At 44.0% G+C, this 263,761-nt stretch overlaps 5 protein-coding genes and 1 long non-coding RNA gene across 10 annotated transcripts in view; 4 read left to right on the top strand and 2 right to left on the bottom strand.

The window, feature by feature from the left end:
- Positions 1-11,673, top strand: part of ABCC5 (ATP binding cassette subfamily C member 5) — a 71,739-nt gene extending 60,066 nt beyond the window's left edge. The window contains exons 17-23 of the mRNA XM_060171009.1: positions 55-144; positions 1,115-1,304; positions 1,723-1,882; positions 5,331-5,409; positions 5,999-6,112; positions 7,546-7,710; positions 9,940-11,673. Coding sequence (XP_060026992.1) covers positions 55-144; positions 1,115-1,304; positions 1,723-1,882; positions 5,331-5,409; positions 5,999-6,112; positions 7,546-7,710; positions 9,940-10,041 — 900 coding nt within the window. The 3' untranslated portion in view covers positions 10,042-11,673. The remainder of the gene's footprint in view (positions 1-54; positions 145-1,114; positions 1,305-1,722; positions 1,883-5,330; positions 5,410-5,998; positions 6,113-7,545; positions 7,711-9,939) is intronic.
- A 12,109-nt stretch (positions 11,674-23,782) lies between these two features.
- PARL (presenilin associated rhomboid like) lies at positions 23,783-61,039 on the top strand. Of its 2 annotated transcripts, XM_007534045.2 has the most exons (10): positions 23,784-23,952; positions 29,961-30,156; positions 31,032-31,172; positions 34,373-34,421; positions 45,157-45,252; positions 47,439-47,588; positions 50,561-50,631; positions 51,714-51,815; positions 51,918-52,015; positions 60,723-61,039. In XM_007534045.2, the coding sequence occupies exons 1-10, from the start codon at positions 23,828-23,830 to the stop codon at positions 60,832-60,834; spliced, it is 1,140 nt and encodes a 379-aa protein (XP_007534107.1). In that variant the 5' UTR covers positions 23,784-23,827; the 3' UTR covers positions 60,835-61,039. The 2 variants fall into 2 exon arrangements, with proteins under 2 accessions (XP_007534108.1, XP_007534107.1); XM_007534046.2 differs by lacking the exon at positions 47,439-47,588 and having other exon boundaries at positions 23,783-23,952.
- Positions 61,040-63,922: 2,883 nt separating this feature from the next.
- MAP6D1 (MAP6 domain containing 1) lies at positions 63,923-72,269 on the top strand. Its single transcript, XM_007534051.3, has 3 exons — positions 63,923-64,301; positions 70,249-70,366; positions 70,846-72,269. The coding sequence occupies exons 1-3, from the start codon at positions 63,940-63,942 to the stop codon at positions 70,924-70,926; spliced, it is 561 nt and encodes a 186-aa protein (XP_007534113.1). The 5' UTR covers positions 63,923-63,939; the 3' UTR covers positions 70,927-72,269.
- Positions 72,270-76,797: 4,528 nt separating this feature from the next.
- On the bottom strand, positions 76,798-174,979 carry YEATS2 (YEATS domain containing 2). 2 transcript variants are annotated; one of them, XM_060172048.1, is made up of 31 exons: positions 174,795-174,979; positions 149,968-150,087; positions 145,364-145,461; positions 144,340-144,432; positions 139,874-140,119; positions 138,106-138,221; positions 135,826-135,987; positions 131,107-131,218; positions 128,688-128,732; positions 126,622-126,805; positions 124,138-124,377; positions 122,877-123,035; positions 113,975-114,078; positions 112,178-112,285; positions 111,072-111,254; positions 105,720-105,978; positions 102,852-103,013; positions 100,209-100,462; positions 99,071-99,229; positions 95,975-96,151; positions 94,755-94,938; positions 91,823-91,951; positions 91,238-91,336; positions 89,343-89,445; positions 87,607-87,680; positions 85,575-85,654; positions 83,936-84,137; positions 82,108-82,334; positions 80,077-80,151; positions 78,601-78,674; positions 76,798-77,928 (listed from the first exon to the last, which is right to left on the bottom strand). In XM_060172048.1, the coding sequence occupies exons 2-31, from the start codon at positions 150,065-150,067 to the stop codon at positions 77,820-77,822; spliced, it is 4,317 nt and encodes a 1,438-aa protein (XP_060028031.1). In that variant the 5' UTR covers positions 150,068-150,087; positions 174,795-174,979; the 3' UTR covers positions 76,798-77,819. The 2 variants fall into 2 exon arrangements, with proteins under 2 accessions (XP_060028031.1, XP_060028032.1); XM_060172049.1 differs by lacking the exon at positions 111,072-111,254.
- Positions 174,980-186,398: 11,419 nt separating this feature from the next.
- On the bottom strand, positions 186,399-226,369 carry KLHL24 (kelch like family member 24). 3 transcript variants are annotated; one of them, XM_016192921.2, is made up of 8 exons: positions 226,221-226,369; positions 216,052-216,100; positions 212,326-213,306; positions 203,713-203,897; positions 201,692-201,810; positions 196,992-197,180; positions 195,449-195,637; positions 186,399-189,302 (listed from the first exon to the last, which is right to left on the bottom strand). In XM_016192921.2, the coding sequence occupies exons 3-8, from the start codon at positions 213,243-213,245 to the stop codon at positions 189,102-189,104; spliced, it is 1,803 nt and encodes a 600-aa protein (XP_016048407.1). In that variant the 5' UTR covers positions 213,246-213,306; positions 216,052-216,100; positions 226,221-226,369; the 3' UTR covers positions 186,399-189,101. The 3 variants fall into 3 exon arrangements, with proteins under 3 accessions (XP_016048407.1, XP_016048408.1, XP_060028030.1); XM_016192922.2 differs by lacking the exon at positions 216,052-216,100 and having other exon boundaries at positions 226,221-226,338; XM_060172047.1 differs by lacking the exons at positions 212,326-213,306; positions 216,052-216,100; positions 226,221-226,369 and adding an exon at positions 209,741-209,814.
- A 27,609-nt stretch (positions 226,370-253,978) lies between these two features.
- LOC132532675 (uncharacterized) lies at positions 253,979-256,210 on the top strand. The gene is made up of 3 exons (XR_009544582.1): positions 253,979-254,242; positions 255,291-255,585; positions 256,146-256,210. It is a non-coding gene; the product is annotated as an uncharacterized LOC132532675 (long non-coding RNA).
- The last annotated feature ends 7,551 nt before the right edge of the window (positions 256,211-263,761 follow it).

The following is a 263,761-nucleotide window of genomic DNA, read 5'->3' as shown; positions in this document are numbered from 1 at the left end:
GCCGGGCATTTGTGTCAAGACTGAGTTTCTCTTGGACTTTTCTTTCCATCCCAGTTAACAGGCCTGTTCCAGTTTACCGTCAGACTGGCCTCCGAGACAGAAGCTCGCTTCACCTCAGTGGAGAGGATCAACTACTACATTAAGGTGAGACACCGTAACTTGATAGTCATCTATGTAGCGATCACAGGAACCCTAGTTACTGTCCTTGACTGTACAGGTTGGCAGGTTTGGTTTTGCTTTTGTAGTTCCTGAAAGAGTTTTTTTAGATTTATTCTCTTGACATTTGCAAGCCACACAATAGTACTGCCTGTAGCCACCATGCTTTTTTGTTTGTTAGTTTGTGAATACTGTTTGTGCAACATTATAAGATCTCAAAAGAGTTTAGTTTCACACCCTCCACCAAAGTTGTTTCCTTTCCCCTGCCCCTCCCCATAACTACAGTAATTCTCACAGAGTCCAAGAGAGTTTGGTTACTGTTTTTCCCCCACCAATTCATTTGTTTTATCTGTATTCCATATAAGACCAAACTCACCTACTAGTTGCCCTTCACTTCTTTACTTAATGCCATCTAGCATTGTAAAGGAGGAGAGAAGAGAGACAGAGAGACACCTGCAGCATTGCTTCACCACTCGCAAAGCTTTCCCCTGCAAGTAGGGAACTGGGGGCTCGAACCAGGGTCCTTGCACATTATAACATGTGCGCTCAACCAGGTGCACCACCACCCAGCTGCCCCCACCCTCCTATTTTTAACCAGAGAACTGCTCAGCTCTGGCTTATGGTGGTGCAGGGGATTGATCCTGGGACCTGGGAGTATCAGGAGGCATGCTCTGCATCACTATTCTGCTGTCTCCCCTGCCCCGACCCTGTGTCTTTCTGTCAGCTTCTCTGTGTGTTGCTCTGGTCTATGGCTGATCCACGGGTGTCTGTGCAGGTGCTTAGTGTTTGGTTTGATATCGCTGTGGCTCTCTTACTGGAGAGCTCAAAAGATGGCAGTCAGCCGTGACACAGTGCTAGAAACCGCTTATGGTCTCTGTGGCAGAACCTCACGACTCACCTGCCTTTCCCAACCCCCAGATTTGTGATCCACCTGAACCAGCCGCTTCTGTCTCCCCAGACTCTCTCCTTGGAGGCACCTGCCAGAATTAAGAACAAAGCCCCCTCCCCCGATTGGCCCCAGGAGGGAGAAGTGACCTTTGAGAATGCCGAGATGAGGTACCAAGAGAATCTCCCTCTGGTCCTGAAGAAAGTGTCCTTCACCATCAAGCCAAAGGAGAAGATCGGCATCGTGGGGCGGACAGGATCAGGTTAGACCAGGCGCAGTCTTTTACGGAGTGTTGCCACTTCTCTGAGTAGCATCTGCCACCCATCATGTGCTGGCACCTGTCGCTCTGATCCCTTTACACTCCTGTCACTGTTTCCTGAGTGATATGTGTCTTAGGGCTTTGTGAAACCAACTTTGTAGGGTTATTTTGACTCTGCTTTTATAACGCTTTTCTGGTTTTAAAAGTGCATCCGGGAGCGGTGGTAGCGCGCACAGCAGGTTAAGCGCATATGGCACGAAGCTCAAGGATCCCCGTTCATTCAACACAATATACAGAGAATATTTTGAAACCCGGATTGTGTAGAGACAGAAAGCAGCCACGTGTACCTTGAGGCTGAGTGGGCATTGTCTGCACAGAATTTGCTAACAGCCATTTTTCTGCTCATCTTCCACCCTGCCAGGGAAGTCCTCTCTGGGGATGGCCCTTTTCCGCCTGGTGGAGTTATGTGGTGGCTGCATCAAGATTGACGGCGTGAGGATCAGTGACATTGGCCTTGCTGACCTCCGGAGCAAGCTCTCCATCATCCCCCAGGAGCCCGTGTTGTTCAGTGGCACTGTCAGGTGAGCACCAACCATTGGTCCTTGACCCACTCAAGGCTGGAGCTGTTGGGGCCTGAGTGGGCCTTGGACTAGAGCTCAGACCCCCACCTCCTACCCCCATGACTTCCCACAAGTCTAAGCTTGCCAATTCTAAGCTTGCTTCTCCATCCATGAAAAGGTGGTTCCTTTCTTCGATTACACCCATGACCTTATTACAAAATGGTTCTGTTGGTGTCATTGGTTACAGTGACAACAAAGTACTGTGAGTGTGGCCTCATCGTTTGGATGATGACTGATTTTTGTTGGTGCCAGAACCTTCCTGTTGGGTACCAAGATGACAGAGTTAAATAAGCACCTGAAAAAGAGGGTCAGACTCAGGTCTAAGATTAAAGCACTTTAGGGGTTTTGCCAAATTAACTCTTCCTTCCCATGAATCTCTTTATTTTTAGATGTCATTGGAACACAGTTGAGGATAAACTAGATTTATAATTCTTGAAACATGGCAAAAGAACCATTTTTAATTGAATCATCCATTTTTAATCATCATTGGAAAAGAGAAAATAAAGCATGCTGAACTTTTGACTTTTTTTGAATATGCTACCACCCAGATGGCTCAACTTTCACAGTTTTCATAGCACCTCATTCAGGTCTGTGAAGCAGGGGCTCCCAGAGTTAATGGCTGACAGTCTGTCTGCTGTAGCCCAGGTAGGAGGTAGCTCAGTGGCTGGTGCCCTGGATTTAGAGGCAGAAGCTCCCTGAGTTTGGCCTGCTGGCTTGTACAGCTGGTGTTTGCCATGGAAGTAAAGCTTTCCTGGGCCTTGGAGCCGTTTATTCTCCACTCCTGAGGCGTGTTGCCAAGTGACAGATGTGTTTCTTCTCCTGTCCTGAGCTCTAGGAATTGAGTGCCATTAGCAGCCAGCAAAGTTCTCTGCTTCTTACAAAATACTAAAGTGTACATGGGATGCAGCAGTGAATAAGAGACAGACAATGATTTTGCTCTATGGGAAAAGAAAAAAGGCAAAAGACCAGAGGGACAAGTGTCATAGTAAGAGCCACCTTATCCAGGCTTGAAGCACCGGCAGACGCCTCCTGAAGATGGTGTCTATATTGAGACCAGAAGGGCAGGAAGGAATTACTGCCATGACAGCAGTGGTAAGAAGAACATAACACATCTAGTGTACACACAGACAGTGCTAACCCTAGCAAGCGTGTTTTTGTTGTTGTTGTTTTGTTGTTGTTGTTGTTTCCTTTATTGAAGAGGGTTAATGGTTTCCAGTACAGTTGTTGACACATAGGTATAGTCCCTCACCTCCCTGTGATAGGTGTCTGCAGGACACTCTCTCCCCTAACCTAGGTCCTTTTCCAACATCATGCCCCAGCACCCCTCTAATCCTGTCCCTCTCCCTCCCTCCCTCCCCAGAGTCCTTTACTTTGGTGCATTGTACTCTATCCAGTCCAGCTTTCACCCTGTGTTTCTCTTCAAGTGCTTTAGGGCCTAGAGCAGAGAGAAGTAGGACTGACTCAGGAAGGTCACCCAGCTTGTGATTGGCGGAAAGAAAGTGTAGGAACCAGGCCCCAGGGCCCTGTGTGTAAGGGAACATGAATATGTGAAGACAGGAATGTAAGTGAGGGGGCCATTGAGAGTCCCTTAGGCCAGTTGAGAGGGGATCCAAGATGTGACTGAGCCTGTGGCCAGCTTGCTGCTCTTCTCTCAGTTTCTCTGTGATGGCGACTTGTTGGCATTTATCTGCCTGTAGATCATAATTCCAGTCATGGAGATAGATGTGGTACAAAGCTCACATTCTCCCAGAGATGTTCTAGTTTTCTAGTTTAGATGTTCTAGTTTAACCCATCATTCTTAGATGTTCTAGTTTAACCCAAGCGTGGAGGCATGAGCAAAGCAAATTGCACCTAATTCCCTTCAGATTACTAGAGCTGTAAATGTGATCAGTCACCCCAAATTCTTGTAGCATCTCAGATTCCAAAGATCTATCCCACTACCAGCTGTTCACCTCATCCTCTGTGACAAGGATCTTTTTCTTTTCTTTTTTGCCTCCAGGGTTATTTCTAGGGCTCTGTGCCTGCACTCAAATTCACTGCTCCTGAATGCCATTTTTCCCTTTTGTTGCCCTTGTTTATCATTGTTATTGTTATTGTTACCATTGATGTTGTTATTGGACAGGATAGAGAGAAATCAAGAGAAGGGGAGAGAAAGACACCTGCAGACCTGCGTCACCACTTATGTGGTGACGCCCCTGCAGGTGGGGAGCCGGGAGCTCAAACCGGGACCCTTATGCCGGTCCTTGCTTTGCACCATGTGCACTTGACCCACTGTGCTACCACCTGAACCCCATCAAAGATATTTTTCTTGGGCGGAGGGTAGATAGCATAATGGTTATGCAAAGAGACTCTCATGCCTGAGGCTCCAAAGTCCCAGGTTCAATCCCCCTCACCACCATGAGCCAGAGCTGAGCAGTGCTCTGGTAAAAAAAATACATAAATAAATAAATCTTTAACCTTTCTGGGATTGTTGAGTCCTCAGAGTTGGGTACTGTCCTTGATTTCCTCGGGACTGATACTGTCAGGGCAGGAAGCAAGGCTGGTCCCCAAGCTGGCCTTGCAGACCAGCAGATCCCTTCCTTGCACGTCCCCTTCCCGCTCTCCTTCCCCTGTGCCTTGCTACTGAGTCAGCTTGCTGTCATCAGGTGCCCTGCTCAGTGCCAGGGGAGAACTGGAAGAAAGGTGTCTTTCTGAGTTGGTCCATGTGGGCAGACGTATTCTAATAAGCATGCACAAAAGAAATTAAGAAGGAGGTATACCCAGTGCTAACTGTGTTTTGCTTCTAAGGGTCTGATTAGAAGTGATTAAAACGTGTATTGGTTCGGTTTTGTGCTTTCCATGCCTGCATTTCTTAGGGTTTGTTTGTTTGCTTTTTATGATCTTTATTTTACTAGAGCACTGCTCAGCTCTGGGATGCTGGGGATTGAACCTGGGACATTAGAGCCTTAAGCATTGAAAGACTTTTTACATCACCATTCTGCTATCTCCCCCACCCATTTCTTAGATTTTCTACAGATGGTATTTTGTAATAAAGGATCGTGAAAGGGGGCTGGGACAACAGCAGAATGGTGATGCAAAAAACTTTCATGCCTGATGCATCCGAAGTCCCAGATTCAATTCCCAGCACTGCCATAAGCCGGAGCTGATCAATGCTCTGGTTTTTAAAAAAAAAAAAAAACTGAAAAAATAGTGCAAGGTAAAATGAAGTTGTGTGAGGAAGGGACGGAGGCTCAGTCTGTTGTCAGAGGCATTCCTGAGAAGGGCATTTGCTGTCAGCCTCCACCCAAGTCTGAGCTGAGGGGGCCAAGCCCTCCTTCACAGGGTGTCTCAGCTGTCACCACACAGGCTTCGGTGTCACTGTGGGTGACATGGAGAAGCACTAAGAGACTGCTGTCATGTTTTTCCTTAGATCAAATTTGGATCCTTTCAAACAGTACACAGAAGAGCAGATTTGGGATGCTCTAGAAAGGACACACATGAAAGAATGTGTGAGTAAGGCACAGAGGGAAAGCCCACTGGCATTTCTGGGGGAGGGGCTATGGGATTGGGGGGAGGAGCTAAGGGATCAAAGGATCATGGTGACACTGTGGCTGGTCACTTTTCAGCCTGTCCTGATGCCCACCGCCTAGCCCGGTGACTGCCTCCCCCTCCAGGATGTTGGTGATAGAGCCCTTCACAACAGGTCTTCCTGTGTATTTCAAAAAAAGCCATAGAAACTGGCATTTCAGGGCACCAGGAGGTGGCTCATCTGGTAAAGCATATACTTTGCCATGCTTGGGCTCAGTACTGGCACTATGAATCTACTGTTCGCGGAAGCCATTTTTCTTTCCTTTTTTTTTTTCTTCCCTCTCTTTCTATTATACTTGATAGGACAGAGAGAAATTGAGAGGGGAGGGGAGAGAGAGAGAGAAAGAGACACCTGCAGACCTGCTTCACCACTTGTGAAGTGCCCCCCCCCATGCAGGTGGGGAGTGGGGTCTCGAACCTGGGTCCTTCCACATGGTCCCCTTCAGACTCAGTTTCCTTTTTTCTTTTTCTGTCTTTATACCTAGCTTCTAATCTCCGCTTTCTCCTTAGGTTGCCCAGCTACCTCTGAAACTTGACTCTGAAGTGATGGAGAACGGAGAAAACTTCTCAGTGGGCGAGCGGCAGCTCCTGTGCATAGCAAGAGTCTTGCTCCGCCACTGCAAGGTAGGGGGGTGTGCTGGTGGCATCGGGAAAAGCAGAAAGAGGGTCTGTCTCTCCAGCAGCCCTCCAGACACCAAGTCCTTGCAACTCAGGAAATAAACTGTGGGCTTCAGACACATGTGTGATACTGCTGAGCTCACCAACCTCACCCCCACCCCACCCCGGTCCAGTCTCTTCATTCCTCTTAATTATAGAGGCAGAGAGGGAGAAGAGACAACTTAGCACCACTCCATCACCCAAGAAGCTCCCATATGGTGTCGGGGCTTGAACCCAAAGCCTCGAACATGGCAAGGCTCACCCTGTGCAGTGTAAACTCACCCCTGCTCCCTAGCCCCTGGTGGCACCTTTTGCAAGCATGCCCAAAGATATATCGTCATCCATCCTGATGTGATTCTAGTGTTTAGGTGTTTGGAGGTGGGCTTTTTGTGTGTGTGTTTGTTTGTTTGTTTGTTTGTTTTTTAACTTCCCTGGGCCTTTTAGTTTCCAAGGCTATCTCTTATTTCTGGGCATTGTGAGTCATTGTAGTCCTGGAAACCACAGAAGTTTCTAAGACTGCAAGAGATACCCAGATTCTCGAGGCCACTCCTCTCATAAATGAAGGGGGGCTTCAGAAACATACCTTGTTGAGTTAGAGAGCAAGAGGGAGCCAGTATTGTTTACATGAGTATTATATGCATGTAATTTTTATTTGTGGAAATCAAGATATAGATATATATCTTGACGTTACATGAGTTCAAACAAATCAATTATTTATTTATTTATTAGATAGAGACAAAGAAATTGGGGGGCGATAAAGAGACAACTGCAGGGACCAGGCAGTAGCACAGAGGGCTAAGTGCATGTGGCTTGAAGCACAAGGACCGGCGTAAAGATCCCGGTTCGAGCCCCCGGCTCCCCACCTGCAGAGGAGTCACTTCACAGGCGGTGAAGCAGGTCTGCAGGTGTCTGTCTTTCTCTCCCCCTCTCTGTCTTCCTCTCCTCTCCATTTCTCTCTGTCCTAGCCAATAATAATAATAACAACAAGGGCAACAAAAGGGAACAGATAAGACTCCAGGAGCAGTGGATTCGTAGTGCAGGCAACAAGCCCCAGCAATAACCATGGAGGCAAAATAAATAAATAAATAATAAGGGCAGATGTAGACAGCATAATGGTTATGCAAAGAGACTCTAATGGCTGAGGCTCCAAAGTCCCAGGTTCAGTCCCCCACACTACCATAAGCCAGAGCTGAGCAGTGCTCTGGTTGAAAAAAAGAGAGAGAGAGAGAGAGAGACCACTCGTGAAGCATCTCCCTTGCAGTGGGGACAGAAGCTAGAACCCGAGTCCTTGTGCATAATGTGTGCCTGCTCAGGAAAAACAGCATATGCGTTACTGTAATGCAGTAGCTTTCAGTAAAGCATAGATTCTCCAGAGTCTCTCTCTCTCTCTCCCCTGGCAGATCCTGATTCTAGATGAAGCCACAGCAGCCATGGACACAGAGACAGACCTGCTGATCCAGGAGACCGTCCGAGAGGCGTTTGCTGACTGCACCATGCTGACCATTGCCCATCGATTGCACACTGTGCTGGGCTCAGACAGAATCATGGTGCTGGCCCAGGGACAGGTACTGAGCCCCCAGGAGGGGTGGGCCAACCATCCCCACCTGGAATGTGTTTCTGAGGGGGTGTGGGACACTTCCTGCTGGGCTCTCGTCCTACTTCTTAGCCTGCTCTGCTGTTGCATGTGACACTGGCTTAGCACAGAGCACATGTGCTGAGGGACGCTCTCACATGCATGGGGTCAGCCCAGGGCATGTGGAGCCCAGCCTCTGCCCCATGTTTGCTCTGTGCCGTCACAGGGTAGTGCCAGGCTTCTTGTCCTGCTCTCCCGCCTTCCCCTCCCCCACCAACACCACACACACAGAAATTGAGAGGGTAGAGTGAGACAGAGACCGAAAGACACCTGCAACACTGCTTCACCACTCGCAAAGCTTTTCCCTCGGCAGGTGGGGACCGAGGGCTTGAACTAGGGTCCTTGCACATTGTAATGTGTGCTCAGCTAGGTGTGCCACCACCTGGCCTCTACATACACATTATTTATATATAGATAGATATAGAAATAATAACCAACCGGATGGGAGGGTTAGATAGCTTAATGTTATACAAAGAGACTCTCATGCCTTAGGCTCCAAAGTCCCAGGTCAATCCCCCACACCACCATAAGCCAGAACTGAGCAGTACTCTGATAAATAAATGAATAAAATATTACAATCAGCCCTTATCTATGACCTTGAGAGAATTACTGCAGTTTCCAATGGAGGAAATGGGGACAAAGAATTCTGGTGGTGGGAAAGATGTGGAATTGTACCCCTGTTATTTTGTAATCATGTAAATCACTAGTAATAAATAAATAAATAAAGGCAGGGGTAGATAGTATATTGGTTATGCAAAGAGACCCTCATGCCTGAGACTCCAAAGTTCCAGGCTCGGTTCCCCCACACCGCCAGCTGAACAGTTCTCTGGTAAAAATAATTAAATTAAGAAATAAAACGTGCACTTAACCACAGGTGCCATCATCACCCAGCCCCAATATTTTATTATTTTGATGAAAGAGCTATACACAGAGAAAGGCACAGAAAGACGAGAGCACTGCTCAGCTCTGGCTTATGGTGGTGCTGGACACTGAACCTGAGAGTCTTGCAGAACCATTATGCTATCTCCCCAGCCCACTGGTCTGCTTTTATCCCACCTGTCCTTCAAGAAACCCACTTTGACTAAAGTTAGCTGCCTCTGTGACTCTTGAGTGGAACTTAGCTGCCTCTGTGACTCTTGAGCTGGAAGTTAGCTGCCTCTGTGACTCTTGAGCTGGCGAACAGTCTCTTGATGGCCACTTCCCTTGTGAGACTGAGCTCTTCAGTGTGGGAGTCACTCCTCACTCACCCCCTGGTCCCAGCAGGTCTTAGTACAGCAAGCCTTCACACATGGCAGATGTTAGATAACTTCCTATTGGGCAAATACCTCCTCTGTTTGCCACTCCCCAACCCCACCCTCCGAGGTGGAAGTAAATGAATGATTTGGCAGAAATAACAGAGCGGGTACAGGAGACAACTTGCCTTCTGTTGTTAATAATAATGGCTACCACAGAAACTCTTTGAGTGAATGTTTATTAGCTATCCAGAGCTGTATTGAGTGATTATACTCTCTCAACATGTAACCAACCACCCTAAGAGCTGAGAGAGATGTGGGTATCATGAATACTGCTCAGGGCTAAGTAACCTGCCTGCATGCCACAGGAAGTGGGCAATTGGGGTCAAACTCCAGCCAGTGATTGCAAAGCCAGTGCTTCTAAATACCACAAGAAGGGCTGGGGAGGTAGCCTAGTGGTTCTGCAAAAAACTTTCATGCCTGAGCCTCTGAGGTCCCAGGTTCAAGGTTTAATCCCCATGCAGAAGAACCCAGGCTCAAACCCCCAATTCCCACCTGTAGGGTGTAAGCTTCATAAGTGGCGAATCAGGTCTGCAGATGTCTCTTCCCTGTCTCCCACTCCCCTTTCAGTGTCTCTCTTTCCTATCAAATAAAATAGAAAGGAAAAAACTGCTTCCAGGAACAATGGACTTGTAGTGCCAAACTTGAGTAACATCCATGGTGGCAATAAAAATAAGTGAAAATTAAAATAAAATCAATGATTAAATAAAGGAACCCATTTGGGCCTGGCAGGACGCGCTAAACCGTTGCCCCGAGTCCATGTCAATGGACTTTGGGGCTTGCCCTGATCCTCAGGTCCAGAGCAGTCGGGCCTATGAACCACCCCCAGGGACCCTTACTCAGTTGTGGGATGTCTCCTTTCTTTGCAGGTGGTGGAGTTTGACACCCCCGAAGCCCTTCTGTCCAACGAAAACTCCCGGTTCTATGCCATGTTTGCTGCTTCGGAGAACAATGTGGCTGTCAAGGGCTGACCCCCCCTCTTCCTGTTAAACGTGTTCTGTTTGGAGTCGCCGTTCCCTCTCTGGGCAGCCCCTACCTACGCGTGCGCGCGCGTGCACACACGCACGCACGCACGCACGCACACACACACACACACACACACACACACACCTTGCCTTTCCCGACTTTCTCGCACAGCAGTTCAGGATCAGCTTGTGTGTTTCACTTTTAGGGGATGAGTGCTATTTTGATTATTGTATTTACTCCCTAGTCATGTAAAGAAATTTTAGTTTTTGTCCTTAATAGCCCTCTTAAAAGGTTCAGGAAACCGTTATTATACGTGTTATCAGATGCCTATAATGAAGCTTTATACGTGTAGCTCTATCTCTATATAATGGTGTACAGAGCCTATATTTACAGTGAAGATGTAAGCTGTTGATTTTATATTAAAACAGGTGCTGTGCTGACAGTGCGAACCCCTTTCTATCGTGCTTTGTACAGCGTGCTCTGCGCAGCCCGGGCTTCTCTAGATGGTCCTTCACGGTGCCGGCTTGTCTGGATGTTCAGAAGGAAGACTCGTGGCAGTGGTGGCGGGCCCTGCAGCCTGTCGGCCCTGTCCCCATGGCCACAGGGGAGGGGGGTGCTGGAGGCCGTGCACAGCACCGTGGATTCTCAGGGCTCCTGCTTTCTGTCCTGTTGTCTTCACTGTTCTGTCTGAGAGCAGTGGGGCTGAGCACACACACACACACACACACACTTTACTCTTTCAGCTCTTGTTTTCTAAGTAAGAACCAAGTCGGTTCACACAGAGCGTCCCACTGCCTCAGGCCCCTAACGTCGCCCCTGCCCAGAGACTTTGAGGACCTGGGCCCCTTCCTTCCCCCGGTCACTTCCGGTCTCCTCTCCCCCGTGTCTGCTGCCCCTCGGAGCAGCTCCTGCTCGTGCTGTGTCTCGCACTGGTGTAGGCATTTCCTGTACTGTAAAGAGACCTACCTCAGGCTGCTGGTGGCCGAGTGGCTGTGTGTTCCTGGGGAACCCCACCCTCCACCCCGAATGGATGCTGCCACCAGCAGTTGAATGGTCAGTGTTGTATGTCGTGACCAACTAGACTGTCGCCTTAGCATGTTTGCTGAGTATCTTGTGGAAGCAAAAACAACCTGCAAACATGAATAAAATTATTTTGAATTTTGTAAAAAAAAAAAAAAAGGAAAAGAAAAAATGAAAATCAGTGCATGAAAGGAATCTTCTGTGCTGGGCCTCAGTCCATGCAGCCTATGTTCCTGGGTGTGGCCACCAGATCAAGTCCCAGTGCAGCAAGTAAGAGTTGGGGGTAAAGATGAGTGGTCATTGTAAACTAGGCAGGTGGGTGAAATACTGAATGTTCAAAAGTGAAGTGTTTTGGGTCAAGTGGTGGCACACCTAATATTATTAGGAGTGAGAGAACCCAGGTTTGAGCCCCCAGTCCCTACCTGCAGAGGCTCAAAGCTTCATGAGTGGTGAAACGGCTACAGGTGTATGTCTTTCTCTTTTAAGGTGGCAGTGGGGAAAGCTTTGGTCTTTCTAACACGGGCTTCTGAATCCAGCCCTCAGCATTGTATGTGCCAGAGTCAGGCTCTGGTTCTCTCTCCTCTCCCTCCTCCTCTCTAATAAATAAATAAATAGTTGTCTTTTGTTTTTAATGAATCTTTGGGGGCCAGCAAGATAGCTCACCTGGACAGTGCGCCTGAGGGGGCCAGACAGTGGCGCAGAAAGATAGTGCTTCTGCTTTCTTGTGTGCGCGACCCAGGTTCGAGCCCGGCCCCCGAACTGGGGGAAGCTTGGGTGTTGTGGTGTCTTTCTCTCTTCCTCTGTCCTTCGATCTGAGAATGTTGGCCTGGAGTGGTGAAACCCTGGCAACAAGTAAAAGTGGTGGGGCGCAGATCACCTGGTGGGGAGACAGCTCACCTGGTGGGGCGCAGATCACCTGGTGGGGCGCAGATCACCTGGTGGGGAGACAGCTCACCTGGTGGGGAGACAGCTCACCTGGTGGGGCGCAGATCACCTGGTGGGGAGACAGCTCACCTGGTGGGGAGACAGCTCACCTGGTGGGGCGCAGATCACCTGGTGGGGAGACAGCTCACCTGGTGGGGAGACAGCTCACCTGGTGGGGTGCAGATCACCTGGTAGGGAGACAGCTCACCTGGTGGGGAGACAGCTCACCTGGTGGGGCACAGATCACCTGGTGGGGAGACAGCTCACCTGGTGGGGCGCAGCTCACCTAGTGGGGCACAAATCACCTGGTGGGGAGACAGCTCACCTGGTGGGGCGCAGATCACCTGGTGGGGAGACAGCTCACCTGGTGGGGCGCAGATCACCTGGTGGGGAGACAGCTCACCTGGTGGGGAGACAGCTCACCTGGTGGGGCGCAGCTCACCTAGTGGGGAGACAGCTCACCTGGTGGGGCGCAGATCACCTGGTGGGGAGACAGCTCACCTGGTGGGGTGACAGCTCACCTGGTGGGGCACAGATCACCTGGTGGGGAGACAGCTCACCTGGTGGGGTGACAGTTCACCTAGTGGGGCACAGATCACCTGGTGGGGCGCAGCTCACCTGGTGGGGAGACAGCTCACCTGGTGGGGCGCAGCTCACCTGGTGGGGAGACAGCTCACCTGGTGGTGCGCAGATCACCTGGTGGGGAGACAGCTCACCTGCCACATGTGGGGACCAGGAGCTGCACCCCCAGCACCACCTGGGAGCCCCGTGCAGAAAGCAGTGGTGCTGTGGTGTCTGTCTCTCAGCTTCTATCTGGGGGAAAGAGAAGAGAGTTCCCCAGGAGTGGCCCATAGGCACGAAGCCCTGGCAGCAAGAAATAAAAACCACGGGGGCTGGGCGGTAGCACAGTGGATTAAGCGCGCCAAGCGCAAGGACTAGCATAAGGATCCCGGTTCCAGCCCCGGCTCCCCACTTGCAGGGCAGCCTTTCACAAGCGGTGAAGCAGGTCTGCAGGTGTCTCTCTCCCCCTCTGTCTCTCTCTCTCCATTTCTCTCTGTCCTATCCAACAACAGCAATGACACCAATAACAATAAATACAAGGGCAACAAATATGGCCTCCAGGAGCAGTGGATTCATAGTGCAGGCACTGAGCCCCAACGATAACCCTAGAGGCAATATATATATATAGTTAAAGCCTCTGAAAGGGGGGGTGGGGACAGGCAGTGACACGCCCAGATGTGTGTCATATGTTACCAGGCACAAGGACCAGGGTTTGAGCCCCCACTCTCTACCTTCAGGGTAAGGAAGCTTCACAAGCTATGAAGCAGGTCTACAAGTGTCTATCTCCCCTTTCCTCTTCAATCTCCCTGTCCTATGAAATAAAATAGGAAAAAATAGCCACCAAGACCAGTAGATTTGTAGACCAGGCACCGATTGCCCCCAGCAATAACCCTGATGACAATATAAAAAGGGGAGCAGGAGGAGGGCGAGCAGTGGTGCCCCTGGTCGAGCACACACTACAGTGCACGAAGATTTGGGTTCAGGGAGTCAGGCTGTAGCACAGCGGGTTAAGCGCAGGTGGCGCAAGGCACAAGGACCGGCATAAGGATCCCAGTTCGAGCCCCCGGCTCCCCACCTGCAGGGGAGTCGCTTCACAGGCGGTGAAGCAGGTCTGCAGGTGTCTATCTTTCTCTCCCCGTCTCTGTCTTCCCCTTCTCGCTCCATTTCTCTCTATCCTATCCAACAACGACGACATCAATAACTACAACAGTAAAACAAAGGCAACAAAACAAAATAAATTTAAAAAATATATATTTGAGTTCAAACCTCCGGTCCCCACCTGCAGGCAAGAAACTTCATCTCTCCCCCTACCTCTCCGTCAATTTCTCTGTCTCTATCCAAAATAAATAAGTAAATCAGCACCACTGTCCTCTTGACTTCACCTTTCCAGCCAGAAGCCTTGATGCACCTCACCTCTCATGCGCCTGCTCAGGTCCGCACCACATCCTCCCCCTCCCTCTGCCCAGGTGAGCCCCCTCCCCCACCACACTGCAGATACAGCTCCCAGCTAGCTTCCCTGCCTCTCCAACCAGTATATATACCACCAACAAAAAAGTTGACAGTTTGAAAAAGTAATATGGCTCTATAAAAATAGTGTAAAACCAGGGGGCAGGCAGTGTCACATGTGGTTAAGTGCCCACATTACAGTGCACAGGAATCCAAGTTCAAGCCCCTGGTCCCCACCTGCAGGGGAAAGCCGGGCTGTGGGTGTTTCTCTGTCTCTTTCCCTCACTATCTCCCCTTTCCTTTCGATTTTTCTCTATCCAATAATAAGAAATAAATAAATAGTGTAAAAGCAGGGACTTGGCACTGGGACAGCCAAAAGAGCATAGGTGTTACCATGCTCAAGGACCCAGGTTCAAGCCCCCAGGCCCCACCTGCCCTCGGGGGGAAGTGTCACAAGCAGTGCAACAGATGTCTCTGTCTCTCTCCCTCTCTTTCTCCCTCTTGATTTCTTTCTATTCCTATTTAGAAAATAAATATATTTCTTTAAAAATTAATATTTATGGGGGAGTCGGGCGGTAGTGCTGCGGTTAAGCGCAGGTGGCGCTAAAGCTCAAGGACCAGCATAAGGATCCAGGTTCGAGCCCCTGGCTTCCCACCTGCAGGGGAGTCGCTTCACAGGCGGTGAAGCAGGTCTGCAGGTGTCTATCTTTCTCTCCCCTTCTCTGTCTTCCTCTCCTCTCTCCATTTCTCTCTGTCCTATCCAACAACAACGACATCAATAATAACTACAACAATAAAACAACCAGGGCAACAAAAGGGAATAAATAAGAAAAAAAATTTTTTTAAATTATATTTATGGGAGTCGGGCAGTAGCGCAGTGGGTTAAGCGCATGTGGCACCAAGCCAAGGACCGGTGTAAGGATCTCGGTTCAAGCCCTCAGCTCCCCACCTGCAAGGAGGGGGTACCTTCACAAGCAGTGAAACAGGTCTGCAGGTGTCTATCTCTCCCCCCCTCTATCTTCCCCTTCTCTCTCCATTTCTCTCTGTCCTATCTATCAAGAACGACATCAATAACAACTACAACAACCGTGAAAGGCAACAAAAGGGAAATAAATACTTTTAAAAAAAAATTATGTTTATAATGGCTGATGAAACCCCCATGATGGTCTGTTTACAAGTCCTTTGCTGTGTGCTGAGCCAGTTATACCTTGGAGTTGAATTACCAAAGGATCTTACACAGCCAAAACCTGGAAGCAACCCAGGTGTCCAACAACAGATGAATAGCTGAGAAAGTTGTGGTATATATACACAGTGGAATAATTCTCAGCTATTAGAAATAATGAGGTCGGGAGTCGGGCTGTAGCGCAGCGGGTTAAGCGCAGGTGGCGCAAAGCACAAGGACCAGCATAAGGATCCCGGTTCGAACCCCGGCTCCCCACCTGCAGGGGAGTCGCTTCACAGGTGGTGAAGCAGGACTGCAGGTGTCTTATCTTTCTCTCCTCCTCTCTGTCTTCCCCTCCTCTCTCCATTTCTCTCTGTCCTATCCAACAACAACAACAACAATAGTAACTACAACAATAAAACAACAAGGGCAACAAAAAGGGAATAAATAAAATAAATATTAAAAAAAAAGAAAGAAAGAATGAGGTCACCTTCCTCAACTCACCTTGGATGGAGCTTGAAGGGATCATGTGAAGTGAGAAGAACCAGAAAAAAACAAGGATGACTATGGGATGATCTCACTCATGGGAAGAAGTTGAGAAATAAGAAAGAAAAACACAAAGCAGAACTTGGACTGAGTTTGGTGTCTTGCACCAACGTAGAGGGATCTGGGGAGGACAGGAGGCTTTCAGGTCCTGGCGCATGATGGTGGAGGAAGATCTAGGTTAGGGGTGACAGTGTTTTGCAGAAAATAGAAATTTTACATATGTACCAACAACTCAATTTACTGCTGATTGTAAGCCATTAATCCCCCCAATAAAAGTTTTTCTAAAGGATCTTACAAGGTTTGTTAGGGTTTGATGCTGAATGGTGAACTTGCGTCAAATTTCACGGTAGCTAAGTAGGTTCTAGGGAAAGGGACCAGCAAAGCTATAACTAAAGCCTGCAGATTCTTTTTTTATTTTTTATTTTTTTTATTTATTTTAAAAAGGAGACATTAACAAAACCATAGGAGGGGTGTGGAGGGGTACAACTCCACACAAGTCCCACCACCAGATCTCTATATCCCATTCCCTACCCTGATAGCTTTCCTATTCTTTATCCCTCTGGGAGAAAGGACCCAAGGTCATTGTGGGGTGCAGAAAGTGGAAGGTCTGACTTCTGTAATTGCTTCCCCACTGAACATGGGCGTTGACAGGTCAATCCATACTCCCAGCCCGCCTTTCTTTCCCTAGTAGGGTGGGTCTCTGGGGAAGCGGAACTCCAGGACACACTGGTGGGGTCTTCTGTCCAGGGAAGTCTGGTCGGCATCCTGCTGACATCTGGAACCTGGTGGCTGAAGAGAGTTAACATACAAAGCCAAACAAATTGTTGAACAATTATGGCCCTAAAGGCTGGAATAGTGCAGATGAAGTGTTGGGGGGGGGGGATACTCACTGCAGACTAGTGTGTACTTTTGCTTTCAGATATATATTTTGCCCTAGTTTATGGATACATGTGAACATATGCTCTATCTCAGGGGACCTGGTCTATATCTAGATTTTGGGACTTTGTTAGAAAGTGAACCACCTGATATGGAATTAGAACATACTATGAAAGGAAAGGTCTCACCCGAGTAATGAAGCTGAAGGGTTGTCATTCCACACCTGAAGTCCCTGGACACAGTCTGAGGTGAAGCATGCTGAGGTGGCACTCATTGTGTTGATTAGGTTGTGATTGGTGGATGCAGTATTATTTGATATGAATTGGGAGAGGCATGCAGGAAAGTGCACCCCACCCTAAGGTTCCAGAACTGGGGGGAATATAGGCTCTATAGTGGAAATGTGAGGTTCCTGCTGTCTTAGGGTTCAAGAAGACAATGGATAGTTATTGTCATCATCACATTATTTGGTAATTGGGTTAACTTTGAAAAGTCCCTTTGTTAGGATTTGCTGTAAAGTACCCAACATCTTGTATAGATAGCTGTGCCACCAAGCCTGCAGATTCTATTAGGTGCTTCTTCTTCTAGCGTTTGCCCTTCTTCCTTAGCCAGTCAACAGCATCAGGTTGAGCCTGATGTAAAGTTTCGAGACCTCCTTTGAATCTGGAGAGGTGGCAGTCGTTGACTATGTGGGTCATAGTCTGTCTGGAGCCGCAGGGGCAGTTCGGGTCGTCTCTGGCTCCCCAGCGATGGAACATAGCGGCGCACCGGCCATGGCCTGTTCGATAGCAATTGAGGAGGGCCCAATCATAACGTGCTAGGTCAAAGCCGGGTTGACGCTTGCAGGGGTCTGTGATGAGCTGTTTGTTCTTTACCTCAGCTGACTGCCAACTCTGTTTCCAAGAGACTGGAAGAGAGAAGTTCAGTGTAGGCATAGGGGACCAGATTGGGTGACGAGACGTCAAGCGTTGGACAGGGTGGGTGAAGATATCCGCGTATATTGGCAGGTCCGGTCGAGCGCGGACGTGGGAAATGAACTTAGATGATGCCGCATCCCGACGAATATCTGGTGGGGTGATGTTGCTAAGAACTGGCAGCCATGGAACCGGGGTGGAATGGATGGTTCCAGAAATTATCCTCATGGAGAAATATAATTTGGAATCGACCAAGTGGACATGGGGGCTACGGAACCATACTGGGGCACAGTATTCTGCAGTGGAATAGCATGATGCCAGAGAGGATGATCGTAGTGTGGAAGCGCTCGCGCCCCATGAGGAGCTGGCCAGTCTTGCAATGATGTTATTCCTCGCGCCCACCTTTGCTGCAGTTTTTATGAGATGTTTGTGAAATGACAGTGCGATCGAGAGTAACGCCAAGATAGACTGGCTGGGCTTCATGCTGGATTCTCATACTGCCGAGCTGCACATTAGGTGCTGATGGCTGCTAAATGCAACCAAGCAGTTTATTTCCTGTCCTTTCCTGCCCTCTCCCGGCCAGAAGGAAGAAGTGCAGGTTCCTAAGCTGCTGAAATCACTGCTTCCAATCAGCTCTGTAAGGGTCCCCTTGGCTCTTCTAAAAGGATGCCCAGGTTTTAAGACATCACATCTCCAGACATAACTTGTTTATTAATAAAAGACTGACTTTTTGGCCTGCAGGCGCCCTGGTACGTAAAGCATCAGACTTGACAGCTTGAGTTCCTAGTTCAGTCCCCAGCTCTGCCCATATCAGAGTGATAATGCTTTGGGTCTTTCTCTCATAAAGAGATCTTTTGTGGACAGGGTAGTAGTGCAGAGGGTTAAGCACACATGGCGCTAAGAGCAAGGACCAGAGTAATGATCCCGGTATGAGCCCCCGGCTCCCCATCTTCAGAGGAGTCTCTTCACGGGCCATGAGGCAGGTCTGCAGGTGTCTATCTTTTCCTCCCCCACTGTCTCCCCTCCTCTCTCAGTTTCTCTTTGTCTTATCCAAAACAACAACAACAGCTATAACAATAACAACAACCACAACAATGGCAACACCAAGGGCAACAAAATGTGAAAAATAGCCTCCAGGAGCAGTGGAATCATAGTGCTGCCACAGAACGCCGGTGATAGCCCTGGAGGCAAATTAGTCTTTTAAAAAAGGACTTGTAGGACCAGGTGGTGGTGCACCTGGTTAAGTGTACACATTACAGTGCTCAAGTACCTGGGTTCAAGCCCTTGGTCCCCACCTGCAGGGGAGAAGCTTCCCAAGTGGTGGAGTCTCTCTCCCTCCTATCTCTCCCTCTCCTCTCAATTTCTTTGTCTCTATCCAATAATAAAGATAATTTTAAAAAGGGGGGGAGTTGGACGGTAGCGCAGCGGGTCAAGCACAGGTGACACAAAGTGCAAGGATGGGCATAAGGATCCCGGCTAGAGCCTCCAGTTCCCCACCTGCAGGGGAGTCACTTCACAAGTGGTGAAGCAGGTCTACAGGTGTCTATCTTTCTCTCCCCCTCTCTACCCCTCCTCTCTCCATTTCTCTCTCTCTCTCTCCTGTCTAACAATGATGACATCAATAACTACAACAACAATAAAAAACAAGGGTGGGAGTCGGGCGGTAGTGCAATGGGTTAAGTGCACGTGGTGCAAAGCATAAGGACCGGCGTAAGGATGCCGGTTCGAGCCCCAGGCTCCCCATCTGCAGGGGAGTCGCTTCACAGGCGGTGAAGCAGATCTGAAGGTGTCTCTCTTTCTCTCCCCCTCTCTGTCTTCCCCTCCTCTCTCCATGTGTCTCTATCCTGTCTAACAATCACAACATCAATAACAACAACAATAATACTATAACAATTAAAAAAAAACAAGGGCAACAAAAGGGAAAATAAATATAAAAAAATTTTATAAAGAAAAAAAGGCCAACAAAAGGGAAAGTAAATAAATAAAAAAATTTTAAAAAGGAATTGCAGGACTGGGTAGACAGAATAATGGTTATGCAAAAAAAAAATAATACATACATATATACCTTGGCAGAGGCGAAGTCAAGTCTGCTGTCTGACATGGTCTGGGCAGGCTGGGACTGCCTGTAGAGTGGGAAGTCCTGGACCAAACTGAAGCTGTTCCATCCTTTTGTTTTCAATTACATTGGTAGTTTGAGGACTTACTGGCTATATTGGACATATACAAATATTACCTGCGGAAAATAAAAGAAGATCCCCAGGGTAAGTACATAGTAACAACAAGTATGGCAGTGGGTGTAACAAGACTAAAAATGGCCTAGAAGCACACGTTGCTTCTAGGTGGTGCAAAGCACAAGGACCGGCATAAGGATCCCGGTTTGAGCCCCCGGCTCCCCACCTGCAGGGGAGTCACTTCACAGGAGGTGAAGCAGGTCTGCAGGTGTCTATCTTTCTCTCCCCCTCTCTGTCTTCCCCTCCTCTCTCCATTTCTCTTTGTCCTATCCAACAATGACGACAATAATAATAACTACAACAACAATAAAAAAACAAGGGCAACAAAAGGAAAAATAAATAAATATATAAAAAAATTTTAATGTCTGTGTAAACTACCCAGTCCATGGCATTTTCTTCCTTTCTAATTGTTTGTTTTTCCCTTTCTGTTCTTGTTTCCTAAGTTGCACATATAAGTCAATCACCTGGTATTTGTCCTTGTCTTTTTAGCTTATCTCACTTAACATGATTCATTCAAGTTCCATCCAAGATGAAGTAAAGGAAATGACTTCATCATTCTTCTCATCTGAGCAATATTCCATTATGTATATATACCACAACTTTCTTTTTTAAATATATTATCTATTTATTATTGGACAGAGACAGAGAGAACTTGTGCAGGAGGGTTCCTTTGACCCCACACCCTCTCCAGCATTTGCTGCTGTTACCTTTTCTGATGTATGACATTCTCACAGGAGTGAAGTGGTATCTCATTGTTGTCTTGATTTGCATTTCTCTGACAATCAGAGACTTGGAGTATTTTTTCATTTGTTTCTTGGCCTCTTGGATCTCTTCTGTGGTGAATATTCTATTTGTTTCTTAATTACATTGAGACTTACAATTACAATTGAGGACTTATTGGCTATATTGCAAACACACAAATGTTACCTGGGGACAATAGAAAGGCATCCCCAGGGAAAGTACATAGTGACAACAATTAATGGCAGTGAGTGTAACAAAACTAAAAAATGGCCTAGGAACAGGGTCAGGTGTTAGCGCAGCAGGTTAGGCAGCACGTGATGCATAGCACAAGGACCGGTGTAAGGATCCCAGTTGAGCCCCGGATCCCCACCTGCAGGGGAGTCACTTCACAGATGGTAAAGCAGGTCTGCAGGTGTCTGTCTTTCTCTCCCCCTCTCTGTCTTCCCCTACTCTCTCCATTTCTCTCTTAGTGAACTTTCATATATGCAAAGGTTAACCAGAAGAGAGCCCCCATGGTGTGTGCTTACTTTATAGTGGAAGATTTCTTTAGGTGGACAGCCTACTATGATCTAGATACACCCATCCAAGAATGGGTTAAGAAGAAAAGCTATTAGATTTAGCTCCAGAGAAAACTGTTTATTCATACAGAAGGTCAGAACAGGGAAATAGTCAAAACACAGATGGTTATTACAAGGGAACTTTCAAGGGAAAATTTAGACTACTCCAGACCAAGGAAACTTTCAAGGGTAGATTTAGGCTACCCCATACCCAAGAAACTTTCAAGGGGAGATTGTCATTAAAATTCGGGGCTCCAGCAGGCTGGGCTAGCTTCGCGGCGGCAGACAGAGACTTGGGGACACATGGCTGGGCTGGGAAGCTATATTTCTTTATTCACGAACAACAATTCATAAACTAACCCAAACTAATCACCGCACAGATCTGTCCTGCATCCTTCTCTTCACGCTGCTGCACCAAGAACTCTGGAAGTCTGTAGGGGTTCCGGGGGCGCCTGCGAAACTAGCAAGGGACAAACCAATTCTCCTGGCGGGGGGAGAGTGAGACCAAACCAATGTGAAGCATACAACAGGAGATCAGGATGCCCCAGACCTAGGGAACTTTCTAAGGAAAATATACTACACTACTACTACTACTAATGTTGTTTAAGGTTATTCCTGATGTTGATGAAAACAATTATACAGGATGTCATCTGTATCCTTGATGTTAATGAAAATAATCTTACATAATGTCAACTATATCTGGGCAAAAAGTGTTTAAATAATAAACCTCTGCAGACGAAGGACAGAGACGCCTCTCTCCTGCATCCGAAACAGCTGATGTGTCTCTTACTTCTTCATTCATCTTGACGACTCCCCATTTCCTTCAGGGACTCTTAATTACTTTTGCCAGCCGGCTCCTGGCACTCTTGCAGCCCGGGAGGTGGAGGCAGTGGATGAAGTGTAGGACTCTCCACTGTGAGTTCCCTAACTGCAACTCTGATGTCACACATACCAGAGTGATGCTCTGGCTCTCTCCCCATTCTCTCTCACAAATCAATCTCACAATCAAACACTCAATCAATCTTTTAAAAATATTTTATGTATTCATTTTCTGGATAGAGACAGAGAAATCAAAAGGGAAGGGGGAAGTTGAGGAGGAGATAGAGATAAGAGTTAGAGGCTGTTGGGCACGGGTAAATAGCATAATGGTTATGCAAAGAGACTTTTATGCCTGAGGCTTTGAAATCCCAGGTTCAATCCCCTGCACCACCATAAACCAGAGATGCTCAGTGCTCTATTAAAAACAAAAACAAAAGAGAGTGATAGAGACCGTGGCCCAGGAGGTGGTGCAGTGGATAAAACATTGGACTTTTAAGCATGAAGTGACGAGTTCAGCACATGTATCAGAGTGATGTCTGATTCTTTCTCTCTTTTCCTATCATTTCTCATGGATAAATAAAACCTCTAAAAAATATATAGAGAGAGATCTGCAGCTCTGCTTCACTACTCATCAAGCTTCCCTCTTGCAGGTGGGAACTGGGGGCTTGAACCTGGGTCTTTCTGCACTGTAACATGTGCGTTCACCCAAGTGCGCCACCGCCCAGCACCTAATTTTTTTAAGAGTATTGTCTTAAGTGTACGATGACATGAAATGGCGAGAAGCAGAAGAGTGGGCTGCGGTGTGGCTCCTCCATCGCCCAGCCTGGGCGCCACTCTGAAGCAGTGATGACAGCATCAGCTGCAGGGGCTTCGCGAGGTCAGGTGCGATAGTTTAGGTGGAGCACCTGGTCCCTGGCATCACTGAGCAGTGAAGCCAGTCTATCTTGGCGTTACTCTCGATCGCACCCTGTCATTTCACGAACATCTCATAAAAACTGCAGCAAAGGTGGGCGCGAGGAATAACATCATTGCAAGACTGGCCAGCTCCTCATGGGGCGCGAGCGCTTCCACACTACGATCATCATCTCTGGCATTATGCTATTCCACTGCAGAATACTGTGCCCCAGTATGGTTCCGTAGCCCCCATGTCCACTTGGTCGATTCCAAATTATATTTCTCCATGAGGATAATTTCTGGAACCATCCATTCCACCCCGGTTCCATGGCTGCCAGTTCTTAGCAACATCGCCCCGCCAGATATTCGTCGGGATGCGGCATCATCTAAGTTCATTTCCCACGTCTACGCTCGACCGGACCTGCCAATATACGCGGATATCTTCGCCCACCCTGTCCAACGCTTGACGTCTCGTCACCCAATCTGGTCCCCTACGCCTACACTGAACTTCTCTGTTCCAGACTCTTGGAAACAGAGCTGGCAGTCAGCTGAGGTCAAGAACAAACACCTCATCACAGACCCCTGCAAGCGTCAACCCGGCTTTGACCTAGCACGTTATGATTGGGCCCTCCTCAATCGCTATCGAACAGGCCATGGCCGGTGCGCCGCTATGTTCCATCGCTGGGGAGCCAGAGACGACCCGAACTGCCCCTGCGGCTCCAGACAGACTATGACCCACATAGTCAACGACTGCCACCTCTCCAGATTCAAAGGAGGTCTCGAAACTTTACATCAGGCTCAACCTGACGCTGTTGACTGGCTACGGAAGAAGGGCAAACGCTAGAAGAAGACTGAGCAAAGACCAGTTTCCCTCGGGCCTCATCCGCAGTTCAGATGCACAGCAGCTCTGCTCCAGCGCGCCCCCTGCAGGTGGGGGTTGAGTTGGCGGCCGCCCGTGGATCCCGACCCTCCAGCGGGTCCTCCCGGCTCAGCGTGGGGGCGCTCTAAGCTGGTCCGCGGAGCTCTATGGTTCCCCCCGCCCCGGAAGTGATTCGCAGCAGGGGTTGGTAAGGTCGGGCCATGGTGGGGCAGAGGCTGGGAAGATGGCGTGGCGAGGCTTGGCGCACAGGGGCTGGGGCTGTGGCCAGGCGTGGGCTCCGCCGGCGGGCGGCTGCAGCTCCGAAGAACTGACCGCGGCCCTGGCCCGGCCGCGGCTGCTCGCACGCAGGTAATGACCACTGCCCCGCCGGATAGCCGCGCTCCTGCTGGACCCCCTCGGCCGGGGCCGTGCGGGCCTCTCGGGGCTCCGCCTCGGCTTCCTCCTCCTCCTCCTCCTCGCTCCGGCCAGGCCTCGCTTCTCGCCCCGGCCGGGGCCACGGTGACCCGGCTGCCCCCCGCCCCCTTTCCCGCGGGAGGGACGTGGCGGACGGGGCCCGGCCTCCAGGGCTGGCGGCGCCCAGACTCGCTCGTACGACGAAGCCGACTTCCAGGTGCGGGCGGGCGGGCGGAGCCGAGAGCCTGCCCCGCGTCGGGCCTTCGTCACAGCCGTGCTGGGCCGCACGCGGCCTTCTCCGGCCCTTTACAGAGCTCAGAGGGCTGCGGAGCGGGGCATCGTTTGCATTTGGTAACCGTTGTCGGGGAGGCTTTTCATCTGGAGAAATGGAGACCGTGGGATATGTGGTTTCCTTCCAGGCGATTGAGAAGACGTCTGCTCGTATCTTCCCGAGTGAAAAGCTGTATGGAGAGCCCCAGTGGTTTCATCTTTCCTAGTAAAAGCTATGGAGAATATCGTCTTTTTCGCCGGAATAGTTCAGTTCTGAATTGAGGGGAAAAGATAAACACAAAGTCCCTGGGTCAGTCTCCCGTACCACCATAAGCCAGAGTTGCGGGCAGTGGGCTAGTAAAAAATAAAGTTAAATGAGTAAATAAATAAATCCCTCAAGATATTATTATTACTAGAGCACTGCTCAGATCTGGCTGATGGTGGTGCAGGGGATTGAACCTGGGGTTTTGGAGCCTCAGGCATGAGGGTTTTTTCTTCTTTTTTTTTTTTTTTTTGCATAACGATTATGCTATCTACCCCTGCGCGAAGGTTTTATTTGATTTTATTTTAAGAAAAAGTTTTACATATTGACACGAGAGACAGAAGGGGAGGTAGAGGACCAGAACACCACTCGGGCACATGTGATGCTAAGGATAGAATTTAGGGCCTCATATCAAGAACAGATCTCTCCCCACTGCAGCCCTACCCCCTTTTGTAGGCCGCTAAGATTCTGCTGTATTTGGCCCCAACGTTGTTCCAGTTCTTTAATCCGGAATTTCAACTTCATTTAGTTGGTGAAAGAACCCGTGTTCATCCAACACTGATAACCAGTGGCAAATGGTCAATACTTGAGGTTCCTGGATGGTGGAGCCAGGGCCTAATTACAGTGCCTGATCACCTAAGTGCTTATAGCTCCCAGGCCCCACCCCAGTTCTGAGGGAGGGATGGGGAACCTGCCGAACAAGCGCTCCACGTGGAAGCACTGAGGCTCCCAGTCTCAGATTTGTGAAAAACGCGCTTCCTTTCATTGTACCTTCGTGATGCGCTGTAATATGGAACCGTAGTCACTCACCTTCAACTCTTCGGAGTTGGAGACTGAGTGTTAGGCAGTAGATCATGGTCCTAGCACCATTGCTCCCTCCACATCTCAGGTGTGTGGTGTTTGGGCTGCGCATGGAGTATTGCACCAAAAACCAGGGGGGAGGGGGAAAGGGTAGACTTTCAGATCCATTGTGGGGAGGGAGGGGACAGAAACCTTTGGTGGTGGGAACGGTGTTAAACTGTACTCCTGTTATAATCTTATAAATCACTATTCAGTACATCAGAGGAAAATAGATCGAATATCTCGAGTTTTTTTTTTTTTCTTTTTCTTTATTCATTCCCTTTTGCTGCCCTTGTTGTAGTTGTTGGGTAGGACAGAGAGAAATGGAGAGAGGAGGGGGAACGGGGAGAGAAAGACACCTGCAGACCTGCTTCACTGCCTGTGATTGAGTTCTTTAAATGCATAGATTTTAGTTCTGAGTATATTATCCTTTAGTCTAAGCATTTAATATTTCAAGTTGGTAAACTGAATTCTGACACTGGGCTTAAAGCATTTCTAAAATTAAAAAAAAATAAAATCTTAAAAAAATTTTTTTTTTCAAATACTGCATTATCTACAATCTTATATCAGAGCCAGCTGGCCCTGTCAGTATCTAAAATAGCACTAAATGACATAAATCATGGTGAGGTCATGTATGGTACAACAAATCCTAACCATGGGACTTTGAAAGTAAACCAAGTTCCCAAATAACTTGGTGATAGTAATAATTATCAGTTGTCTTCTTCAACTTAAGGGGGCTGGCTGGGAGGAAAGTGATTTGGTCACATGTGTATTCACTAGGAAAGGAAAACCAAACAGTAGATTAATGAAACTTCAGGAAAAATGGACTGAGGCTGAAAAGTCTCAAGTTCAGTTCCCAGCCCCACCATAAGCCAAAAGTATGCAGTGCTCTGGTAAAAAAGAAAAAAATAATGAAGCCTTGGTCCCACCTTTGGAGTCCTAAACTTAACTGGTAAGAAGTGGAGACTTGCCATATTATTAAGGGCTCACCAGCAGCAGTGTGTTGTAGTGGAGTAAAAACTGTTTTTCTTCTGCCAATCTTAGGTTTACTGACCTTGTAAATTAGGCTTAGGAAAAGGCAGGTTAACAAAAGAAAGCCAAGTTGTGGACATAGGTTGTGTGCACGGACATGGGTATCCTCACTGATGAGTGACCCAAAGAGCCACTTAGAGCCTGAGCTTGTGTAGCATTTTAGCAGATCTACAAAGTTCTAGAGAAACCACAAGGCAAGGGGAAGTACTTCTTTTCCCCTAAGATATGGAAAGGTAACTTGATGAAAGAGCCAACGTGAGATAGGGGGTGTGCTGTAGATTCCTCTGGGCCCAACAGGGTCTGGTGGAGTGAGAACAGGGGGTAGGCCTGTACAGGGATATGTCCTGCTTCCAGGCAAGTAAGGGGAGGGCAGACATCTTTTCTTCTGTCTCCTTTTATTCTATACACCCAACTGGCATCTTTTGAGGTGGCAGGGTCTGCTGCTGTTCAGGAGCTGGGGTTGAGACCTGCTCTTCTTCTAGCTCTCAGTCATCACTGCCTCCAGGGCCAGGGAGACTGCACGGTTGTTCTGCAAAAAGATTTTTTAAAAAAAATTTATTTTCCCTTTTGTTGCCTTTGTTGGTTTTCATTGTTGTAGTAGTTATTGTTGTTGTTGTTATTGATGTCATTGTTGGATAGGACAGAGAGAAATGGAGAGAGGAGGGGAAGACAGAGAGGGGGAGAGAAAGACAGACACCTGCAGACCTGCTTCACTGCCTGTGAAGCAACTCCCCTGCAGGTGGGGAGCCAGGGGGGTCTCGAACCGGGATCCTTATGCCAGTCCTTGCGCTTTATGCTACGTGCACTTATCCTGCTGCGCTACCACCCGACTCCCCAAACAGACTTTCATGCCTGAGGCCTCGAGGATCCCTGTTTAATATCTGGTACCATCATAAACGCCAGAGTTGAGCAGTGCGCTGGTTAAAATAAGTAACTGCCTTTGCCATTGGTAGGATAGATTTGAAAATGGGCACCGTATCTTGCCTCTCCTCTCACCTGGTTTTCCAACTCCTTGAAATTAGGTTGGCTTTGTGACTTGCTTTGGCCAGTAACCTAGGGCAGTGTGCAAGGGCCAGAATCTGGGCCTTTAGCCCTTTCCCTCTTGGAAGCTCCCTCTCCCACAACAGAACCCCGTGCTTGCTGACGAGCACTGACAGACAGTGTGAGACCCCAGATATGGGGGCAGCACCATCTTGGCCTCTTCCACTCTAGTTAAACTGCAGAGCTGCCAGCTGAGGGTATGAACTTACGCAGTCATGCTAACTCAGATTGTGTTACGGTTTGCAGGTGAAGTAAAGAACCAGACTGTCTTCACTTTCATTTTCACTAGCAAAAATGTATAGCTTGTGTTCTCTCCTCTCACTAAACTCTGTTCTGGATTCAGGGATTGCACCAGTGAATCTGACTAGCAAACCTTGATCATACCTAGAGCTAGAATTGCACGGATAGCTAGGAGTAGAATTTTCAGCTTTGCAGTCCTGTAGCTTTTGAACATACTCTGGATAATAGGTAGGTGGTCAGTGAGTAGACTTGATGCTGTTTATTCAGCTGCACTCTCGCCCTTCCCAAGTTTAAGTGGGTCGAGTCTGGATGGAGAGAGTAGAAAGGGAGGGACAGTTGGAGACTTTGACCATACCTGTCACTGAGGGGCAGGAGGTCAGAAGTTTGTAGAGCAAGGAGTGTAGTCTTAAAAGGAGCGAGAGCAGGAAGGCGTGGTCAGTAGTGTCAAATGTTTTGAGGTCAGACTACAAAGGCTCAAACAGCATAACCCTTTATAAGACACTCCGTGGGTATCCCCCAAATTAGTAGTGAAATAAACATGGGGCGAGGTGGGAATGGTGGGTGCCAGTTTATGAAATGATCAGTGCTTATACAAGGAATAATTAGAGGCAGGGGCAGATAGCATAATGGTTATACAAACAGATTCTCCTCACAACCCAGGTGTCCAACAACAGATGAGTGGCTGAGCAAGCTGTGGTATATATACACAATGGAATACTAGTCAGCTGTAAAAAATGGTGACTTCACTGTTTTCAGCCGATCTTGGAAGGACCTTGAAAAAATTCATGTTAAGTGAAATAAGTCAGAAACAGAAGGATGAATATGGGATGATCTCACTCTCAGGCAGAAGTTGAAAAACAAGATCAGAAAAAAACAAACAAACAAAAAAAAAACAAGTAGAACCTGAACTGGAATTGGCATATTGCACCAAAGTAAAAGACTCTGGGATGGGTGGGTGGGGAGAATACAGGTCCAAGAAGGATGACAGAGGACCTAGTGGGGGTTGTACTGTTATATGGAAAACTGGAGAATGTTATGCATGTACAAACTATTGTATTTACTGTTGAATGTGAAGCATTAATTCCCCAATAAAGAAAAAAAAAAGATTTTCCTGCCTGAGGCTCCAGAGTCACAGGCTCAGTCCCCTGCACAGAGCAGAGCAGAGCAGAGCTCTGGTTAAAAAAAAAGGGGGGGGGGAGTCGGGCAGTAGGGCAGCAGGTTAAGCGCATGTGGCGCAAAGCACAGGGACCAGCATAAGGATCCTAGTTCGAGCCCCCAACTCCCCACCTGCAGGGAAATCACTTCACGAGCAGTGAAGCAGGTCTGCAGGTGTCTGTCTGTCTCTCCCCCTCTCTGTCTTCCCCTCTTCTCTCCATTTCTCTCTGTCCTATCTAACAATGACGACACCAGTAACAACAACAATAAAAACAACAACAAGGGCAACAAAAGGGAAAATAAATAGATAAAATAAAAATAGTGGAAGAATATTTCTTCCTTTTGTGTAGTTAATTGAGTGAATAGGATAGAGTAATTGAAGTAAGGGGTAGGAGAGGAGGGTGTGTAGGCTTGAGTAATAAACGATGCCTTCTTCAGGCCGTTCTAGACTGCCAGGATTATTAGGTCTAAATCTAAATCTATTCTTGGAGGGCTGCTAAGCACGTGTACTTTGAGGTACATAATTGCCCCTTGCTTGTGGATACATGTACACATGTACTTAGTACCCTGGGCCCTAGCCTGTAGCCAGTGTCTGTGACTGTCAGAAAACGTGCCGTCTGAAATGGAACTGGGTTGTGCCATGTGTTAGGGAGGATCTCACCAGATTCGAGGAGTTGGGAGGTTGATGTCTCAGGTTTGTCATGTCTGGGGACAATCTGCGGTAACAAGTCAGTAACAGCATAACATGGCGTGGTGGCCCCGAGGCTGCAGTGCTTGTTGGTGAAGTTTGTTAAGGTATAGTTGTGGGTATTTGTTGTTTGGGCGGAGAATGAGGACTGCCTGCCCTAACTAACTCCATGGTCAGGCCTGGGGAATCCAGTCTGGACAACATGCAGCTTCAGTAGCAGACCCCAACTCTCGGAAGTCGCAGTGGTTTGTGCCTTGCCTTGTCCAGAAGGCACCATTTCAGTATTTTGAGTAAGAGCTGTTGGCTTCTTTTGGGCTACAGGGTGAAAATAAGCTGAGCTGATGACAGTGACTTAGGCAGGCAGAGAGCCTACCTACCTCATAAGGGTTGATGTTTGCAAGATACAACTGCTTCTAATTTATCATTTTCCTATAGGTTTAATTTTCTTATTCAGCAAAAATGTGGATTCAGAAAAGCACCCAGGAAAGTCGAACCTCGAAGATCAGATACAGGAAGAAGTGGCGAAGCTTACAAAAGAAGTGCTTTGATTCCTCCTGTAGAGGAAACAGTCTTTTACCCGTCACCTTATCCTATAAGGACTCTTGTAAAGCCGTTTTTATTTACTGTTGGGGTAAGAGCTCACACCTCTAGGAGTTTGCTACCTTGCTGCAGGTGCAGTGTTAAAGTATTATTTGTGGGGCTGGGCGGTGGTGCACCTGGTTGAGTGCACGTGTTACATGCGAAAGGACTTGGGTTTGAGCCGCTGTCTCCACCTGCAGTGGGGAAGCTTCATAAGTGGTGAAGCAGTGCTGCAGGTGCCTCTTTCTCTCTCCCTTTCAACCTCCCCCTCCTCTCTCAATTTCTGTCTTATCAAATAAAATTAAAAAAACAAAAAAAGGAAAAATGGCCACCCAGAGTGGTGGATTAGTGGTGCTGGCACCAAGCTCCAGTGGTAACTCTAGTGGCAATAAAAGAAAAAAGTATTTTAATCCCTTAAAGTACAGACAAGTGGAAGATGGGCTGTCAAAAACATCTGGGTATCTGGGGTCATGAATAGGAGAATATGAATTCAAATAATTGCTTGTTAGAATTTGGTTCAATTATGTAAGCCCTGGAGAAGAAACTTAGGGACCTCTTACATTTTAAGTGCTACTAACGTGGTATTTTGAATTTTATTTGAAACTTGTAGCAGTGGCCCCAGGGTACTTAAAATGAGTAAATGTGAAAGAAAAAAAATCTTTTTTTTTTAAAGAATTTATTCATGAGAAAGATAGGAGAGAGAAAGAACCAGACATCACTCTGGTACATGTGCTGCTGGGGATTGAACTCAAGACCACAAAAAAAATCTTTTTCACTATGCCAGATGTGCCTAAGAAGCTATAGTTCATAAAACCAATGTTGAGTCGTAGAAGCACTGGAAATTAAATACTGTTCATGGAACTATGTATAAATCAATTTCTCCTCTAAATTTATATTGTATTTTTTTTTTTTTTTTTTTTTTTTTAGTTTACAGGCTGTGCGTTTGGATCAGCTGCTATCTGGCAATATGAATCACTGAAATCCAGAGTCCAGAGTTATTTTGATGGTATAAAAGCTGATTGGCTGGATAGCTTAAGACCACAAAAAGAAATAGACTTCAGAAAGGAGGTAAAGATATGTCACTTACATTCTTACTGTTGATCATAGTTTTGAAGTCTGATTATTTCTGACATGCTTCTAATGAATGGCACTTACATTCTTATCGTTGATTCATAGTTTTTAAAGTCTGTTTATTTCTGAAATGCTTATGTAGTTAGTGCACTTATTCTTAGGAGTCATTTTAATTTTTTTTCTAATTTTTTATTGGGGGATTGATGTTTTACAGTCAATAGTAAATATAATAGTTTGTACATGCATAAAATTTCTCAGTTTTCCACACAACAATACAACCCCCACTAGGTCCTCTGCCATCCTGAATTTTCCCCTCCCAACCACCCCATAGTCTTTTACTTAGGTGCAATGCACCAACATTTTAAGTACTATTAATGTGCATTTGACAAGAGTTTTTCCAAGCTACAACAACTTACAGTGACTTTTGTTGATTGTAATATGTTTGAGGAAATAGTAAAACTGGTAATTCCATAATCACAGGTCCCTTAAAAAGCTACGCATTCTAGTACATGTCTGTTCTACAAAGTTTTCATACCCAAGTGGCTTTCTAGAGTAGTGAAAAATAACACTAGCAATAGTCATAATTTGCACATAGTGATAGATTTATGAAAGTGAAATGATGGATTTATAAAATATAAAATTTATGTCCACTAAAGAAAATTGAATCAGGATGCCAGGTGGTGGCGCACCTGGTTAAGCGCACACGTTACAGTGCTGAAGGACCCAGGTTCAAGCCCTTGGTTCCCATTTGCAGGGGGAAGCCTAACAAGTGGTGAAGAAGGTCTGCGGTGTCTCTCTCTCTCTCTCTTTAAATATTTATCTACTCCCTTTTATTGCCCTGGTTGTTTTATTGTTGTAGTTACTGTTGTTGTTGGGTAGGACAGAAAGAAATAGAGAGAGGAGGGGAAGACAGAGGGAGAGAAAAATAGACACCTACAGAGCTGCTTCACCGCCTGTGAAGGGACTTCCCTGCAGGTGGGGGCTCAAACCAGAATCCTTACTCCTGTCCCTGTGCTTTGCACCACCTGTGCGTAACCCGCTGTGCTACCACCCTCCTGACTCCCTCTCTTTCCCTTTTTTAACCAAAGTACTGCTCAGCTCTGAGATTTTGTAGCCTCAGGCATGAGACTCTCTTTGCCTAACCATTATACTATCCCCCCCTTCTCTATCTCCCTGTCCTCTTTTTTTTGTCTCCAGGGTTATTGCTGGGGCGCAGTGCCTGCACCATGAATCCACTGCTCTTGGAGGCCATTTTTTCTCCCTTTTGTTGCCCTTGTTGTAGTCTTGTTGTGGTTATTACTGTTATTGTTGATGCTTGTTGTTGGATAGGACAGAGAGAAATGGAGAGAGGAGGGGGAGAGAAAGACAGACACCTGCAGACCTGCTTCACCGCCTGTGAAGCGACTCCCCTGCAGGTGGGGAACTGAGGGCTCGAACCGGGATCCTTAGCCGGTCCTTGTGCTTCGCACCATGTGCGTTTAACCCGCTGCGCTACCACCTGACATATATATATATATATATATTTTTTTTTAATTAACTAATTTTTTTTTTTACTCTTTCTTTATCCTAGTAGTGTAGAGTCTGATTTAATGTTCTTTTTTTTTAATTGCCTCCGGGATTATCACGGGAGCTCGATGCTGCCACTATGAATCTACTCCTGGCGCCATTTTTCCTTTTTTTTTTCAATATTTATTTTGTTTCCCTTTTTTTTTTTTATTGTTGTAGTTGTTGTTATTGCTGTTGTTGTGGGATAGGAAAGAGAGAAATGGAGAGAGGAGGGGAAGATGGGGAGAGAAAGGTAAGACACCTGTAGACCTGCTTCACCACCTGTGCTGAACCCGCTGCGCTACCGCGACTTCTGTTCTTTCTCTTTTTAATCTTTCTTCCTTCTTTCCTTTCCTTTCTTCCCTTTCTCCCTACCTCCTGCCTTTCTTCCTTCCATTCTTCTTTTATAGATTTTATTATTAACACAAAATAGAGAGGGAAGGAGAAGAGAGAAAACCAGATCAGACATCGCAGATGCTGAGGACTAAACTCTGGACTTCATGCTTCTGAGTTCAGTGTCTAACTCACGGCAATACCTCCCGGGACTTAATTTTTTTTTTTCTGCCTCCAGGGTTATTGCTGGGGCTCAGTGCTAGCATTATAAATCCACTGCTCCTGGTGGGTGTTTTTTCCCATTGGCTATGACAAAGAGAAGTGTAGAGGGGAAGGGAGGATAGAGAGGGGGGAGAGAAAGAAAGATACCTTCAGACCTGCTTCAGTGCTTGTAAAGTGACCCACTCCCCTGCAGATGGGGAGCTGGGGGCTTGAGCCAGCATCCTTGTGCAGGTCCTTGCACTTCGTGCCATGTGCGCTTACCCTGGCTGCTGCGCTTAACCAGGGGTGCCACCCCCCACCCTCAGTTTGTTCTTCATTAAGAGACTTTAATCACAGAAAGTTTTTTTTATTTTTTAAATTTATTTTCCCTTTGTTGCCCTTGGTTTTTTATTGTTGTTGTAGTTATTACTGTTTTTATTACTGATGCTGTCATTGTTGGATAGGACAGAGAGAAATGGAGAGAGGAGGGGAAGACAGAGAGGGGACGAGAAAGATAGACACCTGCAGATCTGCTTCACTGCCTGTGAAGCGACGTCCCTACAGGTGGGGAGCCAGGGGTTTGAACTGGCATCCTTATGCGGGTCCTTAAGCTTCACGCCGCCTGCTCTTAACCCACTGTGCCAGACTCCCCAAAGAAAGTTTCTAATGGACACAATAGCAAGGAAAGTAGTCTAATGACCACCTGTCTTATTATTAAACTTAAAACAAACTGACTTAGTAGAAACTATTCTTAGAGCTTTAGAATTAAATTGGACCTTGATAAATATTTACTTGATTGCTGATTATATCTGGTAGACTTTTGTTATTGATATTACTCACAACAATCTCACTAAGCACTGTTACTGCCTTATATCTCAGAAAATGATGTTGTAGGTGGTTTGCCTTGCATTCCAGAGCTGGGCAGTGACTGGAGAAGGCAGGCTGCAGCAACCCTGCCCATGTACCTCCTATTCATTAGTCTGTTGCAAGCCAGTGATTTTTTTTTCCCCCACAAATGAAGAATCCCTTTTTTAATACAAAGCAATTTCTGGCTTTTCATTTTTCTAGCCCAAAAGTATTTACCATATAGTGATACGCACTTTCCCTTTTTATTTTAGATTAACAAGTTTTGGAATAACCTAAGTGATGGCCAGCGGACTGTGACAGGTTTGTGTTAGCTTACACGTTTTAGCCATTCAAGGGAAGAGAAATCAGACCAAAAGGTATAGTATGTCCTAGCCAATGGCTTTTGTACCATGCTCATCAGTGGTTTAGAGCACCGAGTCTCTGTACCTTCAGGCTAGTGTAGTCATACAAGTTTGGCATAAAGGGATCCGTGGTGCTTTGGGTCAGTTAGTTGCTCATCGTGCTCTAGTATGGTTTAGGTCAAATGCTTGAACTTCCTTGTGGAATCCTAGTCTATGACACAGGGTGCGAGTAATACTCCCCCGTTAGAGAAACTGAAGGGGGACACTGACCTTCTTTCTGAAGTATGCTTTTACATATTCTCTCCCTACCTCCAGGGTTGCTTACAGGCTAGTTATCTCCCTTTTTACAGATGAGGAAACTGGCTTTCAGAGAAGGAGCTTTTCGAAGGTCACGAGTTTCAAAACCCAGGTCTGTCTGATTCTAAAGCCAATTTTCTCTACTACACCATGCTGATTATAGACTCCTCTTGAAATGTAAGCATGCCACGCATATCACTGTGCTAATTGTACCTTTGTTCTTTGTAAATTTCTATGGAAAGACAGGTCTGGCTGTTCAAGATAACAGTTACGCAGTAATTGTTGGGCTTATGTATTTGAGAAGTTTGGAAAACTGTACTTGTAAGGTCTTTCACAAGTGTACAGGTGTGTGTGTGTGGGGAATGTTCCTAGAGAAACAAAATACTGTTTTTTCTCAAGTAAGACTAGACTTTCTGGTGTCTTCAATTCTCTCTGCCTATATATGTGGAGAGAACCTGCTTTACTTTTCTTTAGACAGTTTCCTTTTGTCTGAAAGATTTAATTTTCCTGTCTCTTTGCTGGAAAATGATTCAGACTTATGGCTCAGGCATTGCTTCCTGCAGGAAATGTTTTCTTTTTTTTTTTTTTCTGAACTCATGGCACTTTTTAGTAGTTTTAGCATAGCCTGGAGCCCACGTTAGAATGCACAAGGACCGGGCTCAAGCCCTTGGGCCCCCTCTACGAATGGTGAAGCAGTGCTGCAGGTGTCTCTCCGTCTCTCTTACACTCTTATCTTCCCCTTCCTCTCAATTTCTGCCTGTCTCTATCCAATAAATAAGTAGATAATACTTTATTAGGAAACTTAATGTGGATTAATAGCACAGGCACAGAGCCCCAGCAATAACCCTGGAGGCAGAAATAAATAAATAAATGTAAAAGTAGATTCTTCATAAAATATACCACGCATTGCTCGACAAAAAAAAAGGGGGGGGGCAACAAAAGGAAATAAATAAATAAATAGGGCAGGGGTAGATAGCATAATGGTTATACAAAGAGACTCTCATGCCTGAGGCTTTGAAGTCCCAGGTTTAATCCCCTACACCACCACCATAAGCCAGAGCTGAGCAGTGCTTTGGTAAAAAAGAGAAGAAAAATGATAGTACATGCCCTGTACACAGTAAAAACACTCAATTAAAATCTGTGGAAAGGGGCAGGGCAGTAGCACACCTGATAAAGCACACATCACCATGTGTGAAGATCCAGATTCAAGCCCCTGGTCCCCATCTGCAGGGAAGAAGTTTCATAAGCAGGGGAGCAGTGCTGCAGGTGCTCTTTCCTTTTCCATTCTCTCCTTCCTTATTTCTGTCTCTACTAGAAGGAAGTAAAGGGGGAAAATGCCACTGGGAATAGTGGAGTCAGGTAGGCGTTGAGCCCCATCAGTAACTCCGGTGGCTCAATAAATAATAAATTGCAAAAAGAAATAATAATAGTAAAGTGAATGAATGTTGAGTGGGTTCTTAAATTGAGATGTTTCAGAGTGTATTGCCATACTGTAGAATTGATGAGTCAGTGAGGTTACTTTATTACTTGTTTTTATTTTTATGACCAGACCATTCCTTGGCTGTGGTTGATAGTAATGGGGATTGAACCAGGGACCTCCAAGCTTCAGCCATGAAAGTCTGGTATGCTGCTCTTTTCACTATCTCCCTGGCCCACCAGTGAGGGTGTTTGTTTAAGAGATAGATAAGCAGAGTGAGAGAGACCACAGCACTGAAGCTTCCTTCCGAGCAGTGGAGGCCTGGGTCACACATAAGACAAGGCAGTCAGGTCAACTATTCCTGTTAGTGTGGTGCTAATCAGTACAGCTTAAAGATAGCTTTATAAAGCTATCCTTTTAAAAAACTACATAAAAATAAAAGCTAACTTTGTTCTCATGATATTGAGAGACTTTTTGGTTTATTTTCTTACTTACTTTTTTTTTTTTTTTTGCCTTCAGGGTTATTACGGAGGCTTGGTGCCTGCACCATGAATCCACTGCTCCTGTGGAAGCCATTTTTTTCCCTCCTTTTGTTGCCTTTGTTGTGGTGATTATTGTTGTTAATGTCGTTCATTGTTGGATAAGACAGAGAGAAATGGAAAGAGGAGGGGAAGACAGAGAGGGGGAGAGAAAGACACCTGCAGACCTGCTTCACCGCCTGTGAAGCGACTCCCCTGCAAGTGGGAAGCTGGGGCCTCAAACCGGGGATCTTTAACGCCGGTCCTTGTGCTTTGCGCCATGTTCGTTTAACCTGCTGCTCTACCGCCCAACCCCCTTATGACCCAGTTTTAAGCTTAGCCCCTACTTCATTGAAAGAAGCTTCAGTTTAAAAATAAATAAAGGCGGGAGTCGGGCAGTAGTGCAGCGGGCTAAGCGCAGGTGGCGCAAAGCACAAGGACTGGCATAAGGATCCCGGTTCGAACCCCGGCTCCCCATCTGCAGGGGAGTCACTTCACAGGCGGTGAAGCAGGTCTGCAGGTGTCTATCTTTCTCTCCTCCTCTCTGTCTTCCCCTCCTCTCTCCATTTCTCTCTGTCCTAGCCAACAACGACAACAACAATAATAACTACAACAATAAAACAACAAGGGCAACAAAAGGGAATAAATAAAATAAATATTAAAAATTTTTTTAAAAAAATGTTTAAAACATTTTTGAAAAAAAATAAAAATAAAAATAAAGTCAGGGAGTCGGGCAGTAGCGCAGCTGGTTAAGCGCAGGTGGCGCAAAGTGCAAGGACCGGCCTAAAGATCCTGGTTCCAGCCCCCGGGCTCCCCACGTGCAGAGGAGTCGCTTTACAGGTGGTGAAGCAAGTCTGCATGTGTCTTATCTTTCACTCCCCCCGTCTTCCCTTCCTCTCTCCATTTTTCTCTGTCCTATCCAACAACAATAATAACTACAATAAAAGAACAAGGGCAACAAAAGGGAATAAATAAACATTTAAAATTTAAATAAACAAGGTATGAAAAATATTAGTCTTCTTTCACACTTCTCAAGAGAGCAGAAACTGAAAAGATTGGCTGAGGAGTTGGCATAATGATCATACAGAACAGACTAGGGCGGAGTAGCTATCTGTAGATGAGGCGACGAGATAGAACTGAAGGTGACTCGGGTGTAGCAGCTGGCGGGGACTATGCAGTTAGCTTCAGCAGTACATCCTCTCACCAGAATACTGTCTGAATTAGTGATTATGTTGGCTAGAGGAGTTGAAAATGCTAATTGCCTGTTATTTAAAGAGACTAAAGGAATGAATTAAATTTAAATTTCTCTGTGGTTTGGGAGTGGTGCAGTGGATAAAGCATTGGATTCTTTTTTTTTTCTTTTCTTTATTGGGGAATTAATGTTTTACATTCAACGGTAAATACAATAGTTTGTACATGCATAACATTCCCCAGTTTCCCATATAACAATACAACCCCCACTGTCATCCTTCTTGGACCTGTATTCTCCCCACCCACCCCCACCCACCCCAGAGTCTTTTACTTTGGTGCGATACGCCGATTCCAGTTCAGGTTCTACTTGTTTTTTTTTTTTTTTTTTTCTGATCTTGTTTTTCAACTTCTGTCTGAGAGTGAGATCATCCCATATTCATCCTTCTGTTTCTGACTTATTTCACTTAACATGAATTTTTCTTTCTTTTTTTTTAATATTCTCTTTCGTTGCCCTTGTTGTTTTATTGTTGTAGTTATTGATGTCATCGTTGTTGGATAGGACAGAGAGAAATGGAGAGAGGAGGGGAAGACAGAGGGGGAGAGAAAGATAGACACCTGCAGACCTGCTTCACCGCTTATGAAGTGACTCCCCTGCAGGTGAGGAGCCGGGGGCTTGAACTGGGATACTTGCGCCAGTCCTTGCACTTTGCGCCACCTGTGCTTAACCCGCTGTGCTACCGCCCGGCTCCCAACATGAATTTTTCAAGGTCAATCCAAGATCGGCTGAAAATGGTGAACTCACCATTTTTTTACAGCTGAGTAGTATTCCATTGTGTATATATACCACAACTTGCTCAGCCACTCATCTTTTGTTGGACATCTGGGTTGCTTCCAGGTTTTGGCTATTACAAATTGTGCTGCCAAGAACATATGTGTACACAGATCTTTTTGGATGGGTGTGTTGGGTTCCTTAGGATATATCCCCAGGAGAGGAATTGCAGGATCATAGGGTAGGTCCATTTCTAGCCTTCTGAGAGTTCTCCAGACTGTTCTTCACAGAGGTTGGACCAACTGACATTCCCACCAGCAGTGTAGGAGGGTTCCTTTGACCCCACACCCTCTCCAGCATTTGCTGCTGTTACCTTTTCTGATGTATGACGTTTTCACAGGAGTGAAGTAGTATTCTCATAATTATCTTAGCATTTCTCTGACAATCAGAGACTTGGAGCATTTTTTCATGTGTTTCTCAGCCTTTTGGATCTCTTCTGTGGTGAATATTCTGTCCATGTCCTCCCCCCCGTTTTTGGATGGGGTTATTTGTTGTCTTGTTGAGTTTGGCAAGCTCTTTATATATGTTGGTTATTAAACTCTTGTCTGATGTATGGCATGTAAAGATCTTCTCCCATTCTGTGAGGGGTCTGTTGGTTTGGGTAGTGGTTTCTTTTGCTGTGAAGAAGCTTTTTAATTTGATGTAGTCCCATAGGTTTATACTTGCCTTAGTCTTCTTTGTAATTGGATTCGTTTCATTGAAGATGTCTTTAAAATTTATGCGGAAAAGAGTTCTGCCAATATATTCTTCTAAGTATCTGATAGTTTGTGGTCTAACATCCAAGTCCTTGATCCACTTGGAATTTACTTTTGTATTTGGTGAAATACAGTGGTTCAGTTTCATTCTTCTGCATGTTTCAACCCATTGTTTCCAACACCATTTGTTGAAGAGACTCTGCTTTCCCCATGTAATAGTCTGGACCCCTTTGTCAAAGATTAGATGTCCATAGGTGTGGGAAAGCATTGGATTCTCAACCATGGGGTCTCGAGTTCCATCCCCGGCAGCACATGTACCTGAGTGATGTCTGGTTCTTTCTCTCTCTCCTCCTATCTTTCTCATGAATAAATAAATTCTTTTTTTAAAAAATTTAAATTCCTTCAGTTCAACTCTTGTAATTCATAAAAGAATAGTGCTTTTATTTGGACTGGGGAGACAGCATAATAATTAGGCAAAAACACTCATGCCTGAGGCACCAAAGGTCCCAGGTTCAGCCCCCAGCACTACCATAAGCCAGAGCTGAGCAGTACTCTGGGGGGATATGTCTGTATGTATAGTCACATGAGATAGGGAGAAAGAGGCTTGGGGAGACAACATAATGGTTATACAAAAGACTTTCATGCCTCAGGCTCCAAGGTCCCAAATTCAATCCCCACCACCAAAGTATGTCAGAGCTGAGCAATGGACAGGGAGAGGAAAGAGAGAGAGAGACCAGAGCACCACTGCAGCATGTCTGTTGCTGGGGACCGAACCAGGTATGCTGCCCTTTTCACTCTGACCCACCGCTGAGGGTGTTTGTTTGTTTTAGAGATAGATAAGCAGAGTGAGAGACCACAGCACTGAGGAAGCTTCAGGGCAGTGGATGCTGGGCTCCAGCCTGTGTCACTCATGACAAAGCAGCCTCAGTTACTGACGTCCTGTGCTCTACCAGCTGAAACGTCTCGCAGCCCCAGGAAAATACATACATCTGTATTAGTTCACAGGTTTTCTAGACCAGCTGGCTTCTTTAATGCTGTGTGCTTAGTTCTTTTCTTTTCCTGTTACTTAATAAATACATTACCATACCCCCATTCCCCACCAAATTTCACTGGCCCTCCTCTAATTTATTCCCTTTTGTTGCCCTTGTTTTATTATTATTATTGTTGTTATTGATGTCGTCGGTGTTGGATAGGACAGAGAGGAGGGAAAGACAAAGAGGAGAGACACCTGCAGACCTGCGCCACCACTTGTGAAACGACTCCCCTGCAGGTGGGGAGGTGGGGGCTCGAACTGGGATCCTTATGCCGGTCCTTGCGCTTTGCGCCACGTGCGCTTAACCCGCTGCGCTACCGCCCGATTCCCTTTTACATTTTTTAATATTTTATTTATTTATTCCCTTTTGCCACCCTTGTTGTTTCATTGTTGTAGTTATTATTGTTCTTATTGGTACCGTCGTTGTTGAGTAGGACAGAGAAATGGAGAGAGAAGGGGAAGATGGGGAGAGAAAGACAGACACCTGCAGACCTGCTTCACTGCTTGTGAAGCGGCTCCCCTGTAGCCGGGGGCTCGAACCGGGATCCTTACCCCGGTCCTTGTGCTTTGTGCCACCTGCGCTTAACCTGCTGCACTACCGCCCGACTCCCCCTCCTCTCTATTTGTAACAGAGCTTTCCACCCCTCATTCACACACTTATTCCACAGGTTAGATTATCTTTCTTTGAGTTTACTTGTTTTCCTATTTTTTTTTTGTAATTGTGAGTTATGAGATTTTAAGATTACACAGTACCCACCACCAAAGTTCTGTGTCTCGACCCTTCCACTTCCCAAAGGTAACCATCATAGTTGGATGAGATCATTTTATAATTTCCTTATTTGTGGTTAAGTCAGGTTAGTGGTAAAGAATCTCATAATCGTCACTTGTCTAGAAAGCCCTTTAAACTTCTTTAAAAATATTCATTATTACCTACTTAACTTGATAAGACAGAAAGAAACCAAGAGGGGAGGGAGGGAGGGGAGCGACTGCACGACTGCTTTACTGCCAGTGAAGTTTCTCTCCTGCGCACGAGGTTTTGAAGTTGGATCCTTGTACATTATAACATGGATACTTAGCCAGCCAGGTGTGCTGCTGCCCAGCCCCAGGAAGCTCTTTAGCGTTCCATCGGACCCGAGTAATAACCTGGGTAGAGAGGACTTTCCCATTCAAAACTTTGCATATCCTGCCAGTCCTTTCTGACCTTTCTAATTAGTTTATTAATGAGAGAGAAGGCAATCAGTATCACTCTAAAATACGAAGTTCTGCGACCTCACACACCCAAGTCCAGCACTAACACTGTTTTCTGTGTCTCCGCCCAGGCCAAGCCTTTAGTTTTTGTTGAGAAGTTAGCTCAAGGGGCCAGGTGGCGGTGCAGCTGCTTAAGTGCACACACTGTAGTGTGCAAGGACCTGGGTTTGAGCCCTCAGTCCTTACCTGCAGGGAGGGAAACTTCACAAGTGGTGGATCAGGGCTGCAGGTGTCTCTCTTCCTCTCTGTCACCCCCTTCCCGCTCAATTTCTGGCTGTCTATCCAATAAATAAATAAAGACAATAAAAAAAATTTTTAAAAAAGAAATTAACTGATAGTTTTGTGGTTTTTTTTTTAAATAGGTAACCATTTACTTTAGATACTTTTAAAATTCTGTTTTTGATATTTGCATTTTAATTAGAGTTTGCCTTGATGAGCTTAGATTTGAATTTATTTTTCATGGAACTCTAGAACTTTCTGGATCTCAGTATCTTTGTTTGGCAAAGTTCTTGCCTAATTTTTTTTTTCTTAAAAATATATATATTTTAATATTTATTTATTAATGAGAAAGATAGGAGAGACAGAGAAAGAACCAGACATCACTCTGGCACATGTGCTGCTGGGGATTAAACTCGGGACCTCATGCTTGAGAGTCCAGTGCCACCTCCAGAACCACTAAAATATATTTTTAAAGATTTTATTTATTTATTAGTGAGAAAGTAGGAGCAGAGAGAGAAAGAACCAGATATCACTCTGGCATATGTGCTGCTGGGGATTGAACTCAGGACCTCATACTTGAGAGTCCAATGCTTTACCCACTGCACTACCTCCTGGACCACCCTAATATTTCTTCAAGTAAGGATTCTGCCCCTTTCCTCTTCTTTTGGCACTCTTGTGACATGAATATAGTTTCTCTTGATAGTGTCCTACAGTTCTCTTTTTTTTTTTTTTTTTCAGTATTTATTTATTCTCTTTTGTTGCCCTTGTTGTTTTATTGTTGTTGTCATCGTTGGATAGGACAGAGAGAAATGGAGAGAGGAGGGGAAGACAGAGAGGGGGAGAGACAGACAGATACCTGAAGACCTGCTTCACCGCCTATAAAGTGACTCCCCTGCAGGTGGGGAGCCGGGATCTTTACGCCAGTCCTTGTGCTTTGCACCACCTGCGCTTAACCCACTGTGCTGTCGCCTGACTCCCCTACAGTTCTCTTATATCTTCTTCATTTGTTTAGTTACAAACTGCTGTTGTGGACCAGAATGAACCATGTGGTTATTATAATTTTTAAATAGGTTTTATTTATGTATTAGCAAAAGAAAGAATGAACCAGAGCATCACTCTGGCCCGTGGGATGCTGAGGATCAAACTTAGGACCTCATGCTTCCAAGGTCAGCACTCTGCTCACTGCACCACCTCCCAGGCCTCAGGCCTTTTTTCTTTTTGCTAGGTTTTTTGATGGGTTTCTTTGCCCTGTCTTCTACCTCTACTTCAGCCATTGCCATCTGTCTTTCTGCTGGTAGACTCCTTTATTGTACTTATTTATTTATCACAACTACTTTATCTCTTTCCCTCTGATTTCTGCTGTGGCTTATAGTGTATCTCATACTTCCTTTTACTTTATTGAGATTTTCACCCATTAGACATTTCAATTTGGTGAGCATCCTTGGGACCATAGTTTTGATGTCCTCTTGGGAGGTTTTTATAACTCTGTTGAATTTGGGTTGTTGGTTCATCATTTTGTGGAATTTCCTGTCTTTGCATTATATTTGGTGCTTCATGAGGACCTGGGCTCAGAGATCTGTTTTGAACCTGAGTCAGTCCGAGGCTCTGGGCTTAGTGTCCAATACTTTCTAAGTTCCCATGGGTGGGGTTTCAGGTCTGACATACAGCTGGGACTTCAGTGTGTTTAGTGACACTGTAGCACATGCTCTGTATGATAGACCACTTTCTGTCTGGGTGTAAGCAGGAAATAGTTCCCCAGGGTTTGTTGCTATGGAAACTGAATTTTTTCTTTCTTTCTTTTTTTTTTTTTTTAAAGATTTTATTTATTTATTTATTCACAAGAAAGATGAGAGGAGAGAAAGAAAGAACCAGACATCACTCTGGTACATGTGCTGCTGGGGATTGAACTCGGGACCTCATGCTTGAGAGTCCAATCCTTTATCCACTGTGCCACCTCCTGGACCACCGAAACCAAATTTCTTTTTTTGTTGTTTATCTTTGTTATTATTACTGTTGTTATTGATGTCGTTGCTGGATAGGACGGGGAGAAGGGAAGACAGGGGGAGAGAAAGATAGACACCTGCAAACCTGCTTCACCGTTTGTGAAATGACACCCCTGCAGGTGGGGAGCCGGGGGCTTGAGCTGGGATCCTTACACCGGTCCTTGTGCTTTGCGCCGCCACCTGTGCTTAGCCTGCTGCGCTATTGCCCAACTCCCACACCACAACTTTCTTAGCCACTCAACTGTTACTGATATCTGGATTGCTTTCAAGTTCCTGCTCATACAAATTGTGCTGCTATGAGCATAAGTGTACATGGCTCCCTTCAGTTAGATGCTTTTGTGTTCTCCTGTAGGGGGGCTTTTGTCTTGGAGAGAGTATCTTACAGTTTCTTACTGCCTGGATGTTGACCTTTTTTTTGTATCTTTCTGTGGAGGCCTGTTTCTATAATTTTATTATTATTTTTAAAATTTATTATTATTATTTTTTCTTTTTACCAGAGCACTGCTCAGCTCTGGTTTATTGTGGTGCAGGAGAGTGAACGTGGGACTTTAAAGCCTCAGGCATGAGAGTTTCTTTGCATAACCATTATGCTATCTCCCCCTGCCCTGAAAAGTCTGTTTCTATGCTGGTTTTTCCATGTGCTGATGTGGCTTTGCTGTTGATGTGAGGAGAAAGGAGTCACACACCCATTCTCTTTGGCCATCTTGGCACTCAGATATGTGACCCTTCATCTACACAGATGATCTGGGGTTGTTCACCTGGTTGGATACCATTACCATTCCTTGTGGGAAAAGAAGTCATATAAGATAGCTTTTCTACTTTGGGCCAGGAAACCTCATTCTCCATCCAAGTACTAACCAGGCCCGATCCTGCTTAGCTTCCGAGATCAGACGAGATTGGGCGTGTTCAGGGTGGTATGGCCGTAGATGAAACCTAATTCTCTATAGTAACTCTGTCTTTTGTTTACCCATTCTCAAACAATAATTATAGATGTGATTACTTTCTGAGAAGAGTTAACTGGTTTGAAGAAATAAACATCTGGATCTCAGTGAAGGAAGTTTATCCCAAAATTTGCATTTGAGGATTTCTAGTAATTATTGAACCTTAACCTGTGGCAATTTTGATACAGTCCTATTATGTAGTACTTTATGTAATTATGGTCTAAAATCTTATTCAGATGTGCTTTAGATCAAACTTTCTTTGTTCATATTATTACTGCTAAGTGTTGAATATTTATTTTGTAGGTATCATAGCTGCAAATGTCTTGGTATTCTGTTTATGGCGAGTACCTTCTCTACAGTGGACAATGATTAAATATTTCACATCCAATCCAGCCTCAAGTAAGTCTGACCTGTTTGATTGTAGTTTGAGAGAGGTAGTAGGAATGTATAATGCTTGTTGAACTGTTGCCTCTAAAGTAAGTTACTTTTAAGGGCCAGGCAGTAGCGTACCTGGTTAAGCACTCACATTACAGTGTGCAAGGACGCAGGTTCAAGCCCCTGGTCCCCACCTGCAGGAAGAAAGCTTCACAGGTGGTGAAGCAGGGCTGCAGGTGTCTCTGTGTCTCTCTCCTTCTCTATCCTCACCCCCCTCAGTTTCTCTCTGTGTCTATCTAATAATAAAAAAATAATAGTAAAGTAAGCTACTTGTTAATATCGTAAGTGAAATGCAGGGGTGAGGTGAAAGGTCTTTATGTCACAGGTGCATAAGGTGTGTCTTGCAGATAGTAGTTAGGTGAATTTTTTTTCTTTAATTATCTTTATTTAGTTATTGAATAGAGACAGTCAAAAATCGAGAGGGAAGGGATGATAGAGAGGGGAGAGGGTCAGAGAGACACCTGCAACGCTGCTTCACCACTTGCAAAGCTTTCCCCCTGCAGTGGGGACCGGGGGCTTGAATCTGTGTCCTTGCACACTGCAGTATGTGTGCTCAGGCAGTTGCGCCACCACCTGGCCTCAGTTAGGTGAATTTTTTTTCTCTCTCTCTCTCTCTCTTTTTCTCTCTCTCTCTCTCTTTTATTACTGATTTAGTAATAATTAACAAAACCATAGGATAGGAGGGGTACATTTTCACACAGTTCCCACCACCAAAATTCCATATCCCATCCCCTCCATTGGAAGCTTTCCTAAATTAATTAATTTTTATTTATAAAAAGGAAACAGTGGTAAAACCATAGGATAAGAGGGGTACAACTCCACACAATTTCCACCACCAGAATATTTTTTAATGACTTAAGATCCATGATCACTGCGGGTTTACTTTTTTTTTTTTTTTTTCCCCTTTAGGGTTATCACTAGGGCTCAGTGCCTGCACTACGAATCCACTGCTCCTGCAGCCTTCTTCTTTTTTTATTTTATTTTATTATTATTATTATTATTTTTTGATAGGAGAGAGAGAAATTGAGAGGGGATAGGAAGACAGAGAGAAAGATAAGACACCTGCAGACACCACCTGTGAAGCGACCTCCCTGCAGGTGCAAAGCTGGGGGCTTGAACTGGGTTCCTTACATTTTGTACTATGTGTGCTTAACCCAGTATGCTACTGCCCTGCCCCCAGGTTTACCCTTTAAGGACACTATAACATGCTACTTTATTTATTTATTTATTTATTTATTGCCACCAGGGTTATCACTGGGGCTCAGTGACACAACTTCCAGTGGCTGTCCTTTTTTTTTTTTTTTCCCCTTTCTCTCTCTCTCTCTTTTTTCTTTTATACTTGATAGGACAGAGAGAAATTGAGAAGGGGGTTTGGAGATAGGGAGAGATAAAGATTGACACCTGCAGACCGGCTTCACTGCTCGTGAAGTGTCCCCATGCAGGTGGAGAGTGGGGGCTCAAACCTGGGTCCTTGTGCTCTTCTGGGTGTGCCACCACCCAGCCCCCTAATGTGCAGCTACTAATACTTCATTTTATTTTATTTTTAACCAGAGCACTGCTCAGTACTGGCTTATGGTGCTGGGAAGTGAACCTGGGACCTTTGGTGCCTCAGGCTTGTAAGTCTTTTTGTATAACCATTATGCTATCTCCCCAACCCAATATTTATTTATTTGTTTGTTTGTTTGTTTATTTTGGGAAGAGACAAAGAAATTGAGAGGGAAAAGGAAATAGAGTGAGAGAGCAAGAAAGACACATACAACTGCAACTCCGCTTCACCACTTGTGAAATTTCCCCCTGCAGGTGGAAACTGGGGACTTGAACCCAGGTCCTTGCGCGCTATCACATGTGTGCTTAACCAGGTACACTTCCAGTTTTTGTGGTATACAACTTCTATAATTAAATAATGTATTGTTTATTTTGCTGCGTGACTTGTGTCATATAAGGGCATGTTTTACTGGTTGCTTACTAGATAGGAAATAGATTGAAGATAGCTTTTCTCCTACTTTGGGAATGCTGTTTTAAGCCATCTTATTTACTGTTTTAGCTGGCTTTGTTTTATTTCTTTCATAACAATAATGAAAATAAAGTCTAAAGCAGTTAGTTTGTACTGTGTTCCACTGTTACAAGCTGTGTTTTTCTTTCTCTCGTAGAAGTCCTTTGTTCACCAATGTTGCTGTCAACATTCAGTCATTTCTCCTTGTTTCACATGGCAGCAAATATGTATGTTTTGTGGAGTTTTTCCTCCAGCATAGTGAACATTCTGGGCCAGGAGCAGTTTATGGCAATGTACTTATCTGCAGGTAACAAGCTTTCCTCTTGGGGCCTTTAAGACTATGAGTACTCTCACCAGTGTGGAAAGGGACAAAAGGAGTGATTCTAGCCATGTCCTGCATTGTTCAGTGAATTGGCCGTAGGGAGAAGTGAGCGTACTGCGCAGGGACAGAGAGGGGACTGCCGTGGGTTTGGTGCCACCTGACGTCTTTTCCTCCCTCTCGGTTAACTGATTTCTTTGTTTATTAATTATTTAGCTATGTTTAACTTTGCATTAGGAGTACAGGCTTAGTGTAGAATTTGAAAATCCCTTTTAAGGGTGGGGGGTAGATAGCATAGTTGTTATTTAAAGAGGCTCATGCCCGAGGCTCCAAAGTCCCAGGTTCAATCCCCCTGTACCACCATAAGCCAGAATTGAGCAGTGCTCTAGTTAAAAAAAAAAAAAGCTTTTAATTTTCCTACTCCTTGCTTTTTTTTTTTTTTTATTATTATTCTTTTTTCACCAGAGCATTGATCAGTTCTGATGTATGATGGTTCAGGGGATTGAACTTGGTATTTCAGAGCCTCAGTCATGAGAGTCTCTTTTGCATAACCATTATGCTATCTACCTCTATCCCATCCTTGCTTTCTTTAGCATTGACTCACCATTTTAGAGATTAGTGGTTCCCAGAGTTTCTGATTATCTCTGTGAGCTGCATCTCCATTGATTAATTAGATTATAACTATCCAATGAGATTGTCAAGAATTAGTCTATTCTAAGCCTTTGTCTATGCACAGAAGTCATCATGGAACTCCCCCATCCATGGACCTGGCACCATCTCTATGATTGTGTAAGAGTCTACGTTCCTAGAGGCTGTTAAGTGACTGATTGGTTGGTCAAATTTCACTTATCTCTTTGACTACAAAAATCACTTCAAAGAATTAAAACTTTATCCCTAAAAATCCTTTAAGTTAAAAGTAATGTCTTGGAGGTCAGGCAGTGGTGCACTGGTGTGAAGTGCACATGGTACAAAGCACATGGTGCCAAGTGCAAGGATCCTAGTTTGAGTCTCTGGCTCCTCACCTGCAGGGGGGTCACTTCACAAGTAGTGAAGCAGGTCTGCAGGTGTCTGTCTCTCTCTGCCTTCCCTTCCTCTCAATAATTTCTCTCCTATCCAACAGTAATAATAGCAGCAACAACAACAATGGGAAAAAGATAGCCACCAGGAGCAGTGGATTCATAGTGCAGGTACTGAGCTCCAGCAATACCCTGGAGGCAAAATAACAACAACAACAACAACAACAACAATAATAATAATAATAATAATATCATCTTGGTGCCAGGCAGTGGCACACCTGGCTAAGCGTACACATTACAGTGTACAAGGACCCAGGTTCAATCCCCAGGTCCCCAACCTGAGTGGTGAAGCAGTACTACTGCTACTGTCTACTGCTTCCCTCTCCATTTCTCTCTGTCTCTATCCAGTAAGCTTCACAAGCGGCGTAGCAGGTCTTCCTTTCCCCTTTCAATTTTTCCTCTGTTCTGTCAAATGAAAATGGAAAAATGGCTGCCAGGAGCTGCGGATTCATGGTGCTGGCACAGAGCCCCAGTAGTCACTCTGGGGGCAAAAAACCCTATGCTTTTGTGAATCCCTGTAATGACAAGGGGTCATAGAAAGGTTTGAAGGAAAGTACCCACCACCAGACCCAGAGCAAGGCTTTAATCAGTCTTAGCTGAATGTTCACCATGCGGGCTGCATATCTGTGACCTGTAAGCTAAGAGTATAGCTTCTACCGCCCCACCACTACCAGTATTAGTTACATTGTACATACAGAGGAACTGTTTAGATATGCTTAGGATTTTTGTTCTGGGAGTCCGGCGGTAGCGCAGCGGGTTAAGCGCATGTGGTGCAAAGTGCAAGGACCGGCGTGAGGATCCTGATTAGAGCCCCCAGCTCCCTACCTGCAGGGGAATCGCTTCACAGGAGGTGAAGCAGGTCTGCAGGTGTCTGTCTTTCTCTCCCATCTCTGCCTTCCTCTCCTCTTTCCATTTCTCTCTGTCCTATCCAACAGCAACGACATCAATTATAATAACTACAACAATAAAACAAGGGCAACAAAAGAAAACAAATATATGAAAAAAAGAATTCTTACTCTGTAGGAATATTTTTATAATGAGCCATACTCAGCTTAGATGACATTGGAGCCAAAGGGTCTTGTAAAGTTCATCTTTTCTCTCTTTGCAACAGAATCATATGGTGATCTGAGTAAAGTAATAGACTCTGTATTTCCACTGCAGAAATTCTGATTTAGCCTATCTGTAGCATAGCTCAGAGTGGATGAATATGATAGTTTTCATTCTATAAATGAGGAAAATGATAACTGAGAAGTAAGTGAATATCCTCTGAGTCACTCAGCAAGTTGTCCTGTGGGCTAGACTTTCCCTAGAAGGTATCTCAAGTCCTGTGCAGAAGATGTATGGATCCCTGCATACTTGTAGTGACTTAGTTAGAAACCTGACACTAGGGCTGGGGAGACAGCCTAATGGTTATGCAAGTGACTTTTTTTTTTTTATATTTTATTTTATTTATTTATTCCCTTTTGTTGCCATTGTTGTTTTATTGTTGTAGTTATTATTGTCGTCGTTGTTGGATAGGACAGAGAGAAACGGAGAGAGGAGGGGAAGACAGAGAGGGGGAGAGAAAGATAGACACCTGCAGACCTGCTTCACCGCCTGTGAAGCGACTCCCCTGCAGGTGGGGAGCCGGGGTTCGAACAGGAATCCTTATGCCGGTCCTTTTGCTTTGCGCCACCTGCGCTTAACCCGCTGCGCTACAGCCTGACTCCCACAAGTGACTTTTAAGCCTGAGGTTTGGAGCTCTGAGGTTCAATCCTCAGCACCACCATAAACCAGAGTCTGTCAGTATTCTGGTAAACAACAACAACAAAACAAACCTGACATACTTCTGTGGGACCATTTGTATACCTTACTAAATTTATTGAAACATGCCTTGTTTTCTAGGTGTTATTTCTAATTTTGTCAGTTATGTGTGTAAAGTTGCCACAGGGAGATATGGACCATCACTTGGTGCGGTAAGTATTTCTAATTTAAATTTAGTGTCTTCATTTTTGAAATGATTTTATTTATTTAATTTTTTTGTTGTCTAATTTATTTACTCTATTTGATAGGACAGAGAGAAATTGAGAGAGAAGGGTGAGATAGGGAAAGAAATACCTACAGTCCTGCTCCACCACTCACGAAGCTTCTCCCCTGCAGGTGGGACCAGGGGCTTAAACCTGGGTCCTCATGCACTGTAACATGTGCGCTCAGCTGGGTGCACCACCACTCAGTTCCTTGAAATGATTTTAAACGTAAAAATGCTGCAAAACTAGTACAAAGATCTCCTTACAGAATTTAAGTACATTTATCAAAGCCAGGAAACTGGCACCGAGTAATACTCCTAGGGATTGCGAGTCGGGCGGTAGCGCAGCAGGTTAAGCGTATGTGGCACAAAGCTCAAGGACTGGCGTAAGGATCCCGGTTCGAGACCCTGGCTCCCCGCCTGCAGGGGGGTCACTTCATAAGCAGTGAGGTCTGCAGGTGTCTATCTTTCTCTCCCCCTCTCTGTCTTCCCTTCCTCTCTCCATTTCTCTCTTTCCCATCCAACAACGAAGACAGACAACAATAGTAACTGCAACAATAAAACAACAAAGGCAACAAAAAGGGACTAAGTAAATATTTATAAAAGGAGAAGGCTTGTAGGATTCTTATTCCCCAGTCCAGGGCTGTTGGAGGAAATGTTTGTCAAGCTGGCAGTGTGCCCTGTGGGCAGGTCAGACAGAGCCAGAGAGAAACATGGTGCTTCCTGGAGCAAAGCATTTGCTCAGAGGCTTCAAGGGAAATGTTTAGTTTCATCATGAGGCATGATACACTCAGCTGCTGCCTGTTACAGACTTTATCCTGGGACTGAAATCCTTTCCAGCTGCTAATGTGTGGCCAGACTCAGCCACCTTGGCTGATAGTTGATATGTCAGTGACATGTAGAGCGGTGAAGCCTCTGCTCCCCTGGCATCTGCGGCACACAGGCTTTCTGGAGGCAGCTGTGTCCGGCAGGATAGGCACCAGGCAGTTGCACAGGGAGGTTTCACTCCTGCCCCACTGTGTTACTTTGCAGTCGGGCGCGATCATGACCGTCCTCGCAGCCGTCTGCACTAAGATCCCAGACGGGAGGCTCGCCATCATCTTCCTTCCAATGTTCACGTTCACGGCCGGCAATGTGAGTATGGCCGTGGTATTTGCACAGAGCCCATCGTTTGGACTTGTCAGTGCTAGAAGAATCTGAGTTACACCAATTCTCTTCTCTTTTGCTGACTTTCAGGCCCTCAAAGCTATTATTGCCATGGACACAGCAGGAATGATCCTGGGGTGGAAATTTTTTGATCATGCAGCACATCTTGGGGGCGCTCTCTTTGGAATGTAAGTCTGAGTGTCATCGATTACCGCACTGCTTCTCTGGTTCCTCTCTCTTCCCCGCCCCAAAGGGAGTTAGCCCTGTGATGGAAGCTCTTTACTTTGACCTGACCCAGCCTCACCAAGCAAGTCTTGCTGTGAGAGTATCATCCCCACCCCTGCCCTGATCATTTGTAGAGAGATCTGTGCCTTCAATGTGCTCTTCATCTCAGATCACCCCAAGTCCCGACCTGTCATGACTCCTGGCCCCTCAGACACTATCCTCCAGTCCGCTTCACCCCTTCCCCCACTAGAAGGCCTTTTGCCCTCTCCTCCCTGTTCCCATTGACCCTTCTCACTGGACAAAGCTGATCTGCTTCCTGGATAACGTGCCCTGTGCACTGGGATGGGTAGAGGCCAGGGTCAGGGGTCATGCCGACTGCCTGGGGTCTTGCATGGACCCTCCCTTTGTCATGTACACTGCAGCTGCACTTTCCTGATGGGGCAGGAGACAGCTTCCACAGGCCAGCCAGCTCTCTTTTGAGTAGCAGAGGAGAGTGTGTGTGTGTGTTTTTTTTTTAATCGCTTCACTGGAGGAAATAGTAATTTACAAGACAGTTGTTATACCAGTACAGTTCACTACCCCACCAGCTGAAGTGTGCCCTATATTCCCATTATTATTATTGTTGTTTAGTTAGTTATGTTTTATTTTTACCAGAGCACTGTTCAGCTCTGGCTTATGGTGGTGTAGGGGATTGAACCTGGAAATTTTGGAGCCTCTGACATGAGAGCTCTTTGCACAACCATTATGCTATCTACCCATCACCCTTCCTGGGTTGTTTTTTTTTTTTCCCCACCAGAGCATTGGTTAGCCCTGGCTTATGATGGGGACTAGGGCTAGGAGCTCTGACCCTTGGGCTTGAAAGTTGTTTGCAAAACCATTATACTGCCTACCCAGCCCTATTTATTTATTTATTTATTTATTTATTTATTTATCTATTTATTAACATGCGAGAAAACTAGTATGTCATTCTGGCACATATAAAGCTGGGGATTGAACATAGAACCTCATGCTTTTGAGTCCAGTGCTCTAGCCACTGCACCACCTCCTGGGCTGCCTCCTTTGTCTTAAGCTCCCTCCCAAAGAACAGATTTTTTTAAAAAAAATTATTTATTCCCTTTTGTTGCCCTTGTTTTATTGTTGTAGTTATTGTTGTTGTTGTTGATGTTGTCGTTGTTGGATAGGACAGAGAGAAATGGAGAGAGGCTCGAACCAGGATCCTTACTCTGCTCCTTGCTCTTCGTGCCACGTGTGCTTTAACCTGCTGTGCTACCACCCGACTCCGAAAGAACAGTTTTTTTTTACATATATTTATTTATTTATTCCCTTTTTTGCCCTTGTTTTTCATTGTTGTTGTAGTTATTGTTATTGTTGTCGTTGTTGTTGGATAGGACAGAGAAATGGAGGGAGATGGGGAAGACAGAGAGGGAGAGAAAGACAGACACCTGCAGACCTGCTTCACCGTATGTGAAGCGACTCCCCTGCAGGTGGGGAGCCGGGGGCTCCAACCGGGATCCTTACGCCTGTCCTTGCTCTTTGCTCTGCGCTACCTCCAGCTCCCCAAAGAACAGATTTTTTAAGCCGAGACCCAGAGCCCTCCTGCCTGTGACACCCTAATGAGTGCAGTTGCATTGTGGTTACAGGGTGTTCCACTCGTGCTGGGTCCCATTGGCTCTGTCACAGGGCCCTTGGGGCCATCTGACCACTCGGCCCTTTAGCAGAAATGTCATTTGTCTGATGCTCTAGATCTTCCAGTGGAGTTGGGTTTTGTTTTTTGCATGAAACTGCCTTTTGCATTTACTTCACTTTTGCTTTGTTTCATGACAATGGAAAGCTTAAAGTTTTTTTTTCAATTAAAGAAATAATAAAGATCTGAGTGGAGCTGTTTTGCCCAGTAGGCGGTAGAACTAAATGCCATTATGCCATTTATAATCTTGGGTGATGATTAAGGAATAGCATATGTGAGCTCTAGCTTAACAGCAGTACATTATAAATAGTCGAAGCTGACCTGATAATGTAGCACGAGAAACAAAGACCTGGGAGGAGGGCTTCTGTCCTGTGAGCTCTGCGTCTGCTGGATCCTTCCATGTGTCAAGGGTCATTTTCATCCTTCTAAGCCTTCCATTCAGAAAATAATTGAATCAGATGTATTTTAACACTATGGGTCTGAAAGGCAGAGGAATCCTTTCTTGTTGCTCTTTATAACTTTGACTCCTTTCCATTTACCAGTGCTCAAATACAGGCTTCATCTTTTTTCACATCTTTAATCTAGATTTAGAAATGGAAAGCTTTTATATTTTTACCTACAGCTCTCTGTTTCTATTTGAAGTTAAGGCTCCATTGGTATCCTGCTGCACATCTCTTGGACTTAGTCTCTGACCAGATTTTAGTCTTCACATTATACTCCTGCTGTTGGAATAGCTAACACAGATTGAGTATTTGTAGGGTTCCTAGGCTACACATTAGGTTTTTAAGATTTATTTTTTAATTGTTAATATTTATTTAATGGGATAGAGAGAAATAAAGAAGGGAAGATAGATAGACCTGTAGACCTGCTTCACCATTTGTGAAGCTTCCCCCTGAAGGTGAGAAATTACTTTTATTTTTATTTCTTTTAATATTTATTTATTTATTTATTCCCTTTTGTTGCCTTTGTTTTTTATTGTTGTAGTTATTATTGATGTTGTTGTTGTTGGATAGGACAGAGAGTAATGGAGAGAGGAGGGGGAGAGAAAGATAGACACCTGCAGACCTGCTTCACTGCTTGTGAAGCGACTCCCCTGTAGGTGGGGAGCTGGAGGCTCGAACTGGGATCTTTACGCCAGTTCTTGTGCTTTGTACCACATGTGCTTAACCTGCTGCGCTACCGCCCAACTCCCTACTTTTTATTTTTTAAGATCTGCTTATTGAGAGAGAAAACAACACCAGGGTGTCACTCATGTGACAAAACTCATGTTTATAAATTGGACACTGCCCAGTGGGCCACATCTCAGGCCATGCTAAAGATTAACTTTATGGTCTTTTTTTTCATTTGCCTCCTCAATAGAGGCTGTTTTTACCTTTTTATTGCCCTTATTGTTGTTGTTGTTATTATTGTTGCTATCATTGTTGTTGGATAGGACAGAGAGAAATGGAGAGAGGAGGGCAAGATAGAGAGGGGGAGAGAAAGATAGACACCTGCAGACCTGCTTCACCTCCTGTGAAGGGACTTCCCTGCAGGTAGGGAGCCGTGGGCTCGAACTGGGATCCTTATACCGGTCCTTGTGCTTCGTGCCACCTGCATTTAACCCGCTGCGCTACCGCCTGGTCCCCAACTTTATGCTCTTTTAAGGATTTTCTTTATTTGAGCTGTAAATGACATGATACTGGATTAATGTGATTCACCACAGTAAGTCTAGTTAACATAGATCACCACATAGTTATAATTTCTTACCCTGTGGTGGTGAGAAGTTTTAAGGTTGACTCATATTCAATCACCCGCTTTGCTTTACATTCCTGGGATTTAATCACCTTTCAGACTAATTTAAGATTCTTTAACATATAAGATACTTGATTTTACAGAAAGGAAACTGTTTAAAGAAGGAGACTTGGGGGAGGGGCCAGGCGGTGGTGCACCCAGCTAAGCGCACACATTATAGTGCACAAGGAACCGGGTTCAAGCCCCCCCTGGTCCCTGCAGGGGGAAAGCTTCACGAATGTTGAAGCAGGTCTGCAGGTGTCTTTCTGTCTCTCTCTCGCACTATTTTCCCCTCCCCTCACAATATCTCTGTCTCTATTCAAAATAAATAAAGATTAGAAAAATTAAAAACAAGAAAAAGAAGGAAACGGGGGGCCAGGTGGTGGTACACCTGCTGCAATGCCACAGGAACCCATGTTCAAGGCCTGGCCCCCACCTGCATGGGGAAAGCTTCACAAGTGGTCTCTCCCGTTCTGTCTTCCTATTCCCCTCTTGATTTCTGTCTGTCTGTCTGTCTCTCTCTCTCTTTTACTTCTGTGTGTCTCTATCCAAATACATTTTTAAAAATGTATTTAAACAATGATTTTGGGGGCCAGATGGTGGCGCAGCTGATAGAGCGCACGTTACAGTGCACAAGAATCCAGGTTCAAGCTGCCGGTCCCCACCCTAGGGGGAAGGTTTTGCAAGTGGTAAAGCAGGGCTGCAGGTGTCTCTCTGCCTCTCACCCTCTCTATCCCTCTCTCCCCTCTCCACTTCTGGCTGTCTCTATATTTCAGAAATTAATCATTTTGAAGTATTTTCCCGATTTTAACTTAGTAAAATGTATTTTATATCAATATATATATTACATATGTTTTATAGTTATTCATATATATATTTTAACTAGTGAGTACAGTCAGAACAGTTTACCTGTAAGATAAAGTATTTGACTCTCCTTGAAATAAGTAGGTTAGAAAGATTCAAGGGGCTGGGTGGTAGCACACCTGGTTGAGTACACATGCTACAATGTGCAAGGACCTAGGTTTGAGCCCCCATCCCCACCTGCAGGGGGAAGCTTTGTGAGTAGTGAAGTAGTGCTGCAGGTGTCTCTCTATCACCCTCTTCCCTCTCAATTTCTGACTGTCTCTATCCAATAAATAAAGATAATAAAAAATTTAAAAAAGATTTGAGAAGGGGGCCAGGCGGTAGCACAGCAGATTTAAGTGTCCATGGTGCAAAGCACAAGGACCTGCTTAAGGATCCAGGTTCGAGCCCCTGGCTCCCCACCTGCAGGGGAGTGAAGGAAGCAGTGAAGCAGGTCTGCAGGTGTCTTTCTCTCCCACTCTCTGTCTTCCCTTCCTCTCTCCATTTCTCTCTGTCCTATCCAACAATAATGACAGCAATAATAATAATAATAAACAACAAAGGCAATAAAAGGGAAAAAATAACCTCCAGGAGCAGTGGAAGATTTGTAGACACTTAGCCCCAGCAATAACCCTGAAGGCAAGTAATAATTATAATAATAAATAAATAATAAAGAAGTATTTGAGAAGATTCTTTACTAACAGAGAATTCCTGACAAGTGATTAATTTCTAGTGAGACTTTAACAATTATATTTGTATTTTTTAAAATATTTTATTTATTCATGAGAAATGACAGGAGAGAGAGAGAGAGAACGAGAACCAGAGAGCCAGACATCACTCTGGCACATGTGCTGCCGGGAACTGAACTCGGGGCCTCATGCTTGAGAGTCCAAAGCCTCATCCACTGCGCCACCTCCCGGACCGCGATTACATTTGTATTTATCACAGTCCTTTCTTAATCTGTTTGTCAGAGAAGCTAAGCTCTAAAAAGCATTGTTAGATGTCTGTTAATTGGCATGTTTTTCAAATTCCTATTATTTTAAAGGTTAGTTTTTTTTATTGCCATCAGGGTTACTGTTGGAGCTTGGTGCCAGCACTATGAATTCACCGCTCCCAGTGGCCATTTTTTCCTCTAATCAGTGAATTAATGTATTTATTTTCTATTCTTGATAGAGCAGAGAGAAACTGAGAGGAGAAAAGGGAATGGAAGGGGCCTGCTTCATTGGCCATTAAGCATCTCACTGCAGGTGGGGAGTGGGTCCTTGCACACAGTCATAACACGCGCTTAACCAGGCGCAGCACTGCCCACCCCCCAAAGGTTTACTTACTTATTTATTTATTTATTTTGTATTATTTATTTTTCCTTTTGTTGTACTTGTTTTATTGTTGTAGTAGTTGTTGTTGGACAGGACAGAGAGAAATGGAGAGAGGAGGGGAAGACAGGGGGAGAGATAGACACCTGCAGACCTGCTTCACCACCTGTGAAGTGACTCCCCTGCAGGTGGGGAGCTGGGGGGCTTGAACTGGGTCTTTAAGCCGGTCCATGCACTTTGTGCCACGTGACCGTAACTTGCTGTGCTACCGTCCGACCCCCTAAAGGTTTATTTTTATGAGACACCAGAGCACAAGTTAGCTCTGGCATGCAGTGATGCCAAAGATTGATGTAGGGGTTCCTGTGTGTGCTCTAGTACTTTGAGCTCTCTCCATGGCCCTAAGGCCATTTACTTTCTGTAAATTTACTATTTTTCAAAAATTTTGTGGTGACTATTTTCTTTCAAGGGTTGTTTACTAGCTCCCAGGAGATAGCATAATGATTTTGCAAAAAAGCCTTTCATGACAGACTGAGGTCTCAGGTTCAGTCCCAGATACCACCATAAGCCAGAGCTGAACAGTGTTCTGGTATTAAAAACTCATATTTAAAAAAATATATCTCTCATGTGAAACTCTGAGATACATATGGGAGGTGGGGCAGAGAGAGAGATGCCAGAGTGCCATGGCTAGGAGTGCTAGGAGTTAAACAGGAGCCTAGGCATACAAGTCCAGTACCCTTCCAGTTGGGCCATTTCTCTGGTCACAAGATGTATGTACCGAGAAAAGCAGAACATCAGTCTGGCACGTGTGCTGCCGGTCTTCAGACTTCCGCCTTCACATCTGTAAGTCTAGAGCTTTGGCCCATCACCACCTCTAGGGCTTTGGTTTCCTTTAAGCGCCTCTGTTTTCACGATCAGTTGTTAACAGTGAATATAGTTTAAGTGTCTTATACTTAAAAAATGTTCAGATCGGGCAGAGGATAGATAGCATAATGGTTACACAAAGAGACTCTCATACCTGAGGCTCCAAAGTCCCAGGTTCAATCCCCCACATCACCATAAATCAGAGCTGAACAGTGCTCTGGTAAAAAAAAGGGGGGGGGGGAGGGGGAGATAGCATAATGGTTATGCAAACAGTGCTCTGGTTAAAAAATTTTTTTAAAATGTTCAGATCAAGAAAAAGATTAAAATGCTGTTTTGGTACCAACCTAAGCCACATAGAACATTTTCCCAGACAGGTGTCTGGGAGAAGCAGAGATCAACAGAATCTGGTCTCTGCCTCAGAGAACATGAAATCTGCTTGTGGGGAACCAGGGCAAAAACAGAGCTTTCAGTAGCCAAAGCTTTTGTTAATGCCATGCCTGTCCCCACGCCCCTGCTGCTTCCGCCCTGTCACGCTGGCTAGAGCTGAGTGTCGCAGTCTGACCTGGCTTCTGGCTCCAGCTGTGGTTACTTCAGGCTGTGCAGCTGAGCAAGTTAATAAGCTTCCTCAGCTCTTTGCTACAGGCTGCTTTTAGGCAGTTTTAAACAGGAGACTGGAGGGCGGAACTCTGTTTTTAAAGGTAGGCAGAATCTGGATCAGCAGACTGTAGCCAGGGGAGGATAACAGGAGGCATTTTCTCTGCTCTAGAAAGGCTGGGAAGATAGCTCAGCAGTAGCAAAAGGACTTCGACGCGGAGGTCCTATGCTCGATTCCTGGCACCGCCAGTAGTTGTGGAGTAGTATTGCAGGAGTACACCAGTAGCGCACCAGGAGGAGTATTCTGGTTAGAGAAAGAGAGAGAGTGAGTGGTGGTGTGTGTGTGTGTGTGTGTGTGTGTGTGTGTGTGTGTGTGTGTGTATGGTGGCACAGTGGATAAAGCTTTGCACTCTCACGCATGAGGTTCCAAGTTCACCCTTTAGCATCCCACGTGTCAGAGTGGTGCTTTAGTGTTCTCTCTCTCTCTCTCTCTCTCTTTTTCTTTTTTATCAGAGCACTACTCAGCTCTGACTTACGATGGTATAGGGAATTGAACCCAGGACTTTGGAACCTCAAGCATGAGTTTCTTTGCATAACCGTTATGCCTGACGTGGTTCTTTCTTTTTCTCTTAGCCTTTCACCAACAAATCTTTTTTAAAAAGCCACTTGGGTGGGACCAGGCGGTGGCGCACCTGGCTAAGAGCACACATTATAGTGCTCAAGGATAAACTTAAAAAAAGAAAACTTAGTTAGGGGGCTGGGTGGTGGTACACCTGGTTGAGCACACATGTTACAGTGTGCAAGGATCTGAGTTCTAGCCCCTGGTCTCCACCTGCAGGAAGAAAGCTTCACGAGTGGTGAAGCAGGGCTGCAGGTGTCTCTCTGTCTCTCTCAATCTCTATCTCCCCTCCTCTCTCAATTTCTGGTTGATTAAGCACTGAGAAGCTGTTAGCGCCTTGGACAAATTACTTGCTCTCAGACTTGCTTTCTTCAGGTCTGTGATAGGAAAATGTTTAACTTGTAAGGCTGTGGTGTTTTCAAGAGTAGTTTCTATGAAACAGTGATCAGCATTCATGGTTCCATCTGACTCTGGCCTTTCTGTATACTCTAATTAAAAGTAAATCATCGGTCTACACTGTGGGTTGATCATAGTCTTTTTTTTTTTTAATTTTTTTATTTAAGAAAGGATTAGTGAACAAAAACATAAGTTAGGAGGGGTACAACTCCACACAATTCCCACCACCCAATCCCCATAACCCACCCCCTCCCATGGTAGCTTTCCCATTCTCTAGCCCTCTGGGAGCCATGGACCCAGGGTCATTGTGGGTTGCAGAAGGTAGAAGGTCTGGCTTCTGTAATTGCTTCCCCGCTGAACATGGGCGTTGACTGGTCGGTCCATACCCCCAGTCTGCCTCTCTCTTTCCCTAGTAAGGTGTGTCTCTGGGGAAGCTGAGCTCCAGGACACATTGGTGGGGTCATAGTCTTTTTAATAAGCTAGTCATTGACTGTGGCATTCACTTTTTTTAAATGTCAGTGTGCTATTATCACAGTACTTACATTTGCATGTCATACCGTTTGAATGTTTGTTTGTTTCTCTCTCCCCAGATGGTATATCACTTACGGTCATGAACTGATTTGGAAGAACAGGGAGCCTCTTGTGAAAATTTGGCATGAACTGAGGACTGACGGCCCCAAAAAAGGAGGTGGCTCCAAGTAAACTGGGGTTTGCTGATGCGAGTGCATCTGTTCCGTGTGGCCTGGAAGCTGCTGGAGCATCTCGGCCCTGAGGAGCATCCTGCTCCTGCCTGGAGGAGACCCAGCACCTAACTCCCCAGCATTTTAATTTGCCCCAGCCTGCGTCTTCCTAGAAAGTGAATTATGGCAAAGTTGTGAAATAAAGGTTTATATCTCTGGTTTGTAAACCGAGTGTGTGTTGCTTTTGAAAAGTACTAACACTGCCCTGGAACCCAGTTCTTTCTTGTTAGATTTGACACGGTTGGGCTTTGAACCTGGTGAGAGAGCTGGGAGAGACCTGCCCTTTTTTCCTTTTTTTTTTTTTTTTTTTGGGGGGGGGGTCCTGCTAGTGCCTGGGCGGTGGCACAGTGGATAAAGCTTTGACTTTGACCCATAACATCTCTGCTGAGCATTTTACTTCACCCTCGCCTCCCTCACCTGCTTTGGCTGACAGATAAATGTAAGTAAGCATTTTCTCTTTGGCGTAGCCTGAAATAACAGCTGAGGATCTCCCCAAGAAAGGTAATGTTTTCTGGCAGTGAGTGGCATATCTAATAAAACATTTTTAGGTTTTGCTTTCTAGGTTAAAAAAGACACTGCAGCTAAATTAAGAGCTAGAAGGAGAGATCTTGGGTGAATTCAGACTTGAATCTGAGCCTAACTGCATCTTCCAGTGGTGAGTGCACAGCCTTTGAATTGAAGCCTCTGGGGATTAGCAGGCAGTTCTGCCTTCAGAGGCACGTGGAGCATAGTGCTCATGTCACCCGCGTCGCCCTCATGACTGAAATCATTTCTAGGACATGTAGTTTGAGAATTAAGTTTCTTCCCTGGGAGGACTCCCAAGGGAGGCTTCTTTTATTTTAATTAATTTTTTGCCTCCAGGGTTATTGCTAGGGCTCAGTGCCTGCACTACTGCTCCTGGAGGCCATTTTTCCCACTTTGTTTTCCTTATTATTACTGTTGCCATTGCTGCTGTTGTTGGATAGGGCAGAGAGAAATGGAGAGAGGGGGAGAGAAAGACAGCTGCAGACCTGCTTCACCACCTGTGACTCCCCTGCAGGTGGGGAACCAGGGCCTAATCTAATTTTTTTAATTACCAGAGCACTGCTCAGCTCTGGCTTATGGTAGTGCAGGGGATTGAACCTGGGACTTTGGAGCCTCAGGCATGACGGTATGCGAGTCAGTTTGCATAACCATTATGCTATCTACCCTTGCCTCCCTAATCTAATTTAAAAAAAAATTTATTATTCCCTTTTATTGCCCTTGCTGTTTTATTGTTGTCACCATTGATGTCATTGTTATTGGATAGGATAGAAATAGAAGAGGGGAAGACAGAGGGGGAGAGAGACACCTGCAGACCTGCTTCACCGCTTGTGATGCGATTCCCCTGCAGGTGGGGAGCTGGGGGCTTGAACCGGAATCCTTACACCGGTCCTTGCGCTTTGCGCCACGTGCGCTTAACCTGCTGCGCTACAGCTCGACTCCCGCCTAATCTAATTTTTAAGGTAGGAGTTCTCAGGGAAAGGTCAACTGATGTCAGTTCTCAGTGAAAATAATTAGTTATTACAAATTTAGCACCATAAAGGCAGTGACTCACAGGCTCACTCAAAACAGAAGCCCTGCCTCAGGGGCCCCAAGTCTACAGCTGGTCTCTCCTCCTTGTGCCCTCAAGCTGTCCACCGTGGTGGTGGAGGAAATGCTATATGGCTTCTGGAAGCCTGTCCCTGGCAAAAGATCATAAGATATCCTAGAGGTGGCCTTAGTGCCTGGGCAATCGCAGTTACAAGCATGAGGTTGTGAGCTTGGTCCCTGGCATTGCACACACCAGAATGCTGCTCTTGTTCTCTTATAAATCAATAAACTTTAAAAAATAAGACCATGGGCTGGGGAGTATTGTGCAAAAAGGCTTTGGTGGGCTAGGGACATAGCATAATGGTTCTGCAAAAAACTTTCATGCCTGAGGTGTTTAGGTCCCAGATTCAACACTCAGAACCACCATAATCCAGAGTTGAGCTCTGTTCTTGCTGCATCTTTATCCCTCTCACTGAAAAAAAAGGCTTTGGTACCTGAGGCTCTGAGATTCCCAAGTTCAGTCCCCAGCACCATCATAAACCAGAGTAACAGTTTAGCAGTATTCCAATCTGTCTCAGGAATTTTTTTTTAAAAGATAACTTGTTTACTTATAGGGTGGTATGTTTAGAAACCAATATCTACTAAGCACAGGTGGCTCAAAGCTCTAGGACCGGCTTAAGGATCCAGGTTCGAGCCCCTGACTCCCCACCTGCAGTGGGGGTCACTTCATAGACGGTGAAGCAGGTCTGCAGGCAAAGTTGTCTTCCCCATCTCCATTTCTCTCTGTCCTATGCAACAATGACAACATGAATAACGACAAAATACAACAATAAAAAGGGCAACAAAATAAAAAATATTAAAAAATTAAAAAAAAACCAATATCTAGCTCTGTGTTCACTGTGCACATTACAGCTGTAGTATTTCACTTATTTATTTACTCCATTTTGTTGCCCTTGTAGTTTTATTGTTATTGTTGTTATTGATATCGTGATGTTGGATAGGACAGAAATCCAGAGAGGAGGGGAAGACAGAGAGGGGGAGAGAAAGATAGACACCTGCAGACCTGCTTCACCGCCTGTGAAACGATTCCCCTGCAGGTGGGGAGCCGGGGGCTCGAACTGGGATCCTAACACGGGTCCTTGCGCTTTGCGCCACGTGGCTTAATCCGCTGCGCTACCACTGGACTCCCTCTCCATCAGTTTTATTCTCCCCCCTCCTCTCCTTTCCTTCCTCCTCCCCCTCTCCCTCCTCCTCCTCCTCTGCTGAAGTCTGGCTTATAGTGGTGCGGGGCATTGAATTTGGGACTTTGGAGCCTGAAGCATGAGTCTCTGCATCACCATTACACTATCTACCCCTGCCTCTTCTTTTTTTTTGTCTCCAGGGTTATTACTGGGGGCGTGGCTATGAGCTGGGGGCGGGACCAGGAGCGGCGTGGGCGGGGCTATGAGTTGGGGGTGGGGCTGGCCGCAGGTGCGGGGGGCGCCTGGCAGCCCCGGGATCGCAGCGTGCGGCGGGCATGGCGTGGCCCTGCATCAGCCGCCTGTGCTGCCTAGCGCGGCGCTGGAACCAGCTGGAGCGCTCGGACGTGGCGGTGCCGCTGACCCTGCACGGCTGCGAGGAGCCCGACGGCGAGGAGCCGGGTCCGGTGGGCGCACCCCGCAGACCCCCGTCGCCTGCCGCCCGAGCCCCCGGCCGCGATGTGCCGCTCACGCAGTACCAGCGGGACTTTGGGGTGTGGCCGGCGCCCGGCGCCCCCAGAGATACGCGCCCGGGGAAGGGCGGCCGCAGGGCCAGGGCCCCCAACGCGCCGGCCCGGGGCGTGTACGTCCTCCCCCTCGGCGACGCGGACGCGGCTGCAGCGGCCACCACCTCCTACAGGTAGGGCCCCCCTCGGACACAGCCCGCGCCCCCGAGCTACAACCCGCTTCCCTTTGACTTCCTTCCAGCGGGCACCCCACGAGCCCCCAGCTCTGGTGAGGACCCAGCTCAAGGCTGCCTCCCAAGGGGGTGGGTGACTTTCTATTTTTTTTTTTTTAATTATCTTTTATTTATTGGATAGAGCCAGAAATCAATAGGGAAGACAGAGAGACACCTGCAGACCCACTTCAGCATTTGCAAAGCTCTGCCCCTGCCGGTGGGGGTCGGGGCTCGAACCTGGGTTCTTGCTCACTGTAATGTGTGCGCTCAGTCAGGTGCACCACCACCAGGCCCCGACTTGGTCTTCTTGGAGACGGTGTGGGGGTTCCCCTGTCGGCGCCCCTTTTCAGTCTGGCCCCTGTGCGGTCTCAGAAGGGCAGAGCCTTCACCCCCGCCGAGGGGCTCAGTCAGTCACCCCAGCACATGACACGGGCCGCCAGGCAGTGTGTCTGTCCCTGTGTGTGGGATGTCAGTCCTGGGGCTAAGCGCTGCGATCGGTGCTGAGCATCTGGCCCTGTGATTTATGTGTATCCATCCTCACGGTGCTCTGTCTGTCCAAATGCTACTCATCTGCTCTCACACCTACGGTGTACCTTCTACTTTGGAGTTCTTAGAAACACTTTTGGTTGATCCAGTTTTTTCACTTCCGAGAACCTGTCTGGTCACTCACAGCTGCCCCCGCCTGCTCGCTGCCTGAGCCCCCCCCCCACCCCCCGGAAGCTCCCAGTAGACCCGCACAGACCCTGCTCCCTGCTCTGATGGATGCGGGAGAGAAGGGGAGTGGCCGGTCCCTCTGTGGGCGATGCAGAGCCAAGGAGTCGAGGTGACCTTCAAAGTGGTTTTGTTTGTTTGTTTGTTTTGACCAGAGCACTATTTAGTCCTGGTTATGCTGGTGCTAAGATTGAGCCTGGGACTTTGAGTGGTGAAGCAGGTCTGCAGGTGTCTGTCTTCCCCTCCTCTCTGGCCCAGACTCATCTAAGTGATTTGTACACAGCAGGGCACCATCATGATCAAAAAACATGGCACGTTCCATCTGCCTAGAGCTTCCTTCCCTGGGGGTGTCTTCGCACAGTCTGGCAGGGAGCAGATGCTGGCTTCAGGGAGAGCCCTGCCAAGGGCACATGCTCAGTCTGAAGTGCTCATCCCTGAGTGGGAACATCGGGGACTGTGGGATTGAACCTGGGTCACCAACACTTCAAAGGAGCACACTAGCCCGGTGAGCTATTTCTTTGGCTCTGCACTTTTTCAGGTGCCCAAACAAAAGCTCTCCACCACGTGTACATGTGGGGTTTGCAGCCTTACTGCTGACTCTCAGAGCAGAGGGGTGTGTGTGCTGGGAGGAGGGCAGGAGCTGGTGGGGTGGACCGTTAGGCACAAAGGCCTGGGCTGGAGCCCCTGCAGTGCATGCACCAGAGTGAGGTCTGGGCTCTCTCTTCTCTCAGTAGACATGTCAATTTATTTTTTTTTTGCCTCCGGGGTTATTGCTGGAGCTCAGTGCATTGCTCCTGGAAGCCATTTTTTTCCATTTTGTTGCCCCTTGTTGTTACCCATGTTGTCATTGCTGTTGTTGGATAGGAACTAGAAATGGAGAGAGGATGGGAAGACAGAGAGGGGGAGAGATAGACAGACACCTGCAGACCTGCTTCACTGCCTGTGAATCGATCCCCCCCCCCCCCGCAGGTGGGGAACCGGGGGCTCAAACTAGGATCCTTAAGCCAGTCCTGTCCTGTGTGCGCTTAACCCGCAGCGCTACCTCCCAGACCCCGACATGTAAAGTCTTCAAAAAAAAAAAAGAGAAAGGCCCTGCAAGGGGAAGCTTCATATGAGCTGCAGGTGTCTCTTGTTTTTGCCTCTTATCATAAAAAGGGAAAAAAAATAATACAAGTTTTATTTTTAAAAAAATAGGTAGAGAGGAAAAGACACAATACCAAAGCTTCCTGCAGTGTGTGGGCCAGGCTCACCCTGGACACACTCATGGCAGACTGTCCAGGTCCAGGTGAGCTATTTTGCTGACTTCTCAGCAGAGGAAACAGAGACCCAGGGAAGCTAAGGGAGGTGTTTGAGGCTGTGCTGAGTTGGGATTCCAGCCTCAGTCCAGGGGTCTCCATATGGCCCCCAGCCCCTCTGTGGGAGGACTTGGAGCCCTCAGGGGCCAGCTGAGGCCAGAGACTATAGGGAGTCCTGTTATTTTGACACATCAGTCAGTCACCTTAGCCTCCTGCGTGCCTCCCTTCTCCCTGGCTGCTCACTGCCCCTGGCCCCATCCACACAGACCCCTGAGCAGCCGCCCTGGCCCTGTGGTCACTTCCTGCATGGGGGCGAAGGACTGGGGCTGCCAGGCCCTGAGCTCAGCGCAGGCCTGAGAAACAGGCAGCTGGGGAACCCAGGGCGGCAGATGGTGGGAGCAGCCGGACCAGCAGACCTGACCTGCTGGGCCTGGCCCAGCTCGCTGCCTGGCACCACGGGTGCCACCCGCACTTTGCCTGGCGGGGCCACTGCTTAAGAGAAAGAGCAGCTTTGTTGTCTTCAGGGCCTGAGACCAGCATGCAGGCGACCCAACAGAATTAAAGGGGCAGGACTGTCAAAGGAATACCTCACTGAGGACATGGAGCTAGGCTGCTGGTCTGGCTGTTCAATTTCATTTTTTTTAAAAAAAATTTATTATTTTTATTTATTTATTGGATAGAGACAGCCAGAAATTGAGAGGATGAGGGGAGATCAACAGGGAGATCGACAGACACCTGCAGCACTGCTTCACCACTCGCAAAGCTTTCCCCTTGCAGGTGGGGGCTGGGGGCTCGACCCTGGATCCTTCTGCACTGTAATATGTGCGCTCAACCAGGTGAGCCACCACCCAGCCCCCCCTTTTTTTTTTACTATTCCCTTTTGTTGCCCTTGTCTTATTGTTGTAGTTATTGTTGTTACTGATGTCATCGTTGTTGGCTAGGACTGAGAGAAATCAAGAGAGGAGAGGAAGACGGGGAAAAAAGGTAAGACACCTGCTTCACCGCTTTTGAAGCGACCCCCCTGCAGGTGGGGAGGGGCGCTCGAACCGGGATCCATATGCTGGTCCTTGCGCTTTGCGCCACCTGTGCTTAACCCGCTGTGCTACCGCCCGACTCCCTGGTTTTCGTTTCTTATTTAGGGTAGGGAGGCAGCTTGATGAGTCTGTAAAAGATTCATGCTGGAGGCTCCCAGATCCAGTCCACAGCATCACCACGAGCCAGGGCTGAGCAGGGCTCTGCTCTGTATCTTTCCCTCTGTATTTCTCATTAAAATAAAATAAACTAGGGGGCCAGGTGGTGGTGCACCTGATTAAGCACACACATTACCGAGCACAAGGTTCAAGCCCCATGAGCCTCACCAGCAGGCGGGAGGCTTCACAAGTGGTGAAGCAGGTCTGCATGTAGTGTCTCTTGCCCTCTCTCCTCCTTTCTCAATTTCTCTTTGTCCTATCCAAAGCAAAATAGAAAAAAAAAAAAAAAAGTATTGGGTTGTTCACAGTCATGACTTATTTTTCTGTTTAAAAAGACATCCTGACTTTTCCAACGACCCAATATTAAAAAGATGAAACCATAGGAGTCGGGCGGTAACGCAGCGGGTTAAGGTGGCGCAAAGCACAAGGATCCCGGTTCGAGCTCCCGGCTCCCCACCTGCAGGGGAGTCGCTTCACAATCGGTGAAGCCGGTCTGCAGGTGTCTTTCTTTCTCTCCCCTTCTCTGTCTTGCTCTCCTCTCTCCATCTCTCTGTCCTAATCAACAACGAAGACATCAGTAACAACAATAACTAAGAAAAACAAGGGCAACAAAAGGAAATAATATTTTTTTAAAAAGAGAAATCATTATTAAAAAGAGATTATTTGAAGGAGACTTAATTATTTTACTTACTGGTTCATGAGAAATGACAGGAACCAGACATCACTCTGGTACACGTGCTGCTGGGGACTGAATTTAGGACTAGGACCTCATGCTTGAGAGTCCAATGCCTTATCCACTGTGCCACCTCCTGGACCACTTAAAAAGAGATTTGTATATTTTATTTTATTAATGAGAAAGGAGACACAAGAACCTCTTGTCTGAGAGTTCAATGCTTTATCCACTGTGCCATCCTTTAGGACTGAATGAAAAGATTTTTTTTTTTTTTAATTATTAGAGAGAGAGAGAACACATGAGCCAGAGCACTGCCCTGCTACATGTGTTGCTGGAGGCTGAGCCTACATCTCACGCTTAAGGTCCCAGCACCTTTATCTACTGTGCTGCCTCCTGGGCCACTATTTTGTTTTAAAGGGCTTTTTTAAAAGGTAGAAATAGGCTGGGGAGACAGCAAATTGGATCTGCAAATGAGTTTCAAGCCTGAGGTCCTAGGTTCAATCCCCAGCACCACCGTAAGCCAAGAGTTGAGCAGTGCTCTGGTGGTTAAAAAACAAAAACAGGATTCGGGTGCTAGCGTAGCGGGTTAAGCACAGGAGGCGTGAAACTCAAGGACCGGCTTAAGGATCCCAGTTCGAGTCCCCGGCTCTCCACCTGCTGGGGAGTCACTTCACAGGTGGTGAAGCAGGTCTGCAGGTGTCTTTCTCTCCCCGTCTTCCTCTCCTCTCTGGATTTCTCTGTCCTATCCAACAACAACATCAATAATAACTACAACAATGGAATAAATAAATATAAAAAAAGAGACCATAGCATTGAAGCTTCCTTCACTGTAACGGGGTCTAGATTCAACCCTGGGTCATGCACATGGCAAAGCATGGCACTATCCAAGTGAGGAGTATTCTACCAGACCATAAAGGTCTAATAAAAGAGGCAGACCAGAGTTTTGCTTAACTCTGGGGTTTGAGCCCGGGACTGCCTAGCCTCAGGCAGGATAGGCCAGCTGTGTGCCTTTCCCCCGGGCCCAGCCTTGCCACTTGGTCTGGTGCCCAGCTGCCCTGTGCAGACCCCTTTGCTTCCCTACACTTGTCACAGGTGCCCAGAGCCTTGTGGGTGTTTTCCTGAGATGGTCACTATGATTTATATTTTTTGTTTAAAAAACTACAGATAAGGGGGTGGGAAAGTAGAGGGAGAGAGATGGCCAGAGCCCTGCTCAGCTCTGGAATATGGTGGTGCTGGGGGTTGAACCTGGAACCTCAAAGTCTCAGGCACCAATCTTCCACAGAACTGTGATGTTATCTCCTGGTAGATTTTATTATTAATGTTTTGCTTACTTATTATTGTATAGAGACAGAGAGAAATTGAGAGGGGAAGATAGGGAGACAGACACCTGCAGCCCTGCTTCATCACTCATGAAGCTTTTCCGCCTACAGGTGGAGACCAAGGGCTTGAACCTGGATCCTCGTGCACATTACAGTGCACGCTTAAGCAAGTGCTCCCCTGCCTGGCCCCCGCCCTTAGATTGAATTCTCCTCAGGTGTTAAGACAAGTACTCAAACATTAAGCGTAACACAGAGCCTTATTTTCATTTCAGTTGTAGCCAGGTATAGAGGACCTTTGCTTTGTGTCCAGGCTGACAACTGCCTCCTCTGGACCTTCTGGGCCACCGGGATTTGAGCTGGACAAGTGACCTTCATGGGGCCTCGAGTGCCACTTCAAATGGCCAGGAGACCAAGTGGGAAGTGCTGGAGGGGAGGGGGCCCAGCGCCTGCTGAGAGCAGGTGCCAGTGGTTTGGGCTAAGTGAGGAGCAGGTGCTAAGTTCTCAGGTGCTGTGAGAGCTGAGCTGCACATGGGAGTGAGCTTCCCTCCGTAGGTGGGCAGACCTGCCTCCGGGGGCTGGGTCTGCTAGGGAAACATCCCCTGGGGTTCTGCCTTCGAAGTGGAGATGGCCAAGCCACCCCAAGGAGCAGGGCCCAGGAAGTGGGCCTTGAGGGGTCAGGGAGGCTTGGCTCCATGTCTGGCTGTGACTGTTCTGCTCCAGACAGGAGTTCCAGGCCTGGACTGCAGTGAAGCCATCGAGAGCCACCAAGATGAAGCCCGCCACCATCATCACCACCCACAGCTCCGGGTGGAGCGGTAACCCCGGGCCCAGCTTCCAGGTCAGCCCCAGTCAGGGATGGGCTCTGGAGAGGGAGGGAGGGGGGCCCAACAGCTCACCCGCGGAGCCCTGCTGCTGTGTCATGTGCATGACTCAGACTTAAGCCCACCCTCCATCACAACGCTGAAAGCAGCTTTGTACTGTAGTCTCTGCCTCTATCAAAAAAAACCAAGATAAACAGACAAACCCTGAAGGAATGAGCTACATGTTGATGGTACAATCGGCATTCTGTCTGGGCACCCTGTCCCCTTCTTGTCATTAGCTGGTGGGGGTCTCCCAGAGCTGGCTTGTTTAGTGACAGGTGTGAGAGAAAATGGGTGGTGGAATAGCAGAGGCCTCTGAGCCACACGTGACCTCACGTGGTCACCTCAACCTGTACAGGACAGAGAAGGCTGGGAGGGGTTTCTCCTGGAGCCGGGGAGAGGGATGTGGAGGAAAAGGCCCACTGATGATAACTGGCGGTTGTATTTCATTCCCCAGGTCCCGGAAGTAAGGAAGAAGTTTGCTCCAAACCCCTCTGCCATCTTCCAGACTTCGGCTCCCCGGATCCTCACTGTGTGACAGTCACTGAGAGGGGAGGCTGAGGTGTGGTGGAGGGTCGCAGTCCTTGGTTGCCCACTGGGGACTGTCCTCAGGGTGTAGGCAGGTGCGGTCCCCCGGTGGGAGAAGCACTGCTTTCCTGCCATTTCCCGCAGGCCTGGGTGAGCAGGGGCAGATGGACAGCACTGCCCACCTGACTCCAGGCTTCCCAGTGTCCTCTCCTTCCTCAGGGCACTTGTGGGCAGCTTCGCATCCGACCACCCCCTCAGTTTTTTAAATCCTTAGGACCAGAGGATCAACTCTGCTGGGAGCTGGACTGGTTCTTGGGGACTGAAGGCTCCTCTGACGCACCAGTCACGTCCACTCTGTCATCTCCCGGCTGCATGGCCCTTTCATAGCCTACAGAAACCCCAGGCTGTCCCTGGGCCCAGAGTGTCACCTGCATGGGACTGAAGGTGACACTGAGCTACCAGGAAGAAGTGTCCAGAAGTAGCAGAGCATTAACTGTGGTCTGTGTCCAAGAGGACCCTTCTCTTTTAACAAAATGTGACTTGGGATGAGTCTGACAGTGCTAAACGAGTGAATGACACTATACCTGGTGTAAGACCCTGAGCACCAGTCTACTAATTCTAGATTCCGCCTCATAACATATTGTGACTGGAAGGGGGGAGCCACCTTCCACGGCGGCCAAGAGCTGCCGTCTGTTTGAGGAAAAAGAAGCGATCCTCTCACCCAGACTGAAATGCCGCCTAGGCCTGCCTCACCCTCCACACCTCTCCACACCGCCAAAGGGGGCCCATAGCCTGTGTGCTGACAGTCTGTGTGGTTTGTCTTTAGAAAGCTGTCTCCTGTCTGTCTCTCAGAACACACCTGCAAGCCAGTAAGAACTCCGGGGCTTCTATCTCCCTCTGGGGAGCAACCCCTCAAGCCGCAAGAGGACACTTTGAGGTCTAGACGCGCCCCGGGCAGTGTGTGTGTTGGGGCCAGCTGTCTCCAGCTCAGGCCGCAGGAGGGTGCCCAGGAGGGTGCCCGGGGCTGGGGGCCAGCCCTTCCGGTCTACAGCAGTCTGAATCACCGAGCCCCAGGCATGCAAACCCAGCACCCTATCAGCTTAGTGTTCCTCTCCCGGGCTGCCGCGGGAGTCATTTGAGAGGGAAGCCCCACTCTGTGTGCTTACACCAGGGTCCTGGCATCTCAGACGCCAGGTGGCCTGTGCATCAGGTGTTTGAGAGAAGACTGGCTGCAGTGTGTGGAGAAAGGGTGGTTTAGGGGTACAGTCTCAGACTTGACTAATTTGCAAACATGTCCCATTTCAGTTTCTTGTTAACTTATTTCCTGTGATTATAAACACAAGCACTTTTTCACTTCGCTGGTTCCGTCTCTCGGTGAGGACTTCACTCCACACCAGATATTTACGGAGCTTCCTGCTGACCTCTCCCCCTCACACGGGAGCCTGTGTTGTGATGCAGCCCCGGCTCCCCACTCACTGTGCGAGCAGCCTGAGCATGCTTCCTCATCTGCGACAAGGACGATCCCCTCTCCCTGCCGAGAGCATGGCCGTGTCACCGTGTCACCGTGCTCCCAGGCTTGGCTCTGCTCTTGCCCATGGCACTGGTCCTCTAGTGCCACCAGCACGTCCCTCAACCAGGCCCTACCCTGTCACATCAGGCAGCAGTTTCCCCACAGGCTGCCCAAGAAAGCACACTAGAGGAAAAGAAATGTTTCAGATTAACAGAAGGCTGAGGAAACAGCATAATGGTTATGTAAAAGTCTTTCATGCCTGAGGCTTAGAGGTCCCAGGTTCAGTCCCCAGCACCACAAGCCAGAGCTGAGCAGTGCTCTGGCCTCTCATTAAAATAAATAAAAATAAAAAGGAAGAGGGAGCAAGAGAACCAAAGCCTCGCTCTGGCATGTGATGACAGGGACCAACCTGGAGCCCACACGTCAAAGTGATGCTCTACCCACTGCCGCACACAAGCAGATTCTGCCTTCAGCTCACGCGCCTCCTCTGGGCAGGGGCAGGCACCTGGCTAAGAGACCGAGCCCCGAGAGGCATCAACTTCTTCACTAGCTTCATGAATGACGTGGGGGGCTGGGCTCTGAGCAGAAACTTCATCCCAACACTCTAAACTAGTCACCCTATTATGAATGGCTCCAGGCCACAGAGATTGATTGTTGTGTACACACACACACACAAACACACACACACACACACACACACACACACGAGCCAAGGACATGCACTGGAGCTAGAAACCTGGAGCCTTAGACATCAACAGGCTTTTACAGAATCATTATGCTGTCTCCCTGGCCCTTAACTGGTTACCTCTGAGAAGGGAAACTACAGATGATTTTTCTTTAAAATTAAAAAAAATATGTATTTATTTCCTTTTGTTGCCCTTGTTGTATTATAGTTATTGTTGTTATTGATGTCCTTGTTATTGGATACGACAGAGCAATGGAGAGAGAAGAAGACGGGGGGGGGGGGGCAGAGAGAAAGACACCCACAGACCAGACCAGCTTCACCGCTTGTGAAGCGACTTTGCAGGTGAGGAGCCGGGGGCTCGAACTGGGATCCTTTCGCTGATCCTTGCATTTTGCACCACTTGCGCTTAACTCACTGCACTACCGCCCGACTCTGCAGGTGATTTTTTTTTTTTTTTTTTTTTTTTTTAAGAATTTGAGAGATAGGAAAGAACCAGACATCACTCTGGTACATGTGCTGCCGGGGATCGAACTCAGGACCTCATGGTTGAGAATCCAATGCTTTATCCACTGTGCCACCTCCTGGATCACTCCAGGTGATTGCTCTTATACCTTAGTACATCTGCTAAAATTTCTCTTTAATGAACACTTTTGTAAAGAGAAATACATATACATATATATAGCAATTCTGTAAAAAGAGAAAAGTTCCTTTAAAAAAAGCAAGGGAGTCAGGCGGCAGCGCAGCGGGCTAAGTGCACGTGGCGCAAAGTGCAAGGACCGGCGTGAGGATTCTGGTTTGAGCCTCCAGCTCCCCACCTGCAGGGAAGTTGCTTCACAAGTGGTGAAGCAGGTCTGCAGGTGTCTGTCTTTCTCTCCCCTTTTATCTTCCCTTCCTCTCTCCATTTCTCTCTGTCCTATCAAACAATATAAATAACAACTACAGTAAAAACAAGGGCAACAAAAGGGAATAAATATATTTTTAAAAGGGGCAGTTTAATCTGTTAGCTAATGTCAGGCCAAAGAAAGTACAATGCTGGGAGTCGGGCTGTAGCGCAGCAGGTTAAACGCACGTGGTGCAAAGCGCAAGGACCACGATTTGAGCCCTCGGCTCCCCACCTGCAGGGTCGTCGCTTCACAGGCCATGAAGCAGGTCTGCAGGTGTCTTTCTCTCCCCCCCCATCTTCCCCTCCTCTTTCCATTTCTCTCTGTCCTATCCAACAACGACATCAGTAACTACGATGATAAAACAAGGGCAACAAAAGGGAATAAATTATATATATATATATATATATATATATATATATATATATATATATCAAGAAGTACAATGCTAATTATTCCACAACCAAGTTGACATTGTCAGCAGCTGCCTCACTGGGGCACAGGAGAGCAGCTCTGAGGATACCCAGACCCATGGGCAGGCGGGCTGGCTGGGGCTCTGGCCAGAACTCCCTGAGCTGAGGCACTGCCTCCCCCAGTGACTTCCTGCTGTCTGGCCTCTGTCCAGATGCTGCCTGAGGCTCAGCTACACCAGCTGTTTCCCCAACCCCTCAGCTCAGGCAGCTGTGGGTCTGCCCTGAGGCGATCTTTGTCTTTAATGAACCAAAGCTGTCAAAGTCCTTTCTGTTTAGCTCTCATTGTGGGTTCATGTAAAAGGTGGTCACTTCTGAATTATTTCTGGAAGCAGGTGGTCTGAGCACAGGTGGACTAAGTCACAGGACAAAAATCTCACCTGCCCTCGGCACAGCCCAGCCCAGCCCAGCCCCGACTCTCCAGACAAGCTGGTGTGCCTTCTGTTTCCCTCTGCTGGTACTATGAGGAAGCACTTCTCAACTTTATATTTGCTCTGCTTCAAGCTCTCAGAAATCATCATGTTCAGTCAACATTTGCCTTCCAAAAAAAATTTGTTTTACTTTTTTTTTTTTTTTTTGCCTCCAGGGTTATCGATGGGACTCTGCCTGCACTATGAATCCACTGCTCATGGAGGCTAATTTTTCCCTTGGCAGGGAGCAGAGTGCTGCTGGGGCTGACTCAAAGGCTATTCACACAGGCTACAAGGGCACTAAACATTTTTTTAAAAAATCTCTTTTGTTGCCTTTGTTGCTTTATTGTTGTAGTTATTATAGTCGTTGCACAGGACAGAGAGAAAGGGAGAGAAGAGGAAAAGATAGGAGGAGAGAAAGACAGACACCTGCAGACCTGCTTTACTGCCTGTGAAGCGACTCCCCTGCAGGTGGGGAGCTGAGGGCTTGAACCAGGATCCTCACGCCACCTGCGCTTAGCCCGCTGCGCTACCGGCTACCGCCTGACTCCCACTAAACACCTTTTGTAGTCTGAAACAATGGATTTAAAAATTCTACTCAAATTCTATGGTCACTTCTTTCACTTCAAGAGAATTTTTAAAAAATATTTTCCCTTTTGTTGCCCTTTTTTTAAATTGTTCTTGTAGTTATTGATGTCATTGTTAGAGAGGACAGAGAGAAATGGAGAGAGGGGGAGAGAAAGATAGACACCTGCAGACCTGCTTCACCACCTGTGAAGCAACTCCCCTGCAGGTGGGAAGCTGGGGGCTTGAACAGGGGTCCTCATGCTGGTCCTTGTGCTTTGCGCCACCTGCGCTAATCCACTGTGCTACTGCCCGAGTTCCCCCCCCAAGAGAATTTTTATTATTTCAAATAGAGGCCGAGAGACATCACAGCACTGTTCCACCACCAGCAGTTTCTGGGTGTTGGGGTTTTTCTCATGTAGTGCAGGGGCTTGAACCCAGGGCTTTGTGCATGCGAAGGCATGCACCCTATCAGGTGAACTATCAACCCCTGGAAGAATTTAATTTTTTTTCCAGTGGTGCCAGGACCTCACACATACACGATCACCCCACTTTTCCCGAAAGACAAAGGTAGATGCTGGGGGTGGGAGATGGCCTAGCACCAGGACTAACCCTAACCCCTAACTCAGCACAGGCGGCATCTCCCATGCGGTGCCCTGCCCGCTGAGCTCTCTCCAGCTCTGGGCGAACCAAACAACTGTGCCCCCATCTTCTGGACCTAAAACCAAAGTTCCAAACTCAGGAGAGCCCATCACAAATACTAAACATTTATTGTAGATATTTGTGTTACAGTTATGTTACACATTATGATACAAATATTCCTGACAGGTCACCACATATGGCAACTGTTAAATCATTAACATTTCTTTTGCAAAAAGACAATGTTAAGCTTCCATACCTGGAATAAACGTATCTGCTCTCATTTGGATCCAATCTTCCATCCTGTGGCTCTCAATCACGCTGCCACGCTGACTGCTGAGTGACCCTACACCCGCCTGGAGCTGCAGCCTGGAGCAGTGCCCTCACAGAATGGCCTCCCTCAGCAATCGTATTGCTAAGCCAGGGCCTGCCCCAGGCCGTCAACAGACTCCCCACACCTGCAGCCCTCAGATGCTGAGGACAGGCAGGTTTGGCAGCCACTCCACTCACAGTCCTAAAGGGTAAAAGGAAACATGGAGTATGCTGCTTGGTAAGTCTCTCTGACTCACTGCTTCCAAATTTTCTTTGAGCAGATTCCTAACAGAATACATTCTTTACTTCCACAGAAATTATGTCAGGAAGATTGGAATAAGAGTCTCTCTTTTTTAAACAAACAAAAACTACATATGTAGTTTGGTTTTTTAAAAAATTCATTCAAAAAAAAAAAAATTCATTCAAGAGTGAGAAGGGCTCATTCCATGTCAGGGATTGAACCTAGAACCCCGTGCTTGAGTCCAATGCCTTACCCGCCACACTGATGACGCTGGGCTGACTCTTTAGTGGTATTGAACACCAGGCTGCCAGCCTCCCCACTGAGAAGCTGCTTCTAGACACAATCTATTGATACCGCTTTTAAGCACTGACCTGTCTCTTGGCTTCGGTGGCTATTCCTATCTTTAAGGCACTCCTAAGTGATTCTTTGAAACACTTTTCTTCTTGGAAAAATCTTGACAGAAGAACAGGGCAGTCCCCCCAATCACAGTGGAGCCTGTGGCGGGGGTGGCTCTGCAGGGCCCGCAGAGAGGTTCAGCACACACAGCGGGATGGTCGGGCCCTTCCCAGGGTTTGTGAAAGCCATCTATTACTAATATTAAGAATTCATTCTTTCCTGACCCACCTGCCTACCCTTTGACAGTGCTGAAAACGTGCTAATGCTCCTCTGCTCCATCCGCAGCCTCCTGGGCCTTCCTGGTTTCCGCAGGCAGCACCACTTCCTGCAGCTGCCGCTCCAGCTGTTTGGGGCTCCTCCTACTGCGGCTGCCAGCTGAGAGCTGAAGTCCCGCCCCCCTCTGGGTGTAATGGGGCAATTCTCCAGCCGTCAGTCTCTGCCTTTGGGGTCTTGGGTCCAAGGTTGCACCTCCTGAGGACAGCCTGAGAACAGGACCTGGTCCTCAAGCCTCGGCTGGCCCAGCTCTGAGACTCTCTCATGGGGTCTGACAGAGGGAGAGCAGATTAAGGCTGATAGAACATCTACTCACAGCTTCCCTCTATAATCAGGATATGAACTTCTGTCCTACAGAGATGTGATCTGGGACTGAACACGTTACACTAAATTAGGTGGAGGCAGTGGTCTGGTAGCTGTGATAGCCTGAGGTCCACAGGAAGCAGCCTCCTTCCCCAAACAGAAGAGCCATCACAGTTCACAACTTTGGATCCTGCTTTCCCAGGGGTATCTTCCTTCTGCTCACTGATCTTCGTTCAGTATCCCCATGTGTTTGTTTGTGAGGAAATCCAGAAAAGGAATGTTGCAAATGGCCTGGTGAATATTACTGACGGTAATTTCTTTGGGAATCCTGGTCCAAGAAACAAAGAATGTTATTAGGGTCACTCTCTCATGCATCTACTAATTCAAGCTTTTTTGTTTTGTTTTGTTTATTTTCTTACATTTTGATAGGGCAGAGAGAAACTGAGAGGAGGGGGGGAGGGGGGGAGACCAGGGCTTCAGGCTGGGTCCTTGCGCTCAACTGCGTGCTCAACCAGGCAAGCAACTGCCTGGCCCCAATTCAATTTTTATTTTTTTTTTGCTTCCAGGGTTATTGCCGGGGCTCAGTGCACGAATCCACTGCTCCTGGAGGCCATTTTTTCCCTTTTGTTACCCTGCTTGTTTTACCATTGTTGTGGTTATTATCGTTGTTATTGATGTCATTTTTTTTGGACAGGACAGAGAGAATGGAGAGAGAAGGGGAAGACAGAGAGGGGGAGAGAAAAACAGACACCTGCAGATCCGCTTCACTGCCTGTGAAGTAACTCCCCTGCAGGGGGGGAGCTGGGGGCTCGAAACGGGATCCTTACGCCGGTCCTTGCACTTTGCACCGTGTTTGCTTAACCTGCTGCGCTACCACCTGGTCCCAAACCCTTTTTTTTTTTCTGTCTGGTCTGAGAATGACCCAAGCATTGACACTTCCATGTCCTACTGGGTTGATCTGAGTCAGGAAACACATGGTATCACCATAGAGCCCAGGTACCTGTTGTGAGAAGCTGCCTGGTATCCAACTGCCAACGCCTGTCTGAGGATGTCACTCACCAGCTGCTCCGTGGCCTGTAACAGAAGAGGCTGTGACTCTCAGAAAACAACCAGCTGCCTGCAGGCAAGAAGGGATGATCCCAACCCTTACCCCAAACTTGAAACAATTCAGTGTTTAAGACTCCAAATAGGGGGTGGTCATGACCAACAGGCTATAATCACAGAGGTCATAATTGGTGGTCAAGGTGATTTTCATTAATTAGATAATGTTCTTTTTTTTAAATATTTATTCCCTTTTGTTGTTCTTGTTTTTTATTGTAGTTATTATGGATGTCATTGTTGTTGGATAGGACAGAGAGAAATGGAGAGAGGAGGGGAAGACAGAGAGGGGGAGAGAAAGACACCTGCAGACCTGCTTCACCGCCTATGAAGCGACTCCCCTGCAGGTGGGGAGCCGGAGGCTCGAACCGGGACCCTTACGCTGGTCCTTGCGCTTTGCGCCACAGGCACTTAACCCGCTGTGCTACCGCCCGACTCCCTTAGACAATGTTCTTAAGGAAAGCAGATGAGTATTACTTCTGAAGTACCTTAGGATCGGGCTGGGCAGGAAAGCTGCCCGTCACTGCCTGCCCAGGGAGGAGGCCGCTGTGGCCTTCTCTCTGTTGCTTTCAACATGTGGAGAGAGCGGCAGTTCTTTTGTTCCCTCCTAGTAAAGAAGCACTCACTCTCCTCCTAGACTACTGAACACACCACCAATGACATCAGCACAGACATTCTTACTGCATAAGCCTTAACCTTCAGAGAAAACATGATCTAGTTCATTTCAAAATTAGAGGGGAAAAAAGAAAGAAAGAAAGAAAGAAAGAAAGAAAGAAAGAAAGAAAGAAAGAAAGGAAAAAGAAACCCCAAACAACAACAAAACACCTTTAAGCCTGAATAAGAAGAGAGATCTTAGGGTAGAAGGTATGCACACAGACTCTCATGCCTGAGGCTCTGGAGTCCCAGGTTCAAGCCTCCACACTGAACAGTGCTCTGGTAAAAAAATAAAATAAATATTGAAAAAGGAGAAGAAGAAGAAGAGGAAGAGGAAGAAGAAGGAAGAAGAAAGGAGGAGGAGGAGGAGGAGGAAGAGGAAGAAGAAGAAAGAAGGGAGGAGGAGGAGGAAGAGGAAGAAGAAGGAAGAAGAAAGGAGGAGGAGGAAGAGGAAGGAAGAAGAAAGGAGGAGGAGGAGGAGGAGGAGGAGGGAGGAGGGGGGAGGAGGGGAGGAGGAGGGGGGGAGGAGGAGGGGGAGGGGGAGGGGGAGGGGGAGGAGGAGGAGGAGGAGGAGGAGGAGGAGGATGATCTTAAAACCTGTCCCTTTCTGTCCTTGCCCCTGACTCAAGCAGCTGTGGGAACGCAGCCTCTCTTGACAAGCTGGCTCCTCTGTGCTGTGGTGCTGAGAGCTCACAGACAGCCCCTGCTGCCAGCAGGCACCCACCTTTAAGAGCATGTCCTCCACCACCGACGCATACACACTCTTGTGAAGGGCCACAGGCTGCAGGGTGATCCCAATCTGGAAAAGCAGAAGAAAGACATTTGTTCCTATGTCAAAATCATCGACTTCTCTCTAAATCAACAAACCTGATGCTTAGTTCGAACAAGTCTGCCTGACAAAAACCACAGAGAATGACCAAAGATTATGTGTATGAAAGTGTATGCTACCCAGTCTTTCTAGGAATCTGAGAGTAAGCCTTCTGTAATCCTGCTTTTGCTCCTGCATCTCCTTCATGGGAGGACCAGGGCAGGCTTTGCTGTGAGCTCAGACTCTAAGACCCCATTTGCAAAGGGCGAGGAAGACAAGTCTTGCCCTACTTCCCACTTCCTTCTGTGAGTGAAAACACTGCCTTTCACTCTGGATCCCACACAGGCACCTGCGAGGCCACACCCCCGGCAGAGAGGGCACTGGGGAGTTATGGAAATGTCAGGGAAAGCTCTCTCTGAAGCATAATCTGAAACATTATGACAAGCCTCCTGAAGAAAAAGGGATTTCTTCTGTGACAAGTGAGTAAAAGGAGACAGGCCCTAAAGGGAAGAGTTTTGAGCTACTCACTTTCAAATGGAGCACGTTAGACACTCCCAATATCTGTATCATTCTGCTTAGAATAATCATGATTCATGGTTCAGTTTCCAAAAAAAAAAAAAAAATGTTCATTGTACATGAACCACTTGGAAGTCCTTCAAATATTAAGGTATTATACTGTAAGAGACATATAGAATTGTAAAACAACAAAGATATGAGCCTGGGGTCAGGTGGTGGCGCACCTGGTTGAGTGCACATGTTACAGTGTGCAAGGACCCAGGTTGGTCCCCACCTGCAGGGGGAAAGTCTCACAAGTGGTGAAGCAGAGCTGCAGGTGTCTCTCTCCCTATCACCCCCTTCCCTCTCGATTTCTGATGGTCTCAAGACAACAAATAAAGATAAAAAAATCTGTTTTTTAAAAAAAAAAGGTTTGAGCCTGCATATGTGATGGCGCTTACATTTTTAATATATTCGAGTGACTGTTGGGAAGTATGGAACTTGTTCTGTATCATACCAAAAGCATGTTATGACAAAACTGTTCTGTATTGGATAGCAGGAAGATGGTATTCTGTAAAACAGAACTATATAAACTATATCTAGATCTTTAGATGAACTGCCATCAAGCAAAGCTTTTTAAATGAGCTGTGATGGAGAAGACTGTTTTAGGTTAGTTTGCAGAAGCTAATAATTTTCAGAAAATACGTAATTTTTATGAAGTTAAATATTAAAAAGCATATCTGATAGTATAAAAATGGAATACATACCATAGTGTGTAGAAAATGGAATTGAACATTTAATGAACAATGTTTTTTTTTTTTTGCCTCCAGGGTTACTGCTGGGGCTCAGTGGTGGCTCTTGGTGGTCATTTTTCCATTTAATTGGATAGGACAGAGAGAAACTGAGAGAGGAGGGGGAGGGAGAGAGGGAGAGAGAAAGGCAGACACTTCTGGACCTGCTTCACCGCTTATGAGTACTCCACCTGCAGGTGGGGAGCTGGGGCTCGAAGCCGGGTCCTTGCCCTTGTACTATGTGCGTTTAATCGGGTGTGCCACGGCCTGGCCCCTGAACAAATGATTTTTAAACAAAGGCCACCTTTTCACATGGAATCATTGTTCTTGTCCAAGGGCCCTAACGTGGGAGACGGGGTACCCAGAGAACAGACACAGAGTTTTCCAGGCAGAAGAATCATAGGTGTGTGTATAAGTAGTGTGTCTGCTTTGTCGTGTGCATGACCCAGGTCTGAGTCTGACCTCCACTACCCTGAAAGAAGGTTCAATCTGCAGTGTGTCTATTTCTATCTCTCTGAACATGCTGGCCTGAACTGGTGAAACCCCCCAGACAAATAAGTAAATATGGAAAAATAAGTACATCCCAGATGAACCCAACAGGAATATCTGGTGTGCTTGTCAGGCCGCGCGTCTGGGCCAATGAGCTAGCAACATGCCCTACCTTCTGTGTGACGTCTCCAATGAACTCAGAGCCTGGTGTGGGTGGCAGGTAGAACTTTGTCTCTTCCTGTTTCTCCTCCTGTTCTTTTTTGATGTTTATCTTCAGCGGCTCTGAGAAGCTGAGAATATCCACCTCCTCCTCGGTCTCTGGCTCCCTTTTCTGAAACTGCTGCAGGTCCTCCAGCTTCTGGCAGAGGTTGTCAGCAGAGGAGAAGGAGGACGGACACTCTGAGTGAGAGGGAGGCAGTTAGTTATTCATCAGCTGTGCAGACAAGGGAACAGGACTGTCCTCTCTCCGTAAGACTAGCAGGCCCAGGCCCAGAGAAGGGGGAAGTGTCAAGGGAGCCAACTATTCTGGTTCTACAACAGTGTGGAGCGATTACTATGAGAACTTGGAACTCATGCAACAGACAGGCAGAAGTGCTTTGTGGTCAGAGTGGTACAACTTGAATCTAAGATTCAGCCAACAGTGCACAATTCTGACTTAGGCCACCAAGTACTCCCGTCACTCTGGCTCCAATACTGACTATGTTGAATTTTTTTTCCTTTCTTTTCAAAAAATTTTAATCACCATAAGCCAGATGCCAGGGATTGAACCTGAGACTCTGAAGCCTCAGGCATAAAAATCTTGTTGCATAACCATTATGCTATCCCCCCCATTCAGACTTCTATGCATACTTTAAGTCTGAAAGTTTAGCCGTGCATAGCAAATAAAAACTACCTATAAATCTCTCAGTCTCACGAGACAGCTATTGTTCTTTATGCACATTTCAACATGCAGTGTAGTCATACAAGCCTAACAAGAATGTTACATCCTTAAAGTCAGCAGGGGCTTGGGGAAGCTAAGTGTTCACTCTGACTTTCTACATCAGCGAAGTCCATCCAGACCTGGTACGAGACAAGTGGAAGGGCACACTGTAGGCTGAGCACCCAGAGCCTGGCTTCTGCGGGAGCTGCTGGCACACACACATTGAATCAGCCAGACCCTGAAGACTCAAGCATTAAAGCGCTCTGGTGAGAAGACAGAAGAGAGAGTACTAGCGCCCTTAGGAAGCATGGCGGTGAAAATGAGACTTGTGCTGAGTCTTCAGGGATGCCCCGCTCTCTGTGGTTCAGGTTTCTTCAGAAAGGGTGGGGGCAGCAGAAAACATCCCATCTTATTTAGGTAAAATTCAACGTATGGGGCAGCAGTGTAGAGGACTTGCACATGAGAAGGCCCCACGTTCAATCCCTGGCACCACAAGAGCCAGAGCTGAGCAGTGCTTTGGTTTCAAACAAAGAAATAAAATGTAACATTCTATCCATCTGTATTTTATTCCTGTCCCTGTCCTCACACTTCACATTACTGTACGCTTTTTATAATCTAACAGTTGATTTTATCTGTGGCATTTACATTTGTGCCTTTAGTACTGGGTTTGGAAATAAAGTAACAGACAAGATGCCACCACCACCTTCCAGAAGATGAGGGGCTAAGGGCTTAAACGGTCTCAAAGGAAGGGGAGGCCACTTCTTTCTGGAGGGAAGGAGAGTCGCCGAGGACATGATACTGAAGGGGACTCCTGAGTGACCATTCCTGGCCAGGGCACAGCAATTGAAATGCTTGGGCACAAGTTCTTAGGGGAAGGCTGAGGGGGACACAGTACAAATGGTTCATGGTAAAGGCTCTTTCTCTGCAGGGCAACTGTCCCAAGTGCTCTGGTCCCGTGACCTCAGGAAAACAGAGCACTGGAAATTGCCTGGCTTAGGACCCTGAGGCTGAAGGACCAAACGAGCGCCATGCAAGCATCTCCCTCAGCCACAGATGGGGTGCAGTGGGCCTGCAGGCTCACCCGGCTCGCTGTCGATCTGGGTCAGCACATCCTCAATGGAGTCGCCCTCGCTCCTCAGGCTTTCGGGGTCTGGCGGGGTGTAGCCGTGGCAGCGGCACCAGTGAGCAATATGCTTGGTTTTAAGGGGAGTCAGGTGGTGGAAGCGTGAATTCTTCTCCAGTATTTCTTGCAAGACTTTGCGCATTGTCATTGCTCTTTGCCACTTAAAAACAAGTGTTTTTTTTTTTGTTGTTGTTTTTCAGTTATAATCAAATCCCTCAAATTTATTCATACAAATCACCCAGCTGCAAATCATGGTGCAAACATAGCTTATATGAAAGTCTTTTTGCATACCATTATATTAGCTCCCCAGTCACCAAATAGAAACTGTTAGGAACCCCCCCCCTCCAGCCCCGGCCTCAAAAAACAGGGAAATAATCTGGTGGTCCAGGAGGTGAGAGAACTCCCACCTAATACATACCAAATAATGCACGGGGCTGGAGAGAGAGCATAATGGTTCATGCCTGAGGTGCTGAGGTCCTAGGTTCAGTCCCCAGAACCACCCTAAGCTAGAGGCGAGTAGTGAGCTCTGGTCTCTCATTTAAATAAATAAATAAATAAATACGCTCCTAACTTTGATCTATCAAGTCTTTCACCCAGTCCTGACCCACAGTCCCTAACTTCTTCCTCCCCAACCTTCCGCAAATCTACCGCACTGACTTTCCTTTGTGTCAGTCCGTGGCGTTGTGCAGGGTTGCCCCTTATAAACTCGCTCTACCTGGAAAAGCAGCTGCACCTTTATAAGTGCTCAGTAAATACTGAGCCTACTTTTCTTCTGAGTTGGATGGTTTTGACTTAATTTAGCCCAAATATTTACCAATTCCACAAATGAAAAAAACTTTAGATTGCCTTAATGGCTTTTCCTTTTAAAATAGCACACATTTTAATATATTATAATCCATCCATAAGCAAAGTAAGAAACGCCTCTTAGAGGCTAGCTACAGATCACTGAAAGATAAGACTTTAAAAAATTTAAAAATTTTTATTTCCTTTTGCTGCCCTTGTTGTTTGTTGTAGTTATTATTGTTATTACTGTCATCGTTGTTGGATAGGACAGAGAGAAATGGAGAAGGGAGGGGAAGACAGAGAGGGGGAGAGAAAGACAGACACCTGCAGACCTGCTTCACCACCTGTGGAGCAACTCCCCTGTAGGTGGGGAGCCGGGGGCTTGAACTGGGATCCTTACGCTGGCCCGTGCGCTTTGCGCCAACTGTACCTATCCTGCTGCGCTAATGCCCGACTCCCAAGACAGAGACTTTTAACCGACGAGGAAAAAAAAATCCTACCATCAAATACTTAACCAGGACTGGGTGATGGTACACCTGGTTGAGTGCACAAGGGCTGATTCAAGCCCCTGGTCCCCACCTACAGGGGGAAAGCCTTGCGAGTGGTGAAGCAGGGCTGCAGGTGTGTCTCTGTCTCTCTCCATTGCCCCCTTTCCTCTCAATTTCTAGATACCTCTGTCCAATAAAGATAATTTAAAAAATACTTAACCAAATGAGTGTTATAGAGGAAGAAGGAATTCGTGTTCCCCCTGCCCCCCCCCACTCCCCGCCCTGGCAGTAGTCTGTCTGCAAGCTGGACAGGCAGACAGGATTACCTCAGCAGCTCTCCTTTTCCCTATGTTCCAACTGTAGTACTGCTCCACAGACTTCGCAGAAAAACAGCTGGCTTCTTCACCTAGATCACACACACCCAGGAAACAGAGTGAAATGTTACGGTTTATGATTTAAAGTCAACCTTATTTGATGGAAGCATATCCCAAAACTTCTCTATTACAGACCTCTTTATTAATAAATAGAAAATCCTAACTGAGAAATTTCAGATGCAACACAACACAGAAAAGCTTCCTCCTTAACAGAGAAAGCACCCCATCCACGTGTATTCGGAACAATACTCCTCCCTGGGAAATCAATGTCTCTGGTGGAGAAAGGTGACCTGATGCCCTGAAGTCACTAGAATCTGTGGACATGGCACTCCAGGTCAATCAAGGATGTCTAACCCAGGCTTTGCATGAATTCAGGAAGCGGCCCGGGGCAACAGCCACTCTAGGCTTTAGTTACCTCTTCTGTTCCATGAGAATGCTGGGAAAGAGGGTTTCTGTGCTGCCTCCCCACTGGTAAATAGATTCTATATTTGTGTCTGCATTTAAAGCAAAAATCAGATTTGTTTTTGTTTTGATCACTGAAAGCTTACTTTGCAAGTCCTGTGCCAATGCTTGACCTTCTGGGTCACCTACTTGGTCTGAAAGACCCTCAAATGACCCCATGAACTTCAATAGACCAAAAAATAATAATAAATCTTAGATAGGATTGAAGGAGAGAAAGACAGACATCTGCAGACCTGCTTCACCGCTTGTGAAGAGGACCCTCTGCAGGAGGAGAACGGGGGCTTGAACCAAGGTCTTTGCTTGGTAATATGTGCGCGTAACTGGGTGCACCACCCGGTTAAGTTGGGGCAAAATGATCATGTTTCAGCCTGTAAGTTTCTTGTTTCCAGGACTATGATGATCTGCTTTTAAATGCTCACCGTGAGCTCATCCAGGAGGCTGTCTGCTCTACCCTCTCCCCAACCTGACCCCAGCAAAGGCGAAGGATTCTGTCAGAACAACTAGGCTGGAAAACAAAAATTTCAGTCTTGTGAACATGGGCAGTGGTCAAGCAGACCTCACTGCTGGAGGCCCCTGACAATCTGCTAACTGCTTTTCTTCTTCTTCTTCTTCTTCTTCTTCTTTTTTCTTTTTGCCTCCAGGGTCATCGCTGGGGCTCAGTGCCTGCACTAGGAATCCACTCCTCCTGGAGGCCATTTTTCTAATTTTGTTACCCTTATTATTACTGTTAATGTTGGCAGTGCTGTTGTTGTTGTTGGCTAGGACAGAGAGAAGTCGAGAATAGAAAACAGGGAAAACAGAGGGGAGAGAAAGACAGACACCTGCAGACCTGCCTCACTGCTTGTGAAGTGACCCCCCTGCAGGTGGGGAGCCAGGGGCTCGAACCGGGATCCTTATGCAGGTCCTTGTGCCATGTGCACATAACCTGCTGTGCTACCACCTGGGCCCCTGCTAACTGCATTTCTATAAAGCAAGCAGTAGCTTCAGATAAAAGCAACAGCTTGAGAACTGGGTCTCTACCCTGCCTCAGTGTGCACAGTGACCTGGAGTGACCTGGAGCAGGCTATTTGGCCTCGCTTTGCCCTGTTCTTTTTCCTCTCACCTGTGAGACGAAGACAACCTCATCTATCAAGCCAGACTGTGATTGAACCAGACAGTAAATGTAACAGACGTGCACTGTCTACCATATTACAGGTAAACACGTTTTCTTCCCTTATTAATAAACATTAAGAAAAGAATTTTAATTCAACAGATTCATTTACATACCACAATCCATATAAAGTTCCTCCCATGACTCATACTTAGAGCTGTAAGAGACTAACTAGTTGACCAAAATGTGAATTCTATAGCTTTGTTATAGATAAAACTTCCAAGACAACCATAATAACTAACTTGAGTTAACTCTAATTGTTTTATTGGGGAATAATGGTTTACAGGATAGTTACTGACACTATCAACACTATTAACACAACATCCACAGCTTTTAAAAAATACACCCATGTATTTAGTATGATTGTCTTACTTTTTGCAGTGATCAATGGGATTTTCTTAACCACTGCAGTTAAGAGTTGTTGGATGGTCTCTAAATGGTCTATCCTGAGGAGGAGGAGGAAAGAAGAAATTAAGGCTGTTAATAATTCAACAATTTCTAGTAAAATATGTAAATGTGTATGTATACAAGTATGTATATATTATGTGTATCTTCATTCTAAGTCATCAATAAATTGATAAGCTATGTTGCCATGTATCTATTTGCACAGATAGCCTTCTTTATAAACAAGGAGTACATAATATGGGCTAGAGACAGCTGCTCTGGTCGGGCGTGTGCTTTAGCCCAGATCTGAGTCCCAGCACCACCTGGGAGATGTGAGGACATGGAGAGGCTATGGCACTGTAGTCTCTCGGTCTCTTTCTCTCAACAAAGTGACCCAGACACACACGAGGTACCCACATTACAAAACATTAAATCAACAAAATGACAATGTCAAGACTAAATAAACAGACTAAATAAACAGGCTGAGTGGTGGCATACCTGGTTGAGCGCACAAGTTACCATGCACAAGGACCCAGGTTCAAAACCCCATTCCCCTAGCCGGGCATGGTGGTGCGTGCCTGTGGTTCCAGCTACTCTGGAGGCTGAGGCTGGAGGGTTACTTGAGCCCAGGAGTTCTGGGTTGTAGTGTACAGTGCGCTATGCTGACTGGGTGTCTGCACCAAGTCCGGCATCAATATGGTGACCTCCCAGGAGCGGGAGACCACCAGGTTGCCTAAGGAGAGGTGAACTGGTCCAGTTTGGAAATGGAGCAGGTCAAAACCCCACTCTCCACATGCACTGGGGAAGCTGTATTAGCGGTGAACCAGTGCCTCAGGTGTCTCTCCCCCTTCCCTCTCAGTCTCTGTCCTAGCAAAACAAACAAACAAACAAACAGATTATACCTCATATCTGCGAATTCACATGGTTAAATGTGCATGGAACCTTTCTGCAGTGTGACCGTGGCTCAAGTAGTTCTACCAGAAAATGCCTCCTCAGTCAGTCAGTGTAACTAGCTCAGGCTGTTTCCCGTCAAGTCAAAGTGTCAAGCTTCTACAGTACTTAGCATCTTAAGGTTCTTCCAGATATATGGTCAGTGGTATTCCTAACCTAGAAACTAGGAAGTGTCTGGAGATATCTCTGGAAGCAATGAGTGGGTGTGGTCTATTAGAAGGCAGTTGTGTAAAACCTGACCAGTGTAAGGATACTCAGACACAGAACGTGTCCACATTCTGTAATGAGACCAGGAAAATTTTCTTGCTCACATTTTTTTTTTTTGGCTTGCTGGAGCCTTGCACTTGCTAGATTCCATTGCTACTGGCAGACTTTTCTTTTCCCCTCTAATTTCAGGGAGAGAGAAAGAAGGAGAGGGGGAGATTGCAGTACTGTTTCAATGCTCTTGGAGCCACCCCCAAGTCTGTGCACTGGTGCAAAGGGCTTCTTGAACATGGTAAAGTCTTGTTTTATCAGATGAGCTATCTGCTGGTTCTCCTTTTTTTGATCTAAGCAAATTTTATCTCACACTTCTGAAGCCACAGGTCAAGTGCCAGTTCAAGTCTCATCACTGTGTGAAAACAAAGCCTCCTGAGTTGTGTATCAAATGGTAGCACAGCCTACTGAACAAAGGGCCTAACCCTAGACACACTCACACGCCAAAGGGATGGTTTCTAAAAAGCCATCACAGTAACACTAAATGCATGACTTTTAGAAAAATCTGAAATAATTACTTAATGACATAGGTTCCCAGCTCAGAACTTTCTTCTGTTTTCACTGCCGTCTGACTCTCCTGAGAAAGGCAGCTTGGCACAGGCGTTTCTGGTTCCGTCTTTACTACAAGGGAAGAACACGGAGAGAGAGAGAGGAGTTAAGGATCAATGAGGAAGAGTCCCAAGCAGTCAGAAACAAAAGTTATTCTACTGACACTTAGGGAGGAAACTGCACTCCAGCTGTTGTAGGGACATAGGCAGAGGTGTGAGATGGCTCCTACCATCACAGGGACGACAAACAAGAAGGGCACGTGAGCCGGAGTCTTGGGGGAGGCAAGCCCAGGCTCGCGATGAGGCAGAGTGACAAGACATGTATTTTTGAGTTTTTCTTGAAGGGTCACCCACATAACTGTCAGACCGTCACATATACACAGACACACTCAAAGTTTTAACACCCATTTGGACATCATCAATCCAGTTAAGAACACCAACACTCAGCACTACCTTTGTGATCTGATACACAAGGCAGAAAGCAAACTCAGACCTGCTATTTTTGGATGCAGGCAAGCAACACAGTAGGCAATGTGTATACTCTGGGTAGGACTTCCGTGTCAATGTAACAATCAAAGGTTTTGAGGGAGCTGTGGTTTGAGTTCCACTCCATTTTGCCCTCAATCAAGTGAGGCCCCCAATGTCAGTACAACTCATTTTGCCAATCTTTCCCTTTATGGTCAGTTTTCTCACATATTTTGCTTATGAAATAGCTCTGGTCAATATCCTCATATTGTCTGGTATTCTGCCATTCACATTCGGGTCTGTATCTGTGGGGAGTTGGTGCCAGGAGCCCTAGAAAAATCTCCAAACCTGCAAATGCTCTCGTTCCTCATATATATATATCTGCATGCAACCAATGGGACACATCCTTTGGAATATATTTCAAATCACCTACAGACTGTTTGTACCTAGCACAATATATATAGTTGTTATATTATTTATGGAATAGTGGCAATGGAAAAAAGAAGTCTGCATGTACTTGTTCAGGACAGACACAAACACTATATGTAGGGTCAGTTTTCTGGTCATGACTGGCTGAATTCATGGAAACAGACTCCATATACTTAGTATCTTCAAACTTCAGTTTCCCTGTGTGCAAAATAGATGTAATACCATCCTGGAGTACCGTGACACTCAGTCATTCATATAAAGCAGCTGTCAAGCACTGTGACTGGAAGAAGAATTTCAGGCTCTCCTTTGAGGTAGCTATCCTCATGAAGATGACACAGATGCCAAGATGTGCCGCTCTGCTGCGCTGTGCCATCCTGGTCTATTCAGGAAGCACCTCCCACCCCACGAGCCTGGTTAAGTGTGCTCTTGCCTAAAGTTCCTTTACCACAACTACACTCCCTTGAGTTGGTCTACTTCCACCAAATAAGCTACAGTTCCCTTAACCAGTCTGTACTTGAAAATGCTTCCAGAAGGAAAAACAAACAAATAAACACAACAAAACTTCAGGTTTGCTAGGCTGAATTTCATCTTTCACTTCCCAGACCACCCCCACCCCGCCCCCAGCATCTATCAATCACTGCCTGCTCTCTAGTGCAACTCTCTTCAACCTGATCACAAGTCACTGGAGGGAAGAAACGATACACTAGATACTCCCCTCCATGTTTTTCTTTTTATTGCCTCCAGGATTATCGCTGGGCTCAGGTGGGGAGCCGGGGCTCAAACCGGGAATCTTATGCCGGTCCTTGCGTTTTGCACCACCTGCACTTAATCCACTGCGCTACCGCCCAACTCCCAATAGCACTTATTTTCAAAGTGACTGGACTCACTCATAGATACTGTTCATGGAACTTGAGTTACTGCAATGTCCTGAATACAACTTCTTGGTAACAATACTGTGAGACACCACATACCTTTTGGGACTGCTGCTGATGCAGGGCTGGGCACAACTGGAGCCGGAGTGGCCACTGGCAGAACAGCGGGGGACTTGTTGGCAGAAAATGACTGAACCACTAACAGACCAAAAGGGAGGAGAGGGTAGAAAATATACAGAGATTCACTGAATGAGAATGATCCCACTTCCAGGTGACAGTCCCATATTAGACATAACATAAATAACTTACAGTACAAAAAATGACAGGGTACGTGGTCTTGCTTTAAGAGTCGTCTGACATGGGGGTTTCTTATTATTGGCACTGGGGTAACTGGAAATGGGGACTTGTCTACAATAACTAAACTAATAAAATACACATCCAATTCACCTGTAACCTTATCAATGCTTACAGTCTCCTCCGTCAACTTTAATTTTAGAAATGGGCATCTGGGAGCTAGTGGATCACTAGGGTTTACTTCCAGTCCTATCGTGATGCCCAAGAGTTCAAGGTGCCAGGCAGTACTGCGGTAACTAAAGGGAGGAGAAATCATCAACAACAGACTATGTCTTTCCAAGACAGACCTGAAACAACCTCATCTGGCTGGCCCCTGGCTGAAGGCCTTACCCTTATTCACAGGCATCAGGATAGTCTGCACACCTCCAGATGTGTTCACACTGAGTGGTTTGAGCTGGCTGGGGATCGTCAGGACAGCTTGTTGGGGGCTGGACTGGCTGGAGTGAATCTTTAACAGACCTAAAGTAATTTGAAAGAGGAGGCAAAACTGAAGATGAAACAGATGCCTCTGTAAGGATCCTGTCCTCTTTAGCATTCTTGCTTTCTCGCAGGAGGGACATTTATTCGTTTAGTAAACAAAAGAGCTGGAAGTGAGTGCTAAGAGAGGTCTCACAATGAGGTGACAACAATGACTTATTTTTAAAGTGTCCTTACCCTATAATCTTACAGTCATGTGGAAATTTTTAGCAAAGTAGGATAGGAAGAAAAAATCAACTTAAATTCTACTACGGAGACAACCAGTATTAATATCTTGAGATAGTGCGTTTTCATGTTATGACATAAAGCTGTTACAAAGTGAATGCAAAAAGTTATGTTTTGATTAGCAATATTTCCCTCTACTTAAAACCCTTAGTATTATTATTGCTGTTATTATTATTATTAGGTTCCTAATTAAAAACTTTCCCTAGCTCCTGACTGCCTAGAAGATGTTTTTAGAATCAGTTTCAAAGCCAGACCTTCCACCTTCTGCACCCATAAATGACCCTGGCTCCATACTCCCCGAGGGATAAAGAATTGTAAGAGCTATCAGGGGAGGGGATGAGACACGGAGTTCTGGTGTTGGGAATTATGTAGAGTTGTGCCCCTCTTATCCTATGGTTTCTGTCAGTGTTTCCTTTTTATTAAAAAAAAAAAATCAGTTTCAAAGCATTCAGGGTTCATTTCAATCTGGTCCCAATTTATCTGCATGTCTACAGTATCTCTATGTGTCAAATATTCTTTCCTCTATCCATCATCATCATATACATACATGATATATTTTTCATTTCTTTACTTTCTTAAATTTGATAGGACAGAGAGTAACTAAGAGGGGGAGGGTGTGGGAGGGCACCTGCCGCATGGCTTCATCACTTGTGAACCTTCTGTTTTGCAGGTGGGGACTGGAGGCTTGAACCTGGGTTCTTACACACAGTGGTAAGTGTGTTCAACTGGGCACAACGCCACCCAGCCCCACAGTATAGTCTTTTTTTTTTTTTTTTAATATTTTTACTTATTATTAGATAGAAAATGAGAAAAGAGGGAGGGAGAGGGAAAGAGGGAAAAAGAGAGAGAGAGAGAGAGGGAGAGGGAGGCGCCGAGGCCGAGACCTGTAGTACTGCTTCACCACTTGTGAAGCTTTCCTCCTGCAGGTGGTGACCAGGAACTTGAACTTGGATCCTTGTGCACTATGATGTGTGTGCCAGTCATCTTTGTTCCTTTGTTTTATTAAAAATATTATTTATTAGGTAGAAATGGAGAAATCAAGAGGGAAGAGGGAGAGACACCTGCAGCTCTGTTTCACCACACAGGAAGCCGTCCCTCTGTAGGTGGGGGCTAGGGCCTTGAACCTGAGTCCTTGCACATTGTAATGGGTGTGATACCACCCAACCCCCCCAAAGGGTGAGATTCTTCACTTGTCATTTTAGAAAGTGCATCCTATTCCACTTTTTGTCACGACTGCTACACTCCTATACAAATATAAAAATATTATAGGCATTCAGAGAATGAAAAATGAGAAAAGGCTTTTACTGTGAGAGATAAGACACCTGTAGACCTGCTTCACTGCTTGCAAAGTGACCCCTCTGCAGGTGGGGAGTCGGGGCTCATACCAAGGATTTATTAAAAAAACACCTGAAGATCAGGGTTCTTTTAAGATGATGGAAAGCAGTTGGTTGAATGAAGGGAAGGAATAATCTTAAGAACTTCCTAGAATAAAACTTTGATAAGGTGCTGGGTGGTGGCGCACCTGGTTGAGTGCACATGTCACTATGTGCAAGGACCTAGGTTCAAGTCCCTAGTCCCCATCTGAAGGGGAAAAGTTTCATGAGTGGTGAAGCAGTGCTGCAGGTGTTTCTCCTTCTCTCCCTATCTTCCCTTTCTCTCTTGATTTCTGTCTCTATCCAATAAATAATAAATAAATTAAACAAAAACTTTAATAAACAAAAAGCCCTTTCTAGTAAGGTAATCTTGGCTTCCAAGCCAATAAATGTTTTAGAAGTTTCTATAAAAAAAAGGGGAAAAAACTAAATATAAGTTGACTGAATAAACAGCAATTAAATGACAAAGATCAAAGATAAAGAGAAAATACAAAGTTCAGCACGAGAAAGGCAGAACGCTGCCTATAAGGGAATCTTTCTAAGAATATTAGCTGGTTTCCCAACAAAAACTGTAAAGGCCACAAAGAACAGGCAGGGTAGAGTCAAAGCTGTCTTTACTCAAGAATACTCTATCTGGGAGTCGGGCGGTAGCGCAGCAGGTTAAGTGCACCTGGCACAAGCGCAAGGACTGGTGTAAGGATCCTGGTTCGAGGCCCCGGCTCCCCACCTGCGGGGGAGTCGCTTCACAGGCAGAGAAGCAGGTCTGCAGGTGTCTGTCTTTCTCTCCCCCGCTCTGTCTTCCCCTCCTCTCTCCATTTCTCTCTGTCCTATCCAACAATGACGACAACAATAAAACAACAAGGAAAACAAAAGGGAATAAATAATAAATAAAAAAAGAATGCTCTATCTTCTCAGGTTTGAAGCAGCAATGAAGAGCTCTCCAGATAAACATACGGAATCCTCTCCCACTAAAGCATCCCTACAAGCATTAAGTATTAAAGGGACTTACCTACCATGGAAGTACTGTGCATAATTTTACCCCACTCTTCTTGCATTGCTTCTGAGACTGTCTTTGATCTTTGCTATCTTAACTGCTGTGTTTTAATAACTTAAGACAAAGTATTTTAAAGACCTCCCCAAAATATTCTAAGCCAAAGATCATGAACAGAAAACAGGCTACAACTGACCTGACACTGTGGCTTTTCCGGAGATGGGGTTCGGTGTGGACACCAGGGACGTGGCACTGATAACAGACGGGGTGGCGGTTTTGCAGGTTCCTACGGTGGTCTGGCTCACGCACACTTGCTGCTGCCCAGAAGTTTTCATCACGGGACCTACAGTAGATGACGCACTGGGTGCTGTTCCTTCTGACTATTCATTCACATGGCCAGAAGTAAGTAAAATTATGAGGGGGAAAAAGTGTTTTAAAAAAATGAGCATAACTAGCACACTAAGTAATTTTTATCTATTACTATATGCCACCACCTATGAATACATACCAAAAGGTAATACCACTTTAAAAAAGACTTTTAAAAAAAAAATTATTTATTCCCTTTTGTTGCCCTTGCTGTTTTATTGTTGTAGTTATTATTGTTGTTGTTGATGTCGCCGCTGTTGGATAGGACAGAGAGAAATAGAGGGAGGAGGGGGAGACAGAGAGGGGGAGAGAAAGACACCTGCAGACCTGCTTCACCACTTGTGAAGCGACTTCCCTGCAGGTGGGGAGCAGGGGCTTGAACCGGGATTCTTAAACTGGTCCTGGGGGTCGGGCGGTGGCGCAGTGGGTTAATCTCATGTGGTGCAAAGCGCAGGGACCGGCGTAAGGATCTCTGTCCTGTCCAAGAACAACAACATCAGTAACAACCACGATAAAACAGCAAGGGCAACAAAAGGGAATAAGTAAATAACTATTAATAAAATTTTTTTTAAAAATTGAGTATCATTCAGCTATAGAAAGGAATGAAGTAGTGGTAGATGCTACAAACACAGCTAAATAAAACTAGGTCAAAGAAGTCAGATGCAAGAGAGCAGACTGGAGGTAGCCACGCTGGGCGTGAGGGGTGAGAGGACTTATCATTGAGTACTGTTTTTTTCTGGACTGATTTTGTACCAGAGCTCTGTTCGGCTCTGGCTTATGGTGGTGGGGGGACTGAACTTGGGGCTCTGGAGCCTCAGGCTGAGTCTCTTTGCATAACATTATGCAATCTACCTCTGCCTAAAACAGTGTTTGATGATTTCACTTCTGCTGCTAAAATACAGAAAAATCATTAAACTGCATACTTGGAAACAATGAATCTTATGGCATATAAATTATATTTCAATTTTTAAAAAGCAATATAGTTCACTGATAAGTCTACTTGAATTTTTAATGTTACATTATGATTTTCTACATGGGACTAATCCTTACCTGTTGTGCAGGGCCATTCGCTGAGAGGGTCAGAGCTGGTGAAGTAGCAGTTGTGATTACCCCTCCTGCTACTCTCAGCATTGTGGTTCCAGGCTTTGAGAGCTGTGAAGTGGCCGGCACAGTCTTCAATGTGCTATCTGATATTTTCATCAGAGATGTTTGTCCCCCAGGAGCTGCCTGTGGAAACCAAATGGATTTATGTAATAATGTTGCTGGCTAACAGGCAAAATTTACTCCCTAGTTACATATACATCAAGAACTCAAGAGTCAATAGAACATCCAGTGAAGTCTTGCTGACATGTACTTAAGTTTAACCAGGTATGCCACCACCGGGCCCCACAGTGAAGTCTTGCTAATCAGAACTATGTGATGGGGGCCAGAAGGTGGCACACTGGGTAGAGGAGAGACACGTTATCGTGCTCTGAGACTCAGGGTCATGCCCAGTGCTGCAAATGTCTCTCCCTACTCTCTCAATTTCTTTTTCTTTTTTTTTTAAAGGAGAGAGAAAAAAAAACCACCAAAAATAAATAAATAAATAAATAGAAAAAAGAAAAGAAACAAAGAAAGGAGGAAGGGAAAAATAAAGTTATTGGGAGCGGTAGATTCCTCAGGCTGGCATCGAGCCCCAGTGATAATCCTGGTGGTAAAACACAAAAACAAACAGCAGTTATATGAGGTGCAGTTTATGCACCAAGTTCCCAAGGATTATAACCAAATCAGAACCTCGTGCTTTTAAACCCAATGCTCTAACCCCAGTAACAAACACAATGTGCTTTGATTTTTCCTTCTTCTTATTGCCACCAGCGTTATTGCTGGGGCTTGGTACCAGCATTACGATTCATTGCTCTCAGCCATTTTTTCCTTTCTGTTTTATTGGGTAGGATAGAGAAAAGTTGAGAGGAGGAGAAGGAGGAGAGAGAGAGGGAGAGAGAGAGAGAGAGAGAGAGAGAGAGAGAGAGAGGAAGACAGACATCAGCAGACCTGTTTCACCATTCAAGAAGTATCTCCTCTGCAAGCTAGGAGCGGATACTCCAACTCAGGCCCTTATGCATGGTAATATGTGTGCTTAACTGGGTGCACCACCACCTGGCACCCACAATGTACTTTTAAAACTTGAAAGTCAAACTGAGAAGGATCAGACTGAAATGGGTAAGTTAATTAAACTTTGTGAAAACTAGTGGTTACCAGAGGGAGGGAGCATTAGAACGTTTGTGGCCTGTGCAGTGAGTTGTATACACAGCTATGTAGGAGTGAAACTATATTCTGGAAGTCTTAAAAAATGTTAAACCAATGTCAACATAATAATATGTGACATAATATTTAGAAAATAACTAAGTTCAAATGGTGCTCTAGGCTAGTTTAGGCATACTTAAGAGCTATTCAAGAATTGAACTTTCAGTGGTTTAAATCAAGGCAAACTTTTCCAGTAAGTAAGCAAACATTTCTAGCTCTACAGACTATCTGAGCCCCATGCGACTCTTCAGCTACTGTGAGGGCAAGAAATGAACGTGGCTGTGTGCCAGTTAAGATGTTATTTTTTTAAAGATTAAAAAATATTTATTTATTCCTTTCTGTTGTTCTTGTTTTTATTGTTGTTGTCGTCATTGCTGGATAGGACAGAGAGAAATGGAGAGAGATGTGGAAGACAGAGAGGGGGAGAGAAAGACACCTGCAGACCTGCTTCACCGCTTGTGAAGTGACTCGCCTGCAGGTGGGGAGCCGGGGGCTTGAACTGGGATCCTTACGCCAGTCCTTGGCTTTGTGCCACATGCGCTTAATCCACTGTGCTACTTACTGCCCAACTCGCACTAAGATGTTATTTTATAAAATTAGGAAGAGTTGGAGTAAGAAAGAAAGAAGACAAAAAATAGAGAGAGAGAGAGAAAGGGAGGGAGAAAGGAAGGAAAAGAAGGGTGACTTATAAACAGGTGGGATGTTCCCCCAGGAATGCATAATTGATCAACATTTAAAAAAACAATATAATTCACTATATTAACAAATAAAAAGAAAGAAAACCCCTGAATGTCACAACAGGAACAAGAATAAGGTGAACAGATCTCCGTGGAAGTGCACTGCTTCCTGGTGTCTGGTATCATTCTGTTTACATCATCCGGTGTCTATGGAGCCTCAGGCAAGGAAGTGTCTTTGGGAAACTATTATGCTGTCTCCCCAGCCCTCCTTCTGTGCTTGTTTCATTTGGTAAACTTTTGCGATCTAGTTAGAAATTCTCAAACAATGAGGACACCACCCATCACTGTTCTTTGTAGAAATGCAGCACACAGATGCTGCAGCCAAGACCAACTAACACATCACTCAGTATCTACCCGATTAAGTCTCTCCAGAGAAACTTCAGAATGAAGCATCTCGGGCCAGGTGGTGGTGGGCCTGGTTGAGCACACATTACAACGCACAAGAACCCGAGTTCGAGGCCCCGGTCCCCATCTGCAAGAGGTAAGCTTTGCAAGAGGTGAAGTAGTGTTGTGGTGTCTCTATCTCTCTCCCTCTCAACTACTCCCTTCCCTCTTGATCTCTGGCTGTCTTTATCCAGTAAATAAAGATTTAAAAAATAAAAAGACAAAAAAAATAAAAGAAAATCCATGTTTCTTCTCAGGCAATAATTGTCACTTTTTTTTTCTCCTGCAAAGAGAGTAAATTCTGTGACTCATCACGCTTGACATTTTGTTTTGGCAAATTTTATTTTATATTTTTATTTTGTTTTATTTTACCAGAGCACTGCTCAACTCTGGCTTATGGTGGTGCTGGGGATTGAACCTGGGACTTTGCTGCCTCAGGCATGAGAGTCTCTTTGCCTAACCATTATGCTCTCTCCCCCCATCCTGCAAATTTTATAGTTCAACAGGACATTGCTGTTTTCAAATCTAAATAACACTGGTCTTTCCTGTTCATAACACTGGTCTTTCCTGTTCAACTAATAGCTCCCCAAACTTCAGACTTTTCTTATTTCTCTATATTGTCTTATTACCTATTTTCTTACATGATCCTAATTTCTAGAGATAAGCACTGTAAAACCACATGCAGATAAACAGACGAGAGAGCTACCACACCACCATGTTTGGGAGGCAGGGATGTATTTACCTGGGTGAATAAAGTGGTTTTTTGTCCAGAAATGACTTTCAATGTTTGCTGCCCTTGTGCAGAAGCTGTGCTGACTCCCAGTGTTCCCTGGACCACTGAACCTGGAGCCAGCTGTTTTCCAGATGTCTGGGGGGATGGCTGGCCAACTAAAAACGTGCCCTAGGTTAGGAAAAATAACTTAAATTAGGTTAAATTCCAATTATGTCTTAAATCACCAGATTCCAAATGATAAGCTATAATGCTCCCCTCCTCCAACTCTTAATCTTGCTACCAGTCAGAACAATGGACAGCAGTCCTGTGCTCACCGTCACTACTGACAACGGCCCTGTGTCTCACATCTTCACAGAGAAGTTATGCAGATTTGTGGCTGGAAACTTAGATCTTTTCTTTGATCCATACTCCCAGAGGGAGAAAGAATAAGGAAACTTCCAATGCAGGGGAGGGGAGATGGAACTCTGGGGGGGGGGGGAATTGTATGGAATAGTACCCATTATACCACAAACTTGTCAATCATTATTAAGTCGCTAATAAAAATTATGTATAAAAAATAAACTTAGATCTTCAATGTTACTCCTCAATGTTCTACCTAGTTATTCAGAATGATATTTAGTTATCCTTTTGAACAAGAATCTTTGGAACCAAAATTCCATTACACTGCTTAGAGTGAGAGGGAAAGAAGGAGGACCCATTTCTAGTCCTGAATCCGACCTAACCCTAAGTAACATCACCTGGTATTATCGCTTCAGTTTCTCTCCTATAAAATAAAAAATGAAAATTATTTTTTTTTCTTATTAATGCTGTTTATTACTTTACAGATACAGATGTAGGAGAGTCAACAGCAATAGTGCATTTCTTTTCTTTAAACTTCTCTTATATACTCTGAGTCAGAAGAGTCCAAACTCAAGTGCTGTCATTAGCATAGGAAAAAAATTGGGGTAAGTTACTTAGGTCTTTCTGAACTTCTATCTTCTCTCAAAAACAAAACAAATTCCAAATAATATATTTAAATATATATAAATACATAAAATATTTGTGATGTTAGCACTGATCCCAGAGCTGTAAAGTAAATCCACTGCGATTAGAGGTCATTATTGCAAAGACTAAATGTTTTAAAGAAACCAGGAACAAGTGGCTAGACCTGAGGTGTCTGCTTGAGGATGTAAGATGTGTACGTCAGGTGCTGGGATATCCCTCCGGGGGCGGCGGGACTCTGGGTTCCTCCAGTTCCCGTGCCTGCGCCTGCGCCTGCACCTGCACCTGCTCCTCCTCCTGCGCCTGCGCCTGCTCCTCCTCCTCCTCCTGCTCCTGCTCCTGCTCCTGCTCCTGCTCCTCCTCCTCCAGTGCCACTGCTGCCACCACCTCCACTGCTGGCAGCTGAGCCAGACTGGAGGTCTGAAAACACAACGGGTGACAGAAGCATCATCAAAGTGTCAAGAGAAGCCTCAAGAAAAAAAAAAAAAAAGCAACAAGAGATGTTTTCTGTATTGCCTCCTTCTTATTCACCAATAAACCTATTCTGTGACAAGAGAACTTCCTAGAAGCAAAGACTGAAATCTGTTCTTTAAATGACTGACTAGTTCGGCTGGATCTCAGTACAGTGAAGAGCTTAATCTTTCACAGGTATTTTGACTCAGTTGCGGGAAGCAAAGAGTACCTAACACCGACATTTTCTCGCTATGTGTTGACTTTAACCAATTATTTGAATGTGCTGAGACAAATGCTTCTTAGGGTTTTTTGGACATCTGATTCAATGTCACTGAAACTGCTAAAATTTAGTTTACACTTACTTTTATATTATTCTCTTTTTTCCCCATGGTCCCCACAATGAAAAAAAATAGAACTTTCCTCACATTTGTAATTACTCCAGGAGCAGCTGCGCAGTGGTGCACCTGGTAAAAGCACTGTTACCACGCCAAGGACCTGGGTAAGCAGTGCAATAGGTCTCTCTCTCCTCCCTCCTCCCCTTCCCTGTTGATGTCTGTCTATACAGTAAATATATAAACATGTAACCGCCACTGGGTCTGTTTTTTTACAGTCTACTTAAAACCTTTGGGTCCCTTTTACCACCGTTTAGGTGAAATAATATATACAAATGACAATCCAAGACACCCTCTGGATGAATCTTGGATCTCATGTGTGAGAGTCTAATGCTTTATCCACTGTGTCACCACTCTAGCTTAAATTCTGGAATACTTACATTTGTTTAGACATGTAACTTTCTGATAAGACTATTGCTTAGATACCAGATAAAAATGACGGTGGGTGGGGGTCGGGCGGTAGTGCAATGGGTTAAGCACATGTGGCACAAAGTGCAAGCCCCGGCTCCCCACCTGCAGGGGAGTCGCTTCACAGGCGGTGAAGCAGGTCTACAGATGTCTTTCTCTTCCCCTCCTCTCTCCATTTCTCTCTGTCCTATCCAACAACAACGACATCAATAACAATGATAATAACCACAACAATGTTAAACAACAACCGCAACAAAAGGGAAAAAAAAAAAAAAGCCTCCAGGAGCAGTGGAGTCCCCAAGCCCCAGCAAGAACCCTGGAGGCAAAAAAAAAAAAAAAAAAAAAAAAAGAAAAGAAAAAAATGACGGTGGGAGTATCAACCATTATAGTCAACAAACAAAATAGTGCTTAGATTATGCACTATATTTTTGCAAGAGTGGCTAACTTTTAAAAAAGATCTACTTTATTTAGTTTGAGAGGGAAGAGGGAGATAGACACTAGCATCATTGCTTCACTGCGTGTGAAGTTTTCCCCTGCAGGTGGGGACCAGGAGCTTGAACCTGGGTCCTTGTGTGCTGTACCATCTGTGTCAGCCGGGTGCACAGGTAGCTGTCTTCCAATGAACTGATTGTTGTACTGACCCTACCTGGTTGCTCTACCAATTCCCAATAGAAGAAAATGGTTCTCTTTGCCCTTTGTTCTCACACTAATTCAAATTAATTTTCTCTATATATCAAAGCAAAACTTTTATTATGTCTAGACAAATCATTTAATTTTCTTGAGAGGTTAAGACTGATACATCAAAGTTAAGCCTGTATTTCTCTATCCTTCTCCAAATCTAGCAGATTTAAGAAGTACATCTAATTAATAACAAGAAGAGGAGTTGGAAGATAGCTTACTTTGTAGAGTGTGACCTTATGTAAATGAGCTCTGGGGTTCACCACAAGGGAACACCACGGCCCTGGAGGAAGCTCCCTAAGCGGTGGGGTGTACTGTGTTACATATCTCTCTTCCTCTGTCTCCCTCTTTTTAAGAAAAACAAGAAAAAAATGTCCACCCAGGAGCAGTAAAATCATGTCTGCACAAGACCCAGACATCACAGGAAAAAAAAAAAAGGTTGGTGGGGCAAGCTGAAACTAGTTCTAGCCCTTTCAGAGTAAAACTGGCTTCCAGCTTCTGAAAGTCCCCAGACCTTCTTCCCAGATGTAGCAGTTATCAAATGCTCAGAAAGGAAGAACTTGCCTTCAATTACTAATTCCAGGAAAGACTTTCTGGCAATACAGCTGCAATAATTCTCCAGAGTAAGTTATTCCTGACCCCAACTCAGAGTAAATAAATCCCAAATAGCAGTGCCACTTTCTCAAACTGTGATCATTTAAAACCCACACCTAATTAAATTTTGTGTTTATTTAAAACCTATTTGGGCAAGTACTACCATCCCATTGCAAAAACAGAACTATGAAAATGCTTCCTGACACAGTAAGAACTGGCCCTCCAGTGGATGAGATGGACATACCCAGACACCCAAGAGTCAAATGATTTAACAAGACACTAACTGGCATTGTTGGTCGCTCGCAGGATAGCGCCTTGCGGGATCAGCAGCAGCTTTCCTTTTCCTGAGGGGTTCTTGCTGTTTGTTGTAAGGTAGAGTTTGGTGCCGGGAGGCAGATTTGCCAAATTGGCCAAATTAGTGGCTGGCAGCTGCAATGTTGCCATTACTAAAATGGTAAAAGGAGAAAAAGAAAAAAGAAAGGAAAAACAGTAAGATAACTGGAAACTGAGGGCAATGTTACCCTAAAATTAAAAACAACAACAATAAAAAAGCAAGAAACACAGATTAAGTAATAAAACATTTATTAGAATAAACTAGCAGTAAACTCAACAGCTTGTTTCCTAAATGAACAATGCTTTAAAGGCTGGTATTTGTAAATATTCTGATAACTAAAAGCAATTTACATTAACAGAAAGTCTGCCATAAATGACTCAGTCATTTATACCTGTATTTATTAAAGTGAACTTCTATGTCCTCATGTGCCCAGAACCATTCCAGTTCACACTCATGTAATTCGTTGTTACATCCCAATGCAACCACATCCATTATAATTGCCAATGCTCTTTACCCCTCAAGTTCCGTGGCTTAGACAAGCAATAGAATTATTACCCTATTTATAAATGAGCACATAACTTTCCCTGTTTTAAAATGCCTTCCCTCCTTCTTTTCTTTCTTGTTCCTTCTTCTTAAAGCAACGGGTGATTCTAAAGCAAGACCTCCAGACTCCTTTACTTTTTAGAACTAAAAGCTGTTTGTTATCCACTGGTACATATGCTATAAAAACTATAATCCATCTTTTTTTTTTTTTTTCTTTACCAGAGCACTGCTCAGCTTATGGTGGGTGGTATGGTGGTGAAGGGACTGAACCTGGGACTTCAGAGCCTCAGGCATGACAGTCTCTTTGCATAACCATTATGCTGTCTACCCCTGCCCAATCCATCTTTTTAAAGCCTCATCTATATCAAAGCTTTCCTTGATCTCTGAAAAAGATTTCTTTCATATATATATTCATTCTTAATGAAAGATAGATAGCAACACACTGCTCAATTCTGGTTTATGGTGGTGCTAGGGACTGAACCTGGGACTTCAGAGCCTCAGGCATGAATGGTCTTTTACATAACCACTATGCTGTCTCCCCAGCCCCTGAGAGATTTCTCATTGAATATGGCTATGCAGCCTCTAAGTATAGGTCTTCAAGGAGAGTGAAATGTCAGATTTTCTGCATTTACTTTAGATTTATGTCTGTGCAACAAAGCTTACAGAATATGTGAGCCCATTAAAGGAGAGGCTTCTCAGAGCCTCCTCTAGGTCTCCTCATTACCACCTCCCTGTGCAAAGCCTCGAGGAAACAAACCCTGGAAACTGCTCCAAGTATCAGGGACTGACTGAAACGAAGCAACACCCCTTCTCCACTGTTACCAGAACTAATCTAGTTAGAGGCCATGTGACTCAGGCCAGCGACAGATGTGCAGACCTCTCTAGTCTCCTCACCCAGAGTCCCCTCCATAGCTCCCAGCTCCGGGTCTAACCAGCTGCCCCATCCCTTTCCTAACTCTGTCATCTTGTCTCCTAGAAAGTTTGTCTATGATCATTCCGCTCTCTACAACTTCAGCCTCTCTGAACATCATCTCCTTTTGTGGTAGTGAAATCTTGCAGTGCTCTGGAGTCCTGACTTCCCCAGCAATTAGCTTCCTTAGCGAAGGGCTATTTTTATCTGACCTCAGTCTCAGAGGGCCAGGACTAGAATAGGAACCTTTTTACTCTTCAGTTTGGCTTTCGGACCACCACTATCAACCCTTACTGCAGGAAAAACGCTGGTGCTTTTGAGCTTCACGACTGGCCTTACTATTTTATCCGTTCCGCGTCTGTTACAGACTACTATTCTCAGCAACAAGACTCTAGGTAACTTATTTCTCAGGCTGCCTAATCTTTTAAAATACAAAGAACATTTCTTCCAACTTACTTGAAGCACTAATTTTTAATTCCGCAAATGAATTCTGTCACCATCAGCAACTGTACCACTTCTGCAATCTTTATTTGGGATATTATCTTCCAACGCAGTGCACTAACCCTTTGGCCTCAATACAATTCTTCAAATTCAGTAGTCTGATTATTCTGGTGTACATACACACAACTTTGTGGGGTTCCCCACCCCTTTCTTTTTAAACCACAGCACTGCTCAGCTCTGTCTTCAGGTGGTGCTGGGGGCTAGACCTGGCACCTCAGGAATGAAAATACCTGTGCATGACTATTATATTATTTCCCCAGCCCAGATTTTGACATATGTTCTCATAGCAACATATTAAACCCGGTAATAATAATAATGCAACCTCTATTTTGGCAGAGGATACATTATTTATCTCCAAACGTTTCTAGGAAATGACTATCGCAAGATTTTAACAGTGATGAGGACAAATAAGATTACTTTTCAGGGAGTTGGGTGGTAGTGCAATGGGTTAAGTGCAAGTGGCATGGTTCAAGCCCCCCCCCCCCGGCTCCTCACCTGCAGGGGAGTCACTTCACAAGCGGTGAAGCAGGTCTGCAGGTGTCTATCTTTCTCTCCCCCTCTCTGTTTTCCCCTCCTCTCTCCATTTCTCTCTGTCCTATGCAATAATAGCAGCAATGACAACAAAATAATAAATATAAAAACATTATTACGAAATAATCTCTACTGTTATTCTTAGTGAAACATACATATGACTTTAACAGACTTCTACAAAAAAAGAACTGCATGAAAAAGAATAGTAAATGTTTCTATATACTAAGCACCAACCCAGAAGACTTTCTTAGAACTAAATAGCAAATACAATTACCAGCAAGTAACATTTTGGATGGTGCCGTGGCTGACAGGGACCCCAATTCATCTACTCACCTGAACCCTGGGACCCACTCTTCTGAGGGCCAGCGGTGGTGACCTGAGCCTTGGTTAAGGTCTGCACTGGCTGAGCAACAATGGTTCCTCCACCTCCGCTCACAATTGCTTTGGCAACACCTTGTGTCACGACTTGTTTTGGACCAACGGCTTTGGCGACAGAAGAGCTGGCCTTGGCTACAAGGATCTGGCCACCACTGATGGCCATGGCCTGTTTCATGGCTGAAGGTAAAGCAGACCCAACTGGCACCCCAACCACCTGTTCGAAGGAGACAGTCCTGTAGTGCTTGTGCTCAGCTCTAACAACAGAACAGTCGTTACGCTCTAGCAAAGAACAAAACAAGAGCTAAACACGCCATGTGAAATCTAATTCAATCATCTAGTTGTCTATGATATTGTACTGTACCACAGATGACTGACATCAGATTATAAGCATTTTCTTGTTCTTTTTAAATATTTTAATTTATTTATTACTGGATAGAGACAGAGAGAAACTGAGAGGGGGAGAAGGAGATAGAGAGTGAGAGACAGAGAGACACCTGCAGCCCCGCTTCACCACTTGTGAATCTTTCCCCCTGCAGGTGGGGACTAGAGGCTTGAACCCGGGTCCTTGCACACTGTAATGTGAGAGCTTAGCCAGCTACACCTAGCCCCTAGACCACCAGCATTTTATTTTTCAATTTTTAATATCTATTTACTTATTTTCCCTTTTGTTGCCCTTGTTTTTCATTGTTGTTGTAGTTATTATTGTTGTTGATGTCACTGTTATACAGGACAGAGAGAAATGAAGAGAGATGGGGAGGACAGAGAGGAGGAGAGAAAGACAGACACCTGCAGACCTGCTTCATCACTTGTAAAGCAACTCCCCTGCAGGTGGGGAGCCGGGGGCTCGAACCGGGATCCTTACGCCAGTCTTTGCAATTCCGATTACAAGCATTTTCAAAAACAATTATAATCAAGTAGTAATATGTCAGAACAGACACACCATAATCTATATGAACATTTCACTATTGTTGGACAGTGACATTTTTAAGCTGCCTGCTATGAAAATCCACAATAAACATTCTATCAACTCGAGTGTACATTTTACAAATCAATTCTTTTTAAAAATCTTTTAAAAATTTTCTTAGTGAATAGAGACAAAGAGAAATTGAGAGGGGAAGGGTAGGTAGTGAGAGAGACAGACACCTGCAGCTCTGCTTCACCACTTGTGAAGCTTTCCCCCTGCAGTTGGGGACTAGAGGCTTGAACCTGAGTCCTTGTGCACTGTAGTGTGAGTGCTTAACCAGGTGTGCCACCCACCTGGCCCTTACAAATGAATTTTTTATAGCCCCTTCTACTATTTTATCTCTGACCAAAATGCTTCTTTCCCTTCATCTCTAACTTAAATTTTTTTTTTAATTTGAGGGATTAATGGGTTACAGTCAACAGTAAATACAGTTGTTTTTACATGTGTAACATTTCTCAGTTTTCTGCAAAACACTCTAACCTAGATCCTCCTCCACCATCGTGCAGCAGGACCACCCCACCCAGGCCTGTGGTTCTGATGTGTGTTTCAGCATGGATGGTTGACCCCCGGAAGCTCATCTATCAGACCCCCCTTGGCATGCCAGCCTCATGGTTGAGCAAGATGTGGCCGGAGTATGCGGGGGAATTCCAACCTTCAGGGCCTTTACTTTGATGCAATCCACCATCTTTTAACTCTTAACAACTCACATCATTAATATATAACCCATCAAATTGATCTTTAAGTAAAGTTATCTTCTGATACTTCATATATTTTCTCACCTTTCATTTCCTTGAAAGTAGACATTTGGTTAGAAATAAAGTACAAGCAAGAAATGTATTTACAAAACCCAAGATAGTTCTCATAAATCATGAAAGTTAGGACTACATTATTCTGAGTGCACTTACTTTGTTTGTCAAGGGAATGACCCTAACCATGGTACTGAAGGAAGCTTCACTGCTGAGGTGTCTCTCTGCCTCTCAACTCTACCTGAAAAAGTCATCCTGAAATGGTGAAGCCCCAGAGATGGCAAAAACAAATGAACAAACAGCTCAATGTGGTTCTGAAAATACTCTTTCAACTAAGAAAGTACTGTGAAGCTCTATTAAGACAAAGTCAACAGTAGGATATTAAGTTAGAAGAAACAATTTAACTGTAGACTGGGACAGTGTTCTTATTTAAAAAAAAATTCAGCACAATCAAGAGAGAAAGACTTTTAGATGGTTTTAAGAAATGCAACACACCTGCCTTCTGGAGGCAGAAAAGATGAGCCAAAAATTACTTTTCACCCACCAGATTGAGGGAAGGAGAAAAAGACCATAACACTAAGAAATGGCTAGAGGTTTCAGAGAAAGAGGAACTTTGCCCATTGCTGATAGGAAGGTGAACTTTGTAGAGGTATATGGGCATATCCACTAACTGAAACTCACATACCCCATGTTGAAGGAATTCTACTTTTAGGAATATATCCCGGACAAATTTTAGACATCTGTTCATGGAAGCATGGCCAAGAATGTCCAGGGGGGTTGCTTCACAAAAGTGAAGCAGGTCTGCAGGTGTCTGTCTTTCTCTCCCTCTCTGTCTTCCCCTCCTCTCTCCATTTCTCTCTGTCCTATCCAACAACGACAATAGCAATGACAACAGTAACAACAATGACAACAAGGGCAACAAAAATGGGGAAAATGGCCTCCAGAAGCAGTGGATTTGTGGTGCAGGCACAAAGTCTAAGCCATAACACTGGTTACAAGATAAAAAAAGTCGCAAAAAACGTGGATCTATCTTTTATGTACCTCTCCCAAAGCAGATACACATTACACGCTATTTGTGCATCTATGTAATAGGCATGAACTAAACGCTACTCATTCAGACTCATGATAGTGCTGTCTGCAGGAAGAACAAAGCAGACTTTAGCTCTATCAGTCATATTTCATTTGAAGACCAAATGATTTGAATCAACTATGAACATATTAATTTAGGGTGGGAGATGTTGATTCTGTGTATTTTATTGAAAGCTTGGAAATTCTTCTAAATTAAAAAAAATAAATAACAAGATTACTGAAGATGTAAAGACAATGCTCAATCATTAGACAACAGTGTGGCACAGAGAAAGAGGCTAGAATCAAATGACCAGAGGTGGGGAGGCACTGGGAGCACACAGAACATGCGAGCGAGAGGTGCAGATCTGATCTCTAGTACCACCAATACCCAGAGTGGAGTGGTGCTCTAATCAAAATAACCAGCATGAGTGGGGCAAGTTAACTTCGAACAGGGAAGAGAAATTCTCCCACCAGTCTGTGCTGGGCTAGTACAACCCCTTATGATTATCCTAATCTCTTCATTCTGATTGAGGTCTTTTTAGTTTGTGTTTCTCTCTTTTTTTTTTTTTTTTTGCCTCCAGGGTTATTGCTGGGGCTCAGTGCCTGCACCATGAATCCACTGCTCCTGGAGGCCATTTTATTCCCTTTTGTTGCCCTTGTTGTTGTAGCCTTGTTGTGGCTATTATTGTTGTTGTCGTTCGTTGTTGGATAGGACAGAGAGAAATGGAGAGAGGAGGGGAAGACAGAGAGGGGGAGAGAAAGACAGACACCTGCAGACCTGCTTCACCACCTGTGAAGCGACTCCCCTGCAGGTGGGGAGCCGGGGGCTCGAACCAGGATCCTTAGGCCGGTCCTTGCAATTTGCGCCGCGTGCGCTTAACCCGCTGCGCCACCGCCCACTCAGTGTCCTTTGTTTCTCTTTACTCAACATGGAGTATGAGGGTGAAAAGAAGCCTATCCTATCCTAACATCTGTCTTCTGGAGTGGCTTCCAGAAACACCCTCAGGCAGACATTCTTCTATCCTTAGGCCACAGCAGGTACTGAGATGAACACCACTGTCTTTTCCTCAGGCTTTATTTTACTAAGGTTCTTTTCAGATGCCCTTAAATTTAACTTAGGGCACTCTCACAGAAAAACCCATTTACTTTTTTTTAGTCTTCCATGGCCAAGGTAAAAATAGGTAAAAATGTGCCAAGAAAGCAAATATAGTTGCTCAGCATGAATGGATGAGTAGATGTGAAAAATGCAAAGTGGCAAACAGTGAAAACTAGGAGAGCTTCTGAGCAACAAAACACCGTACTGATGCAAAAGCCTCAATCGGCATTGCTACACATCTCTAGGCAAAGCAAAATAGACTGGAAGGAACACGTAGTGCCTGGCTGCGTAGGACGCCACAAGACAACTGGTTCACTACAAGGTCTGGCAAATAGCTGTCACTGAGGCCAAAGCAACACTGGGAGGTAAGTGAGAGGGAAAGATGACCAGGGGCTCTGAACCCCAAGTCCATCAGGACCCAGAGAGAGAGAAGAGGAAAAAGAAAGGACATTAGGAAGTAGTAATAGGTAACTTAGAAAGGAAGAGGGGGGGCGGGCGGTACCGCAGGTGGCACAAAGCACAAGGACCAGCATTAAGGATCCTGGTTGAAGCCCTCAGCTCCCCACCTGCAGGGAGTCGCTTCACAGGGGGTGAAGCAGGTCTGCAGGTGTCTATCTTTCTCTCCTCTTCTCTGTCTTCCCCTCCTCTCTCCATTTCTCTCTGTCCTATCCAACAACAACAATAAAAACAGCAAGGGCAACAAAAGGGGAAAAGAAAAAGAAGAGAAGACGGGACCAAAAAAAGGGGGGGGGGAGAAGTGGTCTGGGAGGTGGCGCAGTGGACTCTCCATTATGAGGTCCAGAGTTCAGTCCCCCAGCAACACATGTGATGTCTGGTTTTCTCTCCCTTCCCCCTCCCCTATCTTTCTCAATAATAAATAAATATTAAAAAGAAAAAAGGGCAAATATATAAAAATGAATATAGTTACAGAAATAACAGTCAACCTGTATCTGTATGACCTTGGGAGAACAACTGCAGTTTCCGGTGGAGGGAATGGGGACACAGAACTCTGGTGGTGGGAATGGCGTGGAATTATACCCGCCATCTCACAATTTTTTAAACTAATGTTAAATCATTAATCAAATCAAAACAACAAAACAGGTTAAAAAAAAAAAAGCAGTAGACCTTGATTCCATCAGATATCCACTTTAGACCTGAATAAAGTGGAAAGTTGTACCCACAAAGTTGACCTCCTTCACTGCCAGAGAGGTAACGAGAGTCCCTTTGCTTGTCTAACCATTCCTGGGCCCTCCTTCTCTCACAAGCCACTGCTTACAGTAATTTTTTTAGCACTGGTCTACCATCACCAGGCCTGCTTTTATAACAGGGAGTTAGTTATCTGCAGGTCTCTCTGGGGTCAGCAACCACCGTTGCCCAGAATCTTTTCCTCTTTTCACTTCCATGTGGATATCCCCACCCCTGCCCACACAAACCTTGGAAGGCTGAATCTTTGGTGACTGAGCAGTCCCTTCTCCAGGAGTCATGACCTGCTTTTGAGGGGACACAGCTATCATGTGACCCCCTTTCACAGTCACATATTGAGGGAGAGGTGACTGACTGGCAGCTCCTGATGTGGGCACGTGAGAGGATTCGCCAGGTTCCTGCTTGATGATTACCTTGTAACAAACGTGATAATGACAATGAATAAACACCCCAGGGAAAAAAAGTTACTCATTTCTGGATCTGTAGTGTTTGCAGGAATTACTGAATCAACAAGGCTTAGTCTGTAAAGAATGAACCCAGGGAGTCGGGCAATAGTGCAGTGGGTTAAATGCACGTGGCGCAAAGCGCAGACCCGTGTAAGGATCCCAGTTTGAGCGCCCGGCTCCCCACCTGCAGGGGAGTTGCTTCACAGGCGGTGAAGCAGGTCTGCAGGTGTCTATTTTTCTCTCCCCCCCTCTTCCCCTCCTCTCTCCATTTCTCTTTGTCCTATCTAACAATGAGGACATCAATAACAAGAACAACAATAACTACAACAACAATGAAAAACAAGGGAAACAAAAGGAAAAAGAAAACAGTACTCCTGTCACAACCATAACCCACAAAAGCCATTAAAGGGACTGAGTGGGATCTGGACTTTGATTCTAGATGTCTTCATTTAGATATTGGAATGAAGTAACGGCATAGAGAAACACACATGACTTTGTGTTCTCTGAAGTCTCCAAATTACTGGAGTCTAAGTATTGTCCTGTACACATTACTAAGTAAATGGAAGTAGGAGCTGTTCTTAGAATTAGACATACTTAATAGTTTCATGCTGTAATTATGCAGTGATGTGAGTCAATTTCAACATGCCACCAAAAAGTTTGTGTAACAGGGCTGGGCAGTGTAGCTCCCCGGTTCAAGCCTCCAGTTCCCCTGCCATTACCATCCCCTCAATTTCTCTGCCTGATTTAAAAAAAGAAAAAAAGAAAAAAAAAAGGCTGCCTGAAGTAGGGTATTTATCATGCAGGCACCAAACTCCGGTGGTGGTGGTGGGAGAAGTTTGTGTAACAAGACAACATACTAACTAAAGAGATAGATTCTGATAAATACTCACTTTTGTGAAAGCTCCAAGTCCTCCAGTTATAGGTTTGGGGCTCTGAACCTTAGGATGACTCCCAATTGGACAAAGAGGTGGCATGGATGCAAACAAAGAATCCTCCTGCTGTGTATACAAAAGTGACTTGTGGTGACTTCAGATATTCTAATCACAGAGGTAATACAAGCCTGCGACACCATGCCCAACCCCTGCCATCTTTGTGGTATTCCAAAACTCTACACCTGAAATTTTAATACTCTTCTGGGAAATCAAATGCAAAGAAAGGCTCTAACTTGGTCCCACTATATAATGAAAAGATAACCAACTCTAACATTTAGTTGAAACATTGGTTTACATGGTCATTCTCGAATATGGCAGACTACCAAAGAACAGAGATCATATGCTTTATATTTTTAGAGTCTAGGCATTAAGTATGTGAGTGAATAAAAAAGGTACTTGCTTAAGCATGCACACAAACACACACACACACACACACACCTGAAACAATCTGTAATCTTTATTCCAAATAAATAGCCAACACACTGGGGAAATTTTTCAAGAATTGAAAAACAAAAAACAACCCCCCCCGAACAATTAGTAAATGCAAAGAAAAACATTCAAAATTACTGTCATTTGTCTCTTATTCTCAAATACAAAATGCAAATCTGAAGCAATCTACCATTAACAATTGTTAGGAAAAAGAAACAAAAGGTAAAAACACTGCTTAACTTGTGGTCTTGTTTATATCATATAATGAAAAGATCAAGAAGCAGTGAAAAAAGTATTAGGACTTTAAGAGGGAATTGTTACAATTCAGGGATTCATAACACAGTATTTCAACATTATTCTGAATTTCAAGAAAAACACTGCCTTTACAGGGAACTTTAAAATCAACACTGGTAAGTGTCTCAACACTGTGTTAAGCATTCATCAGTTGGTGACGCAGGGATTCTTAAAGAGTTCTCAGTTTATGAATCAAAGGCTCTCAACATAAGTCAAGCATGACGGAGATTAAGTAAGCTGACTGACCAGCCAAACAGTAGCAGAGACTGTCCTGACAAATAGTGAGCAGGCAGCTAGCATTCTGGTATAAACAAGTAAGAACATAGTTGAAGTGCTAAATTTCAAAGGTCTTCTCTAGAGAAGGGAAAACTGTCTTCTCTAGGTAAAATAAAAACAAAAAACAAAATAAAATGTGTGTGTGTGTGTGTGTGTGTGTGTGTGTGTGTGTGTGTGACACTGTTGCTTCTGTCTCTTTCTCTTAGACGGAAGAGTGAAGACAGCATGTATAGGAATGTGCGTGTCCCAGTGCAAGAATGCCGCCAGCAGTGGTAGGCACTGAGGCCCAGGGATAACCCCACCCCATCAGAAACTAGAACATTGTGGAGAATTGAGAATTATTTCCAAGTAACTCAGTGGCTGTATGTTTTTCCTTATTGGTACAGAATAGTCCCAAACATGTCTGTACAGATCTCACCCTAAAATGAGTTTCCTCCTCACAGATCACCTTCAAGATTACTGATTAGCTAGAAGATTCCATTAGTGTCACAGCTGGGGAAATGGCTAGAGCAGGTGAGGCCCGGGATTTACACCCGAGGCTCCTCCCCGCTTGACCCCTAGTGCTCCCTGTGCCAGAGCGGTACCCTGACTCCTTCCTCTCTCATGTGAGTATCTTACACAGAGTAAATAAACACATCTTAAAAGAAAGAGAGTCTACTTTATAAAACTCCCATTACCAAATGACCAATTCTTGCTGAGCCTGGACACACTTCCCTTAGAAGCTAGCAAAGAGTGGTAACCCAACCATAGTGTTACCTTGACAGCAGATGTCACAAAACTGCTTCCATGGATTTTAGGAACTGGAGAACCGGTTCCTTGGGAGGCCTGAGATGCAGTCGAGAGCTTGTTTGTAGGACTTCCTGGTAAGTGGGATAAATTTAAAAATAAATTATTGATAAATGAAAATTTACAATATAGAATTTTGAAGCATTTTCTACCATTAACCCCTTTTTTCCTTTACCATATTTCTTATCAGGGCAACCGTTTACAGCTGGATGCTTCCCTCCCTCCCACATGCAAAGCTTACCTCATTTACAGAAGAGTAAAGATCACTTTTTAATTGGAGTGTGGAGAAATATATATGGCTCACAAAGCCATTCATTTTTTTAAATTTTTCTTTCTTTAGTTATTTATTGGATAGAGACAGCCAGAAATCGAGAGAGGAGGGGGTGATAGGGAGACAGACAGAGACAAAGAGACACCTGCAGCCCTACTTCACCGCTTGTGAAGCTTGCCCCCTGCAGGTGGGGACCAGGGGGCTTGAACCCAGGACTTTGACCACTGTAATGTGTGCACTTAACCAGGCACGCCCCCACCTGACCCTCACAAAGCCATTCTTGTACTAAAGTTTAATTTGGAAGGGAATGATAATTTACTTATAGGCTCAAAAACTATCTTTAAATAAGGGGCCAGGTGGTGGCACACCTGGTTAAGTGCACACAATACAGTTTCCAAGGTCCCGGGTAAAAGCCCCCTGGTCCCCACCTGCAGGGGGAAAGCTTCACACGTGGTGAAGCAGTGCTGCAGGTGTCTCTCTCCTTCTCTATCTCACCCTCCCCTCTCAATTTGTCTGTCTCTATCCAATAGTAAATAAATCAATATATTTTAAAAATATTTAAATGAAAATAAAATCAACTGAAAATAGAAAATAACTCTTGATTACTATTTAAACATTATAAAGAAATGTAAGTAAAATGTCATTGGTCCCTTTAAGTTTCTTTAAAAAATATATTATTTGGTGATTCATAGGGAGAGGCGGAGCTACGAGCAGCAGATAGCTTTCTCTCCCCTCCCCTCCCCTCCCCTCCCCTCCCCTCCCCTCCCCTCCCCTCCCCTCCCCTCTCCTCTCCTCTCCTCTCCCGGATCAACTAGGAATACCAAAGGAGACCACCCGGGACCAAAACAAGACAGGACTAGAATGACCACAGGAACCCAGTAAATCACCCGTGAGTACAAACACATGTGGCTGGTGACAGAGAGGAGAGAGGAGCCTAAGGAGAGATTAAGTGACTACTAACAGTTCAGCAGTTTATCAGTTGAGACACCACCTCCAGTCTGCTCCACCAACAAGGGGACAGCTGAAGGGAGGAGAGGACTCCCCAGAGACTCACCAAGTGCAACTCTGAGTCTCCATTGCTACTACCCTCAGAGTCTGGAGCAGTGGCAGGGAGGGACACCAGGGGACAGAGATCTAACCGGAAACTCAGGAGAAGACCTATACCTCAGTGGCATAGCTGAGGGGCTGTGAAAGTCTCTTTGCATAACCACTGGATTATCTCTGCCACACCCTGCTTTATCTCTTGGTCAGGAGTCAGTGATTAAGCTGAGAAGCCTACTGATAGTTTAAAAGCCCTCAGGCTCCCATAGCCTACAGGGAAGAAAAAAAAAAAAAAAGGCTTTTAAACAACTGAGCTCCAACTCCGGGATTGAAAAAACTGTTAACTTCCACCACTGTAAACCCTTTAATTAACTTACTTAGACACAAGTCAATCCAGGCAATAGTGATCAATAATTTGAAAAGTACTGATAAAGGGAACTCATAATATATAAAATGGTTAAAACAACAAGAAAAAATATTGGAGACTCAAACCAGGACAAGAGTCCAGCTAAAAGTCCTAAAGAGGGTGAAGCACAAAACAACGAGTTCAACATCCAAACATTAGCTAAGGAAATAATAACAGGAGTGAGTAAAGAATTTGAAAAAACTGTAATCAGGGGAGTCGGGCTGTAGCGCAGCGGGTTAAGCGCAGGTGGCGCAAAGCACAAGGACCGACATAAGGATCCCGGTTCGAACCCAGGCTCCCCACCTGCAAGGGAGTCGCTTCACAGGCGGTGAAGCAGGTCTGCAGGTGTCTATCTTTCTCTCCTCCTCTCTGTCTTCCCCTCCTCTCTCCATTTCTCTCTGTCCTATCCAACAACAATAACAATAATAACTACAATAATAAAACAATAAGGGCAACAAAAGGGAATAAATAAATAAAATAAATATAAAAAAATGAAAAAAATTGTAATCAGAAATGCAGGAACAACAAATGAGAATATGGAAGAAAATTCTAATTATCTCATGGTTATTAGAGAGCTGAAAGCTGAAATCGCTGAGCTAAGAAGGCAACTAGCTGAACAAGCTAAAACAGTATCAGAGCAGGGCAACAAAATAGATGAACTCCAGAAAGCAGTAGAGGGCAGAGAGAATAGAATCTGTGAGGCTGAAGACAGAATTAGCAAGATTGAGGATGAATTAGAGACAACTAAAAAAGAAGTAAGAGATCTCAAAAAGAGATTAAGAGATGCTGAAAACAACAACAGAGTCCTATGGGATGACTTCAAAAGAAACAATATACACATTATTGGCATACCAGAGGAAGAAAGAGAAGGAGAGGAAGAAAGCATTCTCCAGGCCATAATAGCTGAAAATTTCTCTAGTCTACACAACACCAAAGACAAAGATTCAAGAAGCCCAGAGGGTCCCAAACAGAATTAATCCAGACCTAAAGACACCAAGACATGTCATACTTAGAATGGAAAGGAATAAGGATAAAGAAAGGATCCTCAAGGCAGCAAGAGAAAAACAAAGAGTCACCTACAAAGGAAAACCCATAAGATTAGCAGCAGACTTCTCCATACAAACACTACAGGCCAGAAGAGAATGGCAAGATACCTATCGAGTGCTCAATGAGAAAGGCTTTCAGCCAAGAATACTATATCCTGCTAGACTGTCATTCAGACTAGATGGAGGCATCAAAACCTTCTCAGACAAGCAACAGTTGAAGGAAGCAACCATCACTAAGCCTGCCCTGAAAGAAGTTTTGAAAGGTCTCCTATAAACAATCAGGCCACCATAAATAGAACATATATCAAAACACTCTAAAACTCTATAAGAATGGCGTTAAAATATCTTCAATCTTTGATATCAATAAATGTCGATGGCCTGAATTCACCTATTAAAAGACACAGAGTAGGAAGATGGATCAGAAAACACAACCCAACAATATGTTGTCTACAGGAAACCCACCTAACTCAACAAGACAAACACAGACTTAAAATGAAAGGATGGAAAACTATCATTCAAGCCAATGGCCCACAAAAAAGGGCAGGAACAGCTATTCTCATATCTGACATGATAGACTTTAAAATAGATAAGATTTAAAAAGATAGGAATGGACACTACTTAATGCTCAGAGGATCAGTCAATCAAGAGGATTTAACAATTATTAACATCTATGCACCCAATGAGAAGCCATCTAAATACATCAAACTTCTACTGAAAGAGCTACAGCAATATATTAACAGTAACACAATCATAGTACGGGACTTCAACACCCCACTCTCTCAACTTGACAGATCATCCAGGAAGAAAACTAGTAAAGACATAAGGGAGCTAAATCAAGAGATAGATAAACTAGAACTATTGGACATTTTCAGAGTCATTCATCCCAAGAAACTGGAATACACATTTTACTCAAATCCACATGGATCATTCTCAAGGATAGACCATATGTTAGGCCACAAAGACAGCATCAGCCAATTCAAGAGCATTGAAATCATCGCAAGCATCTTCTCAGACCACAGTGGAATTAAACTAACACTTAACAATCAACAAAAGATTAGTAACAGTCCCAAAATGTGGAAGCTCAACAGTACACTTCTTAACAACTTCTGGGTCAAAGAGTAAATCAAGGAAGAAATCAAAATGTTTCGAGAGTTCAATGAAAATGAAGGCACAAGCTATCAAAATATTTGGGACACAGCTAAAGCTGTCCTAAGAGGGAAGTTCATAGCTATACAAGCACACATTAGGAAACAAAAAAAAGCACAAATAAACAGCCTGATTGCACATCTTAAAGACCTAGAAGAACAACAACAAAGGAATCCTAAAGCAACCAGAAGAACAGAAATCACTAAAGTTAGGGCAGAAATAAATAGCATTGAGAATAGAAAAACCATACAAAAGATCAATGAAAGTAAATGTTGGTTCTTCGAAAGAGTAAACAAAATTGACATGGGAGGGGGTGGTTATGGGGATTGGGTGGTGGGAATTGTGTGGAGTTGTACCCCTCCTACCTTATGTTTTTGTTCACTAATCCTTTCTTAAAAAAAAAAAAAAAATTGACAAACCTTTAGCCAGACTCATAAAACAAAAAAGGGAGAAGACCCAAATAAATCGGATAGTAAATGAAAGAGGAGATATCACAACAGACACTGCAGAAATTCAACATATCATGCGAGGCTTCTATGAACAACTATATGCCACCGAGCTAGAGAACCTGGATGAAATGGACGATTTCCTAGATACCTACCAACTTCCAAAACTAAGTAAAGAGGAAGTGGATAACATGAACAGGCCCATCACAGCTAATGAAATTGAAACAGTTATCAAAAACCTTCCCAAGAATAAAAGTCCTGGACCAGATGGTTTTACAAATGAATTCTACAAAACCTCCAAAGAAGAACTAATACCTCTACTTTTAAAAGTCTTCCAGAAGATTGAAGACACTGGAATACTCCCTGCCAGCTTCTATGAAGCCTGATACCAAAAGCAGACAGGGACACAACCAAAAAAGAAAACTACAGACCAATATCTCTGATGAACATAGATGCGAAAATATTGAACAACATCCTAGCCAAGCGGATACAGCAGTGTATCAAAAAGATTGTTCATCATGACCAAGTGGGGTTTATCCCAGGCATGCAAGGTTGGTTTAATATACGTAAATCAATCAATGTGATCCACCACATCAACAAAGGCAAGACCAAAAGCCACATGGTCATATCAATAGATGCAGAGAAAGCCTTTGGCAAAATACAACATCCCTTTATGATCAAAACACTACAAAAAATGGGAATAGATGGAATGTTCCTGAAGATAGTGGAGTCTATATATAGCAAACCTACAGCCAACATCATACTCAATGGTGAAAAACTGGAAGCATTTCCCCTCAGATCAGGTACTAGACAGGGCTACCCACTATCACCATTACTATTCAACATAGTGTTGGAAGTTCTTGCCATAGCAATAAGGCAGGAGCAAGGAATTCATGGGATACAGATTGGAAGAGAAGAAGTCAAATTGTCCTTATTTGCAGATGACATGATAGTATACATGGAAAAGCCTAAGGAATCCAGCAAGAAGCTTTTGGAAATCATTAGGCAATACAGTAATGTGTCAGGCTATAAAATTAACATTCAAAAGTCAGTGGCATTCCTCTATGCAAACACTAAGTTAGAAGAAATTGAAATACAGACATCAGTTCCTTTTTCTATAGCAACAAAAACAATAAAATATCTAGGAGTAAACCTAACCAAAGAAGTGAAAGACTTGTATACTGAAAATTATGAGTCTCTACTCAAAGAAATTGAAAAACACACAAAGAAGTGGAAAGATATTCCATGTTCATGGGTTGGAAGAATTAACATAATCAAAATGAATATATTACCCAGAGCCATCTACAAATTTAATGCTATCCCCATCAAGATCCCAAGCACATTTTTTAGGAGAATAGAACAAATGCTACAAATGTTTATCTGGAACCAGAAAAGACCTAGAATTGCCAAAACAATCTTGAGAAAAAAGAACAGAACTGGAGGCATCACACTGCCAGATCTCAAACTGTATTATAGGGCCATTGTCATCAAAACTGTTCCATTGGTACTGGAACATGAACAGACACACTGACCAGTGGAATAGAATTGAGAGCCCAGAAATGAGGCCCCACACCTATGGACATCTAATCTTTGACAAAGGGGCCCAGACTATTACATGGGGAAAGCATAGTCTCTTCAACAAATGGTGTTGGAAACAATGGGTTGAAACATGCAGAAGAATGAAACTGAATCACTGTATTTCACCAAATACAAAAGTAAATTCCAAGTGGATCAAGGACTTGGATGTTAGACCAGAAACTATCAGATACTTAGAGGAAAATATTGGCAGACCTTTTTCGCATAAATTTTAAAGACATTTTCAATGAAACGAATCCAATTACAAGGAAGACTAAGCACCAGGTTCCAGATGCCATCAGGATGCTAGCCAGACTTCCCTGGATTGAAGACCCCACCAATGTGTCCTGGAGCTCAGCTTCCCCAGAGACCCACCCTACTAGGGAAAGAGAGAGGCAGACTGGGATTATGGACCGACCAGTCAACGCCCATGTTCAGCGGGGAAGCAATTACAGAAGCCAGACCTTCTACCTTCTGCAACCCTCAATGACCCTGGGTTCATGCTCCCAGAGGGATAGAGAATGGGAAAGCTACTGGGGAGGGGGTGGGATATGGAGATTGGGCGGTGGGAATTGTGTGGAGTTGTACCCCTCCTACCCTATGGTTTTGTTAATTAATCCTTTCTTAAATTAAAAAAAAAAAAAACAACAACAACAACAAGGAAGACTAAGGCAAGTATAAACCTATGGGACTACATCAAATTAAAAAGCTTCTTCACAGCAAAAGAAACCACTACCCAAACCAAGAGACCCCTCACAGAATGGGAGAAGATCTTTTTTACATGCCATACATCAGATAAGAGTTTAATAACCAACATATATTAAGAGCTTGCCAGACTCAACAACAAGACAGCAAATAACCCCACCCAAAAATGGGGGGAGGACTTGGACAGAATATTCACCACAGAAGAGATCCAAAAGGCCGAGAAACACATGAAAAAATGCTCCAAGTCTCTGATTGTCAGAGAAATGCAAATCAAGACAACAATGGGATATCACTTCACTCCTGTGAGAATGTCATACATCAGAAAAGGTAAGAGCAGCAAATGCTGGAGAGGGTGTGGGGTCAAAGGAACCCTCCTGCACTGCTGGTGGGAATGTCAGTTGGTCCAACCTCTGTGGAGAACAGTCTGGAGAACTCTCAGAAGGCTAGAAATGGACCTACCCATATGATCTTGCAATTCCTCTCATGGGGATATATCCTAAGGAACCCAACACATCCATCCAAAAAGATCTGTGTACACATATGTTCTTGGCAGCACAATTTGTAATAGCCAAAACCTGGAAGCAACCCAGATGTCCAACAACAGATGAGTGGCTGAGCAAGTTGTGGTATATATACACAATGGAATACTACTCAGCTGTAAAAAATGGTGACTTCACCGTTTTCAGCCGATCTTGGATGGACCTTGAAAAAATCATGTTGAGTGAAATAAGTCAGAAACAGAAGGATGAATATGGGATGATCTCACTCTCAGGCCGAAGTTGAAAAACAAGATTAGAAAAGAAAACACAAGTCGAACCTGAAATGGAATTGGAGTATTACACCAAAGTAAAAGACTCTGGGGTGGGTGGGTGGGTGGGGAGAATACAGGTCCATGAAAAATGATGAATTAGGGCGGAGGGTAGATAGCATAATGGTTATGCAAACAGAGTCTCATGCCTGAGGCCCCAAAGTCCCAGGTTCAATCCCCCGCACCACCATAAGCCAGAGCTGAACAGTGCTCTGGTTAAGAAAAAAAAAAAAAAAAAAAAGAAAAATGATGAATGAAATAGTGGGGGTTGTATTGTTAAATGGGAATCTGGGGAATGTTATGCATGTAAAAAAAAAAAAAAGAAGTAGAAACGCAAAGCAGAAATTGACTGAGTTTGGAGTATGGCACCAAAGTAAGAAAGCAGAAGTACACTAGAGTTTGCAGTGAGTACCTCCCTAATACTTCCTCTCCACTTTTCCAAGCTTTGGGTCCAGGATTGCTCAACAATTTGTTTGGCTTTGTATGTTAACTCTCTTTTCAGTCACCAGGTTCCAGATGCCATCAGGATGCTGGCCAGACTTCCCTGGATTGAAGACCCCACCAATGTGTCCTGGAGCTCAGCTTCCCCAGAACCCCACCCTACTAGGGAAAGAGAGAGGCAGACTGGGAGTATGGACCGACCAGTCAACGCCCATGTTCAGCGGGGAAGTAACTACAGAAGCCAGACCTTCCACCTTCTGCAACCCTCAACGACCCTGGGTCCATGCTCCCAGAGGGATAGAGAATAGGAAAGCTATCAGGGGAGGGGGTGGGATATGGAGATTGGGCGGTGGGAATTGTGTGGAGTTGTACCCCTCCTACCCTATGGTTTTGTTAATTAATCCTTTCTTAAATAAAAAAATTAAAAAAAAAAAAAAAGAAAAGAAAACACAAGTCGAACCTGAAATGGAATTGGCGTATTGCACCAAAGTAAAAGACTCTGGGGTGGGTGGGTGGGTGGGTGGGGAGAATACAGGTCCATGAAGGATGATGAATGACATAGTGGGGGTTGTATTGTTTAATTGGAATCTGGGGAATGTTATTCATGTACAAACTATTGTATTTACTGTTGAATGTAAAACATTAATTCCCCAATAAAGAAATAAAAAATAAATAAATAAAATTTAAAAAAGAAATTAGACAAATAAAACTTTTACATTTAAAAAAAATATAAAAAAATAAAAATATATTATTTTTAGTTTGATGAGAGAGAAATTGAGATGGGTATGGGAATTAGAGTTGGGGAGAGATAGATACACTTTTAGTATTGCTTCTACCTGCAGGTGTGGACTGGGGGGGGGGGCTTGAACCTGGGTCCATGTGCATGGTAATATATGTACTCAACTAGGTATGCCATCACCCAGTCCCTAAAATTTCATTACTAAAGCTGGAATATTAGGACTGCACAAATGTTGATCAAACACACACCTGTAGTAGGAGTGGTAGCTCCAATGACCTGTCCTGGCTTGTCCACGATAACATAAGGGTTATTAATGACAGAGCTGGCCGTACTTTGCTTCACATGGACTGGAGTGGAAGTCGGAGTGCGTGGCAACGGTGATGGGCTTGGAGTTGATATAGGGGAACCTACAGCAATTAAAAAGAAAAAACATTCAATCCATCTAAGAAGGTGGGGGAGATAGCATAATGGGTTATGCAAATAGCCTTCCATGCTGAGGCTCTGAAGTCCCAGGTTCAATCCCCCACACCACTATAAGCCATAGCTGAGTACTCTAATTAAAAAAAAAAAAAAAAAAAAAAACCACAGAGGAAAAGGAAAGGTCAAGGGGTGTTGAGAACAGGCTGACAGACTAAAGGTGGGGCCACGATAACCGAGTGAAAGCTGATGTCTAGCTCCTATAGAGACTACAGTGAGCACACACCAAAAACTGGGACCGAGTTTCGAGAAATCATTTTGAAGGGCAGTGTAAAACAGTCAGCAGCACTGTAGGAATTAGCGAATTTCTCTCCACATACTACACAGACCACACCACTGGGGAACTAGTTAAAAAATTAATAAATAGGGAGTCACGCGGTAGCGCAGTGGGTTACGTGCAGGTGACACAAAGCGCAAGAACTGGCATAAGAATCCTGGTTCGAGCCCCTGGCTCCCCACCTGCAGGGGAGTCACTTCACAGACGGTAAAGCAGGTCTGCAGGTGTCTGTCTTTCTCTCCCCCTGTCTTCCCTTCCTCTCTCCATTTCTGTCCTATCCAACAACAATGGCATCAATAACTACAAGAATAAAAACAACAAAGGCAACAAAAGGGAATAAATATTTTAAAAAATTAATAAACAGGTTTTGAGATCCTACCTCAGACCTACTGAAGAGAGGTCTCAGTTTTCCCAAGATTCTTATTAAATTCAAAAAGCAGGGCTCTATGATCTATCCGAAGAACCACCTTTCCTGCTGATTTTTTTTCTTCTCTAGCTAGTCTCTGATTTGTCTATATTACCAAAACCTAATTCCTACTTGATTGATTTCACCGTTGCAAATTCTAAGAGACAATAATTTGACCATCCTGAATTGCATTTTCTTCATTCAAAGTTTTCACACGAATGAATTTTGTTTACAGTTCATGACAACTTTGCATTGTTAACCAACAGGATTAGTTCCCTTTTAAAATAAACAAAAACCCTGCGTGGACTAAATAAAAAGCCAGTAATATTTACATTCATCAATGTCACACCTGAAACTATCTTGCAGCTCATGGTGATGGGCTGGAAGGATTTCCCAGGTGACTCAGGATTAGGAGCCTGGCTCTGTGGCATAATTTTGCAGCTTGATGCTATTGGCTGAAAAGCCGAATTGCCATGAGAACAAAAGGTAACTTTCTGGGATGTTGTTACTTTGGTGGGTGTTCGTTCCAATGAAGACGGTAATGAATAGAATGTAGTGTGTCTCTCAACTTCGGTGTTGGATGGAAATCCTGTTTGAAATGAAATGAGAAAAGTAAGTCATTAATCACTCTGAAACAATAAAAAGCTTACTAATGTAGGAAACAAATGAAACAATGAAATCATTTATCTTTCCAACAGCATTGATATTTATCAAGAGTAAAAGAAATACAACTGACAGTTTATTATCTTTATACAGTTTTTGGGGAAAATACAAATGCCATGTCTAGAATCCTACCCTTACCAAGATTCTTAGTTCAGAAAATTAGAAATCATGCTAACTATAAAATACACAGAAAGTATACCAGCTCTTTATGCTCACTTATTTATTTATTTTTCAGTGGGTCTGCAAAGCTCCTGATGTGGGTGTGTGTATGGACTGCCTAAGGAGAAGTAAGGAGGTGAATGGGGCTAGAAAAAGGCGAGCAAAGGAAAGCACAAGAAAGGAACTAAGATAAAGGCTGAGGTAAGGACTTGGCTTTAGCTTTTTTTTTTTTTTTTCCTTTGAGTGAAATAGGAAGCTACTGAGGAAACATGACACAACCTGACTGAAGTTTTTCTTTATTTTTTCTTATTTCTTTACTGGAGGATTAATGGTTTACGGTCAACAGTAAAATACAGTAGTTGTTCATGCATAACATTTCCCAGTTTTCCACATAACAATTATAAAAGCAATAATGTTGCTTTTATATCTTAAGTCAACATTTTTTTTTTTAATTGACTTTTGGAGGGTGCTGGGGCTTTGTGCACGTATGATCCTACCACTTCAGGGCAAGATTTTTTTTGTTCTTTTTATTACATCAGACAGAGGGAGGTAGAGAAGGGGAGAGCTAGTACAGCACACATTCCATCCATGGAGCTTCCCTGGGTCCTGTGGTGCTCTCAGTGTGAACCTGGGACTTGGGAAACTACACATGAGAAGGTGCATGGCCTGCCAGGCAACTTCCCCTCCCAGTAAGTCCGAGAGCACAGGACCCAGGGAAGCTCCATGGATGGAATGTGTGCTGTACTAGCTCTCCCCTTCTCTACCTCCCTCTGTCTGATGTAATAAAAAGAACAAAAAAATCTTGCCCTGAAGTGGTAGGATCATACGTGCACAAAGCCCCAGCACCCTCCAAAAGTCAATGTAAAAAAACCATTTTGAGAAGCTAAAAAGAAAGCATTCACTTCACATAATGATCCTCTGTAATAATACATGCTCATAAAGGAGATGCCACTGAAATTTAAATGGAAATAAAGCTGAAATCCTTTTTTTTTTTTTAAATAAAAAAAAAACCTGAAATGTTAACATTACATTAAAATATAGACTTACTGGGAGGGGAAGTTGCCTGGCAGGCCATGCACCTTCTCATGTGTAGTTTCCCAAGTCCCAGGTTCACACCGAGAGCACCACAGGACCCAGGGAAGCTCCATGGATGGAATGTGTGCTGTACTAGCTCTCCCCTTCTCTACCTCCCTCTGTCTGATGCAATAAAAAGAACAAAAAAAATCTTGCCCTGAAGTGGTAGGATCATACATGCACAAAGCCCCAGCACCCTCCAAAAGTGAATTAAAAAAAAAAAAAGTTGACTTAAGATATAAAAGCAACATTTAAAAAAAAAAATAACAATACTGAGAATTGATTTTACATATAATATGTATGTTTTTTAAGTACATGTTTAACTACTTGATCATACTTTTATTTGTTAAATGAAAAAACATATTTAAAATACATGTTGAAACATACTGCTTTTTAAATAAAATCAGATTCCCAGTTTGTTGCTGTTTCTTGTTCACATAACTGGGAAGTGAAATAAAAATTTGTTGTTGACCTCAACCCCAAGAAGAAAAGGGTGATCTCTTTTCCAAGGCTGAAACACTTGCAGACCTGTTTCACCGCCTGTGAAGAGACTCCCCTGCAGGTGAGGAGCCGGGGGCTCGATCTGGGATCCTTACGCCCGTCCTTGCGCTTTGCGCCACCTGCGCTTAACCCGCTGCGCTACCGCCCGACTCCCTGTAAAGCTTTTTTAGTGAGCTCTCTATTCTGCAAAATCTCAAGAGTTTTGTGAGAAAACAATTTCCAAGAAGAATAAGGCTCTGGTTATTTTCACAATAGGACCCTACAGTTGAGGAGCCTACTGACTTGTGCCGTTTGTATAGTTTCTTTTCAATGTGCTCTACGTACGTCTGAGTGTAGCAGTTCAGTACCATAGGATGCAAATGAGAAAAAGGAATATTCCACAGTGGCTCTTCCACACAACGAAAACTCAATTTCCACAGAAGGAAAAAGATACTACCTTTCTCCACAGGAGTATCAGGTACTGGTTCCTGTGATGACTGTTTCATTGGTGAAGAAGCTTTCACTGGTGCTGGAATGGTCAGAGGCAGAGGTGGAGGAGCGTCAGAGATATCTGACTCAGACATCGGGAGGCACACGGAGTCTTCTCCAAGGGAATGTCGGTGGAGCTCCACATCTACTACCTAGAGAAGCACACAGCAGCTGGAGCTCATGACCGTCAACATCACAAAAAGTCTGAAACCTGCCTAGGAATGTGGTACTCTAATAAGAGATGGGACATAATGATTTCTAATCATGCACCAAAGGCAGTTCCATTTTCAAAAACTAGAGAATTTATTCCAGAATATAATCTAGCCTGGTTTAAAGACAGATGTCACAGTGTTGACAGAGAACCAGACATCACTCTGATACATGTGCTGCCAGGGATTGATTCATGACTTCATGCTTGAAAGTCTCATGCTTTATCCACTGCACCACCTCCTGGACCATGACGTGCGGGTTTTTTTGTTGTTGTTTTAATTTCTTTATTGGGAGATTAGTGGTTTACAGACAACATTGAAATATAATAGCTTGTACATGCATAACATTCCCACACAACAATACAACCCCCACTAGGTCCTCCTCTGCCATCATGTTCCAGGACCTGAGCCCTCCCCTCCCACCCGAGTCTTTTACTTTGGTGCAATACACCAACTCCAGTCCAAGTTCTGCTCAGAGTTTTCCCTTCTGATCTTATTTTTCAACTTCTGCCTAACCCCCCACCCCAGTCCTTTACTTTGGTGCAATACACAAGACCCAGTCCAACTTCTGCTTTGTGTTTTATTGTTCAACTTTTTTTTTTTTTTAATAAATTGTATTAGTTTCATTGAAGGTGCCTTTAAAATTTAGATGGAAAAGAGTTCTGCCATTATTTTCCTCTTAAGTATTTGACAGTTTCTGGTCTAACATCCAAGGGTGTTAAAATCTCCTACTATTACTGTGTTGCTGTTAATTTATTGCTGTAGCCCTTTCAGTAGATGTTTGATTTATTTATAAAGAGAGGGAGGGGAAGAAAGCATCTACAGGACATAATAGCTGAGAACTTCCTAGAAGACTATTTAATGAAAAAAGGTGAATCTTTTCAACAAATAGTACTGGAAAAACTGGGTACTGACATATATCAGAATAAAGAGCGTTTAGCAAGGGCTGGGAAGATAGGATGGAAAGCTATTCTTAATAGGTACAACTTCAGTTTTCAAAGACAAAGTGTTGTAGAAAGCCAGTGAGGCAGCTCAGAAGTAGAGTTAAGGCTTATATGCCTGAGGCCCCAGGTTCAATCTACTGCACTGCCATATGCCAGAACTAAGCTATACTCTGGTCTCTTATCTCTCATGAAAGAAACTTCCTATTTATTTTATTTATTTGTTTTTGTTTTGCTTTTACTGCTCACCTCTTGTTTATGGTGGCATGAAGGGTCTAAACCAGGGACTTCAGAGCCTCAAGCATGAAAGTCTTTTTGCATAACCATTATGCCATCTCCTCCACCAATAAGGGGGAAAAATACATAAAATAAACAAAGCTATTTAACTATACTATTAAAATGTATTATAGTGGCAAATTTTACGTGTTTTCCACAGTGCCTAAAGGGGTAAATTTAAAATATTTTAGCACTCCCCCCCCATTTAAAAACAGATCTATTTTGGGGGGCCAGGCTGTAGCCCAGCGGGTTAAGCGCACCTGGTGTGAAGTGCAAGGACCTGCAAAAGGATCCTTGTTCAAGCCCCCAGGCTCCCCACCTGCAGTGGGGTTGCTTCACAAGTAGTGAATCAGGTCTGCAGGTGTCTATCTTTGTCTCTCCTCACCCCTCTGTCTTCCTCTCCTCTCTCGATTTCTCTGTCCTATCCAACAATAGCAACAACAATACCAAGGGCAACAAAATGGGGAAAAAATGGCCTCTAGGAGCAGTGGGTTTGTAGTGCAGGCACCAAGCCCCAGTGATAACCCTGGAGGCAAAAAACAAACAAACAAACAAAAACATCTATTTTCATTCTCTTGTCCCCAAGTAATACTGTAGGAGAAACTTACCGTCTCTGCTCCAAGAGTCTGCAAGCCAGTGTAAGTTCTATCCAGCTGTTGAGACAACAAGGAAAGCATTCAGTTTCACTGATTATAAAGAAATCTTAGGACACAACCTTACCTTCATACCATAGGATATAAACTTTTTTCATAATGCAAACCTTCACCTTCACCTCAACAGAAACCTTTAGCTTTCTGGGAGGAAAAAAAAAATGAGTAAAACCCATAAAATAATTTCAGACACATAGGTAGTCACTATACTTTTAATATAAACTGAACACTTTTTTTTTTTCCTTCCCCAGAGCATGGTCAGCTCTGGCTTACGGTGGTACAGGGGATTGAACCGGGACTTTGAAGCCTCAGGCATGAGAGTTTTTTGCGTAACTATTAGGCACTCCTGCCCAAAACCAAGTACTTCAAGGCCAACTGACACATAAAAAACAATCAAAATTTTAATTTATATTGTAAAAAAATCCTTCAGTAACCTATTATGCAACCATTAGAAATTAGATTTTGAGGCTAGGCGGCACACCCAGTTAAGTGTTCACACTACAGTGTGCAAAGACCCAGGTTCAAGCCTCTGATCCCCACCTGCAGGGGGAAAGCTTTATAAGTGATGAAGCAGGGCTGCAGTGTCTCTCTCCATCTCTGTCTTCCCCTCCACTCAATTTCCCTATGTCTATCCAATAATAAAACACACACACACACACACACACACACACACATTGCAATGTTAAGAGACTGTATCTCGAGGCTGGGCAATGGCACACCTGACTGAGTGTACACATTATCATGAGCGAAGACCTAGGTTCAAGCCCCCACTCTTCACTTGCAGGGGAAGAGCTTCACAAGTCATGAAGCAAATCTGCAATTGTTTGTCTCTCTCTCTACATCTTCCCCTCTCTTCAGTTTCTCTCCGATCAAATTAAAAGAAAGGAAAACACTGAGTCAATGTAGACAGCTGCCTTTCTGTCAGGGGTTACGGCTCTCTCTCGAAATACAAAATGGCACGTGCAGCACTTAAGAGTAAGAGTAGAAGAGGGCCTGGTGCTGGCTGCCTGGTTGAGCGCACATTCCCACGCACAAGAACCGGACCCTCACCTGCAGGGAAAGCTTCACAAGTGCTGAAGCAGTGCTACAGGCGATTCTTCTTTAGTCTCTGTCTCCCTCTCCCCTTCAGTTTCTCTCTGGTCTCTATACAGTAAATGAGTAATTAAATACAATTTTAGAAACAATAAGTTCTGCAAATGTACCCAGCTTTACTTAATTCAACTGTGGGAGCCATTAACGGGAACAGTGCAGTATCCCACAATCAATGGTGCTCTGGAGGCTGTGCAATAGTAGTATTATACCTTAAATAGAGAAAATACTACTTTTAGGAAGGCCTAGAGAAGAACTAAAAATAGTGTGCTTCCCAACTATGAAAGTTAAATACGTTTATGTATAAAATTGGGGAAATAATAAGAGAAACAATCAAATACCACCATCATCAGAAAACAAGAGTAGAGCAAATTGCTCCCGCTGTCACTTCACTGCCTATAACATTTTGGCATATTTCTTTGGTTCTTTTCCATCTGTTTAGAAATCAAAGTTGAGGAGCAGGAGCTAGTTTAGCCAGAAGAGCACATGCATTACAAGGCATGAGGACCTGGGTACGAGCCCTGCCACCCCAATGAGAGACCACAGCCACCATGGAAACTCCATGGGTGATGAAGTGGTGCTGTGGAGTCTCTCCCTCTCTTCTGAAAAGGATGAAGAGGAGGCTGAGAGGTCCAGACTCTAGAACCAAACAACAATAATATCTTCACGCTGCATACTGTCTATAGAGCTTTATACGCTGCAATTTGTGCTTATTATGGTAGTCTTCTCCCCTTGGTAGTAAAAGCATTTCATAAATATCTAATTTCTGATGGCTGCATAATAGACCTACATCACCACTAGTAAAGCTTCTCCCCCCCCCCCGCAAGTGGGGAGCAGGAGGTTGAACCTGGATCTCTGAGCCTTATATAACAGGTTTCTGCAAACAGATACACCACAAACCAGACCGTTTTCATTTCTGAGAAAGTAAACATGTTTTAAAGAAAATAAGTATCTTTTACTTAGCCCTAGTAAGAAAATAATGATAATAATGTCTGATGACAGATTCAAGTCTTCTGATATTCTGACCAGTTTAATTTTAAGTAATATCCATTTTGCGGCCCAGGAGATGCCATAGTGGGTAAAGTGCTGGACTCTCAAATATGATGTCCTACGCTCGGTTTCCAGCAATGTATGCACCCCAGTGATGCTCTGGCTCTATTACCCTTTCCCCTCAAAAATAAAGAAAACGAACCCTGTTCCATCAGCCTTCACCACTTCTTTCAGAGGACTTAACAATACTGCTTTCAATGCTGTGATAGAGACATTTCATCTCTGGCTGTGACAATACCTTCAGATTATGTATGATATCTATCCGCTTGTTTTGGCTGTCTTTGAAGTGAACTTGAACTCTGACAGGAAACTCACCCCACCCTCTTCTTGTCAAGTGAAAAGGCGGCTCTCTAGGGAAGAGAAGACATTAAACGCTTTAGTCCATGCTAACCATCATTCTGAAGTGGAAACATTTTTTTTAAGCTTTATTATTTTTTTTTTCCCTTTTTGTTGCCCTTATTGTTTATCATCATTGTTGTTATTGATGTCATCGTTGTTGGATAGGACAGAGAAATGGAGAGAAATGGGGAAGACAGAGACGGGGAGAGAAAAATAGATACCTGCAGGTCTGCTTCACTGCCTGTGAAGGAATTCCCTGCAGGTGGGGAGCCAGGGGCTCGAACAGGGATCCTGATGCCAGTTAGTGCACTTTTCACCAGCTGCGCTTAACCTGCTGCACCACCGCCTGGCTCCCGGAAACATTTTTTATGGTGGGTAAGTTAGAATTTCATATCCTTTGGCATTCATTTAGACTTCTTCATTTGAAGCTAAGTAAGTATAAAGTTTGCCAACATGCTACATTATTAACTTTCTGACTACTGGTTTTAGAATTAAGAAATTTGCACTACAGACTAAGGTAGTCTGACAGATGTCACAACATTAAGAGAACCCTTCAGTTGGTTCCTTGACAAATATAGTTTGTGAGGTATATGTTCCCTCCCCCAGACACTCATTTACGTCTCACTCTGCAAAAATAAAATTCATTTTTTATGGTGGGTAAGTTAGAATTTCATATCCTTTGGCATTCATTTAGACTTCTTCATTTGAAGCTAAGTAAGTATAAAGTTTGCCAACATGCTACATTATTAACTTTCTGACTACTGGTTTTAGAATTAAGAAATTTGCACTACAGACTAAGGTAGTCTGACAGATGTCACAACATTAAGAGAACCCTTCAGTTGGTTCTCTTAATGTTGTGACAACCTGAAAGTGACAATTTATTTGAAATTATCTGTTAAGATGACTTCCATGACCATATGTCCACAGTATAATTTGTTCTAAATAGTAACTGTGGTTTTAGAATACAGAGAGAATGTGTGTGAATGCTAATTGGACTAGAGAATTTTCATTCAAAACATAATGTGTGGAGAGAAAAAGGGAAATTTATGAAAAAAAGACTGGCAAACTGCTAACAGTGCTGGATACTAAAATTCAATACGCTGCTTTTTTTGTACCTGGAATTTCCTTTTGCCTCCAGGGTTATTGCTGGGGCTCAGTGCCTACACTACAAGTCCACTGCTCCTGTGGGCATTTTTTTTTTTTTTTTTGGATAGGACAGAAAGAACTTGAGAGGTTGGGGAGACAGAGAGGGAGAGAGACAGACACCTGCAGACCTGCTTCACCACCTGTGACATGACCTCACTGCAGGTCCTGGCGAGCTGGGGGCTCAAACCGGGATCCTTGAGCAGGTCATTGCACTCTGTGTTATGTGCACTTAACCTGGTGTGTCACTGCCTGGCCCCTCTGGAATTTTCCATGATAAAAAATGTGGTTTGTGGTTTAAGATAATGGGGAAAATAAAGAATGCCTTTAAAATGGAAATGTTCAGATGACTCACTGGCTTAGTCATGACAGAAACTACCAAAATTGCAGGGTGAAAAGGAACTTCCGGTGGGCTGTGCTTTTGGAATACCAAGAGCAAGAATACAATTTGAGAAGTCTAACAAAAGAACAGCGAGGAGCCCATCCCTGATTGAGCAGGAGAGCAGACAGGGATGTACAGAAAGTTTAGACAGGCTGCAAAGAAAACTAGTGCGCCCCAGATGGCAGAAACTAAATGCTCATCAGCTGAGGCAGCAACAGAAGTCAGCATGATGTTAATGTGGAGTCAGTAGAAAAAGCCTGAGGTTAAATGAGACATGACTGGAGAAAATAGTCTGAAAAGACAGCAAAAGCCAGGGTCACAATGAGGACTAGAGGTATAATGTACTTATTATAGGGGTGAGGAGTCTTTACTCTGCCAAGGGCCATTTGGCTATTTATAACATTCTCAGACCATACAAAACTATCTACTTAAAAATTGTGTGAAGTTGTACCCCTCTTATCCTATGGTTTTGTCAATGTTTCCTTTTTATAAATAATTTTTTTTTTAAATTAGCACTTAATGTTGCTATGAAAAGCTCTGGTTGCCTTGTCAGGGCCAGACCAAATGATTCTGTGGGCTGGTCCTTCTTCACTCCCGAATTAAAGGAATAGTTAAAGGAAATTCTACTAATGGTAAGTTTAGTCCAGTAAATTTAAGTGGACAGTTTAAATTCACTTTCTAACATAGTGATCACAATGCTTGTATGCTGCATTTCTCAATGGACAGAATACATCAGTGGGACTCCTCAATATTCTATTCATCTTTTGTGAATAGAGGGGGTAGTATTCTGCCAGGCAAGAGGCAATCAGCATAAAGACCAAGAAACAGCAACTAAGGCTTTAATAGGCAATGCAATGCCTCTATAACTGTGTTGGAAGCAAAGGAAGCTAAAGCCTCCCAACAGACAAGTCGTCAATGGAAATGATGCATTCCAAAAGACATGTGTTTACATACCAAAGGACAACCGCCCTCCACAGACTTTAATATAACTAGAACCCTCAAAGGTCAAATATATCGACGTCAACAGCCAAGAAGGAAAATACAAATACAGGTTTTCAAAATGGTCATAGCAGAATATAAAACAGAAGACAACTCTTCGCCCAACAAAATACAAATGGCCAACTAATCATTTAGGATCACCTCTAGTGACCCAGTGCTCAACAAATATTTCTGAATACTTCAGTCCTACAAATATTTTCTATTTCTTCTGGAACCACAAATAAGTTCCTCTTTCACATAGCAGCCCTTCAAAAGGACTAAAACATCCTCTAGTCTTTTCCTCACAGAATGAACACACCCTGTATTTTATAACAGCAGCACAGCAGCAAACACATCACTTCCTAGGACCCATCCACTTGACCTCTATTAAGTTATTTCATCTTTATAGCCACACCATAAAATAGCCTGTGAGATACAAAGTTGAATAATTAAGTTTGCCCAAGGTCACTGCCTGTAAAACAAGGAGAAGCCAGGGAGTCAAACTCAGGCCATGGGCTCCAGGACCCCTGTGGTGTCAGGTCTCCTTGTGACCCAGACCACTCTCATGCCTCCGCATCATCAGGTCGGCCTGGCACTGACTGCAGGGCACAGCAAGTCCACTGCTAGTAGAGAGCCCGTTAAGACTGCATCACAGCAGTGACTTGTTTTTGCCTTTCTAACATAGTTCCTAGAAAACTAGCAATTATTCATGTGGGCCACAATAGATTTCTACTGGAGAAACGCAGCGCAGGCAGAGTTCCACAGTCACACTAAGCGAAATGGATGCTGCTGTGTCTAAAGATGATCAGCGGACACTCTCTTGGGGGACTAACTACACCAAGGGCTGGATCAGTTGACTAAACTCCCAAAGGCAGGCATCCTGTGTTTGTAGTCAAGCTCAAGCCTAAAGGTGTAGAGTTTAGTGACTGTCTTGTGAATAAAAAGGATGTTAACAATCACAGCTTTTAGGAGTTGGCTGCAGTGGCTGTGACAAGTGAACCAAACTGAGGGGGGAAAATGATCTGTAAAGCAGGACCTAGCTATGTCTTCACCAGGCAGTGCTGTGATGAGATTAATTCAGAACATGTGAGAAACACAACTGCGCTCTATCAAGAGAGATCAACCCCAACATTTTAAGGCAGCTGAAAAAGATCTGCATTACGAATCAACTACGTTGATTTACTTTTCATCCAGAGCACTGTTCAGCTCTGGTTTATGATGGTGCTGGGGCTTCAACATAGGACATGAATAGCTTTCACATAACCACTACGCTACCTCCCAGTCCTCAGGTAACTTTAGTAATAATATAAGAAACATCTTGAGAGCTCTGTAAAGAAGGTAAGATGCAAATAAATTTTGGACATGCTAATACGTATTTCATAATTGTTGTACCATATCTAGAATCTTAAGTTCAATTCTAAAAAAAATTTTTTTTTCCTCCAGGGTTATTGCTGGGGCTGGGTGCCTGCACTAGGAATCCACTGCTCCTGGAGTCTATTTTTTCCCTTTTGTTGCCCTTGTTGTTATTATTATTACCGTTGTTATTGTTGGATAGGACAGAGAGAAATAGAGAGAGGAGGAAGACAGAGAGGGGGAAAGACACCTGCAGAACTGCTTCACAACCTGTGAAGCAACTCCCCTGCAGGTGGGGAGCCGGGGGCTCAAATTCGGTTGGCGCCACCTGCGCTTAAACCCACTGCGCTACTGCCTGACTCCCTAGAGGGCGTCTTTGTATAAATAGATCACTTTTCCATTATCTGTACACTTCATTTATTTTTAATTTTAAAAAATATTTTAAATATTTATTTTATTTATTTATTCCCTTTTGTTGCCCTTGTTGTTTTATTGTTGTAGTTATTATCGTTCTTGTCATTTTTGGATAGGACAGAGAGAAATGGAGAGAGGAGGGGAAGACAGAGAGGAGGAGAGAAAGATAGACACCTGCAGACCTGCTTCACCGCCTGTGAAGCGACTCCCCTGCAGGTGGGGAGCCGGGGTTCGAACCGGGATCCTTATGCCGGTCCTTGTGCTTTGCGCCACCTGTGCTTAATCCGCTGCGCTACAGCCTGACTCCCTATGTGTACACTTTAGCTTAGATCATTCAAGTGTGCGTACCTAACTTCCACAAGGTCATTGGGCTTATAGCTGGGGTGAAGGAAGAACCAAACTTTCTTGACAAAATGATTAATGCTAGGCTCTCTACGAGATCCTCGGACATACACCATCCATTTATGAGTTGACTGATCATTTTCTTCTCTTTTATCAGGAGGTATATACCTGGAAGAGGAAGGAAAAAAAAATGGAGATCTTTTCCCTTTAAAAGACCTAACAAAACAAATGCAACTTAATTATATAAAATCACAAGTATATGAAAATCAAACAACACACTACTGAACAAATGAGTCAAAGATATCAGGTGGGAAATTTTGAATTTTGAGAAAATAAAGATGGAAGTCCAACCAACCAAAACTTACGGTATGCAGCAAAGGCTCTCCGCAGAAAGTTGTTTTTTTTTTGTTTTTTTTTTACCAGAGCACTGCTCAGCTCTGGCTTATGGTGGTGTAGGGGATTGAACCTGGGACTTTGGAGCCTCAGGCATGAGAATCTCTTTGCATAACCAAGAAAGTTTTAACAGTAAATGTTACACTGAGAAAGAAATGAGATGAGGCTGGGCGGTGGCACACACAAGGTGGAGCAATGCTGCGGGTTCCTTTTTCTATCCCTCCCTCTCAATTTATCTCTGTCCCATCAAATAAAGGGGGGAGGTGAACTACCATTTAAAAAACAAGAGATACTGAGTATCAGTAAGAAATCACTGTGTGCTGCTGCTGGGCGTGTAAAGCAGTGCATTCACTATAAAGTGGTTTGGTGGCTGAGAGTGAAAGCTGGGTAAATTATGATGGTGACAGAGCAGTACTATGTTGTCTTTCTTTCCCTATCTGAAAAAAAAAATCGCCTGAACAGCAACAGCATAGTGCTTGTCTGAGACCCTGGAGAAAGATAAGAGACAAAGAAATGTTCTGGTTTTTTATTATCCTGAGATTTTTTTAAGGTACTTCTTGTTTGTTATTAGTTGTCCTTAAATGAGTCTTAGATGTTGCTCCCACCATCTGACCCTCTCCCCCCAAAAGTATTTTAATTCCAAATCCTTTATTGTCAATAAGTGAATCTACTTATTTCATAAATTTATCACTTCATCAATCAAATATTTACTGAACAAAAAATACACTGTATAGCAAACTGCATACACACACACACACACACACACACACACACACACACACACACACACACACACACACACACACACACCCCACCACCACCCGCCTTATTTTTGCCTCCAGGTTATCGCTGGGGCTCAGTGCCTACACTACGAATCCACTGCTCCTGGAAGCCATTTTTCCCATTTTGTTGCCCTTGTTGTCATTATTTTTATTGTTGTCATTGCTGCTGTTGTTATTGGACAGGACAGAGAGAAACTGAGAGAGGAGGGGAAGACAGAGGGGGAGAAAGATAGACACCTGAAGACCTGTTTCCCCACCTGTGATGAAGTGATCTCCCTGCAGATGGGGAGCTGGAGGCTCGAACTGGGATCCTGACGCTGGACCTTGTGCTTTGCACCATATGCGCTTCTTCTTCTTCTAGCATTTGCCACCATGTGCGCTTAACCCACTGCGCTACCGCCCGACCCCCCACCACACCCTTTTTATCCTCAAAAGATGGCAGTCTAATTTGGTAAATGTTTATGTTTCTATTCCATCCCTAGACACTGACAAAAACGATATTGATCCTATCAGGTAACATGAGAGTTTACTGTTAGATATAGAGTCCTTTAACTTGGAGGAACTCTGCCTTCAAGACCTATTGTGGGACTAGATAGCATAATATTTATGCAAAGAAACTCTCATGCCTGAGGCTCCTAAGTCTGAGGTTCAATCCTCTGCACTATCACCAGCCAGAGCTGAGCAGCAATCTGGTGTATTTAAAAAAAAAAAAAAAAAAAAAAAACCCTACACTGCAACCTGTTACACATTTAAACCATTTCAGCTTGAATAACCAAATAAGCACTTCCAGGAATTCACTAAAGCTTCAAAGCATAGAACTAGGTCATAAAAATCAAAGTTTCTCCAGACTGAATTCAAAGATAGGTCTTGATGAAAACAATCCATTTATGTAAAAGTTCATGTCTCTAAAGCTTTCACCCAGCACAATTTACTCTATGTTGAAATCCAGCAGATACATGGAGGCAGAGTCTGAAGTCTCTGGACATTGGTAAACTTGTGAAACAAGAATTTGGGAACAAGAACTGCAAGGCCTTGTCCTACTATAACAACAGTGTGCCGGGGATTCACATAATGGAGTACTGCCAATGAGATGACTCAACAGGATACTCACTTTGACACATTACCTACGACTATTGTTTTCTTTACAAAAAGTCGAGAAGTCTCATCTCCTATGAGATCAGCATTCCGCTGCTCTGCTTTCTGGGAGCCGGTAGTACTGGAAGTTTCCTGAAATAAATCATAATCAGTTTTTCATGTTCAAAAAGTCCATTAAAGAGTTACAAAAGTGGGGGCCCACACAGCATGGAGTCCAAGGACTGGCAAAAGGATCCTGGTTTGAGGCCCCGGCTCCCAGCCTACAGGGGGAGGGGTGTCGCTTCACAAGCAGTGAAGCAGGTCTGCAGGTGTCTGTCTTTCTCCCTCCTCTCTCAATTTCTCCCTGTCCTATCCAACAATAGTGGCAACAGCAACAATGGAAAAAAAAAAAGATAGCCAATAGAGCAGCGGATTTGTGGTACAGGTACCAAATTGCAGAGATAACCCTGGAAAAAAAAGAAAGGAAGGAAGGAAGGAAGGAAGGAAGGAAGGAAGGAAGGAAGGGAGAAAGAAAGAAGAAAAAAAGCTTAACGTAATAACTCAAAACTTTTGCTTTATGGTACCTCTCAGAGCATGGAAGAACAACTTAATTTTTATATGAGTACACATAAAAAGCCTGTACATATACACACACACACACACACACACACACACACACACACACGCCTGTACACAAATGGTTCAGGAGGTGGTACAGTGGATTAGACATTGGACTCTCAAGCATGAAGTCCTGAATTCGATCCATGGCAGCACATGTACCAGAGTGATGTCTGGTTCTTTCTTTTTTTCTTTCCTCCTACCTTTCTCATTAAAAAATAAAATCTTTTTTAAAAAGTCTGGGGGGTTCGGACGGTAGTGCAGCGGGTTAAGCGCAAGTGGCACAAAGTGCAAGGACCAGCGTAAGGATCCCAGTTTGAGCCCCCGGCTCCCCACCTGCAGGGGAGTAAAGCAGGTGGTGAAGCAGGTCTGAAGGTGTCTGTCTTTCTCTCCCCCTCTGTCTTCCCCTCCTCTCTCCATTTCTCTCTGTCCTATCCAACAACGACATCAATAACAACAATAAAAATAACCACAATGATAAAAAAAATAATAACAACAAGGACAACAAAAAATGGGAAAAATAAAATCTTTTTTTTTAAATTCCAAGTTCAGGAGTCGGGCGGCAGCACAGCGGGTTAAGCGCAGGTGGCGCAAAGCGCAAGGACCCGCATAAGAATCTCAGTTCGAGCTGGCATAAGAATCCTGGTTTGAGCCTCCGCCCCCACCCGGCTCCCCACCTGCAGGGGAGTCGCTTCACAGGCAGCAGAGCAGGTCTGCAGGTGTCTGTCTTTCTCTCCCCCTCTGTCTTCCCCTCCTCTCTCCATTTCTCTGTCCTATCCAACAACAATGACATCAATCATAACTACAACAATAAAACAACAAGGGCAACAAAAGGGAGTAAATAATAAAGATTTTTAAAAAATTCTAAGTTCAGAGATATGTATAATGGAAATTCAAAAAACAAACTAACAGGGTAAAAGAGCAATAAATAGTTCTCAATTCTATTCACTATGTCAAATTTCTACCAGTCTGTAAGCAACTCATAATAGTTTATATAACATTAAAAAATCTACATTTAATTCCCAGTTTCAATAGCTTTGAGCAAATATTTATATCTCACTGAGAATCAGCTTTCCCATCTCCAAAAGGGAAATGGATAATATAACAATAAGGTCCCTGGGGTCAAGTAAGGCAATGCCTACAATCCTAATCCCTTCTTTGGCTCCCTCCCACCCATCCCACTATACCCTTCCAGTATTTCGGCTGGATCTCTGCTCCACATTGTTCGAGAGTCTTTCCTCTACATCCATACTGCTGCCATTGTCTTTATCAGATAAGAAGTCATTGTGTTGAGATAAAGAATCACTTTCTGAGTGATTGGCTGAGGGTGTTTCTGATCTCTGATTGGCAGGAGATGATGATCTAGATGGTGACTCCAAAAATTTCTTGATAGCAGGATGATTAAAAACCATTGTATCACAAGTCTTTGATCCCTGAAAAGACAAAAGCAAGTTTATTCAAATCCACCAAAGGCAGGCAACATTTTATTTACAGAACTCTTACCCATTTCATTCATATCATCCTTAAAATATCCCCACACCCATAAAATTAAAGTTCAGACTCCTTAACATGGTCTGAGCCGAAAAGTAAGTTAGGGAAGAGTTGGAAAATTAGGTCCTGGTACTATTAGATAAAGATGCAAAGTCCTCAGGAGTAAAAAAAGAATTTCATATCATTCATTCTATTTTTAAAAAATATTTATTTCCTTTTTGTTGCCCTTGTTTTATTGTTGTAGTATTATTGTTGTTATTGATGTTGTTGTTGGTTAGGACAGAGAGAAATGGAGAGAGTTGGGGAAGACAGAGGGGGGAGAGAAAGACAGACACCTGCAGACCTGCTTCACCCCGTGAAGCGATTTTCCTGCAGGTGGGGAGCCAGGGGCTTGAACCCGGATCCTCACGGCAGTCCTTGCACTCTGCGCCACATGTGCTTAACCCTCTGTGCTACCGCCCGACTCCCCCAGTGATTCTATTTTTTTTGCCTCCAAGGTTATTGCTGGGGCTCTGTGCTGGCACTACAAACCCATTGCTCCTGGTGGCCATTTTCCCCCCATCCTATTGGATCAGACAAGGAAATTGAGAGGGTAGGGCAAAACAGAAAGACACTGCAGACCTGCTTCACCACTTGTGAAGCTTCCCTCCTGTAGCTGGAGAGCTGGGAGCTCGAACCCAGATCCTTGTGTTTAGTACTATGTGTGCTTAACGGGGAGCATCACCACCTGGCCCCCATCATTCATTCTGTACAAACATATCAGCTGCTTTAAGGCACTCATTTCAGGAATAAAAATATTAAAAAATGTAGTATATGTAAAATGATTCCCATGTAATAGGAAGATCCTACATACAGGATGAACGAATACTAATAAGGGAATATAAAGCTTGAGTCTAAAACTCAAGTATTTTTCTATATTTGTTATCTGCATATAAAGGAATATTCTTTTTTTTATATAATTCTTTTTTTTTTTAATCTGCTTATTGGATAGATTTAGCCAGATATTGAAAGGAGGGTGGAGACACAGAGAGAGACAGACAGACATATCTGTAACCCTGCTTCACCACTCATGAAGTTTTCCCTCTGCAGGTGAGGACAGGGGCTTGAACCCAGGACCTTGTGCACTGTAACATGTGCATTCAACCAGGTGCACCACCACCTGGCCTCAAGGAGTTTTTTGTTTGTTTGTTTGTTTGTTTGTTAATATTGTATTTATTAATGAGAAAGACAGAAGAGAATGAACCTCGGGTACACATGCTGCCAGGGATCAAACTCAGGACCTCATGCTTGAGAGTCCAATGCTTTATCCACGGTGCCACCTCCCAGACCATAGGAGTGCTATTTTACAAATACATACTGTTTTTCTCTTACATTTAAGTTCACGATCAACTTTGTGACAGGTTTTTGTGAAGTGTGCACACAGTTTCTACATTTTCCCTAGTGTACAGCTATCCAGTTATTCCAGTGTCATTTGTAAAATGGCTCTTTTTTCTTTTCTTTTTTTTATTATCTTTATTTATTGGATAGACACCCAAAAAATCAAGAGGGAAGGGGGAGACTGAGAAGAAGAGAGACACCTGCAGTCCTGCTTCACCACTCCTGAAGCTTTCTCCTTGCAGGTGGGGACTGGGGGCTTGAACCCGGGTCCTTGCACAATGTAATGTGTGCTCAATCTGGTGGGCCACCACCCAACCCCTAAATAAATCTTTTAAAATACTAAAGAGTAGGGCTGGGGAAGACATAATGGTTATGCAAACAACCTTCATGCTTGAGGCTCTGCGCTTCCAGGTTCAATTTCCAAGACTACCATATTGCAGAGCTGAAGATTGCTCTGGTAAAAAATACAAGTAAATTGGGACCTGGTAGTGGCGCTCTTGGTTGAGTGCATGTATAACCATGTGCAACGACCTGGGTTCAAGTCCCTGATCCCCAATGACAGGGGTGAAGCTCCTGAGTGGTGAAGCAGGGCTGCAGGTGTCCTCTCTCTCCCTATCTCCTTTCCTTTCATTTTCCTTCTATCCTAACAAATAAAATACATAAAACAAAAATATTACAGAATAAGTATTTTAGGTACTATAGCTGTGGAGAAGAATGCCTGTTAAGAATTATGAAGCATCGGGAGTCGGGCTGTAGCGCAGCGGATTAAGCGCAGGTGGCGCAAAGCACAAGGACCGGCATAAGGATCCCAGTTCAAACCCCGGCTCCCCACCTGCAGGGGAGTCGCTTCACAGGCGGTGAAGCAGGTCTGCAGGTGTCTATCTTTCTCTCCCCCTCTCTGTCTTCCCCATCTCTCTCCGTTTCTCTCTGTCCTATCCAACAACGACAACAACAATAATAACTACAACAATAAAACAACAAGGGCAACAAAAGGGAATAAATAAAATAAAATATTTAAAAAAAATTATGAAGCATCTAGCAGTGAAGTGTCATGACACCAAGAACTTCTTTTCAAACGCTTTAGTAAGAAATGACAAATGTGCAAACATTTCTAATTATTCAGCCTAAGTGAAGCATCAGCAAGTGCTTCCTGCTGTATGTTAGAACTTTTTCATGGAAACTAGGAGAGAAAACAGGCTTGACTGTATAGTGTAAATCTACTGAAACTAAAAAGTGCTGTTCACTAAGCAGTAGAACAATAGACAGAAAGCAATTGATAGACAGCTTTCTCCTTAGCCCACCACAATCAACTGACAAACATGGCAAATTAGAACACAGTCTCACTCATCTTTGTATCTGATGAACCTAGTAGCAACAGTGCTAGCAATTAATAATAGAAGGATGGCGCAGAAGGAAAAAAAACAAGTTATTTAGGCTTACTAACAAAACACAAGAGACATGAAGAAAGCACATAACTGATCATCCTAAGTTTATGTTGGTTCTCAGAAAGTGAGGCAAGGCTTGCATTATAAAGGTGGGTGTAAGAAACGTTCCTGGGAGTTGGGCGGTAGCGCAGCAGGTTAAGCAAATGTGGCATAAAGTGTAAGGACAGGCGTGAGGATCCCAGTTCAAGCCCCTGGCTCCCCACCTGCAAGGGAGTTGCTTCACATGTGGTAAAGCAGGTCTGCAGGTGTCTATCTTTCTCTCCCCCTCTGTCTTCCCCTCCTCTATTTCTTTGTCCTATCCAACAACAGCGACATCAATAACAACAACTAAAACAACAACAACAAAAAAAAACAAGAGCAATAAAAAGGAAATAAATAAATAATCTGAAAGAAAGAAAGAAAGAAAGAAAGAAAGAAAGAAAGGAAGGACATGCTTCACCTCAGAATGTATCCAGAGACTTCACGTGTGGAATGACAACCCTTCAGCTTCATTTCTCGGGTGAGACCTTTCCTTTTATAGTACACTCTAATTTCATCTCAGGTAGTTCACTTTCTAACAAAGTCCCATAACCTAGATATACACCAGTTTCTGTGAGAGAGAGAGCTTATGTGCACACGTATCCATAAACTACTGCAAAATATATACCTGAAAGCAGGACTACACTAGAGTTTGCAGTGAGTACCTCCCTAACACTTCCTCTCCACTATGCCAAGCTTGGGATCCATGATTGCTCAACAAATTGTTTGGCTTCATATGTTAACTCTCTCTTCAATCACCAGGTTCCAGATGCCACCGGGATGCTGGCCAGGCTTCCCTGGATTGAAGACCCCACCAATGTGTCCTGGAGCTCAGCTTCCCCAGAGACCCATCCTACTAGGGAAAGAGAGAGGCAGACTGGGGGTATGGACCGACCAGTCAACGCCCATGTTCAGCGGGGAAGCAGTTACAGAAGCCAGACCTTCTACCTTCTGCAACCCTCACCGACCCTGGGTCCATGCTCCCAGAGGGATAGAGAATGGGAAAGCTATCAGGGGAGGGGGTGGGTTATGGGGACTGGATGTTGGGAATTGTGTGGAGTTGTACCCCTCCTACCTTATGCTTTTGTTCACTAATCCTTTCTTAAATAAAAAATTAAAAAAAAAAAAAGAAAGGAAGGAAGGAAGGAAGGAAAGAAGAAAGAAAGAAAGAAAGAAAGAAAGAAAGAAAGAAAGAAAGAAAGAAAGAGGGAGGGAAAGAGAGAAGGAAAGAAAGGAAGGAACTGTTTGCACAGAAGGGGCATTCCAACAAGTGCCCATCACAAACCAGTCTGGGTGGCCACAACTGCACAGGGAAAACTTACCTCAGAAACTTTCAGCAGTCCTGCGGAGGCATAGTAGTTTGCAACGATGCAGGCACGAAGCTTATCCATCATCCTTCTTGCCTCGATGAGTCGCTAAAAATGAACATTAACTGGTCACATTTAAAAATGGAAATGAGGGTGGGGGTAGCTTAATGGTTGTGCAAAGAGACTCTCATGCCTGAGGCTCCAAAGTCCCAGGTTTAATGCCCCCCGCACCACCATCAGCCAGAGTTAAGCAGTGCTCTGGTCAAAAAATAAATAAAAAAGAAAAGAGGGAGTCAGGCTGTAGCGCAGCGGGCTAAGCGCAGGTGGTGCAAAGCACAAGGACCGGCATAAGGATCCCGGTTCGAACCCCGGCTCCCCACCTGCAGGGGAGTCGCTTCACAGGCAGTGAAGCAGGTCTGCAGGTGTCTGTCTTTCTCTCCTCCTCTGTCTTTCCCTCCTCTTCTCCATTTCTCTCTGTCCTATCCAACAACAACGACAATAATAACTACAACAATAAAAAAAAACAAGGGCAACAAAAGGGAATAAATAAATAAATATTTTTAAAAAAAAAGAATCTCTGGCAAGAAAAGAAACATGAAATAAACAAATAAAAAATGGAAATGACAGAGATATACAAACAGATCATAAAATATGAAGTACAATCAAAAAAGTTCAACTTCTCTAATAAAAGACAAATAAAAATTGCCATTTTCACCTATCATATTAGTGGAATAAAAAGCATGACAACAAAAATGTATTTCATAGAATGTGTGTGCATATGTTCACACTCACTGAGAACAGAAGAGACTGAACACAAAAGCAGAGAGGACTGGTATCTACAGAGATTAAACTTGGTATTTCTCTCTGCTTTTCTGCAATTTTATCTAAAAGGAGGGGAAATGTATATATATCCAAAATATGAAATAGCTCATTTTCAAAGAGTAGTAAATAAAAAGTCAACCATGATTGTTTCAATAACCTTTTTAACCAAAACTGTTTCAACAAACTTTTTATCTTTTAAAATGTATTCTTTTTATACCTGGTCAATGACTTCAATTTCATGTTCCTTGTTCTTCATTTCAAGTGCAAACTGTTCCTTGATAATAGTCTCGATCTTCTGCACAGCAGCATCTCGTGCTGTACAAAGAACAGAACATAACCCAGGGTTTAATTAATCAGTGGCTGTCTTACATCAGCAAGCAACAAGTATCCTTTTATTTATTTATTTATTTATTTGCTTCCAGGGTTATTGCTGGGGCTCAGTGACTGCACTACGAATCCACTGCTCCTGGAGGCTATTTTTCCCCTTTTGTTGCCCTTGTTGTTGTTGTTACAATAGTTGTTGCTGTCACTGTTGGATAGGGCAGAGAGAAATCGAGAGAGGAAGGGAAGACAGAGAAGGGAGAGAAAGATAGACACCTGCAGACCTGCTTCACCATTTGTGAAACGACACCCCTGCAGGTGGGGAGCTGGGGGCTTGAACCAGGATCCCACTGCCAGCCCTTGCACTTTGCACCATGTGTGCTTAACCCACTGTGCTACCACCCAGACCCCAACAAGTATCCTTCTACATAGAAGGGTCTAGAAAGCAATTTGCAGTTTCTGATCACAACCTGAAAAAAATGACCAAAGTACAAATTACAGTGGAATGAAAATGCCTCTGCAGAGGGTAGAAATCAAATGAGAACTACTGAAACTAATATGCAATTCAAAGAGTTAAAATCACACATGACATATAGTTTGGTAAAGAGAGGTTTTTTTTAAGCTGAATGACTGAAAAGTTTGGAATTTTGCAAAATAATCCTGTTTCTAATATTTAAAATTCACCACCTTGGGGCCCTGGTCGGGGAGTCCTGAGATTCCCAAACAGACATGATGGGCCCAGACCTCGAATCCCAATGTTACCAGTCATCTCTATCAGGAGCAACACATCAGACCCCTTTATGGGCCCTCACAGGACCTTGCCCTCAATGTGGATCAAACGGTAAAGAATGTTCCCCATCCTCTAATGGGAGGATGGACAACATACTCTATGCTCCACCTGAGGAAGATGGGTCCTGAAATTGGGGCAGCTTGGAACGTTCCTACTCATGACCACTGAATGTGAGCTCAGATCTATAGGGATGCAGAGGTCACATGGGCTCCTAAGCTGAATATGGGCCCCAGATCACATCAAATCGATGGGGTTTACAGTCAACAATATTTATACACCTTTCTCATATTTGGGAGCTACTCTCTTCCCTGATCCAGCTTTCTGGTCCTTTTTCCAGCCATGATATCATCTTCCCTGACAATAACTTGGATCCACCTGCATATCAGACTTCAGGCTCAGGGGGGAAAAAACAACAACAAAAAACTAGTATAGTCATAGGCCCCTTGGAATATAACTAAAATATGCATGCTAGCTATCTACAAAACAGAGGACCCCCCCCCAAACTCTTCATCTACGCTACTCCAGCCTTTAGGTTCATGATTAGTCAACAACTTTCTGGCTTTATATGTTAACTCTCTTTTCAGCCACCAGGTTCCAGATGCCAACCAGACTTCCCTGGGCAGACAACCCCGCCAATACGTCCTGGAGCTTTGATTCCCCAGAACCCCGCCCCACTAGGGAAAGAGAGAGGCAGGCTGGGAGTATGGATCGACCTGTCAAAGCCTATGTTGAGCAGGGAAGCAATTACAGAAGCCAGACCTTCCACCTTCTGCATCCCACAATGACCTTGGGTCCATGCTCCCAGAAGGACAATAGGAAAGCTATCAGGAGGGGATGGGATATGGAGTTCTGGTGATGGGAACCGTGTGGAGTTGTACCCCTCTTATCCTATAGTTTTGTCAATGTTTCCTTTTTATAAATAAAATATTTTAAAATAAAAAGAATAGGGAAGTTATCACGGGAGGTGATGGGATACGGAGTTCTTTCTGTTGGTGGGAACTGTGTGGAGTTGTACCCCTCTTATCCTATAGTTTTGTCAATGTTTCCTTTTTATAAATAAAATATTTTAAAATAAAAAGAATAGGGAAATTATCAGGGGAGGTGATGGGATACGGAGTTCTGGTGGTGGGAATTGTGTGGAGTTGTACCCCTCTTATCCTATAGTTTTGTCAATGTTTCCTTTTTATAAATAAATAAAAAAAAACAGCAAGGGCAACAAAAGGGAATAAATAAATAAAATAAATATTTAAAAAAAACTAGTAGTGGTGGGCAGAGGAGATGGCATATGTTTATACAAAGAGACTAATGCCTGAGGCTCCAAAGTCCCAGGTTCAATCTCCAATACCACCATAAACCAGAACTGAGCAGTGCGCTGGTAAAAAACAAAAAAGACTCTGGGGTGGGTGGGTGGGGAGAGTACAGGTCCAAGAAGGATTCAGGAGTTAGTGGGGGTTGTATTGTTACATGGAAAACTGGGGAATGTTATGCATGTACAAACTATTGTACATACTGTTGAATGTAAAACATTAATTCCCCAATTAAAAAAAAAATAGGAAAGCTTTCAAGGGAGGGGATGGGATAAGGAGTTCTGGTGGTGGGAATGGTGTGGAATTGTATCCCTCTTATCTATATATGTCAGTATTTCCATTTTATAAATAAAGGGGAAAAAAAGAAAATAAATGGATGGCCCTTCCTCCAAAAAAAAAAGAAGAAGCCATGTATGTAGAGAAATCTTAAGTGAGTCTAAAAGTCAGAGACTAAGCACTAAAAGCTGGTTTATCATAAGTTCCTCACAAAGAGACATTTTTAAGTTTCTTTTTTAGGGAATAAGTGGAAACCAACAACAAATAAAATAATTCAGTGTAAGTGAAGGGAAAGATGTCATCACTTTGACAAAAATTGTGAAAAATGAAAGTCTGTTCAGGGTTGGGGGCAGTATGAACACCGGGCGGGAAACCAGCAAATCGCCACCTGGTACCTGACTTACTCTGAGTGTCTGGAAGCGAAGATTTAAACGGAAAATCATATTTATTACTCATCAGCCTCCTTTATTCTCATTTTACTAAAAAATAAACTTAGGCCATGTGGTACATCTCAGTAATGGATGTAGGTTTTATGATACTTTTTTTAAAGTATTTATTTATTCCCTTTTGTTGCTCTTGTTGTTTTATTGTTGTAGTTATTATTGTTCTTCATGTCATCGTTATTGGATAGGACAGAGAGAAATGGAGAGGGGGGGAGACAGAGGGGGGGAGAGAAAGAGACACCTGCAGACCTGCTTCACCGCTTGTGAAGTGACTTCCCTGCAGGTGGGGAGCCGGGGGTTCGAACCAGGATCCTTGCGCCAGTTGTTGCGTTTTACCCCACCTGCACATAGCCCACTGCGCTACCACCCGACTCCCAGGTTTTATGATACTTTGACATTTATTTGGGTGACTCTAAGCATATAATTATATGACCTTGGGCAAGTAATTTAATGCTTGTGCATTTTAATTTAAGCACCAGTTGCTAAGCACAGGGGCTGAACTAGATTAGTGTTTCCCAAATGCACAGGCTTCATATGCTACACCTGCAGGATATCTACCACATCTGAGAACCATAATAAAAACATCTAATAAACATAATAAAAAATTCTAAATAATTTTAGCTTTATTCTAATACTACTTACTCATGAAACTACAAGTCTAGTGAGAATATTATTTCCTTAATTTTTTCCTGAATTTTAATTAACCTTATTTATTTATTGAATAGAGACAACCAGAAATTGAGACGGAAGGGGGTGATAGAGAGGGAGAGAGACAGAGACATCTGCAGCCCTGCTTCACCACTCACAAAGCTTTCCCCCTGCAGGTGGGGACCGGGGACTCGAACCCAGGTCCTTGTGTATTATAACATGTGCGATCAACCATGTGTACCACCACCTGGCCCCCTGAGAACATTATTCCTCACTGCACATTAAAATAGTATGTAACCAAAACAATCTTTCATCTTAGGTCTGGGTGGTGGTACACCTGGTTGAGCACACACATTATAGTGTGTAAGGACCTGGGTTCAAGCCCCTGGTCCCCATGTGTGTGGGAAGCCTCGTGCAGTGTTAGACGTAGGTGTGTGTGGGTGTGTGTCTCTCTGTCTCCCCCTTCCCTCTCGATTTCTGGCTATCTCTGTCCAATAAATAAACATTTTTTAAATGGGGGTGGGGTGGTAGTGCAGCTGGTTAAGCGCACACAGTACTATGCACAAGGACCAGGGATCGAGCCCCACACCCCATTTGCAGCGGGGAACACTTCATGGGCAGTGTTCATCAAGTGTTCCCCGATGTCTCTTTCCCTCCCTCTCAATTTCTCTCTGTCCTGTCAAAGAAAAACAGAAAGAAAGACAACTTTGTGTGACATAAAAAGTAGGACCATAATCAAGTAGCCAGTGTAAATGTACGAATGGGAGAGAGACAGACACCTGCAGTTCTGCTTCACCACTTGTGAAGCGTCCTCTCTGCAGGTGGGGACTGGGGCCTTGAACCTGGATCCTTGCACATTATAACGTGCACTAAACCAGGTGCGCCACCACCCGGCCCCCACAAAGTTTTCTACTGTGAAGTAGGGTGCACTTAGCTAAATCTCTTCATAAACCACATCAAATAATATGCTGTTAGTATTTACACATCTTCTAAGAAGTCAACAAAGAAAGAATCTGTAAGGCAAGGGAATGTCTACCTGAATTCTCAAGAGCTTTGTGCCGCTTGTTAGGAAGGGCCACAGAAATATCCTCATAATCAGGGTCGGCTTCTTTGATTGTCCTCTTGACTCCAGACATGATGATACTTGTTCTTCACTCTGAGGCAACAAGAAAGTAAGAACAGAGCCTGATGGCAGCACCCCCAAATATATATAAAGATACAGAGGGAGTAAGTATCCCACAGGCCTGGCAAGTCCATGTGTAAATATGCACGTCCCACTTGAGTAACTTCAAAAGTTTATTAAACAAACAAACAAACAAAAAAACCACAATCTTTCCTCCCTTTTTATTTTATTATTATTGGATAGACAGAGAGAAATTGAGGGGGGAAGGGAAAACAGACAGGAAAAGAGACAAGACACCTGCAGTCCTGCTTCACCAACCATGAACCTTTCCTCCCGCAGGTGGGGACCAGGGGCTTGAACCTGGGTCCTTCTGCACTGTAGTATGTGCATTTCACCAGGTGTGTGCCCCCCCTTCTTTCCTTTCTCTCTGTCGACTTTTTCAGACAGTCACAGAGAGGCAGATGCACCAAAGCTTCCCTCAGTGCAGTGGGGGTGGGCTTTGAACTTGGGCTGGACTCATGGCCAGGCGAGAGCACTATCCAGATGAGCTATTTTACTGGCTTTTTCCTTCCAAGAGAAAATCCTTTAACAAGGCAGCACATTATTCAGATATGAAACTAGGTTGCCATACAACATCTCTCAAAGAAAGAAAAGAAACCATGATGAAAGCATGGTAAACTCTTGACATTTACAACTCATCAAGCACATTACAAAATGAGCAATATAATTAAGATAACAATAAATAATGTATTACACAAATTCTCTTTGGTACTTAAATAGTGCCTACTATATACCAAGTACTCAATAAATACTACATTATTATTATTATTATTATTATTATTATTATTATTATTATTATTATTAGCCTCCAGGGTTATTGCTGAGGCTCCAGGCCTGAACCACAAAATCCACTGTTCCTGGTGGCCACTTTTTCCATTTTGTTGTTTATTACTGTTGTTGGACAGGACAGAGAGAAATGGAGAGAGGAAGGGAAGACAGGGGGGAGAGAAAGACACCTGTTGACCTGCTTCACCACTTGTGAAGCAACTCTCCTACAGGTGGGGAGCCGGGGGCTCAAACCGGGATCCTTTTTGCTTTGCATCATGTGTGCTTAACTGTGTGCTATTTTTTATTTCCTTTCTATTTTATTTGATAGGATAGAGAGAAATTGAGATGGGAGGGCGAGACAGAGAGGAAGAGAGATAGAGAAACACCTGCAGATCTGTTTCCCTACTTGTGAAGCTTCCCCTCTGTAAGGCCTTAACTGAGTGATCACTCATTGTTCAAACAAACAAATTACATACATTTGAATTAAAATCATAAACTTATATACTATCCTCACATATAGCTATTTAAAGTAAGTTAAACTTAAAAAATTTTAAATTTGGGGTTGGGTAGTAGCACATCTGGATGAGTGCACATGTTACAATGTGCAAGGACCCAGGTTCAAGCCCCCATCCCCACCTGCAGGGGAAAGTTTTATGAATAGGGAAGCAGTGCTGCACGTGTCGCTCATTCTCACTGCCTCTCTATCTCCCCTTCCTCTCCATTTCTGGCTGTTTCTATCAAATAAAGAGATAATTAAAAAATAAAACTAAGCAATTAAAAATTAAATTCAGTTCACTTTCTCCATATATCAATTTTCAAAATTTTCTTTATTGGGGGATTAATGCTTTACAGTCACGTATTTCAATTTTTACATTTCAGAGCTAACTATATTTTTCAACTGTTCAATAGCCATTAGCAACTAGTAACTACTACATTGCACTGCACAGATACAGAACATTCTTATCACTGCAAAAAGCTCTACTGGACAGTGACCCCCCTCCAAACTGTGTTTCACTGGGGCCTGATTAGGATTTCATATGTCACTTCAGGAAATGCTATTCAGGCCAGTCATATCCAAAAGAAATATAATACAACTTTAGAATTCCAGCATATGGGATTTAAATTTTTCTAGCAATTATATTTTTAAGTGTGTTTATTCACTTAAAGTTTAAACAATTTAGTCCAGTTCTTTCACCAGTCCCAAAGACAGAACTCACTTAATACACACAGAGAGACTCATGTAGTACTAAGTAAATCCTGGATCCAAGATAACATTTTTCTCACAACTACTACTACTATTAAAATTAAGAGTAAAGTGGTCTGCGCGGTGACACAGTTGGACTCTCAAACATGAGGTCCCCAGTTCAATCTCCAGCAGCACATGTAGCAGCAGAGTGATGTCTGACTCTCTTTCTCTCTCTCTCTCTCCTTCTACCTTTCTCATTAATAAATACAATCTCTTAAAAGATAAATTAAGAAGGGCCAGGCAGTGGCGCACCTGGTTCAGTGCACATGTTACAAATGTGCAAGGATCCAGGTTCAAGCCACAGTCTCCACCTGCAGGGGAAAAGCTTTGCGAGTGGTGAAGCAGTGCTGCAGGTGTCTCTTTGTCTCACTCCCTCTCTATCTCTCCTTCCCTCTTGATTTCTGTCTCTATCCTATCAATAAAGATAATAAATTTTTTTAAAGAAAATTAAATAGAGTAAAAAATTTTAAAATGCTTCTGGAGTTTATAAACATCCCAGATAGTTATTTAATGTTCAGTCACAACCTACCTGCTATCATTTACAATACAAATGAGAATTATTTTTAAAATGAGACTAAAGTTATTTTAGCCTTCTCCATATGGTTGGCAATCTGAGATCTAGGGTAGTTATATAAATAACATGTTCTTGAAAAATCAGTAAGCCTTGGTCCCTGAGTTCAGTCCCTGGAACCACAGGTGGGGGGAATGGTGTGCAGGTGTGCTGTGTGTACTCTTCCTTGTGTGTGCATGCATGCACGACTAAAAAAAAAAAAAATCAGTGAACCTCACTCTTTAAAGCAGGCAGGAAAAAGCAAAACAAACACTTCCTACTCTCAGCTAAACCTAGAAGCAGAGGGAGGACATTCCAGCAGAATCTGTCCCTGAGCCATACCATTGCCTCAGTGACCCATCTGTCTTCTCCAGTTTGCCAAGAGTCTTAAGGGCTTATCTTGAAAGATGAGTCTGAACGGTCTCTCCGCTTTACCCTTCTGGTTCCAGGCATTTTATATTCTGCTCATTTTCTCCCCTTTGAAGTAACCTCAGGAGTTAACCGCAGCTCCTCTCCCACAAATCCTTGAGGAAATAGTATTTAATTCTCACCGGACATAGTGAAATTCTCTTTTGACTTCTGCACTCAACAGAACAGAAAAATAGGGGAATCTGGTGGCAGTGAGTGGGTAACAGAAGAAACCATCAATGAGCTGCCATAAGAATTCACAATCCACGCAGTGCTTTAATAAAGCTTTGCCTACCATCTTTGGGCAGACATCTGAGCTTTAGATAAGCATGTTTAAAAAAGATTTAGGTCTGTGCTGAGAATTTTTTTTAATAATTCAGGCCTGTTTCTATGCTAAGCCTAAGCACATCTGTACAGGCACACTCTCAGCATGCTGTAACAAGACAAGCCCTGGAATGTGTAACAAGAGTCGTGCTAACATTAAGTTTGGGGTTCTTCTTGTTTTGAGATTTATAATAAGGAAACATAAGCAGTTGTCAGATACTCTCAGAGTCAACTTTGCAACAAAACTGGAAATACTGAGTAATGGGAAACTGTTAAGTGTTTACAATTTGTGAGAAAGGATTTTCTCCATCCTGGAGACCAATTCCAAACACAAAAAGATATGTAAAGATAACAATAGTTACCTAGACAGATATATAAATCAAGACTCTTATCTAAAATAGGTTAACTGCAAAATGTGATCGTTGTCCATTTAAACTCTAAAAATAATTCCCCCCCTGTATAATGTAAGCAAGTAAAACTGTCTTGTTCAAATGACAAATATAAATGAATTTTTGACAAAGGTTACAGAACAAAAGTAAAGCCCAAATAATTTAATGGTCTAAACTTTGAAATAAATCACTGGGCAAAACAAGTTTAAAAGAAGCTATATGGTAGTCGGGCAGTAGCGCAGTGGGTTAAGTGCAGGTGGCACAAAGTGCAAGGACCAGTGTATGGATCCCGGTTTGAGCCCCGGCTCCCCACCTGCAGGGGAGTTGCTTCACAGGTGATGAAACAGGTCTGCAGGTGTCTATCTTTCTCTCCCCCTCTCTGTCTTCCCCTCCTCTCTCCATTTCTCTCTGTCCTATCCAACAATGACAACATCAACAACAACAACAATAATAACTACAACAATAAAACAAGGGCAACAAAAGGGAATAAATAAAATTTTTTAAAAAAAAGAAGCTATGCTAACAGAAATATGCAGCATAGTCACAAGGAACTTAGAGTAAGATGTCTTCTCATGTCAGAGAAGATACTAGCACCTTACTTGGCAAACATCACTTCTAAAAATTGTGGCCAATTCCAAGGGGAGAGAATCAAACCTGATAAATTAGGCACTAAAAAAATATGTATGTCATGTACTGTGCAAAGACTCTTCACAACAGAAAATTATCTGGCCCTCTGATGAAAAGACAACTACTGGTGTCACTTGTATTTGGAATCTAGAGAAATGATACACATGAACTTGCAAAGAGGAAAAAAAAGAAAAGAAAAGAAAACACAGAAGCAAACCAAACCAATTGTTTCTAAGACTGAGAATTATGGTGGCTAGCTTTGGGGGGTAGGAAGGACACAGACTTAGGTGGTGGGTGTGGTGTACAACTGCCCCCTGTAATATTACAGTCCTGAAACCCGCCATCTCTCTCTCTCTCTCTCTCTCTCTCACACACACACACACACACACACACACACACACACACACCTCTGATCCTCAGAGCATCTTAATTTCATTCAAACAACTGCATTTTGAGCCTTCACTCAAGACTTCTCTCAATTTTTTAATTAGTAACTTAATAATGATCAACAAGACTGTGGGATAAGAGAAGTAAAATTCCACAATTCCCATCACCAGAGTTCTGTGTCCCATTCCCTCCACTGGAAGCTTCCCTATTCTTTACCCCTCTGGGAGCATGGACCAAAGATCTTTTTTTTTTTAATTTTTATTTATTATTTATTAATGAGAAAGAATCTGGTACATGTACTGCTGGGGACAGAACTCAGGAACTCGTGCTTGAGAGCCTAATGCTTTACTCACCATGCCACCTTCCAGACCACTGAATCGAAGATCTTTATGGGGTGCAGAAGGTGGGAGGTCTGGCTTCTGTAATTGCTTCTCTGCTGGACATGGGCATTGACTGGTGACACCTCCAGTCTGTTTCTATCTTTCCCTAGTAGGGTAGAGCTCTGGGGAAGTGGGGTTCTAGGACACACTGGTGAGGTTGTCTGCCCAGGGAAGTCAGGTTTGTGTCATGAAGCATCTGTGACTTGGTGGCTGAAAAGCATTAAGACGTAAAGCGCAATAAACTGTTTACTAACCAGGGACCTAAAGGTAAGAAAATGGCAGATGAGGTCTGGGGTCTTCATGCTGGAAGAAGCTAGGGGTCTAGTTTAGCTATATTATGATGGGCCTGTGACTTTACTAATTTTCGCCTGGGCCACACAGCTAATGTGCAGGTGGGCAGTCAGGCAGTAGCACAGCGGGTTAAGCTCACGTGGCGCAAAGCACAAGGACCGGAGTAAGGATCCCGGTTCAAGCCCCTCAGGGGAGTCTCTTCACAGGCGGTGAAGCAGGTCTGCAGGTGTCTGTCTTTCTCTCCCCGTCTCTGTCTTCCCCATCTCTCTCCATTTCTATCTGTCCTATCCAACAAAGACAACAATAACTACAAGAATAAAACAACATGGGCAATAAAAGGGAATAAATAAAACTATTTAAAAATAAAAAGTACTGTCTGGGAGCATTGTGTCAGAGTTGAGAATATGACTAGAACTAGCTGGATCAGGGCAGAGAGTAGCTCCCAAATATGGAAAAAGTATATACTGTAAACTCCATAGATCTATCTGTATTTAGCACAGGAGCCTGTGTAACCTCTGCATCCCAGTCAGTCTGATCGCATTCCGTGGTCATAGCGAGGAACAATCTAGACAGCATGCATTTCAGGACCAGTCTTCCTCTAGTAGGAACAGAGTAGGTTGACTCAGCCTCCCTTTGAAGAGCGGGGCAGTCCCTACCGTTATTGTTCTGCATTGAGGACAAGGTCCTATAGAGCCCACAAGAGAGTTTATGATGTTGTTCCTGATGGAGATGACCAGTGGTGGTGGAGAGAGGGATCTGTTAGAGGTCTAGGCCTGTCATATCTGTGTGGGAATCTCAGGATTCTCTGAGTAGGGCCCCAGATGATGAGGTGGCCTGGGAATGACCGAAAGGGCCATCATTAGAGTGTGCTGGTCTCTTGCTCTTATCCAGCTTTTGGAGTCCTTACTTTGTCTGACAGGGGACTTTTCTCGATTTAACGGGCACGTGTGTGCACACATGCAGCACAGAATTTACCACTGCTTCCATATATAGACAGATGTCCTTAAAATAATTCTTTGGCCTTTCTATACTCCCCATTCCAAACAAAATGTTTTCTCTTTTGAAAAAGAAAAAAACCAAACAAAGAAAAAAGAAAAACAGCCAGTGTTCCTGTACTAAATATTTGAATTAGAGAATCTACAATCCATTTCATCATTAAGCAGAGTTCACGATGTCTATAAAAAACAAAACAGGAGAACAGAAAAACACACTGTGTTGTGTTCAGGCAGGCAGCTCAGTGGGTGGAGTGCAGGAGGTACACGGAAGCCCCAGCTTTGATCCCGGGTACCAGCATGCCAGATCACTGCTCTGGTCACTCTCCTGTCTCTTTCTCAATACTTATATATATATATTTAAAAGAACTGTGTTATCCCATTGAACTTCTGGTCCAAGGAACAACAGGTATCTCAACATCTCCATGGTAAGTAAATAAACCTGAATGATTAACTTTACATATGGAGTTCTACAACCAACAAATTAACCTTCAGTGGAAGAAACGAGAATAGCTAATTGAGGTGCCTGTGGTGGAAATGGCTGAGAAGAGGAATGAAGTATCTTTCTGGGATAATAGAAAAGTTTTCTATCTCACTAGGAATGTAAGCTACACAGGTGTCTGCAATCATGAAAACTCACCCAACTGTAACCTTGAGACCTGTTCATTTTACCAAATATAAACTATACATCAATTTCAAAAGGAAATGAGGGGGGCAGGCTGGGGCTCAGGAGGCTGAGCACACATCATCGAGCTCAAGGACCCGGGGCTTCAAGCCCTTGCTCTGCCACCTGCAGGTGTCTCTCCCTCCCATCCCCCTTCCTTCTCAACTTCACTGCCCTATTAAAAAAAAAAAAGGCAATGATTGATCCGTTCAATCGATTTGCTTAAGCATCTTCCAGTGATTTCCCACAACACTTTAAAAAAAAAAAAAAATCACACTTCTCTTTTCTCTCTCTCCTTTTGCCACTAGGGTTACCACTCATCCCCGAACTGCAAATCCACTGCTCCCGGTGGCCATTTTGTCCTTTTTTTCCTTCCTCTATTTTACTGGGGAGGACAGAGATATTGGGAGGGGAGAGGGAGATAGAGGAGAGAGAGAGACACCTGCACACCTGCTTTACCACTCATGAATCTTGCCCCCTGCAGGTGAGGAGCGGGGGCTTGCCCCATGTCTGTGCAATCTCTCCTGACAGCAGAGGCATTCATGTCATCGCCTGGATAATCTTTAGAAGGAATACGTATACAGTTGGCCAAGAGATCTACTGGCAAAAGTATATCAACTAACGGACAATTATTGTTCCTATGATGATTATAATCATCAAACAAGTAAAATGCAGTAAAACTTAAGGCTAACTCAGACCACACTTAAACCCTAGGCCTATCCCCTCCCCAACCTGAGGACTGTTGTTAAAATTCAGAGGTTCCAGCTGGCCGGGCTAGCTTCATGGGCGGGTAACAGAGACACAGAGACAACGGCTGGGCAGGGAAGCTGTATTTCTTTATTCAGGAACAACGATTCATAAACTAAGACAAACTAATCACCAAACAGAACTCTGCTGCCTCTTTGCAGCGGCGCAAGCACTCTCCCTTACTCTCCAACTCAGGAACTAAGGAACTCTGTCACTCTGGAACTCTGGCGGGTTTCCTCGGGGCGGGGCCAAGCGGGCGGCGAAATTAACAGGACTGATCTAATTCTCTTTGCGGGGGAGAACTAGAACCCAATGTAAAGCATACAACAGAGGACAGATCCTATAAACTCAGCACTAGTTTGCACACAACAAATGACACTCAATGATGTAACAACTGGAAGAAAGTCTAACCTTGTTTGATAAAGAAAGGACTACAAAAGCTGGAAAAGGGAAAAGTGGTGCACTTTAATGATGGCCCTTTTGGTCAGTACCAGGCTTCCCCACTCTCTGAAGTAAGGCTGGGTCATGCTATTCTGCCACTTGAGGAAGACTGGTCTTATCATGAGTGCAGCCTAGAATGCTCCCAGCTATGATCATAAGCTCAGACTGACAGGGAGATTATACAGGTTCCTGTGCTAAATGTGAATATATATATGGGTCAGATCAATGGAGTAAACAGTTGATGGTAATTTTACACTTTCTTGATGTTTGAGAGCTATGACTCTCTGCCCTAATCCAGTTTTGTAGCCCTATTCTTAACTCTAACACCATCTTCTCAGACAATATTTTCAGTCCATTTGCTTGTTAGCTATCAAGCTGAAACCAAAATTACTTGTCACAGGCCCCTTGGAACATACCTAAAATAGACTTCCTCGATGCTTCCCACTCAAAGACCCCTCATTTCATCTGTTCTATTCCTACCTTTGGGTTCTTGTTTATTAAACAATTTGTCCTGATTTATATCTCATAGCCTTTGAGCCACCAAGTTGCAGACACCACTAGGACTCCATCTTGACTTCCCGGGGCAGACAACCTCACCAATGTGCCCCAAAATCTCACCTCTCCAGAGCCTTGTCCCTTTAGGGAAAGAGAAACTGGCTGGTGGCATGAATTGATCTTCCAATGTCTATGTCCAACAGAGAAGCAATTACAGAAGCCAGAAGACCTTCTTCCTTCTGTACCCATAAAGAACTTAGGTCCATATTCCCAGAGGAATAAAACATAGGTAAGTTTCCAACAAAGGAGATGGGACACAGAACTTTGGTAGTTGGAACTATGTGGAATTATACCCCTGTTGTCTTTTTTTTTTTTTCTTGTTCCTGATCAGAAGATTTTTTAAAATTTTTAAAATTTATTTATAAAAAGGAAACACTGACAAAATCATAGGATAAGAGGGGTATAGGGAGTCGGGCAGTAGCTCAGCGGGCTAAGTGCAGGTGGCGCAAAGCACAAGGGCTGGCGTGAGAATAAGAGGGCTACAACTCCACACAATTCCCACCACCAGATCTCCATATCCCATCCCCTCCCCTGATAGCTTTCCTATTCTTTAGCCTTCTGGGAGTATGGACCCAAGATCATTGTGGGATGCAGAAGGTGGAAGGTCTGGCTTCTGTAATTGCTTCCCAGCTGAACACAGGTGCTGACAGGTCGATCCATACTCCCTGTATGCCTCTCTCTTTTCCTAGTGGGGCAGAGTTCTGGGGAACTGAAGCTCCAGGACACATTGGTGGGGTTGTTTGTCCAGGGAAGTCTGGTTGGCATCATGTTAGCATCTGGAACCTGGTGGGTGAAAAGAGAGTTCACATATAAAGCCAAACAAGTTGTTGACTCATCATGAACTTAAAAGGCTGGAGTAGTGCAGATGAAGAGTTGGGGGTGAGGGGGGTCCTCTGTTTTGTAGATAGCTAGTAGGCATATTTTAGTTATATTCCAAAGGGCCCATGACCATACTTTTTTTTTTTTCCCTGAGCCTGAAATCTGATATGCAGGTGGACCCAAGTTATTGTCTGGGGAGATGATGTCATGGCTGGAAAAAGGACCAGAAAGCTGGATCAGGGAAGAGAGTAGCTCCCTAATATGGGAAAGGTGTATAAGTATTTTTTTTAATATTTATCTTATTTATTTATTCCCTTTTGTTGCCCTTGTTGTTTTATTGTTGTAGTTATTATTGTTGTTGTTGTTGTTGGATAGGACAGAGAGAAACGGAGAGAGGAGGGGAAGACAGAGAGGAGGAGAGAAAGATAGACACCTGCAGACCTGCTTCACCGCCTGTGAAGCGACTCCCCTGCAGGTGGGGAGCCGGGGTTCAAACCGGGATCCTTATGCTGGTCCTTGTGCTTTGCGCCACCTGCGCTTAACCCGCTGCGCTACCGCCCGACTCCCCGGTGTATAAGTATTGTTGACTGCAAACCCCATCAATTGATATGATTACACCCCTGTTATCTTACAATCTTGTTAATCATTATCAAATCACTGATTTTAAAGAATCTAGACACACTGGTTTTCTTTCATTTTCTTTTCTTCTTCTTTTTTCTTTTTACCAGAGCACTGCTCAGTTCTGGCTTATGGTTGTGTGGGGGACTGAATCTGAGACTTGAGAGCCCCAGGCATGAAAGTCTCTTTGCATAATCATTATGCTATACCCCCACCCTTCTTTTATTTTCTCAAATACACCTCTAATCTTGCCCTAAGGGTTATAACCTATTCTGCCTGGAATGTTCTTTCCCCTCCAAAGTTCTTAGAGACACTCAGTAAATCACACTCTGAATAAGCAAATGAAGACACAGCCAAAATACGAACATCCACATGGAGGATAGCTGCTAGCTTGCATTTTCTTTCCGCAGTGCTTACAACCGACTTGCTGATACTGCTGCATCTTCAAGGGCAAAACCAAAATGTTCAAAAACAAAAAGAGCAACATTACACCGATGTATGCAAACAGAGATAGCAGACAGAAAGATTAACATCAGACAAAATAAGGTAAAAAATTAATATGAAAATATTTCATTATGGGAGAGGGAGACAGCATAGTGGTTATGGAAACAGACTCTTATGTCTGAGGCTCCAAGGTCCCTGGTTCAAACTCCCCACCCCTCACCACCATAAGCCAGAGCTAAGCAGTGCTCTGGAAAAAAAAAAAAATTAAACAAGTAATATTTTTTTAAGTTACCTTTATTTATTTATTGGATAGACAGCCAGAAATCGAGAGGGAAGGGAGTGAGAGAGAGTGAGGGAGACAGGGAGGCAGAGAGACACCTGCAGCACTGCTTCACCACGCACAAAGCTTTCCCGCTGCAGGTGGGGACTGGGGGGGCTTGAACTTGGGTCCCTGTACACTATAATATGGATGCTCAACCAGATGCACCACCACTCGGCCCCCAAAAAATATTTTAAAAATTATGTTACTATGAGGAGGCAATAACAAAATGGGGCTGGGTGGTGGCGCACCTGGTTGGGCGCACATGTTACGATGCGCAAGGACCCAAGTTCGAATCCCTGGCCCCCACTTGCGGGAGGAAAACTTCACGAGTGGTGAAGCAGTGCTGCAGATGTCTGTCTGTCTCTCTCCCCAACCCTTCTGTCTCGATCTCTGGCTGTCTCTATCCAATAAATAAATAAAGATAACAAAAAAGAGACTATAACAAATGTTATCAAGTAGACAAAATTTACAAAACAAACCAAATACACTTAAGAAAATTACAATCGGATTCGACTTCCGGAGGCGGAGCTACGAGCAGCAGATCGCTTTCTCTCCTCTCCCGGATCAACTAGGAATACCAAAGGAGACCACCCGGACCGAAACAAGACAGGACTAGAATGACCACAGAAACCCAGTAAATCACCCGTGAGTACAAACACGCGTGGCTGGTGACAGAGAGGAGAGAGGGGCCTAAGGAGAGATTAAGTGACTGCTAACAGTTCGACAGTTTGTCAGTGGAGACACCACCTCCAGTCTGCTCCACCAACAAGGGGACAGCTGAAGGGAGGAGAGGACTCCCCAGAGACTCACCAAGTACAACTCTGAGTCTCCATTGCTACTACCCTCAGAATCTGGAGCAGCAACAGGGAGGGACACCAGGGCACAGAGATCTAACCGGGAAACTCAGGAGAAGACCTATACCTCGGTGGCATAGCTGAAGGGCTGTGAAAGTCTCTTTGCATAACCACTGGATTATCTCTGCCACACCCTGCTTTATCTCTTGGTCAGGAGTCAGTGATTAAGCCAAGAAGCCTATTGATAGTTTAAAAGCCCTCAGGCTACCATAGCCTACAGGGGAAAAAAAAAAAGGCTTTTACACCAATGAACTCCAACTCAGGGATTGAAAAAACTGTTAACTTATATAAAATGGTTAAAACAACAAGAAAAAATAATGGAGACTCGAACCAGGACAAGAGTCCAGCTAAAAGTCCTCCAGAGGGCGAAGCACAAAACAACGAGTTCAACATCCAAACATTAGCTAAGGAAATAATCACAGGAGTGAGTAAAGAATTTGAAAAAAATTGTAATCAGAACTGCAGGAACAACAAATGAGAATATGGAAGAAAATTCTAATAATCTCATGGTTATTAGAGAGCTGAAAGCTGAAATTGCTGAGCTAAGAAGGCAACTAGCTGAACAAGCTAAAACAGTATCAGAGCAGGGCAACAAAATAGATGAACTCCAGAAAGCAGTAGAGGGCAGAGAGAATAGAATCAATGAGGCTGAAGACAGAATTAGCAAGATTGAGGATGAATTAGAGACAACTAAAAAAGAAGTAGGAGATCTCAAAAAGAGATTAAGAGATGCTGAAAACAACAACAGAGTCCTATGGGATGACTTCAAAAGAAACAATATACGCATTATTGGCTTACCAGAGGAAGAAAGAGAAGGGGAGGAAGAAAGCGTTCTCCAGGCCATAATAGCTGAAAATTTCTCTAGTCTAGACAACACCAAAGACATAAAGATTCAAGAAGCCCAGAGGGTCCCAAACAGAATTAACCCAGACCTAAAGACACCAAGACATGTCATACTTAGATTGGAAAGGAATAAGGATAAAGAAAGGATCCTCAAGGCTGCAAGAGAAAAACAAAGAGTCACCTACAAAGGAAAACCCATAAGATTAGCAGCAGACTTCTCCATACAAACACTACAGGCCAGAAGAGAATGGCAAGATATCTATCGAGTGCTCAATGAGAAAGGCTTTCAGCCAAGAATACTATATCCTGCTAGATTGTCATTCAGACTAGATGGAAGCATCAAAACCTTCTCAGACAAGCAACAGTTGAAGGAAGCAACCATCACCAAGCCTGCCTTGAAAGAAGTTCTGAAAGGTTTCCTATAAACAACCAGACCACCACAAATAGAACATATATCAAAACACTCTAAAACTCTACAAGAATGGCGTTAAAATATCTTCAATCTTTGATATCAATAAATGTGAATGGCCTGAATTCACCTATTAAAAGACACAGAGTAGGAAGATGGATCAGAAAACACAACCCAACAATATGTTGTCTACAGGAAACTCACCTAACGCAACAAGACAAACACAGACTTAAAGTGAAAGGATGGAAAACTATCATTCAAGCCAAGGGCCCACAAAAAAGGGCAGGAACAGCTATTCTCATATCTGACATGATAGACTTTAAAATAGATAAGATTAAAAAAGATAGGAATGGACACTACTTAATGCTCAGAGGATCAGTCAATCAAGAGGACTTAACAATTATTAATATATATGCACCCAATGAGAAGCCATCTAAATACATCAAACTTCTACTGAAAGAGCTACAGCAATATATTAACAGTAACACAATCATAGTAGGGGACTTCAACACCCCACTCTCTCAACTTGACAGATCATCCAGGAAGAAAATCAGTAAAGACATAATGGAGCTAAATGAAGAGATAGATAAACTAGAACTATTGGACATTTTCAGAGTTATTCATCCCAAGAAACTGGAATACACATTTTACTCAAATCCACATGGATCATTCTCAAGAATAGACCATATGTTAGGCCACAAAGACAGCATCAGCCTATTCAAGAGCACTGAAATCATCCCAAGCATCTTCTCAGACCACAGTGGAATTAAACTAACACTTAACAATCAACAAAAGATTAGTAACAGTACCAAAATGTGGAAGCTCAACAGTACACTTCTTAACAACTTCTGGGTCAAAGAGTAAATCAAGGAAGAAATCAAAATGTTTCGAGAGTTCAATGAAAATGAAGACACAAGCTATCAAAATATTTGGGACACAGCTAAAGCAGTCCTAAGAGGGAAGTTCATAGCTATACAAGCACACATTAGGAAACAAGAAAAGGCACAAATTAGCAGCCTGATTGCACATCTTAAAGACCTAGAAGAAGAACAACAAAGGAACCCTAAAGCAACCAGAAGGACAGAAATCACTAAAGTTAGGGCAGAAATAAATAACATTGAGAATAGGAAAACCATACAAAAGATCAAGGAAAGTAAATGTTGGTTCTTCGAAAGAGTAAACAAAATCGACAAACCTTTAGCCAGACTCACAAAACAAAAAAGGGAGAAGACCCAAATAAATCGGATAGTAAATGAAAGAGGAGATATCACAACAGACACCGCAGAAATTCAACATATCATGCGAGGCTTCTATGAACAACTATATGCCACCAAGTTAGAGAACCTGGAAGAAATGAATGATTCCCTAGATACCTACCAACTTCCAAAACTAAGTAAAGAGGAAGTGGATAACATGAACAGGCCCATCACAGCTAATGAAATTGAAACAGTTATCAAAAATCTTCCCAAAAATAAAAGTCCTGGACCAGATGGTTTTACAAATGAATTCTACAAAACTTTCAAAGGAGAACTAATACCTCTACTTTTAAAAGTCTTCCAGAAGATTGAAGACACTGGAATACTCCCTGCCAGCTTCTATGAAGCCAACATCACCCTGATACCAAAAGCAGACAGGGACACAACCAAAAAAGAAAACTACAGACCAATATCTCTGATGAACATAGATGCGAAAATATTGAACAAAATTCTAGCCAACCGGATACAGCAGTATATCAAAAAAATTGTTCATCATGACCAAGTGGGGTTTATCCCAGGCATGCACGTATATTGGTTTAATATACGTAAATCAATCAATGTGATCCACCACATCAACAAAAGCAAGACCAAAAACCACATGGTCATATCAATAGATGCAGAGAAAGCCTTTGACAAAATACAACATCCCTTTATGATCAAAACACTACAAAAAATAGGAATAGATGGAAAATTCCTGAAGATAGTGGAGTCTATATATAGCAAACCTACAGCCAGCGTCATACTCAATGGTGAAAAACTGGAAGCATTTCCCCTCAGATCAGGTACTAGACAGGGCTGCCCACTATCACCATTACTATTCAACATAGTGTTGGAAGTTCTTGCCATAGCAATCAGGCAGGAGCAAGGAATTAAAGGAATACAGATTGGAAGAGAAGAAGTCAAACTCTCCTTATTTGCAGATGACATGATAGTATACATGGAAAAAACCTAAGGAATCTAGCAAGAAGCTTTTGGAAATCATCAGGCAATACAGTAATGTGTCAGGCTATAAAATTAACATTCAAAAGTCAGTGGCATTCCTCTATGCAAACACTAAGTTAGAAGAAATTGAAATCCAGAAATCAGTTCCTTTTTCTATAGCAACAAAAACAATAAAATATCTAGGAATAAACCTAACCAAAGAAGTGAAAGACTTGTATACTGAAAATTATGAGTCACTACTCAAAGAAATTGAAAAAGACACAAAGAAGTGGAAAGATATTCCATGCTCATGGGTTGGAAGAATTAACATCATCAAAATGAATATATTACCCAGAGCCATCTACAAATTTAATGCTATCCCCATCAAGATCCCAAGCACATTTTTTAGGAGAATAGAACAAATGCTACAAATGTTTATCTGGAACCAGAAAAGACCTAGAATTGCCAAAACAATCTTGAGAAAAAAGAACAGAACCGGAGGCATCACACTGCCAGATCTCAAACTGTATTATAGGGCCATTGTCATCAAAACTGCTTGGTACTGGAACATGAACAGACACACTGACCAGTGGAATAGAATTGAGAGCCCAGAAATGAGGCCCCACACCTATGGACATCTAATCTTTGACAAAGGGGCCCAGACTATTACATGGGGAAAGCAGAGTCTCTTCAACAAATGGTGTTGGAAACAATGGGTTGAAACATGCAGAAGAATGAAGCTGAATCACTGTATTTCACCAAATACAAAAGTAAATTCCAAGTGGATCAAGGACTTGGATGTTAGACCAGAAACTATCAGATACTTAGAGGAAAATATTGGAAGAACTTTTTTCCGCATAAATTTTAAAGACATTTTCAATGAAACGAATCCAATTACAAGGAAGACTAAGGCAAGTATAAACCTATGGGACTACATCAAATTAAAAAGCTTCTTCACAGCAAAAGAAACCACTACCCAAATCAAGAGACCCCTCACAGAATGGGAGAAGATCTTTACATGCCATACATCAGATAAGAGTTTAATAACCAACATATATAAGGAGCTTACCAGACTCAACAACAAGACAACAAATAACCCCATCCAAAAATGGGGGGAGGAATTGGACAGAATATTCACCACAGAAGAGATCCAAAAGGCCGAGAAACACATGAAAAAATTCTCCAAGTCTCTGATTGTCAGAGAAATGCAAATCAAGACAACAATGGGATATCACTTCACTCCTGTGAGAATGTCACACATCAGAAAAGGTAACAGCAGCAAATGCTGGAGAGGGTGTGGGGTCAAAGGAACCCTCCTGCACTGCTGGTGGGAATGTCAATTGGTCCAACCTCTGTGGAGAACAGTCTGGAGAACTCTCAGAAGGCTAGAAATGGACCTACCCATATGATCTTGCAATTCCTCTCATGGGGATATATCCTAAGGAACCCAACACATCCATCCAAAAAGATCTGTGTACACATATGTTCTTGGCAGCACAATTTGTAATAGCCAAAACCTGGAAGCAACCCAGGTGTCCAACAACAGATGAGTGGCTGAGCAAGTTGTGGTATATATACACAATGGAATACTACTCAGCTGTAAAAAATGGTGACTTCACCGTTTTCAGCCGATCTTGGATGGACCTTGAAAAAATCATGTTGAGTGAAATAAGTCAGAAACAGAAGGATGAATATGGGATGATCTCACTCTCAGGCCGAAGTTGAAAAACAAGATTAGAAAAGAAAACACAAGTCGAACCTGAAATGGAATTGGAGTATTACACCAAAGTAAAAGATTCTGGGGTGGGTGGGGGGTGGGGAGAATACAGGTCCATGAAAAATGATGAATGAAATAGTGGGGGTTGTATTGCTAAATGGGAATCTGGGGAATGTTATGCATGTAAAAAAAAAAAAAAAAAAAGAAGTAGAAACGCAAAGCAGAAATTGACTGAGTTTGGAGTATGGCACCAAAGTAAGAAAGCAGAAGTATACTAGAGTTTGCAGTGAGTACCTCCCTAATACTTCCTCTCCACTTTTCCAAGCTTTGGGTCCAGGATTGCTCAACAATTTGTTTGGCTTTGTATGTTAACTCTCTTTTCAGTCACCAGGTTCCAGGTGTCATCAGGATGCCGGCCAGACTTCCCTGGATTGAAGACACCACCAATGTGTCCTGGAGCTCAGCTTCCCCAGAGACCCATCCTACTAGGGAAAGAGAGAGGCAGACTGGGAATATGGACCGACCAGTCAACGCCCATGTTCAGCGAGGAAGCAATTACAGAAGCCAGACCTTCTACCTTCTGCAACCCTCAGTGACCCTGGGTCCATGCTCCCAGAGGTATAGAGAATGGGAAAGCTATCGGGGGAGGGCGTGGGATATGGAGATTGGGCGGTGGGAATTGTGTGGAGTTGTACCCTTCCTACCCTATGGTTTTGTTAATTAATCCTTTCTTAAATAAAAAATAAAAAAATAAAAAAAATATTTTAAAAAAAAAAAAAAGAAAATTACAATCGGAGGAGTCGGGCGGTAGCGCAGCGGGTTAAGCGCACGTGGCACAAAGCACAAGGACCGGCATAAGGATCCTGGTTCGAGCCCCCAGCAGTGAGCCCACCTGCAGGGGGGTCACTTCACAGGCGGTGAAGCAGGTCTGCAGGTGTCTGTCTTTCTCTCCCCCGTCTCCCCCTCCTCTCTCCATTTCTCTCTGTCCTATCCAACAACAATGATATAAGTAACAACAATAATAATAACTACAACAATAAAACAACAAGGGCAACAAAAGTAAATAAATATTTTTTAAAAAGGAGTTCTTTAAAAAAAGAAAGAAAAGAAAATTACAATCGTGAGTCGGAGGGTAGCGCAGTGGGTTAAGCACACGTGGTACAAAGCGCAAGGACCCCCTTAAGGATCCCGGTTCGAGCCCCCGGCTCCCCACCTGCAGGGGAATCGCTTCATAGGTGGTGAAGCAGGTCTGCAGGTGTCTGTCTTTCTCTCCCTCTCTGTCTTCCCCTCCTCTCTCCATTTCTCTCTGTCCTATCCAACAACAACGATATAAGTAACAACAATAATAACTACAACAACAATAAAAAAAACAAGGGCATCAAAAGGGAAAATATAAAAAATTTTTTAAAAATTACAAGCAGTAGAATTTTATCACAGAAAATTAAAATATCAAAGCAATACTGATATAAGGCTGAGGAAGATGCCATAATGCTTACTGCAAGACTTGCATGCCTGAGGCACCAGAGGTTCAATCCCCCACACCTCCATAAGCTAGAGCTGAGCAGTGCTCTGGGAAATGAAGTAGTCTGACAGCTGATGCAGTGGACAAGGACTGGACTCAAAAGCATGGGGTCCTGAGTTCAGTTCCCAGCCAGCATCAGCATCACATGTGCCAGACTGATGCTCTGGTTCTTCTCCCCCAGCCACCTCTCTCATATAAGAATAAATATTTAAAAATAACAGATAATGCAATTAGCAAGCCAGATCTAAGTTATATAGAAATCTCATCCCATAGAGAATGTTTGAACTATCTTTATGAGTTTGGCAAAATAAATAACCTGGAAATATCTGTTAATACCCACTAGTATGAAGTCATATAACATGGTTAAGAAGTCTCAATCTCCAGTGTAGATAGTATAATGTTTATGCAAAAAGGCTCTCAGCCCTGAGGCTCCAAAGTCCCAGGTTCATTGACCTGCACCACCATAAGCCAGAGCTGAGTAGGGCTCTGGTAAAAAACAAAAAGTCTCAACCACCTCAAAATATGAAAATGTTATAGCCATTTTCTCTGAATGTTAAAGTGAAAGAATCGATTCTGTCACTAGACAGCTCAACTGTAGAGTACACACTGAAATATGTGCAAAAACCCAGGTTCAAGCCCGAGACACACACACACACACACACACACACACACACACACACACACACACACACACACACCCAGAGGAAGCTCCACGAACTGTTGAGCAGTGCTGTGGTGTCTATCTGAAGTTAAAAAGAATAGCCGTCCACTAGGAGCAGTGGAATCATACACACTCAGGGCCAGGCACACAAAAATATTATTAACAAAAATTCACACTGGAGCTACAGAGATAACTCACTCACTGGGGAGGGCAAGTCTCTTGCCATACAAGCAAGCCACGTTAGATCCCTGGGACCACAGGGAGGGACATGAAACCAGCGGAAGCCCCAGGGCTGTGGTGTGTGCACTCTCAAACTAATGACAGAGGCTGAGGAAGAGGTTCACCGATGGGACGGACACATGCCTCATATGCAAGCTCTAGGTCTGACTTCCCAACACCTCACAAATATTTCCCATACGAAAACAAAGCAAGGCAGTAACCAACAGTAAGCCCTGCCAACCAACCTTGGCATGCTCCTCTTTCTCAGCCTCCATTACTATTGTTCAACAGCCTCCCTCACGCCCCGACACACACAACCACAGCTCGCGGGAGATAAGCAGAATACATGTAATCCCTGGCAGCAGAACCAGGCCTTCTACCGCTCCGTGTCTGCAGCCATCAAGCTCCCATGGCTGAACATCTCACAACTACCTTCAGATGGGTTCACATTTCACCTCTGCTGTCTCCCCACTGACTGAAAGGCTCCTCACCCTTCAAGAACCCAGTTACAGTCTGACTCATCCATGAAGTGTATACTCCAGTCTCCAGAAACTTTCTCACCACTCACAGAACAGAGCATATAGAAACAATGCACCTCATCAATTCTGCTTCCTATCCTCACCTTCCACTGAACAGTGATGCAGATGACAGAAAAGGCAGCAAGGATTAAACAAATCAAGCAAACAGATGGGAACTCACTTTAAGGGGGTGGCCATGAAGAATTAAAGCAGGTCTACGCAAAGCGCAAGGACCGGCCTAAGGATCCCAGTTCAAGCCCCTAGCTCCCCACCTGCAGGGGAGTCGCTTCACAGGCAGTGAAGCAGGTCTGCAGTTGTCTATCTTTCTCTCCCCCTCTGTCTTCCCCTCCTCTCTCCATTTTTCTCTGTCCTATCTAACAACAATGGCATCAATAACAATAATAATAACTACAACAACAATGAAAAACAACAAGGGCAACAAAAGGGAAAATAAATAAAATGTATTTTTAAAAAAAGAATTAAAGCAGGTCTAGGGCTGGAGAAATGGTTCACCTGGGTTGGCATCTGCCTTGCCATGCACAGTGCCCAGGTTTGAGTCCTGGCACCAAGCAGGGGCCCCTCTGGTGCTGTGATATCTCCCCCTCTTTTTGTCTATATGAATGGCAAGTCAGTCCAGAGCGATGAAATCGCATCTGTACCCCACACCACCTACCACCACCACCAAACTCAGTTTAAGGACGAGAAAGAAGGATCAAGCATTTCTGAAATTTATTCTAGGGAAATACCCTTAAGGCTGGGTAATCTACATCCTAACGTGGGCTGTACTCAAAGATTTACCATTTAAATGCCAGTTCTGTTCCTGTTTTATAAGCAAAACAAACCAGAAACAGTCCCTGGCAAACTAGTTTATCCACTGAGTGGATATGCAAATTAAAACCACAATGAAGTGTCACTTCATAGCCGCTATGTTCCATCGCTGGGGAGCCAGAGACGACCCGAACTGCCCCTGCGGCTCCAGACAGACTATGACCCACATAGTCAACGACTGCCACCTCTCCAGATTCAAAGGAGGTCTCGAAACTTTACATCAGGCTCAACCTGACGCTGTTGACTGGCTACGGAAGAAGGGCAAACGCTAGAAGAAGAAGAAGATAGCCACTAGGGTGTCTATGGCCCCCAAACCAGAAAACAAGCACTAGCGAGGATGTAGGGACACAGAAGTCCTTATGCACAGTTGGTAGAAAAGTGAAAGTGGTGCAGCTGCTCTGGTAAATTGTGTCAACCCCCCACCCCCAAATTAAATGGGATCACTACAGTGCCCAGCAACTCTACTTCCATCCCAAAGAACTGAAAATAGGGATTAGAAGAGATTTATACTCCTACACTCTTAGCAGTGTTATTCACAACAGACAAACATGGAGGCAACCCAAGCTCATCAATGGATGAGCGAATAAACAAAATGTGATATACACACACTTCAAATTCAAAAAAAGAAAGAAACCCTAACACAAGCTACCACGCAGATAAACCTAGAAGGCATTAGGCTAAGTGAAATATGCCACTGCAAAGGACAAAGCGGTATGACTCCAAATGTTAGGTGGTCAAAATAAAAGACAGTGGAATAATGGAAGCTGCCTGGGGGGGGGGGGGTTTGGAGTGTAGTTTAAATGAGTACCCTTTCAGCTTTGTTAGGTGAAAAAAATTCAGAGATGGGCGGTGCTAACTGCAGTGTCAGGAATGTATCAACACCATCACCCTGTGCACTTAACCTCCCTGAGGTGGTGGATGGGGGAGACTTTCATGCCTGAGGCTAAGTCTCAGTTCAACCCCCTACCCCACCCCAAGCCAGAGTGAAGCAGGACTCTGGTGAAACCACAACAATAAAAGACATGACTAAGGTGATACATTTTTAATGTATATTTTACCACAACTGAAAAGGAGGGGAGGGGAGAACACAAGAGTTACATTAAGTTCGATTTTCCCACTAGTATCCATCTCCCTCCTGATTAAGATTTATAACTCATTTATTCTAAGGGAAGGGGAGTGGCTTAAAGAGAGTCAACATTGCAAGCTCCACATCAAGTTAAGTGGTTTGTTTTTTAAGATTTTATTTATTGATCCATGAAGAAGACATATGGAGAAAGAATCAGGTATCACCCTGATTCATGTACTGCCAAGGCCTGCTTTACCCCACTGCGCCACCTCCTGGACCACAGCTATGTGTGTGGGGGGTTTTTTTTTGTTGTTTTTTAACATCTAAAGATCTCATGACAAGTCAATTAAAAAGTGAAAATACAAACGAGCATATCTGTATGGTCTCAACACACTGGCTTCCAATCTAATAAGCATCCCAAAGGCAACAAAGGACCTGAGAGACACTTCATCTGGTAGGTCACATGGACCGTGTTGTGTGTGAGGCCAGGGGGTTCAAGCTCCAGCACCATATGGGAGGGAATTTCCTGTCTGTCTTGTCCTCTCTCCAAACATAAAGAATAAAATACCAGGCTAGGCCAGAGAAGCAGTTCTGCAATATGATTGTATGGTGAGGCCCTGGGTTCACTTCCTCAAAAACAAAAAAAAATGCACAGGACACACACCTGAGGAACCAGAGTCAGTTCCCTGGTTCACACCTGCACCGAGTCAAGAGCAGTGGCAGTGCTGCAGCTTTCTCCTGTCTCTCACCCTCTACTAATAATACTAAGCCTGGTGTACTGCACCAAAGTAAAAGACTCTGGGATGGGAGAAGAGGGTTCAGGTCCTGGAACATGATGGCAGAGGAGGACCTAGTGGGGGTTGTATTGTTATGTGGAAAACTCAGGAAATGTTACACATGTATAAGCTACTGTATTTTACTGCTGACTGTAAACCATTAATCCCCCAATAGAGAAAAAAAATTCCCATTGGCTAGAAATAGGTGTAGGTATGACTTAGGAAGGAAGAAGGGACAGAGAGAAAAATGGGGACCTTGGGAGAAGTACTGCAGTTTCCAATGGAGGGAATGGGGACACAGAGCTCTGGTGATGAGAACAATATGGAAGTATACCCCTTTTATCTTATAATTTCGTAAATCAATATTAAATCACTAATAAACTAGGGCAGGGGTAGATAAAAAAAAAATGGTTATGCAAACAGACTCATGCCTGAGTCTCCAAAGTCCCAGGTTTAATCTCCCGCAGCAGCGTTAAGACAGAACTGAGTAGTGCTCTAGTATTAAAGATAAAATAATAAAAATTAAATCACTAATAAACTAAAAAAAGTCACTGGGAATGGTGGGATTATGCAGATACTGAACTTCAGCAATGATTCTGATGCATAAAAAGTCATAATGGAGGAGGACCTAGGCTGGGAGTGAGTGTTCTGCAGAAAATTGAGAAATTTTACCCATGTGTCAATAACTGTACTTTCTATAAACCATTAATCCACCCCAATAAAAAATAAAGAAAAAATAAATATGCAATACATCCTAAACAGAATTCCAACCTTAAACTTCTCTTTGATTCTTCTCAGTATATAGTACCATCTCCTTGTAGTTGCTCTAAACAAATACCAAAAAAAACCAAAGGGCCCTCTCTCTCCCCTCTTCCTTTCTATTCTTTCTGCAGCTCCACTGCACAGCTGAGTCCAAGGCACTGCAGTGAGCACCCTAACTACTCCCCAGCTCCCACTCCTGCAAGTCTCTTTCCTACTTAAAACCTTTACCGGATCCCCCCCCCAACCCCGGCAAAAAAAAAAAAAAAAACAACTATTCCCAATCAGGGCGGGACCTATCTGGCACCTTTGAAAAAGACACCGAAGACATACCCACCAAATGCTCATCTCTCCAGACAGCAAAACTACAGGTGCTGTTTCCCGCGTTTGCTGGCCTGTATTCTTAAAAAAAAAAAAAAAAAAGTGTTTTATGAAGAGTGATTACTACTTGCTTGTTAAGATAGAGGAAATGGTACTGTTGAATGCTATCTAGTCTCACACCGCATTTTACCCTGCTGGGGAGAAAAGGGCATAGAAAAAAAAAAAAAAAAGGCAGGTAGACCGAGGATGACTGTTACCTGCTTAAATAAAAAAATAAAAATAAAAATACCTGCAAGCAAATCCGGACTCTCTGCCTGTGTCAGGGCTGCGGGGCTGGGGATATTTCCCCCTCTACCACGGCAACCACTACCATTATGATTGCTGCATTACAGGATGATCATATTATTATTATTGCACCACACGATAAAATGGTTAGAAATCTCACTGTCTCCCTGCAATCTGGACACAGCCCACCCAGCCCGTCTCTCTCCCTTTTCCCACCGCGATCACGAGCTTTCAGCTCTGGGGCTTCGGTTCCCCGAGGCCCCCTACCCGCCCCCGCCGCAGTCCTTAAACCCCACTCCTCAGCCTGGAAGGGGAGGGGGCGCCGGGGGTGCAGGCGGGCTGCGGCGAGCCCCCAGGACTCGGGGTACACCCACAACTTGCTGTGGCGGGGGCCACATCTTCGCCTGCGACCCCACCGCAGGCCGCACAGCCCGGAAGCCAGTGCCGCTGGGTGCAGCCCCCGGCCCCGGCCCCAGCCCGCGGGGAAGGCTGTGTCCCTAGAAAAAGACCCCGCACACACGCGCACCCCCAGATCCCGCCGTGCAGGCACCCCCGCGGCACCCACTCACCGGGTCCCGCCTCCCACTCGGCCCCCGGAACCCCCGCCCCCTCCCCCACCGGAAGCCCCGCGCCCTGCGACCCCGCAGGGCCCCCGCCGGCGCGCGTGGAGGGGGCGCGCACGTGCCCGCGCCGCCCCGCCCAGACAATGCCCCGAGAGCGCCGCGCGCGCCCGCCCGTCCCGCCAACGCTCACCTTGCCTCGGACGCCCGCAGACGCGCCGGCTTCTCCGGGAGCCGCGAGAAGGTGCCGGGGAGGTGAAGGAACAGGCGAACCGGGCCGAGGAACCCCCGCCACGAGGCGCCGGCGACCCTGGAGCCCGCGGAAGCACTCTGCTCGGCGGAGCCCGCCCGCGCGGACCGCACGTCAGCGGCAGGGGCGGAGCGCGCGTGGCGGCGGCGCGCGCGGCTCGGAGGCGGGGCTCGCCGCCTGTGGGCGGGGCGCACGGGGCCTGGCTGGGGCCTGGCTAGGACTGCGCTATTCCTGCGGCTCGGGGGCGGGGCTCGCGGTGTGTGGGCGGGATTCACGAGTGTGGGCGGGGCTAGGCTAGGGCTGCGGGGCCCCAGCCTCAGCCTCAGCCTCAGCCAGCTCTGGCCAAGCTGCCTGTGGGCGTGGGCGTGGGCGTGGGCCCCCGCCAAGGCGCCAATGCATGCCATTTTCCTACCTAGAAGGTGATGGCGAGTGCTGACCTCAAGTAAATTATTTCCACCGGCGTTTGTAAAGCTCTTACAGAAGTAGCCATAGTTACTCTGATTTATGAGGTTTTTTTTTTTTCGGAACATAGACAACAGAAATTGAGAGGAAAGGAAAAGTAGAGAAAACTGCAACACTGCACCACCGCTCCTCAAGCTTCTCCCCTGCAAGTGGGGACTGGAGACTTGAACCTTGGTCCTCACATATGGTCACATGTGCTCTCCACCAGGTGCGCCACTGCCTGGCCCCTTATTATTGTTGTTGTTGTTGTTATTATTATGATTATTAACATTACTTTTAACCAGAGTACTGCTCTGCTCTGGCTTATAGCAGTGCTGAGGACTGAACTTGGGACCTCAAACATGAAAGTCTGTTGGAGTCTCTGGAGCAGACTGAGTACCGGGGAGAGACTAAGAGTCTCAAATGAGACTCCTATATGGCCACTTGTATAAGTTGTGTCAGAAAAAAAAAAAAAAGAAAGAAAGAAACAGGCTTTTCAGTGTGTCTCCTTCCAGGAAAGCAGAAAGGAGCAAAGTTGAGAGCCAGGGGCAGGTGATCTTAAACTAGAGGTGCTGGGCGAATTGACTAGGAATCGTTGAAGAAAGTAACTGAGACCCCAAGAGAAGGGAGAGCTGAAAAACCCAGCAAGAGCTTTGTGTTTCCGTCAGTGGGCAGGAAGAGGAGGGATGGAGAAATGAGACTTGGGGGGCTGGGTGGTGTTGCACCTGGTTGAGCGCACATATTACAACGTGCAAGGACCTGAGCTTGAGCCCCCTGGTCCCTGCCTGCACGGGGAAAGCTTTGTGAGTGGTAAAGTAGTATTGCAGGTCTCTCTCCTGTATCTCTTTCTGATCTTCCCTTCCCTCTTGATTTCTGGGTGTCTCTATCCAATAAATAAAGCTAATAAAATTTAAATAAAGAGAGAGAAGTGAGACTTGGAAAGGGATTCATTCTCAGCAGGTGCAGAGGCAACAGATCTCAGCAGCCACCAATTCAGCATCTACTGCCAGCAGAGTCATGGTGCAAGGAATGACCTGGGGACATGGAAGCAAAGGCCACTGAGGACAAGAGCTCGACTTGATGGTTCTGCACACAGATATGAGAACCTTCAAGGTCTGGAAGCTTCCCTTTGATCCCAAACATCACAGAGAAATCAATATGGGGGAGGGGAAGTTCTAATAGGACTACAACTTTAGATGGACACTGCTTACCCAAAACAAGACTCTTGAAGGCCAGATAACTTCAGGGCTGGCAAGATAGCTCACTTGAATAGTGCGCTGCTGTGCCCTGTGAGTGACCAGGTTTGAACTTGGCCTCTACCTCATAGAAGGAAGTTCTGGTGCTATGGGTTCTTTCCTTCTGTCTTTCTCTGTCTTTCTGTCTCACTCTTTTTTTTTTTTTAAATATTTTAACTTTATTGAATAGAGACAGTCAGAAATCAGGAGAGAAAGAGGAGATAGAGGAGAGAGACAGAGGCACCTGCAGCACAGCTTCACCACTTGTGAAGCTTTCCCCCTGCAGGTGGGGACCGGGGGCTCGAACCCAGGTCCTTGTGCATTATAATATGTGCACTCGACCAGGAGCACCACCACCCAGCCCCTCTGTCTCACTTTTTATAAGTTACGGGGTGGGGGGGGGGGCACAGAGAGGCTTTCATGAGTAAGTTTAAGATTAGTCTAGCCCTCAAAAGGAATGAGAGCACTTGACTAAATTCAGTTATTTAAAGAAAAAGAGCAGGGCTAGGGAGATAGCAATGTGTTCTGCAAAAAAAGATTTTCATTCCTTTGTCTGAAGTTCCAGGTTCAATTCCCAACACCACTATAAGCCAGAGCTGAGCAATGCTCTAGTTTAAAACAAACACACAGGAGTCGGGTGGTAGTGCAACAGGTTAAAACAAACACGTAGGGTGGGGGTAGATAGCATAATGGCTATCCAAAGTGATTCACATCTGAGGCTCCAAAGTCCCAGCTTCAATCCCCTGCACCACCATATACCAGAGCTGATTAGTGCTCTGGTTAAAACACACACACACACATACACACACACACACACACACACACACACACACACACACACACACACACATTATCAGCTAGAGTTCTGGGAGGCACTGTCCCCTATCTCCAGCCAGAAGCTTACAAACCAGTGCCATTAAGTGTGTGTGTGTGTGTGTGTGTGTGTGTGTGTGTGTGTGTGTGTGTTGGAGGGCAAAAAAAGAGGTACTTTTGCCTTTACTGACAACACTGAGTCTTTGTGCTAGGCCTGGGATGCCAAGTTGCTATGGGAGAAATAATAATTTATTAGTTGAAATAACTTGTGGTAGGACTTTCTGTTTTTAGCAGCCAAGTACATTCCTGCATGACACATGAGATTTCTTCAATGTGTTTCTTACTTTATTGTCTTCGACTTCCTTGACAATTCTTTTGTTGTTGTTTGTTTTGTTATTGTTGTGCTAGACATTTCTCTTGGGCTTTGCACCTGCATAACTTCACTGCTTTAAGTGGATTCCTTTTTCAGAAAGTGTGATGAGAGAGAGAGAGAGAAAGCCATCACTGGTGGAGTTTCTCCTGTGAATGATGCTCCTCTGTGATAGCGGGAACTCAAACCTGGGTCCTTGCACATGGTAGTGTGTGCTCTATTGGGTGGGCTACCTCTCTGGCTCCCTTTCCCATTTCTTCATTTCTTCCTTCTTATTAGTGCAAGGAGTTGAACCCCCCAAGGCTTCTAGAATGCAAGCTGGAGAGGGAAATGGTCAAGGACTTGCATGAAGAGATCTTTTAAGACTGAAGATCTGGATAAGATCACAAGAAAAAAAAATCATGTAATGAGAAAGATGGAAGGATAAAGACAGTGGCAAATGACAGAAGGACTGGGAGTCGGGCGGTAGCGCAGTGGGATAAGCACACGTGGCGCAAAGCACAAGGACCGGCATACGGATCCTAGTTCGAGCCCCCAGCTCCCCACCTGCAGGGGAGTCACTTCACAGGCGGTGAAGCAGGTCTGCAGGTGTTGGTCTTTCTCTCCCCCTCTCTGTCTTCTCCTCCTCTCTCCATTTCTCTCTGTCTTCTCCTCCTCTCTCCATTTCTCTCTGTCCTTTTGTCCTGGTTCATTTCGCCAATATTTCTTCTTGTTGGTTTAACCATTTTATATATTATGTTGTGAGTTCTCTTTATCAGTACTTTTCAAATTACTGATCACTATTGCCTGGATTGACTTGTGTTTAAGTAAGGGAATTAGAAGGTTCACAGTAGTGGAAGTTAACAGTTGTTTCAATAGTATTTTAATCCCCAATTTGGAGTTCAGTGGCTTAAAAGCCTTTTTTGTGCTTTTTCTTCCCTGTAGGGTATGGGAGCCTGAGGGCTTTTAAACTGTAAGGAGGTTTCTTAGCTTAATTACTGACTCCTGACCAAGAGATAAATCAGGGTGTGGCAGAGATAATCCAGTGGTTATGCAAAGAGACTTTCACAGCCCCACTCTATGCCACCAGGTGTAGATCTTCTCCTGAGTTTCCTGGTTAGTTCTCTGTCCCCTGGTGTCAGCACAGGGCCTCCCTGCCGCTGCTCCAGATTCTGAGGGCAGTAGCAATGGAGACTCAGAGTTGCACTTGGTGAGTCTCAGGGGATCCCTCTCCTCCCTTCAGCCGTCCCCTTGTTGGTGGAGCAGACTGGAGGTGGTGTCTCCGCTGATAAACCGCAGGCCACTTAGTCTCTCCCTAGGCTCCTCTCTGGCCACCAACCAGCCACACGTGTTTGCACTCTCTGGTGATTTGGTGGGTTCCTGAAGTTGTTCTAGTCCTGTCTTGTTTTGGTCCCAGGTGGTCTCCTTTGGTATTCCTCATTGACCCGAGAGAGAAGAAGAGAGAAACAGGTCTGCTGCTGCTCGTAGCCCATTTCTCTCTGTCCTATCCAACAATGATGACAACAACAACAACAATAATAACTAAAACAACAAAGGCAACAAAAAGGAAATAAATATATATTTTTTAAAATGACAGAAGGACTTTAGAGGTGAGCAAGAGTAATTCTGGGTGATGAAATAACACGGCATGACCTGTGTGTTACTGGGGTGGATGGGGGTGAAGGTCCATTGACTAGAGATCAAAATAACGCAAAGTTAGAGGAAAGGAATGGTGGGCTGGGGAGAGAGCATAATGGTTCTACAAAAGACTTTCATGCCTGAGGCTCTGAGGTCTCAGGTTCAATCTCCAGCACCGCCAGAAGTAAGGGCTGAACAGTTGGTCTGGTCTTTCTCTGTGGTTCTGTCTCATTAAAATATATATATACAGGCGGTGAAGGAGGGCTGCAGGTGTCTATCTTCTCTCCTATCTCCTCCTCCCCTCTCAATTTCTCACTATAATAATATCCAATAATAATAATAATATCCAATAATAATAATAATAATAATAATAAAACAATTATGTTGCCACCAAGTCCAGTGTCAATATTAACAACTAGGACTTTCCAGAAAATAGTGGTGGGCGTCAGGCAGTGGCACACCAGGTTAAGCGCACATAGTATGAAGCACAAAGACCTGTACAAGGACCCTGGTTCAAGGCCCCCCCCCCACCTGCAGGGGAGCGGTTGTGTGGTCACTTTGCAAGTGGTGAAGCAGGTCTGCAGGTGTCTATCTTTCTCTCCTCCTCTGTCTCCCCCTCCTCTCTCGACTTCTCTCTGTCCTGTCCAAAAAAATTGAAAGAATAGCCACAGGAGCAGTGGATTCATGGTGATGTCACTGAGCCCCAGCAACAACCTTGGAGGCAAAGAAAATAGGGGCTGAAGGGGGGCTGTACAGTCCTAACACTAGGGCAATGAGTCTCGAGGTGTTTTGTTTTTTTCTTTTTCTTTCTTTTTTTGCCTCCAGGGCTATTGCTGGGGTTCGGTGCCAGTCCTATGAATACATCACTCCTGGAGGCTATTTTTCCCATTTTTGTTTTGCCCTTGTGGTTGTTATTGTTATTGTTGTTATAGCTGTTGTTGTTGTTGGATAGGACAGAGAGAAGTCGAGAGAGGAGGGGAAGACAGAGGAGAGAAAGATAGACACCTGCAGACCTGCTTCACCACTTGCAAAGTGACCACACAACCGCTCCCCTGCAGGTGTGGGGGGGGGGGGCTCGAACCAGGGTCCTTGTACAGGTCTTTGTGCTTCATACTATGTGCGCTAACCTTGTGTGCCACTGCCTGACCCCCATCACTATTTTCTGGAAAGTCCTAGTTGTTAATATTGACACTGGGCTTGGTGGCAACATAATCGTTTTATTATTATTATTATTATTGGATACTGCTGTTTTCGACAGGTTATGTTGTTTTCAATGGGCTGGCTTCACGGGCGGGTAACAGACGACCAGGGAATCATGGTTGAGCTGTAGGCAGTATCTCTTTATTCATGCAGGATGCAGCACAATCTAAGAGGAGCTAAGCTAAACTCAAGGTACAGTACTGTAAAACTCACAGTACTGTCTTTATATATACTTGCCAAGTGAGGTGGAAACAGGATATGACATAGAGAGGGTGGAGAGAAAAGTGACTGGTGAAAATCAGAGTGTGACAGAGAGGGGGCAGATTAGGCGAGAATCCTATCACTGAACCACAAATGCCCTGGAGGGAGGGTGGAACTTGTTAACAGTGGTTATGTAAATAGAATGAAGTGGTTATGTAAATAGAATAGTGTTTAGCAGGGGGGATTTAAACCAAATGAAACAGAAGGGGTCTCATGCATACCAACAGGATACAATGAGAAACTGAGAGGGGAGGAGGAGATAGGAGAGGCGATAGACACCTGCAGCCCTCCTTCACCGCCTGTAAAGCTTTCCCCCTGCAGGTGGGGACCAGGGGCTTGAACCTGAGTCCTTGTGCTCTGTAATGTTAGTGCTTAAACAGGTGTGCCACTGTGTGACCCCCATTTATTATTATTAATTATTATTATTATTATTATTTAATCAGAGCACACTGTTCAGCTCTTTTTGATGGTTGGGTGGGGGATTGAACCTGGGAGCTCAGAGCCTCAGGCATGAGAGTCTCTGTATAACCATAATGCTGTCTCCTACTTGAATGTCTTGGAATAAGCTGCTTAACCCCTTTGAACCTGGTTTTTCTCTCCACACACAGGCATGTTGTGAGGATTCAGTTAGGATGCAGTGACCCAGCAGGTGGATCCTTACACCAGTCTTTGCTCTTTGTGCCATGTGCGCTTAACCTGCTGCACTACTTACCCAGCCCCCCACCTTTTAAAGGTTGCAACATGTGCTAGTCTTGTGTTTTCTTAGAAGCAGGTCACCAGAGAAGATCAAACATGCACAGATTTTAATAAAAACATGTAAGGAAATGCTCTTAGACATCAAACCCAGATTGGGAAAGCCAGAGAAGGCTGAGAGAGCAGTTAGGTCCAAAAAAGCAAGCGAGGGAGAGGAAAAGAAGGCTACCCAGAGCACTCATCATTCCTATACATGCATGGTTAACTTTATCTATTTGTGACTCAAAAGTCCTGATTGGGGCCGGGTGGTGGCGCACCTGGTTGAGCGCGTGTTACAATGCGCAAGGACGCAGATTCCAGCCCCCGGTCCCCACCTGCAGGGGGAAAACTTTGCGAGTGGTGAAGCAGTGCTGCAGGTGTCTCTCTGTCTCTCTCCCTCTCTACCACCCCCTTCCCTCTTGATTTCTGGCTGTCCTTATCCAATAAATAAAGATTAAAAACAAAATTTTTTTTTTAAAGTCCCATTTAAGGGAGCCAGATGGTGGCGCACCTGCTTAAGCATAGACATTACAGTGCACAAGGACCCATGTTCAAGCCCCTGCTCCCTGCCTGCAGGGGGTGAAGTCTTCACGAGTGAAGCAGGACTTCAAGTGTCTCTCTGTATCTCCTCCTCTCTCCTCTCAATTTCTCTCTTTTCTCTCAAAAACAAAATAGAAAAGGCGGGGGTGGGGGGGATGACTGCTGGGCAATGGTGGATTTGTAGAGCCCCAGCGATAACCCTGGTGGCAAAAAAAGAAGGGGAGGGAGAGGAGGGAGTGGAAAAGGAGGAGGAGCAGCAGGAGGAAGAAGAAGGAAGAGGAGAAGAAAGGGAAGAAAAGGAAGAAGTTTGTGACGATTCCCCTTGATGTGAGGCCTAGTATACCAACTGGGGCCCTAGGAAGCCTCAGTGTCTGTCAGTAGGCAGAAAGGAAAGAAGGGAGAGCTTAGGCCACAGCCTTTCTGGGGGTTTTCATGGGAAAGACTAAAGGAAGGCTAAGCAGTTCAGGACTGACTAGCCTGAGTCACTCCAGCAGGCTCAGAGACATAGCGGTTGTTGTTAGTTGCTTGCTGTCTGGCCTGGGAGAAATATTAACTCAGCTGTTAAGAATGATGAAGTTAGGGGCCAGGCGGTAGCGCAGCGGGTTAAGCGCACATGGCGAGAAACTCAAGGACCTCGGTTAGAACCCTGGCTCCCCACCTGCCGGGGCGGGGTCGGGGGGGGGGGGGTGGTGTCACTGCACAAGTGGTGAAGCAGGTCTGCAGTTGTTTTTTTTCTCCCCCTCTGTCTTCCCCTCCTCTCTCGATTTCTCTCTGTCCTATCCAACAACGACAGCAATAACAACAATAATAACGATAAACAACAAGGGCAACAAGAGAGAGAAAAAAATAGCCTCAAGGAGAAGTGAATTCATAGTGCAGGCACGGAACCCTAGTGATAACCCTGGAGACAAAAAAAAAAAAAAAAGAATTTACTTCACCTCAGCTTGCATGGAGCTTGAAGGAATCATGTGAAATGAGATAAACTAGAAAGAGAAGGATGAATATGGGATAATCTCACTCATGGAAAGAAGTTGAGAAATAAGAAAAGAAGGGAAAACACAAAGCAGAACTTAGAGTGGGTTTGGAGTAGTGCACCAAAGTAAAGAACTCTGGAGGGGAAGGGGGTTTCAGGTACTGGTCAGTCATGGAGGAGGACCTGAGCTGGGGCTGAGAGTTTTTTTGCAGAAAACTGAGAAATTTTACACATGTACCAACAACTATATTTACTGTAAACCATTAATTCCCTAATAATAATTTCTTTACTAATTAAATTTAATGCAAGAGAAGGCGAGAGAGGGGCTGGGTGGTGGCGCACCTCACTGAGCGTACATGTTACAATGTACAAGGACTCAGGTTTGAGTCCCCAGTCCCCACCTGTAGGGGGAAAGCTTTGTGAGTGGTGAAGCAGTGTTGCAGGTGCCTGTCTCTCTCCCTCTCTTTCACCCCCTTACCTCTCAATTTCTGGCTGTCTCTATTCCAATAAATCAATAAAGATAATAATAAAAAAAACTTAAAAAAGGGGGGAGAGAGAAAAAAATACCTACAGAGAGGGAAAGAGGCAGAGGGAGAACCTTGTAGAGCATCACTGACACATCATACCAAGGATAGAACTCAGGGTCTCATGCTTACAAGCCCAGTGCCTTATCCACTGCCTGACTTCTGGACCCCATGACTGGGGGACTTTTGAAAACCAAATCAAAACATTAGAGTGAAAATGCTATGGGTCACTTCCTGTTAGTTACAGATCTTAAACAGGTTAACATATTCATGTGACTCAGACTAAAATGACTGTTTTAAAGATCATTACATGTAATTATACATCCATATAATGAAGTGTGAGTATGCAGCTAAGTTCCCCTTTCACCTGCCCTTCAGCCATTTCTCTTCCCCACATACACCAGGTTTTAGTCTCTTGTTTATACTTCCGGTTACTCTGTGAGCATGTCGGTAAACACACACATTTACTTTCCCTCACTCCTTTTTCACATAACCACTTTGATATGTGTAAAGTAAAAACAGAACATCCAAGTTTTGGTCAACAAAATTTAATACAACCAAATAGTCAAGTAATAATGATTACAAGTCATGTTATTAGACATAAAGAACTTTTCAGAAATTTTAAGAAATTAAATCTATGCACAAAGTGTATTTAAACAAAAAGTAACTATTATTGTGCTACAACTGAACTCAGATCAAAGAGATCCAATTTTTTTTTTTTTTTTTACTGTGAAGATGCTGGAGCCTCTAATTGAAAGTTGATGACATCCAGCTGCTGCAGGTTTGCACAGGTCTGCAACTCTGCTATCTAACTTCTGAAGCTCAACAAAAACTGAAATGAAAAAGCTGTAGGGAGGAGTGTTGGGGAGGGAGAAGAGGAAGAATTTATTTAAGAAAGTTAAACATTTAAAAAGCCTTTAGAGGAAGAGAAAAAAATAGCACATAAGCAGAACCAAAAGAAAGTGGATATGCTTTTTTTTAACATTATATACAGACATTTCAAATGATGTTCATAGGGTTTAAACAATGCAGGATAGATGTTTTCTGATTCTTATAAAGCACCTTGGTATATATATATATATATATATATATATATATATATATATATATACAACCAAAGAAATATCAACAAGCTTCAAACACACAACAGTCTCTCTTTATGTTTCTTATTCTGCCATGGTGCTCATTAAAAAATTTAAGAAGGAAAATCTACTTAATAGGAAACAAATTTGGAACTTATTTAAAGTGAGCTTTATTTAGATTGAATACAAAGCTGAGACAGCACTAGAGAACTTCAGGCACGGAAAAAACCAATTCAGATGCCTTTATTTCTAAAACACTAGAACAATTATTTTTCTTTGGAACAATATACTAGTTACAACTGCTATTTTCAAAATTATTAGATAATCACCTCAAGCACTCAGTAAATTTAAAATCTAAGGCAATCACACAAATGTAAAACATTCATATAAAATGCTAAAAAAAATGGTCTGAAGTATGTTGAAAATATTTCTGGAACTGTCAATGTATGCTCCTGGCTCAAGTGGTTTCCAGTGCAAAGCCCTAGATGTGACAACAGGCACAGCTAGTTAGTCAAGCATACTGCCTTGAGGGTAACCACACTGCCCCTGTTCTGGTTACTTGGTGTGAGGGATTTATTCAACCAAATAGTGGGGTGAGGGGGTGTAAACCTGGCTTTCAATACAAAGCACAGCAAATTCTAATAAGGCCAAAATTATATTGAGGTTCACTGGTGTCTTGAGTTTAGTAAAATTAAGGCAGTCCACAGGAAGCCTTTGAGAGAGAGTATCTTAGTACTTGGCACCACACACACAACTATGTCTCCTCCTTGAAAATCAGTCTGGAGTAGATGTCTTTTCCACATTATGTCAAGACACAAAGGGCACACACAAACAGTTCAACACCTCTCTTTCCATGTATGGTCTCTCACAGCAATTCTTAAAAACAAACAAACAAAAAAAAAACTGTCGTAGTCAGACAACAGGAGGGGGAAAAAAAACCACCCACACACCTGGTTTACATATTGACAAAAGTATCAATAGTAATAACTGAACCTTTGTCTTTCCTGAGTTATGAAAGGGTATCTGACAGTAGAGATACATAAGCAATTCACATTCACTAAGAGAAAATGTTACCAGTCCACAAAATATTGTCATCTTTCTAAATGTAACAGAATGTTCGGCCACCGCCGTCGTGTGTGTTGCCCTTTTACTAAATTAAGTTTTGCTAGAATCATGAGCTGAAGATTATTTAGTTATGGCACTTTAAACACCCCAAATAGGCAAAATGACAAGTTAATTCCCTCCCTGAGTACATATATCATATTTTCGTAACGCCTGGTTTAAATGGAGCAAAAGCCTGTGTACCAGTCATCCAGAAGGAAAGGTTACTGGCAGGCCACCACTTCATAGTTGTGCAGTAAAGTCAATGGGAAGATCAGAGTAAGTCAGAAAAGAGTCTTCTGTTGTAAAAACCAGACTTCATAACTCATTCACAAAAAAGAAAACGTGGCAAAGGATTACAGTTCATCTCTGCTTCCAATTTGTCGCCTAGCTTTATAAACCTGTATTATATATATTCCTGTACTATATATAAGAAGTCATCATACCCATCGTGTACTTTAAAAAATAAATTATACATATTTGAACTGGGTCCCTACTGCATTGGAGGACACATCTTAATGGTGGTATCTTTTCCTTTCTTTTGGAAAAAAAAAAGTTGGCTATGAGTGCTGTAAAGCAACAGAATACATATTCTAGAAATGCCCAATTAAATCTAATGAGACAGACTTCAGTAAGGTCAACTATTTTTTACTTTTTCTTTTTTTATTATTTTTAAAAATATTTATTCCCTTTTGTTGCCATTGTTGTAGTTATTGTCGTCATTGTTGGGATAGGACAGAGAGAAATGGAGAGAGAAGGGGAAGACAGGGGGAGAGAAAGATAGACACCTGCAGACCTGCTTCACTGCCTGTGAAATGATCCCCTTGCAGGTGGGGAGCCGGGGGCTCAAACCAGGATCCTAATGCCGGTCCTTGCGCTTCAAACCACGTGTGCTTAACCCACTGAGCTACCGCCCAACTCCCCCCTTTTTTTTTTTTAAATCATTGCAAACTGATGAATATCGGTACTTGTTTATGTGTGTCCATGACCATATTACCTAGCTACATATACGTATATATCAAAGGTTTATGTGAACATCACTTATTGAAGAAAATCTGTCAACTGTGTGATATCTAATACCAATCCCTCAATATAATCTATATATCCCTTTTGATATACTAATTATATCTACTTAAAAATTATCAATGCTAACACTATTATTTGTTGAAAACTATTAAAGGAAAGTTATCAGTTGAATCATTTTAAAAAGTTATTTTAATTCCCAAAGAGTCAAACAAGGTTATTGTGTGCCCTATTTAATTTCTACAGTATTAAATTATGTAGAGAAAAAAATTAAAGTATTGGCATAAGGCCCACATTTATAGAAATTCTCTTTTATAGGATTTCATTTTAAAGTTACTACAATAAACACAGATATTAAAAGTAAATATGTAATAAAATACAAGTAAATAGTTCCAAACTTTTACATTAACAAGAGTATTAGCATACAAGTTTTCTTGAGGTCTTATGTGAAATGTTTGTATTTGTGGATGAACACGATCTTACAAAAACACATGGAGTTGACAAGTTTAATTTGTAGTCCTCAGCACTTACAAAACATTTTTCTCATACATAATCTCAACACTGCAAAAACTACATAGCTTCCTTTATCTATAAAAGGTGTAAGGAAAAAGTAAATGATTATAAAGAACTAATGGCCCAATTTAAAACAGTAGGAAACCGTTTCTCCAAATATTGGGGTATCAGAATTGAGTCTAGCTAAGCTTTTCAGTCAAGCATTAAAGTTGATGCCGTCTTTTATTTGAAATCCCTGTATTATTCTATGAGAAAAAAAACCAATGCTAGGTTTTTTTTTGTTAAAACTGCCTTGGTTTTGGGTGGGGGTAGATAGCATAATGGTTATGCAAACAGATTCAGGCCTGAGGCTCTGAGGTCCCAGGTCCAATCCTCTGTACCACCAGTAGCCAGATTTGAGCAGTACTCTGGTAAAAAGCAAAAACAAAAACAAAACTATCTCAAATGAACAGAAATCCTGTGACACTACAATCACATCTCATAATGACAAAGAATACACAATTACAACGTGACACACCAATAGCATCTGGGAAGTCAAGAGATAGCAGGCTACCCAAGTTCTATCTGTCCATCCAGGAATAACCATCATCACTTGGTTTTTCTTACGTTGCTCTTTGAAAGCTTAGTAAACATGATAAATTGAAGTTGAAAGATCTAAGCAAAGACAGTTATTATCCAGAAGCTTGAGAGCAATCACTGTCTTATACAACGGGTTACAAATGAAAGATTTATCTTATAAAATTGTAACTACTGCTGTCAGTTTTATTTTTTAGATTGCTAATTTTAAAATAAAAATGGACCCACAGAGATAGGTGGTCCCCATTGATTTTGTTTTTCCCCCCAACTGATTCTTGAAAAGCAACGTAACAATAGACTCTAGAACTTTTTAGCTGTTCACAAGAAAGTAGGAGGGAAGAGGTTCTCATTCCAAGCAACATACTTAATGAGGTCAAACCCTACTGGGCTAGGGAGAAACTCTGTCCCTGTTTTTCACGTAACATTACAAAATAGATCTTAACTCTTTTGCCAGAGTCAAGGAAAGGAGTTTCCTTGTAGGACTTGGAGATGATACAAACATCCTTAGAGAACCACTGTGGGTCATTTTCCCTTGAGGGTTTTTAAAGATTTTTTTTTTCCTTAGAAATTAACCTATAATTTTATTTTCCATTTTAAGGGTACTTGCTTTTGTATTTCCTACACAAACTCCTTTCAAAAAAATTTCTAATATAGGACATCAGTTCTAAGAATGAAGCCACGATCATTTAGTATCTTGTGATACTCAAATTTTCATTACATCTTATCAATGACAGAAATAATCTTAATAAAATTAATGAATTTGAATTTTTTGTGAGAAATACTTTAAAATGATTTCTCTTAGAATGACTGAGATCTCATCTAGTGAAGCCTTGAGTCATGCAAATATATATATATATTATATATATATATGACAAAATAAGAAATGTACAGTCTTAATGATAAACATACATAAAAGAAGAGACCATTCACAGCTTCCTAACAGCTATGCAGGTAGACATGATTTCCTACTCTACATAGGTTTCTTACAGACACTAAGGTATGCTCTCTTCAAAGCCCAAGCAACAACTACTACTATGTTCATCAAATGAAACATTTTTGTCTTCAGTTACAGGAAACATTTTATTAAAGTTTAAATATTGATCTTTTGGGGAGAAAGGCACCACAATTATTATTTTTACTTTATGTGTGTGCTCGCATGGCACAAAGGATATATGTCAAGTTTCCATTTTGGAGTTCCCAAAACTCTTCTCTTGGATTGGCATGGCTTCTTGGATGAGGTATCCTGGCGTTAGAGTTTAAAGCATTTCTCATTGTATCTATGAATAGTCACACAGCCATGATAAGACACTGGTCTGGGCATTGCTGCGACCCCTGTAATGATACTTGTTGCAGGATCATAACAGAGAATAGTGTCTGTGGCTTCTCCATTTTCCCGTCTTCCACCGAGGATATATATTTTACCATTGCACACAGACATACCACAGTTTTCCTGTTTAAACAAATACATAAAGAGGAACTGTTAAAGCTAAAGGATTTGGTAGTCAAGTAAAAATTGGCACAAGATGTGCTTTTAAAAGTAAAAGCCAAAACAAACAAACAAACAAAAAACCCAGTAAAATAAAAAACTTAACATCTAAAATAAGCCTTCTTCTGTTTTATTCCTGCCTTATGTAAGTGCTAGATAATCTTACATAGGTGGGTTGAGCTTTAAGATAAGACTATATGTTAGTAATTGAGGCTGAGATGAAGTGAGGTTGGTGGATTAATAGGTTTAAAGAGCTTGCTTACTCCTTCATACAGTGGCTATCACATCACCAAAGAGTAGGAACATTAGCCATTAGATGGAGTTACCCACATGTTGAATGGATGAGCTATAACCAAATTATTGTAGTGCTGTTATTAGTGACTTTTTTTTTCCTCCAGGGTTATTGCTGGGGCTCCGTGCCTGTGGAGGCTATTTTTTTTCTTTTGTTGCCCCTGTTGTTATTGCTGTCGTTATTGTTGGATAGGATAGAGAGAAATCGAGAGAGGAGGGTAAGAAGGGGTGGGGAGAGAAAGACAGACACCTGCAGACCTGCTTCACCACTTGTGAAGCGACCCCCCTCCCCACATGTGGGGAGCCTGGGGCTGGAACCAGGATCCTTAAGTTGGTCCTTGCGCTTTGCACCATGTGCACTTAACCCGCTGCGTTACTGCCTGGCCCCTTATTAGTGACTTTTTTTTTTTTTTTTAAGACATTTCAAATATATGATCTGTTGAATAAGGGAAAAGCAAACATAACTGACATTAAAAAATAAACCACTCGGGAGTTGGGGAGTAGTGCAGCGGGTTGAGTGCACGTAGCGCAAAGCGCAAGGACTGGCATAAGGATCCCAGTTTGAGCCCCTGGCTCCCCACCTGCAGGGGAGTCGCTTCACAGGTGGTGAAGCAGGTCTGCAGGTGTCTATTTTTCTCCCCCCCTCCATTTCTCTCTGTCATATCCAACAACGACAACAACAATAATAACAACAATGGCAACAAAAGGGAATAAATAAACATAAAAAAATAACCACTCGGGGCATAATAGTTATGCAAAACGACTTTAGTGCCTGCGACTCTCATGTCCCAAATTCAATCCCCAGCAATGCTACAAGTCAGAGCTGAGCAGTGCTCTGGTAAAGATAACAACAACAACAACAACAACAACAGCTTCTCACAATTTTCTTTTTTTGGCTGCCAGTGCTGGGTCTTCACAGCTTTGGGCCGATTTTTTCAGACAGAGACCTTAGCACTGAAGCTTCTTCTACTGTGGTGGGGGCTTTTAGATACTTCTGGTGAAAGTTAAAAATCAAGATATGTCGGGGGTCGGGCGGTGGCGCAGTGGGTTAAGCGCATGTGGCGCAAAGCGCAGGGACCGGCGTAAGGATCCCGGTTCGAGCCCCCGGCTCCCCACCTGCAGGGGAGTCGCTTCACAGGCGGTGAGGCAGGTCTGCAGGTGTCTATCTTTCTCTCCCCCTCTCTGTCTTCCCCTCCTCTCTCCATTTCTCTCTGTCCTATCCAACAACGAATTGCGTCAACAAGGGCAATAATAATAACCACAACGAAGCTACAACAAGGGCAACAAAAGGGGAAAAAAATGGCCTCCAGGAGCAATAATAATAGCCACAACGAAGCTACAACAAGGGCAACAAAAGGGGGAAAAAATGGCCTCCAGGAGCAATAATAATAGCCACAACGAAGCTACAACAAGGGCAACAAAAGGGGGAAAAAATGGCCTCCAGGAGCGGTGGATTCATGGTGCAGGCACCGAGCCCAGCAATAACCCTGGAGGAGGAAAAAAAAAAAAAAATCAAGGTCTTAAAATAGAAGTTGTGAATGTTAGGAATGATGGTGATAGTAGGACAGAGAAAAGGGCTAGGGTCACTAGGATTGTAAAAAAAGGGCTAATTTTTCAGCTATCCCGCCATTCAATATTCTAAGCATATTAAAAACATCTTTCGAAAAAATTTATTTTCCCTTTTGATTTATTTTTTAGATTATTTTATTTATGAAAAAGATAGGAGGAGAGGGAAAGAACCAGACATCACTCTGACACATGTGCTGTCGGTAATTGAACGCGAGACCTCATGCTTGAGCGTCCAAACCCTTATAACTGTGCCACCTCCCGGACCACCTTTTTTAAAGAATTGTTGTTGTAGTTATTGTTATTGATGTCGTCATTGTTAGGCCAGAGAAATGGAGAGAGGAGAGGAAGACAGAGATGGGGAGAGAAAGACAGACACCTGCAGATCTGCTTCACTGCTTGTGAAGCGACTTCCCTGCAGGTGGGGAGCAGGGGGCCCCAATCGGGATCCTTACGCTTTGCGCCACGTGCGCTTAACCTGCTCCGGTACCACCAGGCTGCCAAAAACCACATCTTTAAGTTCAAATTATTAGTTCGATTTATCCTTTTTCACTGAACAGCTTTAGCTAATTAATTAATTAATAACTAATTAATTATTTTACCAGAGCACTGCCCAGCTCTGGTTTATGGTGGAGCAGGGGTTTGAACCGGGGACTTCTGGAGCCTCAGGCATGAGAGTCTCTTTACATAACCATTATGCTATCTGCCTCCAACCTCACTGAACAGCTTTAAAGGGGAGTCAAAAACTTATTCATAGTGGTCCAGGAGGTGGCGTAGTGGATAAAGCATCGGATTCTTAAGCATGAGGTCCTGAGTTCAATCCCTGGCAGCACATGTACCAGAGTGATGTCTGGTTCTTTGTCTCCCTCTCCTCTTTCTCATGAATAAATTAAAAACTTATTTTTAAAAATGTATTCATAGTTCAAAAACTACCAATAATTTATATATACACACATATATCTTGAAGTTATTGGCAGAAACAACTAGAGAAGAAAAGATAATTCTAAGAATAAGATAATTTCAGTGTTTTTTTTCTTTAAGAGATTTGATAGAAACTTGATTGGGTATGGACATCAATGATTTGTTACAACAAATTTAACACAGTTCTGATCTGTTTATTTCCTTGAAATTCTAAAGTCATTTTTTTTTTTTTTGCCTCCAGGGTTATTGCCAAGCCTCGGTGCTCCTGGAGGCCATTTTTTCCCCTTTTGTTACCCTGGTTGTTTTACCATTGTTGTGGTTAATATTATCATTGTTATTGATGTTGTTGTCTAAAGTCAGTTTTTACTAGTCTAATGAGAGAAAATGTACCCTATGTATTTTGGTGGTTTTCTGATGAGCTAGGCATGTTCAGGGTAGTATAGCCGTAGATGTTTGCTGGTTTTTCTCAGTTTTATCTCTAGTTAGTTTAAAAGATGTTCAGTGTTTGCCTAGCATTCGACTAGTTGCTAGCAATTGTCTTCTTAAGCTCTGTTACTACTTTATATAATGAACAGTAATTCTCAGTGATGATACACTAAACTGTAAAGGATTTGTAAATACACGTAAATACTTGTCACATGGGCGAGTGTGACCATTCCACAGGCTCAGATCTGGTGCAGCACACGTTTACCTCCACAGAGGTCAGGAGAGGACTCTGAGCTATAGAGATGTAGTTCACTTAAATGTGACACCAGAGAGACAGAACTCTTTTCCCTCTGTGCCACGAAGCTGAAGTTTTATTATGTCTCTTTCACTGGCTGAGCCAGTGCCATTCTGATGTATTGATTACTAACTACAGATTGTGCCTCTATGTCAACAGCTTTAGAAAAACAGAACCAGTGGTCCGGGAGGTGGGGCAGCGATAAAGCTTTGGATTCTCAAGCATGAGGTCCTGATGTCTGGTTCTTTCTCTCTTCTCCTATCTTACTAATAAATAAAATCTTAAAAAAAAAAAAAAAGAACCATTATAGTCAACATGTCATATACCTTGGTATAAGGTTATTTTATATTTACTTACTTATTTATTTTGCCTCCAGGGTTATTGCTGGGGCTCGGTGCCTGCACCACAAATCCACAGCTCCTGGAGGCCATTATTTTCCTTTTGTTGCCCTGGTTGTTTTATTGTTGTTGTAGTTATTATTATCGCTGTTATTGATGTCGTTGTTGTTGGATAGGACAGAGAGAAATGGAGAGAGATGGGGAAGACAGAGAAGAGGAGAGAAAGATAGACACTTGCAGACCTGCTTCACCACCTGTGAAGTGACTCCCCTGCAGATGGGGAGCTGGGGGCTCCAACTGGGATCTTTATGCCAGTCCTTGCGCTTTGCACCATGTGTGCTTAACCTGCTGTGCTACCGCCCGACCCCCAAGGTTATTTTAAAACAAGGATTCCATCACTTCATTTATTTATTTATTTACTCAATAACAATTTCCTGGATACCAAAATTACAAGACACATACAAAGAAAAAAAAAAAAACCCAACTTAACCTTAAGAAGACTGAATTCTAGGGACTGCAAAATATTGGGTTTTCAGAAAGGTCATGAGGCATTTTTGCACAGAAATACAGAGACTAATATGTCACGACTTTTCTGACAACCCAATAGCTCAGTTGGATATTGCACCTGCTTTGCTATGTGCACGACCCAGGTTTAAGCCCCACCCCCACTGCACTGGACGGTGCTTTGGCGCTGTTGTCTTTCTTTGTCTGAGTCTCTATATGAAGAAGTCAGGCTACAGTGCTGAAGCCCTGGTGATTTAAAAAAAGGAAACAAACAATATAACAGCTATAATAGAGATTGATAAGGGCAGCGACATATGAGGAACAAAAGAATGATTGAGAGAGTAACCTCAGTTTGTGGTAACTGAGGTGAAGAGTTGAGAGAAAAGTAGAATTCTAGGCCAAAAGGTAGGGAAAGCAATCGAGACTATGGTGACAGTATAAACCAAGGCAGCAGCATATGCGATCTATGTCATGAAAGCAAACTCAATCTCAGTAGAAAGGGATTTGGGCAGCTTTGGGGTTGGTGAACTCCTCCATGTGTTGTGCGGGTGACACACTGCAACTTCCTGAGAACAGAAGCTCCGGTGCCTGAGACCCTGCCGGACACACCCCCACGCCATGCAGCTCTTCAGCTGGCTGTTATAAACTTATGTGTTTCCTTAAGTCACATGAGCTATCAGAGCAAATTCTCTAGTCCAAGGAGGGACTTGTGGGGAACTTGACCTATAACAGGTCATTCTTCTGGGGATAATCTGGGCCACCTTGGCATCTGAGGCAGTAACAGTCTTGTGGTCCTGAGTCCTTAACTTGTGTAACACAGCGGACTGCATCAGAATTGAATCTAATTGAAAGACACCCGGTAATGGCACAGAGTTGGTTAGTGTGGGAATGAATCAACATATATGGTGTGTTGTGAGTGTAGAAACAGTGAAAAGAAAAAGAAAGAATGAAAAAGAAAAGAAAGAGAAATAGTTCTTCTAGTTAATCAGCTGATTAGAGACAGAAAAAGGAGGCTTGGAAAAGGTGGTCAATTCTGTCTTCAGTTTGAAATGGAAGACATCAAGTAGGCAGCTGGAAATTTAAGTGGAAACACAGGAGGGAGGCTTTGGTGGACACAAAGACCTGAGGTCATCAGTGAGCAGTGAGAACATTCAGTAATATAGTGTAAACTGGGAAGAAAGCAGGGGACAGAGGCTCAGCAATAGGCATGTATTAAGGACCTTTGAGAGAACATTTCCTGAGTGGAACAGTTAGAGCCAGATTTCTAGCATGAGAACCAGATTCACTGGTGGAAGGAAGAAGAGCAGAGGCATGAATCCTAAGACTGGTGGGGGGGAGGGGAGCAGGAGCAGAAAAGATGCAGGTGGAGAGTGTGAACAGAGGGGCACAGCCATTTCCTTCCTAATAAAACAAGTAACCTAACCTCCAATTACAGAGGGAAGAAACCAGTTTGGGAACATTTCTTTTGAAATATGCAAGAGAAAAGGATAAGGACTAGAACAGGATTCCAAACAAAGGTCAAGGGAAAACACATCAACAGTGTGTGTGTAATAGCAACTTGTGGGAAAAAAAAAACACAAGAATTGTTGTCATAAAACAATTCCTCAGGAGTTCAAAACAGGTATCACATATGATTTTTGTGGAGCTATAAAAAACATGAAATAATTCAAGCATATGTGAAATAATCGAGTAGTGTAACTACAGCATATTCATAATGGCCATGTACTTGGTCCTAGATTGATGTCTTCTAGACTGTTTTACGTTATTACCTGTCGACTGAATGTATTCTGTACATGCATCCAGTAATCCTCAACTGGATCATAACAATATATTGCCTTGGTCAATCCACCAGCAACGTAGATCAGGTTGTTTAAGGATACAGCTGTTATACACCGCTTGGCAATTGGAATAGCTGCACGGAGTAGCCAAGAATTGGTTTCTGGATCATAAGATTGAACCTAATGATATGTGAAGATATTTAATTAAAATTTTTCATCAAAATTAGCCTACACAGAAACATGATGAAAAAAATCAAAACCCTTACAGAATGAACACTGGCTTAATTATGAAATGTCTGACTTACAAAATTCTCAGAAGAAAAGCAGGTTTCTTACTACCAAGCTGGGCAGAGTAACAAAAACAAATTTTTTACAGGATGAATAGTTACCAGGTTCGTTTCATTAAAATTAACAGCCAGATGTTAGGACAGTCATTAAAATTAACAGTAAGGACATCTAAGCATCAACCAGATTTTATTTTTGTACTTCTAGGGAATTCTTTCTTCAAAGGAACACACATATACACAAAATCTCAATTAAATATACTTTGAAATTTTAAATTCTGAAATAACTGAATTTAAGTATGCAGCATTTGACATTGCAATTCTGTTTACTAAAAGAACAAATTTATTGATAAAATGCAGTTAACTGTCATTAACCCAGTGAGGCACTGGATACTTGTTTCTGGTATACACATGGTATTTCCTGAGATGTCAGGACAGTACCAGATCTTCTTTCTGGGGGAATGAAAACTGTGGCCATTTGGAGCCAGCCTCTGTTTAAATCATAGAAATTTCCTTTCTGCTCTTGTACTAAAAAATTCCTTTGAAATGAAGTGGCTGGAAGCAGTGTAGTTATTATCTTCCCCTTTGCAAATTCACTTCCAAGCTGCGGTTTGTGTGAAGTATCTTTTTATTCTGGAGAGTCTATCAGTAAGAGATCTGAAATAACTTAGTACAAGATCTCAACACTGAGATTAGTCCCATTCCAAAAATATTGGCATATATATATATATATATATATATATATATATATATATATATATATATATATATAAAATTTCTTTTTTTTTCCCCAGAGCACTGCTCAGCTCTGGCTTATAGTGGTACAAGGGATTGAACCTGGGACCTCAGAGACTCAGGCAAGAGAATCTGTTTGCATAAACCTTATGTTATCTCCCCTGCCATTGGTTTACACTTTTTTTTTTTTTTTTTAGCAAATCATTAAAACTAGTAGGAATGTTCTTCTCCTAAAGCATATAAAAGACCAGCCACTTATTAAGAAAGGTCCATTATAATAAAGGACTAGCTACCAACATGATAAGCCTTCTGGATTTCTCTCTTTTTAAAGTTTTATTATTGATTTATTTTTACCAGAACACTGCTTAGCTCTGACTTATGGTGGTGTGGGGGATTGAACCTGTGATTTTGGAGGCTCAGGTGTGAAAGTCTCTTTGTGTAACTATCTACCCCCGCCCTGGATTTCTCTTTTCATCTCTGTCACCGATAATTTCTCTAAGAAAAGCATGGCTTACCTTATCAGAGCAAGTATTATCATCAGGTCCTCCACCAATCACAAACAGTTTGCCTACACAGCTAGTCACAGCAGGTGAACTCACTGCTTCCTTAAGGGGAGCAACTTCAGTCCATCGATTTGAAAACGAGTCATAACACTCAACACTGCTAAGTCTGTTCTGCCCATCATAGCCTCCAACAACATATACCTAGATGCAAAACACATGGAAGAAGCTCGATGACCCAAAGTCTGAAATCTGAATTAGCTGGCTGAAGAATTAAGGAAGCTGTGTCCTTTAAAAAATCCCTTGACAACTATAGTCACAATCTACTTAGCTGTTTCTGAACCCTCAAAACAAATTTGTCATCCCCTAACCACCATTAACAAATCTTTTTAGACACTTTTTTCATGATATTCCCCTCCAGTGGCGTTTTAATACGACCTATATTGTATGTCTGTTTATGTAACAGATATGTACATGTATCTGTTTCTTAGACATGAAACGGTAATTTTTCCACCCCCACCAGGGGCTACTCGAGTTGAGAGTAACAGATAACACCTGACTTATGATGGTCCAACTTACAACTTTTCAACTTTATGGCAGTGCCAAAGCAATGTGCGTTCAATAGAAACCATACTTTCATACCCTCAATTCTGCTTTGCTCTTTTTCCCTAGGAGAGCAGTAAGAAGCGCCATGCTCCTGTGACCCTAGGCGGTAGCAAGCCACAGCTCCCAGGCATGTGAGCGTGAGCAGAGGCAGCCACTGTGCCTTTTTACTTTCAGTACCGTAGTGCATAAAGTATACAAGATATTCAGACTTCATGATAAAGTAGATTGTGTGCTACTTGTTTTGCTCAGCTGTGGGTTCATGTGCGTGTCCTGAGTGGGCCAAGCTAAACTATGATTTTCTGCACGTTAGGTGTGTTAACTTTTCAGTTTATCTTTTAAAAATATTTTATTTATCTTATTTTAATGAGAGAAAGAGACAGAGAGAAAGGAAGGAAGGCAGAGAGACTGATACAGAGAGAAAGACCAGGGCACTGCTTGGCTCTGGCACATGGTGGTGCTGGGGACTGAACCTGGGACCTCAGAGCTTCAGGCATGAAAGTTTTTTTTTTTTTTTTTTTGCATAACCATTATGCTGTCTCCCCAGCCCAGTTTTTTTTTTTTTTTTTTTTTTTTTGCTTCTAGGGTTGCACTAGGGCTCCGTGCCTGCACTACGAATCCACTGCTCCTGGAGGCCATCTTTTTTCCATTGTTGTTGCTGTTGCTGCTGTTGTTGGATAGGACAGTGAGAAACTGAGAGAGGAGGGTAAGACAGAGAGGGGGAGAGAGATAGACACCTGCAGACCTGCTTCACCACTTGTGAAGTGACCCGCCCCACTGCAGGTGGGGAGTTGGGGGCTCGAAACGGGATCCTTTGTGCCCATTCTTGCACTTTACTGGGTACGCTACCGCCCAGCCCCTCGCCCAGTTTTTGGTATTTTCAACGTATAATGGGTTTATTGGGGAAGGTGAAATTTCACTGTATGTCAAAGAGAATCTGACATAATTTAGCTTAAATGCTTACTCATGTAAGATGAAAATATTTTGATTGTTATAAAGCTATAAAATGAAAATAGAGGATGGGGGAGATAGCATAACCGTTATGCAGAGACTCTTATGCCTGAGACTCAAAAGTTCCAGGTCTCAATCATCTGCACCACCATAAGCCAAAGCTGAGCAGTGCTCTGATAAAATAAATAAATGAAAATAACAGACAAGCAGTAATAGACCGTCAGACTTTTGAAGACAGGGCCTATTTTGTTCATGTTAGTTCCTACAAGTGGCTAGAAAAGTACCTGACAAGTAATGAACTCTACAGTTTGGAGGAAATAGTCTATTCATATTTTATTTCCATTTTATTTCTCATAGTCCCCATAATCTCTTTGGCCTTGTTGTTGGCAGCAGAGCGTGAGACCAATGTCTAAGAATTAGCAGTAATTTTCAAATGTGCTTTGGGAAGCTCTAATTATCTATAGTGTAAGAAGTCTGGGGGCTGTGTGTGGGAAGGACACGGACTAATGGGAGGTTGAATGGGAAAGTTCCTGGTACCATTTTTAACTAGAACATTCTGTTTTCTCATTGGTGATTCCAAAATATCTCCACAGGAGGACCCAGGAAGCAGTGTTCTTTTTTAGAAAGGGTATTAGGGAATTAAAAACAAAAACAAAACATTGCTGACTTATTATTAATTAATTTCTGGAGAATCATATAAGAGATGGAGACAAGGAAAAACTATATTAGCCCACAGTAGACCATTATGTTTTTTTTAATTAAAAAAATTTTTTACTAAGAAAATTATGTTTTATAAGAATGTAGTTGTCAAGGGGTATAATTCCACATTGCATTATTTATCTGTTTTATGTATCAGATTTTTATATTAGGTTTAACTTTATTTTTATTTAGAGATTTCTTAATTAAATGAGGGAGAGAGAAAGAGAAAATCAGAGCAGCACTCTCGACAAATGTGATGTAGGTCCTGGACTCAGGACCTTGTGTCTGGGGAGATCCACTGCTTGATCTACTGCACATGCTCCTGCATCACTAGATTTCACTTAAAAACAAAGCAAATCAAACAAAAACCCCGAAGTTTTTTTAAGTTTTGAAACTACTAGTACACAAGAAAAATCTCAAGTTAGTAAGGACAATACATGGTTCAGAATGTGTGTGCGTGTGTGTGCGGGGGTGGGGGGAGAAAGAGAAACTTGTTAGATATAATCAACAAGTTTTATTTAAAATCTATTGGGTGCAGGGCATTATAGCATAATGGTTATGCAAACAGACTATCATGCCCAAGGCTCTGAAGTCCCAGGTTCAATCCCCTGCACCACCATAAGCCAGAGCTGAGTAGTGATCTGGTATTTAAAAAAACAAAAGGGGGTCAGGTGGCAGCGAGCTGGTTAAGCGCATGTGACGCAAAGCACAAGGACCGGTGTAAGGATCCCAGTTTGAGTCCCTGGCTCCCCATCTACAGGGGAGTCACTTCACAGGCGGTGAAGTAGGTCTGCAGGTGACTATCTTTTTCTCCCCCTCTGTCTCCCCTCCTCTCTCCATTTCTCTCTGTCCTATTCAACAACAAACGACATCAACAACAACAACAACACAAATAACCAAAACAAGGCTACAACAACAAGGGCAACAAAGGGGGGAAAAATGGCCTCCAAGTGCAGTGGATTCATATACAGGCACTGAGCTCCAGCAATAACCCTGGAGGCAAAAAAAAAAGTGTTAATATATATATATATATATGAGGCCCACAGACACATGAAGAAATGCTCCACTTCACTCAACATTAGAGAAATGCAAATTAAAACTATCTTGAGGGGCCAGGGGGTGATGCACCTGGTTGAGCTTATACATTATAGTGTACAAGAATCCAGGTTCAAGCCCTTGGTCCCCACCTGTGGTGGAAGCTTGACAAGCAATGAAACAGTGCTACAGGTGTCACTTTTTCTGTCTCACCCTCCCCTCTCAATTCCTCTCTATCTCTATCCAGAATAAAAAAATAAAACTACATTGAGATACCATCTCACACCTGAGAGAATAGTTCATATCAACAAACCAGGAAAGGACAGGTGTTGGAAAGGTGGAGAAAAGGGAACTCTGTTACATTGTGGTGGGAATGCAAACTGGGACAGCCTCTTTGGAAGACTGGATGGACAATCCTTTAAGAAAATCCAGCAATACCACTCTGAGTCATTTATCCAGTGGACACTCAAACACTAATTCAAAGGGACATATGCACCCCTGTGTTCATAGCTACATTATTCACAATAGCCAAAGAATGGGAGCAGCCTAAATGCCCATTAACAGATCACTGGCTAAAGAAGTTATGGGATATCTATTCCATGGGATACTACTCTGCAATAAAAAAGATGGTACTGTGTCCTTTGGAACAAAATGGATGGATGGAACTGGAGGTGATTATGCTCAGTGAAATAAGTGAAGAGATGAAAGACATATACCAGATGGGGTCACTCATATGTGGAATCTAGAGATCTGATTTACATGAACTTGCCAGAAAAAAAAAATCCAAACCAAACAGAAGCAAGCAAACTGTGAAACTTGTGAGAACTCTGGTGGTTTCTTTGGGAGGTGGGTGGCAGGGTGGGGAGACAGAACTTTGGTGGTGAGTGTGGTTTGGAACTATACATTGTGATCTTACAGTCTTGTCACAAACTTAATGACAAATGAAAAAAGCATATACACATATGTGAGTTTATCTGAATACGGAGGTCAAACTTGCTTTGTTCCTAGTTGTACAAGTGAAACAGACAAAATAACATCACTTAGGTAAATATATCTTTGTTTAACTGCCCATGTAAGTTCAGTAAGAGGAAGAAGATTGCTTGGATTGAACACTGGCCTGTTTTTGCTTGACCTAACTCCTTTATTTTCCAGTGCCTCTTAGGCATTTAAACTCTTGTGACATATGAAGAGAGAAATGTGCTACACTGTCACGCATTCCAATTTGGGAGAACAAAATATCCATTCAAAAGTACAGTGTCAAATTGTTTATACAGTCAGTTTATCTATTGAGGTTAGAAATGGAAGGAAATACCATTTGAATCCAAAATACCCAGAGGGAGGGTAAACTGAAGAATTCAACTGTGGTATTTATTTTGGATTTATTTTATTATGTATCAAGAGTAGTAATAATAAGTGGTTTCTCTTACTTTACCAAGGAGGACAGCCATTTTGTGACGCCATCTGCCTTTATTTAGAGAAGCAACTCTGATCCAAATGTTTAACTGTGAGTTATAAATCCAGACATCACGGCCGTTGATCCTTCCGCCTTGAAATGCAAAACAACACACATACAATACACACACCTCACTGGGGCATTTGTGTCCCTGAGGCAGAGTTAATGAAGACATAACAATGTATTCAGTCCTAGAGTTTGAGAGTTCAAATCAATAAATGAAACAAGAGACCACCTAAAGCTCAGAGGAAATATTTCTACAGAACACACCTAAACTTTGGTAATTATTATTACAAGAATCAATAACTGTGGGATCCAAATAATAACTTGCACAAGATTGGTTTTACACAAGTGTAGATTGTCAACATCAAAAGCAGATAAACAAAAGAATTATTATTATAAAGAGGTCTTTAAAAAAAATCACCCATTTTCACAAAATTATGTCACTGTACACAATGAAGTATGTGCTATAGTATTAGTGTTTAGTCACATAATCTACAAAGCTGGTAAAATTATTTAAACAACAGAGTTTAGACTACAGACTCAATGATTTTATACTTTGCATAATTGTTACTTTACTGTCTGCTTGATTAAAATTTTTTTAAAAAAAATTTATTTCTTTTGCTGCCCTTATTATTTTTATTGTTGTTGTAGTTATTATTATTGTTATTAATGTCATTGTTGGACAGGACAGAGAGAAATGGAGAGAGGAGGGGAAGACAGAGAGGGGGAGAGAAAGACAGACACCTGCAGACTTGCTTCATCGCCTGTGAAGTGACTCCCCTGCAGGTGGGGAGCCGGGGGCTCGAACTGGAGTCCTTACGCCACTCCTTGCGCTTAGCGCTACATGCACTTAACCTGCTGCGCTACTGCCTGACTCAATTAATTTTTTTAATTTACTATTTTTTTTATAGAAACAGAGAGAAACTGAGAGGTATAGAGGAGACTGAGAGTGCGAGAGAAACACCTGCAACACTGCTTCACTGCTTGTGAAGCTTTCCCCACCTGCAGGTAGGGACCAGGGGCTTGAACCTGGGTTCTTATGCATTTTAATGTGTGCATCCAACCAGGTGCTCCATGATCTGTCCCTCTGTCTGCTTGATATTTGATATCATGTGTTACAAAAGAAGTTAAGAACTTCAAAGAAAATCTTAAGTCATAATCTTTAGGGAGAATTTCAGAAAACATAATTCCATGAGTGCTTCTGACTTTGCATAGTTTACTGTGTTTCTTAATACAAAATAGGAAAAAACCTTCAAATACTGTAACATTCTCTATGCATCTGAAAGCATGTAAAATAAAAATGATACGATCAAGATACTTTTCTGTTGCATCTTTTGGAAATCATTTTGCATCACCTCATGTCTGTTTTTAGAAGCAAAACTTCAGTGTTTATTTATTTTGTTTGTTTGTTTGCTGGACTGACTTTTTCAGATAGAGAAAGAGAGCAAGACAGAGGAGGGGGAAGACACCACAGCACAGAAGCAGCCCCCATTGTGGTAGGGGCTGGGCTTGAACCTGGGTTATGTGCATAGCCCACCAAGTGCCTTCCCAGGTGAGCTGCCATGCTGTTCCTCAGTTTTATTTGTTGTATAAATTTCTCTAACTAGGGGCTATTTCACTCATAGGTGAAATATAGAGAACTGAAACTCATGAACTTGAAAAAAGACAAATATATATATATATATATATATATATATATATATATTCAACTCATAACTATAGTCTTGGGAGAATTATGGCAGTTACTGGTAGAGGAGGGTAAGGCACACAGAACTTTGGTGGCAGGAGTTGTGTGGAGTTACATCCTTATTATCTTATGATCTTGTAAATCACCAATAAAAATATCAAAAAAAAAAAAAAGGAATTTATCTGTCTACAGTGGGCATACTCACTTTCACTTTTTTTTTCTTTTTTTTTTTTTATATGCTGCTGTTATTTAAAATGGTCAAACTGCATTCAAAGTAAAAGTAGTTAATGTAATTGTTTATTTACCTGAAACAAGGATGTCATTTCTTAGAGCACAGACTGCATACTCTGATTTGGTAAATTCTGGAAGCTTAGCCAGAGACTTCCAATCTCCTGTCACAGGATCATAGCACTCGGTGTATGGAAGGTTAAATCCTCCAACTCGCTCACAGCCTCCAACAACAACTATGACCTCAGAATAGCCAGTGGACCTAAAATATTATTATAAGAATGCATAAGTTATACATTGAAATACACTTGGCTGCTTAAAGCGCTGAGAATATGCCATTATCATAGAGAAAGTAGGATGATATTGTTAAGTAAATAGTGAAGTTCTAGTTGCCATTACTTTGAGGATACTTATAAAGGCTTTAGTAACATCATTTTTTCCTTAGAAAATTCTTTCATGTCTCGGGTGTGAAAGTCGTTTTGTATAACCATTATGCTACCTCCCCAGAATATTCTTATGGGTATTTCCCCCTATGTAACTGCTTTAGAATTTGTAAAGCAGTCCAATGGTTTTACGTAGCTAAAGGGAAACATAGGATGATTTTCAAAGGCAGTTTTGCAGCAGTTCATATATACATAACCATACAGAGTAAAGTAGGACAGTTTTTCTTTAATTTTTAAAATATTTATTTGTTTTCCCTTTTGTTGCTCCTTTTTTTATTGCTGTTGCAGTTATTGTTGTTGTTGATGTTGTTGTTAGATAGGACAGAGAGAAATAGAGAGAGGAGGGGAAGACAGAGAGGGGAGAGAAAGATAGACACCTGCAGACCTTCTTCACCACCTGTGAAGCGACTCCCCTGCAGATGGGGAGCCAGGGGCTCGAACTGGGATCCTTACGCCGGTCCTTGCGCTTTGCGCCACGTGCGCTTAACCCGCTGCGCCACCGCCCGACTCCTTGTAGGACAGTTTTTCTAAGTGTCAAAAATGGTGCTTTAGCCTCAGACTGATGGTTGTAAACAATTCGAATTGATAGCATGATCTAGTTACCCATTTAAAGGAATATGTACTTGTATAGAAATTAAACCTTTAAGTGGTTCGGGAGGTGGCGCAGTGGATAAAGCATTGGACACTCAAGCATGAGGCCCCGAGTTCAGTCCCCTGCAGCACATATACCGGAATGATGTCTGGATCTCTCTCTCTCCCCTATCTTTCTCATGAATAAATAAAATCTTAAAAAAGAAAATAAAAATTTAGAAAATGTTTTTTTAAAAAGAAATTAAACCTTTAAATTATTTTGTCTTACTAGTATTATTTTTTATTGCTATTAGCGTTATTTGCTGGGGCTCAGTGCCAGCGTTATGAATCTACCACTCCCAGTGCCCCCCCCCCCACCCTTCACCTTTCTATTTTATTTGATAGGACAGAGAGAAATTGGGTGGGGAGGGGGAGATAGAGAGGGAGAGATACACCTGTAGCCCTGTTGCCTTGCGTATGATAATGGATGCACTCAACCGGGTGTGCCACTGCCCAGCCCCCTAAATCTTTAAATCTGAGTCAAGTAAATTAATCCAACACAAGATGCTGCAAAGTCATTAAACCAAAGGATAAAGGAAAAAGATGAGAAACTGTAGCTAAGATGTGACTATGTAAAATACCATGTAAAATCGTGTCTGGGAAGAATATACCAAATGCTAGTGATGACTGTCTCTGGACTGTATGGCTTGGTGCTTTCTACCAATGCACATTTCTTAAAAACTCTATTTCATCTGGTAGGACAAGAGAAACTGAGAGGGAAAGGGATGGAGAGGGAAGAGAGAGACAGAATACCTGTAGCACTATTTCATCACTTGTGAAGCCTTCCCTCTACAGATAGGGACGAGGGATTTGAACCTGGGTCCTTGTGTGTGGTAACACATGCACTTAACCAGTTGTGCTACTACCTGCGCCCCCTCAAATGCATATTTCCCCTCCCTCCCTCCCTTCCTCCTTTACTCCCTCCCTTCTTTCCTTAGCACTGCTCAGCTCTGGTTTATGGTGGTGTGGGAGGTTGAACGTGGCACTTTGGAGCCTCAGGCATGAGAGTCTTTTTGCATAACCATTATGCTATCTATCTCGCCCCATATTTTCAAAATTATCTTAAGCATGGATTATTGTTAGAATGGGCAAGTCAATTTTTAAGAGGGAAGAGAATCCTAGACTGTATAATAATCAATGGCTTCCTTTTACCTTGTAGTTTAAATTTAACATAGGGAGAGGCAAAGTAAAAGCCTTGTTGTCTCTAAGGCTTCACAGCAAGTTTTGGAATTTTAGCTGGCTTTTGTATTATCTGGCATAAAAGTATAGTGGTTGATACATTTAGTCCTACTAAAAAGAGGGTAATTTCAGTGTCTGTTGGAATATATGCATTTATCTTGAATGATGAACAAGTAAAAACAACTCCTGTTTTACCTGTACAACAACCAAATGGTCTTTTAAGAGTTCTGCTGCTCTCACTAGATTGTTAACCCAATAAACAGGATTTTAAAAAATATTTATTTATTCCCTTTTGTTGCCCTTGTTTTATTGTTGTAGTTATTGATGTCGTTGTTGGATAGGACAGAGAGAAATGGAGAAAGAAGGGAAGACAGAGAGGGGGAGAGAAAGACAGACAGACACCTGCCGACCTGCTTCATTGATTGTAAAGCGACTTCCCTGAAGGTAGGGAGCCGGGGACTCAAACCGGGATCCTCACACTGGTCCTTGCACTTGGCGCCACGTGCGTTTAACCCGCTGTGCTATTGCCCAACTCCCTAAACGGAATTTTTTAATTTTTGAGCTTAAAAAATATTCATCTCAGGCAGAGTTGAATGCCTTAAGTTTAGGTAAGAAGTTATTCCAGCTGACAGGACAGGATGAACAAAATTCTGGATACTCATGTGATATATTTTTTAAGTGAATGCTAATTTTATTAATCTTTTAGAGTGAAAATTCTGATTTTTCTTTGACAAAATAATAAATATTTATGACTCTAGTATTATGTCTCACCAATTGTTCCTTAGGAAATTATGAGCAGCAGATTATTCCTATTTACAATAGTATTTTTTGTTAGCTTTTATCAGATATTTGAGAAAACATCAAATTTAAAAGATCACATTCTTTGACTTATGGCTAGATTCAGTTAAGAATTTCAAAAGTGGGAGTCTGGCGGTAGCGAAGCGGGTTAAGCGCATGTGGCTGCAAGCACAAGGACTGGCATAATGATCCTGGTTCTAGACCCTGGTTCCCCATTGTAGGGGGGTCGTTTCATAGGTGGTTAAGCTAGTCTGCAGGTGTCTCTCTCTCTCTCCCCCCGTCTTCCCTTCCTCTCTCCATTTCTCTCTGTCCTATCTAACAATGACAGCATCAATAACAATAACTACAACAACAATAAAAAAAAACAACAAGGGCAACAAAAGGGAAAATAAATAAATATTAAAAAAAAAAAAAAGAATCTCAAAAGGTATTGTCTGGGGAGATGATGTCATGGCTGGACCAGAAAGCTGGATCAGGGAAGAGAGTAGCTCCCAAATATGGGAAAGGGGTATAAATATTGTTGACTGTAAACCCCATCAATTTGATCTGATCTGGGGCCCATATTCAGCTTAGGAACCTATGTGACCTCTGCATCCCTGTAGATCCAACCTCACATTTTGTGGTCATCAGTAGGAACATTCCAAGCTGCCCCAATATCAGGACCCATCTTCGTCAGGTGTAGCATATATTGTCCAGCCTCCCTTCAGAGGATGGAACATTTTCTACTGTTGTTGAGGGCAAGGTCCTATAGGGGTCCATAAAGGGGTCTGTTTTGTTGTTCCTGATATAGATGACTGGTAACAATGGAGAGAGTGATTTATTTGAGGTCTAGGCCCATCATGTCTGTTTGGGAATCTCAGGACTCCCAGACTAGGGCCCCAGCTGATGGGGTGGCTTGACAGTGACTGAAGAGTCATCATTAAAGTCTGCGTCTCTTGCATATCATATTTCAGGCTCACAGAGAAAAAAAGAACTAGCACAGCCACAGACCCTTTGGAATGTAACTAAAATATGCCTACTAGCTCTCTACAGAATGGAGACCCCCCCCCCCAACTCTTCATCTGCACTACTCCAGCCTTTAAGTTATTAGTCAACAACTTGTTTGGCTTTTCATGTTAACTCTCTCTCTCTCTCTTTTTTTTTTTTGCCTCCAGAGTTATTGCTGGGGCTCAGTGCCTGCACCATGAATCCATGCTCCTCGAGGCCTTCTTTTCCCCCTCCCCTTTTGTTGCCCTTGTTGTTGTAGCCTTGTTGTTGTTGTTGTTGATATCATTCACTGTTGGAGAAATGGAGAGAGGAGGGGAAGACAGAGAGGGGGTGAGAAAGATAGACACCTACAGACCTGCTTCACCACCTGTGAAGTGACTCCCCTGCAGGTGGGGAGTTGGGGGCTCAAACCGGGATCCTGACGACAGTCCTTGTGCTTTGCGCCACATGCACTTATCCCACTGCACTACTGCCCACCCCCAACTCTCTTTTCAGCCACCAGGTTCCAGATGCTAGCATGATGCCAAACAGACTTCCCTGGACGGACGACCCCACAAATGTATCCTGGAGCTCTGATTCCCCAGAAGCCTGCCCCACTAAGGAAAGAGAGAGGTAGGCTGGGAGTATGGATCGACCTGTCAATGTCCATGTTCAGAGGGGAAGCAATTACAGAAGCTGGACCTTCCATCTTCTGCATCCCACAATGACCTTGGGTCCATACTTCCAGAGTGTTAAAGAATAGGAAAGCTATCAAGGGAGGGGATGGGATACAGAGTTCTAGTGGTGGGAACTGTGTGGAGTTGTACCCCTCTTATCCTATGGTTTGTCTGTTTCCCTTTTATAAATAAAAAAAAAAGGGCAAAAGGGAAAATAAATATTAAAAAAAACACAACAGAATCTCAAAAGATGAAATACTAAACTTTCTCGCTGAAATAACACACCACCTATTATTAATGCAAGATTGCCAAACTAGCCTTCATCAACAGAGAGGAGTCACAAAGTGACCCTGATTAGTGGGAAACAAAACTGAACACATATATTTCAAGATACAGGAACGGCATTATATATAGTGGGAACGTTGGAAGGGAAGAGTGATGTTAGTGATAGAATCTATTTATCATTCTGAGGCTCGATGTACCTGAAAACCAAGTCACTAAATAAAAACAATATACTAAAGCAGAGACATCAAACTTTAAGCCCTAAAGGGACTGCTAGGGCTTCCTAGACTGTAAGGTATGACAGTTACTAAATGCAATGTATAAATTTATCTAAAGAAAGAACTGGATGTCCAAAGAGATAACTGGTCTATCCCAGAGGCAGTAAGTAAATGAATGAGTTGATGCGAGTAATACAAAGGCAAACGTCTTTTGCCCCAAATTATTGTCTACTGGAAAAAGAATCTTAGCTAACTTGAATATAACTGCCTCTGTGGTAAGAGTAATTTATGATGGGTGAGCCTTGCTCAAGCTGTACTGGCTGAGGAGACTGACCCTAAAGATCTGCCCACACTCCCTTTGTTTGAATTCCATGCTTGCAAACAACCTTTGAAAATGACCACTTCCCATGTAGTAACTTGCCCATAGCAAGAGTATGATAGCAAGGTTGGCTTAAAATATCTAGTCTGACAGTTCTGTTTCTTTTTAAATGTATTTATTCATGTAATAAAGATAAAGGCAGAGAACCAGAGAGTGAGAGAGTGAGAACAAAAAGCAGGGAAGAGAGGTAGAGAGAGGAGAAAGGTCACAACACTAAGGCTTCCTCCAATGTGGTGAGTTGACAGTCAAAGCATACAGTATAATTAAGACCATGAGGACAGGTGAGATGATCTAGGAAAGGACAAAGAGATGTGAACCAAGAAGCTTGTCACTTTTTTTTTTTTTAAAGACTAGATATAAAATCATCAAATTGGAAAAGAGTGGTTTGAGAAGAACACCGTGAGGGGAATGGCAGTGCAGGAGCTAGTGGCAGAGAGAGGTCCAAGAGGGATTAAAACAACGCCAGGTCCATAAAAGAGATCAAACTGGTTCAAGACCAGAAAGAAGCCAATAAGGAGGAGGTCAGTGATGACCTGACTGAGAGGAGTTGCAGTAGAGTGACTGGAGCAGAAGTCAGGAGGAACTGCAGCTGGAGAAGTGGAGACATCACCCCCTTTTTCAAAGAAGTTTGGAGTTTCTCAGAAAGATGAGAACCTGTACAAATAATACACATTGTTCAGACAATTAAATTCCTAGTGACTGGTACCACCATGCAGTAACAGATAAGTAAAAAAAAAACAAAACAAACAAACAAAAAAAAACCCAGACTATGAGGGAGGCGATGACAGAACTGTAAAATAAAGGGTTCTTCATATAATGTCTACATAACATAAATAGCTGTTAAACTTACAGTACCTGCAAATTCAACATAAGAGCCTATTTTCTTCTAATTGTTTCATCACCATTTATAGCAAAGTATTTTAGTATTAATTTCTCCTAACATTTCCTTAATAAAGTGATTTGGAAAAAAATAATAATATTTTTCCCATTGTTAAGGCATGGAGATTCTTTTTCTTTTTTTTTTTAAATATTTATTTTATTTATTCCCTTTTGTTGCCCTTGTTGTTTTATTGTTGTAGTTATTATTGTTGTCATTATTATTGTTGGATAGGACAGAGAGAAATGGAGAGAGGAGGGGAAGACAGAGAGGGGGAGAGAAAGATAGACACCTGCAAACCTGCTTCACCGCTTGTGCAGCGACTCCCCTGCAGATGGGGAGCCAGGGCTTGAACCGGTGTCCTTACACTGGTCTTTGTGCTTTGCGCCACCTACGCTTAACCCGCTGCGCTACAGCCCAACTCCCGGAGATTATTTTTCTATAGTGTATGGATTCAAATTTGTAGTTTTTAAATTTTTTTATGTATTTATTTATTTATTTCCTTTTGTTGCCGTTGTTTTTTTATTGTTGCAGTTATTATTGTTGTTATTGATGTCGTTGTTGTTGGATAGGACAGAGAAATGGAGAGAGGAGACAGAAAGGGGGAGAAAAAGATAAGACACCTGCAGACCTGCTTCACCGCCTGTGAAGCGACCCCCCTGCAGGTGGGGAGCCGGGGGCTTGAACTGGGATCCTTACGTCTTTGCACTTTGTGCGACCTGCGCTTAACCCGCTGTGCTACTGCCTGACTCCCTATAGGTGTTTTATAGGAATGACACCTACAGACATTGTACAGTATTTAATTGCATTCCTACCCTGAAACATAATTTTTTTCAAATACTCTGTAATGATGATACATTTTTTTTTGTGATACACTTTTAAAAAATATTTTTATTTATTTATTAGTGAGAAAGATAGGAGGAGAGAGGGAAAGAACCAGACATCACTCTGGTACATGTGCTGCTGGGGACTGAACTTGAGGCCTCACGCCTGAGAATACAATGCTTTATCCATTGCGCCGCCTCCCGGACCACGTGATACACTTTTTAAAAAGATTTCATATTTTTATTAATTAGAGAAAGAGAACATATGATGCTGGGGATCAAACTCAGGACCTCATGTTTGAGAGTCTAACACCTTACTATTCACCTCCCAGGCTGGAATACAATTTTTAAAAAATATTTTATTTATTTATTCATGATAAAGATAGGAGGAGAGAGAGAAAGAACCAGACATCACTCTGCTACATGTGCTGCCGGGGATTGAACTCAGGACCTCATGCTTGAGAGTCTGATGTTTTATCCACTGTGCCACCTCCCGGACCACATGGAATACAATTTTTATATTCAGAAAAAAAATATTGATATTGACATTAAGTATAGTAACTGTGCTAACAAGAAAAGATCTAAGCCCTGCACCTCCTGGCTGAGAATCTGCTTCATGTATACCAGATTACATATGTCAACCCTACATTTTGTGTTGTCTGTTGGGAAAAAGGTTAATTTGTAAATAGCTTTTTATAAGTAGAGGTGGTCCAAGAGGGTGTATTCAAGTCTTTTCTTATTTTATTTCCAAAGACCTTTGAAAAGAAAAGTTGAATGTTTTGGCATCCTACAAAGGTAAAGAGAAATTGGTAGGAATATGTGTAGACATGGACAATTGCAGAGTTCCTTGGCAACACCCTCTGATAAGTACAAAAAATGCTATTGCTGAATCTAGTCTTCACTGGGAGAGATGGTTTGAAGAAACTACAAAATCTTGGGGGCCAGGCGGTAGCACAGCGGGTTAAGTGCACATGGCACAAAGCGCAAGGACTGGCCTAAGAATCCTGGTTTGAGCCCCCAGCTCCCCACCTGCAGGGGAGTCGCTTCACAGGTGGTGAAGCAGGTCTGCAGGTGTCTCCCCTCCTCTCTCCATTTCTCTCTGTCCTATCCAACAATGACGACAACAATAAAAGTAACAACAACACCGATAAACAAGGAAGGGCAACAAAAGGGAAAAAAGTGGCCTCCAGGAGCAGTAGATTCGTAGTGCAGTCACCGAGCCCCAGCAATAACCCTGGAGGCAAAAAAATAAAATAAACAAAATAAAAACCCCTATAAAATCTTAACGAAACCCTCAGTTATATAAACTGCTAATGTACACGACTGCACTGAGATATACTCAGGTGACTTAAGATATTTGCAAACCAAAAACGTTTGGTGTGTAGTACTATAGTTAAATTGCTAAGAGTTTTCTTACCTCCGGGGCCGAGTTCGTGGGGACATCATTTCATTTCCAAGTATGTGGTACCGTCTTGCTTCATGCAACAACTGATAACACTCAGGGGAATTCTGGATCAATTGGTCCACCTCAACTGTTTGCACAAAGTAGTTGGGATGCAACAGAGGGAGTCTCACATGCGTCAGGAGCTCGTGTAACAGTGGTCTCCTCAGATCAACAGCACGGTAGACCCAGCGCATGACAGCTTCAAAGACCATCTCTTCTTTGCCAATGACAAGTTCATCGCTACAAATGTAATCTATAAGTTCGTCTTTGTCAAGCTCCAGGAACTCTTCATGCTGGGACACATCCTCAAATGTCTGTAATGCGAAGTTCTTGCATTTTGTAAAAAGCGTTTTGAGTGAATGAGTGTCTGCGAAGCGCTGGATCCCTAAGCAGTTGCAGGGATCGAGTTGCTCCTCCAGAAACTTGGCGCACGCGTCACGGAGTACACTGATCTGAAAGAGGCTGGATGTCTCAAAAAGGTATTGTACGTTCTCTGTGGTGATCTTCACCTTCCCAGTATAGACGTACTGCAAAAAGCATTCCATGGCTTCCGCCAAAATGCCATTAATCTCCACCAACATTTCTCGGCTTTCCCTGTGGTCATTACAGAACATGGCTCTGAAGTAGCTACTGCAGGCTGAGAGAACGGCTCGATGGCAAGGGAACTCCCTTCCCTCCACACAAATAATAACATCTGTGAATAAGCGGCTCTCTCGGAATTCATTAAATATCTGGAGGATGTTTTCAGCGTGGGATGACCCCGAACAGAAGTCAAAAAACTCATGACCTGTCAGGGACTTTGGGTCCATTTCAAAAACTTTACGTTTCGTTGCTGGGGAATCACGCACCCCAAGATCCTCTCTGTTTAGTCTTCGTCCCAATATTAGTACCATTGTTACATCAGTTGACTATAGGATTGCTGAGAAATGATTGTTAAGAATTTTCTTTGTGTGGCTGAAAGTGAAAAAAAAATCCATATGTAAAAATTCAGTATTCAAAGTAAACAAAATTCCTCTTTTATGTAAAAATTACAATGCAATCATATAATTAATACATCTCATATTCAGCAGAGATCATTATCTCACTTTAATAAAGATTCATAGAAACGTGCACCTGCACAGTGAGAACATTTGTGGTAGTACTCCCGAGCCCCCTTCTGAAGAAATACTATATACTAGTATTTTGTGATTTACTCACTAGCCTTTGTCTCCCCTTCCACACAGCTGGGTTCCATGGACTGACTGTTTCTACAAGGATACTAAACATATTCTTCCTACTAATGGCAGGATAAATGACTTACACAGGAGGGCCTTAGAAAGGGCATGAGTTTCAATGTGTAGCATTTGGATTTCTATTTATTTTATTTATTTTATTTATTTTATTTTATTCCTCCAGGGTTATTGCTGGGCTCAGAGCCTGCACCATGAATCCACCGCTCCTGGAGGCCATTTTTTCCCCCTTTTGTGGCCCTTGTTGTTGTAGCCTCGTTGTGGTTATTATTATTGCCATTGTTGATGCTGTTCGTTGTTGGATAGTACAGAGAGAAATGGAGAGAGAAGGGGAAGACAGAGAGGGGGAGAGAAAGATAGACACCCACTGCGCCACCGCCCGACCCCCAGCATTTGGATTTCTAAATGTAACTTGCTTGATAAGCTGATTTAAAATTGATTTAAAGCTATGTCCCAGAAAAAGGGATGAGAGGGCGGTAGCGCAGCGGGTTGAGCGCAGGTGGCACAAAGCGCAAGAACCGGCATAAGGATCCCGGTTTGAGGCCCCGGCTCCCCACCTGCAGGGGAGTTGCTTCACAGGTGGTGAAGCAGGTCTGTAGGTGTCTGTCTTTCTCTCCCCCTCTCTGTCTTCCCCTCTTCTCTCCATTTCTCTCTGGCCTATCCAACAATGACAACAACAATAATAACTACAACAATAAAATAATAAGGGAATAAATAAATATTAAAAAAAATTAAACAAAAAGGGATGAGAGAATTTATTTTATTATCTCTGAGACTGGAGAAAAACATCAAAAAGCAACTGAGGATGGAGTAGAAAGAGTGGGTAAAATATCTTATTTAATAATAGAAATAACTATGTCCCTGCTTTCCTTCAGGACTGTGGCAAGAGAACTGTTTCCTATACTGGGATTAGTTTAAGAGACCAGACAGACCCCTGACTATAGAAAGACAAGGGATTTGATAATGGGCCCCTATAGGACCTTGCCCTCAATGTGTATCAATAATGGTAGTGACTGTTCCATTCTCTGAAGGGAGGGTGGGCCGCATACTCTACCTACCACCCGAGGAAGATGGGCCCTGAAACTAGTGCAGCCTGGAGTGTTCCTAGCTGTGACCACAGAATGCCAGCTCAGACCTACAGGGATACAGAGGTTACATAGGCTCCTGTGCTGAATATGGACCTCAGGTCAAATCGATGGGATTTATAGTTAACAGTATTTATACACTTTCCCCATATTTGGGAGCTACTCTCTTCCCTGATCCAGCTTTCTAGTCCTTTTTCCAACTATGACACCATCTCCCCAGACAATAACTGGGGCCCATCTGAATATCAGATGTCAGGCTCAGGCAAAAACTAGTAAAGTCATGGGTCCCCTTGAATATACCTAAAAATAGACCTACTAGCTATGTCCAAAACAAAGACCTCAAATCTTCATCTACAACATTCCAGCCTTTGTGGTGACTCAGTATACCGGCGACCATGGATGAAGTCCCGACACAGTGCTGACATCAGCCTTGGCGACAAGAGTATGCAGTGGTCTGCACAGGCGCATGGTGGACTGTGGGCGGATCGAGTCTGTGCTGGTGTACAAAGAAAAGTACAGCCAGCCGGAACTCGAGCTCTTTGGCTGCTGCTGCTTCTCCTGGTCGGAAGCATCTCGGCAGAGGTACTGCCAGGTTCTGCTGTGGCTACTTCTCCTGGGAACTGAACACGTGTGATTCTGCTAGCCGGTAAACTTTTAGACCCCTATACAGCCATGAGCAACCTTTACCAGAGCTGATAAATGTTTATCTTATGGGTCTAAACTTTTGATAGCTATATTCAGACTTTATGGACCTAGTGTACTCTTAACCCTTGATAAGTGCTTATTTTGCCTTTTACCTGTTTCACCCTAATAAACCTTGTATTGTTTAAACCAGGCAAGCAGCCTTTAAGTTCATGATTAATCAACAGTTTGTTTGGCTTTATATGTTAACTCTCTTTTCAGCCACCAGGTTCCAGATGCTAGTATGATGACAACTGGACTTCCCCGGGCAGACTACCCTACCAATGTGTCCTGGAGCTCCACCTCCCCAGATCCCTGCCCCACTAGGGAAAGTGAGAGACAGGCTGGGAGTGTGGATCATCTTGTCAACGCCCATGTTCAGCGGGGAAGCAATTACAGAAGCCAGACCTTCCACCTTCTGCACCCCATAATGACCCTGGGTCCATACTCCTAGAGGGATAAAGAATAGGAAAGCTATCAGGGGAGGGGATGGGATACGGAGTTCTGGTGGTGGAAATTGTGTGGAATTGTACCCCTCTCATCCTATGGTCCTGTCAATATTTCCATTTTTATATTTAAATTTTATTTATACAAATTTATTTATTATATTTCAAATTTTATACATAAAAATTAAAACAAAAAGAAAAGGGGGTTGATATCCCTCAAAATGCTGTCTAGAGAGTTTTCGATATAACTAACGATACCTTTTTAGCATTTGCTTGATCAAGTCCCAGACTGTTTTGATTCCCACACCTGAAATAAATGAGAACAGCAACACCATGTTAGATCCTCATTTCATATCTCTTTGGCGTAATTTACTAATAGGTTAAAATCTTTTTCTTAGTGGATTCCGGCTTCTGACTGCGAATTCATACGTGCACAGGAAATCATTACCGAGTAACAAGTCCTTAAAACAAATTAATAATTTCCTTACTTTACATACAGATGAGTTTCTTTATTTAACAACTTCCTTACTTGGTCATTTTATCCTGCAGTGATGTTCCTTGAAAGATGAGTAAATATCTTTCAAGACGGTGGTGTTTAGAAGACAAACCTAGTGGTCCAGGAGGTGGCACAGTGGATAAAGCATCAGACTCTCAAGCGTGAGGTCCTGAGTTCAGTCTCTGGCAGCACATGTACCAGAGTCATGTCTGGTTCTTTCTCTCTCTCCTCCTATCTTTATCTTTCTCATAAATAAATAAATAAAATCTTAAAAAAGACAAAACATATATCCCACAGTAACTATGCACTGGATATTTGTGTTATTTCATTTATGCTGAGAGAATGAGAGGCCAGAGTGCTGCTATGACAGAGGCCATGCTGGGCCCTCAGACAGAGGGCTCTCTACCTGCTGAGCCGCCTCTGCTGGGCCTATGAAGTGTCTGGTCACTGATATTTCATCTGAGTTTGGGCCACCAAATAATTCTAAGAGTTGGTCTATCAATATTATCAAAAGTAATGTTTAGTCATTATGTGACTATGGAATCAAATTTCAGAAATATCTCAAGCATTCTGGGTAATTCAGAAAAACATTCTTTTTTTAAATCCATAGTTATATAGATATAGATTATCTATACAGACTCTCCAGCTGTATCAGATGATGATTATTACCACCAGGATTACTGCTTGGGCTTGGTGACAGCACTATGAAGCCACAGCTCCTGGTGACCACTTTTTCCTTCCCCCCTTTCTATCTTGTCCTTGATAGGACAGAGAAAGATTGAGAGGGGAGGGAGGGCAGAGAGGGAGAGAGACAGAGAAACACCTGCAGACTTGCTTCATGCTAGTGAAATGTCCCCCCTGCAGGTGGGGAATGGGGGCTTGAACCTGGGTCTTTGCTGCACGGTGTTGTGTGCTTAACTGGGTATGCCACTGCCTAGCCCACAGATAATTTTTTTTGCCTCCAGGGTTATCACAGGGGCTCAGTTCTTGCACTGTGAATTCACTGCTCCTGGTAGCCATTCCCCCCATTTTATTGGATAGGACAGAGAGAAATTGAGAGGGGGAGGGGAGATAGAGAGGAAGAAAGAAAGAAAGTTAGATACCTGCTGACCTGCTTCATTGCTTGTGAAGTGACCCCTCCCCTCACCCCCTGCAGGTGGGGGATCAAAGCAAAATTCTTGCATGGGCCCTTGTGCTTCGTACTAAGTGTGTTTAACCTGGTGTGCTACCGCCCGACCCCCGGTAATTATTTTTTTCAGTATCTTAATATATAAATGCATATGTTTCTTGCTTTCATGAACCTTATAGACTTCGAGACCTATCAACACCAAACAACAAATCCAGCACAGCTTTTTCCTTTCTGTGTGTGGTGCTGGAACCTTGCAGTCATATTTCCACCACTCCTGGGCCAACTTTTCCCCTCTTTATTATTACTAATTTTTATTCTTCTGATTGTTATATATATATTTGGGGAGTAAGGGAAGAAAAATCATAGTACTGCTCCCCATCCATGGAGCCTTTCCCCTCTGGTACCCATGGTGTTTCTATGCAATGTCAAGCTCAAATTCAGGGCTTCACACATGGTAAGAACACTCAGTTCTGCAACTTTTTCTCTTTTAAGTGGAGGAGAGGAATGCTTAAGAGAAAATATTAGAACACTGAACAGTGTAAAGGGCAGCAATATTTTTTTCTTTTCTTTTTAAAAATATTTTATTTATTTATTCCCTTTTGTTGCCCTTGTTGTTTTATTGTTGTTATTGATGTTGTGGCTGTTGGATAGGTCAGAGAGAAATGGAGACCTGCTTTACCTCTTGTGAAGCAACTCCCCTGCAGGTGGGGAGCCAGGGGCTCAAACAGCAATATATTTTAAAAATTTTTTAATAATTATTTATTTTCTCTTTTGTTGCCTTGTTTTTTATTGTTGTTGTAGTTATTATTGTTGTTATTGATGTTGTCTTTGTTAGGACAGAGAGAAATGGAGAGAGGAGGGCAAGACGGGGGGGGGGGGGAGAAAGATAGACACTTGCAGACCCGCTTCACTGCTTGTGAAGTGACCCCCCTGCAGGTGGGGAGCCGGTGGCTCAAACCAGGTTCCTTGCCCTGGTCCTTGCGCTTTGTGCCAAGTGCGCTTAACCCGCTGTGCTACTGCCCAACTCCCAGGACAGCGCAAGTGGTTTAACACAAGTGGTTCTGACTTCTGGCCCACATACTTAAAAGATCTCATAAAGATGTAAGTTTAGGCAAATTCAAAAGTTCATCTCTAAACTACCGGAAAGATGACTGACTGAATTTCCCTCGTTACATACAGAAGCACGTATTTCTACATGCTGACTGTGCTGGTTGTGATGGTGAATCTCACCTTTTCCTATTTCAGTCTAATTTGCATGTTCCTTTGGTAAAGAATATTTCACTTTAGCAGTGGGGGAGGTGGTTCTGGGAGCAGAGGACAGGACTGCATATAAGGCCCAGGGTTCAGTCTGTGACTGAGAGGTGCTCTTGCAAAATAAGTAACAGGTTCAAGCCCCAACACTATCATAAGCCAGAGCTAAGCAGTGCTCTGGTTAAAAAAAAGTTTCAAATTAGTCCAATTAAGGGACTGTTAGTGCTAAGAAAGTGTTTCTTCTCAACAGACATTGGGGCATTAACGTCCAGGGCCAATATGCAACAAACAGCTCACTCTACCTCTGACAACAGTGTGGCAAATATTAGGCTCAGATTCAAGTTTAAATTCTGTGGTATTGGTTAAGATTAGAACCAAACAAGAACCCTAGGATTGATACTGAAATGGACTTAAAACATCAGTGTTTCTCTAGTAGAAAACACACGGTCAATGGGGATACGTTCACGTGACTGATCTATTCTAGATCACAGGACAATTCACCAGTGTGTTCTCTGTAAATTTTCTAGGTAATACTTACCAGCCTAACAGATAGGGGCAAAAGACAGAAGCAGTCAGACTACAAGGTTTGAAGGAGATAGGTAATAACAGAATTGATCCACAACAGGCATCGTACAACAATCAAGCTTATTTTGTCTTCAGAAGGCAGTAATCTTACGTAAAGAAGTTACTGTGAGTGTTAATGATGATAGATTATTGAGCAGCTTATACAGGTTGATAGCAGAAAGCAAAGGAAACCAACAACATTTGACTAGTTTGATTCTTGCAACTTGTAGTAAGAGAACACACAACTGTTTTCTCAAATTTAACTCTGCGTGTAGAATATGGATAACAAAAAAGATAAGCCAAAAGTCAATTTACATTTAAAGTCACATAGTGAGGGCTCAGGAGCTGCGGCCCTCTTCAGCACATCAGGCCGCTCAGCATCCTCCCACCTGGCCCAGGGCATCTCCTCTGAGCCTTCTGCACCCCACAGTTCTCACCTGTCGGTCAGGGAGACTGTGCCAGCCAAGTCCCAAACCCTTCCTGCCTCCTAATCCCGCAGGTTCTTAAGTCAGTGTGTGCAAACCTAAATGAGTGCCCCACAAAGCAGCCATTTTTGCCCCCTCCTCCTCCGGGTCTGGCCATTCCAGCTGTCATATAGGCAGTGTTTCACATTCATATTATTATGTCTAATTGTTTACACTTGTCCCCGAAAACAGTATCAGCACTTCAGCTGTCATCTGTCTTATAGCCCAAGTGCCAACACCTGATTCATCCTTACTATTCCTGGGCCTACGGGAGAGCTCACCAGTAACAGGAACCTGATGTGCATATCTGGAAATGGAACTCTCCCTTAGACAGGAAGGAAAAAAAATAAAGTCATATAGTAACTTAAAAGAAAACCAAGAGGAGCCAGGCAGTGTGGAGCACCTGGTCAAGTGCATACAGTACAGTGTGCAAGGACCCAGGTTCAAGCCCCTGGTCCCCACCTGCAGGGGGAAAGCTTCACAAATGGCGAATCAGTGCTACAGGTATCTCTGTCTCTTTCCCTCTATTTCCCCTTCACCTTTCAATTTCTCTGTCTCTAATAATGAACAAATAAAGATTTTTAAGAAAAGCCATAAAACAAGCGCAACATAATTAGAAAATTATATTTCACACAGTACTATGTGAAATTAAGTATTATTATTTTTAATAGCTATCAGTGCTATTGCTGGGGCCGGATGGTTGCACTACTTCACCAATCCTTTTTTTTTTTTTTTTGATTTGTTATTGGAAAGAGACAGAGAGAAATTGAGAGAGAAGGGGGAAATAGAGAGGAAGAGAGACAAGAGAGATGCCTGCAGACCTGCTTCACTGCCTGTGAAGCGACTCCCCTGCAGGCGGGGAGCTGGGGGCTCAAACCGGGACCCTAACCAGTCCCTGCGCTTTGCGCCACATGCGCTTAACCCGCTGCACTACTGCTCGACTCTTGTTTTAAACCAGTACACTGCTCAGCTCTGGCTTATGGTGGTACTGGGGATTGAACCTGGGACTTTGGAACCTCAGGCATGAGAGTTTCTTTGCATAACCATAACCATTATGGTATCTGCCCACCCCACCCCCTGGCCATTTTCTCTCTTTCTTTCTCTCTGTCTCTCTTTCTTTCTTTCTCTCTTTCTTTCTTTCTCTCTCTGTCTCTCTCTCTTTCTTTCTTTCTTTTTATTGATAGGGACAGAGAAATTGAGAGGGAAGGAAGGAAGGGACGCCAGCAGCACTATTTCACTGCTGGTGAAGCTTTCCCCTACAGCTGGAGACTGGGGGCTTGAAACCAGGTGCTCGGGCACAGAAGTGTGTGTGCTCTACTGGGTGCACCACCACCCAGCCCCCAAGTAGTTTTATGTCAGATGTTTACACAAAAGCTACTTATTTAACTGAACCATTCTATTTAATGACCATTTTCTAGAAAGTATAATTTACATTCCTAAAATGTCTATTTAAAGCTTTACAATGTTTCAAAACTCCATAAATATTAATATATTTTCCCTTTAATTGACAGAACAGAGAGAAATTGAGAGGGGAGGGGATGATAGAGAGGGAGAGTAAAAGACAGACACCTGTAGACCTACTTCACCATTTGTGAAGCTTCCCCTGCAGGTGGGGAGTGGGGGCTTGACCTCAGGTCCTTGTGCACAGTAATGTGTGCACTCAATCAGACACACCACTGCCTGGCCCCCACAAATGCAACGTTTAAGGTCCAATCTTCAAGCTAGTATTTTTAGCATTTCTAATTCCTTTATTTTAATTTTTTAAAATATTTATTTATATTTATTTATTTTCCCTTTTATTGCCCTTGTTGTTTAACATTGTTGTTATTGCTGGGGCTCAGTGCCTGCACCATGAATCCACTGATCCTGGAGGCTAATCCCCCCCCTTTGTTGTCCTTGTTGTTTTATCATTGTGGTTATTATTGTTGTTGTTGGACAGGACAGAGAGAAATGGAGAGAGGCGGGGAAGACAGAGAAGGGGAGAGAGACCTGCAGACCTGCTTCACTGCTCGTGAAGCGAACCCCCCTGTAGGTGGGGACCTTAGGCAGGTCCTTGAGCTTTGTGCCATGTGTGCTTAACTCACTGCGTTACTGTCTAACCCCCAGGAACAACATCTTAAATCTCAATTTAGTATTCCTTAAAATGGGTCAAATATGAAAAACCGTAGCCCTTGAGTGATGGATTAAGATTAGGCAGAATGACAGCCTCTTCAATAAACTGTTAGGTTAGCTAATCTGACTTTATTTTTTAGCATTGGGACCACACACACACACACAATTTCACCATTTTTATAAGTCAGAACAGAAGGGTGAGTATGGGATGATCTCATTCACAGGCAGAAGTTGAAAAAAAAGATCAGAAGAGAAAACACTTAAGCAGAACCTGGACTGAAGTTGGTATATTGCACCAAAGGAAAAGACTGGGGTGGAGTCGAGGGGGAAGAGTCCAGGTCCTGGAAAAGGATGACAGAGGACCTAGTGGGGGCTGTACTGTTACGTGGAAAACTGAGAAATGCTGTGCATGTACAAACTATTGTATTTACTGTTGACTGTAAAACATTAGTCCCCCAATAAAGAAATTAAAAAAGGAAAAAAAATATTAACCAAAAAAAAAGTAGCAAACAAACAAAAATATTCACCATTCTTTGCATTCTCACTCTTTCAGGCAGAGAGGTGGAGAGAAGAGAGACGACAGTACCAGAACTTCCTCTGGTGCCATAGCACCTCCCATGTGGCAATGGGGTTCTGATTTAGGTTGTCTGCATGGCAAGACACTGCCCTACTGAGTGAACTATCTTTCTGATCCAGGTCGGCTAACATTTTACTAGGGTAAAGAATAAGGATTTTAGTAGCTCAGTGGTAGAGCTTTTGGATTTGAAAGCATGAGGTCCCAGGTTCGATCCCTGACACCACGTGCCAGAGCATTGCTCTGGTCAGTCTGTGTATCTATCCACCTATCTATCTATCTATCTAATAGATTAAATAAATCCTTAAAAAAAAGCAATGATTTTTTTTTTTTTGCCTCACTGGGGCTCCGTGCCTGCACTAGAATCCACTGCTCCTGGTGGTCATCTTTTTTCCATAGTTGTTATTATTGTTATTGTTGTTGTATAGGAGAGAGAGAAACTGAGAGGGGAGGGAAAGATAGTGAGGGGGAGAGAGAGATAGACACCTGCAGACCTGCTTCACTGCTTGTGAACTGACCCCCTGCAGGTGGATCTGGGGGTCCTTGTGTTTCCCACTATGTGCATTTAAGTGGTGTGCTACTGCCTGGCCCCTCAAAAGTGATGATTTTAAAGAGACATCAGTTATCAAATGGTCTAATATCATTTAGGTTCTTTCTTTTCAGTCAAAACAGAAACAGAACCATACAAAATGTATGTTAACGAGGCTTTTTTATTTACATTTTTCATTACATATCCAATAGTTGACACCTAAACATATAAGGAAAAACAATGTCTTAAAAAAAAAGGCTCAAAATTTGGAACTTAAAACAAAGATTGTTTTTTTTTTTTCAAAATGCATTAAAGTTTAAGTAAGTTGGACAAAGGCCAGGAAAGTTTAAAGTCCTAACTTAGAATAAGATTTCTTCTTCCTGTTTAAAGACTACGTTGCAGACTTTGTCTGGATAAACAGGCTTTTGAGTGGAGGTTTCTTTTTTTTTTTTAAAGTTTTTTGTTTGTACTTATTTAAATTTACTAAATTCTTCCAATGTGCACATGAGGAGGCAGTTCAAGACAACAGAAACTGCTTCTCCTTCTGCTGTCATCACCACTAGTTTTTTAAATGTGTTAAGAGTGAACAGCCAAAGGGACCTGTTATAAATCACTCTTTGCTTTACCAAGGAAACTCAGTTTACCTCCTGGTTAACATGTCAAGGCTTGAGTGAATTCCTACAGATTTAAAGTAAAGAAAATCTGCTTAAATCCTATTTAAATCTATTTTTAGCTCATGAGATCAGGAAGCCAAATATACAACACAATATGACTAAAATGATCTTATTGCCATTCCCTACTTTGAAAACATATTTGCAATTCATTCTCAAAAAATTCTCAACTACTAGGGAGACAAGCATGTAGGAGGGTGAGCTATCATTATTCCTCTAACATGGCAAATAACTCATCTAAGGCCAGATAAAGAAAAATCTTTAGCTTTTAAGATGTCCTTAAGTTACTGTTTCCATTTTTTAAAAAAACTATTTTCTGAGTTGTCAGAAAAGTCATGACATTTTTTCTATGCAAAAGAAATGTATCATGACTTTTCCAACAACCCCAACATTTACAGATAGAGAAACACATACAGAGAAACCACAACTGTCCTCTAGAATATGCTGTGCTGGAGACTCAATGTGGGATCTACTTGTCATCCACCTCTGAGTCTCCTACTCCCCTATCTTTTTAAAAAGTGAACATTCTATGTTCTTTTTTTGACAATAGGTAGATTTTAAGTTTTTCTTATAAGATTAATTTTATTTACTACATGTGAGAGTTTGACAGGAGACAGAATGAAACCAGCGCTCTACTCTGATACAGGTTGTGTTAGGGATCAAACCAGGAACTTTCTTGGCATCACATGCGTCAGAGTTAACAACTCTCTCCTCCTAACAGCTGTGTGTGCATATATGTATATGTACACACACACACACACATTTTAGAGACAGAAAGAACACACATACAGAGACACACACAGTACTGCTCCATCATTCACAAGCTTCTATTCTTGTCTTTGCCAAACTCTCTGGTGGTGCCTGGGGATGAAATTCAGAGAACCATGGGACTAAGGTAGAACAAAGGTAGGTACTCTAACACTGAGTCACTTCCTCAGCTCAACTAGTAGATTTCAAATATTTTTTAAAAATATTTTACCTATTTATTTAGTTTAATGAGAGAGACAGAGATGGACATCTCTAGCTCATGGTTGTACTGGGGACTGAACCTGGGACCTCAGAGCCTCAGGTAGGACAGTCCTCTGGCAACTATTATACTGTTTTCCCAGTCCTCAAATCCTTTTTTTTTTTAACCTAGCTAGTCCTCTGTAGTTTCAACTATTAAAAGGTGAATATGAATATATATATTAGAGGAAAAAATTGAGAGGGTAAAGAGGAAAGGGCGATATATGGGGAGGGAAGGAGGTAGAAAGAGAGCAACATCTGCAGCCCTGCTTCACTATTTAAAAAGCGTACCCCCCCCACCCCCGCAGGTGGGAACTATGGAGTTTGAACCCGGGTCCTTGCACACTGTAATGTATGCACTCAACCAGGTGACCCAGCCCCCGAAAGTTGATTTTTTAAAAAGTTGTCCAAGAGGGCAGGCGACTAATCACTAAAATTCGCGAAGACTGTCAACAGTCAGTCACTGTCCAGGCAACTTAAAGATGCTGCGCTGTGAATTCTATTTAAACAGTGTTTACAGCGCCGGCAAGAACAAATCCAGCCGAGGACGACTTCCTCGCCACCCACGGGGCAGTGAAGGAGGGGTTCACTTTCTAGTCCTCTGTAGGCGGGCGGCGGAGCCGACCCTGAGGGCCCTGCAGGCTGGGACCGCAGCCCGCTGTACTGTGAGCGAGGTGCTGCGGCCAGCTGCGGCCTCTGCAGCCCGGGGAGTCCTCCAGGTCACCTTCACGGGGACGGGCTACCGCCGAAAGGGCCGCCCAGCCCCAGAAAACGGCCAATCAGCGCCGGATTCTCGCTATTGCCCCGCCCACAGTCGCAGCAGGCGTCCAATCGCGGCCACGCTAACGGTCCTCCCCTAGTGCCCAGAGTTCAGAGGCGGGGACTTGCTGAAGGAAAAGAAGAAAGCGAGCCCCAGAGTGGCCCGGCTGCGGGGAGGGGCGGGAAGCCCAGGGTCCATCCCCTCCCCCGGGACCGGGTCTCCAGGCCGGTTTCCCGGCGCGGCCTGCGGCGAGCGCGGTAAACAAAGGCCCCGGAGGTGGGGGCGGGGGACAGTCAGGTGACGGCGCCGGGGACGTGTCGCAATCGCGTCCCGGGGCCCCACTGGCCCGCAGCCCGGACCCCGGCGGTGCTCCCCGCCCGGAACCACGGTCGCTTTCACCCCGCGAGAGGGCTGGGTCGGAGACCGTCGCGCTTTCGATGCGAGCTTCCATTACCGAGCAGCGCCCCGCTGGCAGCTCGCGGCCCGCTGGCAGGCTCCGTCCCCCTAGGTCTGCAGCCATCTCCCATCCCCCACCATGCGCGACCAGGGGTCTGCACCTGCTGCCCCCGCCCCGGGGCCACCCACACCCGCCTTCCGGGGCGGGAGTGCAGGAGGCGGCGGTGCCCACCCTTGCAGGGCTGTCGCTACCGGGTCAGGGCCGCACACCCTAAGGGACCCCTAGGCCCTAGGCTCAGAGGCGCCCCTGTGGTCCCAGGTGCAGACTCTGACCGCTCGTCTGGATTCTGCAGGCTGGCGGCTACTGGCCTTGTTCCTGCAAACACCCCCGCAGTCGTGAACTCGGCTGACCCTCCGCCCCTGGCTCTGGCCGGCTCCCCGCCTCGGCCGGCCCCGCAGCTGTTACCCCCGGGTACCTCTCGGCGAGGGCTGGGAGCGGCGGGCGGCGGCGGTGTGAGGTCCCCTCTGCAGCCGGCTGCGCAGCGAGCTCTCTAGCGCCGGCGCTACCAGACTCTGCCCAGCTCACAACAAAGGAAACATGTGACCGTCCGGGCCAAAACACTGCACGCCAGCGCCGCCCAGCCAATCCGAGTGTGCGTCCCTCCCGGGGCACCCTGGGAAGTGTAGTTCTCACTGCGAAGAGTCTGCCCTGCCGAGGTGTTCCGCTATGGGGCGGGTGTAGAGTGTCAAGCTTCGGAGACCCAATCCAAAAGCTGCTGCTTCGGAAACGCTTGGTTTTAGCAGACAGCTTAAGGAAGCGAGTCTGGCGTTGGGAGCCCAGGGAGGAAGCCGACTGTTGTGTTTGTTGCCACGTCCCAAGGCAAAAAAAGCACATACTCACAAACCCTTAGAGCTAGGGAAGATATATATATATATATGTCCTTTTTTTGCCCTTGTTGTTTTATTGTTGTAGTTATTATTGTTGTTGATGTCGTCGATGTTGGATAGGACAGAGAGAAATGGAGAGAGGAGGGGAAGACACTGACCCCGGAGGCCACCCCCCCCCATTTTGTTGCCCTTGTTGTTATTACTGCTATTGCTGTTGTTGGATAGGACAGAGAAATAAAGAGAAGAGTGAAAGACAGAGAGGGGGGAGAAAGATAGACACCTGCAGACCTGCTTCACCGCTTGTGAAGCGACCCCCCCCCAGCAGGTGGGGAGCTGGGAGCCGGGGGCTCCAACCGAATCAGCCCTGGTGTCCAGGCCTTTTTAATGTGCTCATTTTAGGCCTCTTTTATGCCTTTTATTTTATTTTTAAAATTTCTTTATTGGGGGATTAATATTTTACATTCAACAGTAAATACAATAGTTTGTACATGCATAACATTTCCCAGTTTTCCATATAACAATACAACCTCCACTAGGTCCTCTGTCATCCTTTTTAGACCTGTATTCTCTCCCCCACCCACCCCAGAGTGTTTTACTTTGGTGCAATACGCCAATTCCAGTTCTTTTTTTTTTTTATTGTTGTTGTAGTTATTGCTGTTGTTATTGATGTCGTTGTTGGATAGAACAGAGAAATGGAGAGAGGGGGAAAACAGAGAGGGGGAGAGAAAGATAGACACCTGCACACCGCAGACCTGCTTCACCGCCTGTGAAGCGACTCCCCTGCCGGTGGGGAGCTGGGGGCTCGAACCGGTATCCTTGAGAGGGTCCTGGCGCGGGTCCTTTCATTTTGCACTACGTGTGCTTAACCCGCTGTGCTACGGGCCAACCCCCGAATTCCAGTTCTTTTATGTCTTTTATTAAGACTGAAAATACCTTCCATTTATTGAATTCCTATTAAGCTCCAGACTCAGCGCTAGCCAACTTTATTGATGTGCGTCTTTTAATCCTCAATTACTCATAATGATAGATGTAATCATCCCACTTCACAGGTGAAGAAGTTAAGCCACAGAAAAAAAATAGATTGACCTCTGTCCCCTCAGTGATTAAGTGGGGTTTACATATAGGTAATAAATAATTTTATTTAGGTTAACATAGGTACACAATTATATACATATTTTTACAAGTCCCACAACGATCCAGGTTCAAGCCCCCAGTCCCAACCTGCAGGGAGGAAGCTTCACAAGCAGTGAAGCAAATACTGCAGGGGTGTCTTTTTGTCTCTGGGTCTCCACTCCCCTCTCAATTCCCACCACCAGAGCTCCATAGCAAATCCCCTCCCTGATAGCTTTCTCATTCCTTAACCCTCTGGGAGCATGGACCCAGGATCATTATGGGGTAAAGAAGGTGGAAGGTCTGGCTTCTGTAATTGCTTCCCCGCTTAACATGGGCGTTGAAAACACAATTATATATTTAAATGTTTATTCACAAGAGTTAAATGCTACAAGCTTAATTGTGAAAAGCAGCCCCTCACACACCCACTCCTGGTTCTCCAGAGGCAACCACCTCCCATTATTTGACCTCTTTTGGTATTTATTTATTTTTGCATTTTATTTATTTGTTTATTTGAATAGAAATAGAGAAAAATTGAGAGGAGAGTGGAGAGAGAGAGAGAGAGAGAGAGAGAGGGACCCACAGTATTTGCTTCACAGCTTGTGAAGTTTCCTCCCAGCAGGTTGGGATTGGGGGCTTGAACCTGGATCGTTGTGCATTATGGCAGGTATGCCACCAATTGTCCCCCCTCTTCTGGTATTTATCCATACAGATTTCCATGTGATGTGTGACTGTTTCTATTATGGAAGTTGTTGTTCTAGTCCCTTATTCTTCTAAGGTTATCATTTCTGGTTAAATAATTACTTAACATCTAGCTTACTATTTATTAGGCAATACCGAGTCAGACAGTGTAGAATTTCTTTCCTAGTATGACTCCCTCCACCTCCACCCTACGACAGGCAGGCAGTTCACACTCCTGGGCCGCTCTGCACTCATGGAGTTCCAAGTCTCTGATTGCGCATAAAATCCGTCATGCATTCAGGTCTTAGCTCTTCAGCCTCTTCACCGGCTTCAAGGAGCTACTTACACTGTCCCCAAACACTCTCTCTTACTCTCTCTTGTGCCATTCCTATCTATATCCCACCTCTCTATACTTTTTTCCTGGCCTTACCTCCTCCTTCTATCTTTTTTTTTAAACATTTAATAAAAAAATTTTTTTTTTAAATTTTGCCACCAGTGTTATCACCAGGGCTCAGTGCCTGCACAATAAATGCACCACTCCTGGTCGTCACTTTTTTCCTCTCTCTCTCCCTCCCTCCCTTCTTTCTTCCTTCCTTCCTTCCTCTCTCTTTCTTTCTGTTTTATTTAATAGGACAGAGAGAAATTGAGAGGGGTGGGGTAGATAGGGAGAACAAAAGAGAGACACCTGAAGCAAGCCTCCCCCCACACACACACAGGTGGGTAGCGGAAGCTCAAACCCGGGTCCCTGTGCATAGTAACATGTGTGCTCAGCTGGTGCACCATCATCAATACCTCCACCTTCCTACTCCCCTTCTCCTTTTTCTCCTTCTTCTGCTTCCTCTTCTTTTTTGATACCGGGGTTGTCACTGGGGATCCACAACTGCATAATTCCATGATTTCTCAGCTCCTAATGGATTTTTCCTTTCTTCCTCTTTTCAGATACCAAGTGAGAGACTAGAGATTAAGCAGGTCAGCAGGCATTTCTCTCTTTCTCTCACCCACCCCCTCCCCCCAGTCCCCTCTCAAGTTCTCTCTGTCCCATCAAATAAAATAAAAGGGAAGAAAGGCTGTTGGGAGTGGTGGATTCATCATGCAGGCACTGAGCCCCAGCGATAATTCTGGTGGCAAATATATATGATATGTCCTCCCCTTGGACTCACTTGCATGATGAAGTCCTCAGACTCTCAGGTAAATGGGAGCATGGCGATCAGTCACATCTCTGAGAGAGGAAGGGAGGGAGAGGACCAGTGGGACAGGCAGGGCTGGCACCAAGGCAGAGGCTGACCCAGTGTGGGAAGCTCACTAGCCAGCATGGGGGTGATGCTCCTCTCATGGTCAGTGGGCTGGGGTGGGGGTGGGTGGGGGTGGAAAGGCAGCAGCCTTTTCCTGAGCAAGGGCTGCAGGAGGAGCAGAACTGTTAGGTGAGGAGGGGGGATCTGCTGAAGCTGAGTAGACCAAGCTGTCATATGAGTTGCTTTATGATATAGACAGAGAGGGAGAGGGAAAGAGGGAGAAGACAGCACCAAAGCTTCCTTCAGTGCAGTGGGGGTCAGGTTCAAACCTGGTTTGCACACAGGCAAAGCAGTGCACTATCCAAGTGAGCTATTTTGCCAGACGTGTGTGTGTGTGTGTGTGTGTGTGTGTGTGTGTGATTTTTACATTAAAATTAAATTATTTATCTTGCTAGACTGCTGTTCAGCTCTTATGTTGGTGCTGGGGACTGAACCTGGGACCTTGGAACCTCAGGCGTGAAAGTCTCACTTCACTCGGAGTGTTCCACACCCTCCTGGGCTTGTCCCAGTCCTTGAATTCTGCTGGCTGTTCTCACCAAACCTGCATTTTTTTTTCAGCTCTTCCTCCAAGAGATCCCAGGTGACCCTCAGCTGTGGGTGTGGGTGCTGCACAGAGCCTATCACAGGCCTCCTTCAAGAAGTACAGTAGCTGCCCCATCTGTCCCCAATCCCAATTCTTCAGTTGTTTGAAATAATGTCTCCTTGCTCTTGAAATCTCCCTGTTCCCAAATGCAGCAAAAGTGCTGTTCATCTTCCCAGGCCACTTTCTTTTCTTTTTTATTTATTTGTTATTGGATAGAGATAGAGAGAAATTTAGGGGAGGAGATAGAAAGGGAAAGAGGCAGAGTCACCTGCAGCCCTGTTTCACCACTTGTGAAGCTTTTCTCCTACAGTTGGGGACCAGGGTGTTGAACCTGGGTCCTTGTGCAATATAATGTGTGTGCTTAACCAGGTGTGCCACCACCTGCCTGCCCCCGGCCACTTTCTAGGGCTGCATCTTCTGTGGCCCGGCTCCCCCTCTGTGAGTGCCAGGCAGGTGGGCCACCAACTGGCCCCCCTTTTCTGGTGTTTAGACAGATTTTCCATGTAATTAATGCGTGACTGTTTCTATTATGGAAGTTGTTGTTCTAGTCCCTTATTCTCCTAAGGTTATCATTTCTGGTTAAATAATTACTTAACATCTAACTTACTAAGATTCTATTTATTAGGCAATACCAAGTCAGACAGTGTAGAATTTCTTTCCTCTCTCTGGTCGTCTCTCTAGCCCAAGCTCAGATTCCCTCCCTTCTCATGACCTCTACCTCCTTTCTTTTTAACTCAAACTTTTGGGTTCATATCTGTCACCTTTTGAACAGAGACTTCAGAAGACAGAGAAAATCATGAATAACAGAGTAACTCTGCCCACCTCATGTCCCCCCGGTTTTCTTTTATTGATTAATTTGATAGGTCAGAGAGAAATTAAGGGGGAAAGGAGATTGGAAGAGACAGAGAGAGATGCCTGCAGTCTGACTTCACTGCTATTAAGCTTCCTCCTCCTACTCACACTCCCTGCAGATAGGGACCAGGGGCTTGATCCTTGCAAGAAGTAACATGTGCTCAACTAGGAGCACCCCCACCCCACCCAGTGTTCTTTCACCGACTTCTCAACACCCCACAAGCTGGGTATACACTACTGGGTGAGTGCAGAGGAGAGAGAGAGCAAACCCAGTATCCACTTCTCCCAGCACCTGAGCCCCACCCCTGGATGTCATCTCCAGCTTCTGCCCCTCTGTGACCTTTCAGAGGCCTTTGCCAGTTGTCACCTTCCTCCCTGGTGCCGCTCTGCTCCCCAGTGCCTGTAGTCTCTGAAGCCAGGTCTGGTTCATCTGCGGTGTCCTGGCTTGTGTGATGCACAGCCCTCCAGAGGACCTCCGCAGGTAAGAAGGGCCTGGACCCGTGCTGCCATAGCTTCAGGAAATCTCCTTCAGTTCTGTCCTGCTCTTCCCTTGCTCTTCCTTCTCCTCCTGTTTCTCTGCATCTTCCTCCTCCTCTTCCTCTTCCCCTCTTCTTCCTCATGCTGCTGCTTCTGCTTCTGTTCCTTTTCCTCCTCTCTCTCTTTCTCTCTCTCTCTTTTTAAGGAATTTATTTATTTATTCATGAGAAAGATAGGAGGAGAGAAAGAACCAGCCATCACTCTGGTACATGTGCTGCCGGGGATCGAACTCCTGACTTCATGCTTGACAGTCTAGTGCCTTAGCCACTGCGCCACCTCCCGGACCACTCTTTTCCTCCTCTTTCTCCTCCTCTTTGCCATTTTTTAGAAATATGGCAAACAGTGCAGCAGCCACCACCAGGTTTCTTGTCCTTTTATTTGTTAGTTACACAATACATCACAGGAATTCCGAAATAGCTTGTGTCAGCAAAGAGCATAATGGGTTCATCAACAAGGGGAACAAAATGGACAAGGGGCAGAAGGGCTGCAGCAGAGATAACAGCTAACAAGGCTGTCAGATTTCTTCTAACAAGTTTATACTATTTCAAGGCTTCTTCTAACTAGCGGTCCTAATGGGCGTTCTTACAGATACATGGCTCCAGGGGCCAACACGTCATGGACCTCCTCATTCACCTTGGATGCCTACCACCCTGTTGCAAGACAGCCTAGCATTGGGCTTTAGCCCCTAGGCACATGTTAGCATTAGAGAAACTACAGAAGTGGTTAGCTCTGCAGTGTAATTAATTATGCCACAGGCTGTGTGACCTGAGGCAGGCACAACCCCCGGCATGCTAATATATCTATTTTTCCACAATAGGTGTACATAGATCTCTTTGGATGGGTGTTTTGTTTCATCTTCCTGCCCCTGCTCTTATGACTGTTGAAGAACCCCATCTGGTATACTAAGAAATCACAACTCTGGGGGCTGGGGAGCTCCTCTGGTTCCAGCTGGAGATTCTGGCTCTGGGAAGCTCCCTGGCTGGGGCCGTGTGCAGTTGCCGCTCTGCCTGCAGCAGCCCTTCAGAGCAGAGAACCTGCTAGGGGCTCCAGTACAGCTCGCAGAGCAGGCCCCACACCCTGTGAGCTGGGGGACCCTCCCTCCCTCCTTCCCGTCTGCTCTGCCTACTCCTTCACTGCAGCTTGGCATTTTCACAGCCATACTTTTTGTCTTCCTACAGAGATAGAAGGTCTAAGTGTTCCAATCAGAATTCACATTTCAGCTTTTTTTTTCTTTTTTAAAATACTAAATTTATTTTAATGAGAGAAATACAGAGAAAGACACAGAGAGAGACCAAAGCACTGCTCACTAGAGACACTAACGCACTGTTCTGGCTTATGGTGGTGCTGGGATTGAATCTGGGGCCTCAGAGCCTCAGGCATGAGAGTCTTCTACAGAAGCATTGTGCTGTCTTCCCAGTCCCTCAACTTTGTTTATATATATGTATGTGTATAAATATGAATTAATGCATACATATGAATATCCTTGAGTAAATTACTTAATCTGTATCAGTTCTCTTACCTGTAAAAAAAAAAAAAAAGATAGGGGTGGGCAGTGACACACTGTGTTAAGTACATGCATTACCATGTGCAAGGATCCGAGTTCAAGCCGCCACTCCCCACCTGCAGGGAGGACACTTCACAAGCGGTGAAGTAGGTCTGCAGGTGTCTGTCTTTGTCTCCCACTCCTTTCTCAATTTGCTTCTGTTCTGTCAAGTAAACAAAAAAGAAAAAAATGGCTGCCAGGAGCCCTGGGTTTATAGTGCCAACACCGAGCCCCAGCAACAACCCTGGTGGCAAAAACAAAAAAGAAAAGACACCTAAAGAATGACTTTGGTGATTAAACTTTTTGTAGGTGTGTATATATGTATAATGCCAGTCCTTGAGCTTCACGCCATGTGCGCTTAACCCACTGCACTACACCCCAGCCCTCCACGTTCTTTATTTTTATAGATTTCAAAAGTAACAAAAGAGAAGAAAAAAAAAAAGAAGTCTGGGGAGGCAGGTGGTGGTGCACTTGGTTGAGCGCACATGTCATAATGCTCAAGGACCCAAGTTCAAGGCCCCGGGCCCCACCTGCAGGGGGAAAGCTTCACGAGTGGGGAAGCAGGGATGCAGGTATCTTTCTGTTTCTCTCCCTCTCTACCTACCCCTCTCCTTTCAAGTTCTCTCTGTCTCTATCCAATAAATAAATGAATAAAGATAATAAAATTAAAAAATAAGTCTGAAGAAATAAAGTGATTTAAAGCTCTAGAAATAAAAAACCACGTGGGGGTCGATAGCATAATGGTTTTTATGCAAAGAGGCTCTTATGCCTGAGGCTCCAAAGTCTCAGGTTCTTTTATATTATTATTATTATTATTATTATTATTACCAGAGCACTGCTCAGCTCTGGTTTATAGTGGTGCAGGGGATTGAACCTTTTATTTTTATTTTGTTGTTGTTGTTTGTTTACCTAGCAGTTTTCTGGTAAACAAATAACGACAAACAAAAAAGAAATAACCACTCTTTCTGAAAATTCCTCTTTTTTGTCTTTCCCAATGCATTTTTTTTTTTTAAACCAGAGCACTGTTCCGCTCTGGCTTATGGTGGTGAGGGGGATTGAACCTGGGACTCTGGAGCCTCAGGCATGAAAGTCTGTTTGCATAACCATTATGCTATCTACCCACCGCCCTGAATACATTGCTTTTTAACAGAATATTTATGAGAGAGAGAGAGAGAGAGGGAGGAGAGAGAGAGAGGGAGGAGAGAGAGAGAGGGAGGAGAGAGAGAGAGACGAAGAGGGAGAGGGAGAGGGAGAGGGAGAGGGAGAGGGAGAAAGAATGTCACTTTCGTACATGTGATGCTGAAGACAGAGCTCTGGTGAAGGGTGTGGTTAAAAAAGGCACTGTGTATAGGTGTGAAGATACTCCTGAAATCTTATAATTTCGTTCATCAGTTATATCACTAGCAATTGTATTTAAAAATCATGCATATATAAACCTCTTTTCTCTTTTTTTTGCCACCAGTGTTATCACTGAGTCTTGGAGCCTACATGATTAATTCATTGCTCTTGGCAGTCATTTCCCCCACTCCCTCCCTTTTTTCTTTCTTTCTTTAACAGGACAGAGAAAATTGAAAGGGAAGGGGGAGAGAGAGAGAGAGAGAGAGGAGAGAGAGAGGGGAGAGAGAGAGAGAGAGAAAGAGACCTGCAATACTTGCCCCATAGGCACCCCCCCCACACACACACACACACACACACAAGTGGAGAGTGAGGCTCCAGTCTGGGCATTTGCTCATGGTAATGTGTGTCCTCCTATATAAACTTTTTCCAAATACATTTTTGAAAAGATTTTATTTATTTAGTAATGAGAAAGATAGGATAAGAGAGAGAAAGAACCAGACATTATTCTGGTACATGTGCTGACAGGGACTGACCTCAGGACCTCATGCTTCAGAGTCCGATGCTTTATCCACTGCACCACTTCTTGGACCACTCCAAATATATATATATATAAAATATATTTGTATCTAGCATTGGAATCCCAGTGTTTTTTAAAGTGTCTTTAAAACTCTTGCTTGGCTGGTGTGGTCAAAAGCAGCACTTGTGTTCACTCATACGGTGCACACTCCTCCGCTTCCAGACCCCGCTCTTGCGGTGACTGGCCTAGAAACAGGCGTCCCGGGTCACCGGCACACAGGGACAGAGCCTCTTCACCCTGCTTGTAAGAGTATCACAAACACATGCCTGACATACTTTGGGTGAGCCTGCCTGCTTCTATTACTGGCACATGGAAGTTTTGCTCCAGTAGCAAATCTCTAAATTTAGATGCTTTTCAGGATGAACTCTGAATGATCTTTGTTCTGAAGACCAGTACAGAATTGGAGGGCACCTTGTTTATTATTATTATTTTTTCTCCTTATTAGTTCAAATGCCAGAGTTAACATTTTGTAATGCAAAGGTCTTGAGGATTTCCATAATCATGGAATCTAAAACAAAACATATGAGAGTTTCCAATATTTCTCTTCTGTATTTCCCATAAAAATTTTGCACTGGGCTCTTCCCCTCCTCACTTGAGTTTGCAAAGTGCTATCCTATTACAGTGGCACGGCATGCTGATACTTTGCAGACTCAAGTGAATGCAAAGTAGATCCAGGGTGGACATCCCTATCCTGCTAACTCCGTGAGGGTATGTAGAAATGGATGTGACTTCGGGATTTAGTTCTCATATAATGTTAATGCTTAAGTGCTGCATTTTAGCTGAAGAAAAGGCAATTTTTTAAAAGAGAGAAATACTGAATTTACATTAATAAAAAAGCAGCTCTCTGCAAGCCCAACCCCCCAATAGGGCACTACTGTAATTTTATTTTTTGCAAAGTAAGGTATTTTTTTATTGGTTTATTTAAAAAAGTTATTGAAGTCCAGAGACTTCACGTGTGGAATGACAACCCTTCAGCTTCATTACTCGGGTGAGACCTTTCCTTTTATAGTACACTCTAATTTCATCTCAGGTAGTTCACTTTCTAACAAAGTCCCATAACCTAGATATACACCAGTTTCTGTGAGAGAGAGCTTATGTGCACACGTATCCATAAACTACTGCAAAATATATACCTGAAAGCAGAAGTACACTAGAGTTTGCAGTGAGTACCTCCCTAACACTTCCTCTCCACTATTCCAAGCTTTGGGCCCATGATTGCTCAACAAATTGTTTGGCTTCGTATGTTAACTCTCTTTACAATCACCAGGTTCCAGATGCCACCAGGATGCTGGCCAGGCTTCCCTGGATTGAAGACCCCACCAATGTGTCCTGGAGCTCAGCTTCCCAGAGACACACCTTACTAGGGAAAGAGAGAGGCAGACTGGGAGTATGGACCAACCAGTCAACGCCCATGTTCAGCGGGGAAGCAATTACAGAAGCCAGACCTTCTACCTTCTGCAACCCTCAACGACCCTGGGTCCATGCTCCCAGAGGGCTAGAGAATGGGAAAGCTATCAAGGGAGAGGGTGGGTTATGGGGATTGGGTGGTGGGAATTGTGTGGAGTTGTACCCCTCCTACCTTATGTTTTTGTTCATTAATCCTTTCTTAAATAAAAAATTAAAAATAATAATAATAATAAATAAATAAATAAATAAATAAGTTATTGGGTAAAAAAAAACTTGGAGGCTGAGATGGCAATTAAAAATTGTATGTATTTCCACAGAGATCTATGCATATCTGTATTCATGGTAGCACTTTTTATAATAACTAAAATTTTAGAAGAGTGGTCTAGGAAGTGGCAGGTGGATGAAGTGTTGGACTCTCTAGTATGAGGTCCTGAGTTCAATCCCTGGCAGCACATGTACCAGAGTGATGTCTGGCCCGCCCTTCCTTCCCTCCTTCCTTCCTTCCTTCCTTCTTCCTTCCTTCCTCTCTCTCTCTTTCACTCTCTCTCTTCCTTCCTTTCTTTCTTTCTTTCTTTCTTTCTTTCTTTCTTTCTTTCTTTCTTTCTTTCTTTCTTTTTCCCTCCAGGGTTATTGCTGGGGCTCAGTGCCTACACTAGGAATCTACTGCTCCTGGAGGCCATTTCCCCCATTTTGTTGCCCTTGTTGTTATTATATTGTTGTCATTGCTGTTGTTGTTGTTGGATAGGACAGAGAGAAATTGAAAGAGATAGAGATTATATATATAGATTGAACTAGGTAAATAGACATAAATACAGATATAGATATACACTGTTTCCATAAACACTCATTTGTTGTTGAGTAGTTGGGTTCTTCCCCCTCCCAAAATTCTTTTTATTTTTGTTAAGATTATTTATTTATTGATTGATTGATTGGTTTATGAGAGAGATAGGAGGAGAGAGAAAGAACCAGATATAGGGAGTCGGGTGGTCACACAGCGGGTTAAGCGCACATGACTCCCTATATCTGGTTCTCAGTCTGTATATATATAATCTCAGTTTTTATATCTATGGATATCCCTCCATTATAAGGAACAGTGAAATCTTTTCTTTTGCTACAACATGGGTAGAACTCTTGGAGGGAACAGAGACATGGATGAATGCTCGGTAATATCACTCACAGACAAACAAAGGGATGGATGATACAAGGTGAAACCCCAATGGACCGTAGTCTGTGGCAGCAGGTCTGGGCACTCAGAGGGGACAAGGTGGAGGCAAGGAGGGTTACAGGATGGGGGCTGAGGATCCAGGGCTGTACTGTGGAGAAAGATGACAGATTGGTGGAGGGTGAGGTGTACTGATGCCTGTCACGGGAGATCTAGAACTTGACCCCTGTGATAAGTCATGTCAATTAACATTTCTTCAATGAGGCATTTAAAAATTGTATGTATTCCAAGGTGTACAATTAAATAATGTGATACACATAAGCACTGTGAAATGATGACCACAATCAAGCAAATTAAAATGTCTATCATCTTAGATAGTCACTATTTTCTTTCTATCTTTATTTATTTTATAGAGCTAGCTAGAAATTGAGAAGAAAGGGGATATGTAGAGAGAGACAGAGACACCTGAATCTCTGCTTCACCACTTGTGAAGCTTTCCCCCTGCAGGTGGGAACCATGGGCTTGAACCTGGGTCCTTGTACATCGTTATATGTGCGCTCAACCAGGTGTGCCACCACCCGGCCCCGAGATAGTCACTATTTTCTAATTTCATATCATGATAATTCTGTTGAGTGCTACTGATAGGACATAGTGTTGCCTTGATATATCCTAGCAAAGGAAAAAAACTCCCCTGTAGGGAGTCGGGTGGTGGTGCAGCGGGTTAAGTGTGACCCAGCTATTTCCAGAAGACTGCCTAGGTTTGCAAATACAGAAACTCTGCTTTTTTGGTTTGTCTGTTACTGTGAGAGATTTCAGTAGAATTCTTCAAGTAGCACCCCAACCAGGCCATGCCCTGGAGCATGTGTGCTTCTTGAAGTGGACCTGGGAGGCTACAAATGACCAGAGGTCAGGTGCCAGCTCTGGATGTGAGAAGCTTCCACAGTGGCCCATGGGAGCTGGGGAGTAGCCCAGTGCGTGGCCCATGGGAGCTGGGGAGTAGCCCAGTGCGTGGCCCATGGGAGCTGGGGAGTAGCCCAGTGCGTGGCCCAAGGGAGCTGGGGAGGAAACAACTGCTTTTCTGCAACTATGCTAAGTCCTGTTTCCACCCTGAGCCTTTGAAATGACTCTCCCACTCCTGACACAACATCCTCCCCAAAGCTTTCCAATCCGGGTGCCTCTGCGAGCACCTTCTCCTCATGCAGCCCCCCTACTCCAAGAGAGATCCCAGGGTCAGCTCTCCCTCCTGCTCACCGCTTTGCCCCACCGGATCTGTGAGCCCCACTTGGGGCCCTGGGAGAACAGCGCCACCTCCCCAAATTCTGCCCCCAGCTCTTTCCATTGTTAGCTCCCAACTCAAGGACTTTTTGGAGTAAACAATCACATGCTGTAGGAAATGTATGACATGGCTGACTTGAATTCTCCCTTTTGCCTTCTCTTTAAAGAGAGGAAACAGTGTGGGTCAAATAGCTCACTTGGGTAGTGTGCTGCTTTGCCATGGAAGTGACCCAGATTTGAACCTGGCCTCCAAACACATTAAAGGAAGCCTTGGTGCTGTGGTCTGTCTCTTTCTCTCTTAAAAATAATAAAAGAGGGAGCCGGGCAGTGGCGCAGCAGGTTAAGAGCACATGGCGCGAAGCACAAGGACCCGCCGGTTTGAGCCCCTGGCTCCCCATCTGCTGGGGAGTCGCTTCGCAGGTGGTGAAGCAGGTCTGCAGGTGTCTGTCTTTCTTTCCCCCTCTCTGTCTTCCCCTCCTCTCTCCATTTCTCTCTGTCCTATCCAACAACAACGACATCAATTACAACAACAATAAAACAAGGGCAACAAAAGGGAATAAATAAATATAAAAAATAAAAAAAATTAAAAATAAAAGAAAAATTTAACATTTATTTATTTATTTTGCCTCCAGGGTTATTGCTGGGACTCAAGGACTCAGTGCTAGTACCACAAACCACTGCTCCTGGTGACCATTTCTTCCATTTTATTGGATAGGACAGAGAGAAATTGAAAGAGGAGGTGGAGACAGAGAGCGAAAAAGAAAGACGCCTGCAACCTTGCTTTACTGCTTGTGAAGTGACCCCTCCCCCGCAGGTGGGGAGCCAAGGACTCTATTCCCATTCTTTTGCCAATCCTTGTACTTCGTACATTGTGCTCACCACCCGACCCCCAAAACATATTTTTTTACAGCTTCCTTCAACCAGATCTAAAATTATGACATGCCAGGTGCAGAAAAGATTAAAAACAAAACAAAACAAAACAAAAATAACATGATCTTCCTGCCCTGTAATGTTAGCACTTAACCAGCTGTGCCACTGCCTGGCTCCATGATCTTCCAACCCTCAAATAACTATCATTTACAATATAGTTCTAATTCTTGATTTCTTTATATCTAGGTTTATACTATATCTGTTTCACATTTGAATCAGTTCTATCCTTACGACATAGACTCATCAGCATTAAATTTGTGACTTTCTATTTTCTGCTCTCTAATCTGACCTGATCTCTAACTTCTTGGCAGTCCCTGACTTACAGCTTGGAACTGGTCTATTACCAAATTTATTTTTTTGAGAGTGAGATAGACCAGAACCCTGCTTCATCTTTTTGTGTGATAAAACTAGGGCTTCATGCATGCAAGGTATGGGCTCTACTCCTTCCTGCCCCTTGTTACGAGATATTGACTAGGTTAAAAGTTGTCCATTCTAATGAGAAAAGGTGTCCATGGAGGTGTGTGTACACATGCATGCATGCAGTTGGAGCCCTGAGCATGCATAAACCAATGAGGGAGGGCCACTGTTTTTTTTTTTTTTTTTTTACTCAGACATACACACGCATATGCACACTACAGCACCAGAGCTTCCTTTGGTGCCATGATTCTATCATTTCTTCTGACTCCTTATTGAGTCTGGCCTATGAGGCATGGTGTGCCTTTTCTTATTGAAGCTCTTAACAGTCTGGAAGACAAGAAGATACTGGGTTGTCAGAAAAAGTCATGACACATTTTTTTTTTTGCCTCCAGGGTTATTGCTGGGGCTCAGTGCCTGCACCATGAATCCACTGCTCCTGGAGGCCATTCCCCCCCCCCCTTTTGTTGCCCTTGTTGTTATAGCCTTGTTGTGGTCATCATTGTTGTGGTTGATGTCATTCATTGTTGGATAGGACAGAGAGAAATCGAGAGAGGAGGGGAAGACAGAGAGGGGGAGGGAAAGACAGACACCTACAGACCTGCTTCACCGCTTATGAATCGACTCCCCTGAGGTGGGGAGCCAGGGGCTCAACCGAGATCCTTAGGCCGGTCCTTGCGCTTTGTGCTTTGTGCTTTGTGCGCTTAACTCACTGCGCTACCGCCTGACCCCCGTCATGACACATTTGTACACAGGGAAACATAGAAAAATAAGTCATGATTTTCCCCACACCTAAATAGCTCACCTGTTAGAGCATACTTTACCAGGTGTGAGGACCTGGGTCTGAGTCCTCGGCCATCACATGAGACCACAATGGAAAAGAGAAGTTTTGTGACTGGCACTGTGGTGCTGTCACCTCTCTCCCTCTCTGTCTCCTACCCACTACCTGGGAAAAAAAGAAAGAAGAGTTTCAGAGAAACCCTGGGGATAAAAAGAAACCTGGAGCCCTGCTTCCCCAGAGCCCTGCCCCACTAGGGAAAGAGAGAGGCAGGCTGGGGGTATGGATCGACGTGCCAACGCCCATGTTCAGCGGGGAAGCAATTACAGAAGCCAGACCTTCCACCTTCTGCATCCCACAATGACCCTGGGTCCATACTCCCAGAGGGTTAAAGAATAGGAAAGCTATCAGGGGAGGGGATGGGATATGGAGTTCTGGTGGTGGGAATTGTGTGGAGTTGTACCCCTCTTATCCTATGGTTTTTGTCAGTGTTTCCTTTTTATAAATATAAATAAAAAATCCTAAAAAAAGAAACTGTAATAGCCTGTCTTTTAATGAATTAATTAGCTAGTTAATAAAATTTAAAATATTTATCTGTAAATGAGAGAAATGAAAGGAGAGAGAACCAGAGCATCACTCTGGCACATTTGATGCTGGGGATTGAACTCAAACCCTTGTGCTTGAAAGTCCAGTGCTTTATCCACTGTGTCACCCACCTCTCAGGCCACCAATCTGTAATTTTTTTACTTGGTGCAACATGCCAATTCCAGTTCAGGTTCTACTTGTGTTTTTGTTTCTGATCTTGTTTTTCAACTTCTGCCTGAGAGTAAGATCATCCCATATTCATCCTTCTGTTTCTGACTTATTTCACTTAACATGAATTTTTCAAGGTCCATCCAAGATCGACTGAAAACCGTGAAGTCACCATTTTTTACAGCTGAGTAGTATTCCATTGTGTATATATAGCACAACTTGCTCAGCCACTCATCTGTTGTTGGACATCTGGGTTGCTTCCAGGTTTTGGCTATTACAAATTGTGCTGCTAAGAACATATGTGTACACAGATCTTTTTGGATGGGTGTGTTGGGTTTCTTAGGATATATCCCCAGGAGAGGAATTGCAGGATCATATGGGTAGGTCCATTTCTAGGCTTCTGAGAGTTCTCCAAACTGTTCTCCACAGAGGTTGGATTAATTGACATTCCCACTAGCAGTGCAGGAGGGTTCCTTTGACCCCACACCCTCTCCAGCATTTGTTGCTGTTACCTTTTCTGATGTATGGCATTCTCACAGGAGTGAAGTGATATCTCATTGTCTTTATTTGCATTTCTCTGATAATCAAAGACTTGGAGGATTTTTTTCATGTGTTTCTCTGCCTTTTGGATCTCTTCTGTGGTGAATATTCTGTCCATGTCCTCTCACCATTTTTGGATGGGATTATTTGTTTTCTTGCTGTTGAGCTTGGCAAGCTCTTTATATATTTTGGTTATTAGCCTCTTGTCTGATGTATGGCATGTAAAGATCTTCCATTTGGTGAGGGGACTCTTGGTTTGAGTAGTAGTTACTTTTGCTTTGCAGAAGCTTTACAATTTGATGTAGTCCCATAGGTTTATGCTTGCCTTAGTTTTCTTTGTAGTTGGATTAATTCATTGAAGATGTCTTTATAATTTATGCAGAAAAGAGTTCTGCCAATATTTTCCACTAGGTATCTGATAGTTTCTGGTCTAACATCCAAGTCCTTGATCCATTTGGAACTTACTTTTGTATTTGGTGAAATATAGTGGTTCAGTTTCATTCTTCTGCATGTTTCAACCCATTTTTTCCAACACCATTTGTTGAAGAGACTCTGCTTTCCCCATGTAATAGTCTGGGCACCTTTGTCAAAGATTAGATGTCCATAGGTGTGGGGGATTACTTCTGGGCTCTCAATTCTATTCCACTGGTCAGTGTGTCTATTCATTTTCCAGTACCAAGCAGTTTTGATGACAATGGCCCTATAATACAGTTTGAGATCTGGGAGTGTGATGCCTCCAGTTCTGTTCTTTCTTCTCAAGATACTTTTGGCAATTTTATGTCTTTTCTGGTTCCAGATAAACATTTGTAGCATTTGTTCTATTCTCCAATAAAATGTGGATGGGATTTTGATGGGGATAGCATTAAATTTGTAGATGGCTCTGGGTAGTACATTTATTTTGATGATATTAACTCTTCCAACTCATGACCACTGCTCAGTTCTGGTGTTTGCTCCTGGGGATTGAACCTGGGACCTTTTCATGCCTCAGGCATGAACATCTTTTTGCATAATAATTATGCTGTTTTCCCAGTCAAGCTTTCTCATTCTTTATTTTCAGGATAGTGGAGAGAGAGGGGAGACACAACAACACTAATCTCAATACACTTCCCCATGCCACCATTTTCATGGTGCTCCCATGTAGTCTCAGGGCTGGACCAGGACTTTGCATATGACTCATGCTCTACCAGGTGAGCTATTTCCTCTCTTTCATTCTTCCTTCCTTCCTTCCTTCCTTCCTTCCTTCCTTCCTTCCTTCCTCTCTCTCTTTCTTTCTTTCTTTCCAGAGCACTGCTCAGTTCTGGGTTTTTTTTTTTCTTTTTTATTGAAGAAGGGATTAATTAACAAAACCATAGGGTAGGAGGGGCACAATTCCACACAATTCCCACCACCCAATCTCCATATCCCACCCCCTCCCCTGATAGCTTTCCCATTCTCTATCCCTCTGGGAGCATAGACCCAGGGTCATTGAGGGTTGCAGAAGGTAGAAGGTCTGGCTTCTGTAATTGCTTCTCTGCTGAACATGGGCGTTGACTGGTCGGTCCATACTCCCAGTCTGCCTCTCTCTTTCCCTAGTAGGGTGGGTCAGTTCTGGTTTATGGTGGTGCTGGGGATTGAGCCTCAGTCTTGAAAGTCATTTGCTTAACCATTATGGTTTTTCCACAGCCTGTCACTTCCTTTTAATGGATGTCTTCTCTTTCCATATATTTTCCACTGATGTTGTTTCTCAGAAGAGCCCAAACAATCATGGAGGGGAAGGAACTCTGACCTTGTCTGTCTCCATACCTGGCAAACCCAGTCACACCTCCTCACCACCCACAAAGCCCACCTTGGTGTAGAATCCCCTCAGAGCTGGTAGGAGGCAGGGCAAGGCAAACCTGAGATCAGCTTCCCCAGCTCCTTCCTGCTGAGTCGGCTGACACCCTAAGTTCCCACCTTAATTTTACCCAGCTTGAATGCCTGCCAGAACTGAGCCTATTCTCAACACTTCACAACAGCTCCTGAGACCGAAGCTGAGAGGGACACAGGGTCTCTGGCTTCGTGTCTTTGGAGGGGATCCAAGCTGGCTTGGCCTTAGAAACTTAGGAAAGAGGTCAAGGTCACCCAAGGTTTAAAGGCAGAGGCTTGGATCTGAGTGGAACTGACCACAAAACTTAGATGTGGGCACTGGAGCTTGCCCGAGAAGGAACTGTGCCAGAGAGGATGAGCATTCGGTCAAGGGAGGTGAAGCTTAGAGCCCTACAGAGGAGAGGCACTGCTGGATTCTCCAGGCACCCACACAGGTGAAAGAGCCCCTTGGGAACAGAGGCACTTCTGGCCTGGTTGATGGATCTGACTGTGAGGATCACAGACAAAATCGAATGGCCACAGTGGAGTTTGGTGGGAATAGGCAGATGACTGCATGCTCGGACCCAGAGACAAAATAGTAAAAATAGAGTGTTGGAATCGTCTGAGATGTCAGCCAGGAGTGCAGCCAGCCAGGAGCCACTGAGACTCCTGATGTCACCTCCAGAAATAAAGTCTGACTCCTCTGATCACCACTTTCACTAGCAAAATGTGTCTTTGTGCTGACAGGGCAGGAACGCTTGGAGGGTGCTGGCTGGGGGGTGGCAGGAGAGGGCGGTAGGGGTGTGCTGACATCTGAGAGCTGGGTCACTGAGGGACACAGACAGGGTCTGGATCCCCTGGGCATAAGGAGGTTTCAGACAGTTAAACATTCAGGGAGAAGCAAGTTTTCTCTGGTTGGCAAACGGATCCTGAGCTGGAGGCATGACTGAGACAGAGAGAGAGTCCGGGCAAGTTCCACATCTTCCTGGACAGAGGTCCCAGCCCTGGGGCCTTGGAGCAGGTTTTAAACAGAGTGGAATTCACTTTATTTTTATTATTTTTTTCTATTTTTTGTTTGTGATAATAGTAGGTTGTATATTTAGTTCCACATTTTAAATAATTAGGAGTGACTCAGGTGTTAAAGGGTTTAATTCAAATAGCATTTGATTGGAGGGCTGGGTTGTTAAGTGCACATGACGTGAAGTACAAGGACCTGCATAAGGATCCTGGTTTGAGACCCTGGCTCCCCAACCTGCAGGGAAATCGCTTTACAGGCAGTGAAGCAGGTCTGCAGGTGTCTATCTTTCTCTCCTCTCTCTGTCTTCCCCTCCTCTTTCGATTTTTCTCTGTCCTATCCAACAACAAGAACAACAACAGCAATAACAACAATAATAATAACAACAACAAAGGCTTGAGCATCTAACACTTTAGCCAACGTGCCATCTATCAGTCTACATCTTATTAATTTCCTATTCATCTGTCCATTGTTGAAAGGGGGGGATTTAAAAAAATCAATTAATTTATTTTTCCCTTTCGTTATCCTTGTTTTTTATTGTTGTTGTAGATATTATTGTTGTTGTTACTGATGTCATCGTTGTTAGATAGGACAGAGAGAAATGGAGAGAGGAGGGGAAGACAGAGAGGGGGAGAGAAAGACAGACACCTGCAGACCTGCTTCACCGCCTGTGGAAGCGACTCCCCTACAGGTGGGGAGCCAGCAGCTCGAACCCGGATCCTTACGCCTGTCCTTCCGCTTCGTGTCATGTGCACTTAACCCGCTGCACTACCGCCTGATTCCCCAGAGGATTTCTTTATCCCTAACTGACTTCTTTGATCTGACTTCTTTTCCCTGGCATTTGTTTTTATAATCGTCTGTAGGAGGTGGGAGAAAAAAGTGGAAGTTGGAGACCTGGATTCTATGAACACCTGTGATATTTTGCCTCCTATTTTCCTGTGAGAGTTGGAGAAGAGGAGCAAGATATAGGCTTGTATCCTCATGCCCCATGACTTCCTGCCCCTGTGAGAGTTGGAGAAGAAGAGCAAGATATAGGCTTGTATCCTCATGCCCCATTACTTCCTGCCATAGTAACTTCACTCCCCCCCCACCGCCTGTGGTCATATTTAGACCATTCAAAAACTTTGTCCTTTGGGGGTTTGATTTCGTCACCTGGGGCTGGGGTGCACAAAAGGAGCTGATCACTGGGGCAGGGGGGGGAATGTGTGGTGGGGCTTGCGGAGCACTGGGGAGTGTTTGTGGGCTAGTTGAGAGGATCTGCAGGTGCAGTAGCTCTAGAAGTTCACAGGCAGACGTTCTGGTGGAATTTATAACACCACTAATAGACTCCACGTCCCTTTGTAGGCTCCCAAGAGCCTTGTATGCTGTTCTTCCAGCTTCCTTCACCTGTTTGTTAGATAGTCCTCCATAATGGCGAGAGAGAGGTGAGTCTCTTTGGCAGTATTTTACTTTTCCTTGTTGGAGAAATCTGGGTCTGAGAAGATCTTGTTTGGCACTGAGTTGTGCCACCTTGTGGAAGGGGGGACATGTGTAAAGTGAAACTGTTCCATTATCTGTCTTCAGGGCATCTGATCTCACATGTAGTTTTTGAACATTAGCTGTCTGCTGTAACTTCTATATGGGACTCCCGGGCTTCCACAAAGACATGTGTGTCCACAAGCAATTGTTAGACCAGCATTCTTTGAGAGTAAGGCAGAAGAACATCATTATTTTGCCACTTGTGAAGTCACTCTGTTGTGACCAGAAACTTTTTTTTTTCTTTTTCCAGAGCACTTATTAATTTTGGCTTATGGGGTACAGGGGATTGAACCTGGAACTTTGGAGCTTCAGGCATGAGATTATCTTTACATAACCATTATGCAATCTATACCCACACCCCGACCAGAAACATTTTGAAAGTATTATTTATCCTGTGTACGTGCTTAACATATATGAAACCAAACTGAAGCAAACCAGGGAGCCAGCTTAGATAGTGAAAAGTTAGTCAAGTTAGTCTTGCTGTTGCCAGTTGTTCTCTATACCTCAATGGGCCTTGAAGGCTCCATTTTAATTTAATTTAATTTAATTTTTTGTTGTTCTTCTTGTTGCTGACTTTGTGTTTGTTTATTTTATTTTATTTTTGTTTGTTTTGTTTTCACCAGAGCACTGCTCAGCTCTGTCTTATTGTGGTGTAGGGGACTGAACTTTGGAGCCCCAGCCGTGAGAGTCTCTTTGCATAACTATTATGTTATCTACCCCTGCCCTGAGATGACTTTTTTGACAAAAAGAAAAAGATATTGGAGAGAGGGAAAGGCAATGTAGTACTGAAGCTTCTTCCTGCCGTGTGCTGGGGCTCAAACCTGGGTCATGCATATGACAAAGCAGGTACCTTCCCAGGTGAGTTATCTTGCCAGGCCCTTAACTGATGAAGACTTTCCTGATCCAAGACTTCCCGACACTTGTTGTTAGAAATCCTCTTGATTTTTACCTGTGCCTCAGTACTTACATGAATGTATCTGCTTATTGTCTTCACCAGGTGCATTTCTTTGTCTAAAAATACCACCGAGGCCTGCTTGCTGAAAGGCTTCAGGCCATCTTCTTCTTATAACTAATTCCCTGTCTAGGGCAGAGGTCTGGAATAGGTCAGGAGTTAAATTGTAACAGGTGGGATGCATTGGATCGACCTTCTCATGGTGCATCCCGTGAGTACCCATTTATTGGGGAAACTGACGATCCTTCCTACCCGACTGAATCCACATGGATCCCAGTCACTTTCAAAGCCAGCAACAAGCAGCTCCTGACAGCTTTCAACCTGACGCTGTTGACTGGCTACGGAAGAAGGGCAAACGCTAGAAGAAGAATTGTAACAGGCCCACAGGCTTAGGATAATAGCTACATGCAATTATCTATGAGCTCTGATAACTGGAATTCTCCCTGAGGGTCTGGAGATTGTTGGTAGGATGACCGGAGGATAACTCCAATATTTCTTATGGTTCTAAAGAGGTGTACCCGACATCATGACACTTAGATAATGGCTAAACACCCCTACCTACTTTGATGGTTTCCTACGAGAAAGTTATTCTGACCTTCTATATGATGTATAACAAACCACCTGTTACTTGTACCTTGACATTTACTCCCTTGGTGTATATTCACTTAAAGAATATCTTTGATCTTCCTCATTATTTTTTGATGTTATGCATGATTCTATCAATAAATACTCTGTAGGAGTTCTGGTCTGGGTTGCTCACTTGACACTGTCCTGTCTTGGGATGTCTTCAGACCATCGGCAATGGTGACTGAAGCTGATCTCTCTCTCTCTTTAATACTTAAAAGAAGTTATTTTCCTTATTACCCTTATTTATTGGATAGAAACATCCAGAAATTGAGAGGGAAGGGGGAGGTAGAGGGGAAAAGAGACAGAAAGACACCTGTAGCCCTGCTTCACCACTCATGAAGCTTTCCCCCTGCAGGTAGGGGCCAGGGGCTTGAACCTGGGTCCTTGCGCATTGTAACATGTGTGCTCAACCAGGTGCACCACCACCGCCCCCTTGAAGTTGATCTCTCTCAACTCTGAGACTCATTGGATCTCAGGGTCCTGGCCTCTGACTAAGGTTCTTCACTGCAGTAGTCCCCATACTTAATTTCATCTTAAACATATTCTTTTAAAAATAGTTTAAATTAATTCACTATCTTGATAGAGACAGAGGGATTGAGGGAGGATAGAGGGAAGGAAAGATATTCATCTGCAGACCTGCTCCGTCACTTGTGAAACACCCCACCCCCACCCTCAGGGTAAGGACTGTGGGCTTGAACCTGGGTCTTTGTGCATGGTAATGTGTTTGGTTTGCATATCGGGTGCATTACCACCTGGCCCCCATTTTCATCTTAAAGAAGATTAATTCAAAGTCCTAGCAGTTTATTCAAACCAGTTTAAGCTAAAAAGAAAAAAAGAAACAGAGAAAAAAGAGACACGAGTAGAAGAATGTTTCACAGAAAAGAAGGAAAAGCAGGGTCCCAATGATTATACTGTCCGCTACGGCCCTGGGGAGGAGGTGTCCTGAGACTGAAATTGGGTTGGACAGTTAGTATGATGCTCAAACAGAATCTGGAAAACAAAGGAACAACTATTGGCACCTCTCCTGCTCCATCCAGTCTCTGCTGGCTTTGTCTCTTCCAAGTAACAAAGATTGGATGTGAGGGCAATCTGGCTGCGACATCTGTCACCCCATTGATCGCCAGGGTTGATTCGGCTGATCTGGCTGGCTAGGCGGGTGTCCCCTTCCTCCCTCACCGCTCCATGTGCGTCCCTCCCGAAGCTGCGCGCTCGGTCGAAGAGGACGGCCTTCCCCGAATAGAGACGGACCGGTCTTCGGTCGAGGGTATACGAGTAGCTGCGCTCCCCTGCTAGAACCTCCAAACAAGCTCTCAAGGTCCAAGTAACAAAGATTAGTTAACACTTAGAAATTTAGATCGGATTTTATGCTTTGTTCAAGGAGGAAGTTTGGAGATTGTGACCCAGGAGGCCAAGAGATCTCCAGCTTTGGAGTCCTCCCTTCCCGCCTTGAAGTTCAGCTCTTGATATCCCGGTAACTACCCTTCCCCGACCCAGAAAGGTCTTAATCTTAATGAGCACTAGCGAGTTTCAAGATTTTAAAAAGTGAGTATGATTGGGGAAACAGTTCAATTGGCAGAGCATCAGACTAGCATACCTGGGATTCCTGATTCAATCTCCAGCACTGCGTGTACCAGAATAGTGTTCTCGTCTCTCTCTTTCTCTCTCTCTCATGCAAGCTCTCTCTTGTAATAAATAAACCAAAACTTAAAAAAGACTACATTATTAAAATAATAAAATGAGTGAATGCTTGGCTGCTTTATTTTTCTTTCATTTTAGTACATCTTGTTTTAGCCAAAAGTATATTTTAAGAAAATGTGTTAAGTACAAGAACGAGTCAGTCAGTTTGAATTTAATCAACAGAGAAAATTGCTTTTAGATATTTAAAACAGTCTGGCCAATTGTATTATTCTGATTAACAAATGGCTGAAAGTTTGTAAGGAAATGAAACTCAGTTGTCTGCCTTTTAGCAGATGCTTCCTTATGACTAGATAATTGTAGATAATTGTAACTCGTAGTATGAATGTTAAGTGTTTTAGGCTAAATATCTACTTTTGCTGCTAAATGAGCAGGGGAAGTGAAATGCGGAACAAATCATTACTCTGGACAGGAAGCAATCGAAAGGCAAGTGGGTGTTGTTCTTGACTTGGCCCTTTGCGTTATTATAATTTTACTGGAAGCATTTGATGACAGTGTTCTTTTAGGACCCCATTTAGTTGTTCAGTAAATACGCTGCTCAAGCCCCACTCAATAGTCCTGTTCCCTCTTTTTCTATAGCTTTCTCTCATTAAAATAAATAAATATTCAAAAAACCCCTGACTTATACAGTACTGGGTGATGATATGCCCAGCAGAGTGTGTATATTACCATTCACAAAGACCCATGTTCAAGTCCCTGGTGCCCACATCTAAGGAGGAAGCTTCATGAGAAGTGGAGCAGTACTGCAGGTGTCTCTTCACTTTCTCTCTCCTTGCCTCCATGGTGCCAGCACTACAAATTCACCACTCCTGATGGCTATTTTTCCCTCCCTCCCTGCTCCCCTTAACCCCCAGTTTATTTGATAGGACAGAGAGAAATTAAGAGGGGAAGACAGAGAAAGAGAGAGAGAGAGAAATGCCTATAGACCTACTTCACTATTCGTGAATTGTGTGGAGTGGGGGCTTGAACCTGGATCCCTGCACGCATCCTTGTACATGGTATCATGTGTGTTTAATTGGGTGCGCCACCTCTCACCCCCCTCTTCCTCTCTATCTCTGTCTCTCATCCTTTATCAAAGAAAAAGGTGGGGGGTGCACCTGGCTGAGTGCACATGTTATAATGCTCAAGGACCAAGATTCAAGCCCCCAGTCCCCACCTACAGGGGGAAAGCTCTGTGAATGGTGAAACAGGGCTGCAGATGTCTCTGTCATTCTCCCTCTCTATTACCCCCTTGCCTCTCAATTTCTGGCTGTCTCTATCCAATAATAAATAAAGATAATTAAAAAAGAAAAGAAAAGAAAAAAACATGACTACGGGGAGCAGTGGAATTGTGATAGGCACCATGCACTAGAGATAACCCTAGTGGCAAAAATACACACATACATACATACCTTTTTTCTTGTATTTTATTTATTTATTTCCTTTTGTTGCTTTATTTTTATTGTTGTTGTTATTGATGTCACTGTTGGATAGGACAGAGAGAAATGGAGAGAGGAGGGAAAGACAGAGAGGGGGAGAGAAAGATAGACACCTGCAGACCTGCTTCACCACTTGTGAAGCGACTGCCCTGCAGGTGGGAAGCTGGGGGCTTGAACCGGGATCCTTATGCTGGTCGTTGTGCTTTTTGCCACTTGCGCTTAACCTGCTGCGCTATGCCTGACTCCCTAACCTTTTTTTCTTTAGCTTATAAACATTTAAAAGAAGTCCTGTCCTCAGAGGACAGAGGAAATGTATATGATTTCAAGAGGCTATAAAGGCCTTGGTTCTTATTTTGCAGGGTGGCTGCAGGATGTTGAGTGCAGTTGTCATTGGAGAGGCACTGGCTAAGGACAGACAGGTTAAAGGGCAGCTGGTCAAGCCACTGCAAGCTTCAGTGGGCTGAGTAGCTTGCAGCCCTGGATGAAATGGGGCCAAGAGGGAAACTCAGAGGGAAGGATAAGACCATCCTGCCAAGAGAGGCTCTTGGGCAACCTGTGTTTCTTTGTGAAGGAAGGGGAAACTCTGTAAGACTGGGTGTCTTTGGGAAGCACCCCCAGGAGACTGGATAGCCAGCTCCTGTCAATGTCTCTTAAGGAGAAAGTTGTTCTGGAGATGCTTGGTCTCCAGTCCTCCAGAGACCAGTGATGGCCTCAGGGTCTGGGTAACAATGGGGAGAACAGTGTGAGCAGTGTCATTCTTCCTTGTGGAGGAGTCAGCAAGGTTAAGGATGGAGACCCCAGGTAGAAAGAAGATGTGTGCACCTACATACGACCCTGTCTCATCCGCTTCCTCCTCTTCCTCCTGGGCCATTCCCATCTGCTGACAAGCTGGCCATGGTGTCTCCCAGGCTTCCAGAAGCCATCATCTCCTCCAGATGCCAGACCATCTTTCTGTCTCTTTCCACAAAAGTATCTCAACAGAGTTATCTACACTGCCTCTAATTCCTCACCTCCCTACATCTACTTTTTTTTTTTTTGCAATATTTATTTATTTATTTATCATTTATTGGATGGAGACAGAGAAATTCAAGATTCTTAATATATTTTCTTTTTAAAAATTTATTTATTGGGGGATTAATATTTTATAGTCGACAGTAAATATAATAGTTTGTATATGCATAACATTTCCCAGTTTTCCACATAACAGTACATCCCCCACTAGGTCCTCTGCCATCCTGTTCCAGGACCTGAACCCTCCCCGCCATCCACCACCCCAGTCTTTTACTTTTTTTTAAAAAAATTTTTATTGGGGAGATTAATGTTTTACAGTCAACAGTAAATACAATAGTTTGCACATGCTTAACATTTCTCAGTTTTCCATATAACAGTACAACCCCCACTAGGTCCTCTGTCATCCTTTTCCAGGACCTGTACTCAACCCTCCCACCCCAGAGTCTTTTACTTTGGTGCAATACGGCAATCTTGTTATCTTTTCATTTAAAAACAATTTTTTTCTTCCTAAATAAATACTCGTTTTGTATTGTTATTACAAATGTTAATATTTTTAATAAACATTTTTAAAAAATGCATTGCAAAATACCTAGCATATCAGCTCTTTGAAATAACACTCTTCACAAAGTACCTTACACAGAACATGAAGAGTGCTATTTAATACAGCACGTTAGGCCTGGGTGGTGGTACACTTGGTAGCACTATGCACATGGACCTGGGTTCAAGACCCTAATCCTCAGAGGGGCATTCCCAAGACTTAGCTGTCAGTGTGGTTCTCAGAGAGAGCTCAGGGAAGCTTATAAACCAGGCCTTAAGCTAAATTCTGTTATTGATTCTCTTTATGGGATATACCTGTTTCCACACCATCCATCCATCCATCCATCCATCCATCCATCCATCCATCCATCCATCCATCCACTCAATATGCTATAAAGCAGGTTAAAGCTCCCGGTGAGTTGAATCATCTATAAGAAGTAGGTTTTGGGGCAGATGTTGGTAGCATAATGGTTCTGCAAAGAGTCTATCATGCTTGAGTCTCTAAAGTCTCAGATACAATCTCTTGCACTACCATAAGGCAGAGCTGAGCAGTGCTCTGGTGAAAAAGAAAAAAAAAAAGTTTTTTTCAACATCCGTGTTGAAACCCTTAGGGATACTACTTGGGGACTTCAGTGGGATCCAGTGAAAGAATGGATCTGGTGCTGGGATCCTGCAAGGTAAGTGCTTTGAGAAGCCATGCCTGTGTGGTGACAGCTAGGGGTAGTTTACACTCTAGGCCTGAGACATCACCTGCCTGGGCCTGCCTGACCTTTCCCATCTGCCCTTATACCCCCTTCCCCCCTACTTGAATTAGCCCAGCCAGCTGCTGCCTCCTTCCTTGGTGCTGCCCTCATGTGGCCCGGCTCCCAGCTGGCTTCCTAACAGCTGGCACCCTGAGGACTTTAAGAGGGTGCCTGCAGGTCTTTGCTGCAGGGCAGTTTCCTTGACAGCTTGTCCTCTTTGCCTTGCAGGCTCTTTTTTGCAACCCTTGCCATGGATCATGGAATTTTCTGCTATTTGCTTATCCTGGCCAGACAGCAAGAGATGCAGTACATTTACAGAAAGGAATGTGTCCTTGGATGCGAATCCTTTTCATCAGGCCAGGAATCAGAACAGCACATATCTGCCTCTCCTGAGAGCACGGCCTCTGGGAGGAGCTGAGCAGCTGCATTCAGAAGTCAGAAGGTGCCCCAGCAAAGGCTTCTGGGCACCCGGGACAGGGTGCAGCACCTAGAGGGGAGGTCTGTGGGGTTTGCTGCAGATTGTAAAGGGCGGGACTCAGGGAAGACTAGGGTGCTGTGGCTTCTTGGTGGCCTGATGCCATTCTCGGGACTGGAGATAGTTTAATGTTGAGGCTTCAGGCCAGTGCATGAGGGTCACAGGCAGGGCAGAGGAGGGAGGGCTGTTTGCTGGAAGCTGCCAGAGGCCATGTTGTTAGGGTGGGGAACCCAAGTCATCTCTCAAATAAGCAACATAATGGGAATGGCTCTAAGAGACTGGCCTGAAGCAACTTGGGGAGGGAACTTTTCTTCTTCTGAGGGTTGGATAATTGTGGGGGTGAGTGTGAGGGCTTAAAGTAGTTTTTCAGGGTCACAGATAGAAGGCTGCATTGGAAGCTGGGTGGAGGCAAGTGCCCCAAGTTCCTGGGGCTGCAGCAGAACCGTGTCGGCTGGGTGTCTGCTGTAGCTGGCCATTCTGACTGTACAGTTGTGTCTTGCAAGGGTCTGGAGAGTTCTTTTTCACTCCCTCCTTCATGATGACTAAGTATGGACTGTTTGCACATGAAAAGTATCTGTGACTTTAAAAAAAATTGTATTGAGGGGGAATTAATATCTTACAGTCACTGGTAAATACACTTGTTGGTACATGTGTAAAATTTCTCAGTTTCCTGCAAAACACTCAAACCCTTATGCCTAGGTCCTCCTCCACCAGGACCTGAAAGACCCCTGCCCACCCCACCGTGCACTTTGATACAATATCTATTATGTTTTTAATAAACTTACCTCCCCCTGCCGGTCATAGGGCGGGGGTGGAGGGGAGGAGGGTTAGAATTAGAGCACAGTTCTTGCAAATGTGGTGCTGGGGATTGAACCTGGGGCCTTAGGAAGGTAGAGTCTGTATTCTCCCTGTTAAGCCACTTCCCAGGCCTGATATTTTCATGTCTATAGGCAGCTTCCCTTTGTGTGTGCGCGTGATTTTATTGGGGGGAGGGGCGGTTTAATAGATGACATATTGGGTACATCAGTACCCTGGGCCCTTTTCACCCAACTCCAGCCCTTCTTTCCCCAGGCTCCTTTGCTTTGGGGCAGAACTCCTCTTCCTTTGCTGAGCTTTTCCTGAGATCCATGGTGGGGCACTTGCTCTCTCTCCTACGCTGAACCCTGACCTGTCACAAGAGGCAGACTTGACAGACTGTGGACAGCCTCCAGCTCTCCGTGGACCCAATGGAACCTCTGCACTCTGCTGACCCACAGATCAATGGACATTACCTGGCTGAATGTTTTTCATCTTTTCTCCAGCATAGCTGCATGATGTCTTTCAGGAAGATTGTTCTGTTGTGCCAATCTGAACATTTTATGCAGTGGTAAGGAAAATCTTGAGGGCAGGTGAGGTAGAATAATGGTTATGCAAAGAGACTCCCATGCTTGAGGCACCAGAGGTCCCAGGCTCAGGCCCCCATACTAAGGTAGAGAAACCAAGGGTTAATTTCTCAAGAGTTATGACTGGGGCTCAGTGCCGGCACTAAGTACCCACTGCTCCCAGTAGCCATTTTTCCTTTTTCTTTTTTTTCTAAATAGGACAGTGAAATTGAGAAAGCACAGGGAGACAGAGAGAGGGAGAAAGACAGACAGACAATTGCAGACCTGCTTTACCAGTAGTGAAGCGATGCCCTGCAGGTGGGGAGCAGGGGCTCTGACTCTGGTCTGTGAGTTCAGTCCTTGTGTTTGGTAATCTGTACGCTTACGGAATTAACTCCTTAGTTGAAGAAAAATGCAATTGGCGACCATCTTCTCCCTCCTCCCAGCATAAACTGGGCTTTCTACTATTGTCATGAAAGCGGTCTTGGTCAATGGCCTTAGAATCTGTTCCTTCTGCCCCATAGTCTGCTGATGACTCAAACAAGTTGTATTTTTTTTTATACAGAAAACAAACAAACAAACAAAACCAACCTGTTAAGCTGTTGCTATGAGGAGAAGAAGAAGAAGAAGAAAGAGGAGGAGGAGTAGAAAGAGGAGGAGGAGAAAGAGGAGGAGGAGGAGAAAGAGGAGGAGAGAGAGGAGGACAAAGAGGAGGAGGAGAAAGAGGAGGAGGAGGAGGAGGAGGAGGAGGAGGAGAAGAAGTAGAGGAAGAAGAAGAAGGAGGAGAAGAAGGAGAAAGAAAGAAAATATAGGAAGGCTAGATGACTAAATCTGATTTCTTCTTTTAAAAATTATCTTTATTTATTTATTGGATAGAGACAGTAAGAAATCAAGAGGAAAGGGTGAGATAAAGAGGAAGAGAGACAGAGGGACACCTGCAGCACTGCTTTACCACTCGAAAAGATTTCTTCCTGAGGGTGGGGACTAGGGGCTCGAACCCAGGTCCTTGTGCATTGTAACATGTGCACTCAATTAGGTGAGCTACCACCCAGGCCCAATCTGATTTCTTTTTAACAGAGGTTAAGTCATAGGAATCTGAACTATACTGGTGGAGCACATACCTTGCATGTGTGAGGCCCTGGGTTTGAACACTGGCAATATACACACTCACACACTATTTATTTATTTACTCACACACAGTCAATGTGATAAGATTGAGATAAACTACATTCTATACATTTTGAAGACTACCTAATTCTTGGACAAGTCTTAGAAATAAGAATGGAACAGAAGTAAAAGGTCTCATGATACAGAAACCTGAACTCCTGTCCATTTGAATATATATATATATATACATATATATATAATTATTATTACTATTTTTTTGGACAGGACAGGGAGAATTTGAGAGGAGGGGGGGAAGTAGAGAGGGAGAGAGCCAGAGAGACACCTGAAGACCTGCTTCAGCACTTGTGAAGTGACTCCAGCTCCCCACCTGTGGATGGAACCGGATCCTTGCATGGGTCTTTGTACTTCATACTCTGTGCGCTTAACCTGGTACACCACCGACTGACCTCCTTTGAGCCTGTGTTTAACAGCTTGAGCTCTGAAGTCATTTAGCCTCTTGGGGGCTTACTAAAATGCAGAACTGCCTCGGTAGTGGTGAGATGGGGCCCCAGGCTGTATCCCAAGCAACGCTGTTGCTGCCGCACTGGTAAGACTAGAGTAACAAGGGTGGAGGAGACCTCTAAGGAGTCCTCCGGCACAGCTATACGTCAGAAAGCCCAAAGAGTTTAAAAGGACCTACATGGGTCTGGGCCATGTTGAGTGCTTGGTTGAATGCACATAGTGCCTAGCAAAAGGTTCAAGCCTTTGGTCCCCACCTGCAGGGGGTAAGCTTCAAGAGCAGTGAAGCTTTGTTGCAGGTGTCTGTCTCCCTCTCTCATTATCTCTCTCAAGTCTCTCTCTCTCTCTCCCTCTCTTTCCCTTCTCTTTCAATTTCTGTCTCTATCCAATAAAGTGAAATAACAAAAAACAAAACAAAACAAAACAACAGCAACATATATATATTCACCAGGTCCTGGAACATGATGGCAGAGAAGGACCTAGTGGGGGTTGAATTGTTATATGGAAAACCAAGAAATGTTACACATGTACAGACTATTGTATTTTACTGTCAACTGTACACCATTAGTTTCCCAATAAAGAAAAAAAGTGTATTCACAAAGTACAGGCCCCCAAGCCCTATTCCAGAAAACATGGGACAGCTGGTTTGGGAGGAGGAGTCTAGAAGTCAGTCTTTTTCTTTTTAAATTTTTATTTAGTGTTTATTTATTTTTGTTTTGTTTTTCCCTTTTGTTGCCCTTGTTGTGATTATTATTATTATTGCTGTTGTTGTTGTTGGATAGGACACACAGAAATTGAGAGAGGAGGGGAAGACAGAGAGGGGAGAGAAAGAGAGACACCTGCAGACCTGCTTCACTGCTTGTGAAGCTACTCCCTTGGTGGGGAGCCGGGGGCTAGAACCAGGATCCTTACGCAGATCCTTGCGCTTAGCGCCATGTGCAGCTAACCCGCTGCTCTATAGCCTGACCCCCCTATTTAGTATTTTTTAAAAAATTAATAACTTATTTATTTATTTTCTTGTTTGTTTTAAATATTTATTCCCTTTTATTGCTCTTGTTTTAAAATTTTTTAAAATTATCTTTATTTATTTATTAGATAGAGACAGCCAGAGATCGAGAGGGAAGGGTTAGATAGAGAGGAAGAGAGACTGAGAGACACCTGCAGCACTGCTTCACCACTTGTGAAGCTTTCCCCCTGTAGGTGGGGACCGGGGACTTGAACCTGGGTCCTTGCGCATTGTAACATGCACTCAACCAGGTGCACCACCACCTGGCCCCTGCTCTTGTTGTTTTTATTGTTGTAGTTATTATTGTTGTTGTTACTGATGTCATTGTTGTTGGATAGGACAGAGAGAAATCGAGAGAGGAGGGGAAGACAGAGAGGGGGAGAGAAAGAGAGACACCTGCAGACCTGCTTTACCACCTGTGAAGCGATTCCACTGCAGGTGGGGAGCCCAGGCCTCAAACCGGGATCCTTACGCCGGTCCTTGTGCTTTGCAACACCTGCGCTTAACCCACTGTGCTACCGTTCGACTCCCGAGACTTATTTATTTATTTATTTTTAAAGTATTTCTTTTTTTAATATTTATTTTATTTATTTATTCCCTTTTGTTGCCCTTGTTGTTTTATTGTTGTAGTTATTATTGTTGTTGTCGTTGTTGGATAGGACAGAGAGAAATGGAGAGAGGAGGGGAAGACAGACAGGAGGAGAGAAAGAGAGACACCTGCAGACCTGCTTCACCGCCTGTGAAGCGACTCCCCTGCAGGTGAGGAGCCGGGGTTCGAACCGGGATCCTTATGCCGGTCCTGGTGCTTTGCGCCACCTGCGCTTAACCCGCTGCACTACAGCCCGACTCCTGAGACTTATTTATTAATGAGAGAGAATGAGATGCTGGAGACCAAACTCTAGATCTCACACTTGCAAGTCAGGTGCTCTATCCACTGTACTAAGTTCTTAGAATGCCTAGACAGTAGCCATTAAGAAACAAAACAGGGGTGGAGTCAAGATGGAGACTTGAAAATAGCAACTCCCACCCCCCAAATGATTCAAACCCTCGGAATTCTAAGCAGAAACAGGATTTTTAGGCGTATAGGAGATAAAAAACAAAACAGAAAGTGCTCTGGTGGTGCAGCCACTTAAGCACATACGTTACAATGTGCAAGGACCGGCGTTTAACCACCCTGTTCCCGCCTGTAGTAGGAGAGCTTCGCAAGTAGTGAAGCAGTGGTGCAGGTGTCTCTCTATCTCCCCCTTCCTTCTTGACTTCTATCTGTCTCTACTCAATAAATTATATATATTAAAAAAAACAAAGAAAAGCAAAACATTTAGGTGCTTCTAAAGTTCTGTCAGGGTTGGATAGACCATGGTAAGTAAGCTCCAGGAGCCTATCAAAAGAGTCTCAACACAAACATCCAAACGTTTATAATGCATGCTTGTGAATGTGTGTGTATGAACACACACACACACACACACACACACACACACACACACACACACACACACACACACGGCAAGAGAATTTTTTCCCAGAGAATGTAGACCATCAGAACCTGCCCTGTGTCTGCTTTGATGTGTGAGTGGGGATGGCAGAGAAGGATCAGAGGATACATCAGGAAGTTTGCCCAGCCCCAGAAGCCGCAGAGCATGTTGTGTGTAACCCACTGGACACCCAGGTGGGCGTGAGTCCCTGTGTGACAGGCCCCTGCCAGACAAATGAGGCCTGTCAGGTCCCTGGTGGTGGCCCCACCACGATTACATAGCAAACAATGGAAGATTCCTCAGCTGTGAGAGAAGTCCTCTTTTATATTATGATATGATGGAACTGGAGGAACTCATGTGATGTGAAGGAGAGGGACACATACCAGATGATCTCAACCATAGGTGGGACTTAAGAAGCAGAGCAAGGCAGGCTGGGTGGTGGTGTGCCTGGTTAAGTGCACACATTACAGTGCATAAGGACCTGAGTTCAAGCCCAAGATCCCTACCTACAGGGGTGTGTGTGTGTGTGTGTGTGTGTGTGTGTGTGTGTGTGTGTGTAGCTTCAGGAATGGTGAAGTCGTGCTGCAAAGTCTCTCTTTTTTTTTTCTTTCTATCTCCTCCCTCCCCGCTTGATTTCTTTCTGTTTCTATTCAATAAATAAATAAATGAAACAGACTTCTTTAAGAAATAAAGAGAGGGAAGATGCAGGGTGAAACTTTACTTAGCTGTGGTCAGTCACAGCAGAGCTGAAGACTATCATGGGAGGAAGCAGGGGACTGACTGAGGGGAGGTGGGGACACAGTGCACAATGGTGGCAGAGGATGCCAGCTTGGTGGGGGGCAAAGCGCAGGCACCTGCTATGCAGCAGTGTGTGAGTTAACTCTGCCCCCAGACAATGATCTAAACAACTGACACCAACACTTTCTGCCTTTATAGTTTAGCAGCATTTTATTTACTTACTTCTTAGATAGAGACGGAAATGAATCAAGAGGGAATGGGGAGAGAGAGAGAGACTCATGAAACTTCCTCCTGCAGGTAGGGAGCAGGGGCTTGAACCTGGTAACAGGTGTGCCCAACTGGGTTCACCACTGCCTGGCCCTTCAATTTTCTGCCTCTAAACTTAAGTAGCAAAGTCTGCAAACCGGTGGGCCCCACACCACATGCCTGTTCATAATCTAGAAACTTTATGTACAGTAGGAACAGTTGAGTGTAATTATCATAGACCAGACACCTGTAGTTCAGAGGGGTCAAAAGTTTTCTACTGTTTATTCAAACCTAAGCAGGAGGTCCATGTGCCTAATTTCCACTGTGCCATTTACCGGAAAAGCAAAGAGAAAATGGCTCTAAAAACCACAGCTGACTTCAAGGATGGTGGGTGTTGCTTAAGGAAAAAAAAAAAACAAACTTTTTTTTTCTCTCCTTTTTTCTTTACTGTTCAGCTCTGGCTTATGGTGGTGCTGTGGATTGAACCTGGAACACCAGACCCCCAGGAATGAAAGACCTTTTGCAGTATCATTGTACTTTTCCACCAGCTCAAGGAAAAAAAACCCACCAGCAGCAGCAGCAGCAAAAACCCTATATTGTCCAAGCTGTAGGCTGAGAGAGCACAGGGCACATTTGTTTCTTGGAGCCCCTGGAAGGCTTTGTTTAAAGCTGGGTTGGTGGGAGAGAGGGAAAAGGAGAGGAGGGACTGAATGGTTCATTTCAAATTGAGGAGAATTTGGGGTTAGAGGGAGGTGGTGATAGGAAAATAGGGAAGGACTGGGGGCAGCATGAGTCCAGCTTACATAGGTGGTAAGAGGTGCCCAGAATCAGGTCTGAGGGCTCTTGGAGAGCAGACTGCCTACATGAGCACCAGCAGGTAGGTTGTGTGTGTGTGTGTGTGTGTGTGTGTGTGTGTGTGTCAGAGTGTGTCTGTGGCCTCTTCTCACAGCAAGAAGCCTCCTGTTCAGAGCTGCCACCAGAGGCCTCGAGACAGGACATGACTGACTTCCTTTTTTTTTCATTTATAAAATAAAAATATCAACAGGATGAGAGGGGTACAATTCCATACAATTTCTACCACCTCCTCCCTTGAAAGCCTTCTTATTTATCCCCCAGGGAGCATGGACCCAGGATCATTATGGGGTACAAAAGCTGGAAGTTCTGGCTTCTGTAATTGCTTCTCCACTGAACATGGGTGTTGGCAGGTTGATCCATACTCCCAGCCTGCTTCTGTCTTTCCCTAGTGGGGCAGGGCTCTGGGGAGGTGGGGCTCCAGGACACACTGGTGAGGTCATCTGCCCAGGGAAGTCAGGTTGGGAAGTCAAGTAGCATCTGCAACTTGGTGTCTGAAAAGCATTAAGATATAAAGCAGATCAAATAGTTTAATAATCAGGAATCTAAAGATAAGAATATAGCAGATGCGATTTGGGATCTCCATTTTGGAAAAAGCTATAGGTCTATATTAGGTATATTCCAAATGGCCCATAACTTTAGAATTTCTGCCTGAGCTTGACAGCTAACATGCAGGTGTTGTCTGGGGAGATGGTGCCAGAGTTGGAAATAGGACTAGAAAGCTGGATCAGGGAAGAGAATAGCTCCCAAATATGGGGAAAGTATATAAATATTATTAACCATAAATCCCATCGATTTGATCTGGGGCCCATATTCAGCACAGGAGCCTGTGTAACCTCTGCATCCCCATAGGTCTGAGTTTGAGTTCTGTGGTCATAGCTAGGAACATTCTAGGCTGCATCCATTGCCAGACCCATCTTCCTCCAGTGGTAGAGTATGTTGGCCCAACCTCCCTTTGGAAAATGCGGCTGTCCCTATCATTGTCGATCCACATTGAGGGCCAGGTCCTGTAGAGGCCCACAAAATGATTCCTGACAGAGGTGACCGGTGATAGTGGAGAGAAGCATCTGTTAGAGGTCTAGGCCATCATGTCTGTGTGGGAATCCCAGGATTCCCTGAGTAGTGTCCTGGGTGGTGGGGTAGTCTGGTAGTAACCAAAAGAGGCATCATTAAAGTGTGCAGGGACTGACCTCCTTTGAATCACACTGGGGTGGGGCTAGAGGAACAGCCATAGTCAGAACAGAGGGTCCCAGTTCTGGGGGTGTGGCAAGGGTGAAATGCTGCAAGAGTTCTGAACTCTCCTTCCAGCCCTGCCTCACCTCCAGACACATCTGGAGAGCCCCGGACTTTTCGGGGGACTCAGATCTGGGGTGCTCTCCAGACCTTAGGAGACCTCATTTCCAGTGAGGCCTTCCAAGTGCAGTGGTGGAGGAAGTGATTACAATGATGGATTTTCCTCATGCCAGTGCTTTGAACTGCTACCAGTTTATAGGCACCTGTAAGTAGGGGAGCCTAGAAGGTAGAATAGTGGCTTTCTCTGGTGTAATGAGTAAGGGGGTGCGGAGTTTGATGAACTGTGCTGGAGAGAAATGGCTTTCTTGGGGGGCAGGTGGTGGTGCACCGGGTCGAACACATGTTACAATGCCCAAGGACCCTGGTTCAAGCCCCTGGTCCCCACATAGGAGGAAAGCTTCATGTATGGTGAGGCAGAGGGGCAGGTGTCTCTGTCTCTCTCTCCCTCTCTGTATCCCCTTTCATCTCAATTTTTGAATTTATAGGTGTCTTTATCAAATAAAAATAAAGATAATTCAAAAATTAAAAGGGGAAATGACTTTGTTTTGTAAATTAAATTTTATTATTTTTATTGCCACCAGGGTTATTTAAAAAATATATTTATTTATTTATTTCCTTTTTGTTGCCCTTGTTTTTATTGTTGTTGTGGTTATTATTGCTGTTGATGGCTTCGTTGTTGGATAGGACAGAGAGAAATGGAGAGAGGAGGGGAAGACAGAGGGGGGGAGAGAAAGACAGACACCTGTAGACCTGCTTCACCGCCTGTGAAGCGACTCCCCTGCAGGTGGGGAGCCGGGTGCTCAAACCGGGATCCTTACACCGGGATCCTTACACTGGTCCTTGTGCTTTGCGCCATGTGCATTTAACCCACTGCACTACTGCCCGACTCCCTAGGGCTATTTTTTTTAAAGATCTTATTTATTTATGAGAAAGATAGGAGGAGAGAAG

The sequence above is a fragment of the Erinaceus europaeus genome, chromosome 14 (genome assembly GCF_950295315.1).
Source record: "Erinaceus europaeus chromosome 14, mEriEur2.1, whole genome shotgun sequence".
Classification (NCBI taxonomy): Eukaryota; Metazoa; Chordata; class Mammalia; order Eulipotyphla; family Erinaceidae; genus Erinaceus; species Erinaceus europaeus.
The sequence above is the reverse complement of the archived record's forward strand: the minus strand, read 5'-3'. Positions and strand labels throughout refer to the sequence as shown.

Bases quoted from the DNA above. Each gene is read 5' to 3' on its own strand.
- PARL (XM_007534045.2), top strand. From the start codon at position 23,828: ATGGCGTGGCGAGGCTTGGCGCACAGGGGCTGGGGCTGTGGCCAGGCG. The intron at 50,632-51,713 runs GTAAGTATTTCT...GTTACTTTGCAG, and splicing joins ATGGACCATCACTTGGTGCG to TCGGGCGCGATCATGACCGT. The intron at 52,016-60,722 runs GTAAGTCTGAGT...CTCTCTCCCCAG, and splicing joins GGGGGCGCTCTCTTTGGAAT to ATGGTATATCACTTACGGTC.
- MAP6D1 (XM_007534051.3), top strand. From the start codon at position 63,940: ATGGCGTGGCCCTGCATCAGCCGCCTGTGCTGCCTAGCGCGGCGCTGG. The intron at 64,302-70,248 runs GTAGGGCCCCCC...GTTCTGCTCCAG, and splicing joins GCGGCCACCACCTCCTACAG to ACAGGAGTTCCAGGCCTGGA. The intron at 70,367-70,845 runs GTCAGCCCCAGT...TTCATTCCCCAG, and splicing joins ACCCCGGGCCCAGCTTCCAG to GTCCCGGAAGTAAGGAAGAA.
- YEATS2 (XM_060172048.1), bottom strand. From the start codon at position 150,067: ATGTCTGGAGTCAAGAGGACAATCAAAGAAGCCGACCCTGATTATGAG. The intron at 91,952-94,754 runs GTCAGTTGTAGC...AAATTACTTTAG, and splicing joins CGGAAAAGCCACAGTGTCAG to GTCTGTTAAAGATTCACTCC. The intron at 82,335-83,935 runs GTGAGCCTGCAG...CCTCTCACTCAG, and splicing joins CCAGATCGACAGCGAGCCGG to AGTGTCCGTCCTCCTTCTCC.
- KLHL24 (XM_016192921.2), bottom strand. From the start codon at position 213,245: ATGGTACTAATATTGGGACGAAGACTAAACAGAGAGGATCTTGGGGTG. The intron at 197,181-201,691 runs GTAAGAGAAACC...TTTTGCATCTAG, and splicing joins TGGCTGTCCTCCTTGGTAAA to GTATATGTTGTTGGAGGCTA. The intron at 195,638-196,991 runs GTAAGCCATGCT...ACATATCATTAG, and splicing joins ATAATACTTGCTCTGATAAG to GTTCAATCTTATGATCCAGA.